The sequence below is a fragment of the Melospiza melodia genome, chromosome 7 (genome assembly GCF_035770615.1).
Source record: "Melospiza melodia melodia isolate bMelMel2 chromosome 7, bMelMel2.pri, whole genome shotgun sequence".
In the NCBI taxonomy this organism is placed as follows: domain Eukaryota; kingdom Metazoa; phylum Chordata; class Aves; order Passeriformes; family Passerellidae; genus Melospiza; species Melospiza melodia.
The window spans coordinates 28,033,115-28,311,911 of NC_086200.1; the positions used below are offsets into that span (position 1 = coordinate 28,033,115).

Below are 278,797 nucleotides of genomic sequence, written 5' to 3' on the forward strand. Positions count from 1 at the left end.
GAATGAGAACAACCTTCAAACATATCAGGAGTGTTTAAGGCAAATCTATTAATCTGGTCTCAGTTTCCAGGAGTACAGGTGGATGTTTACTTGTTCTAGGTGATTTTAAAAAACTATTCCATATCAATTTTATCTTTTACTGGATGTGTCACTCACCAAAAAGTTGTTCTTTTAAACGATCCATGGCTTAAGCATTTACAACCGATTAACAATAAAATTATGTATAAAAAGAGAATAAAAATAAAATATTTTTTAAATAAAATAGAAATAAAAATAAAATAGAATAATAATAAAATAGAATAAAAATTATTTTTTTCAGGAGCTTCTTCAAAGCTCGCTCAGATAATAAAAATTATTTTTCTCAGGAGCTTCTCCAAAGCTTACTCAGAATAAAAATTATTTTTCAGAGGAGCTTCTCCAAAGCTCACTCAGTGTGTCCACAGTGGCCAGACACACAACTCCATGAATTTTTCCAGCATAATTCAGGTGGTAATCTCCCAAAAGCGGGAACAGCAACCCCAAATCTGCTCTCTAACCAGTGTCTAAAATTTAAATTGCCTCACTCAGTCACTTCCTTTTCCAGTAACTCCTTTCCAGAAGGGTTAGGTAAGAAAAATAATAATCCTGTGGTGTTTGGAGCAGACTGTGTTATTGGAGTCTCCATGGGTACAAATTCCACACACTTCCTTGGCTGAGGCTGGGACATACTTTTCAGAAAACGTTGCAGAAAAAATACATCATAAAAGCTTTTTTTTTTTTTTTTTTTTTTATTGCATGTCAGGAAAGCAATCCTGGAAATGGTGAAATACCTGATGGGGATTTTTCAGAGCAAGTGCTGGGGATTCTGCTGAATTTAACTGTAGGGGAAAACCCCAAAAAACCCCCACAAACAGAGATATTTCGTAAAGCTTTATTAAAAACGCTGCTTTACTTGGCAGCACCTGCATTCAAAAAATATGAAAGCGACTTAGAGCCTGGGCTGGGTTTCAGTGACAAAATAAAACAGGATGGGATGTGGGGAGTTAGGAACCACCCAGCCTGGCCTTGGGCACTGCCAGGGATCCAGGGAACAATTCCTGCCCAATGTCCCATCTAAACGGGATTTTCCCCCACCTAAATGGGACTTTTTCCCATCCAAATTTCAGTGGGAGCCATTCCCTGTGTCCTGTCCCTCCAGGCCCTGTTCCCAGTCCCTCTCCAGCTCTCCTGGAGCTGCTTTGGGCCCCACAACGGGGTTCTGAGGTGGCCCTGAAGCTTTCTCCTCTCCAAGAGGAAATAATTCCTGCCCAATAGCTCATCTAAATGGGATTTTTTTTCCCATCTAAATGGGATTTTTTCCCATCTAAATTTCAGTGGAAGCCATTCCCTGTGTCCTGTCCCTCCAGGCCTTGTCCCCAGTCCCTCTCCTGGAGCCCCTTTAGGGCCCTGCAAGAGTTCTGAGGTGTCCCTGGAGCCTTCTCCTCTCCTGCCAGGGAACAATTCCTGTCCCATATCCCATCTAAATACGATTTTTCGCCATCTAAACGTGATTTTTTTCTGAACTAAATGTCACTATTTCAGGGGGAAGCCATTCTTTGTGCCCTGTCCCCAGGCCCTCTCCTGGAGCCCCTTCAAGGCCCTCAGGGGGCTCTGGGCTCACCCTGGAGCCTTCTCCTGTTCTGACACAGAAAAATTCCTGCCCAATATCCCATCTAAATGGGATTTTTTTCCCATCTAAATTTCACTTTTTCAGTTTAAAGCCATTCCCTGTGTCCTGTCCCTCCATGCCTTGTCCCCAGTCCCTCTCTTGGAGCCCCTTTAGGCCCCTCAAGGGGCTCTGAGCTCTCCCTGGAGCCCCCATGTGAGCACCCCCAGCCCGGAGCACCCCCGTGGCTCTCTCTGGAGTTTTCCGGCAGTTCCAGCTCCTGGTGCCGCAGTCCCGGCGCGGGGCTCTGTCCGTCTGTCCGTCTGTCCGTGCAGGACGATTTTCTGTCCCAAGGCTTCTCCTCGCAACCCCCCCGCATCCCCTCGAGCCCCGGAGGGAGCAGCATTTCCCGGATATTCCCCCAATTCGGGGGGCAGCAGCATTTCACCGAAATTCCCCCAATTCGCCCCAAACCCCGCCCGCTCCCACCCGTTGTTGTCGGTGACGTCACGCCCCGTCGCCATGACGACGGCTTGATGTCACGTGGAGTTGGTGAGAAAAAATACCCCACAACAACTCCATGGGCAACCCGCCCCTTTGGAATGTTTAACAGCGGGAAAATAAACTTTTTAAAAAATTTTTTCTTTTTTTTTTGGGTGATTTATTGAGGTGAAATCATCGCGCAGGCCCCGCCCCCTCTCCCCCCTTACAGCTTCCCCGCGCCCGCGCGCGCGCGCGTCATGCGCCCGGCCCCGCCCCGCGCCGAGGCGCCAAACCGCGCGCCAACCGCCGGCCACGCCCCCTCCGCCACGCCATTGGTTTTCCCTCCTCGAGTCCCGCCCCTTTGTATGACAGGCAGGCGCTACACCAATAGGAAGCGGAGAAACGCCGGGCACGCCTCTTCAGGGCGGGGCCGGGCGGTGACGCGCGGGGCCGGGGTAGCAACAGTTGCCTCGAGACCCGGCGCCCGGCGCCATAGTGACCGTAGCCCTGGAGACTGTTACTTGCCAACGGCGGCAACGCGCGGCCCCGGCGGCCGGAGCCCAGCGCAGCCCGCGGCACCCGGCGGCGACGGCAGGTGAGCGGGGCCGCCCCGTGACGGGCTGGAAGTGGGACCGCGGCCGGGGGGGGGGGGGGGGGGGGGGGTGCAGGGATGTGCGCGGTCTCCGCGTCCTCCGCGGGGCCGGCGCGGCGCGGGGCCGGCGGCGCGGAGCCGGCTTGTCCCGGCGCGGGATGCGCGGTCCCGCTGCGCGCCGGGGCGGGGGGCGCCGGTCGCGCCGCCCTCGGAAAGTTGGGAGCGGGGGAGCGGCGGAGGCGGCGCCGCTGAACCGCCCCGGGCTCCCCCTCCCCGGGCCGGGGCCGCTGCCCCGGGGCACCGCCCGCAGCGCGGCCCCGCCCGGCCACGGGAACCGACACCGCCCGGCGGGCGGGGGGGCCGCGGGCCCGCGATCCGCCGCTCCCGGCTCCGCGGGGCTGCCCGAACTCCGCGCTCCCGGTTCCCCCGTGGGGCTGCTCGGAACTCCGCAATCCCGGCCCCGGCGGGGACGCGGCGCTGCCGGGGGGTCCCAGCCGGTCCGCGAGCCCCAAAGTGTCCGCTCAGGGTCGGGAGGGGGCCCGATGGGGTTGTAGTCGGTACCGCTCAGCACTGTACCCGTGCTCTCCCTCTCTCCATTCTGTCCAAGTCCTTCTCTTCCTTCTGTTCCCCTCTCCGTGCTGTCCCCGTCCTTCTCTTCCTGCTGTTCCAGTCCCTCTCTTCCTGTTATCCCCGTCCTTCTTTTCCTTCTGTCCCTCTCCCCATGCTGTCTCCGTCCCTCTCTCCATGCTGTTCCGGTCCTTCTCTTCCCTCTGGCCCCGTCTCTCTCTTCCCTCTGGCCCCGTCTCTCTCTTCCTGCTCTCCCCGTCCTTCTCTTCCTTCTGTCCTCATCTCTCTCTTCCCGCTGTCCCCGTGCCTCTCTTCCTTCTCTCCCCCTCTCCATGCTGTCCCCGTGCCTCTCCTTCTGTCCCCGTCCTTCTCTTCCTTCTGTCCCCCTCTCCATGTTGTCCCCGTCCCTCTCTCCATGCTGTCCCTGTCCTTTTTTTTCCCGCTGTCCCGCTCTCCATGCTGTCCCCCTGTCCCGTCCCCCTCTCCGTGCTGTCCCCGTCCCCCCCTTGCGCTCCTCCTCCTCCTCTTTGGGGGTGGAGGGAGGTGATTTCAACTCCAGCTCGTCCCTGGAGTTTGCCAGAGCCGGGAGATCCCGGCGCTCGCTTTCTCGAGCCGGGCTTAGAAACGAGGGGAAATCGCAGCGAGAGCTGTTTGCAAGCATCCGCCGTCTGTTCTTGATGTGGTTTCTGCTGTTGGTTTTGAATAAAGTGTGTTGTGAAACAAGATTCATCTCCTGTTAGAGTGGGATTTTGTGGACGTGCCTGTTTCAAGCGTGAGTTCCCGCTGCCTGATTAAATGTTTCCATTCTTTTTGCTTAGATAGCACTCCGAGCCTTTATTTTGGCTTTGCAGTTGAAAGAGGCGAGACTTACTAATTAAAAAGCAGAATTAATAATAATTTTATTAAATATTGTTAAATCTACTTTACCTTTTTGCATTTGGAATGTCCTTAAACTGAGGCTTTAACTGGTAGATTAAACTGAGAGCTCAGCTTTGGAATCATTTACTCGAGGCTTTTTTCATCTGCTTCGGCCCAAACTTTTCAAGTTTATCTTGCTTACAAATTATTTGAGAATAGAAAGTAACGCCTGGCTTAGAGAGAAGAAAAAAAAAATCAGTCTCTAAATACCAATCTTAAGCTCCTGGGCTTCCCTCTTCGCCTCTGCTGTTTCACTTTTCAGTCTGAGTTTGCCTCAGCCAGTGCAGGATCAGTTCGGTCTCAGGTTTTATTTTAAAGTGGCACATTTAGTAAAAGGAGAGGCATTTTGGGAGGCTCTGTCGTGGTTACCTCGTTCAAAATGGGCTGAATCAACGTCTGACTGTGTCTGCTGAGAGAGTTTGGGATGAACAATTTGATTTCTGGGTGGCTGCTGAGGCAAACCCCCAAAGCAGGACCTTGTAGGACTACAGAGGTGTTGGATACATGAAAATCTCATTTTAAAATTTTTTTAAGAAACCCAACACATCCAGCTGTGTCCTTACCTCTCAGTTTTGCTGTCCCAAAGGAGGGGAGATGGATTGGAATTCTGTGAGATGTGTTTCATTTGCCTTGGGGTTACACAGCTGTGGGCAGGCTCCAGGGGTTTGTTGTTTGGAGTTGGTGTTGTCAGAGCTGTTCCCATAACCACGAGCTTTGGAACTGCTCATCTTTTTTAATCAGAATCTGACTTCTCAGGTAACAACAGGATCTTGGCCTGAAGGCTGGAAGTGCAGACAGAAGGGGTTGACAGCTGGAATTTCTTTGTCCCTGCGTGCTTCTTGCAGAACAGGAATGATCCCAGTGGGGATGGGGATGGGAGCATCCAGTGCCACAGAGGAAAGGCAGAATCGGGTCCCTCACAGCCATCCCTGCTTTGCATCTCCCTGCTGAGCCATTTGCATCTCATGAATTCCTCTCTCAGGAGCAAAGCCCCCAAGAGCCAGCTCTGCTCCTGTGAGAAATCTGCAGCACCTGGAGAGGGGCTGACACTGCAGGCAGCGCCCTGGGGTCTTTCCTTTAGCCCTCTCAAAGAGTGTTTTGTAGGATTGCCATATAAACTTGTAGGATTACCATAAAAATTTGTAGGATTGCCTTATAAATTTGTAGGACCACCTTATAAATTTGTAGGACCACCTTATAAACTTGTAGGACCACCATATAAATTTGTAGGATTGCCACATAAACTTGTAGGACCACCTTATAAATTTGTAGGACCACCTTATAAATTTGTAGGACCACCATATAAATTTGTAGGATTGCCATATAAACTTGTAGGACCACCTTATAAATTTGTAGGATTGCCATGTAAATTTGTAGGATTACCGTATAAATTTGTAGGATTGCCTTATAAACTTGTAGGACCACCATATAAATTTGTAGGATTGCCTTGTAAACTTGTAGGACCACCTTATAAACTTGTAGGACCACCATATAAATTTGTAGGATTGCCTTGTAAACTTGTAGGACCACCATATAAATTTGTAGGATTGCCTTGTAAACTTGTAGGACCACCTTATAAACTTGTAGGACCGCCATATAAATTTGTAGGATTGCCTTGTAAACTTGTAGGACCACCATATAAATTTGTAGGACCACCATATAAATTTGTAGGATTGCCATATAGACTTGTAGTACCACCTTATAAATTTGTAGGATTGCCTTATAAACTTGTAGGACCACCTTATAAATTTGTAGGACTGCCATATAAATTTGTAGGATTGCCAAATAAATTTGTAGGATTACCATATAAATTTGTAGGATTGCCATATAAATTTGTAGGATTACCGTATAAATTTGTAGGATTGCCATATAAACTTGTAGGACCACCTTATAAATTTGTAGGATTGCCATATAAATTTGTAGGATTACCGTATAAATTTGTAGGATTGCCATATAAATTTGTAGGACCACCTTATAAATTTGTAGGATTACCATATAAATCTGTAGGATTGCCATATAAATTTGTAGATTTGGCCTATAAATGGAGGCATCTCCTCCATCAAGGGACTTGGGTCCGCACTGAGCCCCTGCAGCCGGGCTGGGAGGGAGGGATGGGGTCACCCATCCCAGGATTTAAGGCTGAGTGTGGTCTAGAGAGAGTTGGTGTTGAATTGTGTGTCAGGTATGGGAAGGTACATCAGAAATACACTTTCTGTGTCATTTTGTGTGTGTAAACACCCTCAGACCCATCCCTGGCCGTGCCCAAGGCCAGGCTGGATGGGGCTTGCAGCACCCTGGGCTTATAGAAGGTGTCCCTGCCCATGGGACAGGGTGGAGCAAGGTGGGATTTAGGCTCCCTTCCATCCCAAACTATCCTGGAATTCTGTAACTATCGAGATGACATCATTTCTCCTGCCTTTTGGGGGGAATCCTCCAGCAGAGAGTATTCCCTGCCACTAAAAGCCACTTTCTGCCCCAAAATAACTTCAGTGCTGCAGAACAGCCGGCGCCACTCATTGTCTTTAAATAACCCCGTGCTTGTAACACCTCGGAGCACCGACAGCTGCCACGTTTCATCACAACATCTTTTCCCTGCCCATGGAGGGCCGTACACAGAGCGGCTTTGGCGGATCCCGGCCCATTTCCCCCCGCTGGAGCCGAGCTAAAAGCGGAGCCCGGGCTCGGTGCTGATTCAACAGGCGGGGCCCGCCCGCTCTCGGCAGTCTCTGCTGGAAGTGCCGAGTTATTTTTAACCCCGCATCTCCCTCCCTGGCTGCCTCCCTCGGAACAAATGCCAGAGCGGTGCAGGGCTGGGTGCGGGCCAGCGGGAGCACAGCGTGCCCGCCCGGCCCCGGGGATTGGGATCCATCGGGATCAGGGCTGGGATCCATCAGGATCAGGGCTGGGATCCATCGGGATTGGGGCTGGGATTCATTGGGATCTGGGCTGGGATTCATTGGGATCAGGCTGGGATCCATTGGGATCAGGGCTGGGATCCATCAGGATCAGGGTTGGGATCCATTGGGATCCGGGTTGGGATCCATCAGGATCAGGGCTGGGATCCGTCGGGATTGGGGTTAGGATCCATCGGGATCCAGGCTGGGATCCATCGGGATTGGGGCTGGGATTCATTGGGATCAGGGCTGGGATCCATCGGCATTGGGGCTGGGATCTATTGGGATCAGGGCTGGGATTCATTGGGATCAGGGCTGGGATCCATTGGGAGCTGGGTTAGGATCCATTGGGATCAGGGCTGGGTTCCATCAGGATCCATCAGAATTAGGGCTGGGATCCATCGGGATCAGGGTTGGGAATCCATCGGGATCCGGGGTGGGATCCATCGGGATCCAGGTTGGGAATCCATTGGGATCCATCAGGATCAGGGCTGGGATCCATCAGGGTCCAGGCTGGGATCCATCAGGATCAGGGCTGGGATCCATCAGGATCAGGGCTGGGATCCATCGGGATCTGAGCTGGGATCCATCGGGATTGGGGCTGGGATCCATCAGGATCCGGGCTGGGATTCATTGGGATTAGGGCTGGGATCCATTGGGAGCTGGGTTAGGATCCATTGGGATCAGGGCTAGGTTCCATCAGGATCCATCAGAATTAGGGCTGGGATCCATCGGGATCAGGGTTGGGAATCCATCGAGATCTGGGGTGGGATCCATCGGGATCCAGGTTGGGAATCCATTGGGATACATCAGGATCAGGGCTGGGATTCATCAGGGTCCAGGCTGGGATCCATCGGGATCTGAGCTGGGATCCATCGGGATTGGGGCTGGGATCCATTGGGATTGGGGCTGGGATCCACCAGGATCCAGGTTGGGATCCATCAGGGTCCAGGCTGGGATCCATCAGGATCAGGGCTGGGATCCATCGGGATCGGAGCTGGGATCCATTGGGATTGGGGCTGGGATCCATCAGGATCCGGGCTGGGATCCATTGGGATCCATCAGGATCCATCGGGACCCAGGTTGGGATCCATCAGGGTCTGCACTGGCATCCATTGGGATTTGGGTTAGGATCCATTGGGATCAGGGCTGGGATCCATCAGGACCCAGGCTGGCATCCATCAGGATCTTGGCCTGGATCCATCAGGATCTTGGCCTGGATCCATCAGGACCCAGGCTGGGATTCATCAGGATCAGGGCTGGGATCCATTGGGATCTGGGCTGGGATCCATTGGGATCTGGTTTGGGATCCATTTGGATCCAGGCTTGCGGTGCCGATATTGGACCCGCCCAAAGGGGAGGTTTCTGTCTGCAATCTGCCCTTTCAGGCTCGTTGTTTTGTCTTATTTGGGCTGGCAAGTCTTTATTCCTTTGTTCAAACACACAAATCCAGCTGATTGTCTGGGAACGTGCCGGCCTTCCCACTTCTGTCCAGCAGCTTAGGGATAATTCTCCAAAAATTCATAAATAGATGATAAAACCTTCCTTCAGCACAAGCTATGGACCCCTTAACACAGGAATCCAAGCAGTTCATGGAGTAATTATCAATAAATTCATAAATAGGTGACAGAATCTTCCTTCAGCACAAACCCTGGACCCGTTAACACAAGAATCCAAGATGCTCATGGAATAATTATCCATGAATTGATAAATAGGTGACAAAACCTTCCTTCAGCACAAGCTGTGGAACCCTAAACAGAGGAATCCAAGCAGTTTATGGAATAATTATCCATAAATTCATAAATAGATGATGAAATCTTCCTTCAGCACAAACCATGGACCTCTAAACAGAGGACTCCAAGCAGTTCATGGAATAATTATCCATAAATTCATAAATAGATGACAAACCTTCCTTCAGCATAAACCATGGACCCCTTTACCTACTGAGCAAAGAGAAAGGAATCCAAGCAGTTTATGGATTAACTATCAATAAATTCATAAATAGATGGTAAAACCTTTCTTCAGCACAAACCATGAACCTCTTAACACAAGAATCCAAGCAGTTCATGGAATAATTATCCATAAATTCATAAATAGGTGACAAAATCTTCTTTCAGCACAAACTGTGAACCTCTAAACAGAGGAATCCAAGCAGTTCATGGAATAATCATCCATAAATTCATAAAACCTTCCTTCACAAACCTTTAATCCCTGAGCAAAGAGGAATCCATTTGTACAGGGCACTTCCTACAGTCCCTTTTCTTAGCACACAAAGCACAGAGAGGAAATTATTTAATGGTCATATTAATACACAAATTATTTTTATTTGGGGGGAAAGCAGAAAAAACAAACCCACTTTCAGCTTTTGGTGATGTTTTATAAGGGATGGCAATGTTTATATTTCAGAAATTATTTCAGGACATGTTAATACACAAATTATTTACAGATTGGGGAGAAAGAGAAAAAAACAAACTTACTTTCAGCTTTGGGTGATGTTTTATGAAAGATGGTGATTTCTAGAGAAGTTTAGATGTTGTTAATTCAGCTGAGTTGTTAAAACAATAGGTGGTTATGTCTAGACATGTGATTTCATGCCAGTGAATGAGAAACTCTTCCTCTTCCCACAGTATTCCTGCTCACTTATGTCACTGCAGGGGTTAGGCAGTGTCTGCCCTGCAATAAAGTTAAAAGGTGTGCTTTAAATTGCAACAGGAGCAAGAAGTTTCCCAAACAGAGCTTTAGAAACTGTTTTGGTTCCTTGATCTGGTCATAAAATCACAGAAGAAATTTTCCCTGAGATCCATCCCAACACCCAGCCACAATTTCATGGCTATTTCCTGATGTCCTCAGGAGTGAAGAGCTGTAGAAATCCCAAATGAAGGCATTTAAAAACTCATTTAAAGACAATTCATAAGTTCGGTTTATTCCTGAGTTAGATTTCTATTGGAAATTTCTTTTTCTGAGTTTAATAAATGGCAGAGAAGTCTCAGAGTTGTACAAATGTGTCGTGGGAGGAAACTTTGCAAGAGGTTAATGACAGAACATTGCAGTGAAAGGAACAGGTCACACAATGCTGCACCAATAATGACTTTCATGTAAAGAATATGCAAACAAAAATCAAATGCTTTGTTTTCTTGTCCCAAATCTGAAAGAAATCCTCAGCAAGAAGCTGACAGAAATAATAATTACATTGACTGTAGAGCTGTTCCTCCCTGATGAGCTCACTGGTGCATATTCCCACCATCCAGGTTCCACAGTTTTTTATTTTTTTCTCCTGTGTGAGGGAGTTTTTCTTTGGCTTCATGTGCAGGATGTGTGGATGTGTGTGAGGACAAACAGCAGCAGGTACCTCATGCAGGCTCTGAGGAGGAGCAGCTTGAGACACATCCCTGAATCCCCTGGCAGGGCTGGTGCCTTGTGAAGGCTGACCTGAAACAGGGAATGGCTTCTCACTGAGATTTAAATGGAAAAAAAATCCCATTTAGATGGAATATTGGGAAAGAATTGTTCCATGGCAGAGCTGGGGGTGCTCACCTGGACAAGAGAAGGTTCCAGGGAGAGCTCAGAGTCCCTGGCAAGGCCTGAAGGGGCTCCAGGAGAGGGACTGGGGACAAGGCCTGGAGGGACCGGACACAGGGAATGGCTTCCACTGGAAAAATTGAAATTTAGATGGGAAAAAATCATATTTAGATGGGATATTGGGCAGGAATTGCTCCCTGGCAGGCAAGAAGGCTCCAGGGACACCTCAGAGCCCCCTGAGGGCCCTAAAGGGGCTCCAGGAGAGGGACTGGGGATGAGGCCTGGAGGGACAGCGCACAGGGAATGGCTCCCACTGGAAAAGGGGAGATTTCTGTGGGATATTTGGAAGGAATTGTTCCCTGGGAGGGTGGGGAGGAGCTGGGATGGAATTCCCAGAGCAGCTGTGGCTGCCCCTGGATCCCTGGCAGTGCCCAAGGCCAGGCTGGACAGTGGGAGGTGTCCCTGCCATGGCCAGATGTTCTCCAAAGTTCCTCCCCACCCAAACCATTCCATCCTTGTGAAGGCTGACCTAGAACAGAGATTACACAGAGTTACAGAATAAAGCAGGGATTTATTAAGAGGCCTCAATGGATCCACCTTGGGCAGCACAAGAGCCCAGCCAGGGCTGCACCCAAGGTGAACCAAAATGGTCACAAAATGCACAACTGATCACAGGATCTCTCATTTTTATCAATTCTGCTCCATTCAGTCCGATCCTTCTTGTTTTTCTCTCTCCAGCCCACGTTGTTTGTGCTCTTGGGCCTGAGATTTGGATCCTTTGTCCTTGGTGCCCAGCTGGAGCAGGAATTGTTTTGTCTCCCTGCTCTGTGCACAGAGCTCACCATCCCCTCATGTGAACCCAGACCCACCCACTAAAGCAGCACAGAATCTGAAAAATAGAAAAGCTCAAACCTGAGGCATCAGGATGACTCCATGCTCTGACTTCTTCAGGGCATCTCTGATCTTTACAAAGTCTCATCCTGGCAAAGTAAAGGTGGAACATGAGCAGGAGCAAAGCAGAGCTCCAGGGGATGGCTCCGTGTTCAGCATCCCTGAATCAGCACTGGCAGGACAAGGGGGATGGGTTGAAACTGAAAGAGAGGAAATTTAGGGTTGCAAACCAAAGAAATTCTTCACTATCAGGAGGGTGAGCCAAAGGTTTTCCAGAGATGTGCCTGCCTCATCCCTGGCAGTGCCCAAGGCCAGGCTGGACAGGGCTTGGAGCACCTGGGATGGTGGAATGTGTCCCTGCCATGGCAGGGGTGGGATGGGCTGAGCTTTAAGGACCTTTCCAACCCAAATAATTCCATGATTCTGTGAGATTTCCTGGCTCCCTGTCAAATCCAGGGCTCACCTTCCAGGCCTTTCAGAGCAGTTCAAATCCCAGCAATTGCTGTTTGTGTTCAGCATGTCTGAATCAGGAGTGGCAGGACAAGGGCGAATGGGTTGAAACTGAAAAGAGGAAATTTAGGGTTGATATTGCTCTTTGGCACATAAAATTAAATTTCCTCCATCTCTTCTAGAGTAAAGTATTCTGGCTGGATTCACTTCTCTCCCAATGATCTTTGGAGTGCAAATTTTCCCTTTACAATCAGGAACCAAACCCTTCTCCAAACTCACAGACATCCCTTTTGCAGCCATGCTGGGGATGAGGGAACCCTCGTGGGCTCCACACATCAGAAGCAAATCCAGGTGTGAAGAGAGATGGTTCTGTCTCCATGGCTGAGTTTGGGAAGTGCCTCATTCATTTGGAAGCACGAGGATGAAGTGATGTTTGGGGTGAAACACCAGGAATTCAGGAATTTGTCTGGGATTACATGGCTGGTGGTTCTTTGAGGTTAACACGAGGCAAAGGGTCCTGCTGAATGGAGCCTGTAATTAAGGGTGACTCTTCTGGAGGTGTCACTAGTTAAGAATGACAAGAAACATCAGGGGAAAGAGGAGAGAAGGGGGAAAAGTGGGGGTGGAATGATTATAGGCAAACAACCTCAGCAGAATTAGCAATTTCCTTAACAACCACCTGGTTAGTCATTGTCAGACTGTTCCTTGTATCAGCTTAAGATCCCATTGCCACCATGACAACCCTGGAACTGTTCTGGAGAATTTCTGGCTTAACACACAGCTGATTAAACATTCACCCTGCCCAGGGAATGATATCAGTTATTCTTGTTCTTCTGACCTCTGGTGTCTGAGAGTCCTGGAGGTTTTAGATAAAGCAGCCTCACACCGACAGGTAAAACTTTGCACTGCCCTTGCCCTTTTGCACTGAAATTTTATTTTTATTTTTATTTTTATTTTTATTTTTAATCATATAGAGACATCCAGCAGTGCTACACAGCAATAGTGATGGCCTCAGTGAAGTGCTGGTGGAAGTTCTTGTGTTCCCCTGATTTGTGAAGGTTATTTATGATGGATGATTGATTTCCGGAGCACCTGAGCATCTGATGATGCTTTTGCACACAGGGTTTCTCATGTTTTAGGTGCTGTTGGATAAGAGCATCAACTCATGTGAAAGGACATGGCTTAAACTGAAGGGAGGGCAGGTTTAGATGAAATGTCAGGAAGGAATTTTCCCTTTGTTGGTGATGAGGTTGTGGCACAGATTGCCCAGAGAAGCTGAGGCTTCCTGGAAGTGTTCCTGGATGGGTGGTGAGAAGGTGGCAGGAGGCAGAACAGGAGGAGCTTTAAGGTCCTTTCCAACCCAAACCATTCTGGGATTCTTCTTCTGTTCCCTTCTTGATTTTCTCCAAGATCTGATCCTGAGCTGAGCTGATTTTTTCCTAATATGCTAATTCGGTTTTTCCTAATGTCCTACCTATAGGATAGGATCTCACCAACTTCCTAATACCCAAACTACATTTTTTTTCCTGATATCCAACCTATATTTCCCTTGGCACAGCTTGAGGCTGTGTGCTCTGGTTCTGTCAGTGCTGCTGCAGACAGAGCCCAGCCCCAGCTGAGCACAGGCACCTTTCAGGAGCTGCAGAGAGTGATGGGGGCACCCCTGAGTCTCCTTTTCTCCAGGCTGAGCACCCCCAGCTCCCTCAGCTGTTCCTCACAGGGTTTGTGCTCCCAGCCCCTCACTGACAGAGCCCTCAGGGTGAGGTTTGGGCTCTTTCTTTTGGAAGTGCCTCACTCATTTGGAAGCATGAGCATGAAGTGATGAATCCTGTGCAGGTCCAGGAGCTGCACTGATGATCCCTGTGGGATCCAGCTCAGGATTTTCTGGAATTCTGTGAGCCCAGGCTGGAGCAGGAGGCTCCTGGAGGTGTGTGCTGAGGTGGACAATGAAGTGTGCACACCCTTCTCTGTGCAGCTCATGGGAAACAAGGATGGATCCTGCACAGAGCTGGATATTCCAGCAGCTCTGGGGCCTTTCTCACCAACACTCTCACATTTTCTGTTAGCCAGGCTCTTGTTTGGCAGTGCAGGGAGGTTGTGCAGCCTCTGATAAGCTGGGAGGAAGCAGTTGGGAGATAAGCCCAGGCTCTGGGTGTGCTGGAGCTGCTGTTGTCAGTGCTGTCACCTCGCTGCTCTGTGCAAGGATATTTTTCTCCTCCTTCCCTGAGCTGTCTGGGATGGTCTAGTCTAAAAAACAACTCAAAATTCACCTCTGGGCTGTGACATGTGGATTAAGTGCATATGGACTGGTTCTGCTTAATTTGTCCTGCATTTAAACAATTTCTTGTGCTGCTCAAACCCCCACCCTTCCCCCCAAAGGAGATGAAACACAGATCTTTTCAAATATTCATGACCTTAAATGACCAATCATGGGAGGAAATTTTTCTTTAATAGGTACAAATAAGAAGAGAAATAATGGCTCCTGGTCACCAGGCTGGTCTTCAGAGCTTCCTTCTTCCTAGCAAATATTTATTCTCCTTAATGTGACAGATGTGAACCACTGTTAGAAGACTTCCACCTGCCAGGAAGGTGAAATATCCTCCACAGAATATTTCTTTAAACCCCTTAAAGAACCTGGGGCTTGCCTGCCCAGCTCTCACAGCTGCTTGCATGCAGAATGTAAATTTTTCTATATGAAAAATATAGAAGAAACAGCACCCCTCAAACCAGAAATGCAAAGTTCACCCTCATATTTTAGGCACATCCTCTGCCACATTGTCCTGCACCCCTCTGAGCTGAGTTGGGCTTGCAGAAGCAAAGTTGTTGCTACTCCTGGTGTAACTCAGAGATCTGTTGGGGTCCATGTTTATGACATGAGTTGTTACTATTAATATTTTTTGTTATGAGGAAACATTAGAGTAAAAATAATGTATGTAGTGACAAGAAAGAAATTTATTATCAAAGAAATTGATGATAATAATTATCAAATAAATTTATAATAATAATAATTATCAAATAAATGGATAATACTTAGGAATTAATTAGATTATATACATAATTAATATATATTAAATTATATAATTTTTAAGTATTATAGCAGTGAATTGTTATTTTAGAGTTTGTAATAGTGGACAGATTTTATTATTAATTTATAAATTAAATATTTAATATTATTACATCTATTTATTAATTAAGTTTTTATAAATTATTAAGTAATATAGCATTAAATTATTTTAGAGTTTGTATAGTTGATAAATTTTACATTAGTAGAGAGTTTTAATTTAAATTTAGTATTTTAGTAAATTTAGTAATTTAATTTAAATTTGGTCATTTAAATTTAGTAATTAAAATAAATTTAGTAAATTAATAGAGAATTTAATTTAAATTAGTAGAGATCTTCTCATGCCGAGGAAGGAGGGTTAATTATTTAATTATTCTGTGCCAGGACATTCCAGCACAGCTGCGTCACCCAGGCTGCTGGGATGGGCTCTGCTCCTCTTGAGGCAGGAACCTCGGGGCTGTTTGAGTTAATAACCCTGTTAATTACCCTGTTAATTAGGGATAAACCCCATGGAGCCAGGGAGAGCTCAGAGCCCCTTGCAGGGCCTGAAGGGGCTCCAGGAGAGGGACTGGGGACAAGGCCTGCAGGGACAGGACACAGGGAATGGGTCCCACTGGAAAAGTGAAACTTAGATGGGAAAAATACCATTTAGATGGAAAAAAACTCATTTAGATGGGAAAAAAACTCAAATTGGATGGGATATTGGGCAGGAATTGTTTCCTGGCAGGAAAGGAGAAGGCTCCAAGGAGAGCTCAGATCCCCTTGAGGGCCCTAAAGGGGCTCCAGGAGAGGGACTGGGGACAATGGATGGAGGGTCAGAACAGGGAACAACTTCCCACTGGAAAAGTGACATTTAGGTGGGAAAGAAATGCCATTTAGATGGGATATGGGGCAGGAAATGTTCCCTGGCAGGAGAGGAGAAGGTTCCAGGGAGAGCTCAGAGCCACGTGCAGGGCCTGAAGGGGCTCCAGGAGAGCTGCAGAGGGACTGGGGACAAGGCCTGGAGGGACAGCACACAGGGAACGGGCTCCCACTGGAAAAGAGGAGATTTTTGTGGGGTATTTGGAAGGAATTGTTCCCTGTGAAGGTGGAGAGGGGGTGGGATGGAATTCCCAGAGCAGCTGTGGCTGCCCCTGGATCCCCGGCAGTGCCCAAGGCCAGGCTGGACAGTGGGAGGTGTCCCTGCCGTGGCCAGATGTTCTCCAAGGTTCTTCCCACCCAAACCATTCCGTTGATGCCTTGTGAGGGCTGAGCTAGAAAGGAGACTGGACAGAGTTACAGAATAAAGCAGGGATTTATTAAGAGGCCTCAATGGGTCCACCTTGGGCAGCACAAGAGCCCAGCCAGGGCTGCACCCAAGGTGAACCAAAATGGTCACAAAATACACAACTGATCACAGGGTCTCTCACTTTTGTAAGCTCTGCTCCATTTGCATGTTGGAGTTAATTATCCAATTAATCCATGCAGTCCCATCCTTCTTGTGTCCAGCCCACGTTGTTTGTGCTCTTGGGCCTGAGATTTGGATCCTTTGTCCTTGGTGCCCAGCTGGAGCAGGAATTGTTTTGTCTCCCTGCTCTGGGCACAGAGCTCACCATCCCCTCATGTGAATCCCAGACCCACACATAAAGCAGCACAGAATCTGAAAAATACAAAAGCTCAAACCTGAGGCATCACCACGATTCTGTGATCACAACAGAGAATGGATTGCAGTGAGTCTCTCTGTGCACCACTTTGTCCTTTTCAGCCCCTTTTCATAGGTAAAATCTGCCATACAAACCCGATCCCCCTCATCATGCTCAGGATTTTGCAGTCCCTGACTGCTGCCCTGTGGGGAAATGTGCTTTGCCTTCAGCCCCACAGGTTCCTTGCAGGCTCTGTGGTTGTGAATATCAAAATCACCACTTGTTTGCTGGGGACTGAAAGGAGACATTTTCATATCAAAACATCTGAGGGTGTGACTGTCACAAGAAAATCTCTGGCTTTTCAGGCCCTGGGGCTGCAGCTGTACCAGTGTCTGTGGGATTTGGGTTATTTCCTAGATATTTATGCACAATGATATATAAAATATACCTGTATACATACATGTACAGACACATTATGTATTTCGAAGAGTAAATTGTGATCAAGTGCAGTTCCAAGGGTGTTTATTCCACATTTCTGATTCATCTCTTTGCCTCTGGACTCCATCCTCACTGGGGTTTTTGTGCCACCTTAGACTCCCCTGTGTCAGGAGTCCCCTGAGGCACAAATTAATCTCTGATCTAGCCAGCCCCATATTCCTCTGATCCACAATCCACATCCTTTGGCACTTCAGAGTGTGTTTGGGAAATTCTGCTTTATTTGCTGTGCGCTTTCATTTCCATTCATTTCCATTTTCCAGTAGGGAATAATTCAATCCCTGTTGTTTTAATTTTTTTCTTTTTTTTTTTTTTTTCTTCTTTTTGTTTGTTTGGGGATTTTTTGGTTAGTTTGGTTTGGTTTTTTGTGGGTTTTTTTTTTGTGTTGTTGTTGTTGTTTTCCCCTAGAACCCAGAAAGTTAAGATGGGCAAACTCCTAAAGGATTAATATTTCTAAAGTGCTTTGAAAGCCTCAGGTACTTGTAGCTTTACTCACTGATCAAAACAAGACACACATTTTTTGGGGATGGTGTCATTATTGCTCTGCTTCCTTTTTTTTTTTTTTTTCTTCTTTTTTGGGATGGTGCCACTATTTTTCTGTTTTGTGCCCTCCTGGAATATTTCATGCAGTGGCACTTAGACAATCCCAGAATGGTTTGGTTGGAAGAGACATCCTGGCTTCTTTCTGCTCCCTTAAAATGATCCCTCAGGAAAAACCCCTCTCCAGAGGATTTTCTTATTTTCCTATTTAAAAATTTCCTGCTCGGGGCAGGGATCCTGCAGGGCTTGAGCTGCTGGAGATGCAGAGATGATGCTCAGAGCTGTGTTTTAGTGCTGAAAAAATTCAGAGAACAGCCAACAAACCCCTGGAGAAATGGTTTAGTTACAGAAATTTGGGGGAAATAGTGGTTGGGGCATTTCTTGCTGAAGTGATTCCAGAATCACTCTTCAGGTTGTTTTACAATCCAGATCAACACACAGCTAGTATGCTCTAAAAAGGGAATTTTGGAACAAAAATGAACTGCAGATGAGTAGAACTTTCTGTTCCACATTGCTCTGCTTGCAGGACCCAGTGAAACTCAGATTTCCCTTTTTGCATGTTTAAAAAGTCAATTTATATCATGGGTTAAATCCCTCCAGCTGCGTCCTTAAAACCCAAGCTTTTTTCTTCAACTGCCACCAAATAATTAATACATCATACACTGCAATTTTAATTCACTTTCCCCTAAGAATTACTTAATTCCTTGGTGATGAGTCTCTCCTTAGTCAATCATTAAGGAATTTCTGTTCTGACTTTTTCTTTTGGCAGCTACTTGCTTGAATTTATATTGTGATGTTTGGGCAATGAAATGTTCCACACAGTGAAGGTTTTGAATGCATTCTCCTGATTTCTGAGTGATCTCTGAATACATGAGGATTGAATTATGTGATTAGCCACAACATCATGCAATATTCTGCTGGGGAAAAGTAAATTGTCTGTGGATGGATTTCCACTTTACACTTCAGGTTTATAACCATCATAGCACAGCAGTGAATGGAAGTTGGTGACAACTGACAGCCTGTGGCCACTCTGCAGTGATTTTTATACCTTTTTCTTGCTCAGGTTTATAAAAATTTTACTAATTTTCCCTGTATCAGAAAGCTAATATAAGAATTGAGCTACTGTCTGTTCCCTGGAAGAATGATTTCCCCCCAAAACAGGAGCAGGTTGGTTAGAGGATATAGGCAGTAATAAGGTCCAATAATGTAAAAACACAGGATTTTAATATTAAAAATCTGTTCCCTTGTCCAGCCTCAGCTTTGGCCCTTAGAGACTGGAGAGCCTGCAAACACCATTTCATTAAATGTCTTCTTCTCTTCTCTTCTCTTCCCTGTTCTCCCCCTTTCCACCTTCTCTCTTTCTCCCTTGCCCCCTCTCCTCTTTCTTCCTTTTTCTCCCTTTCCCCTCCTCTCAGCTGTCACTGCCTCTTTCCCTGTGACTCCTCCAAACCCCTCTTTGCTGGAGTGCAGAAAAATGAGAATTATTCCCTCTGGAGTTCTTTCTGCCACAGCACCTAAGTGCAGAAGCAGGGAAGCTGATGGTGCTCTTTTTTCTTCTCCCTTCCATCTGCAGAAAGTAAAACTTATCCAGTAAAAAAAAAATAAAAAAAATTTCAGTGTTCTATTGATTGTTAAAATTTGCTGTCAATGTCTTGATTGCTGCTCTCACATGGTGAATAAGAGCAAAAAATGTCCCTTCTCTGTTGGAAGGCTGAACTGGAAATTCAGGATTAACAAAATCTACTTGGCTTTTTTGCCTTTGAAACAGGCAGATGAGATTGTTTAACATATCATTTGCTAAGGCTTATTTTGACTGAAGTCTGATGGCAAGCAGCACCCCAAGCAAATATTTCAGAATAAAATACTAAATTTCTGCCTTACAACTCTGTTGCTGTTGGTTTAAGCTAACTCTGGTGATCAAATCCCTCCTGTTGGCAAAAGTTCTGGTAGCAGAGCAGGAATTGTTTGTATGCTGTATTTTAAACCTCGTGTTTTCCGCTGTTACCTTAATAGAAAACATATTTAGACATCTTCCCCTTAACTCCCTGCCTAAATAACTGGGTTTGGAATTCCATCTGGCTGCACAGAAGAAACTCTTCCCTCTATTCCCCACCCAAATCTCTCCTTGGTAAATAAAGGAGCCAATGAAAAGTGAAGGTTTTTTTTTTTTTTTTTTAAGAGAACAAATCATTCTGCTGTTAAAATTGGCAGCACCGTGGTCTTTCCTGGCTACCTGCTGCTCTGAGGCTCTCCAGAGCTGCTGGAAGCTGTTTCTAAAATTCTCTGAGCTGTTGGAACACGTTTGGCTCATAAATACCCACAGCTCCTGGCCCATAGAGAGCTGTGAGTCACAGAGGAGGGAAGGGCGAGTGTGGATGGTGAAAAAACCCCAATCCCAACACCTCAATAACAAAATAAAGTGGACTTTCATGCTCCATCCTCTCTGCCCTTCCTACTTTTCCCTTTTCCTTCTTTGGGAAGAATGCTGCAAAGATTTATCCTATGGAATGTCAAATTAGTGTTAGGTTGAACCTTTTAAAATACAATTTTATGCAATTCAGTCACAAGGCAATAATGGGGTGATAAACAATTCATAATTTCAAAAGGAAAATAGATTAAAACCTTTAGAGCAGTGGAAAATCTGAATGCTGATTCCTCTGATCCTTTTGAAGTTCTACAACTCAGGGACGAGAGTTGATAGAGAAACCCCAATCCCAATAGCTCAATAAGAAAATAAAGTGGACTTTCATGCTCTGTCCTCTCTGCTCTTCCTACAGGACTTTTTTCCTTTTTCTTTTTGGGAAGAATGCTGCAAATTTCTTCCTTTGTATGCTCAGAGAATTAAATCTGCAAATTTCCTCCTCCATGTGCTCAGAGAATTAAATCTGTGCAAACTTCACCCATTCCCCTTCTTTCCCTGTCCTCATTTAAACTCTCCCTGAGCTTGGTATTTGAAATATCCATGGAAAAAGCAGCTCCAGGTGTGACTGGGTCAGAACCTCAGGTGATGCTGAGGAGATTCCTTCTCCCTCTGCCTTTTCTGCTCATTTGATGTGAAAAATGGATTTGTAAAAAATCCTTAAAACCTGATATGTGGTCTTGTATATTTATAGGTAAACACTGCAGATTTTAAATTAATTAAATAAAAAATAATTTTATATTAATTTAATTATTTAAGATGATAATTTTAATGATTTTTATTAAAATTTAATTAATTAATTTTAACTTAATGTTGAATTAATTTAATTATAATGACATTTAAAAATTTTAAATTATTATATATAAATTAATATTTATTATTAATATATATTTTATATATTTATATATATAAATAATAAATATATGTTATAAATAAATAAATAGATTTGTATATATATAAAAATTAAATATACATATATATAAATTAAATTATTTTAACTTTAAAATTTTATTTTAAATTAATTTAAATTGATCACTCTGGAGATCAGTCCCAGCTTGGACTCAATGCTCTGGGAGGTCTCTTCCACCCTAAATGTTCCAAAACCCTTTTTCCCTGCAAGAATATTCCTAGAAAACCTTTTCTTTGCTGCATTTCCCCACTGGTATTTGCATTGCTGATGATTTGGCCTTGGGAGAAGAGTTGCTCTGCTCTCAGCAGCTGCTGCTTTCCTTTCCAGAGGAGATGGATTTGTTTTTTCCATCCCTGAATAATTTAGATCCTATTCATAGCTTCAAAATATTACTTTGCAGAGTAACGAGGTGCTGAAAATGAGGCTGAAAATGAATGTTCTGATGCGTTTCCACCTGCAAATGACAAAAGTGCTGCGTGAAGTTTGCTGTGACAAAGCTTTAGGGACTCCAGTTCAGTCTGCATTTAATCAATTTGTTTTGTAGAGGAAAATTTATATCAAATCTGGCAGCCCTTTTAATGGGTAGGTTGCAGAAATGAAATTATGCCTGATTCTGCTTCTAAATGTGCTGTGACATTAGTGTTAAAAAAAAAAAATCAAATTACTAGTTTTGCTTCTCTTCATTGCAAAATGGGCAGGCATTGTATATAGAGATTGTGTATTGTGTGTAAAGAGATTTTAAAACTTTTTTAACAGGTTTTGTCATGTTTTAAAACCTTTTTAAAAGTTTTTGTCATCCTCAACTGATATTGGTTAGAACATAAGAAACATAAGAACATGGGTTAGAACATAAGAAATATCTCATAATTTGCAAAACAAACATTTTCATCGTCGACTGATATTGGTTAGAATATAAAAAACATAAGAACATAACATTGGTTAGAACATAAACTCATATTTTGAGTTTCATAATTTGAAATAATTTGAAAAATCTCATAATTTGAAAACCAAACATTTTCATCCTCAACTGATATTGGTTAGAATATAAGGAATACAGGAAATAGAAGAACATAACATTGTTTAGAATATAAGAAACATAAGAACTTAACATTGGTTAGAACATAAAAAACTCCTATTTTGAGTTTTATAATTTGAAATAATTTGAAAAATATGAAAATATGAAAAATCTCATCATTTGAAAAACAAACATTTTCATCCTCAACTGATATTGGTTAGAATATAAGAAACATAAGAACATAACATTGTTTAGAATATAAGAAACTCATATTTTGAGTTTCATGATTTGGAATAATTTGGAAAATATGAAAAAACTCAATTTGCAAAACAAACATTTTCAACCCTTACTGATACTGGTTGGAACATAAGAAACATAAGAACATAGCATTGGTTAAAACATAAGAAATGTCTCATAAATTGAAAAACAAACATTTTCATCCTCAACTGATATTGGTTAGAATATAAGAAATATAGGAAATAGAAGAACATAACATTGTTTAGAATATAAGTAACTCATATTTTGAGTTTCATGATTTGAAATAATTTGGAAAATATGAAAAAACTCAATTTGCAAAACAAACAATTCTATATATCCTATAGAAACCTAGCTTATAGTGTATTGTAATTAGGGAATAGTTGGCTTCTGATTGTGATAGCATTAATTGTTACACCTGTATTATCTCACCCTTCAAATGAGACTGAAAATGGAATAGAAGTTTATAAAACATCTCTCAGTTGCCCCATCTCTGGGTCAGAAAAGGGTTTAGTCCAATACTGCTGGAGGCATTCTTAGCATTCCTTCCAGTCTGCATCGTAGCTACACAACATCTAATCACACTTCTCCACAACAACTGGCTGTAAATTAACATTATAATGGATCCTAAGGGTTTGTAATTACTCAGAAATGTCATTGGGCTGGAAGAGTGCTGGGCTCTGCTTGTCAGCATCTTCCCTCTCCCTTCTTGGAGTCTTCCTGCAGGTGAAAAATTCATATTTCTGAGGTTTTGTTGTGCTGAGCAGCACTTTGCTCTCTGTTATAATGATTGTCACCAACATTAGGGACCAGGCTGAATTCAGCATCATGGAATTTCTGTGCTGAGCTGAACCATCCCAATAATTTCTAAACACCACCAGCTTCTGCTTTCTGCTGTCCCATCCCAATTTTGATGTTTATTTCTTCACTGGAGTGGCTGGAAGAGGTGCCTTTGGCAGGGATGGGGGTCTTCTTGGAGTCTTCCTGGAGGTGAAAAATTCATTTTTCTGAGGTTTTGTTGTGCTGAGCAGCACCTTGCTCCTCTGTTGTAATGATTGTCCTGGAGTGTCACCAAAGTTAGGGACTAGGCTGAATTCAGCATCATGGAATTTCTGTGCTGAGCTGAACCATCCCAATAATTTCTAAACACCACCAGCTTCTGCTTTCTGCTGTCCCATCCAATTTTGATGTTTTATTTCTTCACTGGAGTTTAAGAGCTGCCTTTGGCAGGGATGGGGATGCTGCTCCCACAACTGCTCCTCATAGGGAGAGGAGCAGAAATCTTTGAATTGTGGCTCAAACCCCGCCTTGGGCAGGGCAGCAGCAGCATCATCCTTTCTGCTGTCCATCAGGAGAATTCCCACATCTGGAACGTGGAATTCCCACATCTGGAACGTGGAGAATTCCCTCCTCCACATGGACACAAGGGCTGCAGCAGTGGGGGTGGCTGCTGCTTCACCAAACTGACACCAGAATTTTTGGCTCTCTGCGTGGGCAGCGCTGCAATTCCCTCCAGAGCTTCTCTTGGAGCAGCTGCATCTCCTGATGTACCAAAAATGAGATTTTTATCCCCTAAGGAGAGCTCCAGGTGGGTTGTGCAGGATGCATCCCAGCCTGGAACTAAACTGGCAATATCCACCCTTTCCACAGCTCCATTTTCAGCCAGCATTCCCTTTTGGGAAAAAGAATGATCTGCCACGAATTTGCTGCCTTTTTGTGGAAAAAAAAGGGGGGAAGGAATGAAATAATAGTTAATACTTAATGCATATGAGCAGCAATGCTGCTGGGGTTGCCTAGCAGCCACTTAGACAAGCAGGAGAATAAAAAGGGCTGAGTGAATGTGAATTTGGAGCTGGTTCCTGGGTCTGAGGGTGGAATCTGACCCATGCAGCCCAGTTGGGTTTTTTTTTTTTTTGGGAGGGAATTTACCACTAATGGATATTTTAGCTCTGGATCATCTCAATGCACTCCCCCACCCCCATCTGGTTTTTCCTTTTTGGTTTTCTTCAAGTGTAACTTGGAGAGTTTTAGCCAAAGGGAGGTGTTAAAGTTTTGTGTGGTTTTTCTGGAGATGGAATAGGCAAAAAAAAAAAAAAAAAAAAGAAAAAAATATCTCTCAAAGAGATTTTTTCCTTCTTTTTAGGACAGTATCTCTGGCAGTCTGGAGATCATTAGCATTTCATGGCCTCTTCAATGTACTGCTCAGTAAATGCTGTGGAGACTGGAAATAGCTCCTGCAGTCACACTTAACACTCCTCACATTGCTCTCCTTCCTGCAAAAAGTTCATTTCATCTTCTGAAAAGCAAAAGTAGAAAGAAACTTTGGAAAAAAAAAAGAAGGAGAGGAGGTTTGAGCTGCTCTGTGAGTGCAAATAAACTCCTTCCCCATGAGACCAGAAATTCCCCAAAGTATAAAGCTGGGTTAAAACCCCACTAGGAGATAAAAATAAGGAAGGCTGACAGTTTAAATAGTGATTTTCTGAATTCATGTTCTTCTCTTGACTTCTTTTTTTTTTTTCTTTCAGTAAAAGTTGGAAAGCTGGAAACCCTTTTCCTTGTCAGGCACTTGTGGGAGTTACAGGACTCCAGCAACTGGAATCCTAAAACCCTCCTCTGCCATCCACACTTGAGAGGTGTGAACTCTCCATTTTAATGTGTTTTCCTCATCCCAGCAGTAATTTTTAGCATATTAAAGCAGAGAAAAAGGGCACTTAGGAGAAAGGAATGAAGTGAGAAGCATCTTGGATTGAATTTGGAATAAATAAAGTGGCTCTGTGAGGGCAGCTGAGCTCTTTTACACTCTGAGAGGAGCTGATGGCTCTTGGGTCAGTGCCAGCAGAGATATCCTGCAGGAATTCTGCTGCAAGGGGGTCTAGACAGGGAGTTTAAGTTTAGGCTGGGTTTACAGGCTGGCTTTGAGTGAGAGCAGAGTTCTCAGGAGCTTGGTCACGTCCACCTCTGCTGCTTCTGCTGTTATGGCCAGAATTCTCTTTTGAAGTCCTTCACTTGGCCAAATGTCATAGTGCCAAAGCAGATTTTCACCATTTTCACACCTTTTGGAGGCTGCAGTGCTGAAGTTGGCCTTAAAGCAGTGGTGGGATGGGCAGGGGGTTGAATGAGCTTGGTTTGATTGATTTTTTTCATTAATGAGTTGAAATGCTCTCAGACCACCTCAGAGGTGCTGTCTGTGTTATCCCTTAGCCAGGCAGAGTCTTTAAATTATGATTTTATAATTTCCAGTTGTCATTTTTAAGTTGTTCTTGTCTTCCATAAGTGGCTGCTCTCTCAACATCTCCAAAAGATTATTTACCTCCTTTAGAATATTTCTGGGTTAACTCTTCTCATGCAGGGAATATTTCTGGGTTTACTTTTCTCCCTCCTGAGAAGGAAATAAATGCTGTTGAATGCTGCTCTGAACATCCCCACCATAAGATTATTTACCTCCTTCAAAATATTTATGGGTTAGCTCTTCTTGTACAGGGAATATTTCTGGGTTTATTCTTCTCCCTCCTGAGAGGGAAATAAATGCTAAAAGATCAAGGAGTAGTTTGGGGGCTGGGTCAGCAACAGCTGAGGGGAAAAAAATCCTTGAAGATCCAAAAGAACTTTAAAATCTTTAAGGATTTTTAAACCTAAATTTTGGAAGACTTGATTTAAAACGTGCTCAGGATTGTGACTTTTGTTTTTCATCCAGTGGATGAATGATTCCAGCTTTTTATGACGTGTATCTCAGAGAAGGGAATGCCTCATTCAAATCTTTAAGGATTAAAAATCCTTAAAGAACTAGAATTTTGGAAGATTTGATTTAAAACGTGCTCAGGATTGTGACTTTTGTTTTTCATCCAGTGGATGAATGATTCCAGCTTTTTATGACGTGTATCTCAGAGAAGGGGATGCCTCATTCAAATCTTTAAGGATTAAAAATCCAAATCCTTAAAGAACCAAAATTTTGGAAGACTTGTGCTCAAGATTGTGAACTTTGTATTTTTCATCCAGTGGATGAGTAATTCCAGGATTTTATGACATGTATCTCAGGGAAGGGAATGCCTCATTCAAATCTTTAAGGATTAAAAATCCAAATCCTTAAAGAACCAAAATTTTGGAAGACTTGTGCTCAAGATTGTGACTTTGTATTTTTCATCCAGTGGATGAATGAATCCAGCTTTTTATGACATGTGCCAGAGAGGTGAATGCCTCAGACTGTGCATTCCATCCAAGGCTTGGCTTTATCCTGAAGGTCTTTTCCAAACTTTCTCATTCTATAATCAGTGGTAAAACACCTGGAGAAACACCAAAGGAAGCCCTGAAAGCACCCAGAGCTGGAAACCACCAGTGAGGAGCTTTTATTGATCACTGCCAAGGTGAAGTGAAGTGATGCCACCGCCCAAACTCAGATTTAAAAGCTGAAAATATAAATTGTTCCCCATGTCTGGAAGCTGTGCCAGCAGCCAGTGATGATCAGCAAGCACAGCAGAACCTTTGTGTGTTAGATCAGACCACAGCACCCAGGACAATGATGTTCCCACCAGCCCAACAAAAGCTTTTCTCTAATCTTTATTTCCCCAGAGAGAGCTCTCCCTTAAAATCCTCCAAGTGTCTCTACATTTTTTTTTTGCTTATGATTAATTGCCTCAAATTCTACTGTGAAAAAATCGACGTGGAGAATTTAAATTAGCTTTCCATGTTCATGGCACTAAAAGGAAACGTACTTTTGATTAATTTCTCCTCTTTATCAAATCAGAGGACACTCCAAAACCACACACCCCCTCTCCCAAAATGTCATTTCCAGCCTGGAGTCACAGCCACCACCAAGAAAAGCAAACCTGGTTTAAGTCAGCTAAACCCTGGCTGAGAGGGATCTAAATCTGCTGGAAAACTTAGAGGGATCTACAAATAGATGAGAAAAAAATAATAAGTTGGAAGAGAACTTGCTGAGGGACTTGGGTGTGTTTGGGGGTGCAGAATCACTGTGGGTAGTTTAAACCCAGCTCCAAAAAAGCTAAATTCCTTAATATTATTTTTAAAAATAACCCAAATGAACAAAAAGAGTTCTCTCCTGAGCATCTACTCCCAGCTCCAAAAAAGCTTAATGTTAGCTTTAATATATTCTTTAATATGTTAAATTCTTTAATATTTATCAATATTTATTCTTTTTATTCTATTTATTCTGTAAAGAATATTTACTCTTTTAAAAAGAATATTTTTCTTTTTATTCTTTTTATTCTTTTTATTCTTTTTATTCTTTAATATATTAACTTAATATAGTCCATAATATTACTTTTTTAAAAAACTCCAACCGAACAAAAAGAACAAAACTATTTCTCTTCTGAGCATCTATACCCATGTCCAAAAAATCTTAATATGAGCTTTCATATGTTAAATTATTTAATATTTATTAATATTTATTCTTTTTATTCTATTTATTCTTTAATATATTAATTAACTTAATATATTCCTTAATTTTACTTTTAAAAAAACCCCAACCAAACACAAAAAGAACAAAACTATTTCTCTGCTGAGCATCCATACCCATGTCCAAAAAAGCTTAATATCAGCTTTAATATATTCTTTAATATTTATTCTTTTTATTCTATTTATTCTTTTAAAAGAATATTTATTCTTTAATATTTTTATTTTTAATATATTAATTAATATAGTCTTTAATATTACTTAAAAAAAAACAACTGAACAGAAAGCACAAAACTCCCTCCTGAGCATCTATACCCATGTCCAAAAAATCTTAATATGATCTTTAATACATTACATTCTTTAATATTTGTTAATATTTATTATATTTATTATTTTAAAAATATTTTCTTTAATACTTTTGTTCTTACTATATTAATTAGCTTAATATATTCCTTAATATTACTTAAAAAAAAACCAACTGAACAGAAAGCACAAAACTCTTTCCCTCCTGAGCATCTATACCCATGTCCAAAAAATCTTAATATGATATTTAATATATTAAATATTTAATATTTATTATATTTATTATATTATTTTTAAAATAATATTTTCTTTAATACTTTTATTCTTTAATATATTAATTAGCTTAGTATATTCCTTAATATTACTTAAAAAAAACCCAACTGAACAGAAAGCACAAACCTCTTTCCCTCCTGAGCATCTATACCCATGTCCAAAAAATCTTAATATGATATTTAATATATTAAATCTTTAATATTTATTAATATTTATTATTTTTAAAATAATATTTTCTTTGATACTTTTATTCTTTAATATACTAATTAGCTTAATATATTCCTTAATATTACTTTTTAAAAAAAACTGAACAGAAAGCACAAAACTCTTTCCCTCCTGAGCATCTATACCCATGTCCAAAATATCTTAACATGATATTTAATATATTAAATTCTTTAATATTTATTAATATTTATTATATTTGTTATTTTTAAAATATTTTCTTTAATACTTTTATTCTTTAATATATTAATTAGCTTAATATATTCCTTAATATTACTTTAAAAAAAAACAGCTGAACAGAAAGCACAAAACTCTTTCCCTCCTGAGCATCTATACCCCTGTCCAAAAATCTTAATATGATCTTTAATACATTACATTCTTTAATATTTATTAATATTTATTATATTTATTTTATTTATTATTTTTATTATTTTAAAATAATATTTTCTTTAATACTTTTATTCTTTAATATATTAATTAGCTTAATATATTCCTTAATATTACTTAAAAAAAAAACAACAAAAAAAAAACCAACTGAACAGAAAGCACAAAACTCTTTCCCTCCTGAGCATCTGCCTTGCCCAGCTCTCCCCCATCCCCGCTAATCCGTTTATTCTGAAATAACAATTCAATCAAACAAACGCAAACCAAAACAAAGCGGCGGCGGTGCGGGCCCCCCCCCCCTCGCAGTTGCCATGGCAGCCGCGTTGTTTGTCCCTCCCGCCTCCTGAAATACCCTCTGACATATTTGGGATGGGGATGTTTGGTTTGGGAAACGCTGCCCGCGTTGCCTGGCAACGGGAGGAGAGCGGGAGGGGACCGCGTCACCCCTGGCAACCGCTGTTGGTCCCCAAACATCGCGGCCTCCCTCCCTCCTTCCTCCCTCCTTCCTCCCCCGCATCCTCCTCCCGCCGGCCGCGGCTCCGGGCGGGGCACCCGGGGATCCTCGGGGGGGATCGGGGCTGCTAAAGGAGATTTTCACCTTCCTTGAACCTGCACAGTTTGGGGTTCACAAGGGTTTGAGGGTTCCCCGCTCGTGCTGGCGCATCAGGAGCTTCTGGGATGAGGCAGCTCATGGTGGGGATGGGGGATGAGGGTTTGGGGTGAGTTGGGGATGGGGATGGCAAGATTAGATGGGGTTTAGAGATGGTGGGATCAGATGGGGTCTGGGGATGGTGGGGTGAGGGGTGAGGTAGGGTCTGGGGATGGTGGGATCAGGTGGGTTTGGGATGAGGTGGGGTTTAGAGATGGTAGGATCACATGAGGTTTGGGATGAGGAGGGTTTGGGATGAGGTGGGTTTGGGGATGGGGTTTAGAGGTTTGGGATGAGGTGGGTTTAGAGGTTTGGGATGAGGTGGGTTTGGGGATGGGGTTTAGAGGTGGGATGGGGTGGGTTTGGAATCAGGTGGGGTCTGGGGATGGTGGGATGAGGGGTGAGGTAGGGTCTGGGGATGGTGGGATCAGGTGGGTTTGGGATGAGGTGGGGTTTAGAGATGGTGGGATCACGTGAGGTTTGGGATGAGGAGGGTTTGGGATGAGGTGGGTTTGGGGATGATGGGATGAGAGTTTGGGGTGAGGTGGGGATGGGGATGGCAAGATTAGATGGGGTTTAGAGATGGTGGGATCAGATGGGGTCTGGGGATGGAGGGATGAGGGGTGAGGTGGGGTCTGGGGATGGTGGGATCAGATGAGGTTTGGGATAAGGTGGGTTTGAGATGAGGGGATGAGGGGTTTCGGGATGGTGGGATCAGATGAGGTTGGGATGAGGTAGATTTGGAGATGGTGGGATGAGGTGAGTTTGGAATCAGGTGGGGTCTGGGGATGGTGGGATCACGTGAGGTTTGGGATGAGGAGGGTTTGGGATGAGGTGGGTTGGGGATGATGGGATGAGGGTTTGGGGTGAGGTGGGGATGGGGATGGCAAGATTAGATGGGGTTTAGAGATGATGGGATCAGATGGGGTCTGGGGATGGTGGGATCAGGTGGGGTTTGGGATGAGGGGATGAGGGGTTTGGGGATGGTGGGATCAGATGAGGTTTTGGATCAGGTGGGGTCTGGGGATGGTGGGATCAGGTGGGGTTTGGGATCAGTTGGGTTTGGGATGAGGGGATGAGTGGTTTCGAGATGGTGGGATCAATGAGATTTTGGATCAGGTGGGTTTGGGGATGGTGGCCTGAGGGGTTTGGGGGTGGTGGGATTAGATGAGGTTCAGGATGAGGTGGGTTTGGGATGATGTGAGGTTTGGGGATGGTGGGATGAGGTGGGGTTGGGAGATAATGGAATGAGGTGGGTTTTAGGGATGGTGGGATGAGGTGGGTTTGGGATCAGGTGGGATTTAGAGATGGTGGGATGAGGTGAGGTTTGCGATGAGGTGGGTTTGGGGATCATGGGATGAGGTGATTTTAGGGCTGGTGGGATGCAGTGGGTTTGGGGTGAGGTGGGTTTGGGGATGGTGAGATGAGGCGAGGTTTGGGATAAGGTGGGGTTGGGGATGGTGGCCTGAGGGGTTTGGGGATGGTGGGATCAGATGAGGTTTGGGATGAGGTGGGTTTGAGATGAGGGGATGAGGTGGGTTTGGAATCAGGTGGGGTCTGGGGATGGTGGGATCAGGTGGGTTTGGGATGAGGTGGGGTTTAGAGATGGTGGGATCACGTGAGGTTTGGGATGAGGAGGGTTTGGGGTGAGGTGGGTTTGGGGATGATGGGATGAGGGTTTCGGGTGAGGTGGGGTCGGGGATCATGGGGATGAGGTGTGTTTGGGATCAGGTGAGGTTTGATATGCAGTGGGTTTTGGGATGGTGGGATGAGGTGAGGTTTGGGATGAGGTGGGTTTGGGGATCATGGGATGAGGTGGTTTTTGGGTTGGTGGGATGCAGTGGGTTTGGGGTGAGGTGGGGTTGGAGATAGTGAGATGAGGGGTTTGGCGACAGTGGGATTAGGTGGGGTTGGGGGATCATGGGATGAGGTGGCTTTTAGGGATGGTAGGATCAGGTGGGGTTGGGGACAGTGGGATAAGTTGGGGTTTAGAGATGGTAGGATGAGCTGGGTTTGGGATCAGGTGGGGTTTAGGGGTCATGGATGAGGTGGGTTTAGGCATGGAGGGATGAGATGGGTTTGGGATCAGGTGGGGTTTTAGGGATGGTGGGATCAGGTGGGTTGGGGGACAGTGGGATCAGGTGAGGTTTGGGATCAGGTGGGTTTGAGGATCATGGATGAGGTGGTTTTAGGGCTGGTGGGATGAGGTAGGTTTGGAGATGGGATGAGGTGAGATCTGGGATCAGGTGGGTTTTAGGGATGGTGGGATCAGATGAGGTTTCAGATGAGGTGGGGTTTGAAGATGGTGGGATGAGGTCAGGTTTGAGAAAAGGTGGGTTTAGGTCTGGTGGGATGAGGTGGGTTTGGGGATGGTGGGATCAGGTGGGGTTTGAGGATGGTTGGCTTAGATGAGGTTTGGGATGAGGTGGGTTTGGGATGAGGTGGGTTTGGGGATGGTGGGGTGAGGTGAGGTTTGGGGACAGTGGGATGAGCTGGGTTTTGGGGTCATCAGAGTCCCTGTCCAGCCGGAGCAGAGACAGAAAGTTCACTGGGATGAGCTGCCTGTCACAAAGCCCCACTCATTCTGCAGGCCAGAAACTCTGCCCACAGGAATTTATTGCCTGGATAAATGATCTTGCTCAGATAATTCCAGTTCTGTAGCAGCCAATTCTCTTTCTTTGGGCCAGTGGGAGCTGCTGGAGCAGTGTGGAGCTGTTGAAGCCTTTATCTCCTCCCATTCCTGTAGGATACAGTTTGTCTTCCTGCTGTCCTCACCAAAAATCCACCAGTGCTGTTCTCCAAGTGCAGAATATTCAAATCCATATTCCCAAACTGCGTTTCTAGGACACCTACAGCAGCCTTCTCTTTGCCTTTCCAGGGAGAATTGCCTGTCTCTAGATAGTTTCTATCTTCTATTTGGGGTTTTGTTTAGTCCTGGAATCTGTGCCAGTCGCCAGCAGCTTTCTGAACTTTAAATTCCCACAGAAAAATCCTTCCCTGTCCTCACAGTGGTGGGGAAGCAATTGCTGATGTCCCTTGCTGAAATATGCACTGGACACAGCCATGGAGTGCTGGAGAACTGCTGGGAGTTTAATTTTGGGCCACCCCATGTGGCTGAGGAGTGGCTGGAGATCACAGAATCATGGAATAGTTTGGGCTGGAAAGGTCCTCACAGCCCATCCAGTGCCACCCCTGCCAGAGCAGAGACTCCTTCCACTGTCCCAGGCTGCTCCAAACCCAGTGCTTGGACACTTCCAGGGATCCAGGGACAGCCACAGCTTCTCCAGCTCCACCTCACCCTCCCAGGGAAGAATTCCTTCACAATACCCCATTTCACCCTGCTCTCTGGCAGTGGAAGCCATTCCCCTTGTCCTGTCCCTCAAGGCCTTGTCCAAAGCCTTCTCCAGGTGTCTTCTCCCTGACTGCATTTTCTGTGCAGTGCAGGAGCAGAGCTCAGATTTTCCTGGTGGTTGCTCCCAGTTACACCAGTTCCTGGTCAGGGCAATGCTCCCTGTGTTGTGCTGAGCTGGGACAACCTGGAACCTCCTCTTCCTTCTCTTCTTCCTCCTTTTCCTCCTCCTCTTCTGCCTCCCAAAGTACAAACTCCCAGTTCATCCTGTGGTGGGATCCTCTGGAGATCCAGATCCACTGATGCTGTAAAATCTGAGACAAAGTCATCTCTTCTCCAAACAGCCCCAGTTTGTGTTTGTTGCTGCTTCTGCTTCACTTTGTGAGGCACCACAAGGCTCCTGTGTAAATAAACAGCAACACCCAGGGCTGTGCTGGCAACAGTTCCTGCTGTGCTGGCTGGAAACAGCTGCTGCAGCCACCCCACATCCCCATGGAACACTGCAGCCAGTCCCCATGGAATAGTGCAGGAATTCTCCATGGAACACTGCAGCCAGTCCCCGTGGAATAGTGCAGGAATTCTCCATGGAACACTGCAGCCAGTCCCCGTGGAATAGTGCAGGAATTCTCCATGGAACACTGCAGCCAGTCCCCATGGAATAGTGCAGGAATTCTTCATGGAATATTGCATCAAATCCCCACGGAATGTTGCAGCCAGTCCCCATGGAATAGGGCTGCAATTCTCCATGCAATACTGCAGCAATTCCCCATGGAACACTGCAGTCAATCCCTATGTAATAATGCAGCCAATCCCCATGCAATCCTGCAGCAAATCCCCATGGAATAGTGCAGCCAATCCCCATGCAATACTGCTGCAATTCTCCATGCAATACTGCAGCAAATCCTCATGGATTACTGCAGCAATACTCCATGCAATACTGCAGCAAATCCTCATGGATTACTGCAGCAATACTCCATGCAATACTGCAGCAATTCTCCATGCAATCCTGCAGCAATTCCCCATGGAATACTGCAGCAATTCTCTGTGGAATACTGCAGCCAATATGAATGGAATACTGCAGGAATTCTCCATTAAATCCTGCAGCAAATCCCCATGGAAAAGTGCAGGAATTCTCCATAGGATCCTGCAGCAATTTCCCATGGAATACTGCAGCAATTCCCCGTGGAATACTGCAGCAAATCCCCATGGAATACTGCATCCATTTTCCATGGAATACTGCAGCAAGTCTCCATGGAACACTGCAGCAATTCTCCATGGAATACTGCAGCCAATTCTCCATGGAATAATGCAGCAATCCCCATGCAATACTGCAGCAAATCTCCTGCTCCCACTGAAATTCTCAAAAGCTGCTTGGTCCTAAACCTCTCCATGGAATAATGCAGCAATCCCCATGCAATACTGCAACAAATCTCCTGCTCCCACTGAAATTCTCAAAAGCTGCTTGGTCCTAAACCACTGCAGGGTTGTTTGGTGCAAGTGAGTAAAAAACGAGGGCTGGTGAGTTACAGGTGTGAGTTAAGCTGATCTCAGGGAATTCATTTCCAGTGAGTGACACATTCCATAGCGCCCTGACGTCAGACAAGCTATAAAAGCCATAGGACAGGCTATAAAAAACAGCAGCAAGGTTTGCAGCTCCTTGCTCCAAAATGAGCCCAATTGAGGCAGAGGAGGTTGAGCTGTACCTGGGATTGTCCTGGGAGCAGCCACAGCCTGCAGGGGACAAGGAACCAGGGACAAGGAACCAGAGACTTTGGTTTGCCTGATGAGGGAAACTTTGAGATAATCCTGGAAAGGAAACATGACAATGCTTTTGTGCCAGGTTTTTCCTGGACACAGTTTTCTCACAGGGACAGGAGGAACAGGACACAGGAATGGCTCCCACTGCCACAGGGCAGGGCTGGGTGGGAGATTGGGAATCAGGAATTGTGGAATCCATCCCTGGAATGGATTTCCCAGAGCAGCTGGGGCTGCCCCTGGATCCCTGGCAGTGCCCAGGGCCAGGCTGGACAGGGCTGGGAGCAGCCTGGGACAGTGGGAGGTGTCCCTGCCATGGCAGTGGATGGGCTTTAAGATCCTTCCAACTCAAAACCATGCTGGGATTCTGTTTCAGACTATTTTTACTTTCAGAAATTGTATTTCCCCCATTGATTCACAGTCCTGGGCAGCCCCCTAGAGTGCACATGTTAAAAAAATGGGAAACAATTAATTCAAGCCCAGAACTTGTTTCCATCAGGTAGCACCAATGTGTTTGTTACAGCCTGGGCATGGAGAGCACTGGAGTGTGATTTTAATTCCTCCTTCCAGGTGTGAAATCATCCTCACTGCTCAGCAGACACCCAGATGTTGTTTCTTAGCCAACATTTGCCATCATTGCAGCAAAACTTCTCTGAAGTCAAGGTTTGGGTGGTGCATACGAACGAAATAAGGAGTTCCACTTGTTGACAGGGTTGTGCTACACTAAAAATCTGGAATTTCTTTGGCTTTTCTGACCAACAAACAGCTGTGAGTGGTGTGGGTGAGTCTGTGAGAATCCCAGGAAGGGCTGGAGCTGTGTCAGGGCTTGGCATGGAGCTCAGGGAGAGGGTGCTGGGCACTGCCCACTGTCAGCAGCTTTGCTGCTGCTTCTTTCTTCTTGCAACATCAGCTTTTTATCTGCAAAGAAGAATGCAGCTTTATTACAAAGATGACCCAGTTCTTTAGTTCTTCGGCTGGTTCATGTCCATTTTCCTGTAAATATGACCCTACATCCAGGTTATTAACCCAAAAGAAAACAGGCCAGGTTTTTGTTTGGGAAGGATTTTCCCTACAATGCTTTGTCCTGTTCATGTCTGAGATTCTTGTACATGGGATTTAGATTTTGCCAGCAACCCCTAAACTATTGTGGCTTCTGCTCTTCAATTTCATCTGGCTCTTAAGGAAACTCCAAATTACAGATCCATTCCTGATTTTTCTGTCCTCAAAGTTACTTTGAAAGAAACAGCAGAGATTAGAGAATGGCTGTTACACAACAGTTATGTGCGTATATATATTACTTGACTTAATTCTGTGAAATCTAATTAAAGACTGGGTGTATATTTGTATTTCAGTGTATTATTAACTTGCTAATAAAAGCCATTTCCAGATTTGTATTTTTCCATGAGGACCAGGTTTCTGGAAAAAAAAAAAAAAAACCACCCCAACTATAGTGCCTGCTGCCCTTGAAAAGTGTGTTTTGGGTTTATCTGTGTTTCCAGGTAACTGGAGCTCGTTGACAAGCAGTGTTTGCTTCTGTTTTAAATTAATTTAACTTAATCAGTGGCAGGGTCTGGTGCCTTCTCTTGTTTATAAAATTTTGAAGCAGTGGAATGAGTGGTGTCTTCAGAAAGCTTCTCTTCAAGTTGCTTGGCATGTTTGCTTCCCATTTCCATTCCCCTCCTCTTACCAGGACTCAGGGAAGGGGCAAAGTTATGATGTGGTTCAGAAGGCTGATTTATTATTTTATGAAATATATTATATTAAAAGAAAATTATATATTAAAACTATAGGGAAGGGAAGGGAAGAGAAGGGAAGGGAAGGGAAGGGAAGGGAAGGGAAGGGAAGGGAAGGGAAGGGAAGGGAAGGGAAGGGAAGGGAAGGGAAGGGAAGGGAAGGGAAGGGAAGGAAATTTCAGGAAAGGAAATTTCAGGAAATTTCAGGAAAGGAAAGGAAATTTCAGGAAAGGAAATTTCAGGAAAGGAAAGGAAAGGAAATTTCAGGAAAGGAAAGGAAAGGAAAGGAAAGGAAATTTCAGGAAAGGAAAGGAAATTTCAGGAAAGGAAATTTCAGGAAAGGAAATTTCAGGAAAGGAAAGGAAATTTCAGGAAATTTCAGGAAAGGAAAGGAAAGGAAAGGAAAGGAAAGGAAAGGAAAGGAAAGGAAAGGAAAGGAAAGGAAAGGAAAGGAAAGGAAAGGAAAGGAAAGGAAAGGAAAGGAAAGGAAAGGAAAGGAAAGGGAAAGGAAAATTTCTTTACAAGAAGATTTCTTTACAAGAGAAAAAAATAGGTGTTAATTTTTAAATTATGACACAGCCTGTTATTCCTTGGAGGTCTCATGAGCAGCAGGGATGAAGGATGGGTGTGAGGCAGGAGCCAGGCTGGGTTTAACACAAATATTTGCCTCAGAGGAGGGAGAAGTCACTGGATCCATTTTCATTCACATCAAATAAAGCAGTTCCTCCTTCCAAAGAATTAAACACTTCCTTTCTGTGCCCTGCTTCAAGCACAACCAATGCCTTTTCAGGGCAAGTTATTGCATGGACACTGAGCCAGAAATATTGAATGAAACGGAAAATATTTAAGGAAGTTTTCTTTAGGAAAATAACTATGGCCTAGAGTGTGCTGGATGAAGTAGATGGGTAGAAAATAATCAAAATCAGCCATTCCTTGCATTGCTTTTATTATTTTCCAGTCTGTTTTGAGAGTGTTGAGAATTCTCAGTAGTGAAACCATTAAATGTAAATTCCCTGGTTCCTTTTTCTGCAGTCGGGGGAGCAAATACCATTTAGAGCCCATCTAGAACATGATGGTTAAATAGCATTTTTATTTCTCCTGCATTCCATTACTGCTGTTCTGGTTTTCTCATTTACCTAAGCCCCAGGCCAACTAAACCTGAATAAAAATTCCAATAACCAAATAATTAGTTTTAAATGTAAGCCTTCCTTTCAAAGCATGCAAAAAAAAAGGCACAAAATCAACCAAAAAACAAGGAAAAAACAATTTCAATTTGGATCCTTGCAGGTTAGTGTTGTGAATTAGAAATAGTTTAAAATGTACAATTTTTTTTAAATTTAAACTGCAGCTTTCCAATTATTTCCAGTAAAATAACAAATATCAGGAGATTTTAATTTAAAATTTGTAGCTGTATCATGGGGTTGGATGAGATTCCCTGGGTAATTCACCCCCTGGACAGCAAAAGGAAAAAGGGGAGCACAAACTGTGCCAGCTGCACTAAACCTCATTTATTCCTGGTATTAATATCAGGAATTATTATTATTATTAATAATAATAATAATAATAACAACAACAACAACAATAGTATTAAAGATGAACAAAGGTTATTTGCTGTATTAATTTAAGGTGAATTTTTCTGTATAAAATGCCTTTGGCAATCCCGTCCACCCCCAGGTTTCCTGCAGTTCTGCTGCATGGAACAGCTTTAGTTCTACCATGGAATTTTTAAGGTTGGAAAAAACCTCTAAAATCAAGCCCAATAAATACAAATCTTGCTGGAGCTGAGCTTGTCTCAGTCCTGTGTCTGTTGAGATTTTAGCTGCAGATTTATTTTCAATTCTCACAATGGGAAGTGTCTGACAGCCTGCACAGGTGAATATCAGAAATTCAGGGTGCCTGGGTTTACCTGGAGAGCCAAAGCTTTGGGCATTTGTTCTCTGCTTGAAGAAAACCAGAAATAAAAATCCTCATTAGAGCAGCTTCACCTGGAAAAATCAACTTTTCCCACCTTTTAGGTCTTAATTTGAACTAAAAGCTGTGGAATTTTGTGGACTTGGCAGTGATGATGGTTGGATTCAATGATTTTAAAAGTCTTTTCCAACTGAAATTATTCTATAAATACATCCTTCAGGCATCCAAAATCTGATTTAACATTTCCTGTACCTCTAGGCAGTCATTTTGCTGTTGGATTTTATGCCTCACATTTAAATCCCCTTTGAGAAGAACTTGTTAAGCCCATTTATGAATGGCAAGGACAGCAGTGGATTTCTTACCCATGGAGGTAGTAACAGCCACCAAGCTTTATTGGGAAGCTTAAATATAAGTAGCTATAAAAAAAACCCCAAAAACTTTATCCCAGAGGTGAAATAATTGATTGTTCTTAAAACTAACAAAAAACTCACTGAGGATCTTTTCCTTTCCCTCATTTATATCCTAATATTATATTCCATTTTAAATAGAAATAAAAGGATGTAATAAAGGAATTTGAAAAGTTTAAATAAGATCAAAGGATGACCAACCAAGTAAGCTTTGAAATCCAAATTAAATCAAATAGTTCATGATCTGTTTTGTCTTCAAATGAGCAAGTGATTCACTGGAACAGCAACATTTTAATGTTTTGAAAGCAGCACTAATAGAAATGTATGGTTCTGTAGGGAGGAAATTCCTGCCTCGGTGAGAATTGAAAATTAATCTGCAGCTGAAATCTCTACAGAGAGAGCAGATGGGGCAGAAGGAATAAAATCCTGGTGAGAATCCCTGAATGGTTCGGGTGGGAAGGGACCTTAAAAATCTTGTTCCAATGCCCATGGCAGGGACATTTCCACTGTCCCAGGGTGCTCCAAACTGATCCTGCCTGGCCTTGGGCACTGCCAGGGATGCAGGGGCTGCTCTGGGCACCCTGTGCCAGGGCCTCACTGCCTTCAAAGCCACCAATTCCTTCTTCATTGCAAATTTCTCAATTTCAAATTCTTTTCATTTCAAATTTCTCAATTTCAAATTCTTTTCATTTCAAATTTCTTAAATTCTCAATTTCAAATTTCAGATTCTCCATTTCAATTTCAAATTTCCAATTTTTCAATTTCAAATTTTAAATTTTAAATTCCTCAATTTCCTCCACCTTACAGCCATTCCCCTGTGTCCTGTCACTGCGTGGCTTTGTAAAAAATCCCTTTCCAGCTCTTTCATGGGCACTTTTGGACACTCAAAAGCCGCTCCAGGTTCTCCTTGCAGTGGATTTATTCAGCACATTGGCATTTCAGACAAGTTTTAAGTTGCTGATGATGTCAGAGGAGCCACCAGGGCCCTGGAAGGCATCGGGGACATCTGGATTCCAGGTTGCATCATCACTGGGTGAATCAGGCAGATAAGGAGGGCTGCTGGAAACCTTCTGTTTACACACAGCCAGCTGGGTATCCAAGCAAACAGCAGGGACAGGAAAGGAAATTCAGGGGGGAAAAAAAAAAATAAATAAACCTTAATAACTTGTGGGTGCTATTTCTGTTGCTGCCACCAGCTCGCTCCGTGACCTTGAGCAGGATGGTTCCTTTTCCCTGTGCTGCAATTCTCCCACTCCTAAAAAAGCCACAAATCCTCCCCTAGGCAAGGTGGGTTTCAAGAAGTGAGCTCTGAGAGCTGTCAGGGGTTTTTAGAAGGAAAAGAGGAGCAGGAGAAGCCTTGAGGGCTGATAAAAATTCAGGTTTTCAGTGTGAAAAATGTCACTGTGAGCACACAGAGCACCTGGACAGTCCTTGGGGTCAGGGGGATGGGAATTCAGGGATGTGAACCTTTCATCCATCCCATAATCCTGGGATGGGGGATGAGGAAGCAGAAATTAAAGGTAGAAAAAAAGAGAATTCAAATTAGGGCAGAAGGGAAGCTAATGACAAAAAGAAAATTGCTAAGTGAAATGGCATGGGATTAAATCAAAATAAATGGGGTGGGATTCTGGCCATGTCACAGGTTTTGATTTTCACAACAAAATTTTGATTTTCACAAAATTTTTGATATTTTTTTGAATCTCATCTCTCACAGATGAGACATTCCTTAGGGGTTAGGATGGATTTTGCCCTTGTTGGCTGATGGAATTCTCCATTTAAGCTGACTAGAGCAAGCACCTGGACACTTCTTGGCGTCAGGGGGATGGGAATTCAGGGATGTGAACCTTTCATCCATCCCATAATCCTGGGGTGGGGGATGAGGAAGCAGAAATTAAAGGTAAAAAAAATAGAGGATCCAAATTTAGAGCAGTGGGGTGGCTAATGACAAAAAGAAAATTGCTAAGTGAAAAGGCATGGGGATTAAATCAAAATAAATGGGGTGGAATTCTGGCTCTGCACAGATTTTGATTTTCACAAAAAAATTGATCTTTTTTTTTTTTTTTTTGAATTTCATCTCTCACAGATGAGATTTTCCTTACAGGTTAGAATGGATTTTGCCCTTGTTGGCTGATGGAATTCTCCATTTAAGCTGACTAGAGCAAGCACCTGGACACTTCTTGGGGTCAGGGGGATGGGAATTCAGGGATGTGAACCTTTCATCCATCCCATAATCCTGGGGTGGGGGATGAGGAAGCAGAAATTAAAGGTAAAAAAAATAGAGGATCCAAATTTAGAGCAGTGGGGTGGCTAATGACAAAAAGAAAATTGCTAAGTGAAAAGGCATGGGGATTAAATCAAAATAAATGGGGTGGAATTCTGGCTCTGCACAGATTTTGATTTTCACAAAAAAATGATTTTTTTTTTTTTTTTTTTTTTTTTGAATCTCATCTCTCACAGATGAGATTTTCCTTACAGGTTAGAATGGATTTTGTCCTTGTTGGCTGATGGAATTCTCCATTTAAACTGACTGGAGCAAGCACCTGGACACTCCTTGGGGTCAGGGGGATGCTCCTGTCTCTGTCTGTGCAGGGAATTCAGGGATGTGAACGTTTCATCCATCCCATAATCTTGGGATGGGGGGATAAGGAAGCAGAAATTAAAGAGAGGAGCCAAATCTAGGGCAGAGGGGTAGCTAATGGCAGAAAGAAAATTGCTAAGTGAAAAGGCATGGGGATTAAATCAAAATAAATGAGGTGGAATTCTGGCTCTGTCACAGGTTTTGATTTTCACAACAAAATTTTGATTTTCACAAAAAATTTTGATTTTTTTTTTTTGAATCTCATCTCGCACAGATGAGACTTTCCTTAGGGGTTAGGATGGATTCTGCCCTTGTTGGTTGATGGAATTCTCCATTTAAGCTGGCTAGAGCAAGCTATGAAAAAAAAAAGAGCAATTTTTTCTTCTTCCATGCCTGCTTTGAACAGTTTCTGGTGAGCATGGAAACAAAATGAACCATGTTTCATTCATAAGGCAGCCCTGCCTCCATGTAAATGGCCTTGCCTTTGTTCATCTCTCCTGCCCAAAGCAGCTCCAAAACACTGGAGAAACAGAGATAAGAGGAGCATTTCAAAATATTTTCTATGTTCAAATTTGCAGGGGGAGTGGGGGGAAAGGAGGAGATCCTTCAAGGATAAAATTCCTTTATTACATCCTTTTATTTCTGGCAGGACTTTTAAAATGGAATATAATACTGGGATACAAATGAGGGAAAGGAAAAGATCCTCAGTCAGTTTTTTGTTAGTGTTAAGAACAATCAATTATTTCACCTCTGGGATAAAGTTGTTTTATTTTATAGCTCCTTATATTTAAGCTTCCCAATAAAGCTTGGTGGGTGTTATTACCCCCATGGGTAAGAAATCCACTGCTGTCCTTGCCATTCATAAATGGGCTTAACAAGTTCTTCTCAAAGGGGATTTAAATGTGAGGCATAAAATCCAACAGCAAAATGACTGCCTAGAGGTAGAGGAAACATTAAATCAGATTTTGGATGCCTGAAGGATGTATTTATAGAATAATTTCAGTTGGAAAAGAATTTTAAGATCATTGAGGCCAACCATCATCACTTCAGGTGCTGAGGAGGGGATGGAGCAGCATCTCCTGCACCCCAAAAGAGCCTGGGGAAGGAGGCGAATGATGGCACAGCTGGCCCTGGGTGCTGAATAAATCCAGTGTAAGGAGACCTTGGAGCAGCTTTTAGTGTCCAAAAGTGCCAATGAAAGAGCTGGAGAGGGGCTTTGGATAAAGCCATGCAGGGACAGGACAAGGGAAATGTCTTGAAGGTGAAGGAGGGGAGAGTTAGATGAGAAATTTGAAATTAAAAAGGAATTGCTGGTTGTGAGGGTGGGCAGGCCCTGGCACAGGGTGCCCAGAGCAGCTGGGGCTGCCCCTGGATCCCTGGCAGTGCCCAAGGCCAGGCTGGGCAGGGCTGGGAGCACCTGGGACAGTGGGAGGTGTCCCTGCCATGGCAGGGGTGGGATGGGATGATTTTTAACCTCCTTTCCAACCCAAACCAATCTATGATGGAAATACAAGACCTAAATCACTCTGCGCAGCTCCTGAAAGGTGCCTGTGCTCAGCTGGGGCTGGGCTCTGTCTGCAGCAGCACTGACAGAACCAGAGCACACAGCCTCAAGCTGCGCCAAGGGAAATACAGGTTGGATATCAGGAAAAAAATATAGGTTGGATATTAGGAAAAATTTATCATTCTTTCAGTTTTTCACAGAAAGAGTGATAAAGTTCTGGAATGTTCTGCTTGGGGAGGATCATCTGCCTGGAGTCCCCATCCCTGGGTGTGTTTAACAAAGCCTGGATGTGGCACTGGGTGCCAGGGTTCAGTTGAGGTGTTGGGACTGGGTTGGATTCAATGATCTTGAAGATCTCGTCCAACCCAGTGATTCTGGAATTCTGTGATTCTGTAAATACCCCCTGAGAACCAACCATGCCAGTCCCACCTCTGATTCATGTGACCTGTTCTTAACAAATAAAAATAAAAAAGTATAAATAATAAAGTATTTATATTTATTATAAATATATAAAGTATTTTTATATAAACAATAAATATATAATATACTTTACATATAAATATTATATATAAAGTATATTATATATATTATATACTCTCTATATATAAAGTATATAATATATATACTTTATATATGTACTTATATTATTATATACTATAATAATATAAGTATATATAATATATATTATATACAATTATACATATAAATATATAAATATACTTTATATAATATATATTATATTATATTATATTATATTATATTATATTATATTATATTATATTATATTATATTATATTATATTATATTATATTATATTATATTATATTATAATATATATTATATATTATATATATACATTATATGTGTTTATTGTATAAAGTATAATTATATATTTTATATAATGATATATATAAATATATAATTGTACTTTATATAATAAATATATAAAGTATTTATATATAAATAATAAATATATAATATACTTTATATATAAATATTATATATAGTATATTATATATACTATATACTCTATATATATATATAAAGTGTATTATAATATATATACTTTAATTATGAACTTATATATAAATATATACTTATACTTTATATAATATATATTTATATAATATATACATTATACATTATCTATATTTATTATATAAAGTATAATTATATATTTATATATAATTATATGTAAAAATATACAATTATACTTTATATAATAAAGATATAAAGTATTTATGTATATAAATAATAAAGTATCAATAATAAAGTATAAATAATAAAGTGAAGGGGAAGGATCAAGGCTTTGGGTGCAACATTTCCTCTCCTCCCTGAACCCTTTCTGCACCCTCTGGAGGTGCCAGCTGTGGTGCCAGGGCAGCAGCAGAGGATATAAAGAATTAATGTATATAAATAATAAAGTATAAATAATAAAGTATAAATAATAAAGTGAAGGGGAAGGATCAAGGCTTTGGGTGCCACATTTCCTCTCCTCCCTGCACCCTTTCTGCACCCTCTGGAGGTGCCAGCTGTGGTGCCAGGGCAGCAGCAGAGCTCTGCAGCACCTCGTGCTGGTTTCTGGGAGCACAGGAATTCTGTGGGTGCTGTCAGCTTTTCATCAGCACAAATTGCCCAGAGCAGATGGCACACACAGATCTTGAGTGCAGTTCTCAGGAAGTGCAGGATGGTTTAATGAGAAGTGAATTATTCCTTCTCCAGGATGTCGCGGTGATAAATAAAATAATAACAAGTCCTGTTACTCGTGGTTTGGCAATCCAGGACTTGTCTGTCTGTCTGTCTGCCTTGTCTGGAAGTGCCATCTGCAGATTTCCTGGGAGCCTTTGTGTCTGGCTGTCATCGCAAACCTGAAAATCACTCTGGGATTTATTCTGGCGGCAAACAATTCACCTTCCACCCTGCCCACATCTCTCTGCTCCCTCCTGGCCACCGAGGGAAAGCAGGAGACAAAATGTGCCAGCAAAGATGAGTTGTTGGTGATTTGAATCAGAGAATCAGGAATTATTCTGGCTTGGCAGGGACTTAAAAGGATCATCAAAGTCCAATTCCATCTTTTCTAAGTGCTCTTTTCTGATTATAGCCACACTTCAAAGGAGACCTTGTGTAGGCCTAAAATGCCAAGAGCTGACCCTGCCAGAACCATTAATAGATAATTAAAATATCTTTGACAACTCACCCACTTTTATTCTGTAACCTCACCATTACTCGGAAAACCCTGGAGAGCTGCAAACCAAACCCAGGGCACAAGGGACAGAAAAGAAACACTTTCGGAAAAATTGGGGAGAGAAAAGAAACATTTTTGGAAAAATTGGGGACACAAAATAAACACTTTTGGAAAAGTTAGGGACAGAAAAGAAACACTTTTGGAAAAGTTAAATGTGGTAAAAGTGCCCCCTCTCCTGCCTGAGCATCTCCACCTGAATATTCCAAACTCAGCAATGCTTCCCCAGTGTTTAATTACAAATAATTCGTGTCTGGAGCAGGAAAGAGCTGGAATTTACTGGGAGAATTTTTATTTTCCTGATCCCACAGTGCTGTTGCAAACTGGAATCTTCTCCCAGGGAGGTTTTGGCTGCAACCCAGGCAGAGGCAGTGATGGGGAGAGGCAGGTGCTGCCTTTTTATAGCAGAGCTGCAGGGATGGGGGTGCTGAGGGCAGCTGGGGGGACACAGGAATAAATATTGATTTAATTTCCCTTCTCTCTGCCTTGTTGGATTAATCTGGTAGCTCTGACTTTGAGTTCTGTATCTATTTTTTCTCCCAGATGTGAGAAAAATTATTTGCAAGCTCTGGGATTTTGGGAAGATTGGGAGAGTAATTGTAATTTGCTAATGGGAGTATGAAGTATTGGGGAAAAAAAACCCTTAAAAAGCTGTTTTTTGGAGAGTTTTAATATTTGGGGGGTTTTGCCTGTGGCTGAATGAATAAACAGGTAGATTCTGTAATTTCACACCTCCCTTGCATTTCTTTTGAACACAAATGAGCAGTTCCAATGTCCTTTAGTTTCTCAGTTTTCCTTTTTCTTCTTAACTTGCACAAATGTGAGGAAAAAAATTTAAATAATGGCAGAAGAGGGGAAATAAAAGCCATAATAATCTTGTTTGGAGTCAAGGCTGAGAAAGCAGAAATGGCACTGCCCAAAATCTGGATGCTTTTAACCTTTTGATTTTGAAGTGACAGCAGAAACCCTCCTAAAATAGTTTATTAAGCAGGAAGTTTCACAAGAAAATGAGGAAAAAAGGCTCCCCCACCCCAAAAAAAAACCCTCAAAATGCCATTGTATGCTGTCTCAGCATCCCCTGGTGTCCCCAGGGCTGGGACAGTGCCAGGAGGGAGAGGTGGCACTGAGGATTTGAGGATGATGAGGGCACCATCAGGGCTGTGTGGCACTGCAGGGTGATGCTGGGGCTGTTTGGGGACCTTGGTGGGGTTTTGGGGCAAGGACAGGGATGGGAGGGTGGAAATGCTGATTTTTGGGATGATGGAGATGCTGCTTCAGGGGGTCCAAAATGATGGTGAATTTTTGTTCTTGTGCTCTTCATCCTTGATTTTTTCTGGTTATAAACCCAAGCTGCCCACCCCATTTTCCCACTGAAATTTAGGTTTTATTAGAAGCTTTTTTTGGCACGAGTTTAATGTGATAAGGCAGTAGTTTCATGTGATAAGGCATCCCCTGGTGTCCCCAGGGCTGGCATTGAGGATTTGAGGATGCTGAGGGCACCTTCGGGGCTGTGTGACACTGGAGGGTGATGCTGGGGCTGTTTGGGGACCTTGGTGGGATTTTGGGGTGATGGGAAAGTGGAGATGCTGCTTTTGAGAGGGTGGAAATGCTGCTTTGGAAGGGTGGAGATGATCCTTCAAGGGGTCCAAAATGATGCTGAATTGCTGTTCTTGTGCTCTTCATCCTTGAGGTTTTTTTTGTTATAAACCCAACTGGCCACCCCATTTTCCCACTAAAATTTAGGTTTGATTAAAAGCTTTTTTTGGCACTGGTTAAACGTGATAAGGCAGAGGGGGAGAAAGCATTATTTTTAAAAATATTCCCCTACTCTTCCCAATCATATGTGATGCTCACTGTGACACAATAATTTTCCAACACCACTTTTCAGTTAAATATAGAAGTGCATTTTCTGTTCCTTCCTTCTCTCTGTGAAACAATTGTGCAACTTTTCTTTTTCCTTCACATAATTCTGCATTAAAATGAGCTCCGGGGACTAAAACCAGCCCCGTGTGTAGGACGGGAGCTGCCTCCTTTCCCTCTGGATATTCCCCTGGGATTTTTCAGCCCTGTTCTCAATGGGTTGGGGGTGTGTGGCTGTGCTGTGCTGTCCCCTCTGATGTCCCTGTGCTGTCCCCAGCAGGGAGCATGCAGAGTCCAGAGGGTGGATCAGACTCAGCAGCTTCTGTGGCTCTTCACCCGTCGGGCTCAGCGCAGGCACCAGTGGTGCAGGCAGTGCCAGCCTCACAGCAGGTAAGGCATCACAGCTGGGGATGCTGTTACCATGGAGAAAAGCCCTCATTTCCCTGGCAGATGCATTTAAATCACAGGTTTTGGTAGTGGGGAGAAGGTTTTTAATCAGTTCCTTGAGGTAGTGAGGACAACCTGTTGATAAGGTGTTGTCCTGTGGGTTTGAGCATTGCCAATCCGCATGCAGGCTTTAAAAGGTGGGGTTTGGGGTTTAATTTAGGTGCCCAAGGAGGTCGCTTTGTGGGGAGAAGGTTTTTCATCAGCTCCTTGAGGTAGTGGGGACAATCTGTTGATAAAGGTGGTGCCCTGTGAGTTTGAGCTCTGCCAAGCTTTAAAAGGTTTGGAGTTTAATTTAGGTTTCTAAGGAGGTCACTTTGTGCCAGCTGATTTTAATCCCACTTTTTGGTAGTGGGGAGAAGGTTTTTAATCAGCTCCTTGAGGTAGAGGGGACAACCTGTTGATAAAAGTGATGTCCTGTGGGTTTGATGTACAATCCACATTCAAGCTTTAAAAGGGGGTATTTGTGGTTTAATTTAGGTGCCCAAGGGAGTCACTTTATGCCAGCTGATTTTAATCTCAGTTTTTGATAGTTGGGAGAAGGTTTTTAATCAGCTCCTTGAGGTAGTGGGGACAATCTGTTGATAAAGGTGATGCCCTGTGAGTTTGAGCTCTGCCAAGCTTTAAAAGGTTTAATTTAGGTTCCCAAGGGAGTCACTTTGTGCCAGGGATTTTAATCCCACTTTTTGATACTGGGGAGAAGGTTTTAAATCAGTTTTTTGAGGTAGTGGGGACAACCTGTTGCTAAAAGTGATGTCCTTTGGGTTTGAGTGCTCCCAATGCACATGCAGACTTTACAAGGTGAGTTCTGGGGTTTAATTTAGGTCCCCAAGGGGGTCACTTTGGTCCAGCTGATTTTAACCCCGGGTTTGATAGTGGGGAGAAGGTTTTTAATCAGCTCTTTGAGGTAGAGGGGACAGCCTGTTGGTAAAGGTGATGTCCTGTGGGTTTGAACACTCCCAATCCACATACAAGCTTTGGGATTTAATTTAGGTGCCCAAGGGAGTCACTTTGTGCCAGTTGACTTTAATCCTAGGTTTTGATAGTGGGGAGAAGGTTTTTAATCAAATCCTTGAAGTAGTGGGGACAACCTGTTGGTAAAAGTGTTGTCCTGTGAGTTTGAGTGCTGCCAATCCCTGTACAAGCTTTAAAAGGTTTGGGGTTTAATTTAGGTTCCAAATGGGGTCACTTTGTGCCAGTTGATTTTAATCCCAGGTTTTGATAGTAGGGAGGTTTTTAATCAGCTCCTTGAGGTAGAGGGGACAGCCTGTTGGTAAAAGTGTTGTCCTGTGGGTTTGAGTGCTGCCAATCCCTGTACAAGCTTTAAAATGTGGGGTTTGGGGTTTGAGTCCCCAAGGGGGTCACTTTGTGCCAGCTGATCTTAATCCCAGGTTTTGATAGTGGGGAGAAGGTTTTTAATCAACTCTTTGAGGCACTGGGTTCATCCTGTTGATAAAGGTGATGTCCTGTGGGTTTGAGCACTCCCAATCCACATGCAAGCTTTACAAGGTGAGTTTTGGGGTTTCATTTAGGTTTCTAAGGTGGTCACTCTGTGCCAGTTGATTTTAACCCCAGGTTTTGATAGTGGGGAGAGGGATTTTAATCATCTCATTGAGGTAGTGGGGACAACCTCTTGATAAAGGTGGTGTCCTGTGGGTTTGAGCTCTGCCAAGCTTTACAAGGTGTGGTTTGAGATCCCTCCCAACCCAAACCATCCCATGGTCTCTTCCTTGGGTAGGCAGACCCCAACATTTCATTTTGCAGAGGGGGATTTGTGATTAATGCCCACGAATATGCTGCATTTGGGAGGCCCAACAGGATGAACAGGAACCACCCAGTGCAAAATGGGAAGGGTTAAGTGAAACTGCTTCATTTTTGTTCCTTTTTCTGCCTTTTGGGGAACTTGCAAAAGAAATTTCTGCCTCAGGAAGCTAGAGGGATGAGAGGATGGGTGGGTGTAACTCAGCATCATCCTTCTCCAACTCCCAAATGAGCAGCAGCTGCCATTGGATGCTGATGGAAAGGAACAATTAAAGATTGGGAATTGAAGGAATATTTGACTTTCCAGGAGTCATGGGGTGATGCAGAGTGCTGCTGTCACCTCCCATCCTTGCTGGTGTGGCAGGGCTGGGGACAGCAGTGCCAGGTGTCCCCAGGATCACAGCGTGGATTTGGCTGTGAACAAAGGTTGGAAAACCTTTGGATGATGAAATCACCCATCCAGCCTCTGGAATGGAACTGCTTGGATTAAGGAAAACCCAGGGGATAGTGAAGACTGCTGAAGAGGAGGAGCATCCAGAGCCTTCCTTCTCGCCAGCAGGACAAAGAAACACTGGGGATGAGCTGCTGGCAGCAGGAATGGTGTGAGGCTGGAACCCTTGTGGAGCACTGGGGCCCCTTTGGGTTTGAGCAGGATGGCCTCACCTTCCAGGTGGGGATGATTCCTTATCTTGGCTGGAAGGTGATAGCAGAGCACAGCACAGGCAGTGAGCAGTGAGCTGTGGCATCTGGCAAAAGCAGTGCCAGAAAATGGGCAAAAAAGGAGGAGAAATGTGGTGGTGTTCACAGGAAGAGATGAGAATCTTGACTCCATGTTGCAGAAGGCTGATTGATTATTTTATGATATATCATATATGAAAAGAAAATGATATATTAAAAGTACTCTAAAAGAATAGAAGAAAGGATTTCATCGGAAGGCTAAAAAGGAATGGAATGGAATGGAATGGAATGGAATGGAATGGAATGGAATGGAATGGAATGGAATAAAATCTTGTGACTGGCCAGAGGGTCTGAGACAGCTGGACTAGGGAAAAGGGAAAAGGAATGTTCCTCACTCGGGGTCACCAATTGTGATGGTGTTCACAGGGGTCCCAGGGTGAGGGAAGAGATGAGGATCTGACTCCATGTTTCAGAAGGCTGATTGATTATTGTATGATATATATTATATTAAAAGAAAATTATATATTAAAACTATACTAAAGAATAGAAGAAAGGATTTCATCAGCAAGGAATGGAATGATAATAAAATCTTGTGACTGACCAGAAAGTCTGATACAGCTGACTGTAACTTGCCATTAATTAAAAACAACCACATGAGACCAATCACAGATGCACCTGTTGCATTCCACAGCAGCAGATAATCATTGTTTACATTTTGTTCCTGAGGCCTCTCAGATTCTCAGGAGAAAAAATCCTAACAACAGGATTTTTCATAAAATATGGCTGTGACAGAGAAAGGAAAGAGTCTTTGATGTAGGTGGCACTGCCAAGGTCTGATTTCAAAAAGGGTTTGTGATGTCCCCATCCTGCACTGGTGAGGGAAAACAGGCCAGGAGATGGCTGAAATAGGTGCAGGATCTCCAGGGAATGCAGCCTGGAGCAGCTGCCTGGATATCTGAGCAATTGTCATAAACCTGGGATTCTGCTAGAACTGGATTTCTGGTTGTTACATAGATATGCTGAGAGGGCTAAAAATCATAAATATACATGGTAGCTATCCATGGAAGTTATTTATGATGGTTATCCATCATAAATATCCATGGTAGTTATCCATGGAAGTTATTTATCCACCATAAATATCCAGGTAGCCAGTAATTCTCAAGGTTATTTTTGGGATTGTTTTCTGGCTCTTTGTTCTGTTGGCCCGTGTGGTATTTGCATTCTCAGAACAAAGAGAGACAGAATTCTCTTTCCCAGAATTTTCCCTGGGATTTTTTCCAGCCCAGACCCAATCTCCTGGGTGTTTTTAAAGGAATTATCTCCTTGGAGAAGGTTTAAGAGGCCATGGAGATGCTTGGCTGTGCTCCCACTGAATCCTTTCTCTCCATCACCACATCCCCACGTTTGTTTTTTGCTGCATCTGAAGGTGCTGAGCACTCTGAGGTGTGCTGACAACCCCAGGCTGAAAATGGAGTGTAAGAGAGGGGATGCTGGAGGTGACAGAGCCACCAGCACCACAAAATGTCCCTGTGCCCTTGGTGGCAGAGCAGGGAGAAGCAGAAACCCCTGAGTTTGGTGCTGGCAGGAGCTGGGGGGGATTTCTTGCTGCAGGAGGCAGAGTTTGGTTGGGTTTAGCAGCTCTGAGAGAAGGAACTTTGCAGCCAAATGTGGATATGTGAGGAGAGATCCTTGTTCAGGTGTGGCTGAGCTTGTCAATGAACTGCTGCTTCCTTCCATGGAGGTTTGGAGATGATTCCTGGCAGAAATTTGGCCAAATTCACGGGGCTGAGCTTATAAATGAACTGTTGCTTCCTTTCCTGGCAGAAATTTGCCCAAATTCAGGGGGTTGAGCTTATCAATGAACTGAGATAATTCCTGGCAGAAATTTGCCCAAATTCAGCAGTTGAATGACAAGCTGAGCTTGTCAATGAACTGCTATTTCCTTTCCTGGATGTTTGGAGATGATTCCTGGCATAAATTTGCCCAAATTCAGGGGGCTGTGCTTATTAATGAACTGCTACATCCTTCCATGGAGGTTTGGAGATGATTCCTGGCAAAAATTTGCCCAAATTCAGGGGGTTGAGTTTATCAATGGACTGCTGCTTCCTTTCCTGGAGGTTTGGAGATGATTCCTGGCAGAAATTTGGCCAAATTCGGGGGGCTGAGCTTATCAATGAACTGAGATAATTCCTGGCATAAATTTGCCCAAATTCAGGGGCCTGTGCTTATCAATGAACTGCTGTTTCCTTTCCTGGAGGTTTGGAGATCATTCCTGCCAGAAATTTGCCCAAATTCAGCAGTTGAATGACAAGCTGAGCTTGTCAATGAACTGCTATTTCCTTTCCTGGATGTTTGGAGGTGATTCCTGGCAGAAATTTGCCCAAAATCAGGGGGCTGAGCATATCCATTATTTGCTACATCCTTTCCTGGAAGTTTGGAGATGATTCCTGGGAAAAATTTGCCCAAATTCAAGGGGCTGAGCTGATCGATTAACTGCTGCTTCATTTCCTGGAGGTTTGAAGATGATTCCTGGCAGAAATTTGCCCAAATTCAGCAGTTGAATGACAAGCTGAGCTTGTCGATGAATGCTACATCCTTTCCTGCAGATTTGGACATGATTCCTGGCAGAAATTTGGCCAAATTCAGGGGGCTGAACTTATCAATGAACTGAGATGATTCGTGGCAGAAATTTGCCCAAATTCAGGGGCTGAGCTCAGGCTGATGCACCCCACGGGAGGGTGGGGACCGTGGGGACACAAATCACAGGATGTCACTGCTGCTGTTGGTGTCAGAGGCAAGCTGGCCATGAAATCTGGGAAGGGAACACCTGGCTCAGCTGTGTTATGGACTGAAATTGTCTTTTCCTGTATCTTTTCCTTGCAGAGGGTTTTGGTCCAGGCCACAGGCTCTGCTCCCAAAGGAGCACAGATGCAGCAAATCTCTGTTCCCAGAGTCCAGCAGGTTCCACAGCAGGTAATGAACCCTGGGGACACCCAGACAGGTCCCCAGTGCCACTCCTGAAACTCTGCCACATCTAGAAAAATCCTAATTAAAGACTTGTGGGCACTCACAGAGCTGGCATCACTTTCTCCAGCTCTCTCCTCCTTTCTTGATGACAAAAGAAACTCTCAAGATATTTGAAGTTTAGGAAAAACCTTTGCTGTAGTAGTTGTCTTTCATGTATTTGAAGATTTGATGGATGCTTTCAACTTGAATTTAAAAGCATTTATTAAATCAAAGTTAAATTAAAATTAAATCCTTTGGTAAAGATGTTTTTTTAGAGGCAAAATGTTTGGGTTTTTTTTTAATTAAACAAATTTACTGCCTGCATGTGACTCCATAGGAAGATTTGGTGCCAGAGAGCCATGCAAGTATTTTTATTTATTTGAACTTTGCCTTTTCCAGGGCTTGTTTCCTAAGAAACCAGGGATGTGTGGTGCTGCTCCATGTGAACAGCAAGTCTGACCCTCTTTTTTTCTTTAGTAATTTTTTTTTCTTTAGTGATTTTTAATTTGATTTCTCCATTTCATGGGGGAAAAAAATTCTGACCCTCATAATTTTTTTTCTTTAGTGATTTTTTTAATTTGATTTCTCCATTTCAGGGGGGCAAATCCTTCCCCCTAGAGTAACAAAAAAGGGGCTGGGGTGCAGCTGGACATTGTCAGGCTCCCCTCTGAAAGAAAAACTGCAGAATGAGCTCAGCCCTGTTAGTCAGCCCCAGACACGTGTGCAGAGCAAACCCAGCTCCATTGTTTCCACTTCTCATGGAGCAACCACTTATTTATCTATTTTAACTTGACCTTTGAAAATAAAAACCTCCTTTACTTTGGCATTCCTAAGCATGGAGGGGAGGAAGGGCAGGCAGGATGGTTTTTTGTTTGTTTTTTGGGTTTGTGTTGTTGTTGTTCTTGTTCTTGTTTTAGTGTTTGTTTTGTTCTGTTTTGGGGGGGGGGGGTTCTGGGTTTGTTGGGTTTTTTTATTTTTTGGGGGGTTTTGGGTTTGTTTTGTTGTTCTTGTTTTATTGTTTGGGTTTTTATGTTTTGGGGTTTTTTAGGGTTCTTTTTAGTTGTTTTTTGGGGGGATTTGGGGTGTTTTTGGGGGGTTTTGGGGGTTTTTTTGTTTTGTTTGGTGGTTTTTGGCGGTTTTTTGGCTTTGTTTTTGGGGGATTTTTTGTTTGGTTTGATGGGTTTTTTGGTAGGTTTTTTGTTTGTTTTGGGGGGTTTTTTGTGGTTTTGTTTTGTTGTTGTTTTGGGGGGTTTTTTTTTGTGGGTTGGGTGGGGGTTTTTTGGGGTTTTTTTTGTTTTTTGGGGTTTTTAAAATTTTGTTTTGGTTTTTTGTTGTTTGTTTGTTTTGTTTTGTTTTGGTGTTTGTTGTGGGGGTTTTTTTTTTTGTTGTTGTTGGTTTTTGGATTTTTTTTGGGGGGGGGTTTGGTTTTTTGGGTTTTTTTTCTTTTTTTTTTTTTTTTAAAGAAAGCCTGAATGAAAGAAAGTCAATGTAAAGAAAGAAAGTCAATGTAAGGTTGGAGCTGTGCATTTTAACCAGCACTTTTTGAGCAACCCCTGACCTCTTGGTGCCTGTTGCAGGTGCAGTCTGTGCAGCACGTTTATCCAGCCCAGGTGCAGTATGTGGAAGGAGGAGAAGCTGTTTACACCAATGGAACCATGTAAGAACCTCCCTGAGCTGTCCCCCTGCCTCCTTCCATGGGAGGAGGAAGAGGAGGAGCAGTTTCAGGGGCTGTGGTGGGTGTGAGGGTGGTTTCCAGCCCTGGCAGTGATGTTCTCCTCATGGAGGGATTGTTCTCCAGGGAATCCTGGTCATGAAATTTGTCTGAGAACTTTGTGTGGTGCCATGAGCAGCTTTAGGAGTGGAACTCCCAGAGGAAAAAGGGGCTGTTGGAAGATTTTATAGACTTAAGGAATCCTAGAATTGCTTGGGTTGGAAAAGACCTTCAAGCCCATCTCCTTCCAACTCCCCAGCACCTTCCACCATCCCAGGCTGCTCCAAGCCTTGTCCAACCTGGCCTTGGACATTGAAGGGATGGAGCAGCCACAGCTGTGCCAGGGCCTCTCCATTCTTAGAATTTCCTCTTCCTCCTGCCAGCTGTGCCCTATTTTGTGCCTCCTTTTGGCTTTCCCCACCCCAGGTCCTCACGAGGAGCTTGTGCTGTGGGGCCGACTGATCCCATTCCCACTGTCAGAAACAACTGCTCACTTTTACAATTTGAAAGGTTTATTAAACCCTAACAAAAATTGCAACAAAGAAATTTTTAAAATAAGGAATTTAATAAATTTTTTAACATAATTTTGTAAATAATTTTTTGAATAAGGAAAATGTTTTCAGCAATGGGAGTCCCTGTGACTGCCAGCCACGTGGCTCATCTACAAAATATCAATCTCTTTATTGTGAGAGCCAACTATGACATAATTTATCTATAACAAACCCTCCTTCTCCTTTTCTCTAAGTCATTTGGCTCAAACAATTAACTTGGTTTTGATTTGAATAATTTACCCTTCTCAAAAAAATGAATGAGAATAATTTTTACCAGCATTTGTTGATGTGGGCAAGGACAGTGGGAACAGGAAAAATTTTATTTGGAAATGGACAAAATGGGATTACAGAGGTTAATTTGGTCTTGCTCTTTAGTCCCTGTTGGATTAAGAGACAGTTAAAGGATGATAGCGGTGTGGTGTATTTCTAGTTCCCACTTTACCATGCCTATGGGGTTGCCACCCACAACAGGGATATAATCTTACAGTGGGAACAGGAAAAATTTTATTTGGAAATGGACAAAATGGGATTGCAGAGATTAATTCAGTCTTGCTCTTTAGTCTTGGTTGGATTAAGAAACAACTGATGAATGATGGAGGTGTGGTATATTTCTTGTTCCCATCTTACCATGCCTATGGGGTTGTGAGCAACAAGAATAATCTTACACTGGGAACAGGAAAAATTTTATTTGGAAATGTCCAAAATGGGGTTACAGAGGCCAATTCATTCTTGCTCTTTAGTCTGTGTTGGATTGAGGGACAGCTGAGGGAACATAGAGGTGTGGTATATTTCTCGTTTCCACCTCACCATGCCCATGGGGTTGCCACCCACAACAGGGATATAATCTTACAGTGGGAACAGGAAAAATTTTATTTGGAAATGGACAAAATGGGATTGCAGAGATTAATTCAGTCTTGCTCTTTAGTGTTTGTTGGATTAAGAAACAACTGATGAATGATGGAGGTGTGGTATGGTTTTCTTGTTCCCACCTTACCATGCCTATGGGGTTGTGAACAACAAGAATAATCTTACGCTGGAAACAGGAAAAATTTTATTTGGAAATGTCCAAAATGGGGTTACAGACGCCAATTCATTCTTGCTCTTTAGTCTGTGTTGGATTGAGGGACAGCTGAGGGAAGATAGATGTGTGGTATATTTCTCGTTTCCACCTTACCATGCCCATGGGGTTGCTACCCACAACAGGGATATAATCTCACGGTGGGAACAGGAAAAATTTTATTTGGAAATGGACAAAATGGGATTACAGAGATTAATTCAGTCTTGCTCTTTAGTATTTGTTGGATTAAGAAACGACTGAGGAATGATGGAGGTGTGGTATAATTCTTGTTCCCACCTTGCCATGCCTGTGGGGTTGTGAACAACAAGAATAATCTTACAGTGGGAACAGAAAAAATGTCATTTGGAAATGGACAAAATGTGATTAATTAACAAATTAACAAGAGGTTAATTTGGTTTTGCTCTTTAGTCTCGCCTAATGGAGGTGTGGTATGGTTTTCTTGTTCCCACCTTACCATGCTTATGGGGTTGCCACCCACAACAGGGATATAATCTTACAGGAAAAATTTTATTTGGAAATGTCCAAAATGGAATTACAGAGGTTAATTTGTTCTTGCTCTTTATTCTCTGCTGGATTGAGACAATTGAGGGTTGATAGAGGTGCGGTATATTTCTTGTTCTCACCTTACCATACCTACGTGGTTGCGAACAAGAATAATCTCAGTGGCGAACTCAAGGGCTAACCTTTAACACCAGGGGTTTTCTGACACTTATCCAGCTCTCTGAAGCTGTCCAGCACAGATTTCCTCTCTTTTGTCCCCTGCACAGACGAGCTGCCTACTCGTACAGCAGCGAGGCGCAGATTTACGCCCCCGCCAGCGCCACGCCCTATTTCGAAGCGCAGGGAGGAGGAGGAGGAGGAGGAGCTCAGGTGACTACAGCGACATCCTCTCCTACAGCCATTCCCTCTCACAACATGGTGGGCATCACCATGGACATTGGGGGAAGTCAGATCCTCTCCGGCTCGGGAGCCTATCTCATTCATGGGGGGCTGGAGAACTCTAGACATTCTCTGTCTCACACCTCACGCTCCTCTCCAGCAACGGTATGTAGCCCTGCAGGCACCTCAGCAAGGGGGCCAGCAATGATTCCAAAGGGATCTGAAAAGCCTTCAGAAAATTTAACTGACCTGCCATTATCGTTGTTTATGTCTATGAGTGCAAGGGGGAGAATAGACACTGGTGTAATACATTTATTTTTCAGTTTGGATTGTCCCTCTCGCTCAGATCGCTGAAATGATCAGCAGCATTAGAGAAGAGAAAGCATTAATGATTCAAATATTAATAAAGGTTAATCAGTCAAATATTAATAAAACATTGCATTTGGTTTGGGTTTTTTCCCTCCCGAACAAAATATTTTGTTTTTTAAAGATTTGGCCTCTGTTTTCTACTGTAAATTTATCTCTATTTACATTTTGGTTTTTAAAGATTTGGCCTTGTTTTCTACTGTAAATTTGTCTCTATTTATGTTTTGGGTTTTAATGATTGGGCCCCTGTTTTCTACTGTAAATTTGTCTCTATTTACGTTTTGTTTTTCAAAGATTTGGCCCTGTTTTCTACTGTAAATTTGTCTCTATTTACATTTTCTATAAGTCAAACATCTCGCATGCTTACCCAAAATATTGGAATATGTCTTCAATTGTGAAGAGACCTGAAACAAGCTTCCTTAACCCATTGGATAATTATTATTATTAATTTCATTTGGAAATGGAGAAAATGGGATTAATTAACAAATTAACAAGAGGTTAATTTGGTTTTGCTCTCTAATCTCTGTTGGATTAAGAGACAATTGAGGAATGATGAAGATGTGAGCATAAATTATGTTCAAGCTGATCATGCTGAGTGCACAGTGATCAAAAACCCTTTGTGTATACATCTCCTACACCATTGTGTATTCTGCCCTTGCCATATGTTTAGAAAATGTCTTTTAGGGGTGATATTGATCAAACAGAAATGGTTTAAAGTTCTGATTTCTTTCTTTGGAGTGTGTCTCTCCAGCTGCCAGCTGAGGTGGCAGGTGCTGGAGCACATCTGTGTGGGACTGAGGGTTTACAGCTCTTCACCCAAAACAGCCTTTTTGCTGTAAGGGCTTTGATTTGGGAATCTCCCAGCCCTGAGCAGCTGCCAGGAGTGTTTGCAGCTCATTTCCTGACACTGCTCACCTCCCTCTGCAGACTTCTGTGTGTTTATGCATTCAAATATAAATATAAATACTAATGTAGGTGTAATTCAGGGTATGTAGCCAGAATTTCAAATGTGAGCAGCATCACTAGGGAGAAAAACAGGAGCTGTTGCTACTGAGAACTCATGTAAATCTGGCCTGTTAAGTTGTGCTTTATTTCCCACTGAGTTTTTGAATATAGATTTTATGGTTTTTGAATCTTTGTGCCTTGAAAGGTTGCTTTGATCCTGTGCTCTGCCTTGGGTAGGCATAGGGGAAAAGTCCTTGGTTTGGGGGGAAGGGAAAATGACAGATATTGAGATTCTTTTCTTGAGTGAGAATTGTCTGTGTGTGTATTTTAACTGTTCATAGTTAAAAATTAGCACTGGACCATTTGCTTTTTACTCAAAGTTATTATTTGGAAGCATCACCTGTGTGGGACTGCATCTTACAAAACTGCACAACTTTACTCTTGGATTTTTGGGGGATTTTTTTTATGTTGTTGTTTGAAGTTTTGTAATTTCCATGGTGATGAGCATGATATAAAATCCCAAGTGGAAAATATGTCAGTAGAAATATCCTATGAATGGATTTAGTTGATGTTATTACATGAGATAAGGCTGTTCAGCAAAACAAAACAAAAAAAAGATTTAGAAAGTGACCTTTATGGAAATACATCTGAGATAAATCCACTCTGTTGCATGTACAGATGAGCTTTCTGAAGGTATTTTAACACAAAATAGCTGAGGAAGGGATGGAAAAGGTGTGAAAGAGCCTGGCAGGTAATCCAGAGCTGTGTCTGTGTGTGGCTGTCTGTCCTTCCAGCTCAGACCAGGGTCACAAGGGGCTGGAGCAGAGCCTGGACTGCTTGGAATTAATGCTGGAATAATTTGGTTTGGGACCTTAGAGCTCATCCAGTGCCCCCCCTGCCATGGCAGAGACACCTTCACCATCCCAGGTGCTCCAAGCCCTGTCCAACCTGGCCTTGGGCACTGCCAGGGATCCAGGGGCACCACCAGGAGGGATGGGTGGCTTAAGGACAGCAGGAGCTGAACCAAATCCATTTGAACTTTATTTTCTGTTTTAATGTCCAGCCTAAAGAGAGACAGGGAAAGGCTGCTTTGTATTTTTGATTGTTTTTTGGGGGGGGGGGGTTAGTTCTGGGGTTAATTCTGTGTCTGTTTGGGAGTGGTAGTGGAGTGATGATGACAGTTGGTTGTTGTTTTTGATACTAGGAAATATAGAGGAAGGTTAATTGAAAGTGTATTGATGACAAAGAGGCCAGATTGGGGCAGGATTGGGAGTTCTGTGGGAGGAAAGGAAAGCAGAGCCAGGGAAGCCAAAGGGTTTGCCCTGGCCTTGGAGATGGACACCAGAGTGGTCAGGGATGGGGAAAGAGAGGGATTGCAGGTGTTGAGGGCAAGGAGGCACCTCCAGAGAAAAATTGAAACATTGGAATACTTCAGGATTAGCAGTGGTCCTCAGCAGGCTGAGAGATGTTTGGTAAAGTCTGTGTGTGCACTAAAGAAAAATCTTGAGATACTTGAAGAAACCTCTTAGGAAACCTTCCCTCTGTGCTGGAACACCAATGTTCTGCTCAAACAGCACAGGGAACATTCAATATCTGTGCCAACACTTCACCTAAATTAGTCTGGACTAAGAGAGGAAATCCTTGAGACCTCTCACAAGTGGGGCCTCAGAGCTCTTCACCTTCCTGCAGAGCTGCTCAAGAGTTTTTGGTTTTTCCCCTATGACAGTTTTTATTGCAGATGCAAGGTGTCCTTTTGGATGGGACATTTGCCAACAGTAACAGCCAGGCAGCATTTCTGGGCTTGCCTCAGAGCTGCTGCCCAAACAACCCCTGAGCAGGCAAAGGAAGGAAATTGGGTCTCCCTCTGCCTCTGAGTCATTTCCTGAAGGCTGTGTCAGCACTCAGGCTGTGCTTGCTCGTGGTACATCATGGTGTGGGGTAGTGAAACCCCAATAATCTGAGCCTGAATTGGGGGAGAAGTGAGGCAGTGAAACCCCACTAATCTGAGCCTGGATGGGGTGAGGCAGTGAGACCCCGCTAATCTGAGCCTGAATTGGGGGAGAAGTGAGGCTGTGGAACCCCACTAATCTGAGCCTGAATTGGGTGAAATGTGAGGCAGTGAAACCCCAAAAATATGAGCCTGAATTGGGTGGGATGTGAGGCAGTGAGACCCCCCTAATCTGAGCCTGAATTGGGGGATGTGTGGGGCAGTGAAACCCCACTAATCTGAGCCTGAATTGGATGAGGTTTGAGGCAATGAAACCCCACTAATCTGAGCCTGAATTGAGTAAGGTGTGAGGCAGTAAGACCCCACTAATTTGGGCCTGAATGGGGTGAGGTGTGGGGCAGTGAAACCCCACTAATCTGAGCCTGAATTTAGGGAGAGCCCCTCCAGAAGTAGTTCCACTTTGGGGTGGGAACCAAGGGACTTTGCTGGAGGTGATGCCACCTTCAGACCTGGATGTGGTTGCTGGATGTCACCTCAGAAGCTGGGTCTGATCTCTGCTCTGCCACCCTGCTGTGACAGAGCCTGGCTTTGTGCAGGGCTGGGTTTATCTCAGCCCTGATCTCCACTGTGGGCTGAGTCAGGGCAGGCAGGAGGCCATGGACACATCATCTGCAGATGTTTTGTGGGTGTGCCCACAAAGTGTTAAATGAGGACAGAGCAGAGCTCTGGCTGCAGGTTCTGTGTCCTTGTCCTGCCTGGGCACAGCCAACAGGGTTTGGGACGCCTCAAAGAGGAAACATCTGCTGGAAACAAACGGGTTCTGTTCTTGCCAGGCTCTAATGTGGGGTTTGGGGAGGTTTGAGGATTGTTTTTCCCCATAGAGGAGCACTGGAGTTTTGAGACCAGCAGCCATCTGCTCAAGGAGCCCGGGTCCTGCTCCAGCAGCAGAATGGAGAAGACAAGAAGGGTTCAGGAGAGGCTTGAGGCACAAGGCAGCAGCCACAGCTGGGCTGAAGGGGAGGAGGAGGCAGCCAGGGGGTGAGGGGTTCCTCAGGAGCCAGGAAATCTCACCTTGGCTGCTCTGAGATCAACAGACACCAGAACAGGCAGCACCAAATGTTCCAGCCTGGCTTCTGGGGGAGAAATCACCCAAGTGAAATCTGGCTCTGCCTTCTTCCCTTTGCAGCTCTCAGCAGCAGAGAGCCCTCACCCATTCCTGTTCATGCACTCTCCTTGCACCCCAGCTTTATTTAATTTTTAGGGTTTTTGACAAAATATGAAGAGGTGACCAAGTCATTATTGCCAGCTCTCCTTGGAAGCCCTGGGTCCAACTCTGCAGCCAATCCCTGACCATTCCAGTTCATGCACTCTCCTTGCACCCCAATTTTAGTTAATTTTTAGGATTTTTTGACAAAATATTAAGAGGTGACCAAGTAATTATTGCCAACTGTCTTTGAAAAGCCTGGGTACAGCACTGCAGCCAATCTGTGACCATTCCAGTTCATGCAGCCTCCTTGCACCCCAGCTTTATTTAATTTTTAGGGTTTTTGACAAAATATGAAGAGGTGACCAAGTCATTATTGCCAGCTCTCCTTGGAAGCCCTGGGTCCAACTCTGCAGCCAATCCCTGACCATTCCAGTTCATGCATTCTTCTTGCATCCCAATTTTAGTTAATTTTTTAGATTTTTTTGACAAAATATGGAGAGGTGACCAAGTCATTACTGCCAGCTCTCCTTGGAAAGCCTGGGTCCTGCTCTGCAGCCAATCTCTGCAGTGCATCTGCCTGGTGATGGTTTGCTCTCAGCAGGAAGGGAAAAAGAGGAGGAAAATTGCATTTTTTTATATAAATAGGCAGTGCTTTTAGTGGAAGATGAACCCCCCCTGGCCTTGCTTTGTCACCCCTGAGGGGATCCCTGCTGTGTTTCCATTTGCATGTCCCAGTAACGCCTCTGCAGCTCCATCCACATCTGTTTGCCTCTTTTTCCACCAGCTTGTTGATATAAAGCATTAATCATTCAAATATTAATAAAGAAACAATAATCCTGGCTGTTGCTAACTATCTGATTTCCTTTCTTTTTCCTTTTTTTTTTTTTTGTTTTCTCTCTCTCTCTCTCCTGTGCACGTTTTTCTTTAGCTTGAAATGGCGATTGAAAACCTACAAAAAAATGAAGGGATAACATCACACAAAAGCAGTTTGCTCAACAGCCATGTAAGTTACAATCAGAATTTACAACCTTTTCCCCTGCTTTGGAAGGAGAATTATTTCTTTGGTGTATTCAACAGCATGAGGCACTCAAAAGCAGCCTGTGATTGAGCTGTGCTGCACAAAGCAGCCCATTCCCAAGGAAAAATAGGCTGCAAAAAGTGCTATATGATAATGTTTGCTGCTGAGATGCTCAGGAGTCTGTTATATATTCATAATAAATATAAATGTGTTTATTTATTTCATCTGCCTTGCAATGAAAATTGCTGGCAATCAGATAAACACATTGGAGGAAGTTCTTTTCCTTTTATTGGAACAGAAACGTGGCTGGAAAATTACTTGTAAATGCAGAGGCATGACTTGGTGTGAATTGTGACAGATCCCCCTCAACCAAAAGCCTCTGAATGCCTTTTTTCCCCTCTCTCTGTGCCTCAGGAAGCCCATTCCTGTCACAATGCTGTGCTAAATCCATGTGCTGGGCCTCTCTCTCACTGTGCCAAGGATTTCCCTGCTTTGTGTGATATTCCCACTGTTCTGCTGGGCCTTTGCATCCTGGTTTGTGGCTCCCATGCAGGAACACTGAGGGTTGAGCACATGCTTGGGTGAGATTTGGGTTGATCCAGGTCATGTTGGGGTCCCTGGACTTTGTTTTCCCTGTGTTTGGATGAAGCTCAAGCATGTCCTGCACCCATAAATTCCATGCACAAAGTGGTGTTTCTCTGCTCTAACAGGTTTTCTCTGGGTTTGGGGGCTGGTTTGTTGTCATTCTTAGGGCGAAAAATAAAAACCTTTGGCTTCTTCACCCTGAGACAGCAAAAGGAACTTTAAACCAGTCTGATTATTTATTCTGATTTCAAATTCCAGGCCAAGGCTCCTGAGGGAGCTCAAACTTTATTTCAGCTGGTGGAAAGTGAAGGTTTCTGGTTGTAGCTGGGGAAAAAACCTGCAGGATCAGGCAGTTCCTGTTCTGAGCATCCCTCCCACCCCAGGCTGGGCACTCCTCAAGTGCTGCACAAAGACTTTGTTGCTCTGCAGGACTTTTCTTGTTCATCGAGGACAAAGTTTGAAATAAAATCAGGAAAAGGGCAGAGGAAAGAGAGCAAAAGGTAGAAAAGAGATTTTACTGACCACAGGCTGTACAGGATGGAGGGGGGACCTCATCCAGCCCCTGATCAGACCTTCCCTGCCCTGGTATTGTAGGCTAGAAGTGAAGAATTTGATGTCCCTGGTTCTGGGTCCTTGATGTCCCTGGTTCTAGGCCTGGTTCATAGTCTGGCCTAAGGTTTAAGTGCAACCTCTGGAGCAAACAAACTCCTTCCTGAGCATGTGTGGGTACAAACAAACTCCTTCCTGAGCATGAATAACACATCCAGCCCCAGCTGGTCCCTCTGAAAGTGCAGCTCCTGGGCTGAGGAACCCTCCAGGTCCTTGCTGTCCCCAGTGTCCTTGCTCAGGGAGGTGTCTGGGGACATGTGGGAATAAAAAGGGGGATGAGCAGTGCTTGGAGGGGACACAGCACACTGGGGAAGCAGATGAGGCAGCTCCAGAGCTGGAGGAGCTGCAGTGCCATTGCCCAGGGAGGTTCTTTTAGGGCTCCTCTGAGTGAGGCACTGGGCTGTAGTGAGAGACCTGAGCCCATGGAAGGGCACCCTGATGGGAGCAGGAAGCTGGACCACGATGGTTTGGGTTGGAAAGGACCTTAAAGCTCATTCTTACTTAATTCCAACCTCCTACCATGGGCAAGGACACCTTCCACCAGAGCAGGGTGCTCAGAGCTCTGTCCAACCCAGCCTTGGATACTCCAGGGATGCTCAGAGCTCTGTCCCACCCAGCCTTGGATCCTCCAGGGATGCTCAGAGCTCTGTCCCACCCAGCCTTGGATACTCCAGGGATGCTCAGAGCTCTGTCCAGCCCAGCCTTGGATGCTCCAGGGATGCTCAGAGCTCTGTCCAACCCAGCTTTGGGTGCTCAGAGCTCTGTCCAACCCAGCCTTGGATCCTCCAGGGATGCTCAGAGCTCTGTCCAGCCCAGCCTTGGATACTCCAGGGATGCTCAGAGCTCTGTCCAACCCAGCCTTGGTTGCTCTGCTACTCATGGTCCCAGCTAAAAACACCTTAAATATGACCCACAAATTGTTTCTTTTTTGTATTTCATAGAAGTAGCCACAAGAAAATGTCTCCAAACCTCCACCTCTAAAAAAATAAAATTATTTTCTCCATTAGCCCCATGAGTGGCTTTTTCCACCCTTGGATCGAACCAGGATAAAGTTTTTGTTAGTGTTTTTTTTTTTTTCAAACAGTCAGATAGAAATAAAGTTAAGGTAGAAATGAAAATTAAATGTTCCCCTGTAGTGCCAATAACAGCAGCATATGGCTGTGGAGTGATTTTATTGAACCTGATCATGGCATAAACAGAAATAAGCTGGGGAAATAATCAGAAATATCTGATTGTCACAACAGAACAAAATTCAGAAAGCAAACAGAAGAAAAGATTCAGATGGAAAGAGTTTTTAATTTTCTCATTTTAAGTGCCCAATGTGTTATTAGTTGTGCAGGAAGAACAAAAATCACGATTGGAAAATTATTTATATTCTGACAGATCTCTGCTTTAAGCTCTTTTGTGTTCTTCATAATAAATTTCTAATTCAATAGTGGGAGTTCATATTGTGAAACTCTGCAATGTTTGAGGGAATATAAAAAGACATTTGCAGGAAAAGGAAGCTGGGAGATGAAGGGAATCTTCTAGAAATATCAGAGATTAGAATAAAAATGCCCAGGATCAAATTTAAATGAGAAGGTTTATCTGTATCTGGATTTTCCGTAGCAATACACAACTTTTATATTTTTTTTTTAAGGCTTAAGGATTAAGATTTAGGGGATAAATAGCTGATGCACATTCAGTACCTTCCATAGGATAAATAAAATACCTGCTTTAAAAATTTGAAAGGATCTTAAGCAATAATCTCTTAAACATAGGGGATGGGCCAAATTAACATAGATGTGGACAGCTTAAAAACTGAACTCCTGCTGGTGTTTTATGGCAAAACCACTGGGGTCTATTTTTGTTAGAGGGCACTGAATGGCTGGGGGAGGCTCAGGGCCACAAAAAGACTTTTGGGGGCTTCCTGGGGTGTCTGTGCTGCAGGTGGGAGCAGGAGAGGTCATTATGGATCATTAAAAAAACATTTATTGGAACTGTGGGGTTTGGAGAAGGGATCCCCTCAGAGAGTGCTCTGAGTGGAGTGGAGCTGGGGGAAGGTGGGAGGGGGACAGGAGGCTCCTGAAGAGCAGGACAGAGGGACAAATGGCCGGGAGGTTTTTCTTCCTTCCAGCTCCAAAGTCCACCAAAGCTCATGGGTGCAGCCATGGGAATTGGTGGTTGGATTTGGATCAGCTCCAGCTGACAAATCTTGGGATGGTTTGGGTTGGAAGGGACCTCAAAGCCCATCCAGTGCCACCCCTGCCATGGCAGGGACACCTTCCATTGTCCCAGGCTGCTCCCAGCCCTGCCCAGCCTGGCCTTGGGCACTGCCAGGGATCCAGGGGCAGCCCCAGCTGCTCTGGGCACCCTGTGCCAGGGCCTGCCCACCCTGCCAGGGAACAATTCCTGATTCCCAATCTCCCATCCAGCCCTGCCCTCTGGCAGTGGGAGCCATTCCCTGTGTCCTGTCCCTGCAGGCCTTGTCCCCAGTCCCTCTCCATCTCTCCTGGAGCCCTTTAGGTCCTGAGGTGTCCCTGGAGCCTTCTCCTCTCCAGGTGAGCATCCCCAGCTGTGCCAGGGAACAATTCCTTCCCAATATCCCATCTAAATGGGATTTTTTCCCATCTAAATGTCACTTTTCCAGTGGGAGGCCATTCCCTGTGTCCTGTCCCTCCAGGCCTTGTCCCCAGTCCATCTTCAGCTCTCCTGGAACCCCTTCAGGCCCAGGCTCTGAGGTGTCCCTGGAGCCTTCTCCTCTCCAGACTGAATGGAATAATTTTAATTACAATTTTGGATGCAGCTGACTTTGTGCAGCAGCAGTTTCAGTGTGGGTGTGTGGAGGAGACCCACAGAGCACACCCTGAGGGGGCTGCAGGGCTCTGTGTGACAGCAGGGTGGGACACAGGAACAGCTCAGTGGAGGTTCCAGAGATGTCATCACACAGCTCAGGTTGTCTTTCAGAGAATTATTGATGTAAAACTCCAGCCTTGGGGTGAACTGGGACCTTGGAGTGTCACCAAGAGAAAATGGGAGAAGAGAGAGGGGCATGGGAGTGGAGAGGGTTTGGGTGCAGCTCCGTGGGCTTTGGCAAATCCCACTGATTTTTAGACTAAATCCATGCTCAGTTCCTATAATTGCTTGGACTCTCAGTTGTTTGGAGATGCTGTGGCTGATATTTGGATTTCACAACCCAAATCTGTTTTGCCCTGTTCTGGTGGGAATGCAGCTGGTTCTGGTGCAGGGATGGAGGTCTGGAGGGAAGGGAAGCCTGCAAAATGTTCATCCCAGACACCCCTCATGACACTGAAAGGGCTCTTACCCACCCTGTTGATATTAGTCCATGTGTACATCCAATTCCTCCCAAAAATCAATTATTACAACTCTCATTTTATTGATGCTGAAGTCATTTAGTTAATTAAAGGAGATTGGGGGCTTTGCATTTGAATTCCTGTGCTGACACCATGTGCTGGACCTGCCCTTTCAGACTATCTCAGTAGAAATAATTTATATTAATTGCAAATTTTAATCAACAGCCATGTCAGAAGTTCAGACAGTAAATTTTGCAAAGTAGATGGATTCCCTCAGATTTTGAAGGTTGCTTTGGCAACCATTAATTTTATTGTTAAGGGAGTAGTTGCAGACATGCCAATCTTCCAATTAATAAAGACTTTGCATCAATTTGCTTCCCCTAAAATTTATTTCTCTTAGGCAGTATCTCAAGATCTCTTTTCCTTGGAAAATGTGAATTTTTACAGCTTTATTTTGGCTCTGCAGGAATTCATCCGAACCCAAGGTGGACACTGAGCTGGCAGCAGGATTGTGGTTTAATGAAAAATCTGACTGGTTTTGTTTGTGCTGGGGGATTTTGCCATCCTATAAACTGGGTTTTGCTATCCTATAAACTACCATAAAGTTATACAAATTATAACTTATGTTAATTAACACATAGAAATTAATTACTCAGTTCTCTTGAACTTCAGCATCTGGACATTTAAACATCGACCCTGCCTGACTTCTCAGCTCTCTTCAGACTTGCATGTTTTTTTTATTTTTCCCTGCCTGAAGCTGCAGTGGCTGCTGGATAACTATGAGACAGCAGAGGGTGTGAGCCTGCCCCGGAGCTCCCTGTACAACCATTACCTGAGGCACTGCCAGGAGCACAAACTGGACCCCGTCAACGCCGCCTCCTTCGGGAAGCTCATCCGCTCTGTCTTCATGGGGCTGAGGACACGGCGCCTGGGCACCAGGTTGGTGCCAATCTGCAGTTAATCTGTCGTGGTTTGATGCTGGCACAATGCCAGTGCCCCCATGAAAATGTGTTCTCCCCAGTGCCTGCTGTGAGATGTGACCAGGAATAGAGCAAAGCAGGCTCCAGCTTAGGAATAAAGGAAAAAAAGACTTTATTGACTTACAATATGTAAAAAGGAAAACACATAGAATGAAAACCTTCCAAAACATTCCTCCTCCCCAATTTCCACTACAGCACAAAATTAAACCTTAGATTCTCAATCTAGTTACCACCCTTCAGATAATCAACTCTTAGTTCATCACCAGCCCTCAGATAATCAATTCTCAGTTCATCGAGGGGAGAGGAGTCCCTCAGAGGCGTATCCGTGTCTTCAGTGGCCACACCACCTGCCAATATTCAAATCTGAGCACTGATTGGTTTGACCACAACCTCCCAAAAACTCACTTCCTTATCAACCTAGGACAAGAAATAAAAAGCAACTCTCCTGCAGCATCTCTGGTGCACTCAGAAGCTGCTGAGGATCTTTAGGAGGTTCAGGTGTTTCTTTTCTGGGATCTACAGGAATAAATGCCACTGCACTTGGCCACATGTGGGTTTAAATTTTCCAGGGGATGATGGCATTTCATTAGTTTGATGCCTTGTGAAGGCTGAGCTAGAACAGAGAATAGAGAGAGTTAATTAATAAAGTAGGGATTTATTAGGAGGCTTCAATGGATCCATCTTGGGCAGCACAAGAGCCCAGCCAGGGCTGAGCCCAAAATGAACCAAAATGGTCACAAAAATGGACAACTGGTCACAGGGTCTCTCACAATTTTATAAGTTCTGCTCCATTTGCATACTGGAGTTAAGTGTCCAGTTACAGCTTTAGCCCATGCAGTCCCATCCTGCTTGTTTTTCTCTCTCCAGCCCACGTTGTTTGTGCTCTTGGGCTGAGATTTGGATCCTTTGTCCTTGGTGCCCAGCTGGAGCAGGAATTGTTTTGTCTCCCTGCTCTGTGCACAGAGCTCACCATCCCCTCAATGTGAACCCAGACCCACCCACTAAAGCAGCACAGAATCTGAAAAATATAAAAACTCAAACCTGAGGCACCAAGTTCATCCCTTCAGCCACTCAAACAGTGCTTGGCAGCCATGTGCTGCCTGAAATGGCGTGTGTTGTCCAAGCAGCCAGGGCCACAATGCCCTTTTTGGTGACTAAGTTGATATTTCCAGGGGAAATTCCAAATATCACTACTATGGGATCCGCCTGAAGCCGGAGTCGCCGCTGAACCGCCTGCAGGAGGACACGCAGTACATGGCCATGAGACAGCAGCCCATCCACCAGAAACAAAGGTAGGTGCTCCCAAACCCTGCCCAAAACACTCAGCAGGTGTGAGAATCTGCTCAGTCCATAGAGCATGAGGCACTTGTTGTTGCTGAAGTGCAGAAGGAACAGAATTTATTTTTTAAGCTCCTAAATAGAAAGTAAGCGCAAAAGTCAGTGCTTGAGACAGAGTCTGCCTTGGACCCCACTGCAGCTCTGCTTCTCTTTTTTGGATTTTTTGGTGTCACCAAACTTCTTAGCCCCTTTAATTCTGTCTTGGGGAAGCTTTTCAATAGGAGCTTCTCATTTCCCCTCCATCTGATTTCACAATATAAATTCTCAGCCCTCCCCATGTTTGCCTTGAATGTACCAACCACTCCATGGACTCACAGATGTGTGTTATAAATAACACAGAGGTGTTTTCTCCTGTCTGTGTGGATCCTAATCCATCCTAATTCTGATGGAATTCAGGTACAGAGCAGCCCAGAAGATGGATGGGATGGCAGAGAGTGCATCCAACAGCACCCCCCACACCACCCCTGAGCAGTCAGTGGCTGCTCAGTGCCAGCACCACCAGCAGTTCATAGGTGAGGAAACCCCTTTGGTGATCAATTCTTAATTATTCCACATCAGGGATTTGGGTTTTAAGGGGAAAGCTTTATCTAAAAAATCTACAGTGTGTATATATGCATATATATATAAAAATATATATAGAAATTTAATGTTATATATAAATTATATATAAAAATATACATAATATTAATTTTTGTGTTATATTTAAATTTTATGTGTTATAGTGTGTATAGATAAAAATATACATAATAATTATTTTGTGCTATATATAAATTATATGTGTTATAGTGTGTAAATATAAAATATATATGATATTAATTTTTATATTATATAACATATATACTATAGTGTGTGTACATAATATATATATTATATATAATTTTCTTTATTTTATATGTTTATGTATCTGTATTTTATATATATAGGATGTGTTCTATAGGTTTTTGTAGTGTCACACTTGCTAAGTTTATCTGCTGACTCCTCTCTCCCCAGGAAGGTTTTTTCCTCAAACCCATGGGTCTGTTAGGTCCCTCATTTTTAGTATTGTTTTAATCCATCTGATTTATTTAAATTCCATGGAGGACTGGAGGTCCTGGCCAGAGTGGGGAAGCAATTCCCTTCCTTGCAAAGGCTGCACTGGGGATTTGGATGAAGATGATCCATATTGACCTTCTCTGGATTTGCTGGTCCTGGATCTGTGTCTCCACCACAAATCCCAGCTCCTGACACCTCTGCTGCCCAATTCTATTCCTCATTGTACAGAGAGACATTTCCAAGCTTCAGGGAAATTCTAATGGATGGTAGATGAGGAAAATGTTTTCTTATTTCTTTTATTACAAGCAGAAAGGAAGCATTTTCCTTTCCCCACTGAACCCACTGGGCTGTGGTTATTTGCTTTTTCTTATCACAAATCAGGGAAAGGAGTAAATTATCTCATTTTTCCTCTCTCATCCCAGCTGGAACATGAAAGAGTGAGAGCAGCACCTTGTGATCAGCTGTGCTCTGAGCTTTCTGACCCTCACCACCTCTCCCAATTTCTGTTCCCAGATGTAACCCACGTCTTTCCTGAGTTCCCAGCCCCTGATCTTGGCAATGTCCTCTTACAAGAAGGTTTCACCTTGAACGACGTGAAAACTCTGCAGGTTCTCTACAGGAGGCACTGTGAGGTGATTGTGTGCAATATTCTTTGGGGATTATTTGTAATTAATTTATTAACTGACATGGGACATCACTCAAGTGACCAGCTCTTAGGAAAAGCTGGGAATGCTTCATTTGCCTGCAATTACAACTCAAATATTGATTTTTTTTCCACCATGTGACCTGTTTTATGTTAAGTTGATCACTACAAAAGTGCCAATTCTGTTGTTTTTCATGTAAATTATTTCCTGCGGGTGGCAGCACTGGAGCTGAGTGCTCACCCCGTGGTGTTCTTTGCTGTCAGGCCACTTTGGATGTCGTGATGCACCTCCAGTTCCACTACATCGAGAAGCTGTGGCAATCCTTCTGGAATCCCAAGGCACCCCCTAGTGATGGCCCCACTGCTCTGCCCTCCAGGTACTCCCCTTCTTCCCTGCTTCACTTCTTACAGATAATCTCTTTTTAACATGCATGAAGATTTTTTAGTCTTTTTGAGCCTAAATCTCATTCTTCTTCAATGCCAAGATTTTAGGTAGATGATCTTACAGGTACAAATCTATGCCCTTCAAGTGAAACTTATTGTGGGGAGAAAATCCTCTCTGAGATGTTCAGTCATTTTGTTTTTTAGACAGACCAAATAAAAAGAAAAGCAAGCTATAGGGTTGTGCACTTGCTGTTCCAAAGCACCTGCTGGCATCTGAAAATAAACCAGCAGAAAATCAGCATAAATGAGTGCTTTGGAGGATTTGGGAGTATTTTCTGCCCTGCAGAGCTGTGACAAAGAGAGTTGGAAGTGTTTAATAGTGTAATGAAAAGTTCAGAGCTGTGAGGAAGGGTCTGCTCTGATTAGAGAATTGTGGGGTCACTGAGGTTGGAAAAGCCCTCCAAGATCATCAGAAGAAGTTCCTTTCAAAAGCAGCTTCTTATTTCCCCTCCATCTGATTCCACAATAGAAATTATCAGCCCTCACCAGTCTTGAGGTGTTGGGGTTGGGTTGCACTTGATGATCTTTAAAGTCTCTTCCAACCTGTGAATTCTTTGAGTCACCACTCAGCCACGTCCCCAAGTGCCACATCCCCACCTTTTTTGGACACTTCCATGGATGGTGATTCCACCACAGCCTGTTCCAATCCCTGACCACTCTTTCAGTGAAGAAATTTCCCCTCATATCCCATATAAACCTCCGCTGGGGTGATTTGAGGCTAATTCCTCTCATCCATGTCCCTTGCACCTCCTGCTTTCCCCAGTGATGATTCCCTGCTCAGATTTTAGGGACTCTCTGAGGATTCCCTGCTCAAATTTTAGGGATTTCCAGACTGACTCTCTGCCTTGCCTTCCTGCCCAGACCTGTCAGTGCTTCATGTTTTGAGGCAGATCATTGCAAACAAAGCTGCTTTCATCTTTTCACTCCTGCCTGGCTCATTGCTGTGCCTCTTCCTCATCCTTTATGCATTGGGAGCTGCTGCCAGGGGAATGGAAATAAGTGAAAGCAGAGAAAATTGAAAAAATTCTTAAAATTTCTATCACAAATCTGTCCACTCTTACTGAGGCTATAAAGATGAAGGTTTTCTATTCAGAAGAAAAATGGTAAAACACTGAGTAATAAGGAAAAATCCCTCAAAAATCAGTAAATATGGCCCTGTAGATGTTGCCCAGGGGATATTTTCTTGCAAGGAGTCACTGCAGCTGTGTTTGCTTGGTTTAAAATCTCTCTTTTTTTTGAGGGAACAGCTCCCAGGCAAATTGCAACACCCCAGGAGCTGTTTCTAGGTACACAGGGGAAAACTGGAGGCAGCTTTTGTGCAGGGCTCTCACACCTCTGCCCCTAACCAGAGAGGTGAATAACACACTCCCTCCCCTTCTTAATGCATAAATATAAATACAAACCCCAAATATTGGGGAGGTGGCACACTGAAAGCATGAGAAGATGCAGAACATGGATGCACTTCACAGCAGGCTCACAGCAGGTTTCCTGACCTGTTTCTCCATGTGGGATTTTCCAGGAGTTATGCAAATGGAGTTCACCATTAAAATTCTGCAGCCTGAGGCTCAAAGTCCCCTTTAGAGCATGTCCAAGGCTTGGCTTTAATGATTTTGATGGGCAAAAAGACCCTTTCCATGGGGGAAGACCTTTCCAAATTCCCAATTCTCAGTATAATGTGTGGGCGAGCAGCTCTGGCAGTGAATTCAGGTTTCAGCTCTTTCTGCTTTTTTGTAACAAATATCTTGTGCCTTTATACAGCTACAAAGTGAAAATAATGCAAGCTGGATTGACCCCAGCCAGTTACAGACAATATATTTTGTTCTCATCCAACCATTCAGTATCCTTCTTTCTGAAGATGTTCAGCATTTGGAGGGGTTAAACACCTTGAAAATTACTCAATATCAGCTCATCTGCCCCTACAGTGGCTGCAAAGTGTTTGTCCCCTGTGCTGTGGCTCAGGAGGGTGAGAGCAGAGGGGAGGGAAGGTTTGGGAGGATCCAGCTGAGCCTTTGCTGCCTGAGCTGGCAGTGCTGGAGCTCAGCTCCCACTGAACAGGGGTTGTGAGAGGCTGTGAAGGTAAAAAGGGAACACCAAGAGTGTGGATTTGAGGGAAAACTGCTCCAAGCTCTGGCCCCAAGGACAGGGAGGTTGCAAGGCACACAAGCATGGTTTTTTCTGCTGAAAATTGGAGTTAGAAATGCAGAGGGAGAGGGAAAACACTGAATGCAAACCTGCTGCTAATTCTGTCTCCTTCCTCCTCCTCCTGCAGTGAAGAGGAACCCGAAGGGACCCTCCCAAAGGACAAACTGATCACCCTGTGCAAGTACGAGCCCATCCTCAAGTGGATGAGGAGCTGTGACCACATCCTGTACCAGGCCCTGGTGGAGATCCTCATCCCTGACGTGCTCAGGCCAGTGCCCAGTGAGTACCCACAGCCCCACCTGAGCCTGGTCTCACTTCCCATAAAGATTTCCACTGTAAAATCCCACTTGGAGGTGTTTATCCTGGCTAAAATATCGTGGCAACAGCAGTGTTCCTCCTGCAGCATTGCTCTGGGGGGATGTTTTATACCCCCTGGGAATTCCCCTGCCTTTTAAATTTTGTGTGTTGCATTTCACATCTCCTGATTTTGGCCAGGAGTTTGGATATGGGAGCACTTTGGGATGTGGCTCCTTGCAGGTCTTTGTTTGCATAGGACCATCCTGTTCCTGACACTCCTGGAAATTAGGGGTCAACTTTTTGAGATCAGGAATGGGGTATTGAGAGTTTTCTCTCTGATTTAGATTCTCTGAGGGCTGTCACAAGCTGGGGCATGAGGATGTCTCTGAAGAGCGAATTTCAATGCTTGAAAAATGCTCAGAAGGGCCAGGAATAAGAAAAGTATGCAAGAAAATAAAAATAATTTAAAAGCCATAGAAATGTTTAGGTTGGAAAACACCTGTAGATCATTAAGTCCAGTTGTCATAAAGATAAGAATAAGGATAAGGATAAGAATGAGAATGAGAATAAGAATAAGAATAAGAATTAAACAAAAGAAAACAAAAATGAAAAAACCATAGAAATGTTTAGGTTGGAAAAGACCTCTAAGACCATTAAGTCCAATTATCATAAGTATAAGAGTAAGATAAGGATAAGGATAAGAATAAGAATAAGAATAAGAACAAGAATAAGAATAAGAATAAGAATAAGAATAAGAATAAGAATAAGAATAAGAATAAGAATAAGAATAAGAATAAGAATAGGAGTAAGAATAAGAATAGGAGTAAGAGTGAGAATAAGTATAAGAAAAATTAAAAATAAAAATTAAAAAGAAAAAGAATAATAAGAGTTTGAGTAATAATATCAAAGAATAATTTTGGTATACCAACCCAGCTGATTTCCTTGATGCTGAGTTGACATCTCAGCTAACCAGACCACAGGCTGGGCTTTTCCAGTAGTCCTAAGGCAGAAAATGGTAGCCAAAAATGCCCCAGAGCAGCTTTTGTGACTCTGCAGCCTTCTTTGCAGGCACGCTGACCCAGGCCATCCGGAACTTTGCCAAGAGCTTGGAAGGGTGGCTGATGAATGCCATGAGTGAATTCCCCCCCCAGGTCGTGCAGACCAAGGTGAGCAGAGATGGGCCCAGGGTGTATCTGCACCTTGCAGAAATTCCTGCTGGGGTTTGGACACCTGGCACGGTGCAGTGGTTGATTGTGAACCAAAATCAGCCAGGAGTGGGAGGATGGGTGGGGAAGTTCCTGTGCCCTGAAATTGCAGGTAAAGCTTTGTGGGGGAAAATCATAGTGCCACAGAACATCCTGAGCTGGAAGGGATACACAGGGATCATCACAAACCCCTGGCCCTGCACAGCCACCCCAACAACCCCACCCTGAGCATCCCTGGGAGCAGTGTCCAAACCCTTCTGGAGCTCTGGCAGCCTTGGGGCCAGGACCATTCCCTGTTATCTCTGTTCTGGAATGAGGCTGGAAAAGCCTGGAGAGCACAGGAGTGAGTGGCATTGCCCCAAGGCTCCTGCTCTCCCAAATCCAGGGATTCTTGCTGCCTCTCCCCACCACGCTGGTCTCTGCTGGAGGCAGAGTGTGAAAACCTGGTAGCTTAAAGAGAATAAATAATGGAATCATAGAATTTTGCAGGTCTGGGTCCTTCCACTGCTGTTCTGCCTGGTGGAGCATTGTGTGGCCCAGGCAACCAGGGAGATGTAATGGGAGAGGTCAGAATCCTTCATTCCCTACAAACCAACCCAAACTGAGCAGCACCTAAAGAGACACCATTGATTCACAAACCACACTGTGCCCTCAACATGTTTTACAACCCCCTGTGCCCAAGGATTGACTGAGTTGTTCTGAGTGCCTGGCACAAGGATTAGGTTGGAAATGACCTTTGAGATGATTTAAGTCCAACCACAACCCCAGCACTGCCCAGCCCACCACTAAAACATGTTCCCAAATGCCACCTCCACGTTTTTTGAGCCCTTCCATGGCTGGTGACTGCAGCACTGGCCATGCTGTGGTGGTGTTTGAGGGTCCCCAGGACAAGGGAAGAGATGAGAATCTTGACTCCATGTTTCAGAAAGCTGATTTATTATTTTATGATAAATACTGTATTAAAAGAGAATGATATATTAAAAAGCTATACTAAAGAATAGAAGAAAGGAGACATCAGAAAGCTAGAAAGGAATGATAATAAAATTTTGTGACTGACACAGCTGGACTGTGATTAGCCATTAATTAAAAACAATCCACATGAGACCAATCAAAGATGCACCTGTTGGTAAATCATCTCCAGATTATATTCCACAGCCATCAGATAGTTATTGTTTACATTTCTTTTCTGAGGCTTCTTGTGGGAATCCATAAATTCAGAAGGTTTTAGGAAAGCTACAAAAGGGAGGCCTCAGAGACAGCAGAACTGTGATTAGAGCTAAGCAGTAGCCATGAGATAGATCAGCAGAAAAATTATGTAAAATGTAGAAAAGCAAAGACAAACAGAACAATGGTCTGTGTATTAACGCTTGTCTAGAATAACTCCCTAAGCTGCAGAAAAGTTTATCTAGCAAGATATTAGGAAGTTTGAAGCTTAATAATGGAGCTCTGTGCATTGTGTTTTAAGGCTTACAAGCGGGTGTTGTATTTGAAATAAGCAAGCATTGTTTAACCAAATGTACGTGTGCTCATAGTGATTGGATAGAACTAGTGTCGATATAGAGTATATACTCTACAGATATAAATACTGTCAATATGCTTTTGCTTTGTGTGATTGGTCAAAAAACTTAAAAAGTAAGTTGTAACATTAAGTTCTTGGGATGTGAGCTGCTGGCATCTTCCCGTTGTTATAACCATGGAATGAGACTGATGCTGGAAAATAAAACAGCTCAGGGCACGTTCCCAGCAGTCCCGTCCTGTTGGTGATTTGTACATAGCCCACAGCCAGCGATAGCTCCTCAGCTTCTCAGGAGAAAAATCATAACGAAAGGGTTTCCATCAAACATGTCAGTGTCCCCCTGCAGCCGCTGTGGTGTGTTGCAGGTGGGGGTGGTGAGTGCCTTTGCCCAGACCCTGCGCAGGTACACGTCCCTGAACCACCTGGCGCAGGCGGCGCGCGCCGTGCTGCAGAACACGTCCCAGATCAACCAGATGCTCAGCGACCTCAACCGCGTGGACTTCGCCAACGTGCAGGTACCCACAGACCCCCTGCTCCTCACTGCCTCAGTTCCAAAACCAGGTGTCTGCTAAGGAAGGCAGGAGCCTCCCCTGAAATGGAAAATGTAACGCCCCCCCCACTCCAAATTGCTGTAAGTTTTAAATTAAGGGGCTCTCAGGAAAAAATATGGGAGCAGGAATAACAGTTCCTTAATAGGGAAGAGAATAAAAGGATAAAATAGACAATGCAGTAAACTAAAACAACATTGACAGAGTAATGTAGTAAACAATGAAATAAACAATGCAATAAAGCAAAACAACGCTGACAGAGCTCCCTCCAAATTGCTATACATTTTAAATTAAGGGGCTCTCAGGCAAAAAATATGGGAGCAGGAAATAACAGTTCTTTAATAGGGAAGAAAGTAAAAGGATAAAATAAACAATGCAGTACACCAGAACAACACTGCCAGAGTCAGAACACAACCTGACACCCTGTGGGTCAGGCTGTTGGCAGCAGTCCCATTGGAATTGTGGCTGCAGCCCTCCTGCAGTGTCAGGGGTGGTTCTGCTGGAGCAGGGATCCTGTAGAAAGGTGCAGTCTCTTCCTCTGAAGATGCAGTGGCAGAGGCAGCTGATGTTCCTCTGGGGAATCCAGTGCAGAAGCCGTGCTGGTGTTCCAGAATCTCCAGATTATATCCAGGCAGGAATGCTTGGCTCCTCCCTCTGGGCTCACATCTCCCAATGGGATGCTGTAGTTTTAATCAGCCATGCAGTGACATTCAGTAGCTGTTATCAGCAGATATCCCCTCCTGAGGGAGGTATGATTGTGGTCATAAGAGAGAGATAAGGCAAGCAGGAGCAGGGCATGAGTAACTGTGAGCCCTTTCTCCTGAGCAGGAGCAGGCCTCGTGGGTGTGCCAGTGTGAGGAGGGCATGGTGCAGAAGCTGGAGCAGGATTTCAAGCTGACTCTGCAGCAGCAGAGCTCTCTGGACCAGTGGGCCAGCTGGCTGGACAATGTGGTCACTCAAGTGCTGAAGCATCACGAGGGCAGCCCCAGCTTCCCCAAGGCAGCCAGGCAGTTCCTGTTGAAGTGGTCCTTCTACAGGTACATTTTCTTTCTCATTTTGGGGGTATTTCTGCATCAACCTTGGGGCATGTAAGGAACTCCTTGAAAAGCCAAGGCCAAGATCTTTACTCCTATTAAACTCTGCTTCAGTGTGGTTCTGGTAACCTTTCAAGATGGGGATAGGATACTCCATAAACTAAATTTCTTAAAGCCAAGGCCAGGCTGGGTTAAGATACTCCATAAACTAAATTTCTTGAAGCCAAGGCCAAGTTCTTTACTCCCATGAAACTCTACTTAAATATGGTTCTGCTATCCCTTCAGGATGGGGATAGGATGCTCCATAAACCAAATTTCTCAAAACCAAGGCCAAGTTCTTTACTCCCATTAAACTCTGCTTAACTGTGGTTCTGGTGTCCCTTCAGGATGGGGATAGGATGCTCCATAAACTAAATTTCTTAAAGCCAAGGCCCAGTTGGTATAAAATGCTCCATAAATTAAATTTCTTAAAGCCAAGGCCAAGTTCTTCACTCCCATTAAACTCTGCTTGACTGTGGTTCTGGTGTCCCTTCAGCACGGGGATAGGATGCTCCATAAACCAAATTTCTTAAAGTGTTTTGATACTTTTGGGTCAGAGGCAGAGACACTGTTGGGTCCCACAGAACCACCAGGGTCCAGAACTCACATCAGCCATGGCAGAGATGTAAAACTCATCCCAAATTTGTGATTCTTGCCCATTCCCAGCTCGATGGTGATCCGGGACCTCACCCTGCGCAGCGCCGCCAGCTTTGGCTCCTTCCACCTGATCCGCCTGCTCTACGACGAGTACATGTTCTACCTGGTGGAGCACCGTGTGGCCCAGGCAACAGGGGAGACCCCAATTGCTGTCATGGGAGAGGTGAGAGCCCTTTATTCCCTACAAACCAACCCAAAAGAAGCAGTTCCTCAAAAGACACCGGTGGTTCACACAGCACGCTGCACTCCCGGCTTGTTTTGCAACAAAAATTATTTATTGAGTTGTTTTGGCATAAGGAAAGAATTCCTGGAGCATATTCCCTGAGCTGGTGGGTTTGGGGTGGTTGAGCATTATTTGGAGGCTTGGAGGAGGGAGGCAAAGGATCTCCCCCCTTCTCTGCACCACAAGTGACTGCCAGCCCTGACTTTGGGACTCCTGACAGGGAGGTCCATCAAAACCAAGCAAAAATGGTCCAAAAGTTGCTTTTAGCAACTGAACTTCTCCAGGCCTCTACAAGCTCCAGCATTACCTGCACAGTGAGCCACTCCCTCCATTTTTGAGGGGAAGAAGAGGATGATGGGGTTGTTTGGGCTGTTTGTGAGGGTTTGGGGGTTTTTTTGTTCACAGTAATTTTGGTGCCTGGCTTGCAGGGAGGTCCTGTCCTGCCTAGCTGAGGCCACATCCAGTTTTTCCCTCTGAAATACAGAGTTAAAAGCCCCAGCTAAACCTGTGACAGCAATGCTGAAACTACTGTGAGTTTAAAACTGAGCCCACGTGCTCAAAACTGATCTCATTTGCTCCTTGAAGCTTCCACAGAGCTCATGTAGGGATCCAGGCAAACCAAAGCCACCAAATCCTGTTGTTTCTGCCTTCCCTGCCCTCCCACTCTGCTCCAGCTGCAGTGCTGAGTTCCCACTCTTCCCTGCAATGCTGAGTTCCCACTGTTCCCTGCAAAACCTCCTCCTTCACTGGTATTAAAGGAACAGGAAAGGCAGAGTCTGGCTCCCATCCCTCAGGCTTTTCCTCCATTCAACCCTTGCAATATTCCTGCTCTCCAGGAGGAGGCTGATTCTTTCCAGCAAAGAAGGATGAGGTGTCCTCCCACTCCCACTGAGCTTTGCAATTCCCACTCTCCTCAGCTCCTGCCCAGCTTTCCACGACTTTCCAGAATTATTGTTTGCAGCAATTTGGTGTCTCAGACCTGGTCATTGAGAGGGACATCACACCTCCAGAGCCAAGGAGCTCTCTGGTTCCACATCCTGGATGGCCAAACTCTCTCAGACATCACTGCAAAGGCTTTGCAGGGAGGGGAAATGCCAGAGGTGAAAGGGCTGGAGAAAAGGCACCACTTTTACCTGTAGCAGCACTTGGTCATTGCCTGGCAGATGGAAAAATTACCATTCCTTTTCATTCTGCCTTAATTCCAGAGCTAAACCCTGCCCTGGATTGTTGTGTGTGGTGTTCACCCAGAGGTTTAAATGGCAACAAAAGGCTTTTTCCCCAAAACCTGTGGTTGGTTTTCATTTCTGCTCTCCACCACCAATGCTCACAGTCTCTCCTGGTGCTTGAAATTCTCTGGCACCTCAGCTCCCCAAAGCCTCACTGACCCCAAAACTCCTTTTTCTTTCAGTTTGGTGACCTCACATCCCTGTCTCCAACACTGTTGGACAAAGGTACCTGTCCTCCCTGCCGGGGAGTGATGGTTTGGGAGGGTTGGAGGGTTGGGATGGTTTGGGAGGATTGGGAAGTGGGATGGTTTGGGCAGGTTGGAGACATGGGATGGTTTGAGATGGTTTGGGATGGTTGGGGTTGGGATGGTTTGGGAGGGTTGGGATGGTTTGGGATGGTTTGGGATGGTTTGGGAGGGTTGGGATGGTTTGGGATGGTTTGGGAGGGTTGGAGGATGGGATAGTTTGGGAGGGTTGGGGTGGTTTGGGAGGCTTGGGGCCCCTTGTGCTGCCTCTTGCAGCCTGCTCTGCTGGAAAGCAGCTCCTGGTGGCCCCGTGCCCTGCTCTGAGCCGTGTCCTTTGCAGATGACATCGAGCTGGGCACGGAGGGGGATCCAGGAGAGCCTCTGGTGAAACGGGAGCGCAGCGAGCCCGGCCACTCCCTGCAGGACATCTGACCCCTGGGCTGGACCTGGCCACCCCTGCAGGACATCTGAGCCCTGGGCTGGACCCTGCAGGACATCTGACACCTGGGCTGCGCTGAGCCATCCATCCGGAGCCAGGCGGGGCGTGCCGAGCCCGGCGCCCCCGGATTTGCGTTATTATAGTGCCTCTTAGTTTCTCTTGATGTTTACTCGTGTTTGAGGATGGGCTGAGGCGGTTTTGGCTGCCAGTGTCCCTCCAGAGGGGAGGGAGAAGCTCCAGAGTCTGCTCTCTGTGGCCAGCAGCAGGTGGGATGTGCCTGGCTGGAGGAGCTGTCCTGGCTCTGTCAGGGAAGGTGCTTTGGGTTCCTTCCCCACGTCTCAGACTTCACTGTGATACAAACTTGAACCAATCAGTGCCCAAGAAGAAGGAGAAATGTCTGGCCCTTCTCCTGCAGCCTTTCCAGACCAGCTGTCCTGGCTCTGGATTGCCAAATCTCTGCACAGGGAGCACAGGGCAGTTGGTGTCCCTTGTCCCCCCTGGGAGAGGCTCCAGGCTGCACATCCCGACGGACACAGCGTGCTCTGGGACTATGGGATGAGCATTCCCACCTGCTTCCATGGCTCCCCAGCCTGGAACTTCACCCCAATGCTCCTGGGATGCCATCCGGCCAACTCAAAATACCAAAGGACTCCGAGGCAGCTGGAGGCAGAGCATGCCTGTTGTCCCACATGCCGTGATGGCCTGGGGCAGTCCCATGGTGATCCCATGGCAATCCTATGGTGATCTCATGGTAATCCCATGGCAATCCTATGGTGATCCCATGGTGACCCCGTGGTAATCCCGTGGCAGTCCTGTGATGATCCCATGGTGATCCCATGGCAATCCTGTGGTGATCCCATGGGGATCCCATAGTGATTCCATGATGACCCCACGGCAATTCCCTGGTGATCTCATGATGATCCCATGGTGATCCCATGTCAATCCCATGGCAATCCTGTGATGATGCCGTGGTGATTCCATGATGATTCCATAGCAACGCCATGGTGATCTCATGATGATCCCATGGCAATCCCATGGTGATCCTGTGGCGATCCTGTGGTGATCCCATGGCAGTCCTGTGATGATCCCATGGGGAACCCATGGCAATCCTATAGCAATCCCATGGTGATCTCATGATGATCCCATGGCAATCCCATGGTGATCCTGTGGCGATCCTGTGGTGATCCCATGGCAGTCCTGTGATGATCCCATGGGGAACCCATGGCAATCCTATAGCAATCCCATGATGGTCCCATGATCCCATGGTGATCCCATGGCAATCTTGTGGTGATCCCATGGTGATTCCATGATGACCCCACGGCAATTCCCTGGTGATCTCATGATGATCCCATGATCCCATGCAAATCCCATGGCAATCCTGTGGTGATCCCATAGCAATCCCATGATGATCCCATGGCGATCCCATGGCAATCTTGTGGTGATCCCATGGCAATCCCATGATGATCCCATGGCAATCCCATGGTGACCCCATGGCAGTCATCATCATGGCAGTCCTGTGATGATCCCATGATGATCCCATGGCAATCTGTGGCAATCCCATGGTGACCCCATGGCAATCCATGGCAGTCCTGTGATGATCCCATGATGGTGCCATGGCAATCCCATGTCCATCCCCACCCTCCACGGTGCCCAGGCACACAGGAACCGGCCCCACATCCTGGGGTTTGTGAAATCCCCACCTCAAGTCCTGTTCTGAGCTCGAAGGGGGTTCTGGAGCAGGGGTGAGGGGGTGACTGCAGTGCCTTAGGGGGGCCTTGGCCCCATTGCCCTGCTCCAGGGGGGCCAGCACAGCCCATCCCAGGTGGGGAGGGGCTGGCACAGACCCCCAGCATTTCCCTCTCTGGATCCCTTTGCCTTTTCCTGTGGGGAGCTCTGTAGGATTTATCCCCTTTGCCATGTCCTGTGGGGTCATGGATTGCCCTGGGATGCTGTGGACTGCACTGGGGTGCTGTGGGCTACAGGGCTACAGGGCAGAGGAGGTGGGGAATCTGTAAAACAAAGCCCTGGGGCAAATGTCTCTGTGAATAAAGGCCGTGTCATAAATAGCTTTTATTATTATTGTTGTTATTATGGTTTCTGGTGCTGCAGTGTTTGGTGTGAGCTTTTCCAGGGGTCTCGTGTGCATTGCCCAGCAGAGAATCTTCTACCCAACTCTCTGATTTCTCATTCCCAGAGGCACTAAGGCAGCTGTGCCACTTTCAAACATTGAAACAACACATTGAAATGAGAGTGTGTGCAGTGGCACATCCTCCCTCTGTGCCAGGCTGTTGTGCCAGGGTGGTGTTTGTCTGTAAATGTCTCACATGGAAGTGGCAGGAGAGAAGTGAGAGAGGGAGATTTAACTGTACAGAACCATGAAAACCCCCTGGATCAGAGTCCACACTTGGGATCCTGCTGATGAGATAAGAGAGTCTAAAACAACAACTGAGCAACCCAATCTGAGCTGCCCTGCTGCCTCTGAGGGCCACAGGAGTTCAGCTCTGCCTCTGAGGGAGGCCAGCAGGCAGAGGAGATGCTCTGGAGCTCTTCAGCAGCACCCAAACCCCTCCACAGAATCCCCACTAAAGCTGAACAGCAATAAACGTGTGTCCAGCACTCAGGCCTGCACAAGGAGTGTCGTGGTCCCATTTCTTCTGAGGTCCCTGAGAGGTGCCAGGAGATGCTGCAGTGTCACAGACATCTTTTATGGAAAATCCTTTCCTTAGGATTTTTCCTCCTGAGAAGCTGAGAGGCCTCAGGAACAAATGTAAACATTGATTATCTGCTGCTGTGGAATGCAACAGGTGCATCTGTGATTGACTTATGTTGGTTGTTCCTAATTAATGGCCAGTCACAGCCCAGCTGGCTCAGACACAGAGCCTGAGCCACAAACCTTTGCTATCATTCTTTGCTATTCTATTCTTATCTAGCCTTCTGATTAAACATTTTCTTCTATTCTTTTAGTATAGTTTTAATGTAATATATATCATAAAATAATAAATCAAGCCTTCTGAAACACGGAGTCGCATCCTCATCTCTTCCCTCACCCTCACACCCCTGTGAGCTCGGTCACACTGCAGCAGCCTGGGGGATTCAGGAGCTGCCCAGGGGGGTTGAAGCAGCTCAGGGCAGGGTCTGGGGGCTGCAGAAGGCAAATTCCCCCTGGGGCAGCAGCTGCTGTGTCAGATAACCCAGAGGGGATGTGACAGTGTTGACAGGATGAGGGAAGAGATGATTATCTGACTCCGTGTTTCAGAAGGCTTGATTTATTATTTTATGATATATATTATATTAAAACTGTACTAAAAGAATAGAAGAAAGGATTTCATCAGAAAGCTAGATAAGAATAGAAAAAGAAAGAATTATAACAAAGGCTTGTGAATAACAGCTGTGCTGTGATTGGCCATTAATTAGAAACAACCACATCCAATCACAGATCCACCTGTTGCATTCCACAGCAGCAGATAATCAATGTTTACATTTTGTTCCTGAGGCCTTTCAGCTTCTCAGCAGGAAAAATCCCAAGAAAAGGATTTTCCATAAAGGATGTCTGTGACAAGGGGAGGACAGGATCAGACAGCACAGGGCCACAGGAGGATTTTCTAATTAAGCTTCCAGACTAATTGAGAGGATGGGGGCAGTGAGGATGTGACAAGGGCTGGGTCATCCCTGCTCTGATCCCTTGGGAAGGTTCAGCCTCAGATGAGCCCAATCTTGGGGTGTTTGGGATTTGTTCTGCACCAGACAGAGCCTCTTCCTTTGGGAATCTCAGATTATTTCCCCCAGGGGAGCTGGGCAGCACCTCCTGACCCTGAGGAAAATCTGCCTTTAACCACAAAGCAAACACAACTCAAAATCCTCCTGTCAGCACCTCCACCCCCCATCCCTCCCAGATGGGCAAATCCTGCAGAGATTTCTGCTCCAGCATCCCAGGATTTTGTGTTCCACCTCTCCCCAAGCAGCAGAGAGCACCAGGAGGGGGCAGGAGAAGGGCAGATGCCACCAAATCAGAGGGGTAGAACGTTCCAGAAGCAGCTGGACGTTGCCAGGCCCTGTGGCTCATCCCAGAGGGGCAACCCTGGAGCTGGGCAGGGTGGCAGAGCCCAGGGGACACTGCAGGGCCACCAGCCTGGGGTGCTGCTGCTCTGGGACACCCTGGAGTGCCTGGCACAAGGAAAGAGCTCCTGGAGCTTCTTCCCTGGAGCTTTGGGGTGGTTGAGCATCATTTGGGCTTTGGAGGAGGGAGAGAAAGGATCTCCCCCCCTTCTCTGCACCACCTGTGACTGCCAGCCCTGACTTTGGGTTCCTGACAGGGCAAAGTCCATCAGAACCGAGCAAAAATGGTCCAAAAGTTGCTTTCAGCACCAGAATTTCTGCAGATCTCTGCAAGCTCTAGCATTGATGATTTCTTTGTCGCAGCATTAACTGCACAGCTGGGCAGGGTGGCAGAGCCCAGGGGACTCTGCAGTGCCACCAGCCTGGGGGTGCTGCTGCTTTGGGGACCATCCTGGAGAGCCCCAGCCTGTGTGTGGATGTGAGGCTGGGATGAGCCCTGGATTCACCCCCTGTTTGTCCCCCTGGGAATTGTCCCCTGGCTGGGATGGCTTCAGGGTCATGGCCTGGCACTCCTGGATTGTCCCCACAGTGCCACAGAACAGCCCCACGTGTAGGAAGCCTCTGGGACAGGGACTTGAGAAGGGAAATGAGAGAAGTTCTCAAAACGAACCAACACAAAAATAGGGATTTGAAAACAGGAACCAGAGCCACCTCCTGTTGTTTGCCTGCAACTTCTCCCATCATTTCCTCTGCAACAGCACCTTCCCTTCCCAGTGCAGCCCTTGGCCTGTCCATGTGGCCACAGGGCACAGGAACAGCAGCCAAGGCCCTGATGGACACCAGGAGAGGCTCAGGGGGGCTCCCAGCATCAGAATTTCCAGTTTGCACTGAGCTCCACAGAAACCCCTGCCCTGGCACTGCCCCCTGCCCTGTGTCACCACCCTCACCTTCCCCTGCTGCCCAGCACAGGGCTCAGGCCATGGGGATGCTTCATTCCAGACCCTTGCCCTGCCCTGGGCTCCATCCCTGCTCCATCCCTCACTGGTCTGGGGGTGTTTCTGCAGGAGGTTTCATCCTGCAGGATGTTTCTGCCTTTCCCTGCTGCCCTGGCAGCACTGGGAGCCCAAAGGATTGACTGGGGGCCCAAAGGACTGACTGGGAGCCCAAAGGATTGATTGGGGGCCCAAAGGATTGACTGGGGGCCCAAAGGATTGATTGGGGGCCCAAAGGATTGATTGGGAGCCCTGGACAGAGGCTTCCCTCCCCTCCCTGTGGCTGTCCCTGCACAAGGCAGGGAAACTGAGGCACGGACAGAGGCCTCGTGCTGCAGTTCTCTGCCCCCCTGGCTAGCAGAGGGGACAGGTTCTGCTGGCCCAGCCCTGCCTGGCCCTGCAGCTGAGGCAGGAGGAGCCTGGCTGATCCCAGGGCTCAGCTGGGGCCCTTTAACCACAAACAGGTTTCACCTGGAGCAGCAGTGTGGGGGCAGGTCCACAGCCACCCCTGCAGCTCCTCCAGGCTGTGTTTATAAACCCACACCCTCCTCACCCCAGGGGCTTTCTCTCTCTCTTCCCTTTTTTTTCCCCCTTTATTTTTCTTTTTTTTTTTCTTTTTTTTTTTTTTTTTTGCCTTTTTTTGGGAGCTTTTGGGGTATTTGGGAGTTGCTGCCTCGGGGTGTTTGGGATGTTCTGCTAGAGCTTAGAATTTCCTCCCATTGCTAGCAAGCAGGTAAGGACACACAACCATCACCCACCCCCTGCCTGGGCTGGCAGGGCTGTCCCAGCACTGTCCCTCTGTGTCCCATCCCAGGTGAAGGGACAATGTCCTCCCGTGGCCCTGGAGCAGCCCTGGGGCTCGATTCCCAGCCCAGCTGCAGCCCCCCGGTGCCTGCACCAAGGAGTTCCCCCCTGGCTCGGCCTCTCTGTGCCCCCTGGAGCTGCTCCCTCGCCCTGCTCGGCCACGAGGAGCCCATGGAGAGCGGCACCAGGTACAGGCAGGGCTGGGCCTGGCCTGGATGGGACAGGGGACACGGCTGGGGTGTGTTTGGTACAGCCTGGGAGGCTCCTGACGCTGGGCTGGGGCTGTTCCTTGTGGCTAAGACAAGGTTGGTGGGCACGGGCTGGGGTCATTCCCTGTGCCCAGGACAAGGCTGGGGTCATTCCCTGTACCCTGGGCAAGGCTGGTGGGTACGGGCTGGAGTTATTCCCTGTACCCAGGGCACAGGTTGGGGCTGTTCCGAGTGCCCAGAGCAAGGCTTGGGCTGTTCCCTGTACTGTGGGCATGGGCTGGAGTTATTCCCTATGCCCAGGGCATGGGCTGGGGCTGTTCCCTGTACCCAGGATAAGGTTGAGGCTGTTCCCCATACCCAAGACAAGGCTGGTGGGCTCCCTGGACCCTGGGCAAAGCTGGTGGACACAGGGTGGGGCAGTTCCCCATACCCAGGGCAAGGCTGGAGTCATTCCCTGTACTCTGGGCAAGGCTGCGGCTGTTCCCTGGACCCAGATCAAGGTTGGTGGGCACAGGCTGAGGCATTCCCTGTACCCTGGGCAAGGCTGGGGCTGTTCATTGTACCCAGGACAAGGCTGGTGGGCACGGGTTGGAGCCATTCCCCATACCCAGGGCAAGGCTGGGGCAGTTCCCCATACTCAGTACTCAGGATAAGGCTGGAATCATTTCCTGTACCCAGGGCAAGGCTGGGGCTGTTCCCCATACCCAAGACAAGGCTGGAGTCACTCCTTGTACCCAGGACAAGGCTGGTGGGCACAGGCTGGAGTCATTCCCTGTGCCCAGGGCAAGGAGGTGGGCAAGGGCTGGGGCTGTTCCCTGTACCCAGGGCAAGGCTAAGGCTGTTCCCCGGCTGGTGGGCACAGGCTGGAGTTATTCCTTGTACCCAGGGCAAGGCTGGTGGGCTCCCTGGACCCTGCAAAAGGCTGGTGGGCGCAGGCTGGGGCTGTTCCCTGTGCCCAGGGCAAGGCTGGAGTAATTCCCCATACCCAGGAGAAGGCTGGTGGGTATGAGCTGGAGTTATTCCCCGTACCCAGGGCATGGGCTTGGGCAGTTCCCCATACCCAGGGCTAGGCTGGGGCTGTCCCCGGGTGTCTCTGCTGTCCCAGCACGGTGGCCTGGGCAGCAGCCGAGCCCTGTGTCCCCATTTCTGTGCCAGGAGCCGCTGCGAGCCGGGGGTGGCGCTGCTGGAGCGCTCCTGCCCCGGCCCCGACCCGCAGCTGCTGCGCAGGATCGTGGCGCAGGTGGAGTTCTACCTGTCCGATGAGAACCTGGCCAGGGACGCCTTCCTGCTCAAACACGTGCAGAAGAACAAGATGGGCTTTGTCAGCATCAAACTGCTGACATCCTTCAAGAAGGTGGGTGCTGGGGGTGCCTCCTGTGGGGTGTGTGGGGAGCAGGGAAAGCTCCTGAAATCATCCCCAGGGCTGGATTCACCTCTTCTACCCATGGAAGTGATCACCCCTTAACAAAAACCACCCAGGGAAATGCTGGTGGTGTGGCTTAGGGGGAAACTGTGGCTCCTTGCCCGAGCCTGGGGGACACTGGGGCTGCCAGCAGAAGGGGGGCATTGTGACATTGGGGTCCCAGCCTGCCTGGAGGGGGTTTAGGGTGCTCTGGGGGATATTGTATGGGGTCCCAGCCTGCTGGAGGGGGTTTAGGGTGCTCTGGGGGATATTGTATGGGGTCCCAGCCTGCTGGAGGGGGGTTTAGGGTGCTCTGGGGGATATTGTATGGGGTCCCAGCTTGCTGGAGGGGGCTTTAGGGTGCTCTGGGGGATATTGTATGGGGTCCCAGCCTGCTGGAGGGGCATTTAGGGTGCTCTGGGGGATATTGTATGGGGTCCCAGCCTGCTGGAGGGGCATTTAGGGTGCCCTGGGGATATTGTATGGGGTCCCAGCCTGCTGGAGGGGGCTTTAGGGTGCTCTGGGGGACATTGTATGGGGTCCCAGCCTGCTGGAGGGGGGTTTAGGGTGCTCTGGGGGATATTGTATGGGGTTCCAGCCTGCTGGAGGGGGGTTTAGGGTGCTCTGGGGGATATTGTATGGGGTTCCAGCCTGCTGGAGGGGGGTTTAGGGTGCTCTGGGGGATATTGTATGGGGTTCCAGCCTGCTGGAGGGGGGTTTAGGGTGCTCTGGGGGATATTGTATGGGGTTCCAGCCTGCTGGAGGGGGTTTAGGGTGCTCTGGGGATATTGTATGGGTCCCAGCCTGCTGGAGGGGGGTTTAGGGTGCCCTGGGGATATTGTATGGGGTTCCAGCCTGCCTGGAGGGGGTTTAGGGTGCTCTGGGGGATATTGTATGGGGTCCCAGCCTGCTGGAGGGGGGTTTAGGGTGCTCTGGGGGATATTGTATGGGGTCCCAGCCTGCTGGAGGGGCATTTAGGGTGCTCTGGGGGATATTGTATGGGGTCCCAGCCTGCCTGTAGGGGGGTTTAGGGTGCTCTGGGGGATATTGTATGGGGTTCCAGCCTGCTGGAGGGGGGTTTAGGGTGCCCTGGGGATATTGTATGGGGTCCCAGCCTGCTGGAGGGGGGTTTAGGGTGCTCCCTGCCCCTGTAGGGGACGCAGAGTGATGGGCATTCCACCCCCTGTGTGCCCAGGTGAAATACCTGACCCGGGACTGGCGCCTCACCCTCTACGCCCTCAAGTTCTCGGCGCTGCTGGAGGTGAACAAGGAGGGCACCAAAGTGCGGCGGCGCCTCCCCATCCCCGAGCACCTGCTGAGCATCCCCCCGAGCAAGCTGCTGCTGGTCTGGGAGCTGCAGCCGCGGGAGCAGGACCTGCCCCTGCAGAAAACCTTCCTGGACACCATCACCAGGATTTTCAGCCCCTTCGGAGCCATCGCCTCCATCCGCCTGCTGCGGCCGGGCCGCAAGCTGCCCTCGGACGTGCGCAGGTAGGTGAGAGTGGGGCCCTGGAAAAAGTTGAAGATGGAGTCTAAAATGTTAAGCTTTGTGTTTTTCCCAGATCAACTGCACCTGGCTAAGCAGTATGATGAATTGTATAATTGTTCGATGTGAGGATTGTTTAGTAATTAAATATAATTCTTATATAACCATAAGAAGAATAATGAGAAGCTATGTTGGAAAGTCAGAGGGGGGCTAAATCCATGTATATTATAGAACAATATAAGTTAAATAATTAACACGGAAGTTATATAACGATAGAGTATAAAAACATGATCACTTTGGATGTATGGTCAGAGTCAGATTTGGGTTGAATACACCCCTGGCACCCAGAGCTCTTAACAAAAAGCACCGCATATAATCCCTCGGTGATGATGTGTTTCTGCACGCTAACACAGGTACTCGGCGAGGTTCCCGGAGCTGCTGAGCCGCTGCTGTGCCCTGGTGGAGTACGAGAGCCTGGAGAGCGCCCGCAGCGCCGCCGACAGCATCGGGCAGTGCGACTGGCGCAGCGGCATCAGGGTGGTGCGGCTGAGTGGCAAGGGAGGCAAGAAGAAAGCCAGCGAGGAGAGAGCGGCTTGGAAGGTGCCGCCACCGCCGGCTCTGAGCATCCCCCGCAGCCCCAGGGAGGGGTCCCTGCCCTGCGGTGATGCTGCAGGGTCGCTGTCCTTCCTCCTGCACCAGGAGCTGCTGGCACCGACCTGGCCTGGCGGTGATTTCACACCGGGACATTCCAGAAGCTTCCCCTGCTCGTTCCTCCCTGAGCTCGGGGTGGGCGCTGAGAGCTGCCCCGGGGGTGCAGCGGGGTCCTGGACACCCTGGGGCAGCGGGCTCTGTCCCAAAGGTTCCCTCAGTGATGCTCAGGGGGTGTCTGAGCCCCTCAGCCTGTGGGACGGGGTCCTGCCCTTGCCCCACAGCCCCAAGAGCTTCAGGAGAGAAGAGCTCGTCCTGCGGCGCTGAGAATCCTTCAATCCAGGGCTGGGGGTTCTCACTGTCTCTTTTTTTCCCCTTCTTCTCTCTCGAGAGGAAGGCTTTCCTATGGTCCTGCGAGCTGTGGGCAGTGGCAGAGCAGCTGAGCCAGGGCACAGAAGTTTTGGGGCACGGGCGATGCTCGAGGCAGAGCAGCAGCAGGAGCTGTGCTGTGCTCATGCCAGTGAGACTGTGCTTGCTCAGGGCCCAGAGCTGGGTTTGGGGTCCAGGTTTTGGATGAGAAATGGACAATAAAGAGAGATGAAGTTTCCAGGCACTCTCTGGTTGATGGTGTGATTTTTTTTTGGGAGGGGGGGGTTGTTGGTTTTTGTTGGTTTTTTGGGGTTTTTGTTGGGTTTTGGGGGGTTTTGTTTTGTTTTTTGTTGGTGTTTTGTTTTGTTTTTGTTGGTTGGTTGGTTTTGTTTGGGTTTTTTTTTTGTTTTTTCCCCCTTATCTTTCCAGGCCTTGCTGCTGCCTGAGCTGCAGCCAGACAATGGAAGGAGGGTCCCTGCCTACAGCTCCCTCCCTTGCTGTCCTTGGGCTGGTGGGGACACTGAGGGGTGCCCAGGTTGAGACAAGAGTGATGCTGTGGTGGCAGGGCCATGGTTTTTCCTTGCTCTTGGCTGCTCAAGGCTCTCTGGTATCCCTCAGGATGGAATCTGGGGATTTCTTGTGTCCCTCCTGCTCCCACAGCCTCCCCAGCTCCTCTGGGAAAGGGTTTAGGGAGGTACAGGTGGCTGTCAGGGTGTGCAAGTGCCCTTGGGCTGTGCCCAGAGCTGGGATGAGTCTCACACCTCATGTGAGAAGAGCTTTGAGCAGCCCCTGCAGTCAGGAGCCTCTGGCTGAGGATGAGGAGGATGGAAAACAAAGCAGGTTTGGGTTCTGGTTCTCACCCAGGCAGGGCCCTGGCACTGAAGAGTTGTTCTACAGGTAGAGAGGAGAATTCTCTGGATTAAGAATTCCTTGTCCTTGTGGTGAATTTCATGCCCCAGACCCCAGCTGGGAATGGCTTCTTGCTGGGGCAAGCAGGTCTGGGAAATTCCAGAGAGATTTGTTTGTCAGGGAAAAGATTCCATCCTAAACCTGCTGGTTGGGAATGGGGAGGGACTGGTGGGAACTGGGATGGTGTTGGCCCCAGTGCTCCTGAAATCATTATTGTGTTTAATGCTGTCAGTGTGAGGTGAGAGATGGACACAGGAGCTGCTCCCCAAGACTTGGAGAGAGGAAATGTTCTGCTGCTCAGCAGAGTTCCCTGGGAATCTTCAAGGGGTTTCTCTGTGACCCTCTGGAGTGGGTAATTCCCAGAGCCCAGCCCCTCTCCCTTCCCACTGTGCCAGGGCACAACACCCCCTCCCTGCTCCCCCAGCACAGCACTCCAGATCCTGCTGCTTTTCCATAAAAAATCCTTTTTATTGGCCTCTCCCTCAGTGCTCCCTCAGCGCCTGCAGCCAGGCGGGATCCTCGGGGCCTTGGAGCCCCCGCAGGCCTCAGGCTTCTCCCCCTGCCAGAGAGCAGCCATGAGAGCCCCAGCAGGGACAGGGACGTGTCCCCAAGCCCTGCTGTCCCCACAGAGCCCTGTCCCACCTGGTAGAGGTGACAAACCAGCGCCAGCAGCGAGGCCTCGGCCTGTGCCTGCAGCTCGTCCGTGTGTTTCTGTGGGGGGACAAGGGCTGGTCAGGGGCCTTTCCAGGCCATAAAGCTGGGTCCCAGATTTATGGGGCTGGGGCTGTAACAATGGCTTTTCAGGCCACAAATCTTGGAGAGAGGCTGAGAAGGAATTTATGACAGAATTTGTTTTGTTTTTAGGGCTGTGGCCTTACTACGGGGTGCTGGGGCTGGTTGTAGCAGGGGTTGCAGGGTGTGGCTGACTGGTAAGTTTGGGGGTCTGTTTTGTCTCTTTGGTGCTTGTTATGGTTTATTTAGGGGGGATGTTGGTAGTGTTTGTGTATTCAGTGTCAGTGGCAGCCGATCTTTATCCAGAGGCTTGGTGTTGTTGGTTATGGCAGGTTTAGGTTCTGGTGCCCATCAACCAGCCAGGGCCCTGGCACTGAGGAGTTGTTCTACAGGTAGGGAGGAAAATTCTCTGGATCAGGAATTCCTTGTCCTTGTGGTGAATTTCACCCCCCAGACCCCAGCTGGGAATGGCTTCTTGCTGGGGCAAGCAGGTCTGGGAAATTCCAGGGAGAATTGCTTGTCACAAGTGCTCAGGGAAAATATTCCATCCTAAACCTGCTGGTTGGGAATGGGGAACTGGGATAGGGCTGGTTGTGATGGTGGAGCTTGTCATGGGGGGTGTGTTGGGGTTATTGGTGGATGAGGGGATGGTGAATATTGGGGGCTTCTTGTCGGTCTGGTCAGATTTTAGTGTTGTATTCAGAGGGGTGAACAGCCATGCTTACAGCCCCAGGGTGTCCCTGGCACCCCGTGCCCCCCTGCCTTACCCCATTGATGGTGATCCAGGGCACGTACTGGTGTGGAGGGTCCAGTGCCTCGGTCAGCTGGGCGTTGTGGTGCATCAGGGCCACCCCTGTGTCCCCCTGCATGCAGGCACTGATGCGGCCGCTGTCCACCTCAGGGGCATAGATCTGCAGGCACTGCGGGCACAGGGGACACTCAGGGGGACAGGGACATCCCCCACGAGGGGCAGGGAGGGGCGGGGAGGGGACATACAGCCTCCAGGTTCTTGGTGACAGAGCTGCCCGACTCCAGGCAGAAGATGACGGGGAAGTAGGTGCTGAAGTTCTTGGCCTCGTGCATCAGACAGGCCTGGGGGGACAGGGCGGGCGATGAGGGGACACTGGACCCCTCCATGCCAGCCCCGTGGGAACGGGCACTGTCACCTCCATCATGTTGCCCAGGCATTCCTCGGGGCCGTGCTGGCACTGGAAATCCAACTTGCCGCTGACGTTCCTCTCCTGTGGGACCAAGAGGGATGAGCAGGGCCAGCACCACCAGGGAGAGCACCAGCTCCTGTCACAGACATCTTTTCATTAAAAATCCTGCCCTTAGGGTTTTTTCCTTCTGAGAAGCCTCAGAAACAAAATGTAAACAATGATTATCTGCTGCTGTGGGATGCAACATGTAGATCCGTGATTAGTCTCTTGTAGATGTTTGGAATTAACGGCCAATCATGGCAGAGCTGGCTCTCTCTCGGTCCGAGCCACAAACCTTTGTTATTCTTTCTTTTCTATTCTTAGCTAGCCTTCTGATGAGAACTTTTCTTCTATTCTTTTAGTACAGTTTTAATGTAACATATATATCGCAAAGTAGTAAATCAAGCCTTCTGAAGTATGGAGTCAGCATCCTCACCTCTTCCCTCATCTGAAAAGCCCTGTGAACATGGTCACAGGCTCCTACCTGGGCATTGCCATAGGGCACCAGGGTGATGTTCAGCATCTCCTCGGGCAGCAGCAGCCAGGTGGGGAAGAGTTTCAGCACCAGGAACTCGCGGCAGGCCGGGCACAGGCTCTCGTAGTACAGGCTCAGCTCCACGGGCGCGGCCGCGGGGCGCGGGAGGCTCGGGCAGCTGCTCTCCACCTGCACACAGAGGGTTTCGGGGTGCACGGGGGGCTATGGGTGCTGCACCCCCGTTCTAGTGTCTGTAGGGATGGGGTGAAGCTCCAGGATGCAGGGAAGAAGGGGCAGATGAGGGCGCGCAGGGCTGGAGGGAAGTGAGAGTGGCTGGGAGTTTTTGGGGCTTTCCACCAGAACTTCCCCAAAACATTTCAGGGGAAAACAAATTTAGAGCAGGATGTGCCTGGGTGGGGGGATGGCCCAGCACCCAGTGACAGGGGGAAGCTGCAGCCCCGTGGGGCTCACAGGGTGCTGTCAGCACCCGGCTGTTTGGGGCAGAATAAGCCAAAAAGCAGAAGTACCAGGGGCAGCTGGGGAGGGGATGCGGGCAGGGTTCTGCTGGACCACAGCCGTTCGCCGGGGATCTGGGGAATGCCGTGGTGCCCGTGTGGCTCTGAGCATCCCCGTGGATGTGACAGCCTGAGCGACACTCGCAGCTGGCATTAGCCCCAGGCATCGCTGCCCCAGCCCTGTCCCCGCGTCCCCGGGCGGGCGGGAGTGACCCTGCGTCCCGGTGACCCTGCCCTTGTCCCCAGCCCCAGCAGCAGCAGCTCTGACCTGGCAGGCGACAGCGGCGTCCCGGGATCTGCACCAGCGGTGGGCAGGGTGATCACAGCCGGGGGCCGCGCCGAGCCCCGGCGCCACCAGGGCCACCAGGGCCAGCAGCACAGGCAGCGCCACCGCGGGGGCCATCGGGACGCCGGGGTGACGCGGAAATGAGCCCGTCCCAGCGGGGACTTTTAAAGCCGGGCAGCGCCCGCCCTCCGGCCCTGCCTGCCCTTCCTGCCGCCCCGGCCGCCGCCTCCCGTGACGCCGCCGCCCCACGTGGGCTCCGCCGCTCCCGCTGCCCCCGAGTACGGGCATCGGGCCCCGCTGCCCCCGAGGGAACTGGGACGCGGTTCCCCGAGGGTTCTGGCAGTGAAACCCGGCCCCGAGCAGCCACGCGTGGAGCTCCCCCAGCCGCAAACGGGGCTGGGGGTCGGTACAGCCGCGGTGGGTGCGGGACGGAGCCGCTCCGGTGCGGGAAGGGGATGCAGCCCGAGATATCCCGAGTTCGATCACGGGAACCTCGCGGTTCCCCCGTTTGTAGCCGCTGTTTCCGGCCCCTTCTCAGCCCTACACAGCCGGTGTGCACAATCCTGGCGCGATGGGTCACATCCTGCACCCAACCCAGTAACTGGGGCACGGCCCCACCGCTCTCCTGCCCCCGCACAACCTCCCACAGCAATCCAGCAGCCTGCTTCATTAACTCTGTTTATTTTGTTTATTTCTTTCCTTTTTTTTTTTTTTTTTTTTGGGTTGTTTTTTGTGGGTTTTTTCGAAGTACCGTACAAAAAAAAAAAATTCCTCTTACAGTAACAAATACTGGGTTTACATTAGTAAACATCAACAGAAAGAGCAGAGAGCACTACTGCTGGTAACGGACAGCTCGGGGGGGCAGGTTATTCTTTATTGCATATACCTAGAAACTAAAACCTCACGCAGCCACCACGTCCTCTCTGAGCACAAAGCCTCCACTGGCACCTTGGGGGTTACACGGGGGAGTCCCCCAGAGCAAGGACACGGAGGGACAAGCCCCAAACTGTGTCCTGGGCAGCAGGGACAGCCATGTGGCACCCACGGGATGTGGGCGTGCGGCTCGGCCGGGGGACGCGGGCGTCACAAGCAGCAAAGCACAGCCTCAAAACACGGCCGGGTTCAGAACGAGCCAAAGCAGCAAAAAGGACAAATCACAAGGAGTTTTTAATGCTGGGGGAGCCCAGCCCAGGGAGAGCAGGGGGAAGCTGGGTGAAGCACCGTCAGGGAAAGGCAGCCCTGGGGAAGGGCATCTTCCTCCTCGTCGTACACAGGACGCTGTGAGCAGTGCCCTGTCAAGGACAGGCTGCCAGCAGGCAGGGAAGGAAGGCAGTGCTGCAGGAGGGGTGACTGTGACCCCCGCTGGGCTGTGGCTGGACAGCAGGAAGGGACAGCATGGGGAGAACAACAGAAATTCAGCCAAAAGGAGAAAAACACATAAAGGATAAAGTGAAGCTGGAATTTCCCTGGGCAGCAAAGCCAGGTGAGCACCAAGCGAGTGTTGACGGGTGACAGCTTCAAGCTGAGACTCTGTTCCAGATGCTCAGCAGGTCCTGCCATGAGCAGGGAGCAATCCCCCAGGCAGGAGTGGCCCCAAGCTCACGTTTAAGGGTGGTGGTGGAACGTGGAGCCCATGGGATGAGGGGCTGAGGATCTCATCTGCCTGCAGCCTGTCCTGGGATCTGGGGATGTGCTGGAAGTGCAGGGACAAGCACAGGACCAGCAGAGCCCCAGGCTGAAAAGGTGTGGAACACTGTCAAAGCTTTGGAGCGTTGGTGCAGCCCCCTGGTCACTCCACAGGCCCCAGGAGAACTCTGGATAGAGCTGTGAGGACTGAGCCTCCCTGCCCCAGGCCCACGTGCCCGCATCTCTCACGTGCCCAAGTCCAAATTATTCCCTTACTCATCCCTGGCAGCTTTTCCCAAGTGATCCCCGAAGCCAACCACAGCTTTCCTGACCCACTGCCTGCACCTGAGCACCAAACACTGACAAACCAGACCCAAAACCATGGCCCAGGGCCTGGAGAGAACATGCAGAACACAGAATGGGGCTGTACAGTTGAGCAGAGGAGAGCTGCCACAAGCAACAGGAATGGGATGTTTGCTCCAGCAGCCCCAGCTCCAGAAGGATCTGGGGACAAGCCCAGAGCAAGGCAAAGCAGCAGAGCTGGCCAGGGAGGGAGGGACAGTGCAGGTGGCACATCAAGGACAGGATGCAGGCACAGCATGAGCAGAGCACCCCATGGATCCAGCAGAACCCAAGCTGCAAAGGGAAACAGAAGTGCCAAACTCCACAGCATCCACCTGCCTGTCCCAAGGAGGAGCCCCAGAGAGGGAAGGAGCCACTCTGGGAAATCAAGAGGATCAAGAATGCTCTCCTCCAGCCAGGCAGCTGAGATAACCCAGGAAAGCAAATGCCACCATGGCTTCAACTCTCAGCTCAGCTTTTAAAGCTCTTCCAGACCCACCTGGGCTGCCCTGGGGCCCTCTGAGCTCGGACACAGCGCCCTGCCTGCAGCAGCCAGCTGTGCTGGGCAGCCCTGCCCCGGCCCCATACAGTACCCATGATTTAAGTGCTTTGCATACATAGTTCACCATCATGCAGATACATTTCAGCATGCCCTGGGCCCCACAGATGTGTCCTCCTGCAGCAGAGAGGTCCTTCATTGCAGGTAGGGCTTGTAGTGTGCGTTGGACTGCAGCCCTCTCCTGCTTCAGCTGCAGGGCCCGGGGCTGTGCCAGCCTGGCAGCTGCTGCCCACGCTGGGGGTGGCACTGGGGGCTCAGAAAACACCAGCACCAGGGGAGCAGCTGGTCACAAAAAGAACCATATTTACAGAGCTACAGTCAGCTTCAATGGGTTACGTGCGCAGAGTCACCGAGACCGGCCGGAAACAACGAGCTGTGCATGCCACAGATCCTGCCAGGAAAACACGGGTACCAACACGGGTTTCACAGCTTCGTTGGCACAGCTAAGGTGGGAGATTCGTGGCTAAGCAGATCCTCCCAGCCCAGGCAGCAACACTCCAGAGGTGGTTATGACAAGAGGGAATGGTGGCCAGGTGGGGCACAGCACGGAGCGAAGATCTCAGCCAGGGAGCCCCACTGAGGATGAGGCTTCTCCTTCCTAAATGTGTCTCTGCATGCAAGATCAGCACCCCTCGTACCAGACACCATCACAGCCTGCGAGGCCACTCAGAGAAGTGAGAGTGAAGGATGCACACACTCAGTGGAGCCTCCTCCTCCTCTGCCTCCTCGGGTGTCCAGGCAGGGAACCCCTCGGTCCCAGCACCGAGGAATCAAGAACCAAAGCTCTACAGTGATGCGCAGCGGGGTGACCTGCCAGCAAGAAGGGGATCTGACCTGCTTGTCAGGGAAGGGGAGGGGGCTGTGCTCACCCCCAGCAATTCAATCACAACTGGATCCCACCTCCTAGAGGCTGGAGGCCACTGCAAATCTACAGCCCAGCCTTTCTGTCCCATCAGCCAACACGGGTTTCAGCTACTGACCAAGAGGGACATCAGAAACGGTCACAGACATCTCAGAGGCTCTGAAGGAGCAGGAGCACAGAGACTCAACTATACAGGGTGCAAGAGTCCAGAGCCAGAAAGCAGCGCCCTGGGGAGAAGCTGAAGGCAGCTGTTGTGTTGTGCATGGGCTGCTCATCTGGCTGGTGGCTGGGAAAGGACCGGGTGAGCCAGCGTGACATTCAGGGAGTCATTGTGCTGCACCAGGGACGTGTGCTTGTAGTGCAAGACCAGGTCCTTGAGGGAGGCGTAGAGGTTGTAGGGTTCAGCAAACCCATAGCCCGTCGCCGTCTTGTAGATCACGCAGTGCTTGGTGTCACCATCCACCCTGCCAGGGAGACACAGGAGCCTGGGTCAGCAGTGGGACAGGGAGCACAAGCAGGGCCACCAAAGCAGTGTAAACACCTGGCCCTGGCTGGAGAAGCCAAGGCAGATGGGAGCTGTCACCTCCAGCATCCAGCAAGGGGAGGGTGGAGCAATGTGGGAACACAACCTGGGCCAGCCCCATCCCATCCCACTGATCCCATCCCATCCCACCTCATCCCATGGATTCCATACCATTCCATGGATCCCATATCATCTCATGGATCCCATCCCATCCCATCCCATCCCATCCCATCCCACCCCATGGATCCCATCCCATCCCATCCCAATCCCATACCATGGATCCCATACCATCTCATCCCAGGGATCCCACACCATTCCATGGATCCCATTCCATCCCATCAATCCCATCCCATCCCATGGATCCCATACCATTTTATCTCATGGCTCCCATACCATTCCATGGATCCCATCCCATCCCATCTCATGGATCCCATCTCATGGATCCCATCCCATGGATCCCATCCCATGGATCCCATCTCATGGATCCCATCCCATGGATCCCATGGATCCCATCCCATGGATCCCATCTCATGGATCCCATTCCATGGATCCCATCCCATCCCATCTCATGGATCCCATCTCATGGATCCCGTCCCATGGATCCCATCCCATCCCATCCCATCCCATTCCATGGATCCCATCCCACCCCATGGATCCCAGCCCACCCTGCCCCACCCACACATGGATACTCACACCACAGAGCAGGCATAGCACCCCTTCTGGCTGCTCTCACGGATCAGGAAGGTGCCGTCCCGTTTCCCACACAGCATCTCCTCCGCCTGCACACGGTTGATCTTCCCCACGTACCACGTCCTCTCCTCGTGGTGGGGCAGCTCCTCCTCATCATCCATCATGGAGTACTGGCTGTAATCAAGCACAGGCAGGGTCAGATTCCTTAAATTTGAGTGTGTGGCTCCCACATCTCCCCACACTGCTAGCTGCCATCGCCCATCAGGCAGGGAACACATCCTGGGATTTGCCCACAGCACGGGCAGAAACAGCTGAACAGCCTGTGCTCCCACATCCCCCAACCCACGAGCAGGACACTCACTCCTCTGTCTCGTTCTTGATGCCCAGCCACTCGTTGATCTTCTTCTGCCGGGCACCCTTCTGCGTCAGCCACCTGGGGGAGGAGAGCAGAGCTGAGCGCGGCTGCAGCGAGCCCCGGGCGCGGCCATCACCAGAGGGCAGCAGCCGCCGCTGCCGGGGAGCGCCGAGCCCCGAGGCCGCGCTGCGGGAGCGGCTCCAGCCCACAGCGGGCTGCGAGCCGGTCCGACGAGCCGCGGAGCCCCGCGGGAGGCAGGCGGATGGCTCCCGGGAAGCGCTGCAGGGGCACTACGTACACCAGGTACTGGTCCCGCAGCTTGCGCAGCTGCATCAGGTCTGGCTTGAGGCTGTTCATGCGCTTGTCGATCTCCCGGTTCTCCGAGGCTTGTTTCTTCAGGTCCTGCTCCAGCTTCATCTTGCTGTCGTGGATCTCTGTGATGCGGGACTTGAGCTTCTCCGAGTTCATGAGGATCCTGGGAGAGATAAAGGGGGGGTGGTTTAGGCTGTGAGCCAGAGTGGGGGAGGCAGAGGAGGCAGCCTGCCAGCTCCAGCCCACAGCATGCTGCTGGAGAGACAAGGAGTCCACGTGCCTCGGCTCTGTGCTGAGCCAGGAGGATCCTTGCAGCCCCTGGGGCCCTTCTGCAGGCAGGGCAGGCCCCCACCACCCCCATGCTCACCGTTGCACCTCCTTCTCGTTGCCCTCCCTCCGGAAGCGCTCGATGTACTCCTTGCTGCACTTCTCCTGTGTCTGACACTGCTCCTCAAAGATCTTGATCGTCTCATTGAAGGCCTCAATTGCCGTCCTCTTCATCTGCAGCTCCTGGGGACAAGGGAGGGAAAAGCTGAGAAACATTTCTGCACATTTGCAGAAATGTTTCACCTTCCCCAAAGCAGCTCTGTCCTTGCTGCAGGCAAAATATCCCCCTCTTCAATGCCCGTGCTCTGAGGAGTGCCTGTCCATGAGCTGACAAATGAGACAACAGGTGCCCCATCTCTGGTCTCCCCTGTGCACAGCAGGGTGGCTGCCAGCACTCAGGGGGTGACAGAGCAGTGCCTACATACCTGGGATGTACGTGTGTACTCCTCATACAGCAGGTCGTACTCCCAGCTCTTGTCCTGGTACTGCTGGTGATAAACCTTCAGCTGCTCCCCCACAGCTTCCACGCTGTCCTCCTTCACCACCTGGTCCTGCCATAAGCACAGCCTCAGTCAGGACCTACTCCAGCTGGTCCCACAAAACCCCACAACAAAACATTCCAGCACACAGGGAGAGGGATGGGACATTATCATCTCCCAAAGGGACAGGGATGGATGAACAAACGCCCCTGGTTCAGGCTGTGCTTGCCAGCCATGTCCCTGCAGCACAGGCCTCACCTGCTGGTACTTGGAGATGGGGTAGAGCAGCCTGGTGTCCAGCTTGGCATTGTACTGGGCGAGTGACTCGTGCCTGTAGTGGGTGATGAGCTCCACCACCGAGCCAAAGGTCAGCGGCTCCGAGAAGCCGTACTTGCCTTCCCGATGGAAGATCTTGATCAGCTTGTTATTGCCTCCCTTCCTGTATGCAGGGGAGAGCAGAGGGCACTTAGCACCACCCCAGCCATCTCTAGCATCCCTGGAAGCACAGGGACGTGTCCCACAAGCTGCATCCCCGAGGCTCCCAGGGGATCCCAAGGCCCTACCTGAGTGTGAGTGTGTACTCCCCCTGGATCTTGCTGGAGGCATCACGCACCAAGAAGGTCCCGTCTGGTGTGTCCCGGAGCTTCTCATTCACCTCCTCCCTGCGAGGAACAGGATGGTCACAGCCTGGGAGGTGGCCCCAGGGCTCAGCTGATGGACAGGGCACCCCAGGTGTGAGCTGCCTTACCTGGAGATGTCCCCCCAGTACCACTCGGCGTCCTGCAAGGGCGCGTTGTTCCCGTTGGCCAGGCTGGCTGCGCTGGGCTTCGGCTTCGGCGGTTTGGGAGGCAGGGCTGTGAGAGGAGGAGGGATGAAACAGGGTGAGCCCAAATCCCAGCTCCTCACTGAGTGGCAATCCCTGAGTCCCACTCCCTGCAGTGACTGGCCCAGGAAGGTCCTTTGGCCACCACATTTCCTAGAGCTGCTCCAGGCACATCTCCAGCAGCTGAACACCTTGAGCCAGCCTCCAGGCTATCAAAACGCCCTGAGCAACCCAATCATGGGGGCAGAGAGTCCACACCCACAAATGCCAGTGCCTCAGGCCCCAGGGAAGGGGTATCTCAGTACCTGGAGGCAACTGCTCTGGCTCCAGCTCCTTTGTCTGCAGAAGTGTCTCCAGAAACAGCACGGAGAAGTCAGGGCTCAGCTCCGGGCTGCAGGGAGAGAAGAGACAAGTTAAGAACAGTTGTGGGGTACAACATGGCACTGTTCCCACATCCCCTGGGGTCAGCTGGCTCACCCCAGCTGCCAGACCTGAGGCTGTCAGGGCAGCAAGGGCTCTGTCCCAGCTCTGAGCCCCACCTCTGTGTGCTGCCAGCAGTTCAATCCCACGTGCAGCCCAGCAGGGACTGGACTCCTTGTCCTGGCAGGCCCGGTGGCCGGAGCTGGGAGCACTGCTGGGACCGGGAGCCTGACGTACCTGGCGCCAGGCAGCCGGAGGAGCAGGGGCCCGAAGATCTCTCCCAGGGCCCGAGGGTGGAGGCTGTTGCTCTCGGCCTGCTGCGATACCTTCCCCAGATGCCGGAGCAGGAACTGCAGGGTGAGCGTGTTCTGGAGCGGCACCGCAGGCGACTCCAGGGCCAGCAGCAGCTGCTTCCGGCAATTCTCTGCCTGGGGGATCTCTGGGGAGAGAACAAGACACGAGGGAAGAGCTGGGACGGCCGGCACCACTCTCCACGCTCCGGCTGTGTCACAGCACAGGAGCACTGTCAGCACTGGGGGCCGTGTGCCAGGCCCCACAGGGACAGGCTTATTTTAATATCCCACCCCACCCAGGCACCCATTCCCAAGGCAGCCAGGGAGGCCCTTACCCTGCAGGATGCGAAGGATATCTCCGTGCACTGACACTGGCACCACGGGGGAGGGCAGGTCCTGCAGGTAACCTCGCAGTGCCTCGCCCAGGGAGTGCACGTCCAGGGGCTCCAGGTCACCCAGGGTCCAATCTGTCAGGGCACAGATTTCCCATGGGAGGGTGGACATGGCACTGGGCACCCAACTGCCAACACCCATCCCAGAAACCATCACACAGCAGCCAGCTATCATGAGAGCTCATTAGCACCACGAGGGAACTCAGGCAGCCTTCAGGCAGCTCATGTGACAGAGGTTGTGCACCCCATAAATAAGCTAGCTCTGGGAACCCCAGCAGTTCCCCTTGGGAGAGGGCAGAGGTCATTCTGGGTACTCACAACCTTTGCTCTGAACCCCAACACAAGAATTCTGAGCAGGTATAGTTTGGGTGAGAGTTCTGCTCTCTGCTGCAGACTGAGCAGCCACACGCCTCCCTCCAACACAGCATTTTGGGAAGCACAAAAAGCCTGTCCCAAGAGCCCAGCCTGGATTTTGGGAAGCACAAAAAGCCTGTCCCAAGAGCCCAGCCTGGCAGCACTGTGTGCTTGGGGTTTGCAGGAACGTCTGCGGAAGGGGAGTCGCCAGCGTGGTGCCGGATAAGGCCCCAGCCCAGCCGAGAGGCAGACAGCTCCCAGGGCTCCCTGGGAGCACAGACATCAGCTCCAGCCACCAAACTGAGCTCAAAGATCCTCCCCTGCTTATTAGTGGCATGACAGAGCCAGAGAAACCTCCACCAGCCCATCAGGAGAGCACCCCAAAGACAGCAGGGGACAAACACAGGGGTTCTGCTGTTTGCCTGCGAGTCTCTGAGCCAGCCCCCCACGGAGGGAGTCAGGGATCCCCCCTGTCCCATCCCTTCCACGCAGGACAAGGCCGTGCTGGGATGGGGACAGCCCAGCCCCAGAGGCAGCATGCTGGGAGTCAGGAACTGCCGGGGACAGGCGAGCCTGGCCTGGATTGCATTACTGCTGGCGCTGTCACATCCACTAATCTCCTCCATCTGAGCCGATTCGCCTCCACCGCGCCGAGCTGGTTCTTACCGGTTCTCAGCGCCTGCCTCAGTTCGGAGCCAGATGTCCTGTACAACATCTCGCTGTCCAACCCTGCGGAAGGGGGGACACTGCTGTCAGCTCCAGCACAGGCACTGTTTCGGTGCCAGCTGGGCCGTGGTTGTGGCATGGCCAGGCCTGGATGGTGTCCAAGCCAACCCCCTGCTGCAGCCCCCTTGGACCCCACGACACTTGGTTCAGTGGCCCCATTTCTCCACCATGGCACAGATCCAGGCTGGGATCTGGGAAACACTTCCCAAACCCCAGCACCCACCCAGTGCGTGTAGGTGCTCAACCTAAACACCCTCATGGGCCTCAGCAGCTCAGCCCAGGGAGGAAGATGAGAGCAGCTGTGTCCTGTGTGTCCCACAGAGCTCAGGTTTCATTGTGGGGTTTTGGGGTGTATCAGCATTGCCCCCTTACCTTTCTTCTCAATAGCTTCCACCAGCTTCACCAGGAGCGGCGGAGCAATCTCGGGAGGGCTGAACTGCTCCTGCAAGTCCGGGAGAGGAGACCCTGGGGGGAGAGGGAGGGAGAGAAAGGCTCAGCACCAGCTCAGCCCTCAGCAGCAGAGCTGGGTCAGGGCACAACCCAGGCAACTCCCAACAGGAGCAAGGAAAGCCGTGGCCCCTGCTGTGAGGCTGTGGCCCAGGCAAACACAGCACGCAGCCTGCAAGCAACCTGCCCAGGAGCCAGCACTTGTTGAGCTCCAGCCCTGACTGGGTGTGCACAGGGAGATATCTGCTGCTCTGTGCTGAGGCCTGGAGACAGAGCCCACCCCCCTGGGGACCTGTACCCCCCCGGGCAGGCAGCACAGGGGTTACCAGGGCTCCTGGAGCTCAGGGCTGGGTCCCTGCCCAGCACAGGGGCTGCGTAGGGCTGGCAGGGGAGCGGGGCCAGGGAGCTCGCTCTGCTCGTCGTGGTGAGCTGTGATTAATCCAGCGATTCAGACAGAACGCCGTGTCAGCAAATTCCTGCCCTTGATTGCTCGTTTAACATGGAAACCGGCCCTGTGCCTCCCCCTCCCCGTGAGCCCACAGCCTCTGTGCAAGCTGCTACAGGGCACAGCCAGCCCGTGGCACGGGACCAGCATCCCCCCATTCCTGGGGGATCTGCAGCCCCGTGTCAGGTGGTGTTTCACTGCCACTTCCAGAAAATCTTGAGGTTCTGGCTGCAGGCACCCCCTCCCCTGTGCATGCCGGGGCAGGAGCACGCAGGCCTGGCTGAGGAGCTGCCAGCAGGAGGTTTGCTGAGGGATGAGGGGTGCCAGGCTCCATCCCCTTCCAAAGCAGCACCAGCCCGAGCAGGAGCTTCCTCCAGGCTGGTCCAGAGCACCTGGCAGACCCTGGGGAGCCCGCAGTGGGTGAGGACACCCAGCACACTCCACTGTGCAGAGGCAGAGCCAAGAGGCTGCTCCCCGTTGCGAAACAGCTCCGTTGTCATGGATCTGACCCGAGCTCGCCTGGTGTGGTCTCACCACAAGGCGCAGCAAGCTGGAACTGAGCACCCAGCTCAGCCTCCTGCACCCAGGGCCTCGAGGGGAGACACAACAGCCAGGGGAAGGGAAGGGAAGGGAAGGGAAGGGAAGGGAAGGGAAGGGAAGGGAAGGGAAGGGAAGGGAAGGGAAGGGAAGGGAAGGGAAGGGAAGGGAAGGGAAGGGAAGGGAAGGGAAGGGAAGGGAAGGGAAGGGAAGGGAAGGGAAGGGAAGGGAAGGGAAGGGAAGGGAAGGGAAGGGAAGGGAAGGGAAGGGAAGGGAAGGGAAGGGAAGGGAAGGGAAGGGAAGGGAAGGGAAGGGAAGGAAAGGAAAGGAAAGGAAAGGAAAGGAAAGGAAAGGAAAGGAAAGGAAAGGAAAGGAAAGGAAAGGAAAGGAAAGGAAAGGAAAGGAAAGGAAAGGAAAGGAAAGGAAAGGAAAGGAAAGGAAAGGAAAGGAAAGGAAAGGAAAGGAAAGGAAAGGAAAGGAAAGGAAAGGTCAGGCACCCAGCAGCTCTGCAAAGGCCTATGCTGCTGGAAGGGGGGACAATCCCACAATGGAGCGATCTCCTGGGCACGGTGTTGGTGCGGGGAAGCTGCAGGCAAACTTCCAGGCTGGCAGCTCCCTGCCTGACCCTTGGGAAGAACTGAAAGGAGAGTAAATACTGGCGCTGCCCACGTGGCCCGGCCGGGAATGTGCTGCTTCAGCAGGCAGCAGCTTGTCTTTTTTTGTCAGGCACAGAGCGGGGAGCCAGCAGCAACTCCTGAGCCTGCCGGGCCTCCGGGCTGGGCTGCCGTGGTGAACAAGGCTGCTCACAGCACGGCCCGGGCAGCTGCGGAAATATTCCCGAGCCGCATTTTCCGCTCGTGTTCTCTGCGGAAGGCAAACACCAGCAGCTCGTAAATCCAGCGGCACAACGCTGCTCCCGGGACAGCTGTGGGGCTGGCCCTGCTCCACGAGGGACACTGAGGGGCTCAGGGGTCCCTGCCAGCCAGGGCAGGAGCTGAGAAGCAGGGAAGGAGCTGCCAGGAGATGGTTCTGCACCTCCTAAAGTGCACACCGTGAAGAAATAACACAGGCTTGGCTCAAATACGGTTTTTCCATTGCAAAAATGTGTCTCTCCAGCAGAATGCAGAAATAAAGTATCACAGAATATCCTGAGCTGGAAGGGAACCACAAGGATCTTCAAGTCCAGCTCTTAAGTGAATGGCTCATAGAGGGATCAAACCAGCAGGCTCTGGGTGTTCGAACTGCCTCCCTGCAGGCCCTGCCTATGCCCTGAGTGGAGGTTGGCTTTGGGGACGGCCCCACAGGGGACAGGGACAAGGCAAAACTCAGTGGAGCAGGGGGAGGAACCATGGGGATCCTGGCTAATTGCAGAACAGAGGGGGAGAAGGATCTTGGAGATGTAAGAGTGGGACAAAGCTGGTCTCCCGTGCCTTGGTACCCCACCCTCCATCCCTGGGCACGATGCAGAGAAGCTGGCTTTTGCTTTCCTTCCCGAATTTGTCTTTGCTGTGCTTCAGGAGCTTTGGCACACACCTTGTTCCACCTCCCACAGACCCCACCAGCAGCTTTGACCACTCAGACCAAGCCCCCTTGAGAAGAGGGGAGAGAGGAGAAGGGCAGAAATCCAACCCTCGAGGGAGCACCACGCAGGCAAGGGCAGCACAGGCAGCACAGAGCACATCCCAGCAGCACAGAGCAGCAGCACAGAGCACATCCCAGGCTCCTGAGAGGAGCAGCTTTCTTGGAAAGGCAGGTTGCAAGCGGGATGACTCAGGTCAGGCTCTCCTGCCAAGCCAAACGCAGCAGGGCCCGGCCGCATTCCCACCCTGCGGAGATGTTTCCTGGGGCCGCCCCTCCGGCTCCGGGAGCGGGAGGCAGCTGCAGGGAGCTGCACCAGCCCCACCAGCCTGCTTTCGTAAGACCCCAGAGGTGTTTTCACACAGCCAGAAGCATCTGCTGGGGTAGCCGTGGCTCCCAGGCACAGAGGGACGGGGAGGATGCAGCACTGCCAGCTGGGAGCGTTCCCTGGCACTCTCCAGCTCCTGCTGCTGACCCCGCTCCTCCCATGGACACCAGCACGAGATCCGTCAGGCATGGGAAGGCCAAGTGAGGCTGTCACCCCCCAGAGGATCACAAAATGGTTTGGACTATAAGGGACCTTAAAAGATCACCCATTAAAACCCCCCTGCCTCGTGCAGAGACATCCTCCACTAGATCAGGTTGCTCCAAGCCCCATCCAGCTTGACCTGGAACACTTCCAGGGATGGGGCACCCACAGCTGCTCTGGGAAACCTGTGCCAGGGCCTCACCACCCTCACAGTCAGGAATGTCTTCATAACATCTTATCTAAATCTCTCCCTCTTTTAATTTAAAACTTCCCCCTTGTCCTATCACTATCTGTCTGTATAAGAAGCCTCTCTCCCTCTTTTACATAAGCACTGGAAGGCCACAATAAGGTCTCCTAGAGCCTTTTCTTCTCCAGGTGAACACCCCCAGCTCTCCCAGCCTGGCTCCAGCCCTAGGAGCATTTCTGTGGCCTCCCCTGGACTCACCCTAACAGGCTCACATTTTTCTTGCCTTGCCCAGACCCAGACTCAGCACTGCAGGTGGGGGTCTCACAAAGGAAGAGTAGAAGGGGGAAACCCTGGGGCTGCTGAGCCCTGGCCACGGGGTTTGTGTGCCTGGGAGCCAAACAAACAGGCTGAGAGCAGGCAGCTGCCACAGCTCCACAGGCAGGGCTGAGGCACGTTGGCTCTCCCAGGCCGGGTCTGTGCCAAGGCCAGGCAGGCTGGAGGCAGCTGCAGGTGCAGGACAGCCCATGCCCAGCCCCAGGGAGGCTGCCTGGCCCCAGCGAGGGCTCTGCGACCCGCGGGGTGGGCAGGCTGCCAGGCAGACAAGCAATTAGCTCCAGTTCTCAGAAGAACTCTTTTAGACCCTGACTTTTCTCCTCTTGCCCAGAGACAAGTAATTGTGTCTCTCAGCAGGGCTGAGCAGCTCTTGGCAGGGAGCACTGCCCCAGGCGCTGCAGGGGCGGGGAGGTGCTGGTTGGGAGAGGTCAGGACTTATCCTGAAGGGAGGGAGCCTGGCAAAACTCAGTGGAGCAGGGAGAGGGACCGTGGGGATCCTGGCTGGTTGCAGAACAGAGGGGGAGAAGGATCTTGGAGATGTAAGAGTGGGACAAAGCTCACCCCAGGAAGCTCTGCTGAGCAGATTGACAAGCTGGAGGAACAAAGTGCTTTCCTCTGGGCCAGCACTGAGAGAGGCTGGCTTTTGGTTGTGACTCAACTGTACTGCTGCTGGTGGGGCAACCCAGTGCTGCCGAGCTGAGGGTTTCACTGCTGTCCTATGAAGCCAGTCACACAGCAAGACTGTGGAGGTGCCCCAGAGCAACAGGGCACACAGCAGGGCTTACCTTGCTCCAGAGCCTCGGGCAGACGGCCACCAGTGGCCCCGGGTGTGGCAGGCAGGGGTCTCTGCACACGGGGCCGGTGTGAGGGGACAGCGATTTTCACCGGCCCCACGTACTCCACGTAGGTGCCAGGGAAGTCCCCCTTCTGCTTGGTGCGCTCATTGACGCCCAGGATCCACCCGATCTGATTGGGGGTCTGCTCATCTCCATCCTTGAAGCCCAAGGCTTGCAGGGCCCCCTTGCTCACGACCAGGATGTCCCCGGGCAGCAGGTCAATGTCCTCCTCGCGCTCCTTGCGGTAGGGGTAGAGCGCGCGGTACTGGAAGCCGTCGGTGCTGCCCATCCTCTCTGCCGGGGGAGAAGGGCTCAGAAGGGGGAGGCAGCACGTTCCAGGTGGGAGAGGAGAGCCCTCAGAGGCAGCTCTGCCCCATCAGCACTCTGAACTGTCTCTGTGTGAAGCAGCACCCCAGGAGCCTGGTGTGGGTGCCCAGGAGCGCTTAGGTGCAGCCCCTTTTCCTCAGCTTGAAACCACGATTCAGCCAAATTATGGAGCAAAGGGAGAAGGAGACGAACATAATCCAGCACTGGTGAGCGGGCATGCAGCAAAGAAACCCGAGATCAGGGTCTGTTTCACCAAAAAAACCAGTCTCTTGGAGTCTGGGGAGGAAAAGCACAGTAGGCTCCCAGCCTGGAACAGCGTGGCACGCTACGTTCCCCTTCCCAGTGCCTGCAAAGAGAAGAAGAATTGTCACTGCACAGCCAGGCACCCCACGCCCTCCTGACACGCCAACATTCAAACCAGGGGTTCACCTGAGAGAGGCAGGACTCGTTTCTCTCCTACCTAGCAGAGCCCTGGATCCAAGCAGGGCACGCTAATCCCGATTTACACTCCCAAAAGCAAGAGAGGAGCCAGTGGCTGCGGGCAGGAACGCTGCCTCCTCTCTGCTACAGCCAGGCACCAGCTCTGCATCTTAAAGAGGTTCACCCCTGCTTCTTCAGCTTACCCTCCTCGCAGCACTTATGCAAACAAGGAGACAACAAGTGGGACAAAACAGCCTTTATGCAGGATAACTTTTGCATACAGAAAAGGGTGACCCTGCACCCACCAGCTGCAGGCCCTGAATGGGAGCAGAACAAACAGATTTAACCTTCCCTTGTTAAATCGATTAAATTCCACTGTTCACCTTTACATCTTGCCATGCAATCCCCCACAAAAGCATCTTCTGAAGGGAGCTGCCCACAAATGTAGGTTAACCACGCTTTCAGCAAAAGGCTTTTGAGATGCGCTGCCATTCCCACAGAACAGCACTTCAAAGCTTTGCTCTGAGCAAAAAGTCAATTTTTGAACTTTTCAAAAGCAGCAGCAGCATCAAGTGCAGGCACAGGTTCTCTTTGCAGAGATGGAAGCAAAAGGAGTTAAAATAATCTTTAGATGCCTTCAAGTCTACTTAGAGCTCCTAACTGCCTTTCAGCTATTCAGAGAGAAATTGGATATGCTGCCTGCCCTGCCCAGAAATCCACCAAAAAGAATAAACCTGGGTTATAACATGTTGCTGAAGAGATGTACGAGCCGGGACATTCCCACCAGCCAGGCACGTCCTCTTTTCCCATCCCCTCCTGGCTGCACAGGCCAGTTTTCCACTTCCCTCAGGCAAATCCCAGAGTTCTGCTTCCCGCAGAAATGGCGTGCGGCCGAGGACCGGACCTGCAAGGCACCGGGGCAGCCAGAACCCAGCCTTCCCAGGGACACCCTGGGCCTGCTCAAATGCTGCTAAAATCCTGTTAAAGGCTGGAGCTGTTTTGGCCCAGAAACCACCAAACCCAGCTCAAACTCTTGAGCCTCATCTGAAAGCTATTAGCGAGCAGGAAGGTCCTTCTCAGGGCTGTGGGAGCCTGGGCAGAGGGAGGTGAGGAGGCAAAGGGACCCAGGACACCCTTCCCAGAGGGGTCATGAACAACCAAGCATGGCACGAAGCCAGGGCTGCTCTGACTGCTGGTTGGACTCTGTGACAGGCACCAACGGTGGTGATCTGCAGGATTTCAAAATAACCCTTCCGGGCCAGTTATACTTTACAGTTCATATCAGCTACAAATCCCTTTTCCTCCTGCACGTGGTATATCACCCCTGCACGTGTCACCACATCTGCACGTGCTGCCACAAAGTCTGGGATCCGGGGTGAGTCCCCCGAGAGAGGAGCCAGCCCCACCTCTCACAGCCAGGCTCTCCAGCTCGGCACCAGGGCTCCTTCCCTTGACAAGGACAAAAGGCACAAAGAGGCCATGGCACAGGAAACCTGTGCAGCAGCCAGAGCCCGCACCGCCCGCCTGAGCTCGGGCAGGCGTCCCAGCCGGGCTGTCTTTGCCATGAATGAACAGGCACTGCCCGCGGGGAGGTGAGGCACTTGCGGCCAGAGGCGGGTGGGGAACAGGATTGAGCCTGATCCAACTTGCTGGAGAGCTTCTCCAGAGCTCCAGGAGCAACACCAGACTGCAGAATTCATGGAGAGAACCTACAGAGGTTTCTGGTGTTCACGGGGCAAGCAGCACAGCCCAGCATGGCCGCTGTGAAAGCTCCCATCGTGCTGGGATAGTGGCTGCAAGGAACTCGCAGCAGAGCCCGCATTTCCCCAGTCCAACCAGCCCTAGCCAGGAAAATATTACTTCATAATCCAGAGCATAAAGAGAGATTTATGACCAGGCTGACTGGCTGCCCCTCTGAGTGCTGCCTGTCAGGGTCCCCCAGAGCGGAGTCGCCGTGCCGGGGGCACTGTCTGGATGCCAAGGGCCTGAGTGGCCGCTGGGCACGGCGCGGGCAGCTCCAGCTCCTCCCAGACCCCAGAGTGGCTCCTCTCAGAGAGGACAGACTCCAGAGAGCACCCAGAGGCAGCAAGGGTCGAGGCTCCCCCACAGGCTCCCCCCAGCTTCCACCCGCGGATCCCAGCCCCGACTGCAGGCGTCTCCGACAAGCCGGTGCAGCTGAAGAGGCTGGAAGGACAAAACGCTCAGGCCTGGCAAACTCGTTCAGTAGCTTTTAAAAGCAGATCTGCGTGGAGGGCTGGGAAGAGGAGAGTGACTCTGGAGCACCGAGTGTCTCCAAAGAGCAGGTCCCACAGCTTCTTCCAACTGACTCCTTCACAGCCTTCTTCCCTGGGGTGGGAATGCAGGCACAGCTCTGTGCCACCATGCTCTCCACGTCCCAGCAGGTCACTGGGCACATGAAAAAATCCAGACAACTCAGAGCCAGGCTATTCCTGGAGAAGCCTCACCTGCTTTCCTCACACTCAGCCCAGGTGGGCACTGAGTGCTCATGAACATGAGTGAGGAGCCCTCCATGAGACCCAAATCCTCATGGCTAGTGCCAGCACCGTCTCCTCCGGGGCAACAGCTGTCCTCTGTCCTGCAGAGGCTTCCCTGGCTGAGCTGCACCCTTGGAGAGCAGCTGGCAGAGGTCTGGGGATTGGGAACACACACTTCCCAAGCCCTGGAACAGCTCTTTGGAGGGAAGGCAGCGCTGAGAGGCTGGGACACGCACGAGCCTGTCGGCTGGAAGCGCACCTCGGAGCAGGAGAGAGCAGCACCTCGCCAAAAGATTTCTGCTGGGCCCAGCTCCAGCTCTGCTCAGCTCTCAGAGAGGAACCTCGTGTGTCTGTGCTGGCGAGCACTTGCTTAGGCTGCTCTGAAAATCCCATGCATCAGACAGCTAAATACCTTTGGTAAATCTATCTCAGCGCCCAGAAACAATCCCTCGATTCATTAACTGCTGTCAATACTTTCTTTGTTTAATACATCGGTTTGAAACAAAAAACACATTACAAGTCTTTTTGTCTGTGCCCAGCACATAAATAAAAGCATCTTAACATTTTAAATGTGGTTCCTGTGCTTTTTAACCCAGTTCCAAATGAAGTTCAAAGTGCAGCTTGACTTGAAGCAAGACTGAGTTACTTTCCTTGCAGAGAGAGGAAAGAATGCATAAAAACATTTAAAAGAAGAATATGCTCACACCAGTATACACAGCTCCAACCTTTCCAAGTTACATCAGATCCTCAGTGAGCAAAACAAACACCATATCGAGTTTGAACTGCAAGTTACAGACAAAAAAGAACAACCTTTTCCTTCAATAAAAAGAGAAAACAGAACAATGCAATGATGGATGGGAATAAAGATGGACAGGGAATTGCCTGCCACGGTGACATCTGCTGCTGCATCACATCCCTCTGACCCACGCAGCCAGGGCAGCTCTGATGGCCTCAGCTCCTGGAGCTGGCAATGGCAAGCACACCATGGGTCATCCTGTGCCCACCGAGTGGCAGAGAGGGCAACAGCTCAGCAACCCCTGATTTATAACCAGGACAAACAGCACAGCAAACCCCTGAGCTCCCAGGCAGGAATAACGACTGGAGAAAGGTCTGGCGAGGCTGGAGCCATGAGGCAGGCCGTGCTAGAGGCAGCAGTGCCACGAGGAGCTGTGGGGGAAGGAGCTGGGAGAGCCTGCAGGGAGCTGGGGCGGGCGGGAAGCGGAGCTGGACGCGCTCCAGCAGCTGCCCCCGGGGACGCGGCCAGCGGAGCGGGGAGAGCCGAGCCCGGGCTGGCCACGGCGCTGCCAAGCCAGCTGGTATTTCCTTCCAAACAGGGAAAAGCTGCAGGGGAGGAGGGGAGCTATGCCTGAGCCGTGCCCCAGCCAGGCATGGGACAGCCAAGGCAGTTTTCACCTCTTCTTTTCACCAAAAATGCTTCCCAGCCAGCCAGCAGCTGCTCCTGCCCACAACCACAAGCCAACCTCTGCCAGGGACACTGAGCATCTCCTGCTCACGCCTGAGTCTCATTAAATATCTTGCTTTATTCACCAAAGCCCGAGGAAGTGAAGGAATATCTGAAATATTTCACTGAAAAGGTCAATGTCATGATTAGCAGGGATTCAAGGAGTTGAATAAAACAAGATGACCAACACCATCCTCACTTTTGGGAGACCACTGGAGGTTCCAGAGACCTCCTGCTCAAAGGCTGGACAGCATGAGAGCACCTCAGTCTGCACACCTACTCCAAGACTTCTCACACTGTCCAGAGACACTGAACTTCCTTGCTCCAGCTGAAGCTTGTTCTTTCTTAACCACCTCACAAAAATTCTTCTCCTGCCTACAAGACATTTTTATGTGGCCAGAGACTTTTATTTGCTGGCAGTGGGCAGAGAAGGACCCAGCACCCATCACCAGCCCCAGCACCTCACTCCAAGCTGCTTTTACACCATCCCCCACGCAGCAAGAACACACTAATTCCATTTTAGGAGCATTCATGGAGCTGGCTTTAGGGATATAGAAACCCAGGAGCTGGATTTTGGCAAAAAAATTACAGTTCTAAAAAAAACCTGAGTACATGAAAAAAAAAAAAAAATCCAACTGCTCTTGCTAACTTATCTGCTTAAAATCACATTCCCCAGGGTATTTGGAATTTATATGATTTATTAGCAGCTCTGCACAGCTCAGCAATCACATGAAGTAACCGACGAGGTAAGAAGCACCCAAGTTAATAGAGCAGCATGATTTGGATATTGGTGAGAGAGCCAAGACCTTCCAACTTGAAGGAAGAAGAAGAAATCCACCATCCCTTCCTCTGTCTGCTTTTCATCTTCCATTACCCAGCTACTTTAGCTCCGAGCTGCGGCTCCAGAGATTCCCAGAGGAATTAAAAGAGCCCTCGATATTATAAATACTCTTTTTCATTGTAAACACACCCCGGCACTCAGAGCTCTGACACGGCTCCAAACTGGCTCCGCAAACCACTCTGCTGCTCGCCACATTCCAGCTGAGCCGCGCTCTCCCTTCCAGCCCAGCGCCTTTGTCCAAGCCAGACCCAACTGCAGGCACAGAGGATTTTCCTGTGTGCCTAAAACCTTGTTCCAGCGAGCTGGGAATGCTGGGGTTTGGGGCAGAAACCAGCTTGAGGAGGAACGAGGCCGTGCCACGAAGCTGGAAGCGCGAGCTGCCCACGTCAAAGAGAGCCACCAAAGAAACCAAACCATGCCCTGGACTTTCCCACAGGGTGGAAGGCTAGAGCAGAGCCCAGCGCAGCCTCGGGGACACAGCAGCCCGTGGCATGTCGGGGAAGGGTGGGGGAATGGCCAGGAAAGCAGTGATTTAGGCTATATTTACTCAGCTGTCTCCATTCTCTGCTCTCACAGAGAAAGTCACAGGGCCAGTTCCCCAGCGGCTCCAAGAGCTGCTTGGGAAATCAAAGCTGCATTAATGGGAGGAGAGGCAGCCTCGGCTCCATTGAAAGGCAGCGCTGGGGCTGCTCCAGCTCCTCACAGCTCACTTTTCTCCACAGTTTTACCCCCTGGTTTTATCCCCTCATTGATCACAGACCCCCCAGTTCAGGAGGCACAAGACCATGGGAGCCTTCCTCCTCAAGGGGCTGAGAAACATCCCCAGGAAGGGAAGAAATGCAATGGCCAACCTCCCTGGGAAGCACTGGGGGGGCTCATGCCAGAGCCAGGGCTTGGGGATGCCCTGCAAAGCCACCCTTGGGCTGAACCTGGCACATCCCTGGGCCACCAGCTCCAGCCTGGGAACTGTTGGGTGTGAACTGCCCCAGGGCAGGGGGAACAGAGCTGGGACCTGAGAGGCCCACGGGACCCCCAGGACCCTCAGTGATGGGGGGTCTCTGCACTGTCACCAGTGTGGGGACAGTGGCACAGAGGGGGGGATCTGTGGTGGCTGCAGACAACCAGGAGGGATCTGGGCCCCGGCAATGGAGGGGACAGGGACAGCTCATGGGGAAATGGGGGAGACAGGGACAGCTCGGGGGGAAATGGGGGGGACAGCGGGTACAGCCCTGGCAATGGGGGGGACAGGGACAGCTCGGGGGGAAATGGGGGGGACAGTCCCGACAATGGGAGGGACAGGGACATCTCGGGGGGAAATAGGGGGGGTACAGTCCCGACAATGGGGGGGACAGGGACAGCTCGGGGGGAAATGGGGGGGTTACAGTCCCGACAATGGGGGGGACAGGGACAGCTCGGGGGGAAATGGGGGGGACAGTCCCGACAATGGGGGGCACAGGGACAGCTCGGGGGTGGGGGGGGGAGGACCGGGGGCACAGCCCCAGCAATGGAGGGGATAGAGACAGCTCGGAGGGGGATTGGGGGGCATAGCCCCAGAAATGGGGGGACAGGGACAGCTCGGGGGGGGGCGGGGTTTCAGGGAGTACAGCCCCGGCAATGGGAGGACACAGAGACAGCCCTGGAGCGGAACGGGGGGCATATCCTCGACAACGTGGGGGACAGGGACAGCTCAGGGGGGGATCAGGGGTACAGCCCCGGCAGCGAGGGGGACAGGGACAGCTCGGGGGGAAATGGGGGAGTGCAGTCCCGACAATGGGGGGCACTGGGACAGCACGGGGTGGGGGAGATAGGGGGCCACAGCCCCGGCAATGGGAGGACACAGAGACAGCCCTGCGGCGGACCGGGGGGCATATCCTCGACAATGGGGGGACAGGGACGGATCGGGAGGAATCGGGGATCCAGCCCCGTCAATGGGAGGACACAGGATCAGCCCTGGGGGGAACCGGGGGGCACAGCCCCGGCATCACGGCGAAGCCACACGGCAGTGGCAGTGTCCTGGCAGCGGGACACCCTGCGCCGGCAGCTCCCGAAGGGTCCGGGGACATCCTCGAGGCTGCCCCTTGAGGGACAGAGCCAAGCCCCGGGGCGCCTCACGATCAGGGGGTCCCGACGCCCACCCTGGGCCTGGTTCCGATCCGGGCCCGCTGTCCCCGATCCCGATGCCCCCGATCCCGATCCCGCCGCTCCCGGCCCCGCCGCACCTCTCCGCCGGCCCCATCCGCCGCCGCTCGCCTCCAGCCCGCTGCTGCCTCCGGCCCGGCGCAGCCTTGGACAGGCCCGAGCGCCGCCGGAACGGCCCGAACCCGCCCCGGAAACAGCCGACAGCCGACGAGAGAGAACGGAACTGCCCGAATCTAGCCCGGAAATAACCGAGAGCAGACGACAGAGGACGGAGCTGACCGAAAGCTCCGGCCCCGCCCCTCCCCTGGCCCGATCGCTATCGGGGCCCCGCCCCTCCCGCGAGACTCTCCGGAAGGAGCCGAGAGAGCCCGGAGGGAGGGCGCGGTGGCGCCCCCTGGTGGCGAATGGAGCGGGCACCGCATCGGGCACCGCAATTGAACCGGGATTGAAGCGGAAACCGGGCACAGCACTGGCATTGAACCGGGATTGAACCAGGATTGAACGGGGATTGTACCGGCATTGAACCGGGATTGTAGCGGCATTGAACGGGCATTGAACCGAGATTGTACCGGCATTGAACAGGGAACGGGGCACAGCACTGGCATTGAACCGGGACTGAACCAGGATTGAACGGGGCACAGCACTGGCATTGAACCGGGATTGAACGGGGATTGTACCGGCATTGAACCGGGATTGTACCGGCATTGAACAGGGAACGGGGCACAGCACCGGGATTGAGCCGGAATTGAGCTGGGATTGAACTGGGAACAGGGCACAGCACCGGGATTGAACCGGGATTGAACAGGGGTTGTACCGGGATTGTCCCGGGAATGGGGCACAGCACCGGGATTGTACCAGAATTGAACCAGGATTGAACCAGGAACAGGGCACAGCACCGGCCCTGCACTGGGCACTGGACACTGGGCACAGCACCGGACACAGGGCACTGCACTGGGCATGGGGCATCGGGCACGGCACAGGGACAGAGCATGGAGCATGGATTTGGGAGTGGGGCATGGATTTAGGAATGAGGCAGGGATTTGGGAACGGGGCAGGGCTTTGGGAATGGGGCAGGGCTTTGGGAATGGGGCAGGGATTTGGGAATGGGGCACACCTGGAGTGGGGTGTGGCACCAAGCACGGGGCACTGCCCTGGGCACAGGTCACTGGGGTGTGGGACGCTGCTCCGGGCACCAGCACCACATCAGGACCGGTACCAGAGCCAGGCTGGGTGCCAGCCTCCCAGTGCCACTGCAGGGCCACCTCCCTCCCCTCCCAGCTGTGCTGGCACCCCGTTCACCCCCTGCCATCACCCCCAGAGCGGGCACTCGCTGCCCTGCACTCTCCAGTGCCACTGGACACCACACTCAGCGCAAGGGACGATTTTAATCCAACATAAAACTTCCCGAAGGTACGAACAGAGCCGGGCACTGGGCAGGAACACACAGTCCCCTCGGCTTTTAAGACATTTCCCACTTTAAAAATTTCCTCTTCCCACCCTACCCACGCCACCAGTGTGCAGCCAAGCCCCTCCATGCCACCGGGGGTGCCCGGTGTCTCCCCAAAACCCCGCTGCCTTCCCAAGACCTTCCTACAGAGAGAGGAGGGAGAAGCAAAGGGAACACGGAGCAGCTCTGGTTGCTCATTTTTGGGGGGGTTTAACAGCACCAGTTGAACGGGAGAAGCAGGGTACGGAGCCTGGCACAAACCACACGTGCACGAAAGAATCCAACACGCAGCCCAAAAATCCACCGGGGTAACGGTGACACCTGATGGCAGCGGGGTTGGCAAACCAGGGATGTGCCCCTGTCACCAAACCACGGCAGGGGAGGGGAGGCCAGAACATGCATCAACAAATGGAAACGTTTATAGGCCAGGAAACGGTAGAAACGGGGGAGAAATGCTGGGTTGAGCTGTTGTTTGTTGGATAGAGAGCAACGAGGGGGGAAAGAAGGGGGTGAAATTCCCAAATTACAAGTGAAGCAGCACAGGTGCTCACTGGGTTAGGGCAATTAAAAAAAAAAAAAAAAAAAAGATAAATTAAATTGGGATTTTGTAAGTGTATGTGCACTGACCCACCAACATCATGGGATTTTTGAAAGAGCAAAAACTGACCCTAAAAGTCCCATTGATATTCCCATCTGGGGAATGTCTCAGTTTTCCCCACCTGGAAGGGCCAAATGGAGGCTATAAAATCTCCAAATAAACTAATTAAACCCTTTTTATACTTTCTATAAGCTTATAAAAGGATCCATTTGCTCATCATCTGATGATCCATATGCAAAGAATATCCCCCACTCTGTATCCCAGCATTTTGGGGATGTTACTGTGGACTTGGGGTTTTGTTTTAATTTTAAATATTAGAGTTATGGGGTTCTTAGGAGATTTGGAGTGTTTCCAGCTAGAATTGGAGTTTAAAAGTAGGGAAAAGCAGGTGGGTTAGAAAACAGTGGGCTGGGAGACGCACGGGAAAGGCTGGGACTCCCAGAGCTGGGTTGGCCCCTGCGACAGTCCTGCACTGCCCGTTTAGCTTATAAAAAGTAATAAATTAATTAAGGAATATTTGCATCGAGTCCTTTTCTGTACACAGAGGTTGGGGCCCAGCTGGGGAAACGCCGCTGCCGGAAAAGCTCCTGCGTCTCTATAAAAATATGAGCATCTTTCAGGGAGTACAAAATCCTTCCAGGGGGCCGAAGAGCCGGGGCACAGCCGGCCCGGCCAGGGTCCAGAGTGGCTCTGGGGACATTTTTCTCATGGATTTGCCGCACAGAACGGGGTGCTGGGGATGCTGCAGGGAGCCTGAGCCATCCCTGGTGCCTGCATGGGGCTCAGGCGTGCTTGGCCCCGCTCCACAAGCCCCGGGGAGCCGGGAGATGAGCCCCCGTTGGCTCCTGGCCCTGTGCTGGCACCTGCCAGTGGCCGGGTGAGCCCTGCCCGCAGTTCCGCTGCTGCTGCTGCTGCTGCTGCTGGGAGCCACGGTCCCGGTGCTCACACCCATCCCACCAGGGCAAGGAGATGATGCTGCTGGGCTGCTCCGTGCTGCTGATGGGGTAGGAGCCCTGGCACTCCCACTCGGGCACCGCCGGCTCCTGCTCGTCGCTCTCCGAGCCCTGCACCGCAATCTGCGGCACCGTGCCGGGCTTCAGCTTCGGCAGCAGCTCCGCACCGGCCGTGCCCTGCCCTTCCTCGCTCTTGCCACCATCTTCACCTCCTGCCGCCGTCTCCTGCTCGTCAAAGCTCACTTCTTGCACCGCCTCTTGCTTCTTGAACGAGTCCCTGCGCTCCGACAGGTTCAGCCGCCGCATCACCACCATCTCCTGGTCCCGCTCGTGCCGCTCCGCCAGCCGGGAGCTGCCGGGGTGGTACCCGTGCTCCCCGGGGTAGGACAGCGCGTCCCCCTCGGCGATGGCCTCCCCATCCAGCGAGGACATCACCTCCAGGCCCAGCTTGCGGCCGCCGGTTTTCTTCTCGGCCAGGATGGTGACGATCTTCTCGGCCGACTGGACGCGCTTGAGCAGGGGGGAGCGGGGGCAGTCGGCGCTGCGGGGCCGGGAGCTCTGCCGGACGATGGTGGGGGGGGACAGGGTCTTGCCCTGGAAGGAATGGGGCGTTTTGGGGTACCCGTGGAGCGGAGACGGGGAGCGCTGCGGGGAAGGCGGGCGCTGGGCCGAGGAAGGGGTGCAGGCCAGGGGCGAGGGGGGGATGCTGCTGGTGGATTTGCGTCGTCCCACTTTGTAGCGCGGCCCACCCAGTTTGGGGGCCAGCCCGTGCAGGGAGCTGGGGCGCACGTGGCCGGCGGGTGACGTTGGGGTGCTGGAGGAGGGAGAGGTGCTCTGAGGGGACACAGCATCTGCCGTACAAAGAGAAAAGGTCACTGTAGGGCTGGAGGGACGCGGCCTCCCCGAGGGACACGCAGCATCCTGCCCTGCCCCGAGCCAATATCCCCCCCTGGGGTACCTGAGGGCAGGTCGGGAGCGGGGCTGCGGCACGGCGTGGTGGGACCCGGGGACAGGCTGTGCGTGGGGGACTCCGGGAGGCTCTCACTGGAGGACAGAGAGTGGTGGAGACCAGAGGAGAAGCTGCGGCTGGTGTGCAGCACCGACGACTGCTTGGAGATCTTCTTGAAAAGGGATTTTCTCCTGCTGTGGGGACAGGAATAATTTGGCTTCTCCTTAAAGCTGTCAGTCTCAAGTGTGCTGACCTTGTGGCAGCAGGACCAGACCCCATTGGACACCCTGATATGGCAGATCCAGAGCATCCAACCCAGTGCAGGGAGGACGAGACCCCACTGGACACCCTGATATGGCAGATCCAGAGCATCCAACCCAGTGCTGTCAGGACCAGATCCCACTGGACATCCCAGTATGGCAGATCCAGAGCATCCAACCCAATGCTGGCAGGACCAGACCCCACTGGCCACCCTGATATGGCAGATCCAGAGCATCCACCCCAATGCTGGCAGGACCAGACCCCACTGGACACCCTGATATGACAGATCCCCAGCATTTTCCCAGTACCCCACACAGTGGAATAAATGCCATTTTGTCCCAGTTTTACCTACCTGTCTTGGCCATCCCTTTTCCTGCTCTTTTTACTCCTCCGTGCCATCCTTGTCTTGGAGCTGTTTTTTCTTGCAGGACCAATTTTGATGGAGGTGTTTTCCAGGGCAGTGGTCCTCAGGGCCACTTTATTCCCACTCTGGGAGATGGAAAACAAATCTTTGCAGCAACAGATCTGAGCTAGCTCCTGCCTCAGCTGCCAGCAAAGGCAATGATGAATTCATGTCCTGGGAGAGCAGAGTGGCTCTGGTCACCCACCTTCAGCAGCAGCTCCACCACGTCCCGATGGACCAAACCCAGCACGGACTCTCCGTTCACGTGTGTGATGAGATCTCCTGCCCTCAGCCCGGCCTCCTGCGCAGGGCTCCCCTCCTCCACGCTCTGCAACACAAACAGAGCGGTTCTATTTGGATCCCAGCTCCCTCCTGGGGTTTAAAGCACCTCTAGACCCCAGGGCACGTACCCAGACCATGTGGTGGACGGTGTAGACGTCGCTGTCGCCCATGTAGACGCGGATGGCGCGCAGGGTGAAGCCGTACTTCTTCCCCGAGCTGTGGATGATGATGGGCGGCCGCAGGCTGGCGATGGCCAGCGAGGAGTCTCGGCTCGGGGAGGAGTCCCGGGAAGAGGGGTTGGATGAGAGGGAGTGAGGGGAGATGGGGCTCATCAGGGCGCTGCCACCAAAGTCATCTGCAAGCAGAAGGAGCCACCTCAGTCCGGCAAACCCACGCGGCAGTGGCCAATCCAGCAGGGTGAATCAGCCAGCACACAGACCTGAGGTGATGATGAGGGACAGGGCTGAGACGGAGGCAGATTTGGGCACACGGCTGCCCAGGGAGGCTCTCTGCCTGTCCGGCACATCCTTCTGGGTGCTGAGCCGACGGCCCCCGCTGGGCTCCAGGCTCCGCGGGGTCGAGTTCTTGGTGCCGGTGCTGTTGCTGCGCAGGCGGATGCGGTTCAGGCTCACCAGATCGGCTGCGTGGAGGGGAGGAGGGAGGGTTTGGGGATGTGGAGAAGCCACCCCGTGCCCTGCAGTGTTGCAGTGTGATGCATTAGGCTATCTCAGTATCCCGGTTCTTTACCCAGGAGTGCCAATTACCACTCCCTTCCCCTCCCTTGCCTCTGCTAAGTGCAGTCCATCAATCTTAACATTCCATCAAGGGCATCGTGTGATTGGCAGAGTTCAAAAGATGCCTCTCAGCCCTGGGGACATTGGGCTATCCAGGTGTCATCTGTCCTCTGAGACTTCCCCTTTCATACCTGGTTGATGGGATCCCTACCCCTTCCCTCCGCCTCTTTCTGGGGTTAAAAAGACACAGCAACCATGTGGCCTTGGTTCTGTTGGAGCTGTTGCTGCATTCAGAGGCCTGTGTGCCAGGAAAAAAGCTCTGGATTGAAACCCTCCAGCAGAACCAGGCTCTTTTTCCTTCACTTCACCTAAAGCCTTTCTGCCAGAGGTAAACCTGAGTTCCTGCATGCCTGGACTTGTCTCTAGTGCCAGCTGCAACATCCAGCTTAGCCAAAGGTGTCTCTGAGGTGAAACCACCACAGCTGCCGTCCTTGGTCAAGCAGCAAGGGCCAGACAAGCCCAGGCACGTCCCATCTGGCTATATTGGGATTTAATTTCAATATATTGGCACCCAACGAGAGGCAGCTCCATCCTGGGGATGGATCAGTCAGGGAAGAGACCCCTGAGGTGGCACCCTCACTTTTGCTGCAATATCCAGCCAGCCAAAGGTGTCTCTGAGGTGAAACCACCACAGCTGCTGTCCTTGGTCAAGCAGCAAGGGTCAGACAAGCCAGGCACGTTCCATCCGGCAATATTGGGATTTAATTCCAATACTGCAGGACCCTGGTTGTCCCCAGAGATCCCCACACTGCCCGCAGCCTGCTCACCGGATAACGCCGACTGCTTCACCGCGCCGCCAGTCCCCGCGTCCGAGTCTCCCACCACAAACTTGGGTCTCTCTGGCTTGGACGCCACACAAGGGCTCTCATCCTCCGAGGAGAAGGCAAACTTGGGCATGGTGTCCAGGCTGAGGGTGCTGGGCAGCGCCGTGGGGCTGCGGCTCCGCTCGTGCCGGGAGCTGGAGCTGCCGGATGTCCAGGAGCGCAGGCTGTGGGGAAGAGCAGGAGGGATCAGGATGAGCCAAGGTGGGCAAGGCAGATGGCATTGAGCCGCTGCAGCACCCCCAGGACACATCCCACTGACCCCTCAGAAATAACCAAACTCTTCAGTGCCATCACAAACCCGTGGTGTGAGCACAAACTCTTGATCCCAGCACAAACCCTCAGTGTTGGTGCAAACTCTTGGTCCTGACACAAACGGTCAGTGTTGGTGCAAACTCTTGGTCCTGACACAAACCCTGTGTCGGTGCAAACTCTTGATCCCAGCACAAACCGTCAGTGTTGGCACAAACCTTTGGTCCTGACACAAACCCTTGGACCTGACACAAAGCCTTCAGTGCCATCACAAACCCATGGTGTCAGTGCACGCTCTTGGTCCTGACACATACCCTCAGTGTTGGTGCAAACCCTTGGTCCTGACACAAACCTCCAATGCTGGCACAAACCCTCGGTGCTGACACAAGCCCTGGGCACCGTCAGGAGCCCACCCCAGCAGTGCAGCCCCCTGGTCACTCACCGGGGCTCGGTGCCCGCTGGCCTGCTCCTGTCCTCATCCCCCGAGTGCCGGTCCCACCGCTCCTCCTTGTCATCGCAGTGACTCCGGTCAGAGGAGGAGAGGCTCAGGGTGGAGTTGACTGCCAGGAATTCTGAGCTGCTGTACACCTGAGAGGGAGAGGAACCATCAGCAAGGAGCAGAAATTTGGGAGTTTGGGTGCTGTGGTGTCACCAAGACGGCGATGCTCGGCACAGCCACGCCGTTTGTGGTGCCAAAGCATTTGGGATGCTGCAGGAGGGGCTGGAGCACCTTGCTGAAGCGGTGGGAGCAGGAGGAGAACTGCCCAATCTCCACTGATGATTCCTCATCGTTGGTTTCCTCATCCTCTGAGTCCAAGTGACGATACCTCTCGGAGCGAGCTGAAAGCAAGAGGGGAAGGGATGTCACCCTGCCTGCAGCCAGAGGGGAAGGGATGTCACCCTGCCTGCAGCATCCCACATCCTGCCTGCAGCAGGGCCCCAAAGCGTGACAGCCAAGCCCCAAATCCCAGGGGAGTTTTGGGGGAGGAAGCAGGTAAGGGTGAGCAGCCTGCAAAGAGGATTGCATCTGTTTTGTGATTTGGGTTGTAAAGCGACCAGCTTCACCCAGGAGATTTTCATCCCCCATAGGAGCATCCAGAGTGCAGCTGGGATAATGGATTGGCAGAGGTGGAAGAGGGATGGATTTGGCCTCACTGTCAAAGTAGCTGGTGTCATCCTCTGACTCCAGCTGGGGGATGAACTCGGCCTTCTGCCGCAGCAGCCCGTTCCAGTCCAGATGGAGGAAGAAGGAATGGTGCTTCACCTCGTGTGCACCTCCTGCCAGGCAGAGAAACCCACGTCAGGGGCATGGGGCAGGATCCAGGGGGCTCCCACTGCCACCCCAAACAGCACAGTCTGCCCTCCACACAGAGCAAACAGCTTAAAAAAGATACACAGGAGCCCTGTGAAGCAGGACACTTCCTCTGAGCACCCTCAGCATGGCAGGACATGCTTTGGACTCAAAGCCACACAAATTTGATGGGAATCAAGGTGCCCCTAAGGGGGCTGCCATGCTTACCAGTGCCCAGGCGCTCGAGGGGGCACTGCCTCAGCAACCGTGTGATCAGGTCCTGGGCATCTGCAGGGAGAGCCTCGTCCCCTTCTGGCCACATAATTTCATCTGCAAGGAAAAAGGAAAATGAAAAGGGGTGGCTGGAAGGGTTTGGACACTTCTGGGCAGCAGGAAAGTCTCCCAGGAGCTGCAGCAGGGGAAGGGCCCTCCCAAAATGGGGAGTCAAAGCTTGAGGAGCCTCCTCACTGCTCAGCGAGGGTGACAGGAAGGAATGGAGCTTCCCACGTGTTAAAGGAGGAGCCTTGGCTGCTAGGAACACTGACACTCACCACTGATGACCTGCCCGAAGAGCTCCTCGGGGGTGTCTCCGAAGAAGGGGACACAGCCCACCAGGAACTCGTAGAGGATGATGCCCATGGCCCACCAGTCCACGGGCTTCCCATAGCCCTGGATGAGGATGACTTCAGGGGCAATGTACTCCGGAGTGCCACACACCTGTGTGGGAAGCAGGGGCTCACACCTCTGCAGTGACCTTTGCAACAAATCCTGAGGTTATCAGGGATGGCAGGTCAGCCACGTGGAGCAGGAGCTCGTACCTGCTTGTCCATGAACTCCCGCGTGTCCTTCTCCATGTGCCCTTCGTAGAGGTTCGTGGTCATGTTCATCAGGCCAATCTTTGACAGACCAAAGTCTGTCAGCTTTATGTGGCCCATGGAGGTGATGAGCAAACTGCAGGAGAAGACAGACACCCCACAACGCCGCTGGTTGCTTCTGGTGAGACCTGAGATGGACCAGCCGCACCCCAGGGCCTCTGGTCCTGATGCAACAGCACAGAACCAGTCTCTGGGGAACAAAACCCATTCTGCCCTTCCCTCTTGGCTTTCCCTTCCCCGTTCAAAGCCCCATCCTTGCTCAGAGCTGCCCCACAGGCTCACTTGTCAGGTTTGAGGTCCCGGTGCACGATGCCATAGTTGTGAAGATACTCCAGGGCAAGAACGGTCTCAGCAAAGTACATCTTGGCCATGTCCACGGGCAGGGGGCCCATGTTCTTCAGCAACGTGGCACAGTCCCCCCCTGTGGGGACACAGGGGGCTCAGGGAAGGCAGCAAGCTCAGCAGGACCAGCAGGCTCCCACCAGCCCCTCTGAGCAGCTGATCCCCCGGCACGGGGCACAAATACTCCCATAGGTGACCATGCTTCCCTAGGTGACCACAGTCACCACCTTCATCATGGAGATCAGGACCACAAAATCATCTCCTTGTGCTTCCCTGGAGCACAGCAGGGCAGGAGATGTCCAGGTGGTGTCCTTGATACTCAGGCTTTGATATCCTCCCCTCCTCCCTGCACCGTCCAGTCCCGAGCTCTCACCTTCCACGTACTCCATGACCATGCAGAGGTGCCGCTTGGTCTCGAAGGAGCAGAACATGCTGACCACGAAGGGGTTCTCAGCAAAGGTGAGGATGTCCCTCTCCACGAACACCTGCTGGATCTGGTTCCTCAGGATGAGGTTCTGCTTGTTGATTTTCTTCAGGGCGAAGCGCTGCCGCGTCTCCCTGTGCCTCACCAGGTACACGGCCCTGGAGGAACATCCAGACCTCAACACAAATCCTCCAGCCACCACACCATGGGGCATGGACAAAGAAAGGCTTTGGAGTTGTTTACAGATGGAAACAACTGATAGGAGCTCCTCAACTCACCCGTAAGCCCCGTTGCTGATCAGCTTGATGGTCTCAAAGTCCCCCTCACAGGGCTTCCTCCGTGGCACAGGGATTGAAGGCTGGCTCTGAGGAACACACAGGTTTTTAATGAAGGAGGAATTCACCCAGCACCATCATGTACCACCTCCAAAAGCTTCCTTCTGCCAGAGCCCTCCCTAGTGTCAAACCCCCAAGGCAGAAGCCTGAGATGCTCTGCAGATCACGAGCCCCCTCTGAGCTCTGTCCACTCAAGAAGCCAAATGAGGGACTGTGAGATCTTCCCCTTGAGTACATCAACCACCCCTGGGGACAATCCAAAATGAACAGCTCCCAGCCTAGGACAGCTGCCAGGAGCTCTGGTGAGGGGTGAGGCGGGAGGAAGCTGGAGGCAGCAGGTGGGACAGGCAGTGGGACCATGCTCACCTCACAGGTGTCATCGTTCTCCGGTGTGATGGTGTTCCCGCTGTCGAAGTGATCCAGCTGCCCCATTTCTGCAGGTCACAGGGATGGTTTTCACTTTCCTCATGATCAACACCCACCAAAATCACCCCCTGCCCAACCACTCTCCCCCCCAACCCAGAGACCCCGTGGGGATTTGGCCACATGCTTTGCTTGAGCTATCCTATGGAGAAATTCAGGTCATGACGTTAAGAGGTTCAACACGAGGTTAAACATTTATATAATTCTTTTTTTTTTTTTTATAGTCATTCCTGCGTTCTCCAGGGATTATGATTCACCCCCCAGGGCCACGGATTAAGTGTTTTTGAGCTTAATCTGCTTTGCTGAACGTGTTGGAAGCAATAATAAGGGATGTGGGGCTGGCCAGAAGGACTTGGCCATCGTCCTGGTCCTGCTGTGACCTCTCTGCCATGACACCAGCTCAGCCCTACATGGCTCCCTGACACCCCCCAGTGCTCAGTTGTGATCACCAGTGGACAAACTGGGAGTCCACATCCTCCTGCAGACCTCAGAGTGGTTCCTTACCCTCCAGTGGGTCCTTGACAAGCCCCAGTTGGCTGATGATGTATCTGGGAATATCAGTCTTTATTCCCTGTCCAACTTTGGCATGTCCTTCTGCAGCTTCCAGGAGATGGTAAAACTCCTCTGGGTCAAACTCCTGGATGGGGAAAACCAAGCACAGTTGAGAAGAGAGATTTTGCAAAGTTACATTTTCACTCTAAGCCTTGCAGGTGACACCTGTGACTGGGGACAGGCCATGGATGCATCATTCCCTTGTCATTCCCCAGGTCATGGGTGATGGAAAAAAAAAATGCAGTTCTGTAGTGAGTTGGCCTTGGAAGGAAAACTAAGGGAGATGAAAATTTCATCAGGAACCACAGCACAAGGTCACTGCTTTAGAAATTGAGCAAATCAACCAAAAAGAAAAACCAAAAAACCTGAAAACCACAGAGTCACAGAATGGTTTGGGTCAGAAGGGAACTTAAAGATCAGGGAGACCTTCCACAATCCCAGGTTGCTCCAAGCCCCATCCAACCTGGCCTTGGACACTTCCAGAGATCCAGGGGCATCCTGGAGGCTTTGCCTCCTCTCTAGGCTGGCACACACCATGAAAGACAAGACAGGAGCCTCCATGTCTTACCAGGCACTCCAGAAGTCGGGCAGGCCGGGAGATGATGATCAGCAGCTTCCTCACCAGCTGATCAATGAACTTCACCTCCTCGCTCTCAGAACGCTCCTGAGCCTGTTGGGAGTGGAGACAGAATCCAGGAGTCTCTTGGTGGCCTCACGAGGTGGCACCAGGCAGGGAACTGCCCCTCCATACTCACGTCTCGGAGCATCTTCTCCAGCTTCTCCTGCAGCTCCATGAAGTAGCGGGAGGTGATGAGAGCTCCCTGGGACTTGGCCAGGCAGTCTCGGGCCAGCTCGATGATCTGGTGGTGGATGAAGCCCAGCACCCCATCAGCCAGGGGCAGGGTGCTGCTCGGGGAGAAGTTTGTGATGGTGTCCTGCAGGCGCTCCTCCATCTGGGCTGTGGCCTGCAGGGTGGAGTGGATGGTGATGGCCAGGAACACATGTCCCCATGCCATGGGTCTGGCCAGGATCTCATCCTACCACCTCCTGCACTTGGTTTGGCCAGCCAGGATCTCATCCTTCCACCTTCTGTACTGGATTTTATCAGTCAGGATCTCATCCTACCACCTCCTGCATTTGATTTGACCATCCAGGATCTCACCCTACCTCCTGGACTGGGTTTGGCCATCCAGAATCTCATCCCACCACCTCATGCACTGGTTTTTATCAGTCAGCATCTCATCCTATCACCCCCTGCATTTGATTTGACCATCCAGGATTTCATCTTACTTCCTGGACTGTGTTTGGCCAGCCAGGATCTCAACCCACCACCTCCTGTGCTGAATTTTATCAGTCAGGATCTCATCCTACCACCTCCTGCATTTGATTTGACCATCCAGGATCTCACCCTACCACCTCCTGCACTGGGTTTTATCAATCAGAATCTCATCCTACCTCTTCCTGCAGTTGGTTTGACTATAGAGGATCTCATCCTAGATCCTGGACTATGTTTGGCAAGCCAGGATCTCAACCTATCACCTTCTGCACTGGGTTTTATCAGTCAGGATTTCACTCTACCACCTCCTGCATTTGATTTGACCATCCAGAATCTCATCCCACCTCCTGCACAGGGTTTGGCCATCCAGAATCTCATCCCACCACCTCCTACAGCTCAAATATCCACATGCACATCAAGGCCCCCACCTGGGAACTAGCTTCCAACAGACTGCAAAAGCTCCACCAAAGTCTCCAGAACCCTCTGCCTGCTTGTGTGGATAACAAACCCCAGGTTTGTTGTGTCTCCAGTGTCCCCAACACCCCCATGATCTACCCATGGATTCCACACTCCCACAGGGAGGAGAAGGCACTGCCAGGATGCCATGGAGGCACCAACACACTCATCCCTCAAGTCCTGGCTGTTACCTTGGGGAACCTCTCCTTGTAGACATGGTTCATCATCACCACCTCATTGTCAAACGTTCCACTCGTCCGTCCAGGGCTGCAGGGGGAGGAGAAGGGCGGCGTTACCAGGGTCAGGTCATTCACATCTGTGCAAATGGTCACTGTCCCTGCTCCTAACTCCTGGTTCCAAGTGGTGAAAACTCATCCAAGTGGAGCCACCAGCCTTGAGCCAGTGCTCCCAGCAATGTCCCAGACACTGGAGGTCCCTGGGATGTGGTCAAGGGAAGCTTAACCAGGTCCCCAAACACAAATCACTTGGAAATCCAGAACTGAGAGGTTCTGGGTGTTCAATCATCCCCTCAGCTTTGAAGAGCTCGTCAGTCCAGGGCTGCAGAGGGAGGAGAAGGGCGGCGTTACCCGGGTCAGGTCATTCACATCTGTGCAAATGGTCACTACCCCTGGAGAGCAATTTGGTCCCTGCTCCTAAATCCTGGTTCCAAGTGGTGAAAACTCATCCAAGAGGAGTCACCAGCCTTGGGCCAGCACTCCCAGGCACTGGAGGTCCCTGGGATGTGGTCTAGGGAAGCTTAACCAGCTCCCCAAACACAAATCACTTGGAAATTCAGAACTGAGAGGTTCTGGATATTCCACCATCCCCTCAGCTTTGAAGAACGAGCTCATCTTTCCCTTCCTCTGGATCCCACAATTTCGTGCCATCGTTGCCCTTTTTGCAGCTCACCAGCAAACAAAAAACCCAACCAAACATCATGGTGGCCACAGCAACCTTCATTAAACATGGTTTTCCTTCTTCCCCAACACTGCCCCTCCCAGGGCTCTGCCTGGTGATCCCGTTATGCAAAGCAAGTCACAGGAACAGCCAGCAACTCATTAACCACTATAAAATAATCAATGTTGTAATTAAAACCAGCCCCAGCCCTGCCCCAGCCTGTGCTGTGCCAGCTGCAGAACTGGCATCTCCTGGGTGAAAATCTCACCACCAACAAACCCCTGTCAGATAATTAATCTGATTTTAATGAAATTTCAGCCGGCAACACGCAGGGTTGTGGCTCTGCCTCTGGTAGCAAAGAGGATCGGGAGATTTTTCAGAGGGAAAAGAGGATTTAACCAAATTTAACCAAAAAAAACCAATTTAACAAAAAAAAATTCAAAATCATAATAACTCAGAGGGACAAGGTTTACATTTTCCATTTCAGGGGAGGCTGCTGCCTTGCTTAACAGACACCTGTGTTTCAAACCAAGCCAGTCTTGTCTTGGGAGCTGTGTCCTACCTGAGGCTGCGGGATCGTGGGCACAGATAATTCAGATATGATAATTCAGATATGATAATTCAGATGTGATAATTCAGATGTGATAATTCAGATACGATAACTCAGAGGGACGCAGTTTACATTTTCCATTTCAGGGGGGCTCCTGCCTTCCTTAACAGAATCCTGTGTTTCAAAGCAAGCCAGCCTTGCCCTGGGAGCTGAATCCCACCTGAGGCTGCGGGATCGTGGACACAGATAATTCAGATATGATAATTCAGATATGATAATTCAGATATGATAATTCAGATATGATAATTTAGATATTCAGATATGATAACTCAGAGGGACAGGGTTTACATTGTCCATTTCAGGGGAGGCTCCTGCTTTGCTTAACAGACTCCTGGCTTTCAAAGCAAGCCATCCTTGCCCTGGGAGCTGTGTCCCACCTGAGGCTGCGGGATCGTGGGTACAGATAATTCAGATATCTGGTATGACAATTCAGATATGATAACTCAGAGGGACGCAGTTTACATTTTCCATTTCAGGGGAGGTTCCTGCCTTCCTTAACAGACTCCTGTGTTTCAAAGCAAGCCAGCCTTGCCCTGGGAGCTGTGTCCCACCTGAGGCTGCAGGATCGTGGACACAGATAATTCAGATATGATAATTCAGATATGATAATTCAGATATCATAATTCAGATATTCAGATATGATAACTCAGAGGGACGCAGTTTACATTTTCCATTTCAGGGGGGGCTCCTGCCTTCCTTAACAGACTCCTGTGTTTCAAAGCAAGCCAGCCTTGTCCTGAGAGCTGTCTCCCACCTGAGGCTGCGGGATCGTGGGCACAGATAATTCAGATATCGGATATGACGATTCAGATATGATAACTCAGAGGGACGCAGTTTACATTTTCCATTTCAGGGGGGCTCCTGCCTTCCTTAACAGACTCCTGTGTTTCAAAGCAAGCCAGCCTTGCCCTGGGAGCTGAATCCCACCTGAGGCTGCGGGATCGTGGACACAGATAATTCAGATATGATAATTCAGATATGATAATTCAGATATGATAATTCAGATATTCAGATATGATAACTCAGAGGAACAGGGTTTACATTGTCCATTTCAGGGGAGGCTCCTGCTTTGCTTAAGAGACTCCTGGCTTTCAAAGCAAGCCATCCTTGTCCTGAGAGCTGTCTCCCACCTGAGGCTGCGGGATCGTGGGCACAGATAATTCAGATATGATAATTCAGATATGATAATTCAGATATGATAATTTAGATATTCAGATATGATAACTCAGAGGGACGCAGTTTACGTTTTCCATTTCAGGGGAGGTTCCTGCCTTCCTTAACAGACTCCTGTGTTTCAAAGCAAGGCATCCTTGCCCTGGGAGCTGTGTCCCACCTGAGGCTGCGGGATCGTGGGTACAGATAATTCAGATATGATAATTCAGATATGATAATTCAGATATGATAATTCAGATATGATAATTTAGATATTCAGATATAATAACTCAGAGGGACAGGGTTTACATTGTCCATTTCAGGGGAGGCTCCTGCTTTGCTTAACAGACTCCTGGCTTTCAAAGCAAGCCAGCCTTGTCCTGAGAGCTGTCTCCCACCTGAGGCTGCGGGATCGTGGGTACAGATAATTCAGATATCTGATATGACAATTCAGATATGATAACTCAGAGGGACGCAGTTTACGTTTTCCATTTCAGGGGAGGCTCCTGCCTTCCTTAACAGACTCCTGTGTTTCAAAGCAAGCCAGCCTTGTCCTGAGAGCTGTCTCCCACCTGAGGCTGCGGGATCGTGGGTACAGATAATTCAGATATGATAATTCAGATATGATAATTCAGATATGATAATTCAGATATTCAGATATGATAACTCAGAGGGACAGGGTTTACATTGTCCATTTCAGGGGAGGCTCCTGCTTTGCTTAACAGACTCCTGGCTTTCAAAGCAAGCCATCCTTGCCCTGGGAGCTGTGTCCCACCTGAGGCTGCGGGATCGTGGGCGCAGGCAGGGCGAGTGCCTGCCCTCCTCATCCGTGACGCTCTCTGTACTGCGGAAATGCTTAGAAAGGAAATGCAGCTCGTCGGGGGTGGGCTGGTACGGCAGCTGGTGCAGGCGCTCCTGGGAGGATGAAGATGACTGGGGACAGAGAGGGAGACAGGGAGGAAGGAGATCAGTGATGGGGCTGTGCTTCCCGGCACAGTGAGGGAAATCTCTGAGGAGGTTGGGATACTGACAGGCGGAATGGGTTGGGTTTGGGGGTGTGGAATGGGGACAAGAGCAGGCTGGGGAGGTCTGCACTGCTCAGTGCTCACTGCCAGCCCAAAATCCTCCATTCTCCCACTCAAAGCTCCACTGAGCCCCATCCCGTGTAACTCCAGCATCCCAGGCAGCTCAGTCCTGAAACACCCAGGGATGCTGTAATTTTCAGGGATGCTGTAACTCCCAGGGACGCTCTGATGCTCAGGGATGCTCCAACTCCCAGGATTGCTCTGATATCCTGGGATGCTGTAACCCCAGGAACACTGTAACACTAGGATGCTGTAACTCCCAGGGATCTCTGATGTCCAGGGATGCTCTGATGCCCAGGGATGCTGTAACCCCAGAGATTCTGTGTAACCCTAGGAACACTGTAACCCTAGGACACAGTAACTCCCAGGGATGCTGTAACCCCAGGGACACTGTAACTCCCAGGGATGCTGTAACCCCAGGAACACTGTAACCCCAGGACACAGTAACTCCCAAGGATGCTCTGATATCCTGGGATGCTGTAACCCCAGAGATTCTGTGTAACCCCAGGAACACTGTAACCCTAGAACACAGTAACTCCCAGGGATACTCTGATGCCCAGGGATGCTGTAACCCCAGGGATGCTCTGATATCCTGGGATGCTGTAACCCCAGGAACACTGTAACCCCAGGACAGAGTAACACCCAGAGATGCTGTAACCCCATGGATGAAGTTAACCCAGAGATGCTCTAATGGGACACCATAACCACCATTAGGGTTGCTGCAAGCCCACAGCCAAGCCTTATGTGTTTCTCAAAAGCTCATTTGGGAAGCAGGATGCAGCTAAAAGCACATGGCCCTTTAGAACCCAGCACCATGGGGCTTTGGAGGCATTTCACCAAAAATCAGAGGGGTTTAGGATCTTATCATATGCTAGCATGAGAAAGGAAATGTTACCGAGACCGTGGAGCTGGGGGTGTTGGTCCCATAGCCAGAGGAGGGTAACGAAGCCAGTGACCACCTTCTGCCATCAGCCCTGCCAGAGCAAACGCAGCAATCACACACAGGGAAAAAACCCAGCATCAAAATGCAAACCAACAACATCAGAGCCAAAAACTGGGGAGCAGGACACAGGCGTGGCTTGAGGAAAAAAGCCCTGAAATCTCTTTTCAGAATGGACTGAAATGGAGTGAAATAAGGGGTTTGCAGGTGAGGGGGGCTGAATGGACTGAGATGGGGTGAAATAAGAGGTTTGCAGGTGAGAGGAGCTGTTGCAGGGACAGTGGCAGGCAGCAGGGTCAGAGCTGGGGCTCCATTGAATCCATTTCACACAGGGGAAAAAAAAAAAAAAAAGCCTGCAAGAGTCTGATTTGTAATTAGAGCAAAATCCAGCCTACTGGGAGTTTTCTTGGTGAGAAACTGGGATTCCCAAAGACTCATCCTGAGAGTTTGAACGAAGCTGGTCTGTGCTAATACGGTCATGCAGATCGTGTGCACTGCTGTGAATGATGTGGCTAGAAGGGTTGGAAGTAGGGCTCAGGTGTTTAGGTAGGATGATTTAGTCTTTTGAGTAAAATCCTGCTAGAAATGGTGTTCCTATTAGGGCAAGGTTGCCCATGGTAAGGCATGCAGTGGTTGTGGGTAGTATCTTTTGGAGTCCCCCCATTTTTCAGATATCTTGTTCACCGTTTAGGCCATGAATGATGGAGCCTGAGCATAGGAAGAGCATGGCTTTGAAGAGGGTTGAGATGTGAAGGAAGGCTAGTTCAGGGAGATTTAGTCCAATTGTAACTATTATTAACCCTAGGTGGCTTGAAGTGGAGAAGGCAATGATCTTTTTAATGTTGTTTTGGGTAAGGGTGCGTGTGGCTGCAAATAGTGTGGATAGGGCCCCCAGGAACAGGGTTAGGGTTAGGGCAGGGTCACTGTGAAGAGACAGAGCTGGGGCTCCATTGAATCCATTTCACACAGGGCAAAAAAAATAAATAAAAGCCTGCAAGAGTCTGATTTGTAATTAGAGCAAAATCCAGCCTACTGGGAGTTTTCTTGGTGAGAAACTGGGATTCCCAAAGACTCATCCTGAGAGTTTGAACAAAGCTGGTCTGTGCTAATACGGTCATGCAGATTGTGTGCACTGCTGTGAATGATGTGGCTAGAAGGGTTGGAAGTAGGGCTCAGGTGTTTAGGTAGGATGATTTAGTCTTTTGAGTAGAATCCTGCTAGAAATGGTGTTCCTATTAGGGCAAGGTTGCCCATGGTAAGGCATGCAGTGGTTGTGGGTAGTATCTTTTGGAGTCCCCCTATTTTTCAGATATCTTGTTCACCGTTTAGGCCATGAATGATGGAGCCTGAGCATAGGAAGAGCATGGCTTTGAAGAGGGTTGAGATGTGAAGGAAGGCTAGTTCAGGGAGATTTAGTCCAATTGTAACTATTATTAACCCTAGGTGGCTTGAAGTGGAGAAGGCAATGATCTTTTTAATGTTGTTTTGGGTAAGGGTGTGTGCGGCTGCAAATAGTGTGGATAAGGCCCCCAGGAACAGGGTTAGGGTTAGGGCAGGGTCACTGTGAAGAGACAGAGCTGGGGCTCCATTGAATCCATTTCACACAGGGAAAAAAAAAAAAAAAAAAAAAAAAGCCTGCAAGAGTCTGATTTTTAATTAGAGCAAAATTCAGCCTGCTGGGAGTTTTCTCAGTGACAAACTGGGATTCCCAAAGACTCATCCTGAGACAGCAGGCGCCGGGGAGCAGAGCCTGCCCATAAACAGGAAGGGAACTGCTCATACGCAGGCAAATGCTTCCTCTTGGAGAGGTTTCCAAGGGATGGGGACACATCCAGGTCAGGACAAGGCCCTTCACCTCCCACTGCCACTTCCCTTGTGGGGTCAAGGACAGCAGGAGCTGGCAGGGAGCCACATGCAGCTCCAGCAAACTCCTGACCCCACAGCCTGGCTGCTCCCTCTGGTACAAGTGTGCAAACCAGCAGAGCCTCAGGCTTGTTTCCAGTGACAATCGATGGGTTAAACTCAGCCACCCACCCTCCATGTGTAATTAATTAATTAGTTAAACAGGGGAGGGCATGCAGCAGGATCTCCCTCTGTGGGGATCTGGATGAGAGATCCCTGGACATTCTCTGAAAATCCAGCAGGAGTTTGAGATGAGGCTGAACACCCAGCCATGGGAACAGAGATATTTCTGCTCCCAGAGCTGCAGGGAGCCCAGTCCTGGTGCAAAATTCCCCACACAGGGATGCAAATAAAGAATCACAGAGTCCCAGACGGGCTTGCATTGGAAAGGGCCTCAAAGAACCAGTCCCACTCCCTGCCATCTGCAGAAACACCTTCCACTCCACCAGATTGCTCCAAATCCTGCCCAGTTTGGCCTCGAACACTTAGAAAAGAAGGTCCCTGATGATGTGGAGCAGACACCACCCCAAAATGTAGCCCATGCCTATCCCTGGTACTTGCCTGTCAGTCCGAGGAGCATGGCTGGGGTGGTGGGAGGAACCAGGCAGAGGAAACAGCACCAGGCCAGAAAGCAGGCAGAAGGAAAGCAAAAACAAAAGCAAAACAAGTCAGTTGAGATCAACAGGACAGTTCCCTGGAGGGGGAATGATCTTTACAGTGAATATTCACTGCTCTGGGGCTGGGAGCTCACCTGCGAGCAAAGGGGAAGTTGATGGAGGTGCTGGCAGAGAAGTTCCGTGGGCTGTCCAAGGGGCTGCTCCCTGCTGCAGGGAGAAAGGGAGAAAATTCATCCCAAAACCCACCCCAGAACCATGTCCACAGTGCTTCAGGCTGCTCCTTCGGGGGAAAGTGTTTAAAGCACTTCCCAACCCTGGAACAGGCACCTGGAGCCAGCCCACTGCTGCCAACAAGGTGCTGAAGCCCTGCATCTTGTTAGTTTTAGGATATTTGGGTAATTTTGGGAGATGCTGGGTCATCCACTGGGATAATCCCTTACCTGTTGGCACGGAGAGAGGGGAGAGAGGCCGTGAGAGGGTCGGAGAGGGGGTGCCCACCACTAAACTCTTCCTGTTGCTGCTTCGGCAGCTGGGGGAAAAAGAGAGGGAATTTATTTAGGGAATTAAAAAAATTTCGGGAATCCATGAGAGCCAGAGCTGGATGGGCTCAGGCACATAAATAAATATCTGCTTGCACATGAATTTCTGTGCCAGGGAACACTGCTGCTGTCACCCCACTGATTACAGATCTCCTGCCACAGGGAAGATCCACCCCAGGCCCAGTGCTGCTGCTGGAGATGGGCACACAGGGCTTTTTTTAACAAAGAACTGTCCCAACAAGGTCCCACTTCTGGTTTTGGCTCACTGGGGAGGGCAGAGGAAGGAGGCCCTTAGGCAAGAGCCCCAGGCAGGAATAGAAAAAGGGATGTAAAAGGAGGAAGCGGTGGAAATGCCCGGCAGCCACAACCTGACCTCTCCAGTGCATGGAAAATGCCCCCAGTTCCCATAAATCCCCCTGCCCTTGGTGGCCCCCATGTCACAGCAGAGAGGACAGCCCCAGGGTCACCAGGAATTTGTGGGAATTTTGCCCCTGTCTGGCAGCAGGAGGGAGCCACGAGCACCAGCACCAGGTGGAAAGCAGCACCAGCACCTGGCACCCCAAAACTCCCCAAAAATCCCATCCTGGCACCACAGCCCAGCATCCCTGCAAGGCCACATCCACAAGTGCTGGATCCTCACATCCCCATCTCCATTCCCACCTTCCTAGCTCACAGGGCTTCCATCCTCACAGGAATTCTGGTTTTCCTTTCCAAGGAAAGGCAGCCTTGCAAGAGTGGCTCAACCTCTAAAATTCCCACTGCTGCTCCCCACTGTTGTTCCCCACTCCCACACTTAAAGCATTATAGGCTCATTTAAGTTCTCCTCCACTCTGCCAAGAGGAAACTGCAAATCTCCACAGCCCAGAGCAGAGGCTCAGGCACGAGGAGGAGCCTCCCCTTCCCCTCCTTCCGCTTCCTCAGGCTGCAGACTCCTCAAAGACACCGAGTTTCCTCACCCAGCTGGGAACAGGAACCCACAGAGATGCTGCTGATTAAAGGGCAGCTTTTAACATCTCCCCACAGCCACAAACACCCACAGCAGCCAGGGGTGAGATGGAACAGAGGGCATCCCCCATGGACCCTCCCAAAAACAGGAGGGAGGGGCAGATGGGGCAGCCAGGGTGTAAAGGACAGTGACTCACAACAGGTACCAACAGGTGGGTGTGCAGGACACTGATGGACAGGCAAGGTGTGGACAGAGCTCCAGACAGATGGACAGAGCTCCAGATACATGGTCAGAGCTCCAGACAGATGGACAGAGCTCCAGATACATAGTCAGAGGTCCACACAGATGGACAGAGCTCCAGACACACGGACAGAGCTCCGCACATGTGGACAAAACTCCAGACACGTGGACAGAGCTCTACACAGATGGACAGAGCTCCACAGAGATGGACAGAGCTCCAGACATGTGGACAGAGCTCCAGACACACAGACAGAGCTCTACACAGATGGACAGAGCTCCACACAGATGGACAGAACTCCAGACATGTGGACAGAGCTCCAGACACACGGACAGAGCTCTACGTGCATGGACAGAACTCCAGACATGTGGACAGAGCTCCAAACACATGGACAGAGCTCTGCATGCATGGACAGAGCTGCACACACATGGACAGAGCTGCACACGCATGGACAGAGCTCCATAGACATGGACAGAGCTGCACACACATGGACAGAGCTCTACATGCATGGAAAGAGCTGCACACACATGGACAGAGCTGCACACACATGGACAGGGCTCCACACCTAACATCCAGCACCTCTCACCCTCCTCCAGCATCTCTCCCCTGCAGGGCTCCTCCTGCTCTGGCTTTAGTGGAGCTAAACCCAGGAGCCCCAGCTCTTTTGAAGGTCTTGGCCACTAGGGAAGGTCCTTGGGACCCCTCAAACCCCTCCTCTGCCCCAGCACGAGGGGTCTCTGGGTGTCCCCCAGGACACACATCCTGTGACTGCTCTGAGCTCACCTGGAGCTGCAGTGACCATGGAGGGCTCAGAAGTTCCCTCTCAGCACCTGGGCTGAGCTGATATATTGGGGGAAGACAGAACCTTCCCTTCCCCAAGCATTTTCCCCTTCCTGGAATCACAGAATCCCAGGATGGTTGGGGTTGGGAGGGAACTTTGGGATCACTTCATCCTGCCATGGGCAGGGATGCCTGCCACCATCCCAGGCTGCTCCCAGCCCTGCCCAGCCTGGCCTTGGGCACTGCCAGGGATTCAGGGGCAGCCCCAGCTGCTCTGGGCACCCTGTGCCAGGGCCTCACTGCCCTCCCAGGGAACAATTCCTCCCCAACACCCCATCTAACCCTGCTCTCCTTCCTGCTTTCAGTGTTTCATTTTCTCACTTAAACTGAACCCCTAGCAGAGCTGCAAACTCTCAGCCAGAACCCACAGCCTCAGCCCCGTGTGCTGGATGGGAAACTGAGGCAGGGTGAGCAGCCCTGCCCCAGCACCACAGGGGCACAGGAAGAGGTTTAGGAAGCCAGGAGGGCTCCAAGAGCTCTGACACTGCAGAGGGGACAGCCTGGGGGGTGAGGGGCTCACCTCTCCTGCCCGGCTTTCATTTTGGAAGTGAAAACAAACCTTTAGTGGAGGCAGTTCCCGTCAGGGTGACACAGAGCGCGGCCGGCGTTTCCTGTTTCCGCGCTCCACCCTCGCTCCCACAACCATCCTGCGCCACTGTCACCCCCCCTGCGCCTGACACACCATCTCCAGCTGCTTCCCATCCCTCCAGCACAGAAACCTCGGCCTACAAACCAGCCCTGGGGCACAGACAGCTGCTGGGGCTGCTGCCCGCTCTGCCTCCATCACCTCGCTGCACGTTTGGGACCAAAAATGGAGTGGAAAATCGCTGTCAGCACCGCTCAGGCTGAGGCTGCCTTGGCCCTGGCGCTGCTGCTGCCATCCAGAAGTTGTTTCAAGGGGTGTGGAAAGTGTGTGACAGCCTGTGTGACCCCAAAGGCTGGGGTAAAATCGTGTGCCAGACATTGGGAGGAGGAACTGGCACCGCAGCAGTGCCCGGCCTCGGCACGGGATGTGCAGGGGCAGGGGATGGAGCAGAACCTGGCAGCTCCTCTGGGTTCCAGAATACCCTGAAGTGGGAAGGATCCACAAGGATCATCCAGCTCAGCTCCTGGCACTGAACAGACATCACTCTGGGCCTGAGGGTGCTGTCCAAGCTCTCCCTGAGCTGGGCTTGGTACCCTGAGCAGCTCCTGGGATGCTCCGCACACACAACACTCAGCTGGCACAGGATCTGGGCAAGCAGGGACGGGTGGCTCGTGGCCAGGGCTGTGTAACACTGAGGGTGAGGCAGGGAAAAGCACAAAGGGGCTGCAGTTCCTGCTGATTTCCCGAGGGATCTGTCCCTAAAACTTGCCAGGACACCTGAGTGCCATGGGGCAAATGTGCTGGGCACTGCGGGCAGGGGAATCTGAGGTAGAAAAGAGCCGGTTTGGGACAAAGTGGGTGCAGGGTGGAGGGAGCAGGGTGGGGTCTGATGGTGATAAGCAGTGCTGTCCAAGCACTCCCTGAGCTGGGCTTGGTACCCTGAGCAGCTCCTGGGATGCTCTGCACACACAACACTCAGCTGGCACAGGCTCTCTCAGGAGCTGGGCGAGCAGGGATGGGTGGCTCAGGGCCAGGGCTGTGGAACATCAAGGGCCAGGCAAGGAAAAGCACAAAGGGGCTGCAGTTCCTGCTGATTTCCCAAGGGATCTGTCCCTAAAACTTGCCAGGACACCTGAGTGCCGTGGGGACACTGCGGGCAGGGGAATCTGAAGCAGAAAAGAACCAGTTTGGGACAAAGTGGGTGCGGGGTGGAGGGAGCAGGGCGGGGTCTGACGGTGATAAGGGAGCAGGCACAATCTCAAAGGGCAGAGCAGGCTCTGCTCCTGCTGCGTGACTGAGAGCACGTGTCTGTGCTCCCAGCTCCCTTCCTTGCTGGCTCCATATCCCCCAACAGCTCCAGTGTGGAGCTGGAGATCTGGGGAAGTGGGAAGTGCCATGGATCACCATGTCCTGGAAAAAAAAATTGCTTTCCAGTGGGATAAATTCATGTTTAACTTCGAAATCCGCTGAAGCAAGCAGCTGCATCCGAAGTTTCTTCATGACATTTGTCCTCCATGACTTGTGACTGTGCTGAACTCTGCTGCCTCCAGGAATGGGGCTGGGACAGGGCTGGAATGGGGCTGGGATGAGGACCAGGGTCTGGACAGTGAAATGGAACATGCTGGATGGCACAGACCCCACCACACCCTCATCCCACCCCAGCCTAAACCACTGTGGCCGCTCCCATGAACCCACCCTGGAGCACCAAGCAACACCCAAGAGCAAAATCCTAATTCTTCAAAGGGAATCACAGAGTAACAAGTTGGGTGTATGTTGGGGAAGATGAAACAGGAAAGCCTTATAAATATGATTGCCTGGCAAAAGATTTTGAGAATATGGAAACTGAAAGCAAGATTGAAATGAAAGCAAGCTTTGAGATCCCTTAGTTACTGAATGAGAAAACAATGGTGTGGCCGGCTGAATTGGTTAGTGAGAATCAGAATATTCAACACAGAAGATGATTTATTGTATTGGAACAGGAACTTTGCTCTCTTACTTTTCTATGCTCTTACCCCTTTTACTCTCTCACCCTCTCATCCTCTCTCCCCCTCTCTCCTCTCAGCCCTGCTCCAAGCTGTGACTGCAGCTCCCAGCAGGGCCCTGCACCCAGGCCCTTTGCAATAAACCCCAAATTCCAAGACCAGAAGAAGATTTATTGTATTATAACAGGAACCTTATCCTCTTTTCCTCCCTCTTTACTCTTCCTCACTCTCTCATCTCTTTACCACTCTCTTGCCTTCTCTCTCTTTGCCTCTCTCTCCTCTCAGGCCGGCTCTGAGCTGTGGCTGCAGCTCCCAGCAGGGCCCTGCACCCAGGCCCTTTGCAATAAACCCCAAATTCCAAGACCAGAAGAAGATTTATTGTATTGTAATGGGAACCTCACCCTCTGATTCTCTCTTTTACTCTCTCATTCTCTCTTTACCACTCTCTTTATCTCTCTCTCCCTCTTTGGGGCCTGCTCTGAGCTGTGGCTGGAGCTCCCAGCAGGGCCCTGCACCCAGGCCCTTTGCAATAAACCCCAAGTTCCACAACCTGGCTGCAGAGATCTGTTGTCCATCCCAGCCATCCTACCCCTGACACTCCCACAGGTATAGAATTATTTATTTCTTTGCACTGCACAAAAAGCCTCAAGAGCCTGCCCTGCACCTTGAGGTGCATCCCTGCCCATCCCTGCTCCGTCTGGTGCTGGGGAGGGAATTGTACCTGTTAGCTTTGCTGGGCCGTGCTCCTGTGCTGGTTGAGGTGAGAACAGCCATCCATGGAGAAGGAGAACCCTGTCAGCATCCTCTGCCCTGCACCGGCCATCTCCACATCCCCCACGGGAAATTAGGATCCCTCAAAACCTCTTAATCCCACTAAATAACATCATATGCTTTCTGTTAAATAGGCCAGAGCGCTCCTCACCGTGGATTCTAGGAATACCAATGAAAGAAGAGCAAATCCTCTGCCCTTCACGAGAATTACAGCCTCATCATGCTCAGCTGGAGACAGATGACTGCCTAGATCATCTTTCCAATTACACATCTCCCCCTGAGCCCCCCCAGCTTGGCCATCCCAGCTTGGAAAACGCCATCCAACGTCTTTTCTTCATTATTAAAGGCCCTTTTTTGGCTGTCTTCATGCACTGGGAGCAGGAATTCCCACAACCCAGGTGAGCCTGGGATGGGATGGGATGGATACCTTTGCTAAGCAACCGTGCTGCTTTGTGCCAGCTCACGGTGACACTGAGAGACAGCAACAATGGGAACCTCTCTGCTCTGCCCCCGCACCCATCAAACCCCTCAGCACACAAAGCCTCGCCAGGGTTTGATGCCTGGGCCACCTGCAGCACCCCAAACCTGCTGGGGGGAGCTCGCAGCCTCCACCACCCACACCTGGGGGGCTCTGTGGGTGCTCTGCACCTCCTGTCCCCCTCCTCGGGGATGTGTCCCATCAGCCTGCCTGGCCTTGCAGCTGGGGAGATGGGGCAGCCCCATTGCACGCCATTAATGCAACCCCCAGCCCTGATAACAAAGGGGGTGGGGGTTCTGGACCCTTCCCACTCTTCCAGACCCCTCACCCTGACTGGGGCCATGTCCACACAGGATCCATCCCATCAGCAGTGCCCACCCTGGCACAGGGGGTCACAAGGGTTTGTCCTCCCTCTAACACCCCTGCCAAACCCACACACACAAAGGATGGGCACAGAGCACCCCAAAACATCCCCTAACGCCCTGGAACCCTAAACCCCACATTCCCTGTGGCACTGGGGTCCCAACCAACCCACCCTGCCACACTGGGGATCTGGAGGGTGTTGCCTCACTGCTCATCACCCCCCAAAAAGATGCAGGTGTGGTGCACAGCCTCACCAAACCCCCAGTGCTGAGAGCCCCCCAAAAACCACACAGCCTCCCCCATATCACAAAACCTGGTGCCCACCACCCCTGCATTGCTGCCCCTCCCAAACCAAGCACCCCACAATGCACACAGACCCCCGAAAACACACACCCCATTGTGCCTCCCAGGTGCTAAAACACCACCCCAAACCCCACACATGGCCTCCTCCACACCATACACTCTGCTCCATCCCCCAAAAACACACACCCACCGTGTGGGGACCCCCAAACCCACAGCCCCCGCCGTGTGGGGACCCCCAAACCCACACACCACGTGTGCAAAGACTCATCCCCACATCCCCCCCAGCCAGTCACGAACACTGGTGCCCACCCCTCATGCACGGTGGCGTGTCCTGTGCCCCTCAAATCACGAAGCCCAATCACACCCCCAAAACCACGCACCTGGTGCACCCCCTCTGAACTCCCCCAAACCATGGATCCTGGTGCACCCCCTCTGAACTCCCCCAAACCACAGACCCAATCACCCCCGCTGAACCCCCCCAAACCATGGATCCTGGTGCATCCCCCACTGAATCCCCTCAAACCATGGACCCCAGTGCATCCTCCCCCAAGCCATGCACCCCGATCACCCCCTCTGAAATCCCCCCCAAACCACGGACTCCAGTGCATCCCTCGCTGAAGCCCCCCAAACCACAGACCCCAATCACCCCCACTGAACCCCACCAAACCACAGATCCTGGTGCATCCCCCAGTGAGCCCCCCCAAACCACGGACCCCAGCGCATCCCCTGCTGAACCCCCACCGAATCATGGATCCGATCACCCCCTCTGAACACCCCCAAACCACGGACCCCCGATCATCCCCTCTGAAATCCTCCAAACCACGGACCCTAGCACATCCCCCTCTGAACCCCCCCAAACCATGGATCCCGGTGCAGCCCCTCTGAACCCCCCCAAAGCACACACGCTGATCACCCCCTCTGAAACCCCCCCAAACCATGGACCCCGATCACCCCCTCTGAAACCATGGACCCATGAACCCCCCCAAAGCACACACGCTGATCACCCCCTCTGAAAGCCTCACAAACCATGGACCCCGATCACCCCCCCAAAACCACGGACCCAGTGCATTCCCTCTGAACCCCCCCAAACCACGGACCCGATCCCCCTCGCTGAAACCCCCCCCAAAACCACGGACCCCGTTCACTCCCCAAACCACGGCCCCGTCTCCCATCCCCTGCCCCCGGTGCCCTCCCCCGGTGCCGGTTGTGCCGCCGGTACCTCTTGGAGCGCTGCAGGAGGGCTCCGGCCGCCCGCTGGCCCCGGTAACCGGGCGGGGCGGCTCCCCAGCAGCTCGGGTCCGACATCGCCGCCCCCCCCCCGGTACCGAGCGGCGCTTCCGCTACCGAGCGGCTTCCCCGGTACCGAGCGGCTCCTCCGGTACCGAGCGGCTCCTCCGGTACCGAGCGGCTTCCCCGGTACCGAGCGGCTCCTCCGGTACCGAGCGGCGCCCCTGGCACCCAGCGGCGCCCCCGGGACCGTGCGGGGCCCGGAGCGGGGCCGGAGCGGGGCCGGGCTCCCGCCGCTCCCGCCGCCGCCGCCGCCGCCTCCCGCTGCCGCCTCCCGCCCCTTCCCGCCCGGCGGCGACGGGGTTACCATGGAAACGGGCAGCGCCCCGAAACGGGGTCGGGGTTGCCATGGAGATGGGGGGGATCACCCCCCAAAAAAGGGACAGGAAGTGGGGGTGCGGGGGGGGTTAGCACGGGAAGGAGGAAGCGGCACAAAAACGGGCTCGGGGTTACGGGAGGGAGGGGGCATCACCCCAGAATGGGGTCAGGGTTGGGCTGGAGGTGGGGCAGCACCCCAGAATGGGGTCAGGGTTAGCCCAGAGATGGGGCAGCACCCCAAAATGTGCTTCAGGTTACAATACAGAGAGGGCAGCACCCCAAAATAGGGTCAGGGTTGGGCTGGAGGTGGGGCAGCACCCCAAGAGGAGATTGGGATTGCTATAGAGGCAAGGCAGCAGCCCAAAATGGGGTCATGGTTAGCCCAGAGATGGGGCAGCCCCCCAAAATGGGCTTCAGGTTACAATAGAGAGAGGGCAGCACCCCAAAGTGGGGTCAGGGTTAGCTCAGAGATAGGGCAGGACCCCGAAATGGGGTCAGGATTACCATGGAGATTCAAGAATTGCTCCTGGTGTGCCTTTGAGGAGCACAAACATCATCCCCTAAGTCACTGGGGGCAGCCCCAAAGCCTGGGGGGTTCCTGGGAGCCCCCTGCCAGCCATGGGATGTGCCCTCTGAGGGCACCCACAGGGTCCTGGCAGTGCCCTGCAACCTCCTGCTCACAGTTCAGCCAGGGAGATGCCAGCTCAGGGCCAGTGGCACCCACCGTCCTGCGTGGTGGCACACCAGGGCCACCAGAACCTCCCCAGCTGTGTGGGGTGGCACTGCCACACTCACCAGTGCCACAGCCTGAAATCCTGGTTGGGCAGGGGGCAGCACATTTCCCTTTAGCTCCTGCCCTGCAGCCTTGAGACACCAGCACAGACTGCCTGGCCTTGTCCCCATCCTCATCCTCCTCCTTGTCACCATCAGCACACCAAAAACTCCTCAGGGCCTCGGCTGAGCACTCACAAGGGCAGGCTGGTTTTCACACCAGGACACACCTGGGCACACCATGGCACAGGTAGGGCACACCTGGACACACCATGGCACAGACAAGGCACACCTGGGCACACCAGGGCACAAGCAGGGCACACACGAGGCACAAGCAGGGCACAAGCAGGGCACACACGAGGCACAAGCAGGGCCCCGTGTGCAGGCAGGGCACACCTGGACACAGGCAGGACACAGGCAGGGCACATCAGGGCACATCAGGGCACAGGGAGGGCACAGGCAGAGCCCTATGTGCATGCAGAGCACAAGCAGGGCACACACAGAGCACACACAGGGCACAAGCAGGGCCCCATGTGCAGGCAGGGCACAGCCAGGGCACACCAGGGCACAAATGGGCACAGACAGGGCACAAGCAGCCCCAGCCTCCTGCCCACAAATGGCTCTGCTGTTGCTGAGCAGCGCCAGAGCTGCCACCAGCTGCTCTCCCCGGCAGACAGACGGACAGACGGACAGACGGACGGAGGCGCTGGGTGCCGGGCAGGTGCTGCTCCGTGCCGCGGGTGCCACGGGGCACAGGGCGGGCTGTGCCCGGCAGTGCCAGCGCAGCTGGTGCACCTTGTCCCCGGGCACAGGGCACAACGGGCACAGGGCACGGGCACCGCCTGCCCCGCAGGGCACCACAAAGGCCTGGGGGCATTTGGGGGAGGGTACAGGGAGGGGTGGAGAGGGGAACCCCCCCCGGAGCAGCCCCTCCTCACCTTCAACACGCGGCGGAGCAGAAAAGGTGACAAAGGAGGCGCCATCCCCGGTGCCACCCTGCTCCCATTACAAAGTCCCCGTTCACAACTGGGGCGCTCAGAGCCTGAGCTGCTGTCACAACACCCCCAAAACGGACCAGAGAGCAGCAGAACAAAGCCAGGCTGGTTTTGGGGTGTGCAGGGCTTGGCACAGACCCCAACTACATCACTCCACGCGTCCCATCAAACACTGCCGTGCTTCTTTGGGGTGTCCCGGGACGTCCCTGATGGAGGGGACCCTCCTCTCTGTCCCCATCTCCACCTCTCCCCCCTCATTCCCTGCAGCAGGCGGCTCCCAGGGCGGGTTTGGGGGGCTCTTACCTGCAGGGGTGCGGGGTTAGGAAGGGGCTGCAGGGGCTGCAGGGGCTCAGCAGCGTCGGGCTCTGGCTGCTCGGTGACAGGCTGCAAGGCAAGAGGGGCCGGCGGGGGATCAGCGCTGATGGAGGGCGCTGGGGGTGACACCAGAGCGGAGGGGACAGGGCTGGGGACGGGGTCAGGCAGGGAAACTGAGGCAGAGCTCAGAGGGCAGCGGGGACGCTGCGGGGGCTGAGGGTGGGGATACAGCGGGTGCTCCGGTGTGGCTGTCACCGGGGCTGGGGCTGCGGGAGGAAGGACCAGGACCGGCGGCTCGGGGCGGGGATGCCCCGGGATAGGAGCGGAGCCGGGATGGGGCACGGGTGGGGACGGGGAAGCAGCGGGACGGGGGTGGCCCGGGGTCCCGCCGCCCTCCCCCCGTGCCGGTACCGGTGCCGGTACCAGCGAGCCCCGCCCCGGCTCCCACTCACTCCAAGGTCAGCGAGGGGATCTTCAGCCTGTCCCGGCGCGACTTCATCCCGACACCGCCGCCACCACCGCCCCGCTCCCGCTCCCGCTCCCGCTCCGCTCCCGCCGCACCGGCGGCCCCCGCGCTGGGCGGCTCCTCCCGGGGCGGCGGCACCGGCGGCACCGACGGGGAACCCTGCTCGGCCCGCCGGGCCCGGGCCCGCCCCCGCGGCACTGCACGGCACGGCACGGCACGGCACAGTACGGTACGGCACGGCACGGCACGGCACTGCACGGCACGGAACGGAACGGCGCGGAACGGCAGCCCCCGACCCCCGCGCACTCAACCCGGTCCAGCCGCGGCCCCGATCCGGAGCGCTCCCGGCACAGCCCCGGTACAGCCCCGGTGCATCCCCGGTGCATCCCCGGTGCATCCCCGGTACAGCCCCGGTACGGCCCCGGTACAGCCCCAGCCGTGCCGGTATGGCTGCAGTGCATCCCTAACACCGCCCCGGTGCATCCCCAGCCGTGCATCCTCAGCACAGCCCCGGTACAGCCCCGGTACAGCCCCGGCACAGCCCCGGTGCATCCCCGGTACGGCCCCGGTACGGCCCCGGTACGACCCCGGTACAGCCCCGGTGCATCCCCGGTACAGCCCCGGTACGGCCCCGGTACAGCCCCAGCCGTGCCGGTATGGCTGCAGTGCATCCCTAACACCGCCCCGGTGCATCCCCAGCCGTGCATCCCCAGCACAGCCCCGGTACAGCCCCGGTACAGCCCCGGTACGGCCCCGGTGCATTCCCAGCCGTGCATCCCCAGCACAGCCCCGGCACAAACACCCAGGGCAGCTCTGCAGCAGCTCCCACCACAGCCCAGTGTACCCCAGTACACCCCAGGACTGCTCAGAGCGCCCCGACACACCCCAGTACACCCCAGTATACCCCAATATACCCCAATATACTCCAGTACTGCTTAGAACACCCCAATACACCCCAGTACAACCCAATACACCCCAGTACAACCCAGTACACCCCAGCACGCTCCAATAATGCTTAGAACCCCAACACACCTACAGCAGAGCACAAACACCCCAATACACACCAGTTAACCCCAGTACTGCTTAGAGCAGCCCAACACACCCCAGTGTACCCCCAGTACACCCCAGGACCGCTCAGAGCACCCCAACACACCCCAGTACTGCTTAGAACCCCAACACACCTACAGCAGAGCACAAACACCCCAGGACATGCCAGTTATCCCCAGTACATCCCAGTTATCCCCAGTACATCCCAGTTATACCCAGTACACCCCAGTTATCCCCAGTACATGCCAGTTATCCTCAGTACACCCCAGTTATCCCCAGCACATCCCAGTTATCCCCAGTACATCCCAGTTATCCCCAGTACATGCCAGTTATCCCCAGTACATCCCAGTTATCCCCAGCACATCCCAGTTATCCCCAGTACACCCCAGTTATCCCCAGTACATCCCAGTTATCCCCAGTACACCCCAAGAGATGCACAATCAGCTCCCTCCAGCACCAGAGAACGTGATGATGCCACTCCAGATTTGGTGACAAGAAGCCCTGGCGCCATTCAACAGCCATCCCTGCCTGGTGCCACTCACCGGCCGTCCCTGGCGCCCTCCCACAGCACGGTGGCAGCGCTGTGTGCCCAGGTGTGACCCTCCCGGTGACACCACCCCTGCCCCGTGTGGCCCAGCCCGGGACTTACGCTCTTCCTCGGCGGGGCAGGCTCAGCTCCTTCTGCAACGAGACAAGCGCGAGGTGGGGTCAGAATGTGGCCCTGGGTTCCACCTGTCACCCCTGCCACCCACACACACCTGGCAGCACCCAGGGTGCCACCTGCCAGCCCTGCCAGCCACCCCACACACCTGGCAGCACCGCCACTGCCACACAGTGTCACCACAGGATCCATCCCCACTCGCAGTGCCCAGGGTGAGGGTGACAAATCACCCCAAACCAGCACAGGAGGACATCTCCCAGTGTCCCCAGGGCTGCACGGTGCCTGTCCCTTCAGTGGGAGCCAGGATTAACCAGCAGCTGATCCCTGTGAGGACAGCATCAGGGATAGCACCAGGATGGCATCAGGGATGGCATCAGGGATGACATTGGGGCAGCATTGCTGCTCAGCCCTTTGGGATTAAGATTTGGGAGCCCCTTCCCACCCCTCCTGCCATGGGCATGTGGGCACTCAGCCAGGTCCCACAGCTCTGCCCATGGTGAGGGTGCCAAATCACCCCAGGCCAGCACAAGAGGACATTCCCAGTGTCCCCAGGTGCTATGGGCAGGCCCAGGAGTGATGGCACGAGGGTGGTGCAGTGGGAGCAGCACCCATGTGCCCAGCAGGAGCAGCACCCATGTGCCCAGTGCTTCACCCTGTCCCCTCCTCATCCCCCCAGCCCGGGGGGGGAAGCAGCCAGCAGCCCCTGGGTTATTTATTTTTCCAGCCTCTGGGAATATTTCTGGTGAGAGCTGTTTGCTCACAGGTGGTGCAAAGGGCCAAAGGGCAGCTGGGGACAGGAACCCATGGCAGTGCCATCCTCCTGGCGTGCTGGGGACAGGAACCCATGGCAGTGCCATCCTCCTGGCGTGCTGGGGGCAGGAACCCATGGCAGTGCCATCCTCCTGGCATGCTTGGGACAGGAACCCACGCCAGTGCCATCCTCTTGGTGTGCTGGGGACAGGAACCCATGGCAGTGCCATCCTCCCGGTGTGCTTGGGACAGGAACCCATGGCAGTGCCATCCTCTTGGTGTGCTGGGGACAGGAACCCATGGCAGTGCCATCCTCCTGGTGTGCTGGGGACAGGAACCCATGGCAGTGCCATCCTCCTGGCATGCTTGGGACAGGAACCCATGGCAGTGCCATCCTCCTGGTGTGCTGGGGACAGGAACCCACACCAGTGCCATCCTCCTGGCGTGCTTGGGACAGGAACCCATGGCAGTGCCATTGTCCTGGTGTGCTGGGCACAGGAACCCATGGCAGTGCCATCCTCCTGGCGTGCTTGGGACAGGAACCCATGGCAGTGCCATTGTCCTGGTGTGCTGGGCACAGGAACCCATGGCAGTGCCATCCTCCTGGCGTGCTTGGGACAGGAACACACACCAGTGCCATCCTCCTGGTGTGCTGGGGACAGGAACCCATGGCAATGCCATCCTCCAGGTGTGCTTGGGACAGGAACCCACACCAGTGCCATCCTCCTGGTGTGCTGGGGACAGGAACACACACCAGTGCCATCCTTCTGGTGTGCTGGGCACCATCCTGCTCCAGCACTGTCCTCACCCGTGTGCCACCTGTCACCTCACAGAGTGTCACAGGTTCTGCCAGCACACAGCGTGGACAGGCTGATGTGTGCCCTGGCACACCCTGGGATGCAGGGATGTGTGGCAGCAGCAGGTGCTGGTTAATGCCCATCATTGCCCTGCTCCTGTGGGCACCCCTGAGCAGCCCAGACCCATTTTTGGCACAGACACAGGAGCTCCCTGCGGGCTGGAGCTGCTGCCACCCCTGTGGGGGCCCCCAGCAGCACCCACCCACCCCCAAAGCCCGGGCTGGCCGTGCCCCATCCTCTGCCCACGCCACGCAGCCCCTGTGGATGGAAATCCCGGGATTGGGGCGCGCTGTACGCAGTGATGCAGCAGCACTGCCATGGCAACGGGTGACATCATGCCTGGGTGCACAGGGACGCGGCAGCCCCGGGGCCCACGGGTGCATGTCAGCCCTGGGGTGCCATGGGGCACCTCTGTGGGTGCCCTGTGCGATGGGGACAGCGACAGGGTGGCGGTGTCCCTGTGCACCCAGCACAGGCTGACCCAGGCCTGGGCAGGGGGAGGGGATTTGGGGTCTTTACAAGGAAGGGGAGCCCCCAGCAGCCTCAGCCGGCCCTGCTGTCACCCAGCCTGGTCCCCAGCCAGCCCTGGAGCTGTGCCACAGGCCACCGGCCCCTGGGCAGGGCAGGGGGCAGAGGGGGGGCACGCTGGGGGTTTCACTGCTCAGACGGAGCAGTGGGACAGGGGACTGTCCCCAGCCTCACCCACAGCCATCTCTGGGTGCCAGAGCTCAGAGAGCCCAATATCCCTCACTGCCAGGGGCTCTCTGGCCGCTCTGTGTCCCCAGGGACACCCAGAGCATCCCCTGGTGGCCCTGAGGGCCCCTGAGGGGGAAATGTCACAGAACCAGCACCCACAGGGTGCCCCACACGCCAGCACTGCCCAGCACTGTGCCTGTCCCTTCCGTGGGAGCCAGGATTAACCAGCAGCTGATCCCTGCGAGGGCAACACCAGGGACAGCGCCAGGATGGCATCAGGGATGGCAGTGGGGATGGCATAGGGACAGCACCAGGATGGCATCAGGGATGGCAGTGGGGATGGCATAGGGACAGCATCGGGGATGGCATCAGGGATGGCAGTGGGGAGGGCATAGGGACAGCACCAGGGAGGGCATTGGGGCAGCACTGGGGATGGCATCAGGGACAGCATCAGGGACGGCATAGGGACAGCATCGGGGATGGCATTGGGGCAGCATCAAGGATGGCATTGGGGCAGCATTGGGGCAGCGTTGGGGCAGCATCAAGGATGGCATTGGGGCAGCATTGGGGCAGCATTGGGGCAGCATTGGGGCAGCGTTGGGGCAGCATTGCTGCTCAGCCCCTGGTGGGACCCCCTTCCCACCCCTCCTGTGGGCACTCGGCCGGGTCCCACGGCTCTGCCCTTCCCGGGACTGCCAGGAGCGACACTCAGAGCCCCGAGCCCCGCAGCCCAGGGCCGTGGCTCTGTGCAGGGCAGCCGCGGGGAGGCAGCTGCCGCCCTCGGCTCCCTCTCCCCCAGCGGAGCGCAGCTGCCCGCGGAGCTGCCAGCTCGGATGAAGGCAGCGCCGTGCCATCCTCCAAGCGCGCCGACAGCTCCGCCCGGGCCCCCCGGATACTGCAGATGGGGATGGAGGCGTCAGGTCAGCCGGAAAATCCGGCTCAGCGCTCGGCTCTGCCAGCCGGGGGTGCCCGGTCATCGTCACCCTCCGAGCGTGGCAGCGAGCGCCGGGCACGCTGCGGGATGGGCAGGAGGGTGGGCAGGAGGGTGGGCGTCCCTCTGCCTGAGGGAATGCCAGGCAAGAGAGGGGCTCAGAGAGGGGCTGGCACAGCCGTTGGGCATCGGGAGGGAGCCCCCACACATCGGGTACCCCTCACCCACATCCCACGGCACAGCCGGGGCTCAGACCCTGCCCGGCTCCTGTCCCTGTCCCACACCGCTCACACGCAGCACCCACCTGTCACCCACAGCCCCACGCAGAGAGCCCCCCACTCCTGTCACTCCTGCAGAGCGCCCAGCTCCCAGCGGCAGCACCCAGCCCTGGCACACGCACAGCACCCGCAGCACCCACCCTGGGCACACGCACAGCACCCACAGCACCCACCCTGGGCACACGCACAGCACCCACCCCTGGCACACGCACAGCACCCACCCCGGGCACACGCACAGCACCCGCAGCACCCACCTTTGCACACCTTTGCAGCTCAGACGGGGGCTTCACACTCACCCTGAGCACCCACAGCTCCCCTCCGGCACCCACCCACCCGCGGAGCGCCCACCTCCCAACTTAGAGCGCCCACCCCTCGCAGAGCCGCATCCGGAACACCCCCGTGTCACCCCCAGCACCCACCCCCGATCCCCAGCACCCACCCCTCACCCGCAGCACCCACCCCTCACCCGCAGCACCCCCGTGCCACCCGCAGCCCCCGCCCCCCGCGCCCCCGCGGCGCCCACCCCTCTCATTCCCGCGCCCCCGGCCCCGGTTCACCGCGGGCTCCCCGCGCTCGCTCCCGCCGCCCCCGCCCGCTCTGCCGGTGCCCGGTGCTCACCTGGAGGCCCCGGCGCCGCAGGATGCTGGGCTCGTCCATCCCGAGCCGCCGCCGCCGCCGCCTCCCGCTGCGCCCGCTCCGCCCGGTGCGCCCGGTCCGCCCCGCCGGTGCGCCCGGGGCGCCGCCCAGCGGCAACGCCGCGTCACCGGACACGCATCAGCGCCGAGCGCGGGCTGGCACGGCACGGCACGGCACGGCACGGGGCTGGCATAGCATGGCATGGGGCTGGCACGGCACGGCACGGCTCGGCTCGGGGCTGGCACGGCATAGGGCTGGCATAGCAGGGACTTGGCACGACACGGCACGGCTCGGGGCTGGCACGGCACAACATAGGGCCGGCATGGCACGGCTCAGAGCTGGCATAGCAAAGGGCTGGCACGGCACGGCTCGGGGCTGGCATAGCATGGCATGGAGCTGGCACGGCACAGCACAGGGCTGGCACGGCATGGCTCGGGGATGGCACGGCATAGGGCTGGCATAGCAGGAACTTAGCACGGCACGGCTCGGGGCTGGCATAGCACGGGGCTGGCACAGCACAGCTCGGGGCTGGCACGGCACAGCATAGGGCTGGCACGGCACGGCTCGGGGCTGGCATAGCAAAGGGCTGGCACGGCACGGCTCAGGGCTGACACGGCTCGTGGCTGGCATAGCATGGCATGGGGTTGGCACAGCACGACTCGGGGATGGCACAGCACTCAGCTGGCATGGCACGGCTCGCGACTGACATGGCATGGGGCTGCCATGGCACAGTTCGAGGTTAACATGGCGTGGGGCTGGCACAGCATGGCATGGGGTTGGCACAGCACGACTGGGGGATGACACAGCACTCAGCTGGCACGGCACGGCTCGCGACTGACATGGCATGGGGCTGACATGGCTCGGGGTTAACATGGCATGGGGATGGCACAGCAATACTTGGGGATGGCACAGCACTCGGCTGGCATAGTATGGCATGGGGCTGGCACGACATAGGGCTGGCATGGGGCTGGCATAGCATGAGGCTGGCAGAGCACGGCTCAGGGCTGGCGTGGCATGGGGCTGGCACGGTACAGCATGGGGCTGGCACAGTACAGAGCTGGCATGGCATGGCACGGCACTGACACAAAATGGGGCTGGCACAACACAGCATGGGGCTAACATGGCATGGGGCTGGCATGATACAGCATGGGGCTGGCCCAGCTGGGGCCAGAGCAACACAGCATGAAGTGGCACAGCACAGCAGGGGGCTGGCACGGCATGGCATGGGGCTGGCATGGCCTGGAGATGGCACAGCATGGGGCTGGCATGGCCTGGAGATGGCACAGCATGCCATGAGACCCACATGGCCCAGGGCTGGAATGACACAGCACAACATCAGACAGGAAGGCACGAGGCTGACATGGCATGGGGCTGAAATGGCACAGGGCTGGCACAACATGGGGCTGGCACTGCATAAAGCACAGGGCTGGCATGGCATGGGCCTGGCACGGCATGGCAGGGTGTGGGGCTGGCAGGGCATGGTGCATCCTGGGTTTAGCACAGTCTGCCTGCTTCGGTACAGCCCAGTGTGGCACAGTCTGGCACGGCATGGCACAGTACAGCACATCGTGGTGTTGGCAAAGGCTGGCACAGTCTGCCTGCCTCACCACATCCTGGCACCGCAGACTCTGCCACGTCATGGCACGGCCCAGCACAGCACGGGAGAACCCAGGCCTGGCACAGCCTTTTCTGCTTGACACAGCCCAGCACAACAGCTCTGGCACACAGATCATGGCCTGGAGCTGGCACAGCCTGCCTGGCATGGTACAGCCCAGCGTGGCACGGCCTGGGGCTGGCACAGCAGGGATGGGGTTGGCACCTTGATGTGGCCCAGCCCAGGTCAGCTCTGGTTACCACAGAGCAGCACAGAGCGTGTGGCCTGGGGCAGCACTGCATGGCACAGCATGGTCCTGCATGGCATAGCTTGGCATGGCACAGCCGGGCACAGCCCAGCTTGCTGTGTACCCCCACCCGGGGCAGGACAGGGGGGCACACACAGGGAGGGCACACGGAGGTGCCAGGGGACCCTGTGTGCCCCCATCCCAGGGCAGGACAGGGGGCACACAGAGGTGCCAGGGGATCCTGTGTGCCCCCATCCCAGGGCAGGACAGGGGGCACACGGAGGTGCCAGGGGACCCTGTGTGCCCCACCCGGGGCAGGGGCACACACAAAGAGGGCACACGGACGTGCCAGGGCACCCTGTGTGCCCCCATCCCAGGGCAAGGGCACACACAAGGAGGGCACACGGAGGTGCCAGGGGACCCTGTGTGCCCCCACCCAGGGCAGGATGGGGCACAAACACAAAGGGGGCACACGGAGGTGCCAGGGGATCCCGTGTGCCCCCATCCCAGGGCAAGGGCACACACAAGGAGGGCACATGGAGGTGCCAGGGGATCCTGTGTGCCCCCATCCCAGGGCAGGACAGAGGGCACATGGAGGTGCCAGGGGATCCTGTGTGCCCCCACCCGGGGCAGGATGGGGCACAAACACAAAGGGGGCACACGGAGGTGCCAGGGGATCCCGTGTGCCCCCATCCCAGGGCAAGGGCACACACAAGGAGGGCACACGGAGGTGCCAGGGGATCCCGTGTGCCCCCATCCCAGGTAGGACAGGGGGGCACACACAAGGAAGGCACACGGAGGTGCCAGGGCACCCTGTGTGCCCCACCGCGGCCGTGCCCACGCTGTCCCAGCTCAGGGACACTCCGGCCCCGGGCAGGGCCGCACAAGGAGCCGCTTTCTGCGGGAACAAGGGCACTCTGTGCCCGGCCCTCGGTGCCACCCGGCTCTGCCACCCGGGTCACCCGCCCGTCACACGGCCCCGCTGCCACCTCCTGCTCACTGCGCCTTTGTTCTCCCAGTGGGCACAAACACAACAAACACCCCAAAAATAAAAAACCACAGAGAATCCCAACATGGGGATTCACCCCATTACGGGCAGAGCAGCATGTGAAAAATGCATGGATTTTAAAATTTGCTTTTTGCAAATATTAAGATGAATATTATATGGGTTGTGTTAGAAATTGATGCTGTGTTAATTCTCTTTAGCGTGGTAAATATAGTTTTAGGTTATTAAAAATGTTAAAATAGAAACAATGCTGTGTAGGATGTTTTTTTTTCAAGAAAGGACTCGCAGCAAGATAGCAGCCACAGGACGCCTGAATCTTTCAGAGAATCCCAGCCTGGAGATTCACCCCGTTACAGGCAGAGCACCATGTCAAAAATGTGTATTTTATGATTGGCTTTTGGCAAATATTCAAATGAATATTATATGTGCTGTGTTAGAAAGTGATGCTGTATTAATTCTCTTAAGTAGTGTGGTAAATATGGTTTTAGGTTGTAAAAAATGTATAAAATTTGTATAAAATGTATAACCTATAATGTATAAAAAGTGTATAAAATGTATAGCCTAAAAATTTTAGGTTATAAAAAATAGAAATTATGCTATGTAGGATGCTTTTTTAAAGAAGGGACTCACGGCAAGATAGCAGCCACAGGACACCTGAATCTTTCAGAGAATCCCAGCCTGGAGATTCACCCCGTTACAGGCAGAGCACCATGTCAAAAATGTGTATTTTATGATTGGCTTTTGGCAAATATTCAAATGAATATTATATGTGCTGTGTTAGAAAGTGATGCTGTATTAATTCTCTTAAGTAGTGTGGTAAATATGGTTTTAGGTTGTAAAAAATGTATTAAAAATGTATAAAATTTGTATAAAATGTATAACCTAATGTATAACCTATAATGTACAAAAATGTATAAAAAATGTATAAAATTTGTATTAAATGTATAACCTATAATGTATTAAAAAATGTATAAAATGTATAACCTAAAAATTTTAGGTTATAAAAAATAGAAATTATGCTATGTAGGATGCTTTTTTAAAGAAGGGACTCACAGCGAGATGGCAGCCACAGGACACCTGAATCTTTCAGAGAAAGAGAATTTATTGCTCTCTTATCAGAAAAAAAAGAACTTCTTCCTGCCTCGAGGGCGCTGTTGGGATTCAGAGGAAGAAGTTGACACTGACCAGACAGAATCCTGTGTTTGAATGGAATTTATGCATCATGTATGAGCTGTATGAATATGCAACAGGCTGTTGTTTTTAAGGGTCAATCCTTTGTTAACGGGTGCCCAGAAAAAGGTACCCGGGCATCCATAACTCTTTGTTCTTATTGTCTCATATTGTCCTAATTCAATTTATCCAAATTATTATTACTCCAATTATATTCCTCTTTTTATAACCATTTTATCACTATGAAACTTTTAAATTTTTAAAAACCAGCGATCGGCGGTTTTCACAGACAGAAACACTCTGCGTGCAAGAAAAGAAAACGAAAAACACAAAAAACCAACCCAAAACCCCCAAGACTCATCTTTCGCTTACCTTGCGCTTCTGGCACGTGGTGCGGCCGGGCTGGCCCCATCCCGGCAGCCCCAAAAAGGGGGATATTTCGGTCGCTTTCTCTTTTGGTTTTGCTAAAAGTGGGGCATGCACTCACGCCTAGGACTCTGCCCCGCCTGGGAACGGCGCGGACCCGGCAGAAGAGGAAACGCCAAGGACGGGAAGGAGCGCTGAGCACCGGGGCTGTGGCACGGCCGAGGGTACGGGGGCACCGGGGAGCCGGGAAGGGCAGCGGAGCCCCGGAGCCGGTGTGGGCACAGCCGTGATCCGGTGTGGCACAGCCCGGATCCGGTGTGGCACAGCCCCGGTGTGGCACAGCCGTGATCCGGTGTGGCACAGCCCCGGTGTGGCACAGCCGTGATCCGGTGTGGCACAGCCCCGGTGTGGCACAGCCCCGGTGTGGCACAGCCGCGATCCGGTGTGGCACATCTCGGTGTGGCACAGCCCCGATCCGGTGTGGCACAGCCGTGGTGTGGCACAGCCCCGGTGTGGCACAGGCGGACCCGGTGTGGCACAGCCCCGGTGTGGCACAGCCCCGGTGTGGCACAGCCCGGAGCCGGTGTGGCACAGCCTCGGTGTGGCACAGCCCCGGTGTGGCACAGCCCCGGTGTGGCACAGCCCGGAGCCGGTGTGGCACAGCCCGGTGTGGCACAGCCCGGTGTGGCACAGCCCCGCTCGGTGGGCGATGCTGAGTTGGCTGCTGGCGGCGCTGGTGCAGGGTAAGTGCTCCTGCGGTGCTGGGAGATGAGAGATAACTTCAGAAGACTTTCAATGAATGATTCGGGGGCGATAAGACCTGGGGAGCTCCCAGAGAGAGAGATGGAGATATTCACCCAAAACCACAGAGATGGAGTAAAGATGGTGAATCCCCAATGGGGCGAGTGGCACCGGCCAGTGCCCCATCACCGGGGAGGGGGAGCACGGGGGGCTTGGGGTAAAAATCGCTGCTTTTGCTGCTTTAATTCCCAATTTGAGCACCACGGGCAAAGCCACGCCGCTGCTCCCCTCCGTGCACGGATGGAGTTGGGATGCAGGAGCCTCCAGGCACTGCCCTGCCCCGCAGGCACCCTGGCAGCCCGCGACGTCTCCTGCTGGAAGAAATGCAACACCTCCAAGCCCTTCCACTGCTCCTGGCCGCCCCTCGGCCCCGCCGGCAGCGCCTCCTACATCCTGAACCTCTGGTGAGTGAGCGGCGGGCAGGGGCAGCGCAAGGGGGGAGCCCCGGGTGCCACCCTGTGCCCACCCTGTGCCCACCCTGTCCCCAGCTTTGAGAAGCACGGCCAGTGCAGGCGGTTTGAGGCGGGCACGGCCACCAGCTACATCCTCTCGAGGAACCAAGTGTACATCTTTGATAACACCACGGCCTGGGTGGAGGCACGATGGGGGAACCAGGTCCGCAGGACCCCCAACCGCACCCTGCACCTCAACGAGGCAGGTGAGTGCCCCAGGGGCAGGGCTGGCAGCCAGTGCTGGCACCGAAAACTGCCAAAACCACCCAAAACCGCCTCATCTTTCCAGTCAAACTGGACCCACCCACCGGGATGTCCTTCTCCAAGAGCGGCGGCCAGCTGAGGGTGAGGGTGCCACAGCCACAGTGTGACAGCCTGAAGCAGCCACCACAGCACGAGGCTCGCTTCTGCAGGGTGGGAGACAGCAGCTGGACACAGGTAAAATGCTGTTTGCTGGGGCTGGCACGGGCTGACAGCACAGCCAGGAGCATCACAGCAGCACGGGGAGTGTGGGGGCTCAGTGATGTCACTGTGCCCCCCCAGACCCAGCTGTGGCCCATCTGCTTCCCTGGGTTATCAGCTCTGCCTGGCCATGGGATCCTGCTGCTGCCCATAACAGGATTCTCAGGGATTACACAGGCAAAACCCCAGATTATAGAAATGACGACAATGGATCAAATCCAGATGCTTGTCCCCGTGAAGCTGTCACAGCTGGGACCCCTCATCCCTCTCAGCTGCTCCCAGGATTGAGGGGACCCTGTCCCCTGCACTGTTTGGCTCTCCCAGCCCCTGGGGTGTTTGGGGATCACAGGGCAGCACTGATGCCCCAGTAAAGTACTGGTTTTACTGGGAGGGTGTCTCCATGCCTGGTTCTCTCTGCAGGTGGCATGTGAGACAGTGAGGGTGACAACTACAGAAAACTCAGGTTGGTTTATCCTGTGGGGTTGCTGGGGACAAGCATCCCCTGGGGGTGTTACCAGCAGCCTGTGAAGGGCAAAATTTGGGGAAAGGAGGGTTCAGCTGACCCTGCCACCCCTCTCTAGTGACCTGTGCCCTGGGGGTCAATGGCACCTTCGTGGTCCAGCTGCGGCACAAGCCTCCCCACTGGAGCAGCTCCTGGAGCGACTGGAGCAGCAACATCTCTGAGGGTGAGGAGGAGGAGGAGGAGGAGAGGAGCTTGGTGGGATCCCAGCAGCTCCCAGAAATGCTGGTGGCTCAGTCAGGCCTGTTCCTCCTGCAGCAATCCTGAGGAGGCCGGAGCTGAGCCATCAGCTGGGCAAGCTGGGCACAGACGGGCAGCGGGCGCTGAGGCTGAGCTGGCAGGTACAGCAGCATCTCTGGGGGCTCTCCTGGGTGCCCCCCACCATTTCACCGGCCGAGCCACCCCCTTTTCCTCCCCAGCCAGTCCTCGTGGAGCACAAGGACGTCACCTACAAGCTGGACATCACCATGGTGGCGTGTGGCTGTGCGGAGCCCATGGAGGAAGTGAAGCTGGGCGGGGAGGTGACCGAGCACAACCTCACCCTCTCCGGGGCCGAGTACCGGATCCTGCTGACCGCCACCAGCGCCGCGGGGCACGGGCCAGCCCGGCAGCTCCGTGTGCCCGCAGGGCAGAGCGCAGGTACGGAGATGCTGAGCTCCCCCTGAGCAGCCCTCAGCGCGTTGCTTTTTCCCCGACTGAAGTAAACAGGGCGGGAGAATCCTTCTCCTTTTTAATGCCTCTGTTAGAAGTGATCAGCTTTAGGTTGGGAGGGTCAGCGGGTCCACAGCTTCTCTGTCAGCGCTGCCAGGAGTGGTTCGGAGGAGAAATGTGCAGCTCTGTTCACTAACGAGCAGAGCTGGGAGTCACATCCTCACAAGAACAGTGGGGATAAACCCCATGTTACAACTTTTTAATGTTGTAGTCTCGGGGTCTTGGTTCCAGCTGAGGTCTTTGCTCAGGGCGAGGGGCAACAAAGGGTCTCAGCATCTCTGCAGGCTCGGTACTTTGTTTTTCACGTCCAGACATCACTCTGATCTCTTAATTCTGTGTTGGCTCGTTGTTTTTGGGGTCTTTTCGGTAAGTTTGGTGGGGTGGCTTCCCATGGCGTGCTGGTCTCGAGGTTATTTTGCATCCTCTCTGATGCCCCCACCATGTCCCCTCCTCTCACTGTTTGGAGAGAAGGGCCATCAACTTAGATTTAGGCAGGCCTATACTGAAACAAAAGGAGCAATTAACGAAAACGACCGGTGATTACAATAATAAACAGGTAGAACTGCACCTTGGCAGTAACTGGTTTAACTGGTTCACTCTGCAACCTTTAAAAAAAAAAAAAAAATTGGCAGATTTTTTACTTATAACACCAACTTCCCCGAATATCCCCCGTTTCATCCCGGATTGTTGTATTGCGCTAAATAATAAATAACGTGGCTCTCATCACCAGATCTCAGCTTCAAGGAGATCAGTGTGGCCGGCAGCGCCGTGACCGCGCACTGGGAAGCGCCGGTGCCTGGTGAGGCTTTCTGCTTCGAGCAGCAGACCCTGCCAGAGCCCCCGGGACAGGGAGTCTGCATCCCGCAGGAATTCCCTGCCAACAGCACCCACGTGCAGGAAGGCAAGGCAGCACCCCAAGAGCTCGCTGTCCCCTCCAGCTGGGGTCAGAGGGTCTAAGGAGCATCCCCGGTTCCTCCAGGAGCGCTGGGAGAGCAGGGATGTCACCGCCTGGCTGTGCACGGCTGGGACTCGGAGCGGGGCTGGGCCACCTTCGCTTTGTGGCACCACTACAGCGGCAACGGTGAGTGTGGAGAACGGGCATCTGGGCAGGGAGCATCTGGGCACGGGGCATCCAAACACGGGGCATCCAAACATGGGGCATCCAAACATGGGGCATCCCAGCATGGAGCATCTGGGCAGGGAGCATCCGGGCATGGGACATCCAAACATGGGGCATCCAAACATGGGGCATCCAAACACGGGGCATCCGAGCACGGGGCATCCAAGCATGCGGCATCCTGGCATGGGGCGTCCAGGCATGGAGCATCCTGGGCATGGGGCATTCCAGCATGGGGCATCCGGCGTGGGGCATCCAAACACGGGCATCCAAACATGGGGCATCCGAGCATGGGGCATCTGGGCAGGGAGCAAACGGGCACAGGGCATCCAAACACAGGGCATCCCAGCATGGAGCATCCAAACACGGGGCATCCAAGCATGTGGCATCCTGGCATGGGGTGTCCAGGCTTGGAGCATCTGGGCATGGGGCTTCCAAGCATGGGGCTTCCAAGCATGGGGCATCCAAGCATGGGGCATCCCGGGTATGGAGCATCCGAGCACAGAGCACCCAAACATGGGCCATCGGAGCACGGGGCATCCAAACACGGGGCATCCGAGCATCAGGCATCCAAGCATGGAGCATCCTGGCACGGGGCATCTGAGCACGGAGCATCCCGGGCATGGAGCATCCCAGCATGGATCCTCCCGGCACAGGGCATCCGAATATGGGGCCTCCAAACACGGAGCATCCCAGCACGGAGCATCCCAGCACGGAGGCATCTGCACCCGGCTGCACTCCAGAAGGAGCGGTCCCAAAATAATCCCCACAATAACCATCCTCAAAAATGTAGGGGTTTTTTTTGCCCACAGATTCGCTGGATGTGCCCTTCAACATCAGCACGGGGGACAGCGAGGCTGTGCTCCACTGGGAGCCGTCCCCACGGGCCGCCTGCCCCGGCGCCCTGGCCAAGTATCTCATCTGCCATGTGGCTGAAGGGGACAATGTGACCTGTGAGTGGCACCCCGCCATCCCCCGGGGCAGGAGGAGGTGCCAGACTGCCCCACATTGGGTTTTGTTTGCCCAGACAGTGAAGTGGAGGCCACGGCGTCGAACTACACCCTCCAAAACCTCCAGCCTGGCACAGGCTACAGGGTGGGGGTTTGGGAGGTGACAGAGGACAGCGAGAGCGCCTGCAGGGCCTGGTGGCCCTTCCAGACCAGGGTGCTGGGTAATGGCTGAGACCTCATCCCCTCCCCACTCCCCATGGGGTGCTCATCATCACCCCAAAACATCTTCTGTGTCCCTGTGGGGGCAGGAATGCCACCACCCAGCCATCCCCACCCTCAGGTCCCCAGGGAGCACCGTGGAGAGGCAACCTGAGCTACCTGGGCATCTGGCTCGGTGTCCCCGCTGCAGCTGCCATCTACCACCTGAGCAAAAGGAGGTGACAGAGTCCCCTTGTCCCCACAGCCACCCCCAGCATCACCCACCCCCTCACCAACCGCTCCCTCCCCAGGGCTCGCCGCCTCCTCTTCCCACCCCTTCCCAAGCCCGTGGGCACCAAAGCCACGCAGTTCTCGGCCGAACAGGTGAGATGGGCCAGGTGAGGTGGGAGGTGCAGGAAGGGGCAGATCCCACATCCCCAAACACCCATGCACAGCCCTGGCATGGGATGTCCCAGCCCAAACCCACCCAACCCTCAGGGCCAGCCCCGGACCGGCCTCCTGGAGCCCTCGGAGAGGTTCAGCCCAGCCGAGCTGCTGCTGATGGAGCAGAATCCCAGCGAGGAGAGGACTGACACGGGCAGCCAGAGCGCGGTGCCACCCCCTGACGTGTCACAGCCCGGCCCCGCGGTGGAAAAGCCGGTGACGGTGGTGATGTCCCCTCTGGGATGTGGGGAGGAGCTGCCCTTCGCTTACCGCAGGCAGGAGTTGCTGAGCCCGGTGGGATCTGCCCCCTCCAGCAGCAACGGCAGCACCGGGCACCCACCTGGAGAGGAGGAGGAGGAGGAAGAAGAGGGAAGGCAGGAGCTGCATCAGCCACTGGTCCCCATTGCCCTGCTCATCTCCGACAAGCCCATCATCATCAGGTGTTGAAGACTGCATGGCAAGATGTTTTCCATTACCATCTGTATGCAGATTATCTTTGTCAAGTGGGCAGTTTGCCTTTGAGTGACCACAATCACACCTCTCCCTCGAGGGGACATCTGCTGATAACAGCTATTGAATGTCACTGCATGGCTGATAAGAACTACAGCATCCCATTGGGAGATGTGAGCCCAGTGGGAGGAGCCAAGCATTCCTGCCTGGATATAATCTGGAGATTCTGGAACACCAGCACGGCTTCTCCACTGGATTCCCCAGAGGAACAGCAGCTGCCTCTTCTTCCACTGGAGCTTCAGAGGCAGAGACTGCACCTTTCTACAGGATCCTTGCTCCAGCAGAGCCACCCCTGACACTGCAGGAGGGCTGAGCCACAATTCCAATGGGACTGCTGCCAACAGCCTGACCCACAGGGTGTCAGGTTGAGTTCTGACTCTGTCAGTGTTGTTCTAGTGTACTGCATTGTTTATTTTATCCTTTTTTTTTTTTTCCTTTCCCTATTAAAGAACTGTTATTTCCTGCTCCCATATTTTTGCCTGAGAGCCACTTAATTTAAAATTTACAGCAATTTGGAGGGGTGGGGAGGATTTACATTCTCCATTTCAGGGGAAGCTCCTGCCTTCCTTAGCAGACTCCTGTCTTTCCAAACCAAGACATCAGGGATGAGGAAGGATGGGATCCCCGGCCAGAGGAGGTGCCACGGCCATTGGGAGGCTGGAGCAGCGGGGACAGGCACGGGGCGATCCCTGCAGTGCTGAGTGTCTGTGTGGGACACTGAGGGGCCAGGCCAGGGTGGCACCAGCACTTCCAGGGGGCTTTTTGGTTTCCAGGGCACAGAAGGTGATGCCTCTGGATGCAGCGTTGCACCAGGACTGGTTTTTGCCTCGTAATTCCCAGTGTCAACCTTTCAGTGGTGATAAAACCTGAGCGAAGGTTTGGCTGCAGAGTCTGGCCAGGACTGAGGGTATTCCATGTCTGGATTGGGAGGAGAGTCAGAACTTCATCCCAGGTGGCTGCTGCCTCTGGAACCAGCATCTTGGTGGGGATGCAAAAAAATCCAGCACTAAACACCAGCTAAAAAACTCCCCAAAAAATAAAAACAAAAAAAAAACAAACAAACAAACACAAAAAACCACCCCGCAAAAAAATAACTGGAAAAAAAAAACGCAGAAAAAAATTAAATACAAACATTAAAAAATTAAAATACCTGCACCAAACAGCAGGGCTGAGATGGTTTTTCCTCGCCTGACCCCAGCAGATTACAGCAAGGATTTAGAGCCGGGGTTCATTGCATGGGGCTGGGGAGGACAAGCCAGGCAGCCAGGATGGGGGAGATCCATGGGGGCCCCCCAAACCCCTTCCCGTGGGGCCACGCCACCCCCTGGGGCCTTATCTGGGACAGAAAGGAGATGAAAAGCGATCTGTGGTTTGCTGTGCCTGGCGTGGCGGTGTTTACTTGCTGACAGAGCAAAAGAAAAAAATGTTCAGAACCCAAGAGCGCCGTGGGTTTGGTAACACGGGGAACTCCAGGCGCACAGTGTGGTGTGTGTGTGTGTGTGAGGCACCGACACGTGGCCTCCTCGCTGCTGCTCGTGGCTCCACTCGTGTTTTTTGCAGAGTGTTTCGCTCAAACTGCGCTGGCAGAGCGGCGCCCGCGGGCGGAAACCGCGGCGGGGCCCGGTGGAGACGGAATCGGGGCGGCTCCTGCAGCCAGACCTGTGGGATCTCAGCACATCAGTCCTGATGTGCCGAGTCACCAAGACCACCCTTGGGAGGCTCGGAGGTCCTGGAATGTTGCCAGAAGTGTCTGGTGGCTGGACTTTGATCCTGCACAGGAGACGACACCTGTATGAGGATGGGAGGATTTCACTGGGTGAATGGTGGAGGGATAAGTTAATTAGAGTGTGAAACACAGGGTTTAGAATTTCGGTACAGGGGGGTCTAGAGAAGTAAGATGGCGGAATTGGGGCGTGTCCTGTCCTTCTTCTTCTTCTTCTTCTTCTTGGCTTCCACCTTCTGTGGTGGTGGTGGCACTTTGGGATTGGTTCTTTCTAAGTGCACTTGTCAATAAGGGTGAAAGGTATTGGGGAAAATAGGTAAATATCGTATACGCAGTTTTGGGTATAAAGATAAGTGACCCCCCCGGGGGCTCTCAGTGTGCTCATGGCTGGCATGCTCTGCAGAACTCTGTTGGGCCGAGAGAAAATCTTGTAGATAAAAAACTAATAAACACTGAAGACCGAGAAAAACCCTGAAGACTCTTTTCGTCCTTTGGAACGCGGGCTGTCCAAGGCCACCCTGAGCCTTTCCAGGCCATGAAAAACAGCCGAGAACAGGACACAGACCTGCCCGGGGATGGGGGCTCGGCTGTGGGGACGCTCCTGGTGCCCCAGGGATGCGGTGCTGCCATGAGCTCCCATGGTTTGGGTCTCATCCAGATTGTCGCAGAGACATCTTTCCATTAAAATCCTTCTTTAAGATTTTTCCTTCTGAGAAGATGAGAGGCCTCAGGAACAAAATGCAAACAATTATTTTCTGCTGCTGTGGAATGCAGCAGGTGCATCTGTGATTGGTCTCGTGTAGATGTTTAGAATTAATGACCAGTCACAGAAAAGCTGGCGCTCTCTCTCTCTATCTGAGCCACAGACCTTTGTTTTTATTCTTTCCTTTCTATTCTTAGCTTAGCTAGCCTTCTGAGATGAAACCTTTCCTTCTATTCTTTTTAGTATAGTTTTAATGTAATGTATATCATAAAATAATAAGCCAAGCCTTCTGAACATGGAGTCAACATTCTCGTCTCTTCCCTCACCTGAAAACCCCTGTGAACACTGTCACACCAGACGGGACCCTGTCAGAACTCAGTGCAGCCCTCTGGATGTCCAGAGTTGCCCAGAACCCTGCCAGGGAGCTCAGAGACCCTGGCACGCAGCCCAGAACACCTGGGGATTTGATTTTGACCCCTGGAGCAAGTTACCATCTTTATATGAGGACATGAAAGCCACAGAAATTTAAATAGTATAATAATAAAATTATCACCGGGTGAAAATGTAGATTTTAGGATTTTTGGAATGGGGGTTTTGGGGACAAGATGGAGGGAACTGGGCGTGCCCAGCCTTTCTTCTCCTTCTCCTCTACCTCCATTTTCTGCAGTGATGTTGGCACTTTGGGATTGGTTTAGAGTAGAAGTGCACTGTCTAACACAGGTGATAGGTATTGGGGATTAAGTGTAAATATGTTATAGGTAGTTTGTAGTATAAAAGGACAACACAGAGAGCGCCTGTGGCTGCCCTGCTGAGCAGACCTCGGCTGGGCAGAAAGAAAATTTTATAGATAAGAATTAATAAACAACCTCAAGACCAAAAACTGAAGAGCTCTGACTCATCCTTTAGATGCACGGGCTGAAACAGAGACATCCTGCACATCTCAGGGCAGCAATTAACAACTAAGCTCACGAGAGGACCCCATGACCGTGCCACCAGTGCCGTGCCACCAGGGCTGTGTCATCAGGGCCATGTCACCAGGGCAGCGCCACCATCCGTGTGCTACCAGTGCAGTCACTGTGCCACCAGGGCCATGTCACAGCGAGGCGCCACCAGCGCAGTGTCACCATCACCATGCCACCATCACTGTGCCACCATCACCGTGTCACCAAGGCAGCGCCACCAGGCAGTGTCACCAGTGCCGTGCCACCAGCGCTGTGTCACCATCACCGTGCCGCCAGTACCGTGCCATCAGTGCAGTGTCACCAGTACCGTGTCACCAGTGCCGTGTCACCAGTGCCGTGCCACCAGTACCGTGTCACCAGTGCCGTGTCACCAGCGCTGTGCCACCATCACCGTGCCGCCAGTACCGTGCCACCAGAGCAGTGTCACCAGTGCCGTGTCACCAGTGCCGTGTCACCAGTACCGTGCCACCAGAGCAGTGTCACCAGTGCCGTGTCACCAGTACCGTGTCACCAGTGCCGTGTCACCAGTGCCGTGTCACCAGTACCGTGTCACCAGTGCCGTGTCACCGCTGCCCGGCTCAGCTGCCGGTGGAGCCACGAGGTGGCACCAGCCCCACGTCCCCAGGGCGATTCCCAACCTCTCCGTAGAACAAATCCACCTCTCCCTCCCTGCCTGTGTGGCAGAGGCTGTGCCAGCCCCCCGTGCCTCTCCAGCCCCCCAGATCCCTGGGGATGGGCTGGAGGGGGCAGATCTGGCATCCTGCCGGGCAGAAACCGGGCGTAGAGATCAGATTGAGGGATTTTGTTGGGTTTGGGCGATGCCAGGCTCTCTTCAGAGCACACCAGGCTCATGTGGAGGAAGTATCCGGTTACAGACGCGGAGGCACGCTCGGGTTTCAGCCCCAGCCCCTGTTTACAGCGGGTTTTGGGGGTCAGGGCGAAGAGGAGAAGCGCTGAGGGTCACTGGCAGCTCAGCACGCTCGGGTGGCAGCAGTAAACACACGGCCAGGCTCTGTGCCAGCCGTGCCAGTTAATCATTGCAGCCATGGAACGAGGTCACAGCAGGACAGCCAGGCATCAAAAACACCCTGGGCAGGGAGGGGACACAAAACCCCCCTCATGGGGTCCCATGCCATCCGTGGTGCCACTCACATCCCCTCTGACCCTTCAGGGATGGCCCTGTCCCCACCAATGGCTCTGTCCCCACCGGTGTCCCTGTGCCATTTTTCCCCACAAGTGTCCCAAGCTGGGCAGTGCTGTGCCACGTGGAGCCTCGGACGTGCCAGGGAAAGCTAATCAAGCCAGGCTCGCCAATTAGTGCTAGAAAGCAGCTCAGGACTTGCTAATTAGTCTAAATTTCCCAGGACTGGTTCCCAAATGAGTCCCCAGGCGCCACACTGAGCTTGGTGACCCAAGGCCAGCTTTGGCAGGCAGGATGTGGCTTTGCCAGCTCCTCTACCCCAGCGCAGCACCCAGACATGTCACAGGGCATTGGTGAGGCCTGGCAGGAGCCACTGCCACCCACAGCTCATTACACCCAGCAGGGCACTCGTTACACCAACAGGGTGTAAGCAGCCAAAATCCATCCCAGCAGGGAAAACAAAGCTCAGCCCGGTGCCATGAGGAAGCATCAACCCCAAAATCACTCCATGGGGTCCCCTGTTCACAGCCAGCAGTGCCCACACACCACTGGTGACAATTATCCCTGCCCTAAAAGGAAAAACCCTTTTCTCCCTGTTCCCACAGGGTCCCTGTGCTGTGTCCCCAAAAGCAAATGGCACTGGGGACACGGGCACAGGGATTGACCTGGCTTCACTTGCTCCTGTGGAGTGGAAAATTCAGCCCTGCATCCCAAGGAGCAGCTGGGGAAGGAGCTGCAGGGAGGTTGGGCAGCCTGGGGATTTGCTCTTGGCTCCCAGATTTTATAGAATCACAGGATCATTAAGGCTGGAAAAGCCCTCTGAGATCATCAAGTCCAGCTGCTGATCCAGCACTCACCCATGTCCCCAAGTGCCACAGCCACACAGCTTTTCAATCCCTCCAGGGCTGGTCCCTCCACCACTGCCCAGGGCAGCCTGTGCCACGGCTTGACAACCATTTCCATGAAGAAATTTCTCCCCATTTCTTCCCTGGTGTGACTTGAAGCCATTTCCTTTTGATTTTGGGGGATGTGATCTCAGAGATAGAACACCAAATACCCACAGGGGTTTGCTGAGGCCCCATCAGCATCAGCCCTTGGGGTGTCTGAGCCCCTGCAGGAGCAGAGGTCCATCCCTGCAGGCCCAGACTCATAATTTAACACCAGATTAAGTTGTTTTGCTCCCGGGTTGAGAAGTCTAACCTGTTTTCCAGCCTCGGGGAAGCAGCCCCGTGGAGCCACAGCCTGGCTTCAACAGGGGCAGAGGAGAAGGTCACAACCCTGCCACCCCCTCCCTCCCTCATCCATCCATCCCTCTCCCAACCCTTTCCCTGCACCCAACACTATTTCCTGCTCCCCAAACCCCATCCTGGAGAAAAGCTGATGCCAGGGAGAAGTTTGAGCCCGGCCTGACCAGCAGCCATGGCCAGGGGCAGGATTATTTGCTGGGCAAAAAGCCACCAGTGCCACCACCTCCACAATGCCACCCGCTGCCAGGCAGATTAGCTGACTTAATCCCTAAGCAAACAAACTGATCCCTGGGATTTATTTTTTCTATTAATTATTTTATTTGAAGCAGAACTCAAAGGCTGCAGACAGCTCGTCTCATCCGTCCCCAAGCACTGCAAAGCCCCTCTGAGCAGGATATCCAGCCCTGTGGTAGGAAACTTCTGCTGCTGGGGAACTGGGGCTTTTCCTCGCTAAAAAAAAACGCTTCTGGGATTCTTTTCTGTCGCAGACATTTTTTCACAGAAATCCTTTCTTTCAGATTTCTGCGTCTTCTGGAAGGCAGAGGCCTCAGAAGAGAATGTAAATAATTGTTATCAGCTGTTGTAGAATGCAATGAGATGCACCTATTTTGACCTGTCATTAGTTCATGTTCCCATGTTTATAATTAAAGGCCAATCACAAGAGCAAGCCGGGGACTGAGTCCCTGGACACAACTTTAATATAGATTCTTTCTTTCTATTCTCAGCCTAGCAAGCATCTGCAAACTTCTCTCTCTTTATTCTTATTAGTATAGTTATAATGTATTATATATCATATATCAATAAATCCAGCCTTCTGATCAAAAAACAAGATTCACCGTCTCTCTCTCTCACCCTCAGCGACCCACTCAGGACGCTGTAATACTTTTCTCTCCCAGAAAATAACCCCAAGAATTGCTGGTACAGGCAATTCTTTGGGTTATTTCCCCTGGGGGAAGGGGCTGCAGGAGCCACAGCTGGACAGACGGACACATGTGGACAGACAGCTGGGCTCAGCTTGTTTTGAAAGTCACGGGGCTTTCAGCGGCGGCGTTTTGCAACCAGTCCGGTGTCACAACAACAACAACAGCTCGGTCCTGCCTCGCAAACAGGCCCCGGCTCTTTCCTGCTCGCGTCAGCTGCAGCCGCCTCACCCGGGCCGCGGCTGCTCCCAAACCGAGCCACGGAAAAACGACTCCAAACAGCGGCGAAAGTGAATTTGTCATCTCCCCCCCGCACCCAGAGGGGCTCGGAGCTGCCCTGGGGGATGCTCAGATCACTGAAAACCCCTCGGGGATGCTGCGAGCCGCAGCGTGCCAGCGGGGAGAAGTGGTTAATAAACCAAAAGCATCTTCTCCCTGCACGCCCATGGCAGGAAGCGTTTTCTTTCCTGCAGTTTCAATGTTCTCGCATGGCCAGCTCAGCCCCTGGCACGGCCGGAGCTTTCCAGGCTTTGGCAGCCGCTATTGAATTACGGGATTTTTTTTTTTATTTTTTTTTTCGTTTTGTTGTTTTATTTCAACGGGAACTTTACAATAGTAGCAAAAGGAATCATAAACTCCGGGTGTCGGGAGGCGGACGGCCGCGGGTATCGGGTGATCGGGAAGGGGAGGACGCTGCGCCCTTATCGCACACGCGCTCCCTCCCTGCCCCCTTGGCCGGAGGTTTCGCAGCACAAACAAATTTTGCTCAAGCAGACGGCCAGAGTTGAGCTAAGGACAACCCGATAACCAGCGAGCCCCCCCAAAAATCGCCTTTTCCCAGCGGTCTCCCCCATCTGTCTCATCCCAGCTTTGCAGAGATAAACACAGGAGCAAGAGCAGCCCCCCCCCTTCTCGCAGGGTGTTTACCGGCTCTTTGCAGGCAGATTCACTCTCCCCCATTTCTTCACACGCCAAAACCGCCGGGAAAGCGGAGGGAACCGGCTGGAGCCCCTGCGGGTCTGTCTGCAGCACCACAGCCGCCCTCCCCACCGGCACTGCCCGGCACAGCCACCTCCAACCAGCCCGGACCCCTCGGGCTATCGCTGCTCCATCGCTGGCCGGGATGCGGTGGCATTTACAGCGCTGCTCGGCAGGAAAATCCCTCTCCCTGCTCACAAAACCCCGTGGATTTAAAGATAACCCCGCGAATTTAGAGATAACCGAATTTAGAGATAAGCGGGAAATGGGGAGGCTGCTGGTGGTGGTTGGAGCCTTCTCCCCCCAAACTTGGGTTGAGTTTGGGTTTTTTTTTTTTTTGTTTGTTGTTGAAATCAGCTCAAATTTGCTGCTTCTCGCAGGGTGATAGGACAGGAAAAAAGAGCTCAGCCCGGTTTGTGAAGGGTTTGGGGTCGGGGCATGGGAGGAAGGATCAGAGGCCTGGGGTTTGACAAGGCTGTCCTGTCACGGCCGAGGTGACAGGGACAGTGAGGGTGACAGCCACGCACTCCCAGCCTCTCAGCTGGGGACAGCTGTGTCCCCACTGACACACAGAGCAGTGATCGAGGTGTCCCTGGCGCCACACGAGCAGGGTTTTGTCTGAGGGGTCAGGGCGTGGGGTGTCATCATGCCACATCCCCCTGGGCACGGCAGGGAATGTCACAGTGCCATATCCCCCTGGACACTGCGGAGGTGTCACAGTGTCACATCGGACACAGCGTGGGGTGTCACCGTGCCACATCCCCTCTGGGCACGGCAGGGAATGTCACAGTGCCATATCCCCCTGGGCATGGCGTGGGGATGTCACCATGGGCATGGCTGGGGATGGCACCATGCCACATCCTGGACACAGCTGGGGATGTCACCATGGGCATGGCTGGGGATGGCACCATGCCACATCCTGGACACGGCTGGGGATGTCATCATGGGCATGGCGGGAGATGTCACCGTGCCACATCCCCCTGGGCATGGTGGGAGGTGTCACCGTGCCACATTCTGGGCATGGCAGAGGATGCCACCGTGCCACGTTCCCCTGGACACAGCGTGCGGTGTCACAGTGCCACATCTCCCTGGGCATGGCAGGAGATGTCACCGTGCCACATCCTGGGCATGCTGGGGGTTGTCACCACGCCACATAGCCCTGGGCAGGGCAGAGGATGTCACCGTGCCACTTTCCCCTGGCCATGAAGGGAAATGTCACTGTGCCACATCGGACACTGTGGGGAATGTCACCATGCCACATCCTGGGCATGGTAGGGAATGTCATCGTGCCACGTCCCCCTGGCCATGCCAGCCCACCCAGAGCTGCACGGTGACTCCTCTGGAGTTTGTGCAGCGGCTCCTGGCAGTGCTGGCAGCCCCAGCGGGGTGTGGAGCAGCGCTGGGAGCAAAGTCCATGGTGCCACATCCCTGGCACAGGGCACGGCCGTGCCACTCACGCGTGGCGTGGGAGCCGTGCCCCATCCCCAAGCTCCCTGTTTGTGTGCCAACACATCACGCGCACCGCTGGATGACCCCGGAGGGGAAGATTTATTTTCTTTAAGCGTTGTTATTGTTGTTTTTTTTTTTTTTTTTAACAAAGCCAAAATATTTGCGTCCCCACGGGGACGGCTCTGGGTCACCAAGCATGGAACGCCAGTCTGGGGTCCCGGCAGGAGAGGGGACACCCGGCCCCGTGGGGAGGGTCCGGTGCCGGCGGCTCCGGCCCTGGCACGGTCTCAGTGTTTATACATAGACATGTTTGTGCGCGGCACCGGCCCCTTCCTCGCTCCCAAACAACTGGAGGAAAGTCAAAAAGTCACAAAAATTTTCCATTGCCTGAGGAAGGGAGGGAGCGAGGAGTGACTGTGCAAAGGGGCCGGGCAGTGCCAACAGCGAGGGACCCCAAATGAGGGGTCAGACCCAAAAAAAACCGAGGGGTTGGTTTTGATATAGTGAATAAAAGTGGCGGTTTGCTGTAAAGACAACACCGGCCACCGTCGGGGTTTGTGGAGTGTCCCGGTGATGTCACCATGCTGCTGGCACCATGCTCACAGGGGACATGTGGCACGTGCAACACGGCCACCCGGCCGCTCCAAACCCCGTTTTTTTGCCATTAAAAAACCGGTTTGGAATAATAAAAAAAAAATCCTGTGGTTTCTCTGCAGCTTTTCCCCGCAGCCAGAGGGGCTCTCTGCCCGCACCAGGATGGGGAAAAGCTGCGATTCCTGTCGAGCCGGCGGGAAAAGCCCCAGTGCTGGGATGCGGGGACTTTGCCTGCGGTTTCCGTGGGCGGGAGCAGCTCCGGCAAACAGCGGCTGAGTCAGCGGGCGGAGGGCAGAGCGGGGCCGCCCCGGCATGTCGGGGTGCGCGGCTGCTTCCCGGAGCCGTGGCAGAGCCGTGCTGCACCGAGGGGAGCCTCAGGGGCCCCGACCCCAAAGATGTTGCCCTAGAGCGAACCCAAAGCAAGGCCTGGTGCTGCTGGAGTCCCCTGTAACCCGGGCTGGGCAGGTCCCATATGCCCCATAAGCTCCTCAGCCTCCTGCTGCCCGCCCAGCATCCCTGATGCTGAATTTGGGCAGCGCCTGAACCCCGACCCCAGCGCATGGCCATTCCGCTCCAGCCAAAACGTGGATTTATCATCCCCGTGCAAACAAACAGATGAGCCCCCGGTGGGTGCCCCTGGGCAGTTCTGGGGTGAGCTGCACCCCGCAGGGCTCGGCCCAGCTGCGATGGGGGAAGGCGGTGCTTGTTTTGGGAGCTGGACGGGAGCCCGGGCCGGAGGCAGCAGCGGCTCAGTTAATCCCGGCCCTCGCAGGGCTGAGCCAGCCCCGGCACATTCTGTCCCTGGCAGCGCCGGGACGGCCACAGGCTCGGCGTGTCACTGTCCCCCCGCCACCGACCCCCGCTCACCGGACAGCAGCCTCAGCCACCGTGATGGCACCGAGCATCCTCCGGGGGCTGGGGGAAGGGGGAGCCCCAAAATGCTGCAGAAAGGGGCTGCAGGATTGAGGTGTCCCTGCAGAGCAGTGAGCTGCACTGGGGAGGGTGTTCCCAGCAGCCCTGCGGGGGAATTTTGGGATTTCAGTGCCCCGGAGTTTTGGGATTTCAGTCCCCCACAATTTTGGGCCTGAAAAGCAAAACTGACAGGCTAGAGGAGCAGGGGGTGGTTTCCGTGGCCCTCGCAAGGAGCAGGTTCTGACGGGCGGTCCGGGCAGCATTTTCCAGCGCACGGGGCCAAGAGCTATAAATAATCCCGGCACTGTAATTGCATCACGCGCCTCCCGGCCGGGGTCGCTCCCGGTGCTGCCGCGGGGCCGTTCCGGCTCCGCAGCCCCCCGGGCAGCCCCAGCCCCCCGGGCCAATAAACCTGCATCGGCCCGGGCTGCTCAATCAGGACTTTGGAGCCGGGGCGGATAAACAACAGGAGGCTGCAGCGCTGCCAGCAGTTGTGAAAGCGCTGCCTGGAAGGGTCCGCACCGTGCCCTGGCTCCAAACGTCCAGACGAGGTATTTTTAGCCCCTCCAGGGTTCAGGATTCAGGATTGAGGATGAGCGCAGCCCTTTCCTGGCAGGAGCCCCAGCTTGGCCATCGCCCCCCAACCTCGCTGCGCTACTGCCCGACTGTACGGAAAAGCCTGGAGGCGTTGACAAGGATCCCAGCTGGACAGATCGCTGCCACACGGGCACCGGGAGCGCTGCCCAGCGGCCCTGCTGGCCTGTCCCCGTCACCGTGTGACTCATTTCACAGAGAGACACGGCAGGACAGGCACGGGGGGCTGGGCGCTCGCCTCCCCCTCGGGCCCCGGGAATAAACAGCCCCTTGTGCAGCCGGGGCAGATGATGCAGGGCTGACCAGCAGCCCCCTGATGGCACAGAATGGCTCCCTTGTGGCAGGCTGGGATCACAGGGCTGCCTTCGGGGCCGTCTTCACCTGAGGGGTGGAGTGCTGTGCTTCGCGTCGCCTTTGATGTCACCAAGAAAGCCCCGAGAGGCCACAGCACACCAGGCACTGCTGTTGTTGCTGCCAGCGGCAGATCCAGACACGATCCCCCCCAAACGGGGATGCAAACAAATTCCCTGCGAGGCTGGTTAATCCTCCCCCAGGGAAAATTAATCAGAGCGCCAGGGATGCCAAATAAAAAGCAGATTTGAATAAAGGTTGCAGGAGCACCAGGTTCTCACAGGCAAACACAGGGACAAGCTCTCTCCTCTGGCCCAGGGCAGGAGCACGTGCTCTGATGCAGCTGTGGGGCTGAGCAGCTCAGCAAATAAAAAAAAAATAAATAAAAGTGGGGGGGGAAATCACATTCCAGTGGCAGCATTTTTAAGCAGCACAATCCATGGAAGAGAAAGCTAAAGCCCTGATTCAATCCCTGCCTTGCATGCACCAAGATTTGCCGTGCCCAGTGGGGATGTGGAGCAGAAAAATGCTGCAAAAAACCAAATTCCAGCCCAAGGAATCAGGTGAAGCCTCCCTGATCCTCCCAGGCAGCACGGCACGGAGCTGATCCCAGCCCTCCTTGGGACTGGCTGAGCCAATGCAGGAGTGTCCCAGCTCCCAGCTGGACCTGCTGGGTCCCTGCCAGGATTCCAGGAAGGAGGAGAATGTGTCTGTCCTCCCAGAGCCTGGACATAAACAGGAAGCAAGTGTGGAAAAATACAACAGGTTTGCTCACAGCTCTGTGCTCCAGGTAAGAGGAAAAGTGCCCAAACTGCCCAGATGTTGAGGAGCTGGAGGTTCAAGGGACCAAACCTGTGGGGAGCAGTGCTGGCTGAGTGACCCAGTTAATCCCAGTGCAGGACTGGGCACAGGGTAGAGCTGGACTTCCAAATCCCAAGAGTCACAGCATGGCTCCAGATAACAGGAAGAACAGAAAACGATCCAGGCAGCAGTTTGGTTTAAAGAATTTATTTCAGACAAAAAACTCCCCACCAAAAAGTCGTACAAAAAGAGTAGAGACAAAGAGTGGTCATTACAAAAGTGTTCACAGATAGAAAAGACTCATCTGAGCAACCCCAGCACGGAGCCCAAGGCACGCTGGCATTGGTTTGTGCACGGCCAGGGATTGTCTCAGTGAGGGAATGCGAAGGTCCTCAGCCCCCAAACTCTGCTCAGGGCCTCCTGCAGCGAGCAGGGGCAGCCCCTGGCTCCTGACCACAACACCCAGCTCACCCTTCCCACACTGGTTCCCACCCAGTGAGCACAGGCTGCTGCTGTGGGCCTCTGGTACCTCAAGGACTCCCAGCCCTGAAGGATTCACCCCAACTCCACACTTTCCATCAGCACCTGTGGCTGCCACCAGCCTTACACTGGGTTTCCCTCTCTCTTCCTTGGCCACCAGGCACAGCTCCAGCCCTCTGTGCTGGTACCACAGTTTGAGGGTTGGTTTCAGCCCCATCTTGGGGAAGGCACCAGCACACTGTGCAGGTTTGGTGCTGACACTCACAAACCAGCTTTCCTGTTCTTAGCAAACAGCACCAAAACACTGCTACAGATCTTAAATTCATCCCCCAAGTCCTTGTATCAGCCCTTGGAGGCCTTCAGAGTTTGGTTAGGTGGCTCAAACCATTCACCCCACAGGTACCCACTGGCTTGTGGCAGAGCAGTGGCTGAGCCCTCTATTTCACTCAGCCAGGAAAGGACCTTTCACTGCCTTGGGGACCTGCAGTCCTGGTGAGCCACAGGCAAAGGGCAGCACCTGCATCACCCCAGGGCCCAGCCCTGAGCACCATCCAAGCAAACATCCTCCAGTAATCCTGAGAAACACCTCCAAGCTCCCGTTCTCCACATCAGGAGCTGACAGAAGTTTTCAGAGCACGGCACTGCAGGCAAGGGGAGAGCAATCTGGGCTTGAATTCCCTGTTCTAACCCCAAAATCCCAGGGCACTGCTGAACCCTGCGTGTCCCACCCGGCTCCTCGTGTTCTCCTACCCGTGCCGGGTCCACGGCCCCACGCTGGCTCTGGGCCTGGGGACAGTGACGACAGGAGTGGCCGAGAGCTGTGAGCAGGGTCGGGGTGGCACGTGCCCGTTCCCAGACCCCAGTGCTGTGAGGCTGCAAGCTGCCATCCCCAGGGATCGTCACGCTGCCGCACGCAGCCGGGGCGCCCCTCTCAGCAGGTCATGCAGCGCGGGCGGATGCCGTCTGACGCCGGGTTGGGATCCACCTGCAGAGCCAAGGCCACAGTCAAAACCCTGAGCAGTGGCACATGCCAGGCTGCAGCAGCCTCCCAGCCCAGAGGGATGAATCACCTCTGAGTAGAGCGGGGGTGGTCGGAAGCGGAATTCCTGGATGTAGGCGAAGAAGGGACCCTCCAGGATGTCCCCGAGCTCGCTGCGGCACGGGGGAGCCAGGCTCTGCTCGGCCTCGGGGCTGGACACCACTGCTGAGTACTCAGGGGGGGCTGCAGAGAAAGGAGGGCCATCAGGGAATAGCAAACACTCTCCCATAAATAGGGGACATGCAGATTAAAGGGCTTCAAACCCACTACTCCCCAAACCCTCTCAGTTCCCTGAGGAAGAAACCCAGGAGATCGAGCACCACAACCAAAAAATTAAGTTAAAAAAAAGCCAAACTGGCCCAGTTGAGAACTTTGTGTCTCACTCTCCTGACCAGGGAGAAGGAGATGCTCACCCTCCAGCTGCTCTGGGATGGTGCTGAGCCAGTCCAGGTTGACGCTGTACTGGCTGCTGACACTGGAGGTGCGGCTCCCGAAGGGATGGAGGGGGATGGTCCCGATGACAAGAGGCAGCTCAAGGAGCAGCTTGGACGTCCCAGGAATATCCACACAAACCTGCCAAGACAGGGAAGAGCAGGGAAGCTCAGCTTGGTGGTGTTTTCCCAGTCTGGAGACAGGGAAGAGCAGGGAAGCTCAGCTTGGTGGTGTTTTCCCAGTCTGGAGACAGGGAAGAGCAGGGAAGCTCAGCTTGGTGGTGTTTTCCCAGTCTGGAGGGGCAGGAGGGGATCCCTGCAGAGCTCCCTCACCTTCAGGGAATATTCCACCTGGATGATGCGGCACTGGAGGATGGACGGCCCCACGGGGGGGATCTTCAGCGCCCGGCCGTGCCACACCTCCCTCTTCCCGGCTGGAATGGGGTCCCCAGTGATGCTGGTCACCACTGATTTCTTCTGCTTCTTGGTGCCCCGGGCGATGAAGGTCTGGGTCTGGATGATGGCAGCCTTGGGCACCACGGCCCGGCTGGTGCAGTTGTCGATCTCAGCAAAGATGGGGATGACCTCACCTGCCAAAACAGGCACACATTTGTTGGAGGAAGGGAGGCAGAGCCCAGTTCTGCCTCAAGAATTGATGCACAACCCCCAACTGAGGGTTGGCCACGCTGTCTGACAGGGCAGGCACGTGGGTTCATCCAGGAGGAGCATCCCAAGGATGCTGCACACACTAAAGCTCACTGATTTCCTGGCAGCTCACGGTGCCCCAAATCCCCTCCTCAAGGGCCCCAGCACCTGGTCTCACCTGGGGTGTAACCTTTTCGGTCAATCTTGGCAGTCACAGACACTTGGCCACGGTTGCAGTACCAGGCACGAGCAAGTTTCTCCTTAGCACCTGCCTGGGGAGCCTGGAGAAAGGGAAATATTTTGGCTATTTAGTAACTAAGGATGAAACTCGCAGCAATCACCTCCCTGGCACCAAGAACCTGCTGGGGAGCATCAGCAACTTCTCAGGTATCTGATGCAAGAAGCTGTTGCAATGCATTAAAGTTTCCAAAACCAAAGAGGCACAGCTGACCTCTGCCCAGCCCAGGTAAGGCTGGAGGGCACAAGTTACAGGGGGAAATATTCCCTCTGCAAACCAGGCCTGCATTGTGATGCTGAAGGGGTGGCAGACACCTTCCCTGTGGGCTTCCTCAGGTAAGTTTTGGATGTCAGAGCCCTGGGGTGGAGCAGGGGGAGCTCACCAGCAGTGCAGGGGTGTTTATGTCGATGGGTTCAATCACAGTGAACTCCTTCTTTGCTTTCTTCACTGTTGACCAGGGTCTGTGCAGCTTGGCCTTCACCCAGTAGCGCACACTGCCATGCTTGCCCTCAAAGGAGGTGGCCAGGGTCCTGGGCATGAGCAACAAACAGTTTTAGAAAGGTTTTGCTCAAAAAACCCTCATTTTCAAGATGCCCTCTCCCCCCAAAAATGCCAACTTACTCAGGGAGCTGGAAGGTGAAGGGGAACTCGTGCTTTCCTGCCTGCAGCACAGTGGCCTCACCATTGTCTGTGGGCAAAACAGATCGAGGAGGATTAGCTCCCTCCTCCAGAACCTCCTCCCCAGGCAGGTCACAGAGGTGTGCAGCACCCAGCAAGGAGCAGCACGAGGGCACAGCAGAGTTTCTGCCAGGGCTGAGCTGCAGCAGCTGTGACACAAGAGCTGGGCACTGTCTGCATTCCATGTGTCTGCAGACGGGCACGGCCCAGGGGCACCTCCTTGGAGAGCTGGGCAGCTTCCCCAGGTGGGCTCTGCTTCACCCTCACCCTCAGCAACCTCACCCCACAGCTTTGGAGTGAGAGCCCAAGATGCCCAGCTGGACAGAGAGTGGCCAGCCAAGCCCCCATGCCCCTCAAGAGTCTGCACCCCAGGCTGCTCAAAACAAGCCCCTGAACCTCCACACTTTTCCAACGCTGCCATGAACAGCTCAGAGAAAAGGAGTATTGTCCCCAGCCAAGGTGTCCTGCACAGCAGCATCATCCAGCTGTGCACCCCAAGATTTCAGGGTGCACCAGAAGGCGAAGGGTCTGCAGGGACCTCCACAGAGCACTCAGTCCCTAAGGCACCCAAATTTCAGCCTGTTGGTGTGTCATGCACTCAGCAGCCAGGCTGAAACCCAGATCCCTGCACTTATGGGGTGCCATGCACCCCGATTTCAGCCAGCTGGGGCGTCTGGAGCCCTCAGCAGCCCAGGCTGCCCCTGCACCCAGATCCCTGCAGTTTTGGGGTGCCATGCACCCCGATTTGTGCCGGCTGGGGTGTCTGGAGCCCTCACCAGCCGAGGCTGCCCCACAGCCGCGCTGTCCCAGCCCCTGCGGTGCCCGCTGCCCTCACCCGCCTGAGGGGCTCCGCACCCGGAGCTCTCCCCCGGGTCAGGGTCTGCCGTACCTGGCGGTGCCATCAGCGTGTCCCGGTGGCTCAGAAACTCCACCTGGTCGCTGTAGCTCTGCGTGTAGGCGGTGCTGGAGCCGGCGCTGCGGGACTCGGTCCAGTGGACGCGGGCAGCGCCCATGGCCCTGAGGCGCAGCGCCCCGAGCCGCGCGGCCGCCGCCAGCTCCAGCACCACGCGGCCCGACACGGCCTGCCCGGGGCTGAAGGCGGCCGGGCCGTCCTGCTCGGCGCCCTCCAGCACGATGGAGAAACGTTTGAGGCGATCGAAAATCATGGCGCTGCTCAGCCCAGACCGGCGCGATGCGGCTGAACCCGGCTCGGCTCGGCTCGGCTGAGCCCGGCTTTAAGCGGCCGGCGCGGCCGGGGGCGGCCCCGGCGGGGCGGGACGGGCCGGGCCGGGCTCAGCAAAACAAGGCAGGGAGCATGTGCGGATCGGCCCCTGGAGCTCCGCCGGCGGGGTGGGACCGTGCGGGGCCGGGGCTGGTCCCAGCCGGGCTCCCCGGCTTATCCCGGGGCCGCACCGAGACATTGCCGCGGGACCGGGGCTGGGCAGGGGCTGAGCGCTGCTGGTGCTCGGGGGAGACTCCCTGTCTGCTGCCATCAGGGCTGCCTGCAGCTCCTATCCTTAACCCTAAATCCTTCTCTAGCTTCTGTACGTGCCTCACAAATTTCCCTTCCAGCTCCATCCTTGCCCCCTCCCAGATTTTCCCTCCAACTCCATTCTTGCCCTCCAAAACTCCCTTCCAGCTCCTATTGACCCTCAAAATCCCCTTCCAGCCTGCATTCCTGTCCCCCAAAACTCACTTCCAGCTCCTATTTTTGTCCCCTGAAACTCCCTTCCAGCTCCTATTCTTGACCCTCAAAATCCCCCTCCACCTCCTATCCTTGCCTTTCAAACTCCTTTCCACCTCCTAACCTTGCCCCTCAAAATCCCTGTCCTTGCCTCTCAAAATCCTCATCCTCGCCCCTCAAAATCCCCATCCTTGACCTCCAAGCCCTCCTCTGTGTCCATCCTTGCCCCCCAGACTTCCCCTCCACCTTCCTCCTTGCCCCCCAAACTCCTTTCCAGCTCCCATCCTTGCCCCTCAAGCTCCCTCACCAGCTTCTATCGTTGCCCCCCAAAATCCCCATCCTTGCCCCTCAAACTCCCCTTGCAACTCCAGTCCTGACATCCCATCCCATCTTTGTCCAGAATCCCCATTCCCAGTGCGCTGTGGTCAGGGGGGATTCCTCTCTCCTCCAGTGCCCCCAGGCCAGAGCCGAGGGCCACACCCCACCCTGACCCACATCCTTCCCTCCCCAGGAGCCATTCCCAGGGCTGGGAACCGGCCCCAGCTGGATCTGGGCTCCTGACACACGCGGGGATGCCTGGGACATCACTCAGTTCTAAGAAATCAAGAACTGGCTGGGGTTCAGCTTGTGCAACGACAGGGTGAGCAATCCCTGCGCTTGTTAACCAGGCGAGCGCCAGTTTTCCACCAGATACTGCTGGGATTGGTGTCTCAAACTCTGTGAGAAATTCCACCTGCATGGGCAGGAGCAGCTCCATGCTGGTGCTCAGCTGGGGTGAAAGTGTGGAAAGTGGGAACTGGTGATTCCAAGGGGGGATATGACCATCAGCAGCACCCCAAGATGTTGTAAAAGTGAGGAGAAAGGGAATCTGTGCCCCCCAAAAGGGTTAATGCAGCCTTAGAAACTTCCACTTTCAGGATGGCTGTTGTGTTTGTGGAGCAGCAGGGCCCTGTACCCCTGGCATGGGCAGGGGATAAGACAGAACAGGCATTAAAAACATTACTCAGCATTTGGCTGCCTGAGTTTTGGGGATTCCCAGGGGGGGCATCGCCATCAGCAGCACCCTGAGATGTTGTAAAAAGGGAGGAGAAAGGAATCTATGCCTTAGAAACTTCCACTTTGGGGATGAATGTCATGTTTTTGGAGCTCCAGAGCCCTGCACCCCCAGCACAGGCCAGGGATGAGACAGAACAGGCATTAAAAACATTACTCAGCATTTGGCTGCCTGAGTTTTGGGGATTTTTGAGTTGCTCCCAGCCATGCCGGGCAGGAGCTGCTGTGCTGAACTCATTTGATCACAGCCTCTTAAAAAATGAGCTGGGCTGAAGCCTGGCATTTCTTTTAGCTGTTTCCAAGGCTGAACTGGAATTGTTTGCCTCCCTCCCCAGGGGAAGGGGACTGTGGTTTGTTTTATGTGCACGGCCATTTGCTGCCACGGGCAAACATGAATCATTGCAAAAGCTCCGAGGGAGAGGGAAAGGAGGAAGGAAGGCACGTCACAGCACGAGTTCACTGGTGACACCAGCTCTGGGAAAGAGCCTGGTGTCCCTGCAGGGACATGAGAGGTGGGGAGGCTCTTGAGAGGGGCTGGAGCCTTGGCTGGGCCCCTCTCTTTGCTTGGCATCCTGCTCTTCCTCCTCCTCCTCCTCCTCCTCCTCCCGGCACACACCCCTGGGCTGTGACTCAGCCCTCGCCCACGGGATGCGGATCCCTGCAAACCAAACTAAACCCAACCAAACTAAACCACACCAAACCCCCCTCCCGTGGCACGCGGTGCCCTCAGCTGTGCCATGTAGGGAGGGAGGGCAGCTCCTCACTGACCCTCTGGGGCCCCCACACCCAGAGAGGGTCTCTCCTCTCTCCTGCCATCCCCACGTGGGGAGCACAGCCAAGGGTTTTCCTTTCAGATGCCCAAGGCAAGCCCAGCCAGGCCGGGCACAGCACTCAGGGCATCATCTCCAACTCTTCAGCCCCATCTAGAGTCTAGCCAGGCTGGAGCTGCTCCCAGCAGGACAGGAGCTGACAGCCTGCCCTGCTCATGGTGGGCTGCGCCTTCCCTGACACGCTGCTGCGACCTGGTGGCTCCCGGAGTCACACGAGAAGGGAATGCAGCAGGTAAATGGTAAGGCAGCAGCCCAGGGTGGAGGTGAGATGGGACAGTGCAGAGCCTGGCACAAACACGTGCTGCCAGGCTGAGGAACCAGCCCCATCCCTGCCAGATTTGGGATTGCTGTGAATGGACCAGGATTAAGGTGCTGCTTGAGGCCACCCCACAAAGGAAGGAGAGCCCTGATGCCAGGCAGAAAATAAAATGAATACATGAAAATAAAATGGCTTCTGGATGTTTGCCTCTCACCAGGGCAGGAACTACACTAGGGAAGTGCTGCAGGATCCTCAGAGAGAAAAGATCACTGCACAACAATTATTTTATTTCCTATCCTCCCATCATCTCATGCAGAAGAGTCCAGGGCTCTCCTTGTGCTGCCTTTGCCCATTAACCCCCTGTGTTCCTCTCCCCCTGCTCCCTCTCTCAGAGGATTACACAACACACGTTTAAAGGCCCTGCCTGAACATCCTCCTTGCACACTTTTTTCTTGTCTCTCAGCGCAGCACCCCAGCGCCAGCACTCACCACCCTGCCAGGAAACTGCAGATAAACTCAGCTGAGGGGAGAGCAGGAGGGAGGGCGCTTATCTGTGCCCAGCTCCCCTCCTCTGCACTGCCTCGTTACCATGACAAAACCTGCGCTTTTTAAACACCACGCACACACACGGCTGATCTCGTGGAGAAGCAACAAGAAAGGAGCAGTCACAGGGCCTGGCTGGCGGATGGTGGCACGTTTCTCACCAGCTGACATGGGGAAGGCCCTCACGCTGCTGTTGGGGACAGAACAGGGGACAGCAGGATCCTAAGGAAGTTATTTTGGCTGCAGGACAGCCCCTCTCTGCTGTTCCTTCCCATAAAACACCCCGGTGATCGCACGTGTCCCTCTCACAAGGCAGAACAGGAATCTGTGTGCGGACAGAGACAATAAAACCCAAGTTCTGGTGAGGCTCTCTGCTCTCCACGCAGTCCCTGTGCAGTCAGGAAGGGCCGGGAGCCATCAGCTCCAAGCTGCAGGTGTGCAGGGTGCCTGTGAGCAGCTCCTGCAATTCCTGCAGCCCTTGCCCTTCCCCAGATGGCTCCAGGGGCTCCTGGGGCTCACAGCCACAGCAGCAGAATCCAAACGTGCTGGCAGCAGCTTGTGGCTTCCCTCCAGATATTCTCTGCAGGGAAAATGGGGGACAAAACTCACCCTGTCACCTCAGAGCTAATGGGACACAAGAATTGCATGACCAAGTGCTCAGGAGCTTCACTGCTGGAGAAGGGATTAATTGTGATTTGGACACTTTGTACAGGTGCAGTTCCTGCAATTCCTGCAGCCCTTGCTCTTCCCCAGATGGCTCCAGGGACTGCTGGAGCACCCAGTCCCAGCAGTAGAATCCAAATGTGCTGGCAGCAGCTTGTGGCTTCCCTACAGACATTCCCTGCAGGGATAATGGGGGATAAAACTCACCCTGTCACCTCAGAGCTAATGGGACATGGACCAAGAACTGCATGACCAAGTGCTCAGGAGATTTACTGCTGGAGAAGGGATTAATTGTGATTTGGACACTTTGTACAGGTGCAGCTGCCAAGGGGACATCCTCAGGCACAGCATGGAAGAGCTGCTGCCAAATGACACAAACTCCAGAGCAGTGCAGGTGTTTGGAGCAGATGGCATGGCACAGTTGACCAGAAATAGAGAAAATTACCTTCCTAGTACAGTCCAGAGACAGGAAAACCTCCAGGACGCCAACTCAGGTCCTCTTTCCATCCCTCCAGTTTATTCCTGTAACATCTACGTTTGCCAGATTGGGCTGGCACCATTCTGGGTTGCACTTGGCCACTGACACATTGAAATGCCCTCAGCATAAATCCTACAGCCATCTCCATAAGAAACAGGGAAAGAGGGAGGAAAAGCAACAGAGGGATGGCTGTGACCCTGTTTTTGGAGGGGAGGATAAAAGACGTGCATGTTCCTAAGAAAAGCCAGAGTTAATGAGTGGATGGACAGTGAGACATCCCATATCCCTCAGCTCTGGATCATTTCATGCCAAGCACACAAAGAATGGCTTGTGGCATGCCAGTGGCTTGTCCTCCTGCAGCAGATCTGAGCAACGTGCCAGCTGGGCACGCGGCCCCAGCATCAGGGACCCGAAAACAAACATTGGCTGAGGCACTAAGTGCTCTTTCCACACTTGTGAACAGACACTCGTGTTTGCTCTTCCCTGTGCAAACACAACAAAAGCCACAAATCCCTGGTGTTCCCCAGCCCTGGCTTTGCCATCGGCCTCCTGGAAACCAGCAGCAGAGAGAGCAACCCTCGGCCAAGGTGAGAAGAAGGGCGAGGAGCTCTGTGTGGGTCAGCAACACCCACAGGGCAGAGGAGCCTCTGAGGGGACACCTGCAGCCTGAGGGGTCCCAACGCAACACAGACACACCCAAGGGGGTTCCAATGCCGTGCCCTGGCACACAGACCCATCCAAGGGGGTTCTAATCCCACACCTGGCACACAGACCTGTCCAAGAGGGTCCCAACCCCACACCCTGGCACACAGACACACCCAAGACTCACTCAAGGGAGTTCCAATCCTGTGTTCTGGCACAAAGACCCATCCAAGGGGGTTCCAACCCCACACCCTGGCACACAGACCCACCCAAGAGGGTTCAAATCCCATGCCCTGGCACACAGACCCGTCCAAATGGGTCCCAGTTCCACACCCTGGCACACAGACCCATCCAAGAGGGTCCTAATCGCATACCTTGGCACACAGACCCATCCAAGAGGGTTCCAATCCCATGCCCTGGCACACAGACCCATCCAAGACCCATCCAAATGGGTTCCAATCCCACACCTTGGCACACAGACCCATCCAAGAAGGTTCCAGTCCCATACCCTGGCACACAGACCCACCCAAGGAGATCCCAAAGCCATACGCTGGCACACAGACCCATCCAAGAAGGTTCCAGTCCCATACCCTGGCACACAGACCCACCCAAGGAGATCCCAAACCCATACCCTGGCACACAGACCCATCCAAGACCCATCCAAGAAGGTCCCAACCCCATGCCCTGGCACACAGACCCATCCAAGAGAGTTCCAATTCCACACCCTGGCACACAGACCCACTCAAGGAGATCCCAATCCCCCCCCTTGGCACACAGACCACGCAAAGAGGTCCCAGTCCCATGCCTTGGCCCACAGACCCACCCAAGGACATCCCAACTCCCCACCCTGGCGCAGCCCCCGCCCCGTGCCCTCACCGTGGATGAGCTGCCGCCGGCGGTACAGGAAGGTCTGGCAGGCCGTGTAGTCGCGGTAGACGATGTTGAGGCCGATGCTTTGGCTCTCCAGCCAGTGCACGGTGGCCAGCCCGCGGGCACACACCTCCAGCGCCCGCACCCGCAGTGCCCCGCTCAGCTCCAGCTGCACCCGCCCGTGCAGCCGCTCCCCACCGCCGTGGGCCCTGCCCTGCTCCAGCTGCACCTCCAGCCTCCGCACCCGCCCCGGCAGCTGCATCCCTGCTGCCCTCGCTGCTCCAGGAGCTGCCCAGGGAAAGGAGGAACAGAAAAAGCTGCACCAAAGTTCCCGAATTTATCACTGCAGGCCTCCCCGGGGGTTGGACCGAGCCCTTGTTTTGCAGCGGTGCTGCAGCGTTGGACTCGTGTCCTGTAGTGACGAGGGATGTGTTTTTAAAGGGAGAAAAAACGGGCCTCCATCTTATCTCTGAGTCACAGACACTGGCGACGTGACACGGGGACGTGCTGGGAGGGGTGACACGCACAGCCAGCAAAGTTGTCCCAGGGGTGGCACAAGGGCCACCACTGTCTGTTTTTGAGGGTATATCTTGCCGGGCCCTGTCTCCACAGATGAGCCAAATTCCTTTAGGAAATCAAATTTTTGAGGGTATATCTTACCAGGCCCTGTCCCCACAGATGAGCCGGGCCACCATCTGTTTTTGAGGGTATACCTTGCCAGGCCCCATCTCCACGGATGAGCCAAATTCCTTTAGGAAATCAAATTTTTGAGGGTATAGCTTGCCAGGCCCTGTCCCCACAGATGAGCCGGGCCACCATCTATTTTTGAGGGTGTACCTTGCCAGGTTCTGTCTCCACAAATGAGCCAGGCCACCATTTGTTTTTGAGGGTATACTTTGCCAGGTTCTGTCTCCACAGATGAGCTGGGCCACCATCTATTTTTGAAGGTATACCTTGCCAGATTCTGTCTCCACAGATGAGCCAAATTCCTTTAGGAAATCAAATTGGAAGTTTGCTAAAACGATCTGCAAGGTTTGTCATATGTAAGAAGCTTAGTTTGATTACACCAAGAAGTCATATTGCTACAAAATGGGTGATAAGAAGTAACATTTAAATATTTTCTCCTAGGAAATGAAAGAAATAACAGGTATCCATAGTTAATGAGCCTAGGATTTCTAGCTCTTGAAGGTCAGGTTTATCAACTTTAGAATTATCAATATAAGGTCAGATTTATCAACTTTAGGATTATCAGTATAAGTTTGGGGTTTCTGGCTGGGAGATGGAGATACATGATGATCATCATGTGCTGGCAGATCTCACACAGTGAGCAGTGAGTGTCCTTCCTGCTTCAGGCATTCCTGGGGCACTGCTGGAATTGGAGAGGAGTTTAGAAAGCTCCAAAAACCAGCTCTGCTTTCTGTGTCTAGAAGTTGCACTAAAATCCACGTGCAAAAGAATGTGAATAATCACAGGGACTCCCAGCAACAGCTCTGCCAGCCAGCTGGTGCTTCCAAGGGTGATTCCAGCATTTCTCCCCGTGCCCGTTCCTGCAGCAGCGCAGGTGGCAGTGCCACCTCAGGGTCACATCAAAGTAATGGGGCAGAGCTGGAGCAGATGCAAGTCCCTGTTACTCCACCAAGTGTTGCAACTGAGGTGTTTGGAGGTGTTTAGGGACAGATGGGAGTGCCTGTGTGCACTTGGAAGATGTGAGTGCACGGCTCCTTTGAAGCACGTGTGGAGCAGGGATTGTCTCATTCCTGAAAAATAAAGAGTCAAATCCATCCAGGAAAGCACGAGGCTCGTGGGCCCAGGCACTGCTCACACACAGAGTGAAGCAGTTGTGAAAATTTCCCCACCCTGTGCTCAGAGGTCCTGAGGAATCAAAGCCATGTGCATGGAAAGGCTGAGAAGAGCTTCTCAAGTTCAGCTGAGCCACCCTGCTTACTCAAACCCCAAGGGACAGGGCTGGCCAGCCCCCACTGATCCCTCTGGAACACACCTCGATCCCAAACAGAGTTAGTGCAAGCTCAGCACTCAGGAAATCCATGTGAGTGAGCAGCTCAACAAAAACACAGGGCTCACCTCTGGGAAAACAGCCTGCTCATCACAGCCCCGCTGTCCTACTGTTCACTGACCTTTGGCTGCAGGCCTTGACACCAAAATCCAAACAGAAAATAAGGGAATATCCCATCCCCCAGGCAGCCCTGGTGGTGCCTCTGGCTCTGTGGTGCCTCTGGCTCTGTTTGATCTCCCCACTTGCTCTGTTCCACCCCAGGGCCTGCCCAGAGGCTCTCGGTGCCTCCTGCCATGCTGAGGGATGTGGCACCCACGCCTTTGGGCTAATCTCCTCGTGTTTATTCTTGCTGTCACAACACCTCCTTGTGTCCTCATTCAAGCTGAGAAATAGATGTTCCCTGTGACAACACAGAGCTGGGCCAAGAGCAGAGCTCAGGGATAGCTCTGAGAGCCCACGCCGTGTGGGCAGCTCAGAGTGCGTCAGCACGCGCTGGAGGAGGGAGGACATCACCTTCCTGTGGGGACAGGGCCCTTCCAGGGTCCCCACGGGGACACAGGGCCCTTCCAGGGTCCCCACGGGGACACAGCTTCCCTGGGAGTTTGCCTGTTGGATTTCAGTGGGTTTGTGGGTTTGGGTGTGAACTCTCCTCTCTGCTCAGCCCCACAGAGGTTCTGTGCCCTCCTGGGCAGAGCATTTCACTTGAGGAGACAAACCAGCTCTCAGCTCACTGAGATGGGGCTGACAAAGGGACAGGTGGCACCACTGAGCCTGGTAGCCCCAGGATCTGAGTGTTGTCGCCTATAGGGTCACCCCACCCGGGCAGCTGCAGCATCCTCTGTCTCTGGTACCTGGCACATGCTCAGCTTTCTCTGAGGTGTTTTCCCTGTCTGGACACCTCTAGCCATGACAATTTTCCTCCTCTGACCCTCTGTGAGGGACTTTAATCCCCTTCTACGTCCCTCCAACACTCCCTGCCTTAGGGATTTGCTTGCCTGTCCTTCCTCTGCCTTCAAAATATTTCTCATCTACAACTCTGCTCCCACCTGAGGCTGGAGCAGACAGGGCTTGGTGCTCACTGGTCCATCTCAAGTAGCTCAGGAGCACACTCCAAGGGGAATTAAGGGGAGGCTGGAGCTTTGCTGGGTATAAACTCACTTCTCCTGTGGTTAATCCAAGCCTGTTAAGGCTGGGCCTGCTGTGGCACATCTTTGGGAAGTCCCTTTGCAGCATAGCTGATGTGGTTCTGACAGAACTTTGATCTGCTGACAGATGGAATCAAAATAAAACTTAAATTGGAGGCAGTAAATGAGGAGGCTGCACCAGGAAAGCTCTGCAGTCACAGATACCTGTGTGCATTTCCCCTGGTGACAGGAAAAGGCCAGTTCTGCTGTCAGCACTTTGTTCACCCAAACAGAAAACAACTCTCAGGGTGAGGAGGCAAATGAAGGAATTCACATGGCAGTTATGGGAACATCACTCCATATGGTAGTTATGGAGCTGCTCCAGAAGTTGAGGGCTGAGGAAAAGACCAATTCAGCTGTGATCTGTTCCACATTTAGCAAATCAAATGGCTCAAACACAGAAACATGGCATGAAGGGACCTCTCTGTGAACTGCTGGACAAACAGCAGGCAGCGTCACAGGAGGATTTTCTTAATGCCTTCCATGACCAGCTCTAACCACATCCCTTCCTGAGGTTGCATAAGCCCAGCTTTTGATCAAAATCCTTTCCTTCCTCCCAAAAATTAACGTAAAACAACTTTTAAAAACAAACGTAGCGATGATGAAAGATCAAGACACTGATTCACATCCCAGAAAGAATTAATTTTATTCATTTTACGTAAGGAAGTGGCAAAGGGATTGACAGCAGATTGCAGTGAGGTGAGTCACGAGACTGGGACAAGGATGTGGTGCATCAGGTGGGATAACTGCAGCATCTGAGGATACAGCAAGTGTAAAACAGCCAGAATCACTGAATATCCCAGGTGGGAAGGGACCTGTGACAGTGTTCACAGGGGTTTTAGGATGAGGGAAGAGACGAGGATCTGACTCAATGCTTCAGAAGGCTCGATTTATTATTTTATTATATATATTGTATTAAAACTATACTAAAAGAATAGAAGAAAGGATTTCATCAGAAGGCTACCCAAGAATAGAAAAAGAAATAATGAATAACAAAGGTTTGTGTCTCGGACAGAGAGTCCAAGCCAGCTAAGCTGTGATTGGCCATTAGTTAAAAACAACCACATGAGACCAATCCCAGATGCACCTGTTGCATTCCACAGCAACAGATAATCAATGTTTACATTTTGTTCTTGAGGCCTCTCAGCTTCTCAAGAGGAAAAATCGTAAAGAAAAGATTTTTCAGAAAATATCACAGCTACAGGGACCCACAAGGATCTCAAGTCCAGCAGCAAAAGCTTGGCTGGGAGTGGCTCTGCTTAGTGCCATGATCCTGTCTCATGAAATCAAATTTATTTATTCAAAGGATGATCTACTCAAAATGTTCTTCCCCCTGAGGGTGCTGGGCACTGCCCAGGCTGCCCAGGGAATGGTGCCAAGGCTGCCAGAGCTGCAGGAGCTCTTGGGGTGCTCAGGGTGGGGTTGTTGGGGTGGCTGTGCAGGGACAGGGGCTGCACTGATCATCCCTGTGGGATCCAGCTCAGGATATTCTGATTCTGTGATACTCTGCTATAAAAAGGCAAAATATCCAGATAGTTCTTACAGCTTTAATTAGCAGAAGTGTGAGAATGACTCTGTGCCCAGCCTCTGGACACACTGAAGCAGGTGTGTGAAAAAAAAGTTTTAAAAGTTTAATAGTAATAAAATGGTTATAAAAATAGCAATACAATTAGAGTAATAATAACTCGGACAATTTGGATTAGAACAATATGAGACAATAGAAACAAAGAGTTACAGACAGACCAGGTACCTTTTTCTGGGCAGCACGAGCCCGAAAAAGGACACAGTTAACAGAGAATTAACCCTTAAAAACAACAGCCTGTTGCATATTCATACACCTCATACATGATGCATAAATTCCATTCAAACACAGGATTCTGTCTGGTCAGTGTCAGCTTCTTCCTCTGAATCCTAACTCAGCAAGGTGGGAAAAAGTTCGTTTCTTCTGATAATGGGGCAATAAATTCTCTTTCTCTGAAAGATTCAGGTGTCCTGTGGCTGCTATCTCGCTGCAAGTCCTTTCTTTTTTCATAAAAGTATCCTACATAGCCTAATTTCTATTTTAACATTTTGTTATAACCTAAAACTATATTTAACACACTACCTAAGAGAATTAATACTTAGAAAGCATCATTTTCTATCACAACATATATAATATTCATTTGAATATTTGCGAAAAGCCAGTCATAAAATACACGCATTTTTCACAGGCAGGGCCCGGCTGGGCCGCGGGGCAACCAGGCCGCGTTGCCATAGCGACAGCTCCTCCTCCTTCCCGGCATGCCCCGCGCCCGCACGTGACTTTACACCCGGAAGTGTTGCCATGGCGGCGGGCGTGCTCTGGGGGCTCGTGGCTGCGCTGGAGACGCACCGGGGCCGCGACCGGGCGGTGAGTGAGGGGAGGGGGGGTCTGAACCCCCGGTACCGGGCGGGGAGTGAGGGGAGGGGCGGTCTGAACCCCCGGTACCGGGCGGTGAGTGAGGGGAGGGGGGGTCTGAACCCCCGGTACCGGGCGGGGAGTGAGGGGAGGAGAGGTCTGAACCCCCGGTACCGGGTGGGGAGTGAGGGGAGGGGGGGTCTGAACCCCCGGTACCGGGACTGTAGTGACCCACCCTTGGCGGGAATGAAGCACCTGAGGGATTCCTAAGTGCTGGTGGTGGATAGGAACGACAAAAGGCGGAGGGGGCACAAACAACCCGAGTTTTACCGGTAAATGACGGGATGGAAACGGGAATGGGAGTCCCGGAGCACAGGGGGAAGGGAAGGGAAGGGAAGGGAAGGGAAGGGAAGGGAAGGGAAGGGAAGGGAAAAGGGAAGGGAAGGGAAAAGGGAAGGGAAGGGAAAAGGGAAGGGAAGGGAAGGGAAAAGGGAAGGGAAGGGAAAAGGGAAGGGAAGGGAAAAGGGAAGGGAAGGGAAAAGGGAAGGGAAGGGAAAAGGGAAGGGAAGGGAAAAGGGAAAGGAAGGAAAATAAAAGGAAAAGGGGAAGGGAAGGAAAGGGAAAAAGAAAAGATGGATGGATGGATGGATGGATGGATGGATGGATGGATGGATGGATGATGGATGGATGGATGGATGGATGAGGAGCAGCCCCGGTTCCAGCCGCACCCTCCCGTGCCATCCCCAGGTGCGGGCTCTGTCCTACGGCTGCCAGCTGGCGGGGGCAGCGCTGCCCGGCCCCGGGGGGCTGCCCGGGGGGCTCCTGGCCGCCTCTGCCCAGCTCAGCTCCTGCCGCACCGCCCTGCGCCTCTTCGACGAACTGGCCATGCTCCGGCACAGCTGCAGCTACGGGCTGGGCCCCGAGGTGAGAGCGGCCCCGGGGCTCCCGGGCCGGGCCCCGAGGTGAGAGCGGCCCCGGGGCTCCCGGTGCTCCCGGTGCCCCATGTGCCGCTCTGTGCCCTCCCGCAGGGTGAGGACGCGCTGGTCCGAGGGCTCTCGGTGCTCTCCAACGTGGCCAACCAGCTGTACTACCCCTGCGAGCACCTGGCCTGGGCCGCCGACGTCGGCATCGTCAGAGCCGCCTCCCAGCGCTGGTGGGCACGGAGCACGGCGCTGTGGGGCTGTGCCCTGCTGCTGGGCATCCTGCGGTACGGGATGGGCACTGCAGGGTGATCCTGGGCATCCTGGGGGCTGTGCCCTGCCCTGGGCATCCTGCGGCACGGGATGGGCACCGGGGGGTGATCCTGGGCATCCGGGGGGCTGTGCCCTGCTCCTGGGCATCCTGCGGTACGGGATGGGCACCTGGGGGTGTGCCCTGCTGCTGGGCATCCTGCAGTACAGGATGGGCACTGGGGGCTGTGCCCTGTTCCTGGGCATCCTGGGGGTTGTGCCCTGCTGCTGGGTATCCTGCGGTACGGGATGGGCACCAGGGTGATCCTGCCCTGTTCCTGGGCATCCTGCAGGCTGTGCCCTGCTCCTGGGCATCCTGCGGTACGGGATGGGCACCAGGGTGATCCTGCCCTGGCAAAGCTGGGGGAGGTGCTCTTCTTCCTCGCTGGAGTGAAAGTTGGTCGTGAAAGAGGGAAAAATAAAAACTCCTCCTGTTCGGTGCTGTAGGAGAAATGATTCTGTGCTTTTCAGATCGCTGAGGATTTTGTTCCAGTTAAGAAGAAAGCTGAGGCAGCACAAGTGGTAGGATTTCCCTCTGTGGTTGTAGAGCTGATCAGGCAATCCCAGAGTGGTTTGGGTTGGGAGGGACCTCAAAGCCCATCCCACTCCCTTTCAGCTTCCACCATCCCAGGCTGCTCCCAGCCCTGCCCAGCCTGGCCTTGGGCACTGCCAGGGATGCAGGGCCAGCCCCAGCTGCTCTGGGAAATCCATCCCAGCCCCTCCCCACCCTCACAAGAACAATTCCTTCCCAATATCCCACCCATCCCTTCCCCTCTGGCAGTGGAAGCCATTCCCTGTGTCCTTTCCCAAAGTCCCTCTCCATCCTTCCTGTCAGTTCTCATCTGTGGCCATCACAGCTCTGAGGACACGCTGGACTCATGTGGGAAATGGATTTGGAGGGAATTCTCAAAGCTTGACAGAGGCTCACACACACTGTGTGCAAAGCTTGAGATAAGAAATGCTGGCTTAGAAATGCCAGGGAACAGCACAGACACTGCTGAGAGAGAAATGGAACTAGGAAGTTTCAAAGGATGGTTTTGTAAATAAGATCAGATATTTTGGAGAAATAGAACTAGGAAGTTTCAAAGGATGGTTTTGTAAATAATACTGGACACTTTGGATAAATAGAACTATGAAAGATGCATTGTAGTAAGACCCATGAGGGGTAATTTTGGCTGATTGTCTTTAAGGCATTTACAGCATGGTGTGGCTAAAGCTGATAGGCCAAGAAATGTTTATAATAAATTGTAATTAGGAAATAGTTAATTTCTGATGGTGATGGTGTGAATTATAACATCTGTATTGTCTCACCCTTCACATGAGACTGAAAATGGACTAAAAGTTGTTAAAACACCTCTCAGTACCCCATCTCTGGATCAGAAAAGGTTTAATCTGACAGACTGTCACTAACACCACCTTTTCTTCCAGCAGCCCTTCACCTCAGAGGCAGCAGAAGCTGAGAGCCCAGGTGAAGGCTGAACTTCTGAGCATCCTCATGGACACAGCAGATCTCTGCAATGCCATCCACTGGCTGCCTCCAGGGTTCCTCTGGGCAGGAAGGTTCCCCCCATGGCTGGTTGGACTCCTGGGCACCATCTCCTCCCTGATTGGAATCTACCAGGCATCAAGAGGAGCAAATTCTGAAGCTGCTTAAGCCAGAACTGAGCTTCACAAGCTCAGTTTTAACATGGTAAAGGTGCCTTTGGTGAAGCAGGGTGTAGTTTAACTTTCCTGGGTTGATGATTGTCCTTCCAGATATCCCATAATTGGGATGGAATCCAGATGCCTGTTGCAGAGGGGATTGTTTGCAGCTGATAATTTTTATCATTCTTCATCAGAAAAATAATTCAGGTGAATCCTCTGACAATCAACAATGGGTAAAACTGAGGGGGAAAGTTGCTTCCATGTGTCCCAAAAGATAAATGCAACCTGCCAGTGTCATTTGCCACTTAAAGGAGCACAGTGGCCACGGTTCTGTCACAGAGAACTGGTAAGGGATGGATGCTGAGAGCTCCCACTCTGGGCTTGGGGCTGCACCTGAGCCAGGATGGGACCCCTGTGCTGGGAATTCTCCAGGTATTGGGGTTAGGGCTCAGACAGGAGCCAGCAGAGGTGCTGTTTGTGTTTCCTCAGAGGTGAGTGGGACAGGAATTGCTGCTGGAGGCAGCGTGGACCTTCCTAACCTGCCCTGCCCGTTTAAGGAGAAATGTTGGGAATGGCAATTCCCCAGTTCCCATTCCAGCTGTGCCTTTGTGCGATGCCACCGGGTGGAGCTCTTCCACCAGGCTCCAACAGACCTGTTTTCATAAATTTCCTGCCTTTTTTTTTTTTTTTTTTCTTTTTAATAAATCAGCTTTCAAAGGAGCAATCAAACCAGCGCCAAGCTGGGGTTTGCAGTTCCAGTTCTGGGCGTTGCCAATAATAAACGACACAAATGCTTCAAAGGTGGCTCTGAGTGATCATTCCTCCTGATAACAGGGAGAAGTTCTTTATCTTTGCTTCTGGAAAGCTCCAAAGCATTGGTGCAGTGTGAGCTGCAGCTGCACATGTGCCACCAGCCTTCCTCCTTGTGAAAAACGCCAATCAGTTGTTTCTTAAAATTTTAAAAGTTGAATAGTCGTAAAATGGTTATAAAAATAGTAATACAATTAGAGTAATAATAATTTAGACAATTTGGATTAGGACAATATGAGACTATAGAGACAAAGAGTTTTGGATGTCCAGGTACCTTTTTCTGGGCAGCACAAGCCTAAAAAAGGACACAGTTAACAAAGGATTAACCCTTAAAAACAGCAGCCTGTTGCATATTCATACACTTCATACATGATGCATAAATTTCATTTAAATACAGGATTCTGTCTGGTCAGTGTCAGTTTCTTCCTCTGAATCCCAACAGCGCCTTGGAGGCAGGAAGAAGTTAGTTTCTCTTGATAATGGGGCAATAAATTCTCTTTCTCTGAAAGATTCAGGTGTCCTGTGGCTGCTATCTTGCTGCAAATCCTTTCTTTATAAAAGTATCCCACATAGCATCCTTTCTATTTTAGCATTTTCTTATAACCTAAGACTATATTTACCACACTACTTAAGAGAATTAATACAGCATCACTTTATAACACAACACATATAATGTTCATTTTAATGTTTACAAAAAGCCAGTCATAAAATGCATGCATTTTTCACACTCCTGCTGCAGTAATTCCCAGTCCCTGCCTGCCTGCCATGGAAATGCATCCTTTGAAAAGAGCTGTGCCTACTGTGGTGTCCCTGCCCCCAGCACAGCACATGCTGCACCTCCAGGAGCTGTGACCTTGCTGTGTGGGGCTGCTTTTGGCTGGGCACGGGGAGCTGTGTCCTGCCTGTGTTCAAAGAGCACAGGGAGCCCTGCAAACTCTTTATCCTTTGCCCTTGGTGTTTATCTGGACCTTCACCCTGCAGTGTCCCTGAGGATGGGGCAGTGCTGGGCATTTGCTGCCACACTGGCAGGGTTTGGTGCAGCTCAGGGCTTACCTGCAGTTTGTTTATTCTTGTTTATTCTCTCCTTTTCTCAGTCCAGTGTCTGAACAGGGGGATCTCTCCTGGTCCTGTCACCCACTGTGGTGGCTCCTGCTGCAGTTTAGTGGTTTTTAATAATAAATCAGATTTCTTTGGTGTTCTCAACCCCATTGATCATTCCTCCAGGACTCACTGGACTGCTCAACACAGGACAATACTATTAAGTATTCATATACTATTAATACTAATGGTATACAGGATAATTGTAGCTCTGCCAATTAAAAAAAAAAAAAAAACAAACAAGAAATCCTGCATAACCTCTGATGCCAAATTAAAAAACATCTTAACCATGCATTAATTTTAATGTACAGAAAGGAAACTGTAAACTGCTCTAAGTGCAGTCTACAGTGCATTTCCAGTGCATTTGCTTCATCCATTCCTCAACAAATGACCTTAATTTACAGCTGGAACATGCAGAGATAAATCAAAATTGGGTGATTCAGAATTTCTGGGATTTGTATTTTTTTTTTCTTGAGGTGGTTTTGATCCCTGCTGACACACAGGGTTTAAACACCTGTGGTGGCTGCTGCTTCTCCAGGGCAGCACTCACTCATTTTTAGCACAAGGATCTGTGCAGGCAGACCCGATCCTCCCAAAACTTGGTGATTTTCTTCTCTTTTCCAATGTGGCCTGTGAAAAATGCATGCATTTTATGATGGGCTTTTTGTAAACATTAAAATGAATATTATATGTGTTGTGTTAGAAAGTGATGCTGTATTAATTCTCTTAAGTAGTGTGGTAAATATAGTTTTAGGTTATAACAAAATGTTAAAATAGAAACGATTCTCTGTAGGATACTTTTTTTAAAGAGAGGACTTGCAGCAAGGTAGCAGGCAGAGGACACCTGAATCTTTCAGAGGAAGAGAATTTATTGCTCTCTTATCAGAAGAAATTAACTTCTTCCTGCCTCGAAGGCGCTGTTGGGATTCAGGGGAAGTAGCTGATGATGACCAGACAGAATCCTGTGTTTGAATGGAATTTATGCATCATGTATGAGGTGTATGAATATGCAACAGGTTATTGTTTTTTAGGGTTAATCCTTTGTTAACTGTGTCCTTTTTCGGGCTTATGCTGCCCAGAAAAAGGTACCCGGACTGCCTGTAACTCTTTGTCTCTATTGTCTCATATTGTCCTAATTCAAATTGTCCAAATTGTTATTACTCTAATTGTATTACTATTTTTATAACTTTTAAAAATTTAGAAACAACTGTTTGGCGTTTCCCACATGCTCCACGCAGGAGCACATTTGCTGAGCAGGCCTGGCTGCTCCGGCCGGGATCTGCCTTTGTCAGCAGCCGGGATCCAAAGGGCGCTGCCGGTCCCGGCGCCGCTGCCCCGTTTATGGCCCTTTATGGCGGGGGTGGCTCCATCTGCCAAGCCCGGGAGGCTCAGATCCGCCGGCCCGGCCCCCGTGCCGCGATGTCGGGGCCGTGCTGCGATGCTGGGACCGGGGGACAGCGGGGGACAGCGGGCGACACCGGCGCACGTGGGGAGGGGACACGGCCACGCTGCCCGCGGGCAGGGCGGGGGGCAGCGCGCTGCGCATGCGCACGGCTGGCCCCGCCTCCCATTCACAAAGAGCGAGTGCCGCGCGCCGCGGGCGCTGATTGGCTGCGAGGCGGGAGGGGGCGGGACCGGAGCGGGGCGGCCACGCGGCGGCGGCGGAGGGGCGGCGGCAGAGCCGGAGCGGAGCGGGAGCGGGCGGGAGCGGGCACCGAACCGGGTACGCGATACCGAGTGCGGAACCGGGTATGAGATACCGCGTACGGGACAGCGGGGACCGGGTACGGAACCGGGTACAGAACCGGGTGCGGGATACCGGGTACGGGATAACGGGGACCGGGCGGGACCGGGTACAGAACTGGGTACGAGATACTGGGTGCAGGATAGTGGGGACCGGGTACGGAACCGGGTGCGGGATAGCGGGGACCGGGTACGGGATAGCAAGGACAGTGAGAAACCGGGTACGGCATCGGGTATGGGACAGCGAGGGCTGTACAGGAACGGGTAGGGAACCGGGTACGGGATAACAGGGACCGTGTAGGGCCGAATACGGAACCGGGTGCGGGGTAACGGGGACCGCGCGGAACCGGGTACGGTATAGGGGGGACCCTGAGGGACACCTGGACCAAGTGTGGGACCGCGGGGGCAGGTGCGGGACCAGGTGAGAACCGCGGGGCCGGGTGCAGAATAACTGAGTCAGGCACGGGACAGCGGGTCCGGATGCGGGACAGAGGAGCCAGGTGCGGGACCGCGGGGCGGGCTGGGCACGGGCATCACCGGAGGCGCACATCGCCCCCTCCCCGCTACTACCTGAGGCCCGGCGGAGTTCTGCGCTGCACGGTTCGGGATCTCCCCGTACCCCGTTTCGGTCGGTGCCCCGCAGCTGACCGGCGCTCCCGGTGCCCCGTTCCGGGACGGCCCCACCGCGCTCCCGTTACCGGCCGGGACCGCGCTCCTCCCGGCCGTGCCGTGCCGGGCCCGTGGCCGCGCTGCCCGTGCTGACTCGCCGCTTTTGCCCCGCAGAGCAGCCTCAGCACAATGTCCGTCAGCAGCCACGAGAACCGGAAATCCCGCTCGAGCTCGGGCTCCATGAACATCCACCTCTTCCACAAACCGGGCCACGCCGACAGCCTCCTCACCCAGCTGAACCTGCTCCGCCAGCAGAACCTCTTCACCGACGTGGTGCTGCGGGCAGGGAACCAGAGCTTCCCGTGCCACCGCGCCGTCCTGGCCGCCTGCAGCCGCTACTTCAACGCCATGTTCAGCGGGGGCCTGAAGGAGAGCAGGGATGCCGAGGTCAACTTCCACGACTCGCTCCACCCCGAGGTGCTGGAGCTGCTGCTGGACTACGCTTACTCAGCCCGGGTGCTGATCAACGAGGAGAACGCCGAGTCCCTGCTGGAGGCCGGGGACATGCTGCAGTTCCAGGATATCCGGGATGCTTCTGCTGACTTTCTGGAGAAGAATCTCTACCCTGGGAACTGCCTGAACATGCTGCTGCTGTCCGATGCCCACTGCTGCGAGCGGCTGCTGGAGCTGTCCTGGAGGATGGCCTTGGCCAACTTCACCTCGCTCTGCAAGACTGAGGATTTCCTCCGGCTGCCCAAAGACAAGCTGCTGGAGCTGGTGGAGAGCGAGGAGCTGGAGGTGGAGGACGAGACTCTGGTCTACGAAGCCGTTATAGGCTGGATCCGCTACGATTTGTCCCGGCGCCACGAAGTTCTGCCCGAGCTGCTGCGCTCCGTGCGCCTGGCCCTGCTGCCCGAGTCCTACCTGAGGAAGCAGGTGGCCTGCGAGAAGCTGGTGACCAGCCACAAGCTGGGGGAGGAGATCGTGGCCGACGCCGTGCGCTGCAAAATGAAGATCCTGCAGAACGACGGGCTGGTGACGGGCTGCTGCGCCCGGCCCCGCAAGGTCAGCCAGGCCCTGCTGCTGCTCGGCGGCCAGACCTTCGTGTGCGACAAGATTTACATGCTGGACCATAAAAGCAGCGAGATCATCCCTCGTGCCGACATCCCCAGCCCCCGCAAGGAGTGCAGCGCCTGCGCCATCGGCTGCAAGGTTTACATCACCGGCGGCAAGGGCTCCGAGAACGGCGCTTCCAGGGACGTCTGGGTCTACGACACCCTCCACGATGAGTGGGCCAAAGCTGCTCCCATGCTGGTAGCGCGGTTTGGCCACGGTTCCGCCGAGCTGGACCACTGCCTGTACGTGGTGGGGGGACACACGGCCACGAACGGGGCCTTCCCGGCCTCGCCCTCCGTGTCCCTCAAGCAGGTGGAGCACTACGACCCGCAGCTGGACAAGTGGTCGCTGGTGGCTCCTCTCCGGGAGGGCGTCAGCAACGCCGCCGTGGTGGGAGCCAAGATGAAGCTGTTTGTTTTTGGGGGCACCAGCGCCAACCAGAACAAGCTGCCCAAGGTGCAGTGCTTCGACCCGCGCCAGAACCGCTGGACGGTGCCCGCCAGCTGCCCCCAGCCCTGGCGCTACACGGCCGCCGCCGTGGTGGGCAGCCACGTCATCGTCATCGGCGGCGACACCGAGTTCTCGGCCAGCTCCGCTTACCGCTTCCACAGCGACACCTTCCAGTGGTCCAAGTTTGGGGACGTCACCGCCAAGTGCATCAGCTGCCGCGCCGTCACCTCGGGGAACAGGCTCTACGTGGTGGGCGGCTACTGCGGGGCGCAGCGCTGCAAAACCCTGGACTGCTACGACCCCTCGTCCGACACGTGGAGCAGCGTCACCACCGTGCCCTACTCGCTCATCCCCACCGCCTTCGTCAGCACCTGGAAGTACCTGTCAGCCTGAGACCTGCAAGGTAAATAGCTGTGGGTCAAGAGCTCCTCTGTGTCAGGTTAAAATTTGAGGTAAATAGCTGTGGGTCAAGAGCTCCTCTGTGTCAGGTTAAAACTTGAGGGGCAGGTGCACGTGGCTCTGGATTGGAGTTGTCCTAAAGAAGAGCCTTGTGTGAGTATCAGCTCCTAAACTTCCAGGCTGGTAGTGTGGGATCTAAAAGCTCTGCAGGAGATGGTGAGATCTCAAAGCCCTGCAGGAGATGGTGGGATCTGAAAGCCCTGCAGGAGATGGGATCTGAAATCCCTGCAGGAGGTGGTGAGATCTCAAAGCCCTGCAGGAGATGGTGGGATCTGAAAGCCCTGCAGGAGATGGGATCTGAAAGCCCTGCAGGAGATGGTGGGATCTGAAATCCCTGCAGGAGATGGTGGGGTCTGAAATCCCTGCAGGAGACTGGGGTATCTAAAAGCCCTGCAGGAGATGGTGGGATGTAAAAGCCCTCAAGGAGATGGTGGGATCTGAAATCCCTGCAGGAGGTGGCATCTAAAAGCCCTGTAGGAGATGGTGGGATCTAAAAGCCCTGCAGGAGAGAGAACGTCTCTCTAGGTGCTGAATCGCTGCAGGGAGAAGGATCAGTATAAACAACGAGACTCTCAACCTGGCATCTTGCCCCGCGCAGAGATTTTGGGGAATGCTGTGTGCAGGGATTGGGTGTCATGGCTGGGTCAGGAGGCTGCAGGAGCTGGTGTTTGTGCAGGCAGGCTGTCTGCAGGAGCTGGGACAGACCCCGTGGTGCCACTGGCTCCAGCTGCTGCTTTTAGCACAGCCTGCTCCTCCTGGTGCCACACTTAATCTGCCAGTGGCACCCAAATGTCTTGTGGGACGCCAGGGCTGTGAGCTGGTGCCAGAACAAGATTATAGCTGGGACTTAGTCCCAGAATGGTGGGTAATTGCATTTATAAGACAAGCCTTGTCTATGTATAAACACAGGGTTTCTCTGCTTCTAATTATTCCCTGGTGTCCCTTTCATGCCATTGCTTTCCTGCTACACAGAGATTGACTTTCAACATTTGCAACTGGAATTAAATCTTTCTAAGGGCTTTTGGCAGAAACTATGCCAGTGAATCACAGACCCTGCAGGGTTTTGCTTTTCTCTTTGCAGGAGTCGTGCTGTCTAAATAAAATTATTTACTGTAATAAAATACCCAGTGAAACCTTTAGAAAATTCCTGGCTGTGGAGGGGAATCAGCAGGCATGGCTGGGATTTCTCTGGGATTTGAGGCCTGGGGAGAGGGGTTGGGGTTGCTGTGCCCTGGTCTCACAATGCTCTGCTCTGCACCACAGGTTTCTCACCTGATTTTGCCAAGTGCCTCCCTTGATGAGGACCCAGATGGAACACACGGGCAGCAGGAGCTTCTCCTCCCACCTGTGAGCTGGGTGCCACCAGCAGGGCTCAAGGAAACTCAGTTCTGGCTTTGAATTGCTTCTGCAAACCCTTGGCCAGGCCAGGGAGGGGACAGGACCTCCTTGGGCTGGCAGCTTGTGCTGTCCCTTGAGACAGCAAAACGGTTTCCAAGTGTTCTCCTAACTCGTGTGATCTCAGAGCAGGAACCAGAGAGATTGCTTTGGTTTCAGTGGTGCTAGAAAGGAGAAAGGACACTCCTGACCAGCTGCAGGACTGCACTGCTGGCACTCACAGCACCCAAGCAGCAGCCTGGGATGTCAGAACACGTGACAGTACTTTGCCCAAGGGCTGGTTCTGCACATTGGTTTCTTTTTATACGGCAGTTTTGTGTGTTTATTACTCAGCCTGGAGCTGCTTCAATAAATCTGAATAAAATCCACGGTGTCCTTTGCCTGTTCTGTGTGCTTAAGGTGCAGTTTTCCCAGCCCACACTTGAGACCATATTTAGTAGAACAGTGAGGAGCATTCCCTGCTGCAGTGCAAATCAAGGGCTCAGATCTTCCTGCGCCTTTGTAACTTGGGACTGAGGAAAGCTCAGATCTCACACTGCCTTCTGGCTTTGAAGGAGACACAAATCTCTTCAAAACTTCAAAGATTAAGGTGTTCTCTGCCCTTTCCTGGTCACTGTGCACAGAGTGGGGTTTCCTCATTATCCAAAATAATGGGAAAAATTGCTGCCCCTTCTGTGCTCCAGGCCTTGCTCCAGGTGAGGCAGTGCCTGGGAAAGGAAAGCTCTGCCAAGGGGAGGAGGTGAGACAGGAATCAGCCTGGTCAGAGGAAACAGGCACCAAAGGTACAACCAACTGTCTCACCTCAGAAGCACGGTTTGGGTGTGATCCATTATTTCAGAATTAAATAAATCAATGTCACAACTCTTCCGAGCTGCTTGCACAGGCAAGAGCTGGCAGGAAGGGAAGGAAGGGAGCTGCCCTGCTGCTGGGGGCTGGAGCAGATGCATCAGCTTCATTTCCACCCCCTTTCCTGATTCTTTTGCCATTTTCAGCCCCCAGGCTGGGCCTTTTTTCATGCACCCTTGTCGTGCCTCCTCTCATGGCTGGCTGAGCCCAACAGGAGCTGCCAGGCTGCAGGGAGAGGAGCCCACAGGCAGCAGCAGCAGGGACACACACTCATTTTGATGAGAAAAGGCTGTTTAGATCATGGAATCCAACCATCAGCAGCTCCCAGCCTGGCTGTGCCTTGCAAGAGGGGAAAATCACAGCACAGGACTCTGCTGGGGCCAGCAGCTGTCTGGAATATCTCCAGCCCTGTTATCCAGCCAGGAGCTGCCTCACCTTTGTTACACCTCCAGTTCCTCCTGAGGGCTGGACAGAGCAGGAGGAGTGGATGTTTCATTCATGGCCCTTTGAGCAGCAGCAGCTGTTTTGTTTTGTTGATGCTGCCAAGCAATCAACGCTGGCTGCCCGCCACATCCACGCCCTGCTCGGGGATGGAGCAGCCTCCAGCAGCACAGATCCATCAGATCCGTCTGCTGGGCCTTACCTGAGCCAGGTAAGGGGGGTCTCAGCTGGGGGAGAGTGAGAGTCTGTCAGAAATATCCCTCATCTGCCTCATTGATTGTCACTGAAGAGAAGACCCCCCCCCCCATGTCTAGAATCTGTGGCTCTGAAGGAGAAAGTCACACACCAAAGGCCCTGAGACCTGAGAGCTCAGTGCTAAGTTATTGTTTTTGCTGTTGTTTGCTGTATGCTACACTGAGCCCAATGAGAAGAAGAAGGGGGCACCGTGCCCTGTTTGCAACAACAGCCTTGGAAGCTGTCCCACCTCTTGGCCTGGCTGGACTTCTCCTGAGTTTCAGAGGGTCTCCCACAGAAGACCCTCACCTGTTCTACAACCACCGTGACAGACAGACTGAGATGGAAGGAGCCTCTCCATCAAGGACTGAGACATGGAACCCCCATGTGAAAAGGCCCCTCTGCTCCTTCCAAGGACTGGGACTGAAGCCCCCAGCCCGGGGCAGGTGTGTGGGGAACCAAAGCTGACCAAAGCGAGATGTCTGCCTGCAGGTTGTGACCGCTGGACCACAAATGGCTCTCATTTACTGCTGAGGACATGGACTACCTGTTACATCTGTTCCCTATTGTATCTGTTTTCCCCCACCCTCTCACAATTTTCAATAGAATTATCATAATAAAAACCTCTGAGTTAGCTAGAGATTTTGAAATCTCCCCAACATAACAGGCGGATCCTCGGCTGGACTGGACCAAAGGATTTCATCTCTACATTTGGCAGCTATATCCCCCTTTCTCTCTCTTTTCTCTCTCTTTCTCTATCTTTTTTCTCTCCCTTAATCCCTCTATCACATTTTGCTGTGGTCATTCAATAAAGCTGCATTTATTTTGATTATCACTGCAAACTCCCTTGTACCATGTCGCTTCTTTGCACCCTGAGATCAATCCACAAACCATCATGAACCCCGTTTGTGAGGATGGATTGTGACAGGGAGGGAGCCCCAGCTCTGCTGCTGCTGTTCCCTCCTTTCAATCCAACCCCTGTCAGGGCAAACCAGAGCTCTGAGCACACCTGGGCTGGGCAGCTCCAACAAAGCCAGCCCGGGCTGCTGTGCTTGGGTTCATCCTCCCTCAGCTGGCAGAGAGCCCCGTCCTGTCCCTCCTGCTCCTCCTCCTGCTGGCAGGAACCAGCTCCCGGCTCCAGGAGTGCCCTGGGGAAACCAGGGAGCTTCACTGCTGCCTGCCTGAGCTGTCCCAGCAGACCTGTTCTCCCAGTTTGACATTTCCATGCTGGATCTGCTTCAGTGCCAGCGCCAGGAAGGTTCAGGCCAGCTGAGCTGGAGGTGAATTTGGTTTAGAGATGAATTTGGTTGCTGGGTAGAAATCCTCGTGAATTAATAGAATTCATTTAGAATATCAGCATACCTCAAACCTAGACTTCTCCTAGCTCAGATCCCCCACTAACAGAATTCTCACTAATAGAATTCCCACAATATTCCCATTCAGACCCCCCCATTAATAGAATTCCCCCACTAATAGAATTCATCCCTCATTAACAGAATTCATTTAGAATATCAGCATATCTCAAACCTAGAGCTCTCCTAGCTCAGAGCATAGCTCAGATCCCCCACTAATAGAATCCCCACTAATAGAATTCCCCCACTAACAGAATTCATCCCCCATTAATAGAATTAATTTAGAATATCAGCATACCTAGACCTCTTCTAGCTCAGGTCACAGCTCAGATTCCCCACTTTGTGTCTGCACCTGCAGCTGCAGGAGTTGGACCCCAGCCCAAAGTCACACCTGGAACATGTGATGCCACGTGGGCATCACGAAGCTCAAAGGCAAAACAATCCAAGTGGGACACCACTGTCCCATGGGATGCTCCTCTTCTCACACAAAGCCTAGAAGCCACCACATCCAGAGAAACAGACTGATCCAGCTCCCTCCTGGCCACAAGACAGACAGACAGGGTTGATTTTAAGGGAATTGCTGCTTGGGTTGGTAGGTGCCTCCTGCTTGAACACCAAGACAGCATTGTGGCCTTTCTCCCTTCCAAGCACAGCAGTGGCTGAGAAATTCCCCTTCCTGGTTAAGATGGGATATGGATCATGGAAATGTTCTGCAGCACATCCACCTCACATCTTACAAGGATAATTCATGGCAGCCCAGGAAAAATATAATGACACACAGTGTGGTTTTGTTCATGATTTCCAATGTTCCAGAAGGGAAGAGGGACATTGCACACCTGAAATTCCCTGGCAGATCTGCATTCCATGTGTAGTCCTCTGGGATGGCTTCAGGTCTGGCCAGACCCTGCTCCACACAGAGAAATGGCATCAGCTGCTGCTCTGACACGGGGGAGGCACATCCACACTGTGCTGGCAGCAAGGAGTTTCCATGGTCCTGTGCACAGGGAATCATGGAATGGTTTGGGTTGGAAAGGACCTCAAAGCCCATCCAGTGCCACCCCTGCCATGGCAGGGACACCTTCCACCATCCCAGGCTGCTCCAAGCCCTGTCCAGCCTGGCCTTGGGCACTGCCAGGGATCCAGGGGCCCACCCTGCCAGGGAACAATTCCTGCCCAAAATCCCATTCATCCCTGCCCTTCTTCAGCTTAAAGCCATTCCCTGTGTCCTGGCACTCCAGACCCTTGTACAAAGTCAAAGAGCCCCAGAACAAAGTGATGTTCCTCTGCCTGAGCCCGAGTGCCTGTGGCAGCCCCAGAGTGGGGACCCTGTGTCACACACTCCAGCACTGCCAGCTCCAGCAGGGTTTGCCTTTTACCCTCTGCCAGATCCCACGGGCACAGCAGCAGCAAACAACGCAGGACAGGCCCCACATCCCCCATCTGCCGAGCCTTGGGCTGGCCCCATGGCTGGGATGAGAAATGAAACCGGATTTGAGTCACAGAGGGAAGGGGAAGGCAGCAAGCAGCACATTCCCACTGCCGGAGCACGCTGCGGAGCCAACATCCTCTGTGCATGTTTGTCCGGGAGCATCTGGCTCCCAGATGAATCCCAGATGCACGCCTGGGAACCATCAGCCTCGGCTCACCCACATCAGAGAGGGAGGTTTAGCATAAAGCTGGTCATGGCCGATGGCCCCGGCGTGATTCATCCGCAGCAGAACGCGGTTTGGGTTTCGGGTTAATTAGCTGCAGATTGGGGAGGAGACAAGGCAGGGCGGGGATATCGGGGTGTGAGCGGCTCTGAAGGCACCGCCGGAGTGTCCTGAGGTCACACCCGGCCTGGGATCACGGCCTCGTGTGTCACACGGCAGCGACAGCGTCGCCAGCGCCACTCCGGGTGTCTGCAATGCCCAAGGAATGTGTGCCCTGCTGTTGTGCAAAAGCCGAGCGCAGCAACGCCCACACACCTTGGAACAGGATGGCTGCGGCAGCACCGAGCTTCTAACACACGCAAATTCTGCCCGGGGTTTAAACTATTTAAACTTGCCTCTGCTGAGCTCTGGCTGCTGCAGCTGGGCAGCTCCCAGTGGGAACCGGGGCTGCAGGGATCCCTCCTGGCCGTGTTAACCCTGCATCTCCCCGATCCAGGCTCCTCTTGCCTTCCTGGAAACAATTCCTGCAATTCTGACTGCACAAGGCACAGCGCAGCTTCTCTCAGCTTCTCTCCCAGGCTCTCCCCTCCCTGCTGTCCCCCACAAAACCACTTTGATTCCACTTCTTGCTGCCAAAAAATATTTAGAAATGGACATGGGGTGGCTGGCCTTGCTGTGGCGGCACAGACACGAGGTCTGGGAGCACAGAGGCAGTGACTGATCTCCAGCAGGCACTGGGGCTCAGCTCCCAGGAGCTCCACAGATGGAAGAAATAATTTCCTAAAAAGAGCACAAGCAAAAGCTTCTACACACACTCAGTTTGAGACGTCATCCTCTCACATGACAGCTCCCATAAAGACCAAACTTTAAACACTGGTCTGTCTAGAAGTCTTTGATTATTTATGGATGTGGAAAAGTAGAAAAAAATTTTGTTTTTCCAGTGTGCGTCAGAACCCAGATGTCACAAGCACTTCAGAGGCTGACAAATGCTGGCTTCTTTTACTGACTGCTGCACACAAAGGCCCGGGACCCCCAAAGCTGCTTTGATAAGCCCCCAAAGGCAGTGACAGGCAGATCAAACCCCCTGGCTCAGGGTTTTCCTCAGCCCTGATTGCAGCAGGACTCCAATGGGAAACCCTCCCTCCTCCCTGAGCGCACCAATCCAAGGCTCTGCTCTCCCACTGTCTCCCTGGTTTTACATCTGTTCTGCTCTCTAGAAACGATTGGAGGTTGCAAGCTCTTGGGTTTGCTTGCCAGCTGTGCCAGCAGTGGGGATTTCAGCAGGAAATTTCAGCGCTGGGAAGAGCAGCCCCAGGCAGAGGCTCTGGGATGGTGCTGCCAAACTGGCACGAGCACTAGGGAGAAAGTTTCTATTTTTGTTCTCCTTGTTCCAAGTGGGAACCGATACTGCCTGGGACAGAGCCAGGCATGTCTCAGGCTGGCACCATGCAAAGCACCTCCATGCTAATGTAAGCAACTTAACCAAGCTCTCTCTCTCTCTCTCACCAGCAGAGTTCAGATGTTTGGGAGCAGCTGATCTTTCCCTCAGGTGCTCACCTCACTGCCAAGGGCTGCAGCTATTTGTATTCTGCACTGAATATCTCCTGTGCTCTGTCCTCTCCTTTGGAAAAACGTCACAGTTTTGTTCCTGTGGCAAATGAGAAGCACGTGAGAAGCGGCAGCTGCTTTGATCTTCATTCAAACAGAAAACAATAATAAATAATTATATAGATATAAAGGCAGAGAGTTTTTAAATGTTCTTTTTTTTTATTGCTAGAAGTTGGTTTCAGTCCTATTGCAGCTCTGAAATCCTTCAGTGGAGAAACATTGCAATCATTGTAAAAATCATCATTTGGTGTGCTAAGATCATGTTTACAATTAATCAAGAGTGCACAATTCAACAGAATATTAACATTTAACCATCAACTTTACAAATAAAATAAAGACTACAAAGATGTTGCTACTGCAGTATCAACAGTAAAGGAAATATTTACAATGTTTACACCCTAACGAAAAAACAAAACCAAACTCTTCCCCAACAAAATGGTCAATTTAACCATGGACCATGATTATTTATTAAATCTTTACAGTGCAAGGTGGGCCTAGAAACCAGACCTAAGACTAAAGAGTGTCAAGAGAGTTCACAGCTCTGAGTGAGATGCACGCAGTTATGCCAACAGGATCTACACCCACGAGAGATCTCCTTCCGGCTACAGACAGAAATGGAATTTGAAATCAACTTTTCTAAAGTGCTCCAATTTCTTTCAGTACAAAAATATAAAAAACTGATTTATAAACATGGCACAAATGTTATGAACCAGAGCTCACACATGCTGTTTGAAGATGATGGAGGATGATGAAGTCGCCAGTGGTTACGAAGATGTTGGGTCTGGTCTCGAAGAGAGAGCAGGGGGAAGGCTTTGCTTTGCCTACAGCACTTGTGTAACCTGGCATGCAGATCTGTTTCCTGGTAAATGTGAGAACTGCTGGGGAAGACAACAAAATCTCCAAACTCCCTTGCATGGGGGGCACAACACACAGGGACTCCACTGAGCAGCACCGGGGAGCCTCGGCTCCCATTCCGCAGAGTTAGAAGTAAAATGCAAGAAGTATTTTTTAATCCTTTCCTAGTTTAAGTTTCGACTCTCATTGTAAATGCAAATGACAAACACCAAGCTCCATGTATGCAGAATCATCTGACCACTACTCAGAAAGACAAAACTGCCTGCAAATGATTTAGAATGACTCCTAGCTGTGCAGGAAGGCGAGTACCTGGGTGAGCAAGCGTCTCTAGGAACACCAAATCTTCTGCCTCACGCTGGGGGATGAGCAGCGATCTCAACTCGTGGGACATGCCACAGCCACAATCCACAGACAGCACAGATAAAAACCAGGGAAGCATCCACAACACACACAGGGCAGCTGTGCTCAGCACTAGTGGCCATGGAGGCATCCTCAGCCCGGAGCCACGTTCCAGAGGGGAAGAGGAAGAGGAAGCCTCCTTAACACCAGAGTTCAAATTGAAATCAGAACCACAGAAACAGCCTCTACATTGCAACATCACAATACTGAAGGACAAACATGCTGATAAATTTTAAGGCTGGGACACCAAGCAAACAGGGCGGCAGTTCAAAGCTCGTGCTGGCATTTCCTCCACACCCCAGCTCAGAAAGAAGCCAAGAGGCACCTGGGAGGCACAGAATTTTGAACTGTCTAATCCTCAGAAATCACTTAAAAGGAAAGTTTTAGCTGAAGTGATCAAAAAGTCCAATAGGAAGGATGTAACTCAGAATCAATAGCAGGTTACTGAGCCCAGGACACAGCAGTACTTTGCAAACTAACTCACCTAGAAGAGTTCTTTTTCTAGGAAGAAGATTTGAGTGAAGAGTCCAAAACCATTTCACTCAACTGGAGTGATTTGTTAACAATTTCACAGATTCAGCTTTGCACAAGTGAAGAGACCCATGATTCATTAAAAGAAAATAATTCACTTGCTTCCCTCAGCCTTGCACGGATCCCTGCCCACACTCTGGCAGCAATGAGGTATCACAGCACCTGCTGATTCCCAAACCTTCTCCAGGCTGAGCCAAGTGACAGAAGCCACCATCTCAGGGTGCAAACAGGTTTCACAAAGGAGCTGCAGCCAGACATGTGCACTGAGGACAGAGAATGACTTCTAAGGTCCCATATTCCAAGGGGCTTTTGGAGTTTGAGCCAACAGCCTGGCCTGCCACAGGCCTGGGTCCCTTTGTTAACAGCCAAAACTTATTTCAAGCACTGCTGACAAGAAGTATTCAAAAAGTGAATGTTAAAGATAAAATATTAAAATAAACAGGACCTCACTGCAGACTTTATTTTGCACATGTCACTGTTCTATATTCAAATTTGTTCATTGCACAGAAGGAGAAAGCAGCCAATGAGCTCCTCAAACCCTTCCAACACTCCCTCCCATACTTTTGGACAGGCACAAAATAAATCTAAATAAATGTTTCCAAAATTTGCTTCCAAGCACCCAAACTGACATCCCTTTTTGGCTGAGGTGATTTACTCCACTGATGCAACTTAGCTTTGGGCTAAAACTCCTAAAAACCTGGTAATTTAAGGCAGTGGGGGCATTGAGTTTTCACTAGGAGTGGCCCAAACCACAGCACGAAGGAGGGAACATCCCTGTGAGCTTCCAGGGGAAATTACAGGGGGCCAGAGTCTGCACAATTAAATTACCCAGTGGAAAAATCAGTGCCAGTCCTACAGAGCTGCAGGATCCCACACTGCTGCATGGACCAGGAGTTACACTGATTTTAAGAATTCCCCTCCATTCCAAACTAGCTTTTGGGATGTAAAAACTGAATAAGGAGTGGAACTCTGCTCTTATCACCAAAGATAACAACACCACCAAATCACCAGTGGAGCAGTCCCACTCTGTTTCCTGCAGACAATCACTCCAGGTTCTGCTGATTTACCAAGCAGTCCTCTGGTATTAAAGCCAAATGTGTCCAATTTCACTTCTTGGGGGCTGGCGGAGCACCCCCAATCCTGTAATGAGCCATTCAGTTTGGAGTTTCCTCTCACTGAACTCAGGTTTGTACCAGCACCACTCAGCAAAGAAAAAGACCCTTAAATCCAAGAACTGTTCCAGCATGAGTGCTTGTCCCCAAGACTTTATTCAGAATTTTGTAGCTTATCTTTTCTCTTTCTTCAATTTCTTGTCTGAAGGCAATAACCCAAATTGTCACCACTTGAAAATATAAACTGCTGCTGTTTTCTGCTAAAAACTGATAAAGTTTCTTTCACTGTAACTACTGAAATAATTTTAAAACTCTGAAGCAAAGAGAATTTATGGCCTTAAAGACATTATTAACATCACACAGGGCCTAATCACAGGGACTGGCAAACACCACTGGATCCATTGCCATGAGACTGCATGGAGAACTGACCAGACCTTCCATCCACTGCTCCTAAAATCACTTTAAATCAGTTAAAGGTATTTAAAAAAGCTATTATCAATCATGTCCTGACAGGTATTAATCCAAGATTTTAAGCTTTGAGATCCTGATTCCTTTAATTCTGTAACAATCTCTCCTGTGCATCATTATCTGACCAGTCACACTCAACACACACCAGAACACACATCCTTGGGTGAGGGTGGGAAAAGAATCTGGGACACAGAGTGAAAGACACAACACAAACTGACTGTGCAAATTACTACAAAGGGAAATAATGCCTTTTTGAGCAGAACACTTAATGTCACCACCATTCCATGATCAAGAACTGACCCATTTCACAAGAGGTATCAAAGCTGGTTTAGCTGAAAGCAGCTAAACACAGGTTTAGCTAAGAGTACTTTTTTATTATAATTATTTTTAATTTTAAAACCAAACAGTTCTTATTCCCTTCATTCCTAACATGATGCTGCAGAGAAGCCTCGCAGCAACAGCAGCTTTGATATCTTCTGGTACTGGGAGTAAAGTCCCAACAAATTAACAGACAAACAAAGGATGCAGAAAACAGGATTAAACAAGACAATAAATTACTGCATTTGAACACTTCTTAGACATGTCTTCAGCAAAGAACAAAATCCAAGTCTCTAAGTTCATTCTGAACCAACTCAGGAGTTTGCCTGGGAACCTGTTCTGCTGTCCCCAACAGGGAGACAGATCCCAGTGATGCTGGTGGCCAATGAAATGTGCATTCAGTCCAACTCTTCATCCTCACTGTGAATTCTCACACGTCCAACCCTTCTCCTCCACAAACAGGTGGAGCTCCTGCCCCTTGAGGATGCTGTCAGAAGCTCACCTTACCTTCTGTTCCACTGTCCCTGGCCACAGGGCTTGTACCACTGGGTTCACAGTGCCTGGCACACCTGGCAGGGAGGGGACTGGCTTGCTGCCACCTGCTTACCAACACACAACCCATTACTGACCTGGACCTGGGAAAACAGATTTAAAAATTTGCAGCCATTTTGGGGCCTACTACTAAAACTTTTTTTACATAAAAATCTGGGTGGTTCAACGTCACCGATAACAATTTACAAGATGGTGCCCATGAGCAGTTACATTCTCCAAAAAAGAGCACATTACAATAAATGTCAGAATTTTAACATGCTCTGAATTGATATAGCCATGCCATGTGTCAACAGACTGGAGAATTTAAAAGCAAATTGTTACTACTGTGCCCTCAAAGCAGGACAGGAATCCTGGTCTGGTCCTTGCTTGTAGTAACTGGGCAGGGATCAGAAGACATCCATCCATGTGGGGTCTCCACCACCGTGCACACTGGGGCCTGAGTTCTTGAACCAGTGTGGCAGGTGATTCATCTTCAAATGCAAACAATTAGAAGAAAATGACATCTTCTTTGCTGGTATCATCTTGCACATTCAACAGATTGGGCTGAGAGGGCACCAGGGGCTGAACCTGAACGTTGTTGGGCTTGAAGAGGGTCGCTGAGGCAGATGAAAGTGCTTCTGGCTGAGCATCTGTAGGGCCATACAGTTCTAGAGGGGAAAAAATGGAAGAAGACACATTCATGACACTGCAGAGAGAGCCTGAGGCACTTCCAGGCACAGGCAGGTTGGCCAAGGCATACCTGGCTGGAATGCAGAGCTCTGGCTGCTTGGGAGGGATGGGCTCGCTGACCTCCTGCCTCTCAGCACAGCCTCCTCTCGTCCTGCAAGCCTGGGGGGAAGCAGCTGCTTCTGATCAACAGAGGCTGAAGAAAACATTTCATAAATTAGTATTAGAGACAAGCAGCACTTCACAAATGTCACTGCTTCATGCTGGGGCCACTGTACTGACACCTTGACACACCCAAGAAAGCTGCAAAACAACAAAGAGCTGGTCCTACTGAAATTTTCTCTTCAACTGTTTAAACTATGAACACTTTTCCTTGATACTTCTGGTTCAGTTACTGGCAGACCCTGACAATCTCAGATTTAAAACCCAGTATCACCAAGCAGAGCAGAGAGAAAAAAAATCTTTGTAGAATTCAAATAGCAAATGGCCACTTGTGCTACTTCTAACACGCAGAGCTGTGATGAACTTTTGTCTCTGCTCTCCATCTGTCTCACAGCTGCTCAGCAGCACAGCCCACTGATTCTGGTGTTACAGCCTCCCAGTTTCTCAGTTTCAACAATGAAAGCAGTTCATGAAATAGCTGTTCTGGATCTAAAGAACTTCTCTCTTTCAGTACACATTCCTTACATGTCACAAAACCCAAATTCAATACACAGCATTTTTGCCTCTGGTACAGAAAGTTTTGTTCCATTTTATTCTAAGATCAACACATGAGCATAACAAGCATGAAGCCCACTAATGCTCACAAGAGAATAGAGACCAATATATTAGAGGTTTATACCTTTCATATAAATTACAGAAAAACACCATTAAGTCCATTTCCAGTGCAGAGACCATTATGTGAGAGCTATTAGAAATAAACTGGGGAGATGTGGCATTAGAACTTTGTATTACCAGCATTTGGTATGCAGGGTAAGAGGATCCAGGCTTCATTTATGTGCAAAACCATAAGCAAGTATGCAAAAGCACTAAACTTTATGCACGACAGAGACAGATGTTTCTGCAATGTGCCAAACCCACTCTCCCTGATCTCTGTCAGGTTTGGCCCTGAGTCCTCTGTGGCAGTGCAGAGTGATGGACAAGCTTCCAATTCTGAATCCAGCACAATGCTAAAAAGATAATTTTGTAACTTAAAATTACAGGCCATTCCCCTAAGCTGGCAGTGGGGCTACTTTAAGTGGGAGAGATAAAAGGGTTTTTAGTGTGTTTGTCATTGGCAAAGATCATGACTCCAGTACCCAGCAGTTAGAAGCAGAATATACCAGGACAGGGTGACTGCATTTTTACTTGCTTCTATTTGTGACAAAATTAGCCCCTTTCAACTTTACAACACACACAGCATCTCAATTTTGGCCTGGAGGTCTGTATTTAATGACTGACTGGTGCTAAGAAAAGCACTGCATTCAATGTCACTACAACTCTGGACAGACTGCAAGAAAAGGCTAAGCCAGCCTCAAAACATTTCACTCATGCACAACAGCTCCCTTTTATTTTTGGGGTTTTTTTGGTTTTGCTCTTTTTCTTTAACTCTACAGTTAGACAAGAAGATTTTGTATCCAGGTTTAGAACCTCTCACCACCATTCTGTTGTGTTGGAATACACAGCTCTGTTTTCAGCATCATCCCTTTGGGTTGTATTTCCAATTCAGATAATATAGACATGGAACTGCTAACAGGATTTCAGGAGTTTAAGAGATTTTAACTGCAGCAAACACACTAATAACTTGTAGCATATTAATTTCTGGGTTTCATACAGAGGTTTAACTGCAGGGTTCAGTCTCTCTGTGATCCTGGTGGAGATCAGAAACATTTAAATGGACTTAAAACCACACATACCCGAACTGTCTGTCCTATGAGATGCTTTGCTCTTGCCACCTTTCTCCTTGCTTCCTTTGGTGAAGGTGGCCAGCTTGGTGGGGATCTGCTGCTGGACTGCAGCTGGTTTCTGGATCTGGTTGGTTGCACTCAGGAGATGGATTGGCACTTCGTTCTTGAGGGAGGGCCGGGTCTCCAGGGTGGTGCTGTCCCTGCGCGCCAGCTCCGGCCGCTCCAGGAACTCCAGCCCGGCCACTGAGCTCACCCTCACTGAGGCTTTGGAGCCAGCTGCAGAGGGTTCCACCCCTTCTCCATTGAAGCTGATGGAGTGACTGATCATCTGGCTCTGCAAGAGGGAAAAAGGCAGTCTGAGGGAAATGGGGACTTTCAGCCTCTTCAGTGCAAAGAGAGACCATCCCCAGCCCTGAGAAACACTTCCTAGTGCAGAGCTGAACAGACAAAGCCCAAAGGTTCTTGGGGAACACGAAGAAGAGCAAGGTGTAAGTCCTTGGACACTGAAAAGAACATCAGCAGGTCCAAACTGCTTAAGACTGCACCTAGGAAAGAGCAGAGCTGCACAAGGAGAGGCCATCCCCAGCCCCGAGAGACCAAAACATTTCCTAGTGCAGAGGAGAACAGGGTAAACAATGCCTAAAGGTTTCTGGGGAACTGAAAGCAGAGCAAGGTGTAAGTCCTTGGACACTGAAAGAACATCAGCAGCTCCAAACTGCTTAGCAGTGCACCTAGGAAAGAGCAGAGCTGCACAAGGAGAGACCATCCCCAGCCCCAAGGGCACGAAGCACTTCCTAATGCAGAGCAGAACAGACAAAGCCTAAAGGCTCCTGGGGAACAGGAAGAAGAGCAAGGTGTAAGTCCTTGGACACTGAAAAGAACATCAGCAGCTCCAAACTGCTTAACAGTGCACCTAGGAAAGAGCAGACTGCACAGGGTGATGACACAGCAGAGAGAAAGCAGAACTTTCAGAAAGTTTCAATGAATTAATTTAATCAGGCCTCCAAATTTCTGTTCAAAACACAAGAAATATTTTTAGAAATCAACTGTACAAAATGCTGTTGACGTAGCACAGCTTCTGCAATCAGACAGTTCATGAATTTGAAAACTACCCAATCAGCCACAACTGAAAATAATTTATTGTCCATCTCTATCTTTTTAAAATATATTCTCATTGTCAGCCATCTGGGTGGAACTTCACAGACACTGGTCTCTCTGAGAGTAGCCATCACCAGCTACTTCAGGTGATGGTTTGAGTAGCCCAGCAAAAGGCAAGACCAGGCTGGTGCTGCAGCAAGTGCAAAACCTTCATCCAGAAGCAACCAGGTTAACAGGAATAAAACTGACAAAACCAATCCCTCACCTGGCCCATTTCTGGGGAGAAGGTGCCTGACACCGTGTTCTGCTTCTTCAGCTTCTTTTGCTGATCCAGGCGCTCCCTCTCCTTCTCCACAGCTCTCTGGGCCTCCCTCAGCCTCTCCAGGTCGTGCTGGTAGGCCTCCCTCTGCCTCTCCAGCTCTTCCCTGTCCTGGCTCAGCCTCTCCCGCAGCTGCCGCATCTCCTCGGCGCGCTCCTGCAGCTGCGCTTCCTTCAGCTCAAACTCCCTCTGCTGCCGGCTCTTCTCCCGCTCCAGGCGCTGCTGCTCCAGCTTCAGCTGGCTCTGGAGCTTCTGGACGTTCATCAGTTCTTCCCTCTGCTTTTCAAAGTTCCTCTGCTTCTCCTGCTCCAGCAGCAGGTTGCCCCGGGTGGACTGCAGCCGGTACTGCTTCTCCCGGTCTGCCATGGTGGCGCGCTGCACCTCGATGTAGCTGTCCTGCTGAGATATCACAGCCTGCAGGGGGTGAAAGTGCAGCTTCAGGTTCAGAAAACATGCACAGCTAAGCAGGAGACAACAGCATCTAGCAGGTGAGGTTAGAGAGGCTTTTTCTTCCAGAGCATATCTTAATTCCAGCTTTGATTGACACGATATTGAAGATGGTCAAGCAAATAAATTATGCTTATTTATGTCAAACGGAACATTCCTTGCACCTAGAATTGTTACTCTGAATCAAACCAGTCAAAATATTGCTGATTACAAGGCAATTGTATCATTAAGGCAACATACAAGGCAAGGTAACATTAAAACGACTAATTCATACACACTTGTATGAACAATGAGCACAGAGAGCAGACAAAGCTCAAAGCAGGAAAAGAATTAAGTGAGCAGGAAAAAGGAAATAATTACTTAAGACAACAGCTCTAACACTTCCTCCAAAATACCAGGCACAGTTTCCTTGAGTCTCAGGAGTAAATTCTGCACTTCACTCCAGCTTTAGGGGATATTTTCAAGGTAGCTCCTCTGTGCCTAACAAATCTCTTGGATAGTAAATAGCGGTTTACCTGAAGACTGAAGAGCAACTGCAACAGTGTCTGTATCCTATGGACAAGCTGAAGAGGAGAAAAAAAAAACATTAGGCACTTGAGAAGAACTCTCTTTTGAGGCTTTAGACTTTTAAAAAACTTTTTAGCAGTGAAAATAATCCATGGTATCTATACAAAAAGACACACAATGGAAGCATGGCCACCAGAACACTCTAGCATAGCAAAAGCTAATATGCAGGCACAAGGAATTTCAGTTTATTATCCTTGTGCAGATGTGAATCAGTGCCCAGCAAATCTCCCTAAGATTCCACAGAGACATCTTCATTATCTTCTCTTCACCTGAACTCTTTAGCCATCACTTCCTCCTGTGCCCCAGCACTGAATCACTGCACAGGTACAAACCTCACAGGGATTCAGAGGCAAGTTTGGCCAGTGAGCTGTTAACCCAGCTGTGCTGGGTTCCACAGACATTACAAACACTGAGTTTTGGAGTGGTTTGGTTTGATTTTACATGCTATTATTAGACTATGGCTATTTGCCATTGGATTTCTTCGCAGCAGAAATAACATACCTGAGACTCTACGGTGGGCTGAGCACCACTGCTGTCATCCAGCCTTGTCCCATCACTCTGTAAGGGAGACAAAACCAACATTTGTGCTAGGGACACTTGCTGGGCACTGGCAGTGCTGCCAGAAAGGGCTAGGATTGCTGGGACAATCATCAAAAATACCGAGTTCATAAGCCAAGCTGAAACAGCAGTGTGGTGATTAAAGCTGTGTTAATGGGACAGCATCAAATGAGCAAATGGAAAACTGAATTATGTTGCCTCTCAAGTGCTGAGCTACCAAGTTGCCCCACAAAATATTATTATTAGATTCAAGTAATTTTACAGACAAAGCTGCTCCAGTCCAGACCTTTCAGCTATGACTTTAACTTTGTGAGATCTGTTCTGCACCACTATTATGATGGGAAACACACAAAAAAAAAGCATTTAAATCCCTCATAGGTTCAACATACAGTTTGAGATCCTTCTTCTGCATCAGAACAGGGGTCATGGAGTTGCACATCTGAACTCAGTGCAGGGCCCCTCCAGTCCCACTGCCTCTGGTCACCACCACTGCTCTTCCTGCCACCTGAAAGAGGAGAGGAGTATGAGGAGCTCACACCAGCACAAGGCCTGGGATAACTCAGGGAGTGCCAGAACAGAAAAACATGGTGACTTTCAACCAAAATGGCTTCTCCATGCTGATCCCAAGTGGAAGATCAGGCTACAATGACACACAGGACTGCTCAAAAAAGTTTAAAAACTTGAGAAGACTGGGTTAAGATAAATAGGGAGGGTAAGTTCAAATTACGTTACACTATTTTAAGTGAAGCAACCACAATGTCTGCATGAAAATAATCAGCTCCCAGAACTGCAAGTTCATGCCATGGAATACTGGTCAGCAGGAATACTGCAGTCACTGCAGCACCACTGTGAGTGTGGAAGGAGGTAAGGGGAGATGGATCCTCTCTTGTAAAAAGTACATGACAGCTGTATGGAGCCTTCCAGTGACATAAGAAAGTGCTCCAGAGTTTAACAACCAGTGAAATAAGGGCTATTCACTTTTTCAATTAATGCATGAAGCAAAAATGGAGATAAATAGTATCTGGTCTTTCCTCTTATTTCATTAATTAACTGATAAATCATCTGTGTCAAAAGAACAATTTATATTATTAAGGATTCAGCAAACCTCTAGTGACTGTGCAGATACAAAGTGGGAAAAAATGCTTATGACATAATGAAAGCATACAGCTGAATTCAAATTTTCTAGGTTTTCAGGCCAAGCTTATTTTTTTTTAACAGAATTAAAGTTCTGCTTGGAATTGTGGTAATTATAAAGAATGGGTTACAGTAACACCCTTAGCATAACACTGAGAGCCCTACTCTGCTCTCTAGTGTTGGGATCAGGAGCAAAACATGCTGGAGATTTGCTCTGATCTTCCTTTTCAGAGCCTGGTGAAGCCTCCTTACATGAGAGCCTCAATTCCTTGTTCTTATTCTCTGTACAGTAATCACAGTAAAAAGATCAGAAAAATTCTGAGTGTTCCCTTTCTTACTTTTACTTGAAATTGAGGGACTACTGTCATATCCTCCAAAGGTCTCTGCTCTCCGGGGGAGTCCTGAGCCATCCTCAGGCTGACAGGATGCACTGCCAAAGTGAGTGAAGATAAACTCCTGGAGATTCTCAGCTGGGGAAGAGGAGAACATGTCATGTAAACAGCCATGTCTATGCAGCAACACAAGTCATCATGCTAATGTAACTTCAGGCAGTCTGAGATATCCTCCAGTACTGATGAATTTTCCTTTGTGAGTAGCTCTGCATGACAGGCTCTTCATATGAACATGAGCTCTTCCTTAATTGCAAGGATTAAGATCCTTGTTAAGATTATCAAGTTTTGAGTGTTTGTTTTTTCTTTCCTTTTTTAAAATAGAAACTATCTTTGGGCTTATTTTCTTTGTAAACACACTATCTTTAGACAGGCTGTTTTTAATAGATAACCCTCCTATAATATTACATTTCAGGATTGTGTGTTATTAGAGCATTCTGTTACCCTTTCTAAACAGACTTGTCCTAAGATTCCAGTGCTTGACCCTTGTCACAGACAACTTTTATGAAAAATCTTTTCTTTAGGATTTTTCCTCCTGAGAAGCTGAGAGGCCTCAGGAACAAAATGTAAACATTGATTATCTGCTGCTGTGAAATGCAACAGGTGGATCTGTGATTAGCTGATGTGGTTGTTTCTAATTAATGGCCAATCTCAGTGAGCTGGCTCAGACTCTCTGTCTGGGACAGAAGCTTTTGTTATCATTCTTTCTTTTTCTATTCTTATCTAGCTTTCTGATGAAATCCTTTCTTCTATACTTTTAGAATAGTATTAATATAATATATATCATAAAATAATAAACCAAGCTTCTGAAACATGGAGTCAGATCCTCATCTCTTCCCTCATCCTAAGACCCCTGTGAACACAGTCACAGACCCTTAAAAATAAAACAATCCAAGCTGTGCAGGTCTTCTACCTAAAGCCACAAATGCACTTCACCTTCCCTGCAGGTTGGTTCTGAGAATGAGGAAGTCTGCACCGTGTTACATAAAAGCATTATGTTATTACAGGATGATTTTCAGGGCCTGTACTTAGATCCTGGGTGCTTATCCCCACCCCAGCACCTGAGTGAATGCTGAATGCCCACACATTCCCACATTCCATTCACCTTCAGTCACTGCAGATTTCAGAATTGCCTCTCCTTGCAGATTCTCTGAGATATCCCCCCGAAGGAGCAGCCTGGCTCGGGATCCTTGGGAATGGTCTTCAAAGCCATTCACCTCAGACATTTCCAGATAAATCTGTTGTTTCTCAGTGAGACTCTGCAGAATCAGGTCATCTTTCATGTTCAAACGCTCTGAAGGAAGAAAGAAATTCAGTTCTGTCTTTCTTGTCACTGTCACAGGACTGTGCTCAATTTGGGAGATTATCTTTGATTTTATGGCCAGAGCATCAAACACAGAGATGTAATTAATAGTTAAGGAGAAAACTTATGGAGCAGACAAAGCTTATTAGACTTCCTTAGTCGCTATTTCTACAGAATCTTACACCACCTTGAAAGACATATGAAGGAGAAACTTGATCTTGATAAAGAATTAGACAGCCATAAATCACAAATAATGCTGAGAAGCAGCTTGTAGAATATGTAACTAAGTCATTACCTTGAAAATCTTTTAACTTTGCAGCTCTTGCTTCAGCCAGTCTCCTCTCTGCCTCAGGTTCATTAAATGAACCTCCTTCCTCATCAGGACAGCTGTCCAAAGGGAAAGACAGATTTATGTTGGATTTGCATGTGAGATAATTTAAAATCATCTCAGGATTCAACTTGAAGCTTTTGCCTCAGTTGTGGTTTATCCTGGTTGTCAAATCTTCCTCCCTTTCCCAAAGCCCTGTTGCATTTAACATCAGTGAGTGTTAAAGTCTGAGTAGTTTTTATTTCATCTTTATCAGTAGTTTCTTCTCAATGAACACAAGCAGAATTGCACACTGAAGTTTGTGGAGAGTCAAAAGGATTTTAAATATAAATTTACACCTGTGAGTAGAAGACAAGCAAGAAATCAGGCTCCTGTTTTCCCCCTCTCTTACCTCTCCACAGCCCTGCGGATGTGTGCCATCCAGGAATTCCTCTCCTCTTTGGAGCTGGTGTGAATTTCATACATTTCTGGTCCTTTTAAGGAAGCACTAATTAAGAACATTGCCTTTTCCTCATTAGCTACCTCTCTCACAATCAATTTTTGCAGTGAGATAACTGGTGGCTTAGAGTCCTGTAAAATAAAATACAATGCAGTACATTAGATGTGTTCTTTAGGAATTGTGTTTCCTTCCTATTTATCCAGAGCCACTAGCAGCTGTAACATCATGAAATAACTCTTTTTCACATGACACTTCTAATGTTGTCATTTGATCAATGAAAACATGAAGAATATCCATGTCAGAAACAAGAGGTCTTGATACCTGATTGAACATCAAAGCCTATGTCAATTTAATGATTCCCACAAGTCAAGATCAGGCTCAAAAAATTTTGCTCAAAAGGAGGCAACCCCAAAATTTGAAAAAGAAAACAAAAACCTTAATGATACATTGTGAATTGAAATGAGAGAAGTGTTAGAGGTTTTAAAAGAAATAAACCAGAGGTGTTAGAGGGTGTCAGGCCCTGATAAAAATGACACCAGGTGACAGCTAGTGTATTGTATAATGAGGATTAACTGGATTAGCTGTCAGCCTTTGCAGTGAAAACACATTTACAGGAGGGATATTAGTTACTAAAAACCTGTCTAGGCTTCCTACAGCAGAGCTCCAACATATGCAGCCTAGAAAGTTCCTTCCCAGGATAAAGCAGCTCTCTGTGACTGCTGAACCTTCACAGAATAATCTAGAGCCATGATAAGAGAACTGAAGTGTGAAGCAAACACCAGGAGCAGCAGCTTCTGCCAGCTTCTCTGAGCAGCTGTACTGCAATTCCAGCCACAAACAGAGGTCACTGGAAAAACAGAATCACTGAGCAGATCCATTTGCTCCCTCTCACTTGATTTATTTATGGAGAACTGATATTAAATTTCAAATGAACTGTATATATACAGAGATGCAAAAAAAATTGGTCAGACTCTAAGTGTAGAGCGTGTTTCCAGAAGGGAAAAAAACAAACCACCACATAGCACCCTGTTCTGTGCATTATGAGAAGGGTAATTGAAAAGCAGTTGTTTGTACAGCCCTGAGGTCACCAAAATAGCTTTTGCCATTAGAATTCAGCTCTAATGTTAATGTCTTGAAAAAAAAATACATCCAAGAAAAGAATTACATAAAAGAATTTCTCTGTTACAGGTTCCACAACAGCCATCAGTGAACTAGATCAGGACAAAATGTACAGATTAACTTCTCTGAGGACACCTGTGGAAATGCCCTAGAAAAGTGAATTCACTGAATGTTCTAGAGCCTGCAGTAATAACATCTGCATTCAGTGCTTATTCCATGTCTTTCAGGAAAGTTCTCTGCCCCTAGTAAATCTCAGGGCACTGTGACCACAGTTACCATGTCCCTAACTGAGATTCTTTCCCTGCACACTGAACAGAAGCAGGATTTATCTGCAAGTTTTCCAAAGCACAGTTCTAGCATGTGCAATGTCCATGACATTGTGCACAAAATCTCAGCCTCACAAAGTTCAGTGAAAGGGAAAGTCACAGCACAAGAAGAGGAACAGGGAAAACCATGGGAGATGTGGCAGCTACAACTGGCCAAAGCAAGGAAATACTGGTTTGCACTGGGAGAGTGGGGAAAGGATTCAAAAAGTATCAGAACTGCTTCAGAAAAAGTGTTTCCATAATACTTGGCTGGTTTATTAATTTAATTTTCTTCCTGAATCTCCTATAACAAGTATCTAACATCCCTAATTGTGTTTCTTCTGTAGTTACTGTCACTTTCATAAATCCTCCAAGTGCATGTATTAAATAAAAAGAACAATACCTACCACAGATGCAAATGTGTATTTTTGGTCCTTTTCTTGTAAGAGCAACAGTACATCAGTGAGCAGGACTGCCAGAATATCTACAATAATAAGAGACAAAAAAAGGAATAAAAGTGATATTTCAAAGCAGAAAGACCAGTCCAGACTCAAAAATCACTTAATTTATATTTCCTGCAGGCCAGGGAAGAGCATGTCACATTTTCAATATTGGGTCTGTTACTGCCTTCCACTTGGGCTGTCCCCAGCCAGGCTGAACCATGCAGCAGCAGCTGATTTAAACAGAGCCCATTTAAAGCTTGAGAACACCCACACACACATCCTACACATGGACTCCAGCACTCCAGAGGGAACACATCTCTCCAAACAGCAGATTCTTCTGGAACTGCAGCCATTTAGGGTCCCCACCTACTCCTGGCTGCACTTTCTGTGCCACTGAAGCTTCTCCTTGAACACTTGAGCAATGAAGCTGCTCAAATATTCCCTGATGGCCACTGCTTTGATTTTCTGGCAAATGCAGAATTAAGTGTCATGCAGCTGACATGACACAGGTTTTGCAAAGTGTGAAGCAGAGATAATGCCTTTCCACAGGAGACTAAGTCAGGATGACTCAAAGCTTTGTCATCCATCTGAAGACTTCCCTCTTGAATTGGGAAGCAGACCAGCCAGATAATAAGCAAGCAGCATAAGGAACTTATCATGCACCATTACAGAGATGCTTATTGGACAAGCCAAGAATAGAACAAGTGCTATTTCCTCCAATATCCTATTAAACAAGCAGGTTATTGTCATCTTATTTTATACCCAATCGATCAGTAATAAACAGTTACTAAAAAAAACCACCCCAACATAAATCTTGTTTCCCAGTTGTGTTTGTGCCCTTGCTGGTGCTGTACCTTTGAGCCTCCCTGACGCAGCTTTCCAGTACAGCATCCCATCCAGGAGGAGCCTCCTCTGGCCCATGTCATCCTTCCTGAACAAAAGCCCATTCTTGCATTTCCCAGATGATTTCAGCTCCATTTTGTGCATGATCTCCTTGAGTCGCTGCCCCTTCTCACACTCGTTTACCATGGCATCTACATGGCTGATGGTGTCCTTAATCAAACCAAGGGCCTGGGTCAGGTCTTCATAATCTCTAGTTCCAGCTAAGGGAAAAGAGAAGCCACATTTTCAGCTCTAGAATACAAGACATGAGCCATCCAAATGTATTTTAGCATAAGGGTTTCATACTAGACACCTAACAGTATTTTCTAAGAAAAAAAAATTAATTAAAATTATATTTTTATTTTATTTCATTTTATTTTATTAAAATATTTATTTATTTAAAAATAAAATATAATAACCTAAAGCTCTGGAAAAGCTAATGAACCAACTGGTTTAACTACTATGGGTTTGTGGTGCAGACTTTAAATGCTTCTCTTCTCCTCTGAGGTGAGGCTGGGAGAATTGGGATTGTTCAGCCTGAAGAAGAGAAATTTCAGAGTGATCTAAGTGTGGCCTGAAGGGAGCTGAAGGAAAGATGGAGAGAGACTATTTAACAAGGGCCTGGAGTGACAGGACAAGGGGGGTTGGCTTTAAGCTGAAGAAGGGCAGGGTTAGATGGGATACTGGGAAGAAATTCCTCACTGTGAGGGTGGGCAGGCCCTGGCACAGGGTGACCAGAGAAGCTGTGGCAGGTTATTGTCATCTTATTTTATTTTTCAAGTGTTCAAGGCCAGGCTGGATGGGGCTTAGAGCGACCTGGGGTAGTGACAGGTGTCCCTGCCATGGTAAGGGGTGGAATGAGATGAACTTCAAGGTCCAACCCAAACCATTCTGATTCTCTTGACCCTCTGAGGTGAGACTGATCTGGCATCATCATCCAAAGAGAAGTGGAAAGCAGGTGACAGCCTGTCTGAGGTAAGAACATGCAAAACATGGCAGAAAAAGGACCAAGAGACAACTGTGAGGCTTGCAGGAGCCATCCCACCTTCTGTGTTCTGGATGATCCTCTCCAGCAGCACTGGGTACTTGGTGATGCGCTGGGTGACCAGGAGGATGCACTCCTGAACTCCCAACCTCCTCACAATGGAGCAGTTCCCAATTTTCTAGAAAACAAGAGAAACTCGTGACACTCACTGTGCATGGAGCTCTTCTAACTGCCTCTCCATTCTCATGGCTTCTGCCCCAAAACACTTCTGCACAGCACCATGAAATTAGCTGCACTCTTCTACTAATCCTGATAACATTCCAAAAATTGCCTTTATTACTGGAAAATATCTCAGGTACTGTTTTCAACTCCTGTTAACTAAATGTGGAGTCAATTAGGGAAACTTCCCAATCTGAACTGTCTGCTTGTTGCTAACTGATCACACTTTATAACAGGGTCAGACCTTAAATACATAGAAAAGTTCTGTGGTCTTAAAATCAGACTCAACCACCTACCAATGAAATAGATCAATAATGAAGGAATTTAGATCAATAACGAAGGAATTAAGTGTTTATTTTACCACTGTATGCTCCCCAATAGCCTGACCTACAGAAACACAATCCTGATTAGAAAGGGAGGACTGTAAAGCACCAGTTAATCTGACTGCAGGTACAGCACACACCTGGCAGCAGGAGAACACAGCACCAAGATCTTTCTCTACAAGGATTGAAGTTAAATGTTTTAAAACTCTGGTCACTTATTTAGCTCCTTGGAAGTGAAGGGCTCTCACTTTAAAGGCTAAGACGAGCTGTAAGTACAGAGCTAAGCTGGAAAGTTCACACAGTATCACTTACTGGTGACTGGAAAATGAGAATATTTAGGCCTCTGCAAAGCCACCTGAGATTCAGGTTACAGCTTCTACTTGGGCTGTGTCTCTTCAGCCTTTCCTATTAACTGCACATCAGAGTGTGCAGCAAACCACCCTGGAGTGAATCTTCTGCCTTTGGAAAGATGATGGTGTGAGCAAAACCTGACTAAGAGTCTCTGCTTTTTCTACAGCAGCTCATCAACAGCATTTATCATTGATTTAATTTATTAACAAAGCAATTTATCCTGATGGCCACACAGCAGGACAGAGCCCTGAATTGAACAAATACTCTATTCCCCAGTCCTGGGTGCTCTCAAGAGCCTGCCTCAAATGTAACACTTCCTAATTGTGGATTTGTCTCCAAGTAGCTCAAAAGATCTAAAATACAAGGAGCTCACAATCCACCAAATAATGAGAATATGCCTCTAACCCTGCTCATTCACATTTGAGGGATCTTCAAGTACAAAACAAAGCCCAAAGCAGTGAAATACATTTTGCATAGTCAGAATAGGAGACTGCTGGTTATTGTTTACCTTTATTAAGTTTTGGAACTTTTTATTGCTTTGGAGCAGGTCTTTGTAATGGCTGACAGCTTCATTGTGTCCACAACAGAACACACCATATTTTTCTTTCATTCTCTCCCCATTTTCACCTGAAAACTGATTGGAAATAGAAGAATGAAAGACATGAATCATTCAGAGCAAACTAACCTCCACTATAAACTCCAGGTCTAATATAGTTTCTAAAACATTTATTTTAATTTCTTCTGTACCAGAAATGAGACATTTATGCAGTGTGACATGTGAGGGCTTGGAATACCATAAGATAACCAAATATTAAATGATAGTTGCAATTATGAGAATTTTAAGAAAGGATTTCTGGATCTCTGCACTTAAAAAGTCTGTGAACTGTAAAATATGAAGGGCAAAATAATGGTCATGATATATGGTAGAAATTGCTGCAACCACTCCATGCCAGAATGGTGCTAAAACTGCCATGATTTCAAAGGATCCTGACTAAAACCGCCATGATTCCAAAGGATCCTGACTGCATTTTAAAAAGATCAGAATGAAGAAGTTTGGCTGTATCTGAAGGAGAGCCAAATCTGGAATGGACCCTAGGAATATATTATTTTACTCTTGGAACAGATGAAAAATAGAACCAAACAAGTCACATATCCCACAAGGCATATATATGCATGCTCAAAGAACATTTAATGACCATTTCATGTTACTTGTGACTAGAATTATTTCTGAGAGTCATGCTCCCACATTAACTGGGAAGAGAACCATAAACCAGGATGAAATCAATCTTTGCATCACACAACTTTACCCTCACAGGAAGCTTTTTAGAAGCTTTAGAGTGTCAAGATCATTGGCAGGATTGAATTCACACCTGTTTTACCAAGAGGTCTCCAATGTTCTGGATTATATAATTTCGGTCACTGCCCTCTTCCAAGGATTCCTTCCGTCTCTCCTTCAGCTGGAGCAGGAACTGCCCGTGCATCTCCAGCAGCTCATCCACACAGGGAAAGAGCTTGTTGATAACTGCATGTGAGAACTGCAGCTCCTCTCTCATGGCTCTGGAGTACACCTTCAGCATTATTTTCAGTGTCCTAACGTGGTGCATTTCAGTCTGCATTAGTTCTGGGCAAGGTGAAATACAGAAATAAAATCAAAGGTCATTTATATGCTGTGCAGTGAGCAGGGGGACAGAAGAGCAGGCTCTGAAAGCCACAATCATCTTCTTCACTACAGTCTTTGCATCACTCATGTGAAGCTCTTAAATTTGCCTTGCTAATGTCCCAGCCCAGCACTGACTGACCCTGCTTATTTAAGGACATCTCCCAGTGGCAGTTGGGCTGTTCCTCAATGGTACAGCTGGGCTTTGCTGCCTACAGAGCCCTGCTGAAACCCATGGCATGCTTAAAGCACTCACACAAGGAATTACACACATTAATGCAGGTAACAGACTCGAAAACCCTCACTCAGTTTTAGTTTTCAAGCACAAGTCAAAATGGCAACCAACAAAAATGATTTCTGCTTTGTATCACAACAGTGGCACTATGAAGTAGAAAAAGTTTTAAGAATAACAAATACTCTTACCATAAATGACATCTTGCCTTTTTATAACATCTTTCCTTTGCCTTTTTGCATAAGGCTGTTCCACTGCAAGACTCCAAGACTCTGCCTCAAACTCATGAGCATCTGTTTCTATTTCACTCCGGAGGGACACAGAATATGCATCTAGACCAAAAGCACATTCAATTTCAATTATTATTCAACTGTTTCTCACCATATCTCTGTTTACCATCAGTAACAACAAGGGGAAAAACACCTCAATGCTGCTTTCAAACCCATGGGAGAAGTTGCATAACAATCCTGAAAAGCACAGAAATTCCATACCTTCCAGAAAAATGGAGTCTGTTGTTGAAGGTGCAAGCGAGATAACGTCATCTGAAGTCTGCTTAAATTTTACAAAGCCTGAATCCCCTTCATCCATGTCTCCTGAAATTAGCCTAAATGGCCAAAAAAATTAGACCAGAACAATTAAAATAAAATTTAAAAAGTCCAACTTCTTCGACAAGCATCTTCCCTAAACTACAGGGCAATTATCTTACAATAAATAAATAAAAGATATCACTGCACTCTTTAAACAGTGAAATTAATTTAGAAACTCCAACGCTGAAATACTGCAGTTTAATTAGAGCAGCATGAGCAAAGCTTGTAACTTCTGGTATGACAGTTTACAAGGACATCACCTGGTGACAAGCCACAGCCAGTTCAGAGTACAAAGGGCACTTTCACTGGGAAGGGAGTATAACTAGGGCACATCAAAAGTAAATAGCTACTTAAAACAGCAGATAGCCTTGAGTTTGCCTATTATTTTAATGAAGGTATTCAGCAATTTAAAACACTGCTGCCTCCTACACCAGCCAGCACCAGCCCAGCCTAGAATAGCTGAACTCGGAGGAGATCACTGAATTTCACAGCAGTTCTCAAGACAAATACATCCAGGACAGAAACACTCAAATACTGCAGTATTTTACACAGGACAGAGGGATTCAAGATAAAAAGAGAAAGGAAAAAAAAAACTTTCAGAATTAAAACTCAATAAAACTCTTTGAGCTTGAAAACACAACGTGAATTCTCATTTTTCTTTTTACACTGGGAAGGTGGGGGACATCTGAAGCCAGAGGATTAGAAGAGAAGCATTTCACTCACCCAAATTTGTTAACAGCTCCAGCAGTGTTCAGTGAAGGCTGGGAATGTCCCCTTTGGGCGATAGTCATCCCGAGGTTGCGGGACAGTGCTGGGGTGCCATCTGCTCCCAGGAGGAGACTTCGGGGCTGCTCCTTCAGAGAAGTGGCTAAAGAGGCAAAAATGGAATTGGTGCTCAGAAAATGAGGCGTGCACTGCAGCTCGCCTGCTCGCAGCCCTCGCTCGGAATGCGGCCGGAGAACCGACAGGATCTTGGATGTCAGGAGCTCGTTGTCCAAAAAAACATTCTCATTCCATTTTCTTGAAAAGGAACCACAAAAAGACAGCTCGGGGTGAGCTGGAATGGCATTGCTTCTGCCGCTGCTTTTTGAATTTGTATTCCCCATGCTCGCCACTGGCTGCCCTCAGACCTGGCACAGTAAAGTGGCCCCAGAGATGCTCTGTTTTTATACTACCTGTGATCCTTCTAGAAATGTAAAGCTGCCACTTAACTTACTGTATTGGCTAAATCAGCAGGTCTGAAGTGCAGGAAATTGGTCCCTACTGTGCCCATTTAGTGTGGAAATTGCAAAGTATCTTCTCCTTTAGTAAAACACCAGAACCTACACACAATTATTCACACCCCACCGTATAAGGGCACAGAACATTTCATGGCAAACAAGAAAAATCAGAGATCACAGAAAAAAAAACCCACAAGTTCTTTGCAATGCTTAATGCTCACAGCAATTTATATCTGCATGCACACACACTGCACATAATAGATACCTGAGCTAAATTTAATTTTAATACTGCAGCTTTTTAATGCTTTTTAAATCTAGACAGACTGTGAACTGGAAAGATATTTGAAACTTTAATCACTATTACACAATATGTGGGAGCCTGTAATAGACTTATAAAAAATGGATACAATTATTTAGTACTAATGTCTGTAATAAATGATAAGGAACGGGAGACAAAATACATCCTTTTAAAAAAGGAGCTTCAGGGGAGTCAGAGATGAAGACTCAGCCAGACAATATTTACAATTGATCCCTGCCAAGGTCTGTGGCTGCCCTTTTTTAGAGAGCTTTTAAGGACATGGGAGTGGGATCTCACAGATCCCTGGGCTCTGTCACTGCAGGGACAGACCCAGCTCCTCTCCCAGCCCCAGGATGCTGCTCCAGGGCCAGGGGCTGCTGCTGGAGCAGTTCAAGGGGTCTCCAGTTCCCAGATAAAGCTTATGCCTCACTTTTCTAGTAAAAACACTCATGTCTACCCAGCCCTACAAGTTCCCCTTTTCAGCCTGCCCTCCTTAGTGTACCTTCACCAAGAATTCTCTCCTCCACTTCTGCCTTCTCAGCGAAGCACAGTTAAACCAAGGTATTTGTGGTTCTTGCCATGAAACAGGTTTTTCCACATTTTTTCATATCCCTGCTCTATACCTGCTTCTCTCTCATTTAATCTTCATTGACAGAGGAATTGTTTTGGGGCTGCAGGGGAGGTCTCATCAATGACATTTCATAGAAATTATATCACCACATCCTTTCCTGCTGGAAATATTTTTCCCAGAACCAGTTTGGGTTTGAAACCTCCTGGCTACAGTATGTTATCAGTCTAACAAACTGGGTAAACTGAGTCCTTTCCATCTCCAAAAGGAGACTAATTAAATATCTGAAAGATTTGCCCAGTCAGATTTCTTAAACAAAGACTTAATAACCAATGTCCTTGTGTTTCCATTTGGGGAAATATTGAAATTATTGGCCAACAAGTTCTCTTTCTGTGCTCCTCAAGTCAGGAACATAAAGTTCTGTTACACAAGGACAGGCCAGTCCTAAAAATCTAAAGGGACAGGGATGGGGACACACAGCACAGTTTATACCTCTCTAAAAATGAATTTTTCTTTTACATTGAGACAACATCTTTGGGTTTTTTTTGCTGGCCACTGCAGTCTGCAGGGTTATGCTGTGGCTAACAACATACAATGCCCAGGCTATTAGCTGTTCCTTTAATTTCCAGCTCCTGCTTTTGTCCAAGGAAAATGAGTACAGGCTGCCTAGCAGAGGCTGCCTGGCCCACAAGCCATTTTCTGAGTTCAATTAGCACTGTCTGCACACTGCTGTGCCCACATCGATCGCTGCTCCCCTCACACACACCAGCCCTACAGACAACTTCTCCCATTTCCATCAGCCCTTGCTTCTTATTTTAGTCCCTGCACTTTCTCCTAAATGCACAGACCCATTCTGGGTAATGCAAGCAGCCACTTATCTCCATAACAATTATCCCCTGTGCTGCCTCTTGGGGAGAGTCATTTAATGAAGAGGACACCTTGCAATGCAAATGGTACCTGAAAACACCCAGAGTGGTGCTCAGACATCCAAGTCAGCTGTGTCTGACACTCACCTCCTCTCTTAATGTATCAGCTTGTAAAATTAAAATGCCATTTAATACACCTGTGACTGGGATGGTCTTTTCCAGGAGCAAAAAGATATTTCAAAGCCTTTGCTGCACAGATGCTTTTTCTTCTTGTGTTTTTTTTTTTCCTCCCAGATCCTTTTTCCTCATTTTGTTTCAACAAAGATTTATGTTTAGACCATTAGCGCTGGCTTGTCTTAGAGATTTCTAGCAACCACTAGCTGCAGGCAAGTTTTAAATAGACAATTATGAAAATCTGATGTAAAACAAAGTTCACAGTTCTAGTCTTTTCAGAGGCCAGAGAATAGACAATCAATGAAAAACGAGCTTATTGATCCCTTTTCACCATGATATTTTGAGGTTACACAGCAAGAAGGTATAAAGAAAAATAAAAAGATAAAAAGATAAAAACACACAGGAGATTGCTAGGAGCCTCTAAGCCATTCCCAATAGAAAAAAAAATGAAACCATCTTATTAAAAGAGACCTTCTCTATACTTCAATAACACACCGTGTATAGCCTTTAAAACATATTAAAGAAAAAAAAATGCAATTGAACAGATAAGCCTTGAGCACAGAAATCATTCTTTAGTACAAACCTGGGGAAATGCACTGGGGCGAACTTTGTGGAGATCCAGAAGGTCTGTGCTGCAAATCTTTCTGCTACAGGAAAAAATACAATATTCTTACACATCCACACCAAACTTTCAGTGCAAAATGAATCAGATTTTTCCCATCCCATAGCATTAACTGTAAGTGAAGATGTTCACTGAGAATATAAAAGATGTAACACAGTAACAGCTTTGATTTTTTTCATGTGTCAGATGAATGACATAGAGACATTAACACTTTGTATTAAATTCCACAAAGTATAAATCAGGATGAAATAGAACTAAAACTGAAACTACAACTGAATTAAAGGTATGATAATTAATTTATGAGATGAAAGCAACCCCTTCATGCTGACAGCCTTCACTTTGCTGTAGTTTAGTTTCCAGCAATATTGACTAAACTAATCCAGCCACTTTCAACCAAAATTCAGATTGTCCATTTCAAACTGCATCTTTGGTAATCTTTGCTAAACTTTGTCCTTCTTGCAACACTAGGATATTAAAAACCATTGAGATACAAGTTATCAAAGATGCAAAGAAATTAAATTAATAATTCACGCTGTAACAAATGGCTTTTGGGGAGCTTCCCTTTGGGGTTCCCATTTCTGACTGAATTCTTCACCCCATTTTGTGCCACCACTCCCTCTCTGCTCTCTTCAGGAGTGGTTTGTCAGGGCTGATTCAAGAATGAAGTTTTGGGTGGTGGTGAAGAGTGGAAATTAAAGCATCAGAGCAAGTGAAGTTTTCAGTTTAAAAGGAAAATTCACAATGCCCTGAGATGTTTAAAATGATATCTCAAAACCCCCACAAGAACATTTCTGCCCTCAGAAGAGTTGCATTCTATATCACCAACGGCTGAACACACTTCCTCTAACCTCTAATTGCTCAGGTCTGAGCTGCTCTGCTCTCTCTTTTCCCCCCTCACAACTCCCTAATCTGCTATCAGCCTCTGAAATCATCAGCACTTGCAGGTTAAAACAAACTAAAACTCCCTCAAGTATTATTAGTTATAAGGAGGAAATGATTTCCAAAACCAATACCAGAACAAAAAACCCAACAGATAGACATCTGTGTGAAACAACCTTGACCTTACATGCAATCACAGGCACCATGGTGACAGAGATAAAAAAATAAACAGCATAGCAAGACCAAGTTCATCACAGTTCCCAAATGAAATCACTTATTCTGCATTTTCCAGCTTAGAAATAAAATGCAACTGTTACAACCAGATTCCCCTCCACCCCTCATGCTCTCCCATCAGTTTGGAGAGGGCATAACATTCAAAAGTACCATATAATTTAATTATATTCCTCAAAAAGTTTGAGCACTCTTAGTGCTCAAAAGTTTAATTCACAGTATAGCAGTAAAATGTTTCACTTTAATTTCCCTCCACACTCTACCATTAATTACTATAATAACAAGTTAGTAACTACTCAATGCCTCAAAGATGTCGGGCAAGATCCTGTACTGAAGTAAATTAAAACACTGACATAATTGAACTTATCATGTCAAGCCTTGTTATTATAAAAGAACAAATGTTAAAGCCCACCTTGGGTCTGATGCTGCTGCATTCAGTCAGCAAATTCTTGCAGTTCTTGTGGACATTCACTGCACAATCTGCAATGCACACACACAAAATAAAGTCTTAATTATTCTTCTTTCCTGTCTAGGGAAAGGAATAATGACACACAAAGGATCTTAATTTTGGAAGAGGTGCAGAGTAAGCTCAGGTGTTGTGGCAAGCATCCTTGCTGTGCATGCTCTGCTCTGGATTTTATACCAAACCCTTGAGTTTTTTCACGGAGACTGCAGCACTGAGTGCAATTCACACATGCAAGAGCCCAGAGCCACTCTGGAATGCAGCAGCAGTTTTCTGCCCCACCTCCACCCAGTGGAGCACAGCTTTCCTCATTTTGCAGAGGACATTTCCATGTCTCTCCATCCAGAACTGATTCCAATCAAGGGGGCAGCAATTCTTTGGTTCCACAGGAAGAGCTGCCTCTCTGCATGGACTGTTGCAGCAACTACAGCAAATCAAAGATCAAAACATCCTCCAGAATCATCAGAGCATTACCAGCACCACAAGAAGCATTACCATTCCCTTCCAGCTGCACAAAGGAATTGCTCCCAGATACAGGCACCAAAGCAGCCCTCTCACCCAAAAGCCATAAAACTATTACTAAAGTATAATAAAATCCAATCTCCTTTTTTTTAACCTCTTGATAGCTACTTATTGAGAAAACAGGAAGGGAAACTGATAGTGCCAAATATTTTCTGCAGCATTTCTGCCCATCTATAAAACAAGCCTTCATCAAAAGCAAAGCAGGACACCAACAGCTCAGTAAAGGACACCAGGATTTGCCTTTTCCAGACACCAAACTCAGTAAAGAACACCAGGATTTGCCTTTTCCAGACACCAAACTCAGTAAAGAACACCAGGATTTGCCTTTTCCAGACACCAAACTCAGTAAAGGACACCAGGATTTGCCTTTTCCAGACACCAAACTCAGTAAAGGGCACCAGGATTTGCCTTTTCCAGACACCAAACTCAGTAAAGAACACCAGGATTTGCCTTTTCCAGACACCAAACTCAGTAAAGAACACCAGGATTTGCCTTTTCCAGACACCAAACTCAGTAAAGGGCACCAGGATTTGCCTTTTCCAGACACCATCAGGAAATTGATAGTGCCAAATATTTTCTGCAGCATTTCTGCCCATCTATAAAACAAGCCTTCATCAAAAGCAAAGCAGGACACCAACAACTCAGTAAAGGACACCAGGATTTGCCTCTTCCAGATTTGCCTTTTCCAGACACATGGTGTTCTCTCTTTAAAAGAGAAAACTGGAAAGATGAACACCATATCTGCTAGAGAAAAGCCAGTTTATGTTTAAAGCACAGAGGAAAAACAATTTAAGGTTCCTTCAGAACCACCCCTGACTGGCACCAGGACTGGGAATCTGCTTTAAGGCTCCTGGCTAACCTAGAGATGCTCACTTGTGTTTTCCATAATTTCAGCAGAAGTCAGAGAACAAGACCAAAATACCTCCTTGGTTTTAAACACAAATAAATTAATAAAGATATAAAAACAAAACCAAGTGCACAGACCTGCAAGATGCTCACATGTTATACAAGTTCCCCAAGTGTGGGAAATGAAGTGCAGAGTTCTGCCACACACACACACACACAAAAAAAAAAATCCTCCACAAGAACTCCCACCTCCCACAACTTCTCTTATTTGGGATATTCCTATGCCACAAACCAAAAGGCACCACATCTAATTTCAAATGTATGTGCCTCTGCAAATGCAGGAGAAAAAAATGTATCAAAATTATCACTTATTAAAACTGTGTAGAGAATAAGAAATATTTTCATTATTTCAGCAATGATAAGGCCTCCACAGACCACGAGGGAATGCAGAGCTTGTAAAAGGACATGCCTCAACAACAAACAAGGGGTTGACAATGGAAATCCCTTTTCTCCTGAGACAAAGAAACGAACTGTGGGACAAAAATCACCACACAAAAGGAAACAGAGAAAATTCTCCATGACGTCGGGCTGGGTTGGATTCAAGAGCTGCTCACAGATGGGTTCCCCTCAGGGCAGAACAGGAGCCCCATGGATGCCCCAGGTTCCTACAGCCACTGCCTTTCCACACAGCCCTGAAATCCACATAACTCATCTCGAATTTGTAATATAATATAATATATATATAATATAATATTTGTAATATAATCATCTTGCTGCCATGATCTAGTTGAATTGTTAGAACATGGGTTGGACTTGATGATCTTACAGGTCTCTTCCAGCCTTGAATTTCTGTGATTCTGTGATCTAGAAACATAAATTTCAACTAAATATTCACATTCCCCGACATTTACCCATTTTCAGTGATTACATTTAGTAATTGTTTCCCTATCAATGATTAGTACCAATTCCACTTGAAAAGCTCAGGTTCCTTGTTAAGGTAACTGTAACAGGGATCTCACTTAAAAACATATTTCAATTTTTAAATCATGCCCTTGCTCTGGATAACACAAGATAACAGCTTGTGGCACTCTCAGTAGGCATTTTTCACTTAATCAGCTGACATATCTAACAGTGCTGTGTATGACTTCCCTGCACTGCTGAAAGGTTCTTTACACAACAGTGCAGAACATGCTAGAAAACAGCAAAATGCTACAGAAAAGCTGCAGGAAACTGCAGCTGAATCCAAGGGCCTGGTTCTCCCTGAGACTATTTGAAATGCATTTATTTAATGATTTCAGAGTGGTATTATTTTTGCCCACATAAGAGAAATCTGAAACCTGCCAGAAGACTGTTTTATAAGCATACTTCATTTTCTAAAACATGCTCCAGCTTCCTCTATTCAACATTTCTGCAGTGCTGAAGGGAGGCCACTCTAATTCAGGATGAGGAGCTTCTGAATACCAGTGGCTGTGGTTTCCTTTTAAAGCATGTAAGATTTCTGCATTTATTATTATTACTTTGCATTTATTATTATTAGTTTGCATGCATGATTATTACTTTGCATTCTTATTAGGCCTCCTTGAAAATGGTATCAGAGAACTGCAGGGGTGAAAAAACAGCAAAGAGAAGAATGAGGGACAGCAAAAAAGGGGCAGGAACCTGCACACATGGAGGTAAGAGCAAAAATACATGAAGGGTTGTTTACAGGTGCAGAGAAATAACAGATCTCTAACAGGTGTATAGAAATAGCAGATTTCTATCTTTTCCAGTCATCCAGAGTAAAGCAGCATCAGTAAACTCAAACTGACAAAAAAAATTATTTTTGCATTTACCATCGGTAGCATTTGGTCTCATTCGGATCAAGAATTTGGGAAGGTCCAAAAAAAAAAAAGAAAAGCAAAATAAAAAAGAACAGTTCTGTCAGCAAGCTCTTTCCAAAGCGGAGAGGCACAGAAAATATTCCTGAGAATATCTTCTCTTTCCCTGAGAAAGGCAGAGATAAAAACTCAGAGGACTGCAGCCAGGCTCTTCCTTGTCTTCCCCTCCCTCAATCACTCACAGAACAGCAAGAAGATGAATTTGGCAGGCAAGAACAGACCCTCCAAAGGAAGGATTTCATCTTGAGACAGACTGTGCAGGAGGGCTGCAGCTCTGGCCAGTGCTGCCAACACCAAAGTGCCAACACACTGAGAGGGTCCAAGGATTTGGGTCACCTTGACTGGATGGGGACAGGAGCACCACTGCCACACCTGAACCCCACAGCGTGGAAACTCAGCAAACCCACCAGGTTTGTTCCTGGGCTTTAATCAGCAGGTTTGGAATCAAGGCTGAGAATTTTGGGAGCATCCCATTATCCCAGATCTGCAGACTACAGGACTGTCACTCACCTGAAGCATTTTGCAGGGGTGTAGTAGATAGGGAAAAGGCGCTCAGAAAATCTCGTGATGTCACAAAAAACAATAAAATTCCTCTCCCCCTAACTCCTAATAATAAAAGATCACCCAAAAATGTAATCCCCCCTAACATTAATAACTTTCTACTCCTTACTAACCAATTACAATAAAGTAAGACCCCCTGACGTAAAAAAAAAAACTTTCCCAGTATAAAACCCAACGAAACAAAACAATAAAAATCTTAAACCATCCATCATACTAGTGTCTGCATATATTCTTAACCCAAGTAACCCTAAACAATAAGTTACCATACCGTCTCCTCAAAACCAAGTCACCTCACCTTACATCAAAAAACAACGCAGGGGTCTGTGCCAAAGATGACCTAATGAGTGACTAAAGCAAGGACCAACCAGAAAATAAATATTTAAGAATAAAAGGCTCATAAACATCAGAAAATATCCTGTTCATGGTTGAGGGTAATGAATTTATAATCCAGTATAATAAAAAACATTTCCCTTATTAATGAGATGTTTTCCCCATGGCTCACAGAGAGTAATTTACAGCCTAGGAGCATTTTATTGGCCATTACAGCACCCAAAAGCATCACCCCATTCACAGTAGGAGAGGGCAACAAACCTGGCTGGAAAGGGGCAAGCAAAACCATATTTTCCCCCAGCTGGAATATCTTCCAGGGGATCAGACACTGCCAATGTCCTATAAATGTCTTCCAGAAATGGCTTCCAGGGCAAATCTATGACTCACCAGACATTATGAGCACTATGACCCTGACCTTTGGTCTGGAACGGTACTGCCCAATAAAATAACTCTTAAAAGACCATTTGCAAACAACAACTCACAGACAAAAATGCTGTGATTAATCTAAAATTCATCTATTGACTTTCTTTATCTCAAAGATTTTTTTTGTTTATTTTTTAAATGACAGATTAAAAACAAACCACTTTAAAGCAGCTAAGTTCAAGCAGGGACAGACTTTAAGAGTGTTTCTAATGAACAAGGAGTTCAAGGATATTCACTACCTTTGAAATCTAATCAGCTGAAAAGAGCCAAGGACAAAACAGCTTCTTTATGAAATTTTAGTAATTTTATTAATTACTTCCTTATGAATTAGTAATTTTAATATTTTTTCCCTCTTTTAAACTGTCCAATGCTTCAGGGATCAAAAAGAATCTCTTCCCTCCTTCCTCACCCCTTACACCACACAGGGAACTCCTCCCTCTTGAACTGACAAAGGAAACAACCCTGATATGAATGATTAACACTGAACATAATCAACTCTGCATTTATAAACAGAGATGCACAACACGACGGCCAAGAAACATCTCAAACCACCACAGCATTCCAGAAAATGCAGAGTGACTGGTATCAAACTTCTCAGGAAAGAGGAGGAGTTTCAGTGGAACACGAGGAAGTTTCTGTGTTGGGTAAATTCAGGTCAGGTACCCTGAGGAACTCGGAGCAGATTTAATTTTTGTCCTAGTGGCTCCAGTGGTCGGTGTTTACTTGTTTTCTCACTTGTCTAATTACGCAGAGGCAGAAACCAAAAACTGGAAGGGTACAGGGAGATGAGATAGTTCACATTCTGAAACAGAGACAGTCCACACCAGAGAGCAACAGCACTAAATTATCAAGTTTCAGCCTCCCTGTTAGAGCATTCCTCTTTGTCTCCAAAACAACCTATAATTACTTGCTCACTGTATCTGGTTTTATTGTCAAAATATCAGTCGGATGAAGCAGAGAGAGGGGTTCTCTGATTCCCAGCAGTGCAAATTCTGGTGGCCACAGGGTTTTCTTTAGGCACAGAAACATATAAACAACCGATACTTCTGTTTTTTAAACATTGCCAAGTAAAATCTGCATGTTTTCCTAAAAGAAAGAAAAGTCTCAATTCAATTGTCTCACGCTGAACCCTTCCCCCAGTCTACGCTACAGAACTGAAGCAGCAACTATGACAATCATAAAAGGTATTTAAAATATTTCATAGGTAAACAGTAGGTGGAACTACAACACACAATGTCCGATGGCTCCTGTCTCAGAGCCATGTTTCACGGCTTTCTTTTATTTTACCGTGCCAAAGAGAAACGATTACCTTTATAAAATTAAACAAAAAGGGCCAAATAAACAAGCCTGCCATAAAACTCTCTTAAGAGAGGAGTGAAAAGCAACTAAGAAACAGCCTTTTTTTTTCTCTTGGTAATACACCAAATCTTCAAATAACATTCAGAAATTATGCTTATTTATTAGAGCAGCAAACCCAAACACAGCAGCAGAAACACTCAGAAAGCTGTTTGATCGAATCACTGCCTGTTCCCCTGCTCCTCCTCCAAAATCCATCACCACTCCTGGCTCCTGCTGGCGTTTCCTTTCAGCACACAAAAGCTACGCTGATACCATCTCCCGCTCCTCTCCCCAAGGAGCCGGAGATGCGGAATATTTAAAATGGGTCAGTCTTCGCAATTTCAAGTTTTCACCACTTTTCCCCTAACGCATTTAAGTTCTCCTCACGCAAATCCCAGACTTTTCTCGCCGCTGCAGCACAGACAATGTGTGCAATAACCGAGAGGACGACGTGCGGGATATAATGATCACAAGGATGCTCAGACTCAAGCTATGGCACAAAGAGAGCCTGAGTTTCACACAGGCTCCAGCTGCTCGCCTCCCTACCGCACACAACAACATTTTTCACTCCTTCCGTAGCCCTCGAAAGAGCTTTCTACTACAAACACTGCATCTTTCAAGCTGCGTCCCGTCCCGCAGCTGAAGCCTTGAGCTGCACAGGTCGGGACTGGGGCAAAGCGAAGATCAAGTCGCTGCCCCAGCCAAACGCCGGGACCCCTTGGAGCCGTCTGAGCCCCCCCTGCCCGCACAGGGACCGGGGCCGGGCGGTCCCCGCGCCGCGGGCCCGGAGAGGGGGTGCCGGTGCTCGGGGGCTCGCTGGGGCCGGGGGAGCGGAGCCAGGAGCCGGCGGGCGCGCTGACAGCCCGGTCTCTTACCGGACTCCCCGGGGAGCCGCCGGTTCCCTCTCGGTCCCGGGAGCCGCCGCCACAGCAACAGGAAACGCCCCCGTGTCCCGGAAGGAAAAATGGGAATGAGGGTGCGCCTGCGCGCCGCGGCACGGCCGGGCAGGGTGACGGCCCCTCAGGGACGGCGTAGGGACAGCCTGGGGTCGTGCCTTCCCCTCAGGGAGAGCACAGAGACACCATTAGCCCGTGCTTTCCCCTCTGGGAGAGCACCCACAGCCCGCACGTTCCTCTTAGGGAGAGTACACGGACACCCTTAACCCGTGTTTTCCTCTCAAGGAGGGCACAAGTACACCATTAACCTGTGTTTTCCTCTCAGGGAGGGCACACGGACATCCTCAGTTCGTGTTTTCCTCTCAGGGAGGGCACACGGACACCCTCAAGTCCTGTTTTTCTCTCAGGGTGAGCACATGGACACTGTCAGTTTGTGTTTTCCTCTCGGGGAGAGCACAGGGAAACCCTCAATTTGTGTTTTCCTTTCAGGGAGGGCACACAGACACCCTTAACCCGTGTTTTCCTCTCAGGGTACATTGACACTCTTAACCCTGAACTTTTCCCTCAAGGAAGGCACTGGCCATTCATATTCCACTCTTACCCCTCAGCGAGGGCATGAGCATCCTTAGCCCACAAGCTTCTCTCAAGGAGGGCACACGGACATCTGTGTTTTCCCCTCAGGAATGCCATGAGCACCTGCAGCCCATGCCTGCACCCCACGGAGAGCACACGGCCACCCTTAGCCTATTCCTTCCCTCAGGAAGAGCACACGGCCACCCTTAGCCTGCTCCTTCCCTCAGGAGGAGCACACACAGCCCTGACCCACGCTTTCCCCTCAGGGAGGGCACATGGCCACCCTCAGCCTGTGTTTTCCTTCGGGAAGGGTATGACTACCCGCACCCTCCACCTTCCATGAGGGAGGGCATTCCTCAGGGTGGAGCGGGTCCCTCCATGCCATCCTTTGACACCCTCATTTCCCTCATGGAGGAGACAGCCATTCCAGCTGCTCCTGCCCCTCAGGGAGGGCAGAGCCTCTCACAGCTCTTGCTTTCCCCTCAGGGAGGGCACATGTCTCCCTTGACCTGCCCTTTTCCCTCATGGAGGGCACACAGTCCTTCCAGCTGCGTGCTTTCCATCAGGGGAAGCAGAGGCACCCACAAGCCTCACTTTCCTTCAGGGAGGGCACATGGCCACCCATAGCCTGCTCCTTTCTCCTGCAGGGAGGGCACAGGGCCCCTAACACATGTCTCCCTCACAGAGGGCATGAGCATCTTCAGCCTGTGCTTCATCCTCAGGGAGGGCACAGGGCCCCCAGCCGGCGTGTCCCCCTCAGGGACACCATGAGCATCCTCAGCCTGCACTTTCCCATCATGACTGCCCAGAAACCATGAGTTCTCCGAGGGAAGACACATGCCCCCCCCCCAACCTGTGTTTTCCCCTCAGAGAGGGCACATAGCCACCACTATTAGCCCACACTTTCCCCTCAGGGAGGGCACACAATTCCTCCCAGGCTAAAGAGGCCTCTAATGGACGGTATGTGGCACCCCAGTGACACCTTCAGCCCGGCACTTCATATGTTTTTGCACATCACCTGCGACTTGAAATACATAATTTGTTATTAAAAGCCCAGTGGGATTTGCCATCCCAACGTGCTGGAGTGTTTATGAACACCCTGTCAAGGCAAGGCTGCAGTGCCCGGAGGGTTGGCAGGTGCTGGCTTCCCTATCTGCCTCTCAACAGCCAGTGCCTGCCCAGGCCTTTGTCAGTGACCCCTGCACAGACAAATGACAAGAGGAAAGGGAATTATCTTCCCTAGCAGGAGATCCATGCACTGACTCATAGAACCAAACTGCTTGCTAGAAAAAACACCTTTTCCCTGACACCAATAAGGTTTGATGTACTAGCATGGGGTTGCTGGAGTACTCAGCGCAGGCAGGAAAACTGGGAAGAGCTCACCACCCAACCTCCCCTCCCAATTTCACTCTGAGGATTTACAGTACTGATCGAAAGTTTGTCATATTTTAAATCACACATATCCCACTTGCCTGTTGAGCTTGAAAACACAATATACACGATTACAAAACAAACTTCCCTCCCAAAATCCACCCTGCAGCTTTCTCCATACTGCTTTGAAAGAACCTGCCACTTTTTGGGCTGGAGATGTGATGAAATCCTGCCATGGGGCCAATGTGATCTCTGGTTCCCACCTTGGCACCTGTTTAATCGATTTTATTTTTATCTTCATCTCATAGTTTCAAGCTTTTCCAAAATGTTCCCTTTTGTGCTGCTTCTCTACAGGACTGAGTACACTGCAGTCCCAGTTGTTTATTGGGGCCTGTCACCACTACAGAGAAATGATCATTACACAAAGCAGTTTGGGAGTAAACAGCTGGCTGTCACTTGGTGACTGATTAATCCTTGGGCACTTCAAACTTCATGCTTTGCTGTAATATAAAAGTAAAGCATTGCAGATTGCCCAACTGCAGCTGTCATGGAGAGAATGTGCTGTGCTTGTGCAGCCTCAGGGCATCGCCACAAAATCAGTGCAAAATCTGGCACAGCAGCCAGCTCCAAGACTCTGTAGCTTAGAGCTAAGGTTTGGATTGCAAAGAAGAGAAGGGTACCAGCTGTCTAATCCTGTGTAATTCTGTAATAGCAAAAGATTTCTTGCTGAATGTGTCTCAGATTGATTACTGTCCTTTTGTCAGCCTGAGCGTACAAGATCTTGAGGTTTTATCAGGGAATGGAAGGAGCAGCATTTGGAGATGTTCCAGATCAAGGTACTACTGCCCAGAAAGAAAAAGAAAGTGAAAAGCAGCGAAGGAGAAGCACTGAGAAGAGGATGTACTTTGGTTTCCTTTTCTAAGCCCTCTGGAGCCGGCTGAGCCAGCTCTGTGTCAGGACACTCAGCTCAGTCAGTGTTTCCTCTGCAGACAGCGCTTCAGCCGCTTTCACATTTGCTTCAGATCCTGCTCCATTGGCTCAGAGCCACCTTAACCCACAGTGGCTCTGGTTTTGCCTCTGTTTATTTGGACTCCTGTCAGTAATAGTTTATTCCAAGTGGGACTCCCAGTCCATTTATCACTGTCATCATGTTACAGCAGCCAAACCTCCTTTTCCCCCCCAAAATAGAAGATTTTTGGCAGCTGTGCCGCTCTACGGAAATGCAGAGTTCCAGGTTGTCTGCTGCTTTTCAGATTTCTCAGGACTTTGTGTGGGCTGTGAACAGAAATTTCAGGATAGGAAATCAAGTGATTCTTCCTTACCATAAGCCAAAACTATCCTTCACCTATTAGTACCACCTTATTGGTACTGCATTGGGAATCCAAAAGCAAAACCCTGCAGGCACAAGTGCCGAGTGAAAGGTGAATTTCACTCAAAATTTCAGGTCTAAACCAAAAGCTATTCTGGCCTCTCCTTGGCCATGGGTGGAGGATGTTTGCCTGACAAACTGCAGAAATCTTGTCCTCTCCTTTTCTCGTTGTGAGAAAGGAAATGGTTTTCCAAACCTCTTTCACAATGCGCCTTAAATAAATCCTGGACACCAGTTGTTATTACAGCAACCAGTTAGAGATCAGCCAGTGCCCTGAAGCAGCCAGCAAGGGTCAGCCTAGGACAGGTGGACAGTCTAGCACAGCCTGTATTGTTCAGGAAGATTCATTAAACTGAGCACCTTCTCTTAAAGAAGAGGAGTTTGTCTGAAGCCTGCCAAAGTTTGCTCACAGCTATGTTTCCTTGCAAGAGGATGGTCAATCTGCTACCCCTGTGAGGGCCTGGGCTCTGTCTTTCCCATGAGTAATAGAGATTGATTCTCAGCTAGAGATGTAGAAGTCCCACCTCCCCCCCAGTGCTCAAGCTCAAGGGAAGCAATCCTCCTTCCATCTGTATTCCACAGCATATCCCTGGCTCTCCTCCATGGCACAGCCTGCTTGTAGAGCTCTCCTCCTGTCAGGGCTTCCCTGGGACTCGTCTAACTCTTGTTGCATAAACTCTGGAAGCGTGTTTATAACAGAGGATTAATTTAGGCACAGAACCTTCTCCACCCGTGATAGCAAAGGCTGAAGAGGAGCTTTCTCATTTCCAGGTGAACAATAAACCTCGGGACTCACAGCTCATAGTTTACGTAACAGCAGAGTTTGGGTGGCCACTGCTGTTGAGATCCCTGTGACTGCAATCATTCTTCTTTGTTTTTCATCCCTACCAGGCTTCTAACTACACATCTGTGAGCTGCAGAGACTCTCCTGAATCGCTACTCTCAGCACACAGCACAGCCTTTTCTCCCCTGCGGGGAGACTCTGTGAGAGACTCTCCTGAATCGCTGCTCTCAACACAGCACAGCCTTCTTCTCCCCTGGGAGACTGTGAGAGACTCTCCTGAATCGCTGCTCTCAACACACAGCACAGCCTTCTTCTCCCCTGGGAGACTGAGAGACTCTCCTGAATCGCTGCTCTCAGCACACAGCACAGCCTTCTTCTCCCCTGGGAGACTGTGAGAGACTCTCCTGAATCGCTGCTCTCAACACACAGCACAGCCATCTTCTCCCCTGGGAGACTCTGCGTGTGTGGGGTGAGGACAGATGGGAGGAATCAGTGGGAGAGAGAAATGAGTTACCATGTACCAGGCTATCCGAGCTGCCCACTTCCTTCACCGCTCACACATGTTTCTAACAGAACAATGGTTTTTTGTTCTGACTTAAATGCAGAATTCCTCCTACTGTTGGTATCTCTAATAGGAAGAGCTCTCACTCCGCCAGCTCATCACAGCCAGGGAAGTCACCAGACCTTTTGTGTCTAATGGACAGTGAAAAGATCTCAGGCTTGCAATCATTCTCCCATCCTTCCTCCCCCTCCAGCTTATCCCTTGCTGTAAGCACCATCTTTTCCTGTGTTTTCCACGAGCCCGTTTTGCCTCGGACCACGTGGTGGTGCTGCAGTTAAAAATACCACGGAGACAACAACAGCAACAGCAGCACCTGACCAGCGATGGGCCGAGGGCTGGCCGGGGGCCAAGGCGCGGGGATGGTCAAATGTGAGCCCACGAGGAGAAAACAAGAGGCGCTGCCAATGCTCTCACACCGTGGCAGCAGCCACGGCTCAGGCTGAGCCTGACAGAGCTGCTCACACTTCTGAAAAGTAGGCTGCTGCTCCAGCTTCCCGGTGGCCACGGAGCTTGCTGTCCCAGAGCTCTGTCAGGGACTAGTCAGAACCCACACACTGCTCCGAGCTGCAGTAACGGGAGCTGCTGATATCAACTACCAGCTCAGCAGCAGCTCGCAAAGGTTTCAGCTCAGCATCATCCAAATATAGGCGCTCTCAGGCCATCAGCTGTCACACCACAAGTCCCAGCCCATCTCTCACCACTGACAGGCCATTAATTTTAACAGACATCTCAGAACTTTGCCCGATTGTTCAGCCTCGGTTCAAGCCACTGCAAAGGGAACATTACAAAACAAGCTGTGCTGCTCTGCAGCCTGGGCAGCCAAGAGCCAAAGGAAATGTCACAGAGTCCCAAACACAAACCAGTGCCTCTGCCACCTCAGAGCTTTTCTCCTGAACGTTCACAAGACATAACACAGATTCCTTATGGAAGGGCTGGAAAACAAGGTGAAAGTTGCCATAACTCATGTACAGTCCCTGTGTATTTATGATGGACAAGCCATGCTGAGCCACACTCTCATTTCAACAGCTAGCTCCGACTCCAGGTCACAGATCTCCATAGGGTTGTCCAGAGGAGAATCACTCACACTAAATGCCCTCAGAGTTCCTAAGGCCATACAGAGCATGGCTCCATGCTCATGGGTATCAAGGGCTGTCTGTATATTCCCAGGTTAAGGAACCATTCCCTATGGTTCCCAAGGCCATACAGAGCATGGCTCCATGCTCATGGGTATCAAGGACTGTCTGTATATTCCCCGGTTAAGGTATTTTTGTAAAGCAGCATGCAGGACTGCAAACAGAGCCTCTGGCTGGGAGATTCCTCGCACGGGAATGACAAGGCACAACTCTGCCTCCTCCCATTACATTTCTGTTCTCTCTAAATATCCACAAAATTCTTATTCAGCTCCCTGCTTCCTACTTTTTGCTGTAATGCCTGAAAAATATTCACTTATAGCCAGCTCTGTGCCCCTTTTCAGTTTCCCTCCAGCTGTCCTGAAGGGAAAATATATTTCTCACCACACATGTCTGAGGGCAATCAGTCCCTTTATGGCCCAGAAAGGTTTTACTGACCTTAAGAGCCTCTGAGAGAGCAAGCATTGCTTGAGGGTACAGGGTGGAGAAAGAGAGCAATCCTTTCATTTCCAGAAAATTTTCTCTGCCCACAGACAATCCCTTGGGAATTAAATCATTCTTCAGTGCCCTGAGTACCTGCCCCAAAGAGGAAGGACAGGGTTTGTCAGCCAAAGCCATGCCTCAGTGGATGCAGTGGGAGCACAGAGGCCCATGCATGCTGGCACTACTTAGAGCTGAAAAGCACCAGTCTCACCCATGCATGTCCTGGGAGGCAACATTTGACTTTTTGTTAGTTAATAAAATTTTGGATGCTCTAGAAATTCCTGTGCACATGCAAAGGGCAGATGCTGAGCTGAGACATCACTGAGGCTGTGAAAAACAGCCTGAAATACCCAGCGGCACTCAGGCAGTTGGGTTATTTGTTCAGGCAAAGCAGAACTTCATGATAAAAAAAATTAGTAAAAGAAAATTTGACCTGGAGCCCTCTTTGGGGGAAAGGGGCAGGAAATGGTCAAGTGGCCGAAGAAAATGAGGAAAAAGTATTTCCAGGCAAGATTCAGAGATCATTTAGACTATTTGGAGAAACAACCAAGCCAGGCCAAGCAGAGTGGTGGGGTAGAGTGGAGGCAGGCAGAGAAGTGAGGCAATCCAGGGGTGATTTAGGCAGGAGCACGGCCTGGGCTGGAGGGCAGGCAGGGGGTGCAGGCTGGGGCAGAGCCAGGCAGTGACAGCCATACTCACTCAGGCACTGCAGACCACTTTTATTCCCAAGAGGTTTGGCACACAGTGAGCAGCTGGTGCAACTGGAGAAAACTCCTGGCACAAGCTGGTGCCCATTGATATCTTTACACCTCTCTTTTGTCTCCTTTGTCTCTTTCTCCTTCTCTCTGTCCTTGAGCTGCTCTTTGTTCTTACCCTGGAAGGAGAGAAGGACACAGCTCAGTCACAGGCCTTGCAGTGCCCACACATTCCTTTCCCCACTGTACAAACAAGCAGAGACCTGGTGGGCAGCAGGTACAGTGGGAATGCAGTGCTTTTCCCAAATGCCTTCCCAAGGCTCAGGCCAGCCCCTCTAGTCTAAGTCCATTTGTGATGAAGGGCAGGGCACACTTGGCTGTCCCTCTGCGGGCTCCTCCTGCCACAAAGAGTGATCCAGGCAGTCACCCAGCCAAGGCACTCTTCTTGCTGTGCACAACAGTGCCAGGGCAGCATAGGAGCATCCAGAACATGCCCAGGAGCAAGGAGGGCTGGAATTCAGGCATCACTCAGTCCCATGCACTACTACTGCTTTAGGGGTCACAGTGCATCTGCTGGCCAACATAGAGGCCTCAGCCATCCCAAAGCAATCCAGCTAACTGTTCCATATGGTCAGATCCCCTTTTCTCCTTGAAGAATTTAACAATTCCTTCCACAAATTCAACATCTCTCTCTCACCTTATCCTTCTGCCAGGATCCAGTGACACGGCTCCTCAGGGAACTCAGACGTCGCATCACCTTTGTGCCTTTCTCTGCTTTATCGCTCTTCCCACTGTCCTCATTTCTGAAAGGAGACCAAAATACCGTGAAAAAGGGGAAATTCACTGACCAATCCCAGCTTAGGGAGATCACTGATGAAGTTCATTGAAGCATTACTTTAGGACCACAAATGTGAGCTTTCCATCTCCTGGAGGATCTGGTTTGGCATCAGCCATATCACTTATTAATGAGACACTTGCAAATAAGGAGCTGAACTTCCAAGCTATGTGTGCAGTTTTGTTCAGCACCACACTCCTGGCTGAACCCTTGCAGATACCAGTGTCCTGCACACAGGATTAGCAGGGCAGTAGAGCTTGGATGGACAGGACTCGAAATCAGTTCTCAGAACACAAAGTTTGTGCCACCCGCTGTGTCACTTACTCATTAGACAGGAACTCAAACCAAGTGAGGTTCTGCTGGGAGGAATCGCTGCCTTCTTGCACACAAGCCCTCTGCTTCGCCCTGGGCAGGGAAAAGGCATCAGACACAGCAAAGAACACAAGAGCAGAACTTTTGCGTCAGCTGAAACTTTTATTTTCTGCATGGGGCAGGAACATTTTTAGAGATGCTGAGGAGGTACATAAAATGCCCCTTTTCCAGGCAATTCTACCCTGGTTTCACTGGAATAAATCAGTGATTCTGGTATGCTGGGTATTTGCCCCTCAAGGGACCAAATCCTTTTCCAGGTGTGTCTTAGTCACACCTGTGACCTCCCCACACATCTCTGTCCCAAACTCACTTACCCATGGTAATGTTTCAGCTCCTGAAGTACCTTCTGGACAATTAGCCTAAAAGAAAAGCAAGGGATTAGAAAATATCCTTGTACAGACATTCTGCACCCCACAAAGCCTCAGGTGCTGGTTTATGACCAACTGCTCAGCTGTGGCCCAGCACAGAGTGGGATCTCCTTTGCTGTTGCATCCCCAGTAGCTCAGATACACTCAAAAATCTCCCTCATCTCAAACCAGCCAGGACTGACAATACCTACACGTGGTCTGGGGACACGTGGTCCTTCTCCAGCATCTCCAGAGCAGGGGGTTCAACACCTGGAACACAAAATGTTATCAGCAGGGATCCTGGTTTGCCTTGCAGAGCACCACTTTGCAATCTCTGCAACTGGATCCTGTTAATTGTGCTGGGCTCCCACTCTGCCTTGATTGGTGAGGAGGAAATGCCAGGAGCAGTTAGGGAAGGAGATTCTGCTCTACATTTCTGTGAGGGAAGTGAAGGCCAGATCACTTTTCTGTGTTACTCCTCCCCTTCCCAGTGTGTATTTTTGCTGCTGAGGGTCCTGCTTGCAGTAGGGGAGGAGCTGGTACCACCCCAGAGCCCTTCCCCATGACAGCCAGCCTCCCCTCCACTTCCCAGGCTCTGAAATCACCACATTTTTCTCTGGGACAGTCCTCACAGGTGGGACTTGATTAGGGAGTGACCAATGCACTGGGCACAGGGAGGTTATGTGGCAATGTGTCACTGGGGATGGGCATGTCTGAGCTGAGACTGTGCTGTTAGCCAGGGCCAGACCCAGATCCAGCTTGGCTTTGTATTTCAGGAGCTCCTGGGACCATGTGGAAGGGAAAGCAGAGGCTGTCCACTCTTCCAGAGGCTACAGCTCCAGATTTTTATCTTCTTAATCACATTTTGAACCCATTTAATGGCACAAAGTCTATACCAACCTTCCACAGCTGGAAGAGAAGTGTTGAAACTGTGAGGTATCTGGGGGGAGGCAATGGTCTCACAGGCTGATGGGACAGACTTGGACCTCAGTCTCTTCCCGTTGCTGACACATTTCTGGAGAAGTAAAAATCACAGAAATCTTTTGTGCTTTCTGCACCAAGGGAGCCTCCATCACAGCTGACTCCTCAGCCTTTCCCTCTTGTTTTGTCAGAGTTATGATGCAGGAGACCATTAGGCCCAGCTGTTTCTTGGCTTCAGGAAGGCTGGAGCAAGTGACACTCATGCCTGAAACCTTCTTAGGCACTTCTCACTTTTACTGGACATGCAGCACCATGATCCAATTGTCCTTTTAATATTAATTGAATCTAAAGGTCTTCCCCAGAGCAAAGCAGTGTGTAAGGGATGTGTGTGTGGGCGGGGGGGGGGGGTGTGACACTGCCATCTTCAACTACCTGATTAAGAGAAGATAGGGCCAGACTCTTCTCAGAGCTGCAGTGACAGAACAAGAGGCAGCAGGCACAAAGGAAGGGAAATTCCAGCTAAATAAATGGGAAAAGAGGGCTGTACAGGCAGCTCCCAGGCCTTTATCCCACAAGATGGGGCAGTTTATCTGAAAAAGCCCATCCTTGCTGAGATTCCTGCAGACCTCCTGGTTCCACTCTGCCATTGAAGGAATCCAGCCTGCAGCTGACACCTGTGTGTGCTGCTTCTGTGCACCCTCAGCTTGCCCTGCTGTCCCCGTGCCCAGCCCTCCACACTCACCACCTCCTGCAGGCTGGGGGTGGCCACGAGGTCTGGGCGCAGCGGCTCTATCTCCACTTTGATCACTGTGCCACCCCGGCTGCTGCTCCAGGCTCCCCGCTCCCCTCTGGGCAGCTGGAGGGACGCTTGAGGCTGCAGGCAGGACTGGCTCCTCTTCTCCACATCGTCCTGCTCTGGGTCACTGCCCAGCTCTGTCACATCCAGGCTGAACCTAATCAGGGGGCAGGAAGAAGCCTCAGAGCAGACCTGGCACACTGTGCCCAGCATGGCACAGCCCTGCAATGCCCCTGGCTGGGTGGTCCTAACAACCTCTTGCAATTGGGACAAGGAGGGTCCCCACAGCAGGCAAAGGGAAAGGAAATGGCAGGAAATGTCAGCCTGGACCCCAAGTCCTGAGCCTGTTAAAAACAGCTTCTCTGGCTGCCACCAGTGAGTCCCCAGCTCCATGGTCACCCGGGATGTTTAGTGCTGGATGGCTCACACTGATCTCTTAGCAACCCCTGAGACTGTGCAGCCACCCTGGCAGCAGCCTGTCCTGCCTGCCCCAGAGCTGCTGCCCTGTCAGCTGCCATCCAGGAAAGTCCCTCTGGGCATTTAGAAGTGGCAGATGATGTTTATCACATCACCACTGTGGCATCATGCCATAAATCCTGCTCCCACCAGGGCCCAGATTTGTGGAAGGAAAGAAATTATTTTCTAGGAAATGAGGGGTGGGCCAGTGCCTCAGCGTCCTGCACACCAGGTGCTGTTGCAGTGACAACACAGAAGCAAAATGATGGATAAAGCTCAGTGGAAAATCTTAGTCTCTGCATGGGCTCTGTCTGCAGATCACTGTCACTTCATTCTGCTGCCACAGGCAGGCTTCAGGAAATGTTTGCTTAGGGAACAGTGGGGTGTATTCCCCTTCCCTGGCCTCCTGCTCACACGTGCTCCATCACCCAGCAAGGAGACAGAACGTGTCCCCGACACCGACAGCCACTCCGTGCCACCGTTACTCAGTGCCTGCTGCAGCATAAACTGTGAATGATCCATGGCACATGGCACAACAATGGGTCTGAGAACCAAAGTCTGAGCTTGATAAAGGACTGCCAAGATTTCAGGCTGAGATAATTTTAGGGTACCGTATAAGGAGGAGAGATAAAAATAGTCCTTGCTGGCTTGCACCTAAATCCCAGTCAGCTGGGAGATCAATACATTTGTCAGCAGGGAAAGCATTCCTGGAGGAACCTGGAGCTCAAGGCATTCATGTGGCAGGAGCAGAGGATGGCAGGAATGCCAGGCCTGCCTCTGCTCCCAGCCAAGACTCAGCACAACCTACAAACACAACCTCCTCTGCAGCCACGTGGAGGGCAGAGGCCTGGCAAAGGCCCCACCAAGCCAACTCACAGACAAGAAGAAAAAGGATTTGACAGAGCTCTCTTAATCCCTCTTTGATGGGAAAAATTCCCTTTGAGCCAGAGGATGGAGGTCATCGGGGCAACTGATGCTGTTCAAGATTCCCTCCAGACAGAAAAGAGGGAGGGAATCTTGAACAGATTCTCAGCCCCAACACCATGGAAAAGACCAGGAAAAGAGCGTCTTCCTACTTCCAAGAAGACATTAAAGCCCAACATGAGCAGCAGGTGTCCAGCTGTTCTGGCAGATGCTGACAGGCAAGGGAGACCACCCAGCAGCATCTGGAGCTGTGGGCAGTGTGTGCTCAGCCTCCCACCCCCACTGCACTGTGTACATCAAATACCACTCACAGTCCCGCCGTACCTGCGTCTGCAGTCCACAGGTGACACCGGGCTCTCCCAGCTGTGCCTGCGGGACGTGGACATCGATCTCACCAGCGTGGGGAAGGAATCCTGGGCCTCCTGCAGGTCCAGCTCGTTGTCTGCCTCTGCAGGATGCTCAGAAGTGCTGGTACCACCCTCTGGCATGGCTGCACAGGAGCACAGGTGGCCTTTGTTCAGAAAACGACAGTCGGCCTCGCCATAACGTACCGAGCAGGAAACGGGATTGGAAAAAGCAACATCCACAGACAGTTTGCTCACAGCCCTTGGTCTCTCTTCCAATGAGGGAAGGGCAGACACAGTCTGGGATCCTTGTTCTGGCTGTGCTGCTGTGTCTGGTGCTGTTTTGGCAGACGGCAGGCTCAGGAGTCCCAGATCTTTGTAATACTCTGTGCCTTGGAGAGCAGAGTCTGAGAGGAGATCCTCCGTGCTGCTGTGCAAGTCTGCTGCTGGCACATCCAGCTCTGTGGAAGATGAGTCCTCCTGCAAAGGCAGCACAAATTCTCTGAGAGCCCCACACCAACCCTGCAAAGGGGATACCCCCTGTGCAGAAATTGGGGTGCAGAGCAGAGCCAGACTTGCAAGTGACTTTCTAATAGTCACCCTCCCCTGCTGTCCCTCACAGCAACATAACCTTGTATTCCTTGACAATCTGGATCAGTACCACTTTCCCCCTCTCCTACTTTACCACAAACCCCTCTGGATGTGATGCTGCCACCCAGTTTGCTGCCCCTGGCCTCTGCCTTGCACGGTGGTAGCAGCAGCAAAGAGGACACTTGCCTTCTCTTCAGCCATGCTGGTGCAGAAGGAATCATCCTCAGCAATCAGGGATGGGAGGAAGCTTTTGGGGGTGGGATACTCCAAGGCAGGGCTGTGGTGGTCAGTGAATTCCCGTAAGCATGGCTTGCAGTCAGACCCTGCAAGACAGAGAAGGTCTCAGCAGGTACCCAGACATCTGTTAGGGATGGAAAACCTGCTGCACACCTACAGGTGACATCAGGCAGCACTGAAATGCTCCACGTGCCCTCTGCTGCTTCACAGACAGGCAGTGCCAGGCAATCTCCAGACCACAGCAGCCTTGATCCTGTAGGAACCTGGTGCAGGGATTTCCTGCCAGCAGAAACCTCATCCTTCTACAGAAACTTTATCCCTGCAGCATGTGCAAGGGGACAAACCAGGCCTGCACTGTCCCAGCCAGACCCTCATAGGGTGTCCTATGCTGCAGAGGCTTTTTCCACAGTAAAAGAATTAAGCACATTTTGATGTCTGTTATTGACATTATGGACCTTTGAATCAGAAATCTAGGAATAAAAATACTGATGGTGGTTTTATTTTTATCCGTAAGGAATAAAAGACTCCTGGGTGGGTGGGTAATAAAGGATACTAGGAGGCAAATTGGTGGCTCCAGACAACCCTGAATATGCAGAGCAATACCAGAAGCACATCATTCTCCTGGTTCTGGATCACTCCTCTGGATTTTCCCCAGGCAAGGAGTGTGAGCCTGAGTGTCCATATTCCATCTGATAACTCACTGAGAAACAAACCAAGGCCTGGATGTGTTTGTGGTACAATAAATGGTGCAGCTGACTGAAGCACATTCCTGTGGAGCGAGACACTCTGTAAACCTTAGCCACAACCCCTGAACCATTGCATTACTCATGGAACCTTTTTATCCCTTGGAGACACACACAGCTGAGGCAAAAGGCTGAGGCAAAGGGAAAAAAGCCAGGCTGTTGGCTGAAGCACTGTGGTGGATCTCTGAAGATGCAGAGAACAGCAAGAGACTGCAAGCAGCTGTATCTATCCAATGGGAAAAACCAGCAGGAAACTGCTAGAAACCCATCACACTCCAGGAAAATCCAGCATAAAAACATTAATGTAAGGAAGACATTGTTAAAAAACACACTCTTGGAAAGCCTGCATCCTGCTGTGGATTATAAAGCTACACAATTCAGCCAGGAATTGCATGGTGCCAACTAAAAAAAGGCAGCAAACGTGAGGGAGAGTTTGGAAGTTTGTTCCTTGGATCCTGCTGCACACTGCAGATGCCAGATTTTCTGTTTTAAGGAGCATTTTGTGTGTTCAAATGTGTGTGATGGTTTCAAGTGAAGGACTATAAATAATATAGAAAGAAAACACTTCTGAAGGCACTATTTTAATTAAGGGGTTTCTAGCTACAAGACCAGGGAAAATTTGAAACAGGCTTTCTAGCAAGGCTGTAAAATTTACTTCACATGACATTTTTTAATGAATAGACCAATTCTTGCCCAGGATATCCCTGAGCTGCATCTGCAACTGGCAGAGATTTAGTGAGCTATTAAACATCACCTTTTGCTTTCTTCAGTGCACCTGGATTCAGCTTGCAATCTAAAATCAGGATTTTGAAGTTAATACACCCTTGAACCAGAACAGACTTTGGCATGAGCTTGTAGGAAACAGCAGCCAAAACTCTCACCAGTGAGAGCTCAGGCAGTGCTTGGGGTCTGCCCAGGCAGTGAAAACCACTGAAGCCCCCAAACAGGCTGGGATGATGTCTAAGGTAGAATGGACCCATGGGGAGCAACCAGGAGGTGGGGAACATCCCAGGGAGGCCAGGACAGAGGGTGCTTCCCCTCCTACAAATCCAAGGAAGGAAGAAAAAGGAGATTCCCTGCTCTCGCCATCCCTTCAGCAGTGAGCTACCCCCAGGGAGAGAGCAGCAAAGCCCTGGGAGGCAGCAGGAGCTGACAAGGGCTGTGGCCTGACACAGGCCAGAGCCCTGGACTGAAGGTTTAACTAAAACAAGGAGTTTTTTCCTCCCAAGCAGTGTCCAGCCATCCCGCCAAGGCTACTCTGGGCCAGCACCAAGCTCCATGCAGCCCTAAAGTGGATCCCTGGAACAGAGTCAGCTCCTGAGAGGCTGGAAAACATTCCCTGAGCTCTGCCTGTGCCATGCAGGGCTCAGGATTTGGCCAAGGCCTGGGCTGCAGTCAACAGACCTGGTCCAGACCCACCAAAGGACTTAAATTCTGCTCAGAGGCTTCAGACACTCGGTTCAACACGCGATAAATCAGCGGCGCCGCGAGCGCGGGGTCGGGGCAGCGAGGCTCAGGCGGGCGGGTGGCTGCTCTGGGGACACCATTTTAGGCAATGTGTGAGCACCAGGCACTGCTGGGCTCCCTCTTCACAGGCTGGGCTGGCACCGTGCAGGGGCAAGGGGGTGATGGAGGAGAAATGCCTCCAGGCGTCGGGTTGTGGGATGGTGGGTGAGGAAGTTTGAGGATGGAGCGCACACAGGAAGGAGGCAGGGCTGGGGGGCTGTGAACATCCCCACATCAATGGTCAAGGTGGTCGCCAGTGTGTCAGCAAAGGTGGCAAACTTTGGAGCACCTTGAGTCTCTCATACTCCACCCTTGAATCTGTCTGGAAGGAGCCAGGCTCCAGCATGGTGGCAAGGGGACAGGGAATGTTGGCCCCCCAGGCTCTGGCAGACAGCAGCAGTCACCTTTCCTCAACTGAAGCTGGAGATGGGATAACAAAATGACACTTTCAAGAACAAATGCTGTTTGCTTTAGGAGAACATTAAGCAGATTAGGTATTGCAGTTGCTTAATTCGTCTCTGGCTGGAAACCATAAAAGGTTATTGCTGCAGGGAGCAGCCTCCTCAGAGGAATTCCCAGGGCAGAGCTGGAGAGGAAGCATCGCTTGCTGGGCTGGGATGGTTCCTGCACTTTGCCAGAGCTTCCCATGGGTGAAACATGATGACTCTGGGCTGCTGTGTGGGGAGGAAGGAAGCAGTGACAGGCATCCACGGCATGTGACACTCTGGGATGGTCTCAGGGGGTTTGGTGCTGCGGGGACAGCAGGATCAGCTGGCTGAGCTGCTCTGGCTCAAGGAAGAAGGCTTCATGCTGTTCTAACCGTGCCCAAGGCCACTGGGATCCCAACAGAGATTTTCATCATTCCAATTCAGACCTTTGGTCAAACCCTCCTTCCTGTAGCTGGCTGTGCTGATTTCCCTCAGACAGGCTGGTCACCCCACAAGTGTCACAGCAGGTGACAGCACCAGAGCAACCAGCACTGGAACAAGCCCTGCCAGCAGTGTCCCACCCTCACCTGCCTGTCCCTTGGCTTGGTGCAGGATGCTGCATGTCCCCGAGTGACCCTGGAGCCAGGCTGGCGCTGGGAGGGGACACGGTGGAGGAAAACATGGATGTGAGCTCTGGCCACACCAGTCACATCCTCCAACATCAAACACTGTCTGCATTCCCACTGGGGAGAGACCACACCAAACATGGCAGGACAAAGGCACTGGGCAGTTCTGCTCCCTGAAACAATCACAGGAGGAAGGAAAGACAAGAATGTCTGGGCATTTCCCAGCAGTCAGGGATAGAGACTGTTGGGAAACTATGGAGAGCATCACAGACATGAAATAAAAATGATTCCGCCTTTCCCTGACCCACCCCTGCCCTCCTGGCCCTGCACCAGCTGCCCTTCACGTATCTTGTTGCAGGGTGTGCAGAGCTATAGAGAAAAACCTCTGGAAAGTAAATGTGAACTCCCAGTGCCAAGATGGGCTGAAGTGCAGCCCCCTGCCTGGTGTGGGCCCCTCCTGGCCAGCCCTGGCAGCTGTGGGATTGGCTCTGGGCAGGAGCAGGGGGAGATAAGCTGTCCCACACTGTAACACACTGTACAGAGGCACTGCCTTATCACCACACTGCTGGGGCCAGGCTCTTGGGCACGGAGGGCAGAGGAGCAGGGGGCTGGCACAGTTCCCTGCTGTCTCTCAGCAGGGCTGAGGGGTTTGCAGCCCCTCTGATTCCCTCCAGGTCACTGGGCAGGTTCCTGCAGTGGCTCCAGGGGGCACTGAGGGAAGGGCCCACATGGACCAGCGAGTGCCACACTACAGAATATCAGTGTGGGAGAGGGGCTGAGTGAGACCTGAGCATTTTGTGCCCAAGCACAAGCCCCAACAGGACAAACTGCTCTGCAAGCACCTGCTGAAGGGAGCTGGCTGCACCCGGGCTGTCTGCAGAGCACTCAGTGCTTGGGAGCACGGTGAGGCTGATTCATTTGTTAGTGAAATCAGCTCACCTGAGTGATCCCAGCCAGCCCACAACCCCCCCAGCAGGCATGACTGGAGTGGGGTACCCAGCTGGGGCTTGGGGCTCACCACACATCAGAGCCTGCAGGACCCCCTGCATCCTGCTCTGAATTAACCTTCCCCCAAACTGTTCACTTTGGATCTTGGTCTCCTGCACATCCACACCAGAAGAGAACAGGGAATGGGTGGGGAATAACAAAGGAGAAAGAGGAGCAGAAGCTCTGATGCTGCAGGTAAAGGTACCCAAAAGCATCAGCCTGAAGGCAGTGTTTGCTCACAAGGACACAAGTGTCTGGCTCCTCCAGGACTGCAAATGTCCTGCTTCCTGGGGCTCTCACTTCCCTCTTTCCAAGTCACTGCACCACATGCAGAAATGAGGCCAGTTGACACCAGTTGCTGCCATTTCCCAGCCCTGCTGCTGGACACAGCGAAGCCCAGCCAGGGCCACCCAAACCGCCAGGGCTCCGGACACTGGGGCTCACTGAAAGACTCAAGGAGTCTTTTCCCCCACATCTGCTCAAACACCAAACTCTGGCCAGGCAGCATGCAGAGACAGCTGTCTGCAAGCACCGGGACATCCAGCTCACTGCCAGCCACGAAACAAACTTATTACAAAACCAAAAGGCTGATATTTAACCCATTACCCAGCTCCTGGAGGCAGTTATGTGCCTTGAAAAGAAGATTAAATGCAAGGAAAAGTGTTAACCACCGCTTAAGGCTGTGTCCCATGCAGGGAGAAGAGGGGGCGCCTCCAAACAAGCTCTGCCTGTGCCCCCGGGGTTCTTTGGTACCTGCTCAGTCCAACACAAGCTGTCCCTGCCACAGCCCCCTCAGCCCCCTGTCCCCACAGGCCATTACCTCGCTTAAAGGACCATCTCTTCTTCCAGCGCTTGGAAAACGATGGCCAGGAGTGGTTGAGCAGCGAGTCTGACATTTGGGAGCCCCGGGCAAGGTGCAGCCCCGAGCAGGAGACGCCGGCACGGAGCACGGCAGAGCTCAGCGCGCTCTAAGGCAGCGCTGCAGGCTGCAGCCCAGGGGCTGCCAAGGGGGGAGCGGAGCAGCCAAGTGTTTTGTCAGAAGTATCAGCTGATGGAGGCTGTAGCCAGAGAGGCATTCCTGGTCCCTGGCATTACCACCTGTGTGGCAGGTCAGGGACTTCCTGCAGCTGGGCCTGGGGATTAGTGGCCTCGGGGCACACGCAGCCCCCGAGTGCTGCTCAGGCTTGCAGACAGAAACAGAAAACAAGCTGTTAACACAGCACAGCCCCTCTGCCAAAACCTCCCTGCTCCATTCATGGCTGCGAGCATGACAGACACTTTGTGAGCACTTTCAGGCACTTCTCACCTGGCTAAGAGTCACTTTCACCTTCAGTGAAGGGTCAGAGTCGATACTGACAAGGCTTGCTGTCTTTACAAGACATTTATGAAGATTCATTATTTACACTTTTTTCTCATTTTCAAGTGCTGTGGCAGAGCCTCTGCAAGGAACTGCAAGACATCCTGTCTGTCCTCAATATCAGCATCATCCTGCAGCTCACAGCAAGTCCCAGTCCCCTGGCAAGGGCATTTCTCCAAGCCCTCCTCAGCTCTCCCTGAGGGAGGAAGGTGGGACCAATCTCAAACTGCCCCAAGAGACCAAACTCCCTACCCTTCCAAACCCACTGCTCCCAGTTGGCACCAGTCCCACATCCCAGTCTCCAAACTTTGCTCCCAACCCCTCAGTTAGGCTGAAGAAGCCAGGTTTTACCCCAGTGCAGATGCTGGTCTCTGGAGCCAGACCAAAACTCCTCCCTGTGGCCTCAGTGAGCAGAGCCCAGCCAGTTTGGGAATGGCCACAGGTACCTCCACAGCTTGAAGCCCAGGTTGGGCTGGTGATGCCCAAAAGCAGGTGTCAAAAAATTTTTCTTGCCTGGCCACAAACTCCAAAGTGTCACCTGCCCAGTACAGCCCTGTCTACATCCCCTCTGCTTCCATCTCCCTGATAACACTGGGGACCAGCCCAGTCCAGAGTGGAATTTGGGGGTCCTGGGCATGGACCCCTCTTGTGCACAGCCCAAACCCAGCTGTGGGCAGTGCCAGGGCATCTTTGCAAACATTCAGCCGTGGCACAGCAGCAGCAGGAGCCAAGAGCAGCACCCAGAGGGTGCCCAGCCAGCCCAGCACTGCCCCAGAGCCCACCATGATGGCACCTGGGGGTTAAATCCTGACCTCATCTCCTCCTCTTCACTCACAGCAGAGCAAGCCCCCGCGCAGGCTGAGCCTCCCCAGCCCATGTTTTGCACTGAAGCTGCACCAAACCCAGCCCTGGGACTTTTGGCTTCACGACAAGCTGCTTCCTCACAAGGCCTTGAGGAAGGTGAGTGACAACCCCGCTGCTGTGGGATGGAGCTTGTGCACAGAGCCACTTACCCTGAGGGCTGGAGGCATCTCTGTGGCGGGTTCCTCGTGCAGGATCCTCACATCTGACAGCCGTGGCTTCTCCTGCAGCCGCTGGAGCAGAGCGAGAAGCGGAGCCTCACGGGGGAAGCAGCGGCCATGAGGGCGGTTTGCTCACGGGGGCCGCTGGCTCAGCCCTCTCACCGCTTCCCCTTTCTGAGAGCACAAACAAACCCACCTCCCCCATGCTGCCCTTCCCACCACCGTGCCCCAGTGCTGCTTAACCCACCCTCACAGGGCTCCGGGCTCTGCAAGGGTCCAGCAAAGCCACCAGGAGGGCTCTGGACCCTGAGGCAGCCGCTGCAGGGCCCTGGCAGCCCTGAAGTCACGATGGCTGCGAGGAGCAGCTATTGAGGCAACAGCTTCCTGTTCCCTTCGGGGAAAAACCGCTGTGTGTGCCCTGAGAACCCCACACACCCAGCCCAGCCCGTGGGCTCCTTCCACCATGGCTCATTAGCCTCCTACACAGGGCTCCTCTTAACGAGTCCTTGGTCTTTGCTGTCATGGTTTGGCCTTGTGGAGCAACAGGGACCACAAAGCCCAGCAGGTTTGTTTTACACAGGGTGAAGTGATAGCACAGCACAGAAATGCCTGTACTGACCATATTCACCTGCACAGGACAGAGACAAAGGCTTCAGCTCCAAGCAGAGCCCCTGCCCTGCTCTTGGCACCTGTACTGATCATATTCACCTGCACAGGACAGAGACAAAGGCTTCAGCTCCAAGCAGAGCCCCTGCCCTGCTCTTGGCCAGCAGACAGAGCCCCTGGCACGTCCAGGCTCGGGTTTGTTGGCACAGCCATTCTCTCCTTCCCAACGAGCCCCGTGGGCTGAGGCACACACGCTCCTCATCCCAGAGCCCCGAGCACTCATCAGCCCCAGCCAAACCCTAATCAGAACAAGAACCACTCACACTCCAATTACTCAGAGACCGCAGCTTTGGCAGCATTTAGAATAGCAATTACCCTGTGCTCCAGGAAACCACAAGAGCAAAGAGGAATTAAGGTTTAATTTCTCTGAAGTCCACAAGAGCTCGATGAGCATCAGAGATCAGGGCAGCTCCTAAACACCAGGCAGCTGCTCTGGCTGATGGAATGGTGAGTTGTCCTTGGCTCAAACAAGGACAAGAGCTCTTTCCCTCCTGACACATGTCTGACACAGCCTGGGGGATGCCAAAGCTGAGCTGTGCAGGCTGCCTGGAAGAGTGATGAGGGATAATGGCACAAGGGCAGTCTGAGCCTCAGCAGCCTCCCCCCAGCATCCCAGAGAGCCCAGAGGGAAGCAAACCTCCCAGGACAGCAAGTTCAAGTTTTGTGGCTTTGTTTATTTTTGCATTTTAGGATCCCCAGAGAACAAGCCCGTGCCAGAAGAAACAACTCCGAAACATCTTAAAATACCAGTTTGTTTATGATCATTCTCATAGTGAGAGAATCCTGGATAGGCTTAGGAAAAAAAAAAAATGGCACTGGTGGAGCCTTGAGTGCTGTGTCCAGTTCTGGGCTTCTCACTGGGGACATGGAGGGACTGGAGGGGGTCCAGAGAAGGGAACGGAGCTGGGGAAGGGGCTGAAGATTCAGTCCTGTGAGGGAGCTGGGAATGGGGCTCAGCCTGGAGAAAAAGAGGCTCGAGGGGATCCTTCCCTGACAGGAAGGAACAGCCCCCACGTCGCTGGTGCAGCCCATCAGGAGGGAAATCTTGGCTCTGGTGAAATAAAACCAGGTTTAAGTTAGAAACACCCCCAGAGGGGCCTGGGCAGGGCAGGAGGCTCCTGGGGCACACCCAGTTAGAGCAGCTCCACCACAGGACGGGGTGGGGCCGATCCTCTGCCTTTGATGCTTTAAAACCGGCAGGGAGGGAGGAGTCTGTTCCCTCCGAGGAGGGAGCACCTGCCCCCTGCCCAGGAAATGACAAATTACATCACAGAGCCACAGCTCTCCGCGCTCCAGAAGGAACCCTGGCACCAAAGTTCACCTGATGGCATCAAAGGCATCACCCAGAGTCCCAAGGTGAGGACAGGGATCACCAGAGCCATCAGGTAGAGCAGTTCCACTGCCTTCACACTACAAGCCTACAGTTGGTTGAGCTGTGGGTTTTGGTTTTTTCCTTAACACCATTTATTTTGCAACTTATTCTAAGGTACAAATTTACTGCTTTCTCCACAGCAAAGCAGCCTTCAGTGCTGCACAGACAGCAGACACAAAATGAACAGTTATTCTTGGATAATTTATTCAGAATTTTAATATAAACAGTTAATTGTTCAATATTCCGACACACAGCAAGGATTTTTTTTTACTATTCAAAGATTTTCTGTACATGTCACTGCTTGGCTCTTAGATATGAAAACACTGAAAAAATAAATCAAGGGGGAAGGTTTTTCTCTTTTTTCTTCCTTTTTAAAAAAATCATGGCACATTTGATCCTTTATTTAAAACAAGAGGTATCTGCAGTACTATTTGTTTTCTGGAACCTTAGATGCGCAGAGAGAAAGGTGGGAGCAGCAAGAATGAACTGGGGAAAAAAATAAAAACCTCAAGACTTCACAGAACATCACCTAACATGTAACTGAAACCATCTGTGGTTTATTTAAGTGAAGCAGAAAGCGTTTGCTTTGGGCTGTGTTGGATTAAGCTGATGTCCAGTTCCCCCATCCTTGAGGGTCCTCAAATACAAACCAGTGCTGATAATCCAAAAATAAAATCATTCCCCTAACTAAAGCAAAAGGTAATGCTTTTCCTGCTCAAACAACACTCTACCTCTGCAGATTTACAGGTGGCCTTTCTAAAATTCTCCATCAGTTTTCAAGGGACATGATTAAGGGAAAAGACTTGGAAATGGGGATGGTGGAAGCGTTGGAATGCTGCTGGGAGAGTCTGGATTTACAGAGCTTTGGTGTTGAGCCCAGCTCGGAGCTCTCAGGTAAAGAGCCCTCAGCTCAAGATTTACTGGTGCTGCTGGGACTGACCAGGGGCTGGGGCTCAGCTAAGAGCCCGTATTTAATCTCCACTGATGGTGATGGCTCCTCTTTAGCTGCCAGGACTATTCCAGGTCCTCCCAGCCACCAGACCCTGTTCCCAAGGGATCTTTCTGGGCTGAGAAAGGAAACTATTTAACACCACCAGTTGGAACACTGGAGTGGGAATAAAACCACTACCAGGAACAGAATTTCTGGCTGATTGCAAATCTATTGGCAAAAAAGTAACAACACCATAGGAGTTAATACTAACTTTATTATACAATATTTAAAAAGTCATTTCTCTACCTGTCCCCTTACAGCTTGCATTGTGCTGCAGTGAATTTGCCCAAACTGCAAGAATAAGTGCTTCCTTCTGAGAAGGACAAGCAAATTCATTTTAAAAAGAAATACACATTTAATGACAGCAGGTTTGCTAAAAATGGTTAACTTTAGAGTTGCTTTTCAACAGTCAGGTTCCTCCAAAAGTCAGCTGGATGATTGGCTTCACTCTTGTGATGCTCCTAACGAGGCTGAACACGTCAAGGCTTTACACCGACACTCACGGACAGAATCCAAGCAGAGGGAACACAGAGCCAAGCAGAAGGTAATAAAAAGGCCAAATTCCATTAAGTTCATACAAATACCAAACTAATCTTACGTTGAATTTCACGAAGTAACTATTTCTTGATTCCAACCCATTGAGCAGTTCCTTTCCCTGGACCACAGGACACTCCGAGGGGCGGCGGCGCCTTGGGCAGGGCCGGGGTTCCGAGAGGATCTCAGGGTTCATCTGCAGTTCTGAGCTCCCTCCAGGCTCTGAGCCCATCCCACACTGATCATGGGAGCACCTGGCACAGCCCTGACAGTAAGGTTTTATGGCACAAAGATATTTCACGTTCTGGCTTGTCAAACAAGGTTCCAGTCTTGGTAGCGGGAAGGGCCCAGGACACCTCAGGGTCCGTCTTTGTGTCACAGTGGTTTTGAGAGGGAACTCGACTGCCTCCCTCCCTCCCTCCTCTAAAGCAGAGGCTCAGCACCCTTCTCCCTCCTGTCATTTCCTATTTGCCTTCAGCACAGTCAGCTCAGTAACACAAGAAGCGACTTTTGAGATTTTTTTTTTTTCCAAAGAGATACCAACACCATAGCCAACAGACTAAAATTAAGCAAAGTGTCCCATCGCTATAATACAAATTTAGGAGGAAAGAGATAAAACTACCCATAAATTAAGAGTACCCTTTAGCAACCTAAAAGCAGCCTCTTGATACCCACACAGCTGCTTTACCATCATCGCTGCAGCGTGGTCTAGTTCCCATCACCTTTCCCAACCCAGTGCTGGCACAGAGTTTATGTCTGAGCTCTTCTATTTTACAACACAATAGAGTATTTACAAGCAGCCAAGACAGACACGTTCCTAACCCAGCAGCCAAGCTTTGCAGTGCTGTGCTGGCCTGCCAGAGAAGTTCCAGATTGGCAAGAGCCGTTCAGGAAGTGGCAATTGAGTTTAATGTGGAAACCTTTCTGAGAAACCTCTCCAGCCTTACACTTCAGATGTTTTCTCAGTGAAAGCTCAGCAGAGCTCAGCTTCTTGCTCCTCCTGATTCACCAGAGTGAATTTCTGGTGCCAGAGTGTGCCCAGGAGGCTCCAGCTGCTCCTGGACAGGCTGAGGGGTCTGTCCTGCTGCCTCATGCTGTGAGTGGGGCATTCTCTGCCCACAAAGGGCAGGAGCCAACCCTCCAACAAATATTAATGCAAGGAAAGAAAGAGCTTCCCACTGCTGGCTGCCCTCCTCCAGCCATCCCACCTGCTCTCCTGCACCAGTGTTTGGTTCCTCCTAAGCAGCAGCAGGAGCAGCAAGTGTGGAGCTTCCACTGCAGCTGGGGAATCCTGCCCCATAAGGATGTGGCCGCAGCAAAGAGCAGCAGCTGCCCCAAGGAAGGCTCAGCACAGCCCCCCTGCCCAGCCTGGGGTCCCTGGCAGCACCCCAGAGGTTTCAATAGCACTCGAGTCTCCACTTGCAGGAATTCTCTGAGCAGGAATCAGTGAGATCCAAGTGAGGCATTTGGGCATCCCTGGGACGAGGATCTTCCAGCAGCAGAGACCGAAGTGTCGGCTGTGAGCCAAGGAAGGATTTTCTAGCAGTGAGAGCTGGGCTTTGCGGGTGATGTTCATTTATTCTTCTTAATTCTACAGCTGAATGTGATCTGTAGCAGCCACGAGCAGCAACCACTAGTGTTACTTGTTTAACAGAGGAGAAACACGACACCCTCCCCACCGGTACCACACGCCTTCCCTCCCCTGGGCACAAGGTAGGAAGGATGAGTGACCTTCACACAGTGCTGGGTACAAACAACTGCTCCGTTTGGTGCAGGGTGAAGGTGACACTGAGCCACGGGAGGGGACTGCCTGTCCATGGAGCAGCACACACTCCCTGGCTCAGCCATCCGAGTGCTCAAACCATGTGTACTCACAGGGCCAACCAGTATCAACCACGGGGAAAAGCCACACCAATACAAGGTTCCAATGTTCCTTCAGGTTAAAGTTCTTCTATTCCCACAGTTATGATCACTGCCCTTGGAAATGGTATCAAAGCAAGGGTGTGCTGGGAAAGGTTTGTTTCAGGAGGTCACTGGCAGGACCTTGGGTCACCTGTGCACAGCAAGAAGAGCAGTGACCAAGCCACCCCAATGCAACCCCAACAGCAAGGGCTGGTCCCAGTCCCTGCTCCATGCTGGCACATGCTGATCCAGGAGGAAGCAGCCTGCTCCTTTTAGGTCATGAGTTCACTAAAGTCCAAACATTTAAATGGATTTTTTGTTCTTTTTTTTTTTTTTTTTTTTTTTTTTTTTTTAATCACAACAGAACTAAGGGATGAGATCAGATCCAAATTTGTAAATGGGTTCATTGGCCACTACTGTTCAGATTAGGGATCAACAGTGATGGGCCATTCTCCTTCCCATTCCCTTCATGAATGGTCCCTGGTATTGGAATCAGCTGATACTGATTTTCCCTGATCCACAATAGGTCCAGACCAGAATATTTAAACAGGTTTAGAGGTGTGTAGTATTAAAAAATATCCTTAAGAAACACTGAGGTAGACTGCACCAGAACAGGACAAAAATAATCCCACCACATCCACCTGCCAAGATTTTGCGGATACAAATTTACATGTTCTGTGTGTTTAAGAAAACTAATTGTTTGTTGCTTTTTTTTTACAGTGTTTTATATATTAAAATAAATAAAAAATTCTAATAAGAAAAACTTCTCTTCCTTAGAAAAGTGTGAGAATATGTCTTCTTTCCTGCAGTGTAGTATAGAGCTGCTAAACAGTTACAACTTTGTAAAGCAGAAGAAATGTAAACGAGGCCTTTTGAAATCCAAAGGTTCTCACCCATGTCTGGACTGTGTTTTCCACCCAAAAATTTGTGGAGCAACCTGTACCCTCCACCTGGGCCAAACCCATCAGCCTCCAGCAGCAAAGGGCCCAACAGCTCCTGGTGCTGCCCAGTCTGTTGTGCCCTCTTTTACGACTCTGGAAGTGCTGTTTTGGCCAGAAGCAGCTGGGGGCAGAGGTTCCCAGCACCAGCTGCATCCCCATGGACTGCAGCCCCTCTGCCTCGCTCACAGCAGCAGCACTGCCCGGGCTGGAGGCACTGCCCGGGCTGGAGGCACTGCCCAGCCCAGTGTTCTGCCCTCCCGAGCCAGGGCACCTCGCTTTGTCCTGGTACAGAGCACAAAACACATCCAGGACTTCTCCAGGAGGAGAAGTGAAGGACTGAGCATCTCTCAGCACCTCCTGCATGCCACGGGCCTGTGACATCCATCATCTTCCTCCCCTGCTCCTGTCAGCTCCATGCTACCAGCCCTGGTTGAGTTTCATCATTATTCTTCAACACCAGCATGACAAAGCACAGTCCTGATGGCGAGCGCTGACATCCCAGGAGTTCTGCAGTGGGAATCTCGGGGAACACAAGGCTGGAGAGGCCTGGCAGCAGCAGAGAGGCAGCAAACCACAGTCACCTCCAGGGTGCAGAGCCCAGAGCTTTGTGCTTCTCTCCTTCAGTGTCCCTTCCTCAGCTCCAGCTCGTGCTCGTCCTCTCTCGCCGGCTGCAGCTGCGGCACGAAGGCAAAGCGAGGGACACGGGGGCAGAGGAGGAGCAGGACTCAAGGCCAAGATGTTCTGTGTCCTTCAGCTCCCAACACCCAAGATGGGGCTTCGACTGGAGCCAGCTGACTGTGTTGTATAAATCATGAAACTATTACAAAGCCTTGTCAAGTCTGAACTGAACATGTGCTTCATCGCTCCTGCAAGGCTAAAATTAGTTCATTCTGAAATCTTTGGACCACTTTAAGACCAAACAATCCCCCAAAAACTCTCCCCGCCCCAAAAGGATCATAAACAGTCAATAATTTATATGAAGTTAAAATTTAAACTAAAGACATCTTTAAATATGTTACAACAAACAATATATATACTCAATGTTGCAAGGACAGAAAACTCCGTGTCTCAGGTCAGGGGACTCCTACTTCGTTTGGTCTTGAAAGTACCCACAAATCTCAGAGTTCTGCTTATTTAGCTCCCAGCACGTTTTCCTCATTTGTTAATGAGAGAAAACCTGCTCTCAAGAGTCCTCAGTATAAAAATAATCTGTTTAGGATTCAGTCCCTCCAGGAAAATGGGGAAAAAAGATAAGTACACACTTCCAAGAAGAGGAAAGCTCCTGTGAGAACAGAGAATCATAGAGTATGCTGAGTTGGAAAGGACCCACCAGGATCATCAAATCCAACTCCTGGCCCTGTGCAGGACACCCCAAGAATCCCACCATGTGCCTGAAAGCGCTGTAAGTTGTGTACAAAACCAGAAATGTCTCTTTTGCTATCGGGTACACCCCACATGTTGATACTGCACACACGCACACACACACGCCCACGCACGCACCCCGGGGCCTCCACCCCTTGAAAAAAAACAAAGTATGAAAGCAGCAGCTATTGGTCAATCTGAGGATCTGACTGATGTGCTGAATCCTTCAGCTGTAGTGGAGAGGCTGCCTGAAAAGCCTGGAATTCTACTGGAAATCTCTTGTTCCGCGCTGCTGGGCTGGAGCTCAGGCACCAGAGAACTTCACGTCTTCTGCTGGCAAACGCGGACGCTTCTCCTTCAGTTGAACTCACACGGTCACTTCCTGTTGTGAAACCATGGTTACAGAAGGGACAGCAGCCATGGAAACCTCTTCCATTTATGTTCACAGATAAGTCCACTGACAACCAGTCAACTTGGCAAAAAAAAAAAAAAAAAAAAAAATTCATTGTAAGATGATTAAAAATCTGAAGAGTTTGTAGATGTGTGTCATACACTGTGGCAGCAATAACAAGAGTCCTGAGATTTGTGGAGGGGGGGGGAAAAAAGCAGACACAACCCTTGGGCCAAACAGGAAGTGTTAGGAAGGACTTGACCTGGGCATGGAGAGAATCCGCCCGTTTTTCTTGCCACCGTTCATGTGAGTGTAAGGGATGTGCTCCTCGTAGTTGCCCTTGAGGGCCATGGAGGGTCCATTGTCCCTCCCCAGCGCTTTGTCCCTCTGGGAGTACGAGGAGGGGTCGAGGGGAATGCTCTCCATGTTCTCGAAGTCCATCTCGTACTCCTCGGTCTCCAGAGGTTTGTTCTCCTCGCTGTAGAAGAAGGAGACCTCGTGGAAGCTGGGGTGCAAGTCCTCCTTCAGCATCTCGATGATCTCGATGAAGGTGGGGCGCATCTTGGGGTTGTACTGCCAGCACATCTGCATCAGGCTGTGCCTGCAGCAGCACAGAGCACAGTCAGGGCAGCACAAACAATCCCACGTGCACAGCAAGCCTGGCACCCATGGCAGAATCCCCCTCCACCCACACCACTCCTCTGACACCCCAGGTTGTTTGTTCTCTTTCCAGCCTCCACATCTGCCTGCAGATCCTGACACTCCTTTTTCTCTATTTCTGTCCAGATTAAAAATTCCTTCCGATTCCTTCAATTGTTCTGAACTTGGCTGCTGAAGGAAACAGGGCTGTGGTTCACAGCCTCTGTGTGTGTGTGTGCACATGCACTTACAGCCAGGTCATCCTTTTTTTAATTAATTCCCTTTTAATTTTAACTCAGCCTGAAAGATAACAAAGCTCCTAAAACTTCAAGGAAAATGGGAGGCTGGGCAGAGGACAGAGGTCCTGTAAACATCCCACCCAAAAGAAAGGCCTGCAGCAAGAGGTCACATGTTATCAGACACTATGGAGAAACAACTCACAAATACAAACAGAGTCTCAAACTGGAGTTTGTAACTGGCCATCAGACAAATGTCCAGCACAGCAGGCTTTTTTCATAGGGATACTCACAAAACATGTTTATTTTATGACTCTGGAAGTGCTGTTTTGGCCAGAAACAGCTGGGGGAAGAGGCTACCAGAACCAGAGAGTTAACATCCGTTCTCCCTTTCCCAGCCAGAGCTGCTTTCCCTCACAATTGCTCCAGTGTGACTCCTCACTCAGAATCCCAGGATTACTGAGGTTGGAAAAGACCTCCCAAGATCATCAAGTCCAATCTTTCATCCACTGCTACTTTGTCCCCAGCCCAAAGCACTGAGTGCTACATCCAGGCCTTCCTTGGACACCTCCAGGGATGGGGACTCCAAACTTCCCTGGGCAGCCCTTTCCTTGGATCACTAAGGACACTTTGGTGGAATTTCTGTGGGAGATGCCTCACTAAAGTCTGGTTTTGTCCTCCCCAGTCAAAGAGGGTTAAGAGGTGGCCCAGGTCAGGCCATCTTTGTGGGCCACACTCCAGGCAAAGAGTGCAGCTGGGCTGGCTGTCCCTGCTTGGCACTTACAGCCTCTCTGGGCAGTTGTCTGGCTGATCCAGGTATCCTCCATCCATGACAAACTTCAGCACCTGCTCGTTGGAGAGTCCCTGGTACGGCTGCTCTGCCAAGCTGCTTATTTCCCAAAGGACAACACCAAATGACCTAAGGGAGAGAGAAATCTCCTGGTGAGAACAAAACATCCTGGAGTTATTTTGGAAAGTGAACTTCTAAACAACACGGCTATATTTTCATGGAAGTGTTTCAAAACAACGGGTTTGTTTTGTCTGTGCTCTGAGCAAGACAGTTTAAACTAAAACAAGGAGCTCCTGAGCTGGAATGCATCTGGGATGGCAGAGGACAACTTACCACACGTCGGAGTAGGTGGTGAACACCCCGTCCTTGAGCGACTCGGGGGCCATCCAGCGCACGGGCAGCAGCCCCTTGCCCCCCTTGCGGTAATAATCCGTCTCGTAGATGTCCCTGGTCATCCCAAAGTCTGAGGGAAGCAATTGGGATGTGTTAAACTCCTCTCCCTCCATCCTGCTTCTCCTGTGCAGCATCTCCAGATGGATGTTGCCTTCCTCCCACTGCCAAAGCCCAGCCTGCAGTCATCTGTCACCTCGTGATTAATGGTCAAAACATTTCCCTTTTCCTGCATTTTTTTTCCTAAGGAGTCACAACAGAGACTCCAGAGTTAATTTTTTTGGTGACAGCTTCTATTCTAAACATTATTTCATTCATCCTCTCTAAGTAAAACAGAGCTCCCTTTGTCTGAAATCACACTGCCCTGGCTTTAACTCCAGAGAGCTCTGAAAAATCACCACATAAAAAAATCACCACATAAAATCACCGTAACCTCAACACCACATTCTTCGACCCTGCAGGGGGAGGAGACCCTGTTCTATACCAGCACCTTTTCTGATTATTCAGCCATCCAGAAGTCTGTATCTTAATTCTCCCAGGATTCGGAATCATCTCCTACCGTGGGGTTCCAGGTTATTTTGAAATGTTGTATTTACTCATTACTAAAAGAGTTTGGGTTAAAAACTGGGTTAAATTACTTTTAAAAGCCACCTGACCCAATGACAGGATTATCAGCAGTGGGTTTGTTGTACCCAATTCCTTCTTTGTCTTAATTCTCATGGAAGCAAAGACCAGTGAGACAAACCCAGGTAGTTTAAGCTGGAAAGGTAATGAACCTTTGGGACAGAGGTCCTAAAAGTATAGGGAATAGAGAAGGAGAGAATAGAGAAGGTGAGAAAAGCTGCTCTGGCTCTACAGGAGATTTGTTCTTACTGAAGTCCACACAATTCTCTCACAGGGAAGAAACAGAGGGAAGTCCTGCAATTTCCCAAAGGCAGACAGCGAGAAACACCCATGTTCGACACTTTGGTTTTACCAATTTGCTTTTACATCAAACACAACGCACAGAACCATCTCCTGATCACAGAATGGCCTGGCTTGGGAGGGACCAGCAGCACCTACCCCCTATTTTCACAGTGAAGTCCTCTGCCACCATGCAGTTGCGAGCTGCCAGGTCCCTGTGCACGAACTTCTTGGCGTTCAGGTAGGCCATGCCGTCGGCGATCTCCGCCGCCATCTGGATCATCTCCCTCAGCGTCGGGGGCGGCCGCCCGGGGTTATTCTGCCAGGAAAAATCACAGTCACAGAAAGGTGTGGGTTAGGTGTGACCTTAAACATCATCCAGCTCCTTGTCATGAGCAGGAAACCCTGCTCCAACCTTCCAACCTGGCCTTGGACACTTCCAGCTTCTCTGCGCAACCTGTGCCAAGCCCTGCCCGCCCTCACAGCCAAGAATGTCTTCCCAAAATCACATCAAATCTACCCCTTTTCAGCTTAAGTCATTAGATTAAAAAGTATTAAACTCCAAATCTGTCAGAACTCAGCACATCTCTCTGGGTATCCAGAGTTGCTGGGGACCCTACCAGGGGGCTCAGAGACCCTGGCACACAGCCCAGAACACCTGGGGATTTGATTATGACCTGTGGAGCAAATTACCAGCTTTGTATGAGGATCTGAAAGTCACAGAAATTTAAACAATGTAATAATAAAATTATCACAGGGTGAAAAGGTAGATTTTAGGATTTTTGGAATGGGAGTTTTGGGGACAAGATGGAGGGACTTGGGCATGTCCAGTCCTTCTTCTTCTTCTTCTCCACCTCCATTTTCTGCTGTGATGCTGGCACTTTGGGATTGGTTTAGAATAGAAGTGCACTGTCTAACACAGGTGATAGGTATTGTAAAGTAATTGTAAATATGTTATATGTAGTTTGCAGTATAAAAAGACAACACTGCCCCGAGGGCAGTCAGAGTGCCTGTGGCTGCCCTGCTGAGCAGACCTCGGCTGGACAGAAAGAAAATTTTATAGATCAGAATTAATAAACAACTTCAAGACCAAAAACTGAAGAGCTCTGACTCGTTCACATATCTCGGGGCTGCAATTCACAACTAAGCCCACAAGACAAATCAAGTCCCTGTTCCACAGCAGACTCCCTCTCTCCTGTTTTACCTCAGCTTCGGGTCTCAAAGAGCGCAGGTAACTTTTGAGATCCCCATGTGCCATCAGCTCCATGACCACCAGAGTAGGCTGTCCCTTGGAGACCACTCCAAGGAGGCGAACCTGGAAAACAAATGAGAAATTCCTTTGAGGCTGTGTCCAAACAGAGGTGAAACCAGGCCTTGTCAGGCTGAGAGGTTTAAAAAGAGCAGCAGTGAAACGATTTGGGCAGAACGTGGAATCCAGCAGGGAGAGATCCCAGCTCTGATGGATCAGCTGAGGCCAGCTGATGGTTGGGCTCTGCAGGCATTGCAGAGCTGTATGCTGAGGCGCCCAGCACTTACCACATGATGGCAGCTGAAGCCTTTCATCACGGAGGCCTCGTTGAGGAACTCGATGCGCTCGCGCAGGCTGGCCGACTCGTTCACCGTCTTGACGGCGACGCGCGTCTCGGGCTCTCCCTTGACGATGTCCTTGGCGATGCCCTCGTACACCATCCCAAAGGAGCCCTGGCCCAGCTCCCGCAGCAGCGTGATCTTGTCCCGAGGCACCTCCCACTCGTCAGGGACATAAACTGTGGGGCACAGGGGGACATCCTAGCTGAGCACAGTGGGGCTGTTTGCAGCGGGCTCAGGACGCGGTGAGAATGTTGACTTTATGTTTCGGAAGGCTTTATTGTTTTATGATATATGTTATATTAAAAGAAAATGGTATATTAGAATTGGACTAAAAGAACAGAAGAAAGGATTTTATCAGAAGGTGGGAAGGGGGAAGGGGGAAGGGGGAAGGGGAAGGGGAAGGGGAGGGGAAGGGAAGGGAAGGGAAGGGAAGGGAAGGGAAGGGAAGGGAAGGGAAGGGAAGGGAAGGGAAGGGAAGGGAAGGGAAGGGAAGGGAAGGGAAGGGAAGGGAAGGGAAGGGAAGGGAAGGGAAGGGAAGGGAAGGGAAGGGAAGGGAAGGGAAGGGAAGGGAAGGGAAGGGAAGGGAAGGGAAGGGAAGGGAAGGGAAGGGAAGGGAAGGGAAGGGAAGGAAAGGAAAGGAAAGGAAAGGAAAGGAAAGGAAAGGAAAGGAAAGGAAAGGAAAGGAAAGGAAAGGAAAGGAAAGGAAAGGAAAGGAAAGGAAAGGAAAGGAAAGGAAAGGAAAGGAAAGGAAAGGAAAGGAAAGGAAAGGAAAGGAAAGGAAAGGAAAGGAAAGGAAAGGAAAGGAAAGGAAAGGGAAATTTTGTGACTGCTCACAGCTTTGACACAGGTGGCTGTCATTGGTTATCAAGTAAAAATAACTTACATGGATTAATTAAAGATGCACTTGGTGCATTCTACAGCAGCAGATAATTATTGTTTACATTTTGCTTCTGAGCCTTCTCAGCTTCTCAGGAGAAAAGATTTTAGCAAAAGGATTTTTCATAAAATATATCAGTGACAGAGCATCTTCTGAAAGACACTCTCTCAGCATCTCTGGGTAGTGCTGCCAGATTGAGGGGGGGTGAATTCTACAAAAGGACCAGAAAACCCCACACAAACAACTCCCATCCCATCCTGCTGCACTGATTGCATGATTACACAACAAAGAAGCCCTGGTTGCTCTCACCATCACTGGCACTGATGTACTCAGGGTTGGAGGATGCATACAGGGGTCCTGTTGGTCCTTCAGTTTGTCTGGAAGAGACACAAAATCCTCAGCACTCTGCAGCCTCTGAGGTGAGGTCAGTTTGATCAATCCCCAAAGCACGCAGCAAATAAACTGTCCCCATATGGCACAAACTATTTCCTGCACTTAAATTAATGCTGCAATCACACAGAAATTAGAAACCAAACAAAAACTGATTCCCAACAAAGCAGCAAAACTTTTGGATGTAAGTTTTGGTGTTTCTGGTGAAAACAAGAGGAAACTGAACTCACCTCTTTTTCACAAGCACATAAGCAGCTCCAATAATTCCAGCAATTATTATGGCAAAAATAATAGGAACAATGATAACAGCAATATTTGGCTGAGCATTCACTAGGAGAGAAAGAGAGAGTTGGAGACATTATATATATATATTATATATACAAGTCCAAAATACAAACTTTTCCCTCAATAAAATCTCCCCCTTCAATAAATTGGAACAAATACAAAACTAGAAGCAATTTCACATCAAAATGTGGGGCTGGTCAGCATGAGGACTAATAAACAAAAGCCATGTGTTTCCAAGTAATTCAGGTTCTTGACAACAGATGTATTTGGTAAACATTTAGTGACTCGCTGCTTGCTCCACCCCATCCTCCAGCAATAACCCGAGTTTCTGTCAGGGATCAGAAGCCACAGATGAACTGAACTCACAGTAATCAGCCACGTAGAAGTAGGTGGGCTCTGTCCAGGAGCCGTTGCCCGCCAGGGAGGTGGCTCTGATCCTCACGCTGTAGTTGCCGGGCTGCAGCCCCCGCAGCCTGCAGCCGCCCTCGCTGGCAAAGTGCTTGCGGGACACGCAGAAATGGGCCTCCTGTGGGGACAGGGCAGTGCCAGGCTCAGCCTGCAGCACCCGCGGCTGGCTGAGAGCTCCTGGGGGCTCCCTGAGAGCTCCCCAAAACTCCTGCAGCACCCAGAGCTCCCTGACAGCTCCTGGGGCTCCCTGATGGCTCCTGGGGGCTCCTGCAGCATCCCGGGCTCCCTCACAGCTCCCAGGGCTCCCTGAGAGTTTCCTGGTGGTCCCTGCATCACCCAAAATTCCCTGAGAGCTCCCCAAAACTCCTGCAGCACCCAGGGCTCCCCGAGAGTTTCCTGGGGGCTCCTGCATCACCCAAAACTCCCTGAGAGCTCCCCAAAACTCCTGCAGCACCCAGGGCTCCCTGAGCGTTTCCTGGGGGCTCCCCGACAGCCCTGGAGGCTCCTGCAGCACCCAGAGCTCCCTGACAGCTCCTGGGGGCTCCCTGAGAGCTCCCCAAAACTCCTGCAGCACCCAGAGCTTCCTGACAGCTCCTGGGGTTCCCTGACAACTCCCAGGGCTCCCCAAGAGTTTCCTGGTGGCCCCTGCATCACCCAAAATTCCCTGAGAGCTCCCCAAAACTCCTGCAGCACCCAGGGCTCCCTGAGAGTTTCCTGGGGGCTCCTGCAGCAGCCAGAACTTCCTGAGAGCTCCTGGAGGCTCCTGCCAGCATCCGGGGCTCCCTGAGTGTTTCCTGGGGGCTCCCTGACAGCTCCCCAAAACTCCTGCAGCACCCCAGGGCCCCTGACAGCTCCTGGGGGCTCCTATAACACCTGGGGCACCCTGGCAGCTCTCCAGGATTCCTGCAGCACCCAGGGCTCCCTGAGAGTTTCCTGGAGGTTTCTGCAGCACCTGGGGCTCCCTGACAGCTCCTGAGGGCTCCTGTAACATCCAGAGCTCTCTTACAGCTCCTGAGGGCTCCTGCACCACCCAGAGTTCGCTGACAGCTCCCCAAGATTCCTGCAGCACCCAGAGCTCCCTTGTGAGTTCCTCGAGGCTCCTGCAGCACCCAGAACCTCCCACCAAAGGTGCTGTGACCCCAGAACCTCCCCCCAAAGGTGCTGTGACAGAACTCTCACCTCGGTGTCCCCAAGGCGCCCGTAGTTCACCTCGTAGAGCACGATGAGGCCGTTGGGCTCCTTTGGCTCCTGCCACTTCAGGTGCACTGTGTTCTTCTCCACCAGCTCATGGGACACTTGGCCAACGATGTCATCAGCCTTAGCTAGAACCAAGTTCAAGATCAGGTTTAGCTTCATGGCTTTGGGCAAAATTCACATCCTCACCCATCCTCCTTTCCCAGCAGTGTCACAGACATCTTTTCATGAAAAATCCTTTCCTTGGGATTTTTCCTCCTGAGAAGCTGAGAGGCCTCAGGAACAAAATGTAAACAATGGTTATCTACTGCTGTGGAATGCAACAGGTGCATCTGTGATTGGTCTCATGTAGTTATTTGTAATTAATGGCCAATCACAGCCCAGCTGGCTCGGACAGAGCCTGAGACAGAAGCTTTTGTTATCATTCTTTCTGATTCTATTCTATTCTTAGCTAAGCCTTCTGATGAAACCTTCTCTTCTTTTAGTATAGTTTTATTGTAATATATATCATAAAATAGTAAATCAAGCCTTCTGAAACATAAAGCCAAATCCTCATCTCTTCCCTCATCCTAAACCCCCTGTGAACACCATCACGCACCAGGACACACGGACAGCCCTGTTTTACATATTGCAGCTGCCTCCTCTGGGAAAAGCAGCATTTTGGGAGGAACCACCAAGGGCTGAGGGACAGAATCACCTTCTGGCATGGTCCTGGCACTGACATAGGCTGCCACGCTGCAGCGGGACTCCTGGGCGTCGTGGTTGCAGGCGTGCAGCTCGATGCGGTACCCGGTGAAGTGGCGCAGCCCCGAGATCACCAGCGACTCCTTGGACAGCACCTTCTCAAAGGGTTTCTGCTCCTCTGCACCCTCAGCTGCTGAGTTGTTGGGGGAGGTTGGGATGGTGGGGAACACCACGGTGGCGTTGGCCACGGAGCCCAGGTCTCTGCGTTTTCTCGATGGCCTGTCGGACAACACGGGCACCAGGTTAGTGTCAGTGTCAGTGCCAACACATCCAGCTGGGCAGGAAGGGTTAACGTAACATGGGAGAGCTGAGTGCCACTGAAAACACAAACTTTGAGGGACACTGAAAACTCCAACTTTGAGTGCCACTGAAAAGTCCAAACTCAAATCTTTGCTGCTGAACTGAACTTCCCACTGCCACCTCTGACTACCAGGCCACGGCCAGCCCCAACAGGGATTTGTTCTCACAGGTCTTTGCCACGTTCCCTCCTTCCCTCTGCCTTCCCTGTGCTGTTTCTCCTCCTACAGCAAAAGTCACCAGCCAGAAAGCAGAGTTTGAGATGTCCTGATATTTGCAAAGCAACAAAGAAATTCAGGATTTTTTTTTTTAACCAAGACATGCATCTTTACATGTTGCAGACAACTTTTATGAAAAATCCTTTCTTCAGGATTTTTCCTCTTAAGAAGCTGAGAGGCTTCAAGAACAAAATGTAAACAATGGTTATCTGCTGCTGTGGAATGCAACAGGTGGAACTGGGATTGGTCTCACGTGGTTGTT

General features: G+C 50.8%; 11 protein-coding genes and 1 long non-coding RNA gene across 30 annotated transcripts in view; 5 read left to right on the top strand and 7 right to left on the bottom strand.

Moving 5' to 3' along the window:
* The first annotated feature begins 2,648 nt into the window (after positions 1 to 2,648).
* On the top strand, positions 2,649 to 82,977 carry RFX2 (regulatory factor X2). 5 transcript variants are annotated; one of them, XM_063160913.1, is made up of 19 exons: positions 2,649 to 2,702; positions 47,112 to 47,224; positions 52,601 to 52,690; positions 54,301 to 54,380; positions 56,831 to 57,107; positions 62,337 to 62,411; positions 67,671 to 67,852; positions 69,066 to 69,185; positions 69,628 to 69,743; positions 70,777 to 70,895; positions 71,171 to 71,283; positions 73,620 to 73,771; positions 74,858 to 74,955; positions 76,876 to 77,025; positions 77,887 to 78,095; positions 78,798 to 78,951; positions 80,420 to 80,462; positions 80,823 to 80,928; positions 80,968 to 82,976. In XM_063160913.1, exons 2-18 carry the CDS (start codon positions 47,120 to 47,122, stop codon positions 80,912 to 80,914), a joined length of 2,175 nt encoding a protein of 724 aa, XP_063016983.1. In that variant the 5' UTR covers positions 2,649 to 2,702; positions 47,112 to 47,119; the 3' UTR covers positions 80,915 to 80,928; positions 80,968 to 82,976. The 5 variants fall into 5 exon arrangements, with proteins under 5 accessions (XP_063016983.1, XP_063016984.1, XP_063016988.1 ...); XM_063160914.1 differs by having other exon boundaries at positions 2,679 to 2,702; positions 47,115 to 47,224; positions 80,968 to 82,977; XM_063160918.1 differs by lacking the exon at positions 2,649 to 2,702 and having other exon boundaries at positions 46,978 to 47,224; positions 56,831 to 56,933.
* Positions 82,978 to 86,794: 3,817 nt separating this feature from the next.
* Positions 86,795 to 91,072, top strand: LOC134420673 (la-related protein 6-like). Its single transcript, XM_063160924.1, has 4 exons — positions 86,795 to 86,961; positions 88,138 to 88,336; positions 89,580 to 89,875; positions 90,284 to 91,072. Exons 1-4 carry the CDS (start codon positions 86,795 to 86,797, stop codon positions 90,843 to 90,845), a joined length of 1,224 nt encoding a protein of 407 aa, XP_063016994.1. The 3' UTR covers positions 90,846 to 91,072.
* A 1,171-nt stretch (positions 91,073 to 92,243) lies between these two features.
* IFI30 (IFI30 lysosomal thiol reductase) lies at positions 92,244 to 95,135 on the bottom strand. Its single transcript, XM_063160932.1, has 7 exons — positions 94,986 to 95,135; positions 94,212 to 94,391; positions 93,695 to 93,769; positions 93,525 to 93,620; positions 93,296 to 93,448; positions 92,439 to 92,507; positions 92,244 to 92,355 (listed from the first exon to the last, which is right to left on the bottom strand). The coding sequence occupies exons 1-7, from the start codon at positions 95,118 to 95,120 to the stop codon at positions 92,290 to 92,292; spliced, it is 774 nt and encodes a 257-aa protein (XP_063017002.1). The 5' UTR covers positions 95,121 to 95,135; the 3' UTR covers positions 92,244 to 92,289.
* Positions 95,136 to 97,813: 2,678 nt separating this feature from the next.
* Positions 97,814 to 116,847, bottom strand: PIK3R2 (phosphoinositide-3-kinase regulatory subunit 2). The gene is made up of 16 exons (XM_063160912.1): positions 116,743 to 116,847; positions 108,928 to 109,651; positions 104,459 to 104,551; positions 104,027 to 104,089; positions 102,950 to 103,081; positions 102,559 to 102,760; positions 102,207 to 102,292; positions 101,827 to 101,932; positions 101,642 to 101,740; positions 101,337 to 101,517; positions 101,025 to 101,150; positions 100,640 to 100,782; positions 100,259 to 100,435; positions 99,967 to 100,038; positions 99,609 to 99,779; positions 97,814 to 98,856 (listed from the first exon to the last, which is right to left on the bottom strand). Exons 2-16 carry the CDS (start codon positions 109,265 to 109,267, stop codon positions 98,664 to 98,666), a joined length of 2,184 nt encoding a protein of 727 aa, XP_063016982.1. The 5' UTR covers positions 109,268 to 109,651; positions 116,743 to 116,847; the 3' UTR covers positions 97,814 to 98,663.
* Positions 116,848 to 118,028: 1,181 nt separating this feature from the next.
* Positions 118,029 to 153,708, bottom strand: MAST3 (microtubule associated serine/threonine kinase 3). Of its 3 annotated transcripts, XM_063160908.1 has the most exons (28): positions 153,636 to 153,708; positions 149,494 to 149,525; positions 137,040 to 137,128; positions 136,734 to 136,806; positions 136,544 to 136,564; positions 134,036 to 134,114; positions 132,831 to 132,988; positions 129,588 to 129,663; positions 128,420 to 128,629; positions 128,233 to 128,334; positions 127,617 to 127,749; positions 127,056 to 127,123; positions 126,633 to 126,718; positions 126,304 to 126,512; positions 125,871 to 126,009; positions 125,532 to 125,664; positions 125,265 to 125,430; positions 124,942 to 125,043; positions 124,578 to 124,700; positions 124,153 to 124,262; positions 123,865 to 124,010; positions 123,117 to 123,337; positions 121,995 to 122,195; positions 121,684 to 121,910; positions 121,479 to 121,601; positions 121,223 to 121,359; positions 120,619 to 120,803; positions 118,029 to 120,511 (listed from the first exon to the last, which is right to left on the bottom strand). In XM_063160908.1, the coding sequence occupies exons 1-28, from the start codon at positions 153,672 to 153,674 to the stop codon at positions 119,490 to 119,492; spliced, it is 4,410 nt and encodes a 1,469-aa protein (XP_063016978.1). In that variant the 5' UTR covers positions 153,675 to 153,708; the 3' UTR covers positions 118,029 to 119,489. The 3 variants fall into 3 exon arrangements, with proteins under 3 accessions (XP_063016978.1, XP_063016977.1, XP_063016979.1); XM_063160907.1 differs by lacking the exons at positions 149,494 to 149,525; positions 153,636 to 153,708 and adding an exon at positions 144,865 to 144,957; XM_063160909.1 differs by lacking the exons at positions 149,494 to 149,525; positions 153,636 to 153,708 and adding an exon at positions 144,865 to 144,957 and having other exon boundaries at positions 119,783 to 120,254.
* A 5,011-nt stretch (positions 153,709 to 158,719) lies between these two features.
* Positions 158,720 to 164,676, top strand: IL12RB1 (interleukin 12 receptor subunit beta 1). The gene is made up of 14 exons (XM_063160934.1): positions 158,720 to 159,241; positions 159,326 to 159,495; positions 159,579 to 159,727; positions 160,172 to 160,214; positions 160,333 to 160,437; positions 160,530 to 160,612; positions 160,691 to 160,910; positions 161,713 to 161,883; positions 161,962 to 162,063; positions 162,912 to 163,052; positions 163,127 to 163,270; positions 163,390 to 163,486; positions 163,559 to 163,631; positions 163,746 to 164,676. The coding sequence occupies exons 1-14, from the start codon at positions 158,805 to 158,807 to the stop codon at positions 164,136 to 164,138; spliced, it is 2,328 nt and encodes a 775-aa protein (XP_063017004.1). The 5' UTR covers positions 158,720 to 158,804; the 3' UTR covers positions 164,139 to 164,676.
* A 12,091-nt stretch (positions 164,677 to 176,767) lies between these two features.
* Positions 176,768 to 187,513, bottom strand: ARRDC2 (arrestin domain containing 2). 2 transcript variants are annotated; one of them, XM_063160923.1, is made up of 8 exons: positions 187,116 to 187,513; positions 180,031 to 180,097; positions 179,792 to 179,939; positions 179,350 to 179,452; positions 178,860 to 179,116; positions 178,509 to 178,668; positions 178,127 to 178,278; positions 176,768 to 178,041 (listed from the first exon to the last, which is right to left on the bottom strand). In XM_063160923.1, exons 1-8 carry the CDS (start codon positions 187,369 to 187,371, stop codon positions 177,988 to 177,990), a joined length of 1,197 nt encoding a protein of 398 aa, XP_063016993.1. In that variant the 5' UTR covers positions 187,372 to 187,513; the 3' UTR covers positions 176,768 to 177,987. The 2 variants fall into 2 exon arrangements, with proteins under 2 accessions (XP_063016993.1, XP_063016992.1); XM_063160922.1 differs by lacking the exon at positions 187,116 to 187,513 and adding an exon at positions 180,977 to 181,280.
* A 5,117-nt stretch (positions 187,514 to 192,630) lies between these two features.
* PEX11G (peroxisomal biogenesis factor 11 gamma) lies at positions 192,631 to 196,357 on the top strand. 3 transcript variants are annotated; one of them, XM_063160877.1, is made up of 5 exons: positions 192,631 to 192,696; positions 193,432 to 193,608; positions 193,713 to 193,891; positions 194,385 to 194,435; positions 195,342 to 196,357. In XM_063160877.1, the coding sequence occupies exons 1-5, from the start codon at positions 192,631 to 192,633 to the stop codon at positions 195,565 to 195,567; spliced, it is 699 nt and encodes a 232-aa protein (XP_063016947.1). In that variant the 3' UTR covers positions 195,568 to 196,357. The 3 variants fall into 3 exon arrangements, with proteins under 3 accessions (XP_063016947.1, XP_063016948.1, XP_063016946.1); XM_063160876.1 differs by lacking the exon at positions 192,631 to 192,696 and having other exon boundaries at positions 193,361 to 193,608; positions 195,345 to 196,357; XM_063160878.1 differs by lacking the exons at positions 192,631 to 192,696; positions 194,385 to 194,435 and having other exon boundaries at positions 193,358 to 193,608; positions 195,345 to 196,357.
* A 2,784-nt stretch (positions 196,358 to 199,141) lies between these two features.
* On the top strand, positions 199,142 to 203,601 carry LOC134420657 (ectoderm-neural cortex protein 1-like). 4 transcript variants are annotated; one of them, XM_063160882.1, is made up of 3 exons: positions 199,142 to 199,188; positions 199,992 to 201,786; positions 203,106 to 203,601. In XM_063160882.1, the coding sequence occupies exon 2, from the start codon at positions 200,007 to 200,009 to the stop codon at positions 201,774 to 201,776; it is 1,770 nt and encodes a 589-aa protein (XP_063016952.1). In that variant the 5' UTR covers positions 199,142 to 199,188; positions 199,992 to 200,006; the 3' UTR covers positions 201,777 to 201,786; positions 203,106 to 203,601. The 4 variants fall into 4 exon arrangements, with proteins under 4 accessions (XP_063016952.1, XP_063016950.1, XP_063016949.1 ...); XM_063160880.1 differs by having other exon boundaries at positions 199,157 to 199,214; XM_063160879.1 differs by having other exon boundaries at positions 199,166 to 199,249.
* LOC134420659 (uncharacterized) lies at positions 201,649 to 207,574 on the bottom strand. The gene is made up of 3 exons (XR_010028403.1): positions 207,487 to 207,574; positions 206,947 to 207,104; positions 201,649 to 201,779 (listed from the first exon to the last, which is right to left on the bottom strand). It is a non-coding gene; the product is annotated as an uncharacterized LOC134420659 (long non-coding RNA).
* A 1,934-nt stretch (positions 207,575 to 209,508) lies between these two features.
* ARHGEF18 (Rho/Rac guanine nucleotide exchange factor 18) lies at positions 209,509 to 261,555 on the bottom strand. Of its 7 annotated transcripts, none has more exons than XM_063160888.1 (31): positions 261,407 to 261,555; positions 254,696 to 254,832; positions 253,899 to 254,398; positions 252,141 to 252,351; positions 251,378 to 251,492; positions 250,690 to 250,747; positions 250,445 to 250,489; positions 250,083 to 250,163; positions 249,621 to 249,726; positions 248,928 to 249,102; positions 235,113 to 235,180; positions 233,552 to 233,615; positions 230,566 to 230,710; positions 229,747 to 229,859; positions 229,447 to 229,587; positions 228,737 to 228,987; positions 227,875 to 228,000; positions 226,534 to 226,651; positions 225,461 to 225,709; positions 224,571 to 224,647; positions 222,692 to 222,870; positions 222,268 to 222,359; positions 221,775 to 221,963; positions 220,619 to 220,750; positions 219,536 to 219,651; positions 219,090 to 219,146; positions 218,537 to 218,584; positions 217,521 to 217,988; positions 216,167 to 216,491; positions 214,345 to 214,467; positions 209,509 to 214,252 (listed from the first exon to the last, which is right to left on the bottom strand). In XM_063160888.1, the coding sequence occupies exons 2-31, from the start codon at positions 254,708 to 254,710 to the stop codon at positions 214,092 to 214,094; spliced, it is 4,548 nt and encodes a 1,515-aa protein (XP_063016958.1). In that variant the 5' UTR covers positions 254,711 to 254,832; positions 261,407 to 261,555; the 3' UTR covers positions 209,509 to 214,091. The 7 variants fall into 7 exon arrangements, with proteins under 7 accessions (XP_063016958.1, XP_063016955.1, XP_063016954.1 ...); XM_063160885.1 differs by lacking the exon at positions 261,407 to 261,555 and adding an exon at positions 259,857 to 259,992 and having other exon boundaries at positions 233,552 to 233,612; XM_063160884.1 differs by lacking the exon at positions 261,407 to 261,555 and adding an exon at positions 259,857 to 259,992.
* A 3,083-nt stretch (positions 261,556 to 264,638) lies between these two features.
* The window catches only part of INSR (insulin receptor), a 62,714-nt gene continuing 48,555 nt past the window's right edge, over positions 264,639 to 278,797 (bottom strand). The window contains exons 11-21 of the mRNA XM_063160891.1: positions 277,974 to 278,239; positions 277,262 to 277,404; positions 276,041 to 276,200; positions 275,620 to 275,719; positions 275,309 to 275,376; positions 274,069 to 274,298; positions 273,737 to 273,847; positions 272,692 to 272,851; positions 271,573 to 271,702; positions 271,234 to 271,368; positions 264,639 to 270,175 (exon numbers count right to left, since the gene is read on the bottom strand). Coding sequence (XP_063016961.1) covers positions 269,821 to 270,175; positions 271,234 to 271,368; positions 271,573 to 271,702; positions 272,692 to 272,851; positions 273,737 to 273,847; positions 274,069 to 274,298; positions 275,309 to 275,376; positions 275,620 to 275,719; positions 276,041 to 276,200; positions 277,262 to 277,404; positions 277,974 to 278,239 — 1,858 coding nt within the window. The 3' untranslated portion in view covers positions 264,639 to 269,820. The remainder of the gene's footprint in view (positions 270,176 to 271,233; positions 271,369 to 271,572; positions 271,703 to 272,691; positions 272,852 to 273,736; positions 273,848 to 274,068; positions 274,299 to 275,308; positions 275,377 to 275,619; positions 275,720 to 276,040; positions 276,201 to 277,261; positions 277,405 to 277,973; positions 278,240 to 278,797) is intronic.

Coding starts and splice junctions, on each gene's coding strand:
- RFX2 (XM_063160913.1), top strand. CDS start 47,120: ATGCAGAGTCCAGAGGGTGGATCAGACTCAGCAGCTTCTGTGGCTCTT. Junction 62,412..67,670: donor GCAGTTTGCTCAACAGCCAT/GTAAGTTACAAT, acceptor CCCTGCCTGAAG/CTGCAGTGGCTGCTGGATAA. Junction 69,186..69,627: donor CCCATCCACCAGAAACAAAG/GTAGGTGCTCCC, acceptor GATGGAATTCAG/GTACAGAGCAGCCCAGAAGA.
- LOC134420673 (XM_063160924.1), top strand. CDS start 86,795: ATGTCCTCCCGTGGCCCTGGAGCAGCCCTGGGGCTCGATTCCCAGCCC. Junction 86,962..88,137: donor CCCATGGAGAGCGGCACCAG/GTACAGGCAGGG, acceptor TTTCTGTGCCAG/GAGCCGCTGCGAGCCGGGGG. Junction 89,876..90,283: donor CTGCCCTCGGACGTGCGCAG/GTAGGTGAGAGT, acceptor ACGCTAACACAG/GTACTCGGCGAGGTTCCCGG.
- IFI30 (XM_063160932.1), bottom strand. CDS start 95,120: ATGGCCCCCGCGGTGGCGCTGCCTGTGCTGCTGGCCCTGGTGGCCCTG. Junction 92,508..93,295: donor CCTGGATCACCATCAATGGG/GTAAGGCAGGGG, acceptor GTCCCCCCACAG/AAACACACGGACGAGCTGCA. Junction 92,356..92,438: donor TGGTTTGTCACCTCTACCAG/GTGGGACAGGGC, acceptor GCTCTCTGGCAG/GGGGAGAAGCCTGAGGCCTG.
- PIK3R2 (XM_063160912.1), bottom strand. CDS start 109,267: ATGGGCAGCACCGACGGCTTCCAGTACCGCGCGCTCTACCCCTACCGC. Junction 100,783..101,024: donor AGTACACACGTACATCCCAG/GTATGTAGGCAC, acceptor CCTTGTCCCCAG/GAGCTGCAGATGAAGAGGAC. Junction 100,039..100,258: donor CTGCGGGACCAGTACCTGGT/GTACGTAGTGCC, acceptor CTCCTCCCCCAG/GTGGCTGACGCAGAAGGGTG.
- MAST3 (XM_063160907.1), bottom strand. CDS start 144,950: ATGTCGGACCCGAGCTGCTGGGGAGCCGCCCCGCCCGGTTACCGGGGC. Junction 137,129..144,864: donor CTCCTGCAGCGCTCCAAGAG/GTACCGGCGGCA, acceptor TTTTTCCCCCAG/CTGCCGAAGCAGCAACAGGA. Junction 129,664..132,830: donor CCACGATCCCGCAGCCTCAG/GTGGGACACAGC, acceptor CTCCCCCTGCAG/CCCTGGACGGACGAGTGGAA.
- IL12RB1 (XM_063160934.1), top strand. CDS start 158,805: ATGAGAGATAACTTCAGAAGACTTTCAATGAATGATTCGGGGGCGATA. Junction 161,884..161,961: donor CAGCACCCACGTGCAGGAAG/GCAAGGCAGCAC, acceptor CGGTTCCTCCAG/GAGCGCTGGGAGAGCAGGGA. Junction 163,053..163,126: donor TGAAGGGGACAATGTGACCT/GTGAGTGGCACC, acceptor TTGTTTGCCCAG/ACAGTGAAGTGGAGGCCACG.
- ARRDC2 (XM_063160922.1), bottom strand. CDS start 181,253: ATGATTTTCGATCGCCTCAAACGTTTCTCCATCGTGCTGGAGGGCGCC. Junction 180,098..180,976: donor CACGCTGATGGCACCGCCAG/GTACGGCAGACC, acceptor TTTTGCCCACAG/ACAATGGTGAGGCCACTGTG. Junction 179,940..180,030: donor TTCACCTTCCAGCTCCCTGA/GTAAGTTGGCAT, acceptor GCTCATGCCCAG/GACCCTGGCCACCTCCTTTG.
- PEX11G (XM_063160877.1), top strand. CDS start 192,631: ATGGCGGCGGGCGTGCTCTGGGGGCTCGTGGCTGCGCTGGAGACGCAC. Junction 192,697..193,431: donor ACCGGGGCCGCGACCGGGCG/GTGAGTGAGGGG, acceptor TGCCATCCCCAG/GTGCGGGCTCTGTCCTACGG. Junction 193,609..193,712: donor GCTACGGGCTGGGCCCCGAG/GTGAGAGCGGCC, acceptor GCCCTCCCGCAG/GGTGAGGACGCGCTGGTCCG.
- LOC134420657 (XM_063160879.1), top strand. CDS start 199,217: ATGAGATACCGCGTACGGGACAGCGGGGACCGG. Junction 199,250..199,991: donor TACGGGACAGCGGGGACCGG/GTACGGAACCGG, acceptor TTTGCCCCGCAG/AGCAGCCTCAGCACAATGTC.
- ARHGEF18 (XM_063160884.1), bottom strand. CDS start 259,932: ATGTCAGACTCGCTGCTCAACCACTCCTGGCCATCGTTTTCCAAGCGC. Junction 254,833..259,856: donor GAGATGGTCCTTTAAGCGAG/GTAATGGCCTGT, acceptor TCTGTCTTGCAG/GGTCTGACTGCAAGCCATGC. Junction 224,648..225,460: donor TGCGTCAGGGAGGCTCAAAG/GTACAGCACCAG, acceptor TTATTATTGTAG/ATATTCTGGCAGTCCTGCTC.